Here is a 288358-nt window from a genome sequence, read left to right on the forward strand (position 1 = left end):
CATGGGGAGGTGAGAGGCTGGCAGCCCAGGGTGGGGAGGTGAGAGGCTGGCAGTCCAGGGTAGGGAAGTGAGAGGCTGGCAGGCCAGCATAGGGGAGGTGAGAGGCTGGCAGCCCAGGGTAGGGAGGTGAGAGGCTGGCAGCCCAGGGTGGGGAGGTGAGAGGCTGGCAGCCCAGAGTGGGGAGGTGAGAGGCTGGCAGTCCAGGATGAGGGAGGTGAGAGGCTGGCAGCCCAGAGTGGGGAGGTGAGAGGCTGGCAGCCCAGGGTGGGGAGGTGAGAGGCTGGCAGTCCAGGGTAGGGAAGTGAGAGGCTGGCAGGCCAGCATAGGGGAGGTGAGAGGCTGGCAGCCAGGGTAGGGAGGTGAGAGGCTGGCAGCCCAGGGTGGGGAGGTGAGAGGCTGGCAGCCCAGAGTGGGGAGGTGAGAGGCTGGCAGTCCAGGATGAGGGAGGTGAGAGGCTGGCAGCCCAGAGTGGGGAGGTGAGAGGCTGGCAGTCCAGGATGAGGGAGGTGAGAGGCTGGCAGCCCAGGGTGGGGAGGTGAGAGGCTGGCAGTCCAGGTGGGGAGGTGAGAAGCTGGCAGTCCAGGATGAGGGAGGTGAGAGGCTGGCAGTCCAGGGTAGGGAGGTGAGAGGCTGGCAGCCCAGGGTGGGGAGGTGAGAGGCTGGCAGCCCAGAGTGGGGAGGTGAGAGGCTGGCAGTCCAGGATGAGGGAGGTGAGAGGCTGGCAGCCCAGAGTGGGGAGGTGAGAGGCTGGCAGTCCAGGATGAGGGAGGTGAGAGGCTGGCAGCCCAGGGTGGGGAGGTGAGAGGCTGGCAGTCCAGGTGGGGAGGTGAGAAGCTGGCAGTCCAGGATGAGGGAGGTGAGAGGCTGGCAGCCCAGGGTGGGGAGGTGAGAGGCTGGCAGTCCAGGGTAGGGAGGTGAGAGGCTGGTAGCCCAGGGTGGGGAGGTGAGAGGCTGGCAGTCCAGGATGAGGGAGGTGAGAGGCTGGCAGTCCAGGGTGGGGAGGTGAGAGGCTGGGGATCCAGAGAAGGCTAGAGAAGAGGAAACCAGACTTTGAGGACAGGAAAGGAGTGTCACAGCTCCAGGAAAGAAAGAAAGCCTTTACCTTTCCTCCACCTCTCTGCTTCCTCTGGCTCCAGCTGATGGGACGGAGCCTACCCACACTAGGAAGGACTGTCCCCATTCAGTTCACTTAGTCATATGGCTGTCTCCTCTGGAAAGCTCCTCCTAGCCGTAATCGGCCTTGTCACGCTAATCTAATGCTAAAACACGGGTTTCCTTCTCAGTAGACAGGACAGGCTTGCTGCCTACTGAAACACTGAGAGTAACTGTGGCGTTACCAATTGTCTAGTATTTCTTAATCCAGTTGAGACCCCAGACCAACCATCATACCTGCATCACACCCATCTTCCTTTGAAATTATCTCTTAATGGCATTCTCTTATGGCTTCTACAAACAAAAGGAAAATACCACTTCTCTGTCTCTGTGTGCAACTGTTTACTGTAATGTTATTTACAGTGCGGTTTGTGTGTATTGGAACATATTGAATGTGTGTCAGACACAAAAATGCATTCCTTTGTGTTCATAATGAAGCCTTTTCAGATGCTATAAAGTTTATCTAATCCCAATTTGTTATCAATACTAACAAGCTCTAAACTGTTTATTATTCGCAATCAGCTTCTCTTTGATGCTATCTTTATCACTTTATCATCATTCCAGTTATACATGAGGTGATCCGAAGAAATCTGAGGAGTTGGGTAAGGAAGACTTTTACATATCCAAATAAAAGCCTATGACTTTCAATTATCCATTCAACAAATATTGGTTAGGTCCAGAAGAAGAATGGCTAGGTTTTGGTAAATAATGAGATACCTAGTATAGGATTATGGCAAAGATGGATGCTGAATCTTAGGTTTCCAATGGTGTGACGTATTGACATTGGGAAGGGAGATGATGGTGCAGGTAGAGATGTGAGAGGTTTCAAGCTCAAGTTTGGGTGTGGAAAGTTTCAGGCATCTGTGCAATTTCCAAGGAAAAGGACAGGTCAGGTTGGCAATGGCAGAAGTAAGTTAGGAATTCAGAAGAGAGGAGATTGGGGGACCACTGGTATATAGATGAGTAGAAAGTGCTGATGGAGGGGAAAGTGGAGTGAGAAAGGCCTGCAGGAACTATAGCCTTTAACAAGTTAGCAAGAGAAGAGGAGCCAGGGAAAGCAGTCTGGGAGGGGACAAGCAATGTGTGAGTGTAGAGGAGTTCAGAGTGTGCAGCCAAAGATGTGCAAGATGGGCAAGGATGCACATGACCACGTGTCTGATTAGCAGGCATCTCAGGCAGCCATCAGCCTTCTGAATAACAGATTTTATTGGGACACAGTCAAAATTGCTCATTTCCAGACTCTCTGAGGATGTGTCCTGCTGTAACAACAGAGTTCAGCAACTGCTTTAAGGCCTGTGTGGACTACAAACCCTCTGACCTTTGTAGTTTTCTCACAGCTGAGGGGGCTGAGAAGCAAATGGATGGGAAGGAGTAAAGACACTGAATGTGAACAATGGTTAGAAGAGCTCCTAGAAGGGGCAGAGAATGGTGATGCCCTGTTGCCCTGGAATGACAAAATATTCATAAGCAGACTTTCCCCTTTCTTTAAGTTCTTGAGCGTTTTTTCTTTTATTGAAAATAGATTCTTTTCTCATACACTATATCTTGATTATAGTTTCCCCTCCCTCTACCCCTCCCAGTTTCTCTCCATGTTTCCTCCCCTCTGGATCCACTTCCCTCTCTGTCTCTCATTAGAAAAGAACTCACTTCTAAGAGATAGCCAAATATAGCAAAATTATATATAATAAGATAAAGCAAAACCATCACATCCAAGTTGAGCAAGGTAATCCAACATGAGGAAAAGAAGCTCAAGAGAAGGCACAAGAATTATAGACCCACTCATTCTCACACTCAGGAGTCCCATAAAAACACTAAACAGAAAGCCATAATATATTTGCAGAGGACCTGGTGCAAACCATGTAGGCCCTGTGCTTGCTGCCTTCATCTCTGTGAGTTCATGTGCACTTGGCTTAGTTGATTCAGAGGACCTTATTGGCCTGATGTTCTCCCTCTGGCTCTTACACTCTTTCTACTTCCTCTTCTGGGAGGGCTCCCCAAAGGGAGGGATTTGATGGAGACCTCACCTTTAGACTCTTTATCAGAGTAACATCTGGCTGTGGGTCTCTGAGAAAGCCTCTCTGATGAGGCACTGACTATATTTATCTTTCTGAGTCTGGAATACCAGAGGCTGGACAGCCCAGAGACCTGGGATAGGAAAAAAAATCAATAAAATTATTCCTAATGATATTCTGTTATACTCATAGATCGGTGCCTGGCCTAATCATCATCAGAGAGGCTTCCTTCGGCAGCTCAGGGGAGCAGATACAGAAACCCATAGCCAAACATTAGACAGAGAGAGAGCCCAAATTGGAAATCTTCACAGGGTCTCTTCTCTTGGAGTTCAGAAACGCCATGGAAGAAGGTGAGGAAGAACTGTAGGAACTAGAGGGGTCAAGGACACTTGGAGAACATGGCCCACAGAATCAACTAAGCAGGGCTCATAGGGGCTACAGACTTAAGTGGAAGTCACAGAGCCTGCATGGGTCTGTACTCAGTTCCCTGCAAATATGTTGTGGTTGTTAGCTTGGTGTTTTTGTGGGACTCCTAATAGTGGGAGTGGGGGTACCTCTGACTTTTTGCCTGCCCTTGGGACCCTTTTCCTCCAACTGGGTTGCCTTGCCCAGTCCTGATATGAGGGTTTGTGCCTAGGTTTGTTATAACCTGGTATGCTTTATTCAGTTGATATCCCCAGGAGCCATGCTGTTTTCTGAAGGGAAAGCGAGGGGGACTAGATCTGGGGGAGAGGGTAGGTGGGGCGGGGAACTAGAGGAGTGGAGGAAACTTGTCAGGGTGTAGTGTATGAAAGAATAAAAAATGCATACAGATCTAAACAGAGAATTCTCCATAGAAACTCAAATGGCTGAGAAACACTTAAAGAAATGTTCAACATCCTTTGCTTTCAGGGAAATGGAAATCAAAACTACATTGAGATTCCATCATACACCTGTCAGAATAGCTATGATCAATAACTCAAGTGATACATTATTCTGGCGAGGATGTGGAATAATGGGAACACTACTCCATTGTTGGTGGGAGTGCAAACTTGTACAGTCACTATGGGAATCAATATAGTGGTTCCTCAAAAAGTTCTGTATCGATCTACCTCAAGACCCAGCTACAAACAGAAGGGAGATCTTGCAGTGCATGGAGAAGTAAAGAAACTCAATAGCGGCAGCTTCCGGAGACAGGAAGCATTCTAAGAAACACAGAAAGAGGTGGCTACAGGACAGGTTTATCTTCCACCACCAAGTAGGTAGAGAGACACATTAGGTACTGAGGATGGGATGTTCAAGGATTTGGGGGAAGGACCTTCAGATGGATTCTTTCTGTGGTTTTATTTTCTCTGTGCAGTAGCAGACAAAGGAGTGATGATGCCATGTGTGAAGATTGAATGGGGCTGGAGAAACAGCTCAGCATTAAGAGTATACACTGCTCTTGCAGAGAACTAAACTTTGGCTCCCAGCACGTGTTGGGTAGCTCACAACCACTTGTAATTCCAGGTCCTCGGAGACCAAGGGCCTCTGACCTCCATTAGCTCCTGCACTCACAGGCACGTATCCTCTGTAATAATCTATAACAGATGATTGCATCTACATTGGACTGGAGGGAACAATGATTCCAGTATCATGAGAAGCAGTTTTCAATGACAACAAATGAAGAGGGAGGGCCAGAGGCCACGAGAATTAAGTTCTTGTCCACACTCATTTCCATTGATCACCTCCACTCTTAAGGTTCGAACTAAATGTCTTCCACAAGCTCATGTGCTTTAATGGGTGGTCTCTAGACAGTGAATCTATTTTGGAAGGTTGTGAACTTTTTAGTATATAGAAGCTCGTTGGAGGAAGTAAGTCACTGAGGGGTAGGCCTTAAAGTTTATAGCCTGGTTCTGCTTGTTGTCCAATCCCTGCTTCCTGGTCTGCCCACAGGTGAGCAAGAAGCCTGGTGCCCCTGCTGTCATAGCTGAAGCCACTGTAGGCCTTTCTGCCAGGATGGACTGTATCCTCCCAAACTGTAAGCTAAAATAAATCTCTTTTCCCTTAAGTTACTTCTTACAATCTTTACAAATGTAATTTTTCATAATATGGTCATTTTACCTTTATATTTTGATGTAAAATGATATAAAATATCACCTTATATTTTATATCATTTGTTTTTAGGGGTAACAGTCTTCTGAGATGAAATTCACATGCTGTGTAATGTATCTATTTAAAGCTCAAGGGTTGATAGCAGTCACAGGTAATTATCACTAGGTTCATTTAGAACATGTTAATCGTTTCACTCCCAAATCCAGCTGGGTAGCAGAAACTACTCCATCTCTACCCAACCTCCAAGTCCTAAGTGACAAGCTACCCTTGTTCTGGCTCTGGAGATCGTTCAGCTCAGAGTTGCTTTGCTGCATGGATGATGTGTCTGTTGACTAAATATTTACAACTAGGAACACAAAACATTCTTTTTGTCTTTCTGACAAGTTAGTTTATCCTTCCTTTCACGAGCTTGGGAATGTCTCAGTGATTCCCTGGAAATTAGTTTCAGTGGGCTTACCATATGTCAAAAGTATAAGGAAAGTCTGTAAAAACTTAGCCTTCTTCACTCATTGGCATTGAAAATTGCTTCTCATGGTACCGGGATCACTGTTCCCTTCGGTCCAGCATGGCCTGCCATCATCTGCTATTGATCATTAATTGTGCTGCACACCTCAGTTGCATTGATGTTTCCATGGCTGCCCCTTGGGTATTTCAGCTGAGACTATCTGCATCTTATTTGCACACGTCTATGAGCAGGATGAAAGTTGGCATGACCTTCAGAGTCTGCAAAGGGCAGAAGGGAGGCAAGTAAAGGCAGCAAGCTCCAGGGAGGACCATATTCCTTCCACATGGGGGTTTGTTTCCTCATGGCTGAAAGTGAGCTCCCTGCTTAAGATACAGACAGAGGGATGGAGAGATGGCTCCACTGTTAAAGGCTAGGCTCACAAACAAAAATATAGGATAGAGAAAGGATCCTCTGTAGGAGATTTCTGGAGATGACTAATGAAGTCTCAGAATCTTGGCAAGTGACACCATTAGAGCCCTGATGGGAGAAAAGATTGGTGTTTGCGGAAAAATGATCAACAGCTTCAAAGTGAACTTGTCTTCTTGCAATTGATCAACATTCTCATCAGAATGAGAAGCGCTATAGCTCTCATTTCTGTGTTCTCTTCAAATATCATTTATTAAAAACAAAACTAGCTTTAGAGGTTTTTTAAGGTAGCATTCTACCTATCAGTCACTCTATTTATCTCCTTACTCCTACATCCCTTTTTATTAATTTAGTGCACATATCTCCATAGTGCAAACACAGCTGAATATAAATTTAAGTTTATATTCTCCCTTTTATACATGAAAGTTCAGTGTGCTGGGTTTCTGTTGTTGTTATTGTTGTTGTTTTTCAACTTAACATGGACTGAGTTATTTGGGAAGAGGGAACCTCAGTTAAATTGTCTCTCTATGGACTGGAGAAATGACTCAGTGGTTAAGAGCACTGGCTGCTCTTCCTAGAGGACCAGGGTTCAATTCCTAGCACTCACAGGGCAGCTGACAACTGTCTGTAACTCCAGTTCCAGGGGATCTGACACTCTTACACAGACACACATATAGGAAAAATAGTAATGCACATAAAATAAAAGTTAAATAAATTATTTTTAAAAAAGAAAAATAAAAAAAAAGGAATTGTCTCTAACAGATTGGCTTGTAGGCAAGACTGTGAGGGCATTTTCTTTATTAATGATTGACAGGGGAGAGTCCAGCCCACTGTGAGTAGTGCCTCCCCTGAGCAGGTGGTCCTGGGTTGTATAAGAAAGCAGGCTGAGCAAGCCATGGGGAGCAAGCCAGTAAGTACTATTCCTTCCCGGTTTCTGCTTCAGTTTCTGATTCCAGGTTCCTGCCTTGAGTCCTTGCCCTGACTTATCTCAATAATGGACTCTGACAAGGAAGTAAAAGATGAAATAAACTTTTCCTCCCTGAGTTGCATTTTGGTCACGGTTTTTGATCACAGTAACAAAAAGCAAACTAGGCCAGAGGGATCTATTTACCTGCTCTGTACTTGTTGTTAATTCTAAGTCAGCAAGAAGAGAGGTTCACTTTCCTTCCCAGATGGCGGAGGATTCCATCAAATCTTTGTGCAACAGTGTTTCAAAAAATTGAACCTGTTTCTGTCTGTTGAGCATTTGAGTCTTTTCTAGTCCTTTGACATTACAATTGTAGAGTTACAGTGAGTTGTTGGCTGTATGTATGCCAGGCTATCTGTGCTACAAATTCTCAGAACTAAAAACTGCTGAATGAAATGGGAAGTACATTTGATTACATCACTTTTTCTTTCAAAGAGTGTCAAGTGTCTCAAGTGCTACTCCCTTCCAGGGGCATTTCTAAGGTAGAATGGCTGATGGACTCTGCCCCCTCACCCCCACCCAAGCAACAGAGACATATCACCTGTTCAAAACTTAAGAGTAATAATTGATCCTATGACTTGGAATGTAACTCAGTGACAGAGCACTAGCCTAACTTCTCAATGCCTTGGATTTTATTTCTCACACTGCAAGTAAAAAAAAAAAAAGATTGAAATTCAGTTAAAAAAATACAACAAAATTGGTGGGCTCCATATTGACACCCTGACCTAGAAATTCTACAGTCAGCGATGAAAACTCTCTTCCTCCTCCAGATCTTCGAGCATTCAGTTGTGATGGTTAATCTTGATTATCAGGTTGGAGGGACTGAGAATCATCCAGAAGACACCCCTTTGGGCATGCCCTTTGAGGGTATTTCTAGATGAATTTAACTGGGAAGGGAAGACCCACTTGGAGCAGCAGGTGGTACCTTTCCATGGACTGGATTCTGGGACTGAATGAAAAGGAAAGAAGGAATGGAAACACATGAACTATGAACCAAAGGCTGAGGGGCCCCCAACTGGATCAGGCACTCTGAATAGGTGAGACAGTCGATTGACTTGATCTGTTTGGGAGGCATCTAGGCAGTGGTACCAGGTCCTGGGCTCATTGCATGAGTTAGCTGTTTGAAACCTGGGACTTATGCAGGGACGCTTGGCTCAATCTGGGAGGAGGGGACTGGACCTGCCTGGACTGAGTCTATCAGGTCAATCCCAATCCTCGAGGGAGACCTTGATCTGGAGGAGGTGGGAATGGGGGGAAGGGGAGGGGGGCAAGAAGGGAGAGAACAAGGGAATCTGTGGCTATTATGTAGAACTGAATAGTATTGTAAAATAAATAAAATAAAATAAAAATAAAAAAAGAAAAGGAAAGAAGGAGGAGGAGGAGGGAGAGGAGGAAGCCAGTTATGCAGAGCATTTGTCCCTCTCGGCTTCTCACCTGTAGACACAATGTGACCAGTCAGCCCATGCTCAGGCTGCTACAGCTGAGAGCTGTCCTTGTTGCCTTGCTTTCCCCATCGAAAGAGATTTTACTCTCAAACAGCCAGCCACAAAACGAAACTTAAACCAATCCAGTGCTTTCCTGAAGTTGCTTTTTTCAGGTGTTTACAGCAACCAGACAAGCAGCTGAGACAGCATGTAGATTCAGAGTCATGGGGCTGGTGCTGTGATAAACCTCACCATGTAGTTCCTAGGCCCTTAGAACTGGTCTACCAGATGAGTGTGGAAGAGTTTGGGGCAACGGTCTGGAGAAGTCTCAGAATGATATAAGCAGAGCTCAATAGGCCCTCTGCTGGGAGTTTAGAAGACCAAATGCCAAGGGAAATGTGAACAGTCAAGGCTCGGCTTGTGACATTCCAAACTGGGAACACAGACTCTACTGGGAACTGGGCTAGTGGATGTTTGTGTTGTGTTCTGACAAGGAATCTGCCTTCATCCTGCTCATGTCCTCAGGCTCAATTCAAAGGTGATGGAGTAATTTGTTCAGTGGTGGAAATTCCAAGGGAGGAGAACATTCAGGCTGTGATAGGGTTACTGCTTGCTGATCTCATCCAGATCTACAGTCAAGAGAGATGGCAGGAAGTACAGCAGAAAGATATGAAAAATGGAATTGTCCAGGAAAGACGTTTAAAGTTTCAGATTGGGTTGGTGTGAACAAAGTGGCTGTAATTGTTAAAAAGATTAGCATCATTATAAAGAGATCTCCTGTGCTATACTGGGACAACAGGAAAGGTACTCTGGGGACAAGACACCCCCCCTCCCCCCCAACCCCTGCTCATCCATCAAAATCTCCAGCTTGTAAAAATGCAAATTTATTTGAAAAGAGAGAGCCTGAACTGAGAATGCCACTGAGGGGATTATAAATAACTGCTTGAAAATAACTGATTAGGGAAGCCATTTTTACACATTCAACTACCACAATGCACAGATGCCATTATGGCTATACCGGAATGGAACCAAACACATCTCTAGCTGGCAGTAAAACTTGACAGTGTCATTCACATACTGCTGCTTTTACAGACATGCAAAAGAGTTGTGAGGTCCTGGAGACTTACACCAAGATTTCTTAAAGCTTTAAAGACTGGCCAGTATGTAGCAGTGCTTTTTTTCCTGCAAGTGTGAGACCAAAATGCTTTCACCCTAAAACTAAGGCCTAAGATTTCTCCTTTTAGGTACAGGCCATGAGTTACTGAAACCAGTCAGTCCAGATTCCAGAAACCAGGAAGTGTAAAAGTACAGAGTCACAAGGTAGTCACGAGGTAATGACTGCTGGACTATGGAATGTCCTCTCCCTGTTCCCTAAACTGACCATAAAAATGTCCCCACCTGAGGGCAACCAATGAGAAATGGTGGCAGGCAACCACCCCCTTAGAAATAAGATTAAGCCATGATTTCTAGAATGTCCCTAGAAGTGAGCCAATCAGAATTGTACCCATACTAGCACCCCTAAATGATGTAACCTTGTAGCTTTTGCCTTTAAAAACTGAGCTTGCAGAGAGGTGGCCATTTCCTCCAGCCTCCACTGCATTGGATCTGTTGGACGAAGTCCCTGCCTACTAGGCTTGTATTGCCTTTGGATATCCAGAATTAAACCTTGCTTTTGCATTCTGGCATGCTCATCTTTGGTGGTCTCTCTGGGGGGTCACGATCTGGGCACAACACAAGGAAGCCCTAGGAGGCCACTGCATGAAGCCATGAAGGTAAATCCTAAGCTGCAATGGAAACGCAAGAACGTTGGAGATACTGGGTCTAGGGAACATCTGCCAAGGTAAACTGATGACACAGAATGGAGTCAGCCCAACACAGAGGGTACATCCACTACAGATGGCACAGATGGAGGGGTAGAACTTCTCAAGGCTGTTGGAGCTCAGATGATTATATCATGGATTTCAGATGCCCGACAGGGAGACGTAGAATTTGCTTTCTCTGCTGGCTTTGATTTTGGTCTAGCATTTTCTTGCTCTAGTCCCATCCCTTTCTTTTGTAATGGGAATGTTTACTCTGTGACACTGTATGTTGGACACTTACAGCTTGTACTTTTAATTTTACACAGGTCTACAGTCAAGAGATTGCCTGAGTCTTAGAGGAGACCTTGCCCTCACACTTTTGAACACTTTTAGAATTGTTAAGACTTTTGGTCTTTAGCAGATGGACCAAACACATTTTGCATTATGAGGTGAACATGAGACTTTAGGGGATCAGTGGATGTTATGAAGTAAAGGTGATGTTTTGTGGGTCGAGTTGGAGTGGTTGATCTTGGTTGTGTACTTAACAGGATTTAGGATCAGCTGAGAAACAACCCCCTGGGCATATCTGTGGGGTGTTACCAGAGAGGTTTTACTGAGATGGGAAGATCAGCCTGCCTGTGGGTGGCACATTCTGTGGATTGAGATCCCAGACTAAGCAAAAAGGAGAAAGTGAACTGAGCACTAGTATTCATCTCTGCTGCTGGAGTCTGGACACAATGGGAGGAGTCACATAACCTGACTGCAGTCACAGCTAGATCTTTTCTTGTGCCCCCCCACCCCTCACATTGACCAATTCTTCCCTCAAACCATGGTCCAAAGCAAGTTCTTCCTTCCTTAAGTTGATTTGACACAGCAGTGAGAAAGTAATTACTAATGTATCTAGAGTCTGTGTTCTTGCTACAGTTGATGTGTGTTATACCGTTAGACATGCATGCAGTTAGACATACATGCATTGCTTTCTGTCTATGTGGAGGTTAACTTGGTGACCTCATGGTTATAAAATGTCTGCTTCAGATGTGGCTGCATTTTCATTGAGAGAAAGACAAGCAAGGTCCTATAAATGAGAGCTTCTGGGTGCTTGTCTTTCTCCCAATGAAAATGCAGCCACATCTGGATAGGACACCTCTGCAGGCAGCTTATGTCTCCAGACTCCATGTGCTACCCATTTCTGCATTTAAAAGGATGAATGAGGGCCGGGTGGCACTGGCACACACCTTTAATCCCAGCACTCAGGAGGCAGAGCCAGGTGGATCTCTATGAGTTTGAGGCCAGCCTGATCTACAGAGCAAGATCCAGGACAGGCACCAAAACTGCACAGAGAAACCTTGTCTCAAACAAAACAAAACAAAACAAAAAGGATACATGGACTTAAAAGAAATTAGCATAGAAAAATGCTTGAAAAGAGGAATGGGACTTGAGTTTCTTCATTATGCTCTTCATTGTGGTAATTGAACCGTCACTTTCTAAGCTTAAAATTCTGCAGAAGCTAAGGTTTAACAAAACCTTCAGGGTTACTGTTCAGTCCTGTGATGACTGTTAGGTAGATATGTCACTGAAAGGAAAATGGGGCTGGTTACCGTGTGGAAAGGTCACGATCATGACAGAACCCAGTGGTACCTTTTAGAGCTTTATTAGGAGGGAAAGGGGGGAGAGAGAGATAGAGAGAGTCAGGCCTGGCAGAGAGGAAACACAGAAAGACAGGCACAGAGAGAGATGCAGAGAGAGAGAGAGAGAGAGAGAGAGAGAGAGAGAGAGAGAGAGAGAGAGAGAGAACGCGTAGGGGTGCATGTCTGGCTTTTAGGCTGGGGCACAGTTGCCCGCTGATGACGAATAAGATGCCAATATAGACTCCTTACATTCCAGACTTTTGCTTATTATAAAAAAGCAAGTAAATAGGAATAGGGGTGTCGTTTCTCCTGGAAAAACTGCTTCTAGTTGACTTGGAGGGCATTGGTTGGCTCTTGGGGGGAATAAGGAAGGGGGTCTTCTGAGGTAGACAGGTGTTGTGGGATGATGTGCTGTCTGTCATCTGTTACTCTGGAGCTGTGAATCCCTCTTGATGATTAATGAGGTAGGTCAACTTCAAAAGCAGGAAAAAAAAAACCTCTACATTTATTTTCAGATCACAATTGTAGACTTTCGTTTAATTACATTTTTAATAAAATAATTCATACGTTGTAACTCATAATAAAAGTTCATAATAACCCAGGGATGATGGCTTATATCTGTAATCCTAGCACTTAGGACACTGAGGCAGGAGGATTGCCATGAGTTGGAGGTCACCTTGGACTTCAGAGTAAGCTATCTCAAAAACAAAAATAAAAACAAAATTCCTAACATACATTGAGGAGCAGGTATTGAAGGTGCCCTGCTCTGGAGGTCAGACTATGCTTTGGACTTACTCTTCCTCAGCAGGGCATCAGGGTCCCACCACTAACTTTGTCATTGTGCGGGCCTGCCAATCTAGATGGGCAATAAAAGGTAACACTGCCCTTTTGTTTTCTTCTCGGTCCCTTGTGATGATTGTTTTCTTCTCTGTCCTTTGTGGTGGGGGAGGGGAACCCTTTGCCACCACGTGCACAAGGACCCTTTCATTTCCTCTAGCTTTCTGATCCTGCGGTGGGGGTGCTATGGTTCCTGCAGTGCATCCTCCTTGCTTTCTTCTGGGCAGACTTCACTTGACTCACCCCCACAGAGCATCCAGAGTGCTGCAATGTTCTCCCTAGCCGTAGGACTGATGGCTGCCTCAAGACCAAGGCCATCTGCTTCCTGGTCTGGACATTCTGCTTGCATTAATAGAATGTCAGTATTCATTTTCAGCACTTTGTCAACTCTTTGGCTGACGATGCATTTAGAGTCAACCTGACTCTCAATTTCTTTGACTCACACCCTCGACTAAGCTTTTGAACCCACTTAGAAGTGTGTTATCTCATGGGTTACATTTGTCCTTAGATTTATGTTGTTGGTCCAGCTTGTTGAGATTATTTTGTCTTTTGCTTCTGGCACCTGTGATGCCTCTAAGGCTGTCAGCATCACATTAAAAGCAAATCTGGAAAACTGTAATGATCCATCCTCATTCTGATCACTGAAAAAGACTCCAGGTTCTGAAGGCTGATGCCAGAGCACTGGGGCCAATTAGGATGTATTTCCACAAGTGAGCATGCCATAGAAATGACCACTGCATGCTTTCTGGTGTTTATCATTATTCAGGAAGAGCTATGTGTTCATTATAGAAAATTACAAAATACAGAAAAATATGAATGTAAAATCCAGCTTCCAAAAAGTTAACACTATAGCATCATCATATGTAGTATCTATCATCTCTCTCCACATATGTATATATATGTGTGTATGTATATATATGAATGCATAAATATATAAGTAAAACCTGATGAGTCTATTTAATAGGCCTTGTGTATATATGGTATCAAGGCTGTCTACTTTGTATTAGGTAACCAGTTAGGGGGCCATCCCTGGGAGAGGCCAATTCTACTTCTCTCAGCAGTCCTTAGCTGCCTGTGGTTCTTTGTTTAGTCATGGGACCCTATAAGACTTCCTCTTCCACATTAGCTTGTCTGTTGATATTATTATTAACATAGTCTTGTTTAGGTAGTCATAATTTTGAGGTATCTTGTGCTGTGGAATGTTCTATATGGCAAATATGTTAATAAATAAAACACTGATTGGCCAGTAGCCAGACAGGAAGTATAGGCAGGACTAACAGAGAGGAGAACAGAGAGGAGAACAGGAAGGGAAGGAGGAGACTGCCTGGAGCCACCGCCAGGACAAGGAAGATACAAGGTACCAGTAAGCCACGAGCCACGTGGCAAAGTATAGATTAATAGAAATGGGCTGAATATAAGAGTAAGAACTAGACAATGATAAGTCTGAGCCAATTGCCAAGCAGTTTAAATAATATAAGCATCTGTATGTTTATTTTATAAGTGGGTTAAGGTACTGCCAGGGCTTGGCGGGACCTGGAGAAAAAAACTCCAACTACAATCTTGGATATAGCTTCCCAATCATTTCTAGAAGACACAGTCCCACAGCAAACTCCCTGGTCCTCTGGCTCTTACAATCTTTCTGGCCCCTCTTCAGAGATGTTCCTTGAGCCTTAGGTAGAAAAGTTGTGTTGTAGATATGTTATTTGGGGTGGGTACCACATGACCCATTGATTTCTACACAATGATCTGTTGTGGTTTTCTGTAATGGACTCTGCTTACTATAAAGAGGAGATTCTTTTTTTTTTTTTTTTTTTGGTTTTTCAAGAACGAGTTTCTGTGTCCTGGATCTTGCTCTGTAGATCAGGCTGGCCTCAAACTCACAGAGATCCGCCTGCCTCTGCCTCCCGAGTGCTGGGATCAAAGCCATGTGCTAAGAGGAAATTCTTAGATGAGGAGTAAGAGTTACACTTGTCTGTATGCATAAGGATGAGTTTTAGAATGCAGTTAGGAATTATGCCTGTCTTGGCATTTCTATTGTTGAGAAGAGACATCATGAGCACAACAACTCTTGTAAGGAAAACATTTAAATTGGGACTGGCTTACAGTTCAGAGGTTAGTCCATTGTCGTCATGGTGGGGAGCATGGTAGCATAAAGGCAGACATAGTGCTGAAGAGGTAGCTGAGAGCTCTACATCTGGATTTGCAGGCATCAGGAAGAGCAAATGAACCACTGGGTCTGGCTTGAGCTTCTGAAACCACAAAGCTCACCCCAGTGACACACTTTCTACTTATTGAAGTGGGTTACACCTACTTCAATATGGCCACACATCTTAATAGTGCCACTTCCTATGAGCCTAAGGGGGTTATTTTCATTCAAATTGCCACAATGACTGTCTAGTAAAGTGACCATAATAGAGTATCTTCTAAGATCTATGAACTCGCTTGCCTTGGATAGTTGGCTAAGTTTCTAGTACCAGACATGATTTCCCTCCTATTGAGTAGAGGGGGCAGGGAGAGAACAAATAACATCAAGGATGTTTGATAAAGCTCCAAGGAACTGTATTATTTTATAGTTATCTAAAGTTACACACAATATGTGTGTGTTAAATGATGTCATGCCACTTAGAATGGCAATGTTCCCCATAAGAGCCATATACCATCTAACAAAATAACCCCAGTACCAGAAACGAGAACCCCCCTTTTAAGTTGTTGGTCAGCAGACTCCGAGTGACTATCAAAGCAATATAGGCAATTGCTGCTGTTCCCAGTTGCCTCTCAGAGATTGAAAGTAAGTTCCTATTTCTGAAAATACCACACCCTTTGGACACCTGGATCTGGACATCTGGACATCACACACTCTGAAGATTCAAGCTGGATCTAACCTGAAGCCTCTTTCCTGGGGTTTAGATTTCATGATACCAGAAAGTACTAAGAAAAAAAAGCTGCAAAGGAATGGAAGCAATAGTTCTATCCAGCTCTAATGACAATGAACTGTAATAATGACCAACAGAGCAAGATGTCTCTAAATAGTGCCATTCATACCTTGGCAGTAACCAACAGCTAACAAAGTATCTTATTTCTATTGATTACATGTATGGTGATTAGTACCACTTCAGGGTATATTGGTGAAATTATTAAGGCCACTCCACGTAGTTAAAAGGGAGGTTTATTTAGTGGCGTAACTTAAAAATGAAGGGATAGGTAGGCTGCAGGGTCTGGGAAAGACACAGCACAGTCTGGCGGTGTTCTCTGGAGAACTCTACTCGGTCTACCTCCAGCATCCAGAGTCCAGGAACTAAGAGAGACCTCGCATCTAGATCTTGGGTCTTCAGGGTCCTCTCTTGGCCCTGCCTTGTAGGTGTGACAGTTACAGAAGCCTCAATGGGGGTTGGAACTTCCAGATCAAGGTTGGAATGGCTACCCACTACAAGGGTATATTAGAGAAAATGTTGCAGTAAATATGAACTTGGGTGGCCTTTTACTTTTATAATGTGATTGAAGAAAAAATAAAATTACAAATATGGCTCCCATGAAATCTCAGTGACAGCGTTACTATATGTTCTCCGCCCATAAGATCTCCAAGGGTTGAAGATACCTGAGTGGTCTTGAAGGCCTTTGGCATATATGGGCTCATCTGTGTGCTTGTCTAGGTATGAATCTGATTATACCGTGCAAGAGGGAGCAGGTAGACACATGGTAGATGCTTACAAGGGAGCAGCTAGCCAGCCTATTAGTCCACATGAATCTGATATAGCAGAATTCTCATGTGGCTGAGTGATTCCCAAGTCCACTGTACGGGGCCAGCTGCACTATCATCTCTGTAGTCAGCACTGGGTTCCTTCTGGACTTTACTGATGCCGGAGAAGAGACTTGTCATCTGCTAGTGCCTGTGCCTAACCACATCAAAATGGATGTAGAGGAAGGAAGTCAACAGCGGTGAGTGGGGACAAGATGCTTTGTCTGGAACCTGGGTATACCTGGACTTCTCAGTCATTAGTCTATGTCTCCTGCTCTCCACCTTTGTCAGCATAAACTGCACTTCAGTTGAGTTTCTGGCATGTGCAGTCCTCTCTGGGTCCTCTTCCCTGACCTGGCCCTATGCTCTGAGACTTGTGTGGAACCAGATGTTTTAGCTGGTAGGAGGATAGGAGGGTGGCCCAGCATCTGGAGCTCATGGCATCATTCTGTCCACACTGTTAATTGCTATGAAGCAATAAAAGCACCATTTCTTTAGTATTTTCCCTCCTCACTCACCTCACTCAAGACCCAAATCAATGACTATGTTGTGACAAAATCATCACAAGTGCTTTAATATTTTATTAATTTTAGACAGTCAGTGCATGCCACCAGCAGAGAGAGAGAAGCTACCAACACCATCAGGACACATCCTCCAACCAAGTTCAAGGACCTGTTTTTCCTTTCCTTATCTCTATATACACATCCATGCCGCTCACAGTAACTATTTGATATCATACAGTCTTGTGAATTTTTAACTTTCAAGTTGTGTTGTGAACATTTCTCTGGGCCAATAACATTTAAAAATTTAATCTGTAATGAATCATGACAATCAATTATATGAATATAATAACATTTCCCCTCCTTTATCCAAAAGAACCTGGAAGAGTGTCTCAGAATATTCAACTGAATTCTTGATTTCACATCTATAACTTCATTGCACCCACTGTTAAATGTGGCTCTTAAGTGAGCACATTTTGAATCTTAAGATTTAAGGTGAGATTTGATAAATGTAATAATTTTAATTTGGAAATACACTATCCTTCAAAGAACAAAGCTTACTATGTATATTTGTGTATTTGAGCATGCACGTGTATGCTCATGGAGATTATTGATGTGGCAATGAGTTCAGGTCCTCAAAATATCTAACATTATCTGTTGAAGGCACTGAGTTCCAGACTCCAGTACCAAAGGCCTGTGCCAGTGCCTGGCTTTGAAAAAGCTTTTACTGAGTGAAAGTTCACATCCCACCCCATCCTCTGCCAGTCTCCAACATCCAAACTTCTCAGGAAGCACACAGCCTGAATAAACACCTACCCTGCTCCCCAAGCACAGTATGAAGATAAGCCCCAGACCTCTGCCAACCAAATTACCGTCAAAACCTTTCTAGAAAGGTGATTTAAAGTGTGCTTCAATGATGAGTCTGGTAAATTGCTTTAAAGTCCTTGAAGAAGTGGTTATTGATCCCCAGCAATATTACAGACAATGTGCAGAATTTCAGTTTCTCTCTTTGCATGCCTAATAAGTTTGACTTTATATATTTGTCATCCTTCGGTCATGCTTGTTGCACATTTTGTGTTCACAGCACAGTACTGCTCAATTTAAGTGATTTTCCATCCCTCACAGTGCACCAATTATCAAGTTATTACCTTTAATTCCTGACATATTTTTCAGTGTTTTACTTTGCATCACTGAGAGTGATCCTGTAAACATTGTGTATTATATGTACATGATCCTGCTATTTGGGGATAGATGGATAGATACATAAATAGGTGATAGATAATAGATAGATGATAGATAGAAGATAGATAGATAGATAGATAGATAGATAGATAGATAGATAGATAGATAGATAGATAGATGATAGATAGATAATAGATGATAGTTGTGTATGTGCACATGTGTGTGCAGGTGCAGCTGCCTGTGCATACACATGCAGAGGCCAGAAGATGACTTCAGAGAATATCTTCCTCTACTGCTCTTCACCTAACTTTTTTTGAGAAAGGATCTCTCACTGAACCTGGTACTCACCATTTCAGCTAGATTGGTTGGTCAGCAAATCTCCCAAGATGTGTGCTAAGCAAAGAGCTCTAACACAGATCTACAAGGCCAGCCCTGAAGTCTTCTATTGAATGGATGACCAGTGAATAATTGTTGAGATGTCTCTATGAGCTCAGTATTATTTTTTCACTTTAAAGTTTTCATTCTTTGAGACTTTTATACAATGAGTTTTGATTGTATTCATCCCTCCCCTCCTCCCCAATTCTTCCCCAATTCACACCATTCTTCCACTGACACAACTCTGTGTCCTTTCAAAAACAATCCTTCTAAACCAATTTGGAGCACAGCAGCATTATTTTGTGAAATACTTGGTATTTCTTTCATTCAGAAGCATTTGTCATTTGCCAGGTCCTCGCCTGGGTACTGTGAATACAAAGATGTCTTGACAGTCTCGGGACAACTAGGCAGGGGCCAAAATGTTCTGCAAGACCCCTGGTGACTCTGAGAGTAAAGAACATTGGTGACAGAAAGGAAGAGAAGCACTTTGGGGCAGTGAGAAACACTCAGTTTACTTCCTCCTCCTGGAATAGAACTGTTCCTCACCTCAGTGTTCTTGGTAACCAGCAGGAAACATGTCCGGAATGTTACTAATGAATCAATACAAACTAAGGCCAAAAATACGAGCTATGGAAATGCTACTTGAGCCCTTCCAGAGAGGAACACATGGGCTTGTCTGTGGGGACACTCCCAATGTCCCCAGAGTGCACAGAGCTCTGGACTTCTCTTTGAAAGAAGCTCCTTCAATCACCAACCCAGTGACTAGAGAGTTCGCTCTCCAGGCATGCGGTGACAGAGAGTACCAGGTGAAAGGACTGCAATCCTTTTGGCTTGAGCAGCCCTTTATCCTTTCGATGAGGGATTTCCATATCAGAAAGTCATAACTTGAAAAGCACTTGAGTTGTGAAATGGAAAATGTGAGGGAAATGCTTTGTGCCTGTGTTGAGAGTGATTCATGGCCTTCAATTTTACTTTTAATTTAAAGTAAGCTTGCCTGATCTCACTTCCTCCACTACCAACTGAAATATTAAGTGTAATTTCATCATCCATTTCTAGCGTTATTAAATAAAGTTGAAAGCTCCACAGCACCTTAATATGCACGCGATATGGACTGCCTAACGAATGCAGTCCATGGCATTCATTTTTTAATTAAATCAAGGAAGAACTTGGAACAGATGTGTATCGTTTAAATGGATCTAAATGGTCCACTCCAGCTGGGTGCTATGGAAACCCACACTTCAGAAAAGCTTATCCTTTAATTTCCAATTAAATCTAATCTAATTTCTAATTTATTTCTACTTATAGCTTATACTGAAGTCTCTAATTCTTTGGTCAGTAACATAGAGGCACAAAGCTGAGAGATGGAAAAATCCCAGAATCCTTAAATTTCAGAGCTAAAAAGGCTGAGGACATCATTACATCCTTTGCCTCATTTCATGAAGGTAGAAGCTGTGTGTGAGAAGAAATGGACCCAAAGTGGACAGTGGACAGCTCTGCCAGGTCCAGACAACACTGGGAAATACGTGGTTTATAAACTGGCAAGACATTCAGTTCAAAGATTAAAAAGAAAGGAAGCAAGAAAAACCAGACCAACAAAAAATTCAAACCACGAAACGTTTTATAGACGATGAGATGTTGGAACAGCTCAAGAAAAATGTTCCTTGAGAAGTCATTTATTTCCTCCAAGGCCGTTTGTCTTCTCCTTTTAATACTCCCAAGCATGAATTTAATATCTTTGCTCTAAAACAAATAGCTCCTATAAGGCTCAAAGGACAAGAGGGATGTTACAACTCACCAAGTCCAATAAGATCATTAATTATTTTGCTGGCCATTAAGCACTGGTCTTCAGGGATGGTTGAGAAATGATGAGCTGGAGGCTAGAATCTTCAGCATGTCCTGTGTTGCCAGAATCTGTTGCCATTTGTGGGGTGGGTGACAGGTCCTCAGAATCTGTTACTCATTTGTTGAGGGTGGATGAGGGGCCCTCAGAACCCGTTACCAATGAAAAGGGTAGGTGAGTCCTTGGTAGACTTTCTGTCCCTGGACTTCCCCTCTACCTCAGAACAGAGTTGGGAGCTATTTCTTTCTCTCCACCTTTTTGTAGGTGCTCAGCCCTCAGGATTTGTCCATGTTTCATTTTCCCAGCCTGATGTTCATTTCAGATGCTCACATATATATCTCACGAGATCAGGCCTCACAAGAACCTTCCCTTAGAACTCTCTGAGCAACCCAAAAGGTATCTGTCCCTCAGTGCACCACGATGGCCTTTGCCCACTCCAGTCTGATCTTAAACATCTGTTATGGATACACATAGATGCCGCAGAGGATTAGCAGAAGTGTGCCTGTGAACCGGCTCTCATTTTCCTGCCAGCCAGATGTTAAAAGCGCAGCCCGAAGATGCCTGATAGTGGTGCCAAAACTTACACAGGATTAAACAGCTCCAGTCTCAAGTAGCCTCAGGCACTGTTAGGGTGGCATGGGAAGGCATCAGCGACCAGAGAATGCTGGGGTGAGTGTGAACATGTTCCAGGAAGCTCTCAGCCTCAAAGGCAGATTTCCCTGTAAGTCATGTAAGAGTCTTTTTCAACCTCATTCCTTCTTCTTTATAGTTCAGTGATAGACATAGACATCATAGCAAAGAAGCCAGTTCTCTCCTCCGATGTGATCAGGTAGGGCTCACATTGACCAAAAGGCTGAGAATGTTCTAGAATCACATTGTCACGTCTGTGGCCATCAGCACGAGTCAGTGTGGGAAGCAGGAACAGATTACATGCAGGAGAAGAATCCTGAAAACAGTACAAGTCCACATTGACAGGCAGAGGGGTTGGGAGACCAGTGCAGACTTCTCTTCATTCCTCATTCATCATTCCTTGATGAATTCCTCCACGAGGGGAGGCTCAGGAGCCAGTTTTTCTTTGGATAGGAGAAAAAAAAAATCACTAGAAAAAATTTAAAATGGTGTTTTGCCTGCATGTATATGAGTACCACATATATGTGGTGTCCACTCTGAAAAGGGTATTGGATTCTCTGGCACTGGAATTGGATGGTGGTGAGCTACTATGTAGTTGCTGGGAAGTGAACCCCAGTCCTCTGGAAGAGCAGTCGGCGTGCTTAATTACTAAGCCAACTCTCCAGCCCCAGTAGGGGGAACATTGTAACGCTTGCTTGTTTGTTTAGTGTGTGTGTGTGTGTGAATGCCAAGGTGCGTGTGTGGAGGTCAGAGGACGGCTTGCAGTTCTCACCTTACACAGGTGGGTCCCAGGGGTTAAAGTCAGAGCATCAGACTTTGTGTCAAGCATTTTTACCTGCTGAACCATCTCCTGGCCCTGAATCGGAGGAATTTCTAGTCAATGAGAGAAGAGGTGGGTGTCCTTTCCCCTCCCAAGGCTCCTGCGCAGGGGAGTGCAGAAGAGATCTGTGATCATCACACCCCTCTGGCCTCCTGAGTTGGGTGTGGGCAAACAAGGCATGCAGTGTTGGGCCAGCAAGTGGGGAGACTTAGGAAGAAATTACTGCTCACAGTGCTGGAGGCCAGAAGTCTTCAATCAAAGCACCAGTAGTTTGTCATCTGCTGACAGCAGTGAAAGTTAGTCAATATGGAGTCACTTACGTCATATCTAGTAAATTAGAGTCAGAGGGGCCCTAGAAAAAGGCGCTCAGGCTGTGTACACCTTAAAAACAAACAGCCCAGCGATGGTGGCGCACGCCTTTCATCCCAGCACTCCGGAGGGAGAGGCAGGCGGATCTCTGTGAGTTCGAGGCTAGCCTGGTCTACAGAATGAGTTCCAGGACAGACTCCAAAACTACACAGAGGAACTCTGTCTCGGAAAACAAAACAAAACAAAACCAACAACAAACAAAAACAATTAAAAAACAAAAAACCTAACCTAGTCCAATCCTAATCATAATGCCAAGACTACAAATCCTACCTAGTAACTAGTGACAGCCACAATCAGAACTTGCCAGCTCTTGTAAGACACTGCAAAGGCCGCCGGGCAGTGGTGGCACACGCCTTTAATCCCAGCACTCGGGAGGCAGAGGCAGGCGGACCTCTGTGAGTTCGAGGCCAGCCTGGTCTCCAAAGCGAGTTCCAGAAAAGGCGCAAAGCTACACAAAGAAACCCTGTCTCGAAAAACCAAAAAAAAAAAAAAAAAAAAAAAAAAAAGACATTACAAAGGCCAATGGACTTTCTTTCAAAGCAGGTTCTGTAACTTATTCCTAACTCAGTGGAACCCCACACAGTTTCTTTTATGTCATGGATGCACCAGAGACTACCATGTCACCATGAGCCCCAAACTGTAAATCTGTATCTTATGGTTTACACTTTGGTTGGAGATTTAGTCACTTTTTTTTTTCTTCAAGTTGTCAGAACTCAGTTTTTCATTTAAAGGTCAATATTTTCTCTGTCACTCCACGAGGTGGAAAGTGGGGCAGCCTCACTGAGACTGCCTTACTGAGGACACTAATCTCAGTCCTGACGGCCCTGCCATACCACATCCCACTGTACATATTGTGACCTTGGGGAGCTACATTTTAACCTGGGGCTTTGGGGTTGAGCCTTGACTGTAGAGCTCCAGGTGCTTGCGAATGGGGCTTCTAGAATCTGGAAATCTTGGATAACCTGAGTAGTTGAAATCATCTGTCCTGGGTATAGCATCTGGCAGGTCCTAGGCCTACTTATTGTCAGGGCCATCAGAGGCAGTCTGGGGTCATCCCAGACGGTCCCTGTCCTTGCGCTACAGTAATTAAAGGAGCCATTTAGAAGGAAGGCAAGTGCCAGGCGGATGCCAGGAAGATGTCATGATAAAGATCCAATACAAAATGGGAAATATGGCAACAGAAACCTGAAGTTCTGTCAGAGTAGGGGCAGCCAGCACTGTGGGTTTAACTGGCTGGTTTTGTAACAAGAAAGTGAGTCAGTTGTTTGAAAAGACTTTATATTCTGCAACAAACAAAATGATAACAAAGCATACGAACATTGATACCCAACATTCCTAGAAATGTGAAATCTCTTCATTCTGCTAATAAAATTCATTTTAAAACTTTGTTCTTTGAAAGTTTATATATATATATATATATATACATATATATATATAGATAGATAGATATAGATATATATAGATATATATAGATATACAGATAGATGATAGATAGATAGATAGATAGATAGATAGATAGATAGATAGATAGATAGATCATATTCACCTGCTACCCTCTTATGTATAATCCCCCCTCCAAACTACTTTTTTTCCATAAGGAGCCCTCTTAACATTTTTGTTAGTGTTATCCACTGAGTTAATTATGGTTATTTGGATAAGCATGGTGGGGCATTGAGATAGTGGCATGACTTACTGGAGTATCCAACCACTCTCAGAATGGATTTGAAATACAGTTTTAGAAAAACTACCTGAGTAAACTGGGAGTGGGGGGAAGGAGGGCGGAAGGGGAAGGGGGATGAGAACATGACTGAACAGGATGGTTAAGTTAGGGGAGAGACAGAGAGGGAGAGCAATGAAAGAGATATCTTGATAGCGGGGGCCATTATAGGGTTAGGGAGAAACCTGGTGCCAGGGAAATTCCCAGGATTCCACAAGGGTGGCCCCAGCTAAGACTCCTAGCAATAGTGGAGAGGGTGCCTGAACAGGCCTCCTGTAACTAGATTGGTGACAACCCTAATTTTCATCATAGAACCTTCATCCAGTAACTGATAGAAGCAGATGCACAGATCCACAGCTAAGCACTGGGCAGAGCCCCCTAAGTTCAATCAAAGAGAGGGAGGAGGGATTATATGAGCAAGGGGAGCGGGTCAAGGTCATGATGGGGAAACCCACAGAGACAGCTAACCTGAGCTAGTGGGAGCTCACTGACTCTGGACTGACACCTGGGGAACCTGCATAGGTCCAAACTAGGCCCTCCTGAATGTGGGTGACAGTTGTGTGGCTTGGGCAATTTGTGGGTCCCCTGACAGTGGGACCGAGATCTATCCCTAGTGCATGAACTGACTTTTTGGAGCCCATTCCCTATGGAAGGATACCTTGCTCAGCTTTGATGCAGCGGGGAAGGCCTTGGTCCTACCTCAACTTGATATGCCAGACTTTGCTGACTCCCCATGGGAGGTCTTAACCTCTCTGAAGAGTGGATTGGGGAGGAAGGGCTCCGGGGGAGGGTAGTGGGAGGAAGAGAGGAGGGGAACTGTGGTTGGTATGTAAAATTTAAAAAACTTTTAAATAAAAAAAAAAGAAAAAAGAAAAAGAAGCATTGTCTGAGCCCAATACAATAATCTGACCTGGACACAGCCTGTGTCTATCAGATTTTTACTGCCCTGTACATTGTAACTTATAGTATGTTTTAATTCCACAAGGATTTTGCCTATTATTTACCTTTATAAATATCACCTCCCTCCTCTCCTGCTACAGAGACAGCAATCTCTGCTCTGGAATCCCATGGGCTTAGAGACAAGGATGGCATTGAGTCAAGGGTCCCTTGAGTGTTCTGCAGATACTTTGTTTTGAGCTTGTGGCTTTTTGTTTTTGTTTTCGTTTTATAGCAGAACTCTCTCCCTAATGAAACTTTGTACAGAAATTTAATAGATAAAGCCTGCCTATAAAGATGACAAATGAGTTATTTCCACAGTAAAAATATATTTTGGTTTTTTTCCCCTGTTGATTATATAAATAACATATTTGTTGAGAGAAAAAAAATACAATACAGTATGAGGCAAATTAGGAAGCATCTCTAAAATTAGTCTCATGAAGTTACTGTTGTCTTTCCTAGCATTTTTCTTTGTGCAGTTTTTATGCCTGAGATTTCACATGCGGGTGCATTTTCATTGTAGGTAAAATCTCAGGCATAAGATTGCAAGATTGAATGTAAGGTTTTTATGTTTTAGTTTGAAAACAGGCTGCCAGGCTGTTTTCTAGTGGTCTGAAGTGATTCCCGTCCCTACTGGTGACACTAGCTGGAGCAGGATTTGAGACTCATTTTAACTTTGTCAGTTGGTCAGCCAACATTTATTTTGCAAGTCTCTTGGCATTCACAGACTTAGTAATTGTTTGGCTTAGATTTTCTGCTGTTGCTTATCTTCTCTCTTTAAACGGGGTTGAACACCACAGACCTTGGTGAGTACCACAGGCATTGAACTTTCCTAACCTCTTGTTTATCCATTGTGTTTATGATTTCTCTGTGAAACTTGAAATAATAATCAGCTGCTTTGGATTTGATGTCTGTCCCGTGTGACATCAAGGCACGGTACACTTAGCTCCATGCCTGCAGGTTCCACGTCTGTGGATTCAAGCAACTGCACATGAAAATAGTTTTTAAACGTCTGTACTTCTAATGTAAAAAGTATTTCTCTTACTTCTTAACACAACATGACAACTATATAAACAGCCTTCATAGCACATTTACAATCATAATTAGAGATAACACACAAGGAAGATGCAGGCAAGTTCTATGCACCATTTTGTACGGGGAGCTTGAACATTTTTCAGATTTTGGTGTGTGCGTGCATGCGTGTGTGACCACTAAAATTATTCCCAGTGGGTTCTGAGGGATGACTCTACGTTCAGCAAATGTATTCTTTTCCTGCAGTTTCTGATCTTATTTAAGGATGTCTCCCTAGGCCCACTTGCATTAAGTGGTGAGCTGCACCAGGAACAGTCCAGACTATACATGACAACTACTGCCATACTGCAAAAGTACACCGAGGCTCTGAGCAAAACCATGAATGAGCTCACAGCTTTATTGCAGGCCCAGAGCACCTGTGTGTCAGAGCTCTCAAGCTGCCATCCAGCCAATGGCTGGGGCGTCAGTCACCTTGAGGCTGACTAGGAGACTCTGCTCCCCAGCTCATATGGCTGTTGGTGGGGACTAGCTATTGACAACAGGCTACCTCTAGGTCGTGCCAGCTGGGCCTCTCTATAGTGCAGCTCAAGGCCAGCTGCTGGCTTCATCAGAGCAGTGGGAACCGGGGGCAGAGCCAGCTTCGAGAGAGGGAAGTCACATTGAAAGTGGCATCACAGTGCTGTGCCGCAGCCTTTGCTAGCCAGGCACAACGTCCGAGCCTCGCTGTGGAGTTGGTTTAGTGAGGAAGAGAATGCTCGCAGGTAGGAAGCAGTGGTGGCCATCTTTGAGAACTGTCAGCTGGTGGAAAGGAGAGCACTGTCAATGCATGTATTTCATTCGTAAAGTAGACATTCATGCTCTGGTTTCTTTCTTTCTTTTTCTACTTTTAAACTTGAATTGAATCTGTTTATTCTTATGGAAAGTTGAGAGACAAATATGAACAACTAATATTTTTCAATTGTGTATTAATGAATACACCTTTAATAACCAATATCCACCCACAGGCTGCGTGTGGGAACCATTCCATTAAAAGTCCCTAGTTTCCAAATCACATCAGTTCAAGAAGAAATTAACTTTCAGATGCACCAGTGCTCAGCAGGGTGCAGCTCATCTGCTACACATGGTCTTTATAATCTGATTAAACCACTCAGGGCTTAGTGAGGAAAGAGCCCAGAGCTGGCTCCCTCTCCATTCACTATGCAGAGGTTGTTTGATGTTCTTTTTAAAGCCAATTCATTGACTTTTTATATTTTCATTTAAAAAAAAAAAAGCTTTAGTCCTTTTTGCAAACCACATCAAAATAAAAACTCTGCTTAGCAACAGACATGGAAATGTGGGGCTTTACCAAGCCCCAAGGACTTGAGAGATTACACTTACATCAGTATTTTCTTGGGAATTAAATGTCTATTCAAACACAAAACTAAGACAGAAAGGGCATTCATTAATTATGCATTTATAAATTTATTTAGCTGTGCAAACTTCTCTCTGTTTGCTAGCTAAAGTTCGCAGAGACCAGGGTGGAATTTTATTTAGAAGCTGCATAGAAAAACTAAGCAGAGAGAAAATTTGTGTTCGTATAAGCAGGGAATATTCCTATTTGGGATGGGTTTTGTAATACTTGAAGGGAAATTAGGAGACTCGTGAAACATATGGTGAGAGATACTTAATCTTCAAAAAAGCCGTCTTTGTTCAGGGAACCAATTATGCCGCTTCAAATCATTTCAGGAGAATATTTATTTGCGTAATTAGCCTTGCAGTATAGACATTGAATAAGCACAAGAATGACAGATCTATTTCGGATTAAATAGTTGTAAGCTAAAAAGGCATGTTAGAGATTTTCTTTGTGTGTGTGGTATATTTGTGTGTCCACATATGTGCATGAATGTGAGTGTGAACGTGCATGGAGGCTAAAAGTTACAAGGTGTCTTCATTTTACTGCTCTCCGTCCTATCTTTTGAGACAATATCTCACTGCACCTGGTACTGGCCAAGTGGCCAGTTAGTTCTAGAAACCCACCTGTCTCCATCCGTCCAGAGCTGGGATTACAGATGTTCTTGTCCTTGTCTGGCATTTTTATGTGGGTGCTATAGATCTCAACTCAAGCCCTCATGCTGTGAGATTACCCACGGAGTCATTTTCCTGGCCATGAGATTTTTCTTAAAGGCATGTTTTCTTGGTAATAATAAGGTAACTGTCCAGTTCATTTTGTCCAATGCTCACATTCGCTGTTTATTCTTCAGTGTGCGCGTGCGAGTGTGGGCACGAGCGTGCCATGGTCGCGTGTGGAGGCTGGGGGACAAGCTCAGATAGCAGTCCTTGTCTTCCACCTCGTTTGAGTCCGGGTTTCTTATCACTTCCTACTAGCTGGCCCATGAGTTTCCCTCTCTCAGCCCAACTCAAAGTAGGAGGAGTAGGATTGCAGAGGCACACTACCACATCTGGCTTTCATTCATGTCCCGGGTTCAAACCCAGCCCCTCATGTTTAGGCAGATTGCTTCTTAATCTGCAAGTGTGCAGTTCTGCTCTAGCGGCACCACATTATGAGTTTCTAAGCCCTTTGTGTCCACCTTCTCCTGTCCCACCTGAGCTCTCCCTCTCTTCCCCCCCCCCTCCGCAGGCACAATCTGCTTCCTACCACTGTGGCTTTCTTTCTCGTTTCCTATAAAAGGAATCATTTAATATAGCTCTTTGTTGTCAGGCTCCTCTCCCCCAGCACGCTCACTGGGAGAGACAGCCATGTTATTGTATATGTCCTAGATTTGCTCCTTGCTCGCTGCTGAGTCATTATTTACACTATGAATGCGCAAACCTTGCTCATCACTCCCCTTGAGCCCCTGTGTTGTGCTGGCTTTGGACGACCCACACACAGAAGCAGAACACAGCTCTGTGTAACCGGCGTGTGCTTCCGTTTCTTTTGGGTGAATATTTTACCGTAGTGTGGGTAGGATGCTCAGGAAAAGCACCTTTAACTTTTTTGCTAAACTACCCCAAGTCCATTTTCTGAAGAGAACGAACATATCATAACACACTTGCACCAGCAGGGGGCACTGGGCCTCACATCCTGAAAACGCTACGGCCTTCCACTAGCACCACCTTGGGGCCTTGAAGGAGCATTTATCCAAGCCGCAACCAGCCGGTTTCCTTTCAATTCAAACATGGAGAAATGTGAGAGCTATCTGTCTCTTTGCCTGTCTACGGGGAAACAGAGGTAGTCTTTAATCCATAAAAAAAAGCACAAAATCATGTTGTTTTCAAAGAAACAGCTACATCTAGAGATCATTGTAGTAAGTGATTTAAGTCAGTCTCAAAGAGGAATATAGTATGCTTTCTTATATTTGTGGTTCCTAGAGAGACAGGAAAGCATGCATGCACATACAATATGAAAATAGAGCTAAGGTGGGCGGTGGTGGTGCAGGCCTTGAGGCAGAGCCAGGCGGATCTCTGTGAGTTCGAGGCCAGCCTGGGCTACAGAGCAAGATCCAGGACAGGCACCAAAACTACACAGAGAAACCCTGTCTCAAAAAACAAAAAACAAAAAAAAAAAAAAAACAAAAAAAAAAAAGGAAAATAGAGCTAAGCTCTTTAAGGGACAAGGAGGACAAACAGGAAGGGTCAGAAAAAGGAGGGTTGGTGCTACAAAGGGGCGTATGTTCAACATACAATACATACTAGTCTGAACACTTCGAAACTCAAAGAGGCTTCTTTTGAATTTGAATGACTTTTGTACCTATGACAAGGGATGGGGACACTGGGAGTTTGGGCCTTGAAATCAGATTGCCCGATCTGAATTCGACCTGTCACTACTAACTGTGTTGCTCCGTCTCCTCATTGTGAAGTGCATTAAATAACTGTCTACCGTACAAGGTTTTGGAAGATAAATACATTGATGCACATAAGGCACTATGTGCTATGAATACATGTTCCACATAATGTAGATGGATTACAATCCCTTCACCATTCTTATGAAAAATTTCTTTTAGCATTGATCCTAGGAATTAAGAGAGAGCTTCTTGTAATCATATTTTCATCTTTATGAATGACTCTTTATTGAATTTCGACAATATACTCATTATAAAGAATTTAGAAAGCAGAGCTTTGGCAATATGTCAGGCTGAGCTGTGTGTAGAGATTTTTCCTACTACACTACATGGATAAGATAGAAGAAGACAATTCTGAAAAAGGCACAGCTAAGGCTCTGGAAATGGGGAGCTAAAAAACTTTAATCAATAGTCCTCCTGGGCAAAAATGCTAAAAGAAAAAAAAAAAAAAGAACATGGACTGGAGGCTGGAAACTGGTAAGAAGATGGAGGAAAATGACTGGACCATCATGCAGGCGAGAGTAGGCTCCATGAGAAATCTGTTTGAGGCTGAGACCTTGAGGTGCATGTTAAGTATATGTGAGCTCTGGAAGCAAATAGACTTCCTTTGACCTGAGCTCAGCCCAGCTCACCCACTCCAATCTCATACCGGATCTGCGGGGAGTCTGGGTTGATGAGCCCTGGAGAACTGGCAGAAACATAACATCCGATCTGGACAAGATAAGAACCACTTAGACCTAAAGTCATTTCTGTAAACAACTTTGTAAAAACAACCGCTGTTGGCAGTCAATAATAAGCAGATCAAGAGGAGAAACAAACAGTTGAGCAAAACACAGCAAAAAAGATTGTGTATGGTAAACAGAGTCGCCCACATGGCATCCAGAAAGCAGAGTAGGTGACTGTGGTTGCTGGCTTTCTGCTCCCCGCCCCCCTTTTTATCCCATCCAGCCCTCAGCCTATGGATGTTGCTGCCCACATTCAGGACAGGTCTCCCCCAACATTTTAATTCTCTTTGAAAAAAAAAAAACCCACCTACACACTGAAGTGCACTTTGCTAATCAATTATACATCCCTCAACCCAATTATAATGCCAACTGTCTCAAAACCCTTTGTCCAAAGCTTTCACAATTTTCCAATTCTTAACTTGCAGTGGCCATCTAGACCAAAAGCTGAGTCCAGTCCAAGAGGAGGTCAGCAGGCTTTCCTTCATGGTCTTACTAAACTCCAGAAAAGTTGACAGTGGAGGTCATGCTACCTGCCATTCAGAGGTCCTGAAACAGTGCCTGGGCTCAGCCATGGGTGACATACCAAACAAACTACCACAATCCACAGGACTGGTTGATAAAGCTGGGTCTTCTGAGGAGCCTCTACTCAAGAGAACGCGAAGTAGCTCTTGATGTCACGCCTGCCCTACTTTATGTAATTACGGCATGAGATAAAGCCCATCTTAGCTTTGAGTTGCATTCAGGAAAGAGATATTTGTAAAATGGCCTCCTCTTGACCCCAAGGCTGCTCTGACAGGTTCAACAAAAGTTATGACATACAGAGCAGGGATGTCACCAGCTTGGGCATCTTCAACAGGTGTGACCTCCAGGGCTTATGACAGGAAGAAGTCCTATCGAGAATCTCTGCAGCAGCCAGTGTTTCAAGGGTTGCTTCATTTAACCCATGAAGGAACAGGGTCCCTTCGGTCAGAGAGTTGAAGAAGAGAGGCAGGAAATGCCACTCATGGGCCCCAGACCTACCAGGAGCCATTTCCAAGACAGAAGCCTGAGCAGGCTGCACCATGCCATCATGTGTATCCAAGGGAGGAGACAGACTTCTGGCAGAGGGAACAGTTTGGGTAAAGACTAGTCATCCCAGAGATCTCAGATGGATGCTTGTGTGACCGGTGCTATGGAGGACAAGTACACACAGAGGCCGACAGAGGTCTGGGAAAAGCACAGCCTGTTGAAATCTTTGTCCATTCTCTGTATGTACTCACCTCTCTCTGGGAACCCAGGAGGACAGGGAGAGGCTCAACACTCTCACCCCACCGTTGCCTCAGCAGTTGCCATGGACGCCTTGTTGCCAGGCTGAGCTCCTTGGAACTTTGCTGTCAGCAATGATGTCACAAAACTCCTGGGAGCTTACAGAGCACTGCTGTGCCAGTGCCCTGGAGACTCTAGATGAAAGCAGAGTCTCACAGAAGCTATGCTGCCACGTAAAGAAGGGATAAAAGGCAGAGCCCTTTGGAAGACCAGAATTGGGACCGAACCCATCAGCAAGGCAGAAGCTGGATGAAGAGTTTATATAGGGGAGGGGGAGGTCGGGCCATCCTGAACTGTACCCCTTAGTACAATCTGTCCTTCCTTCCTCTTTCTTCACTCTGACTTCTGATTTACCCATATGCCCACAGATATCCACAAAGCCTGGGGCTGGTGTTTTGCAGCCTAGGCCCACTCATTACCATTGGAAGAGCTGGCATCAAAAAGCTTCTAGGCATGGACATCTGTTTCTGCTTTCACACTGACTGAGTCCATCTGACAAGGACATATCCAGGGACCTTCTTCTCAGAAAGGCCAATTTCACCTAGCGTTGCTCGCCTACGGAAGCCATAAGGAAAGACTATGCACGGGAGAGCCTCAAAGTACCAAAATGATTCTCTACCTCCTATTGTAAATGCCTTCCCTTCAAAAGGTGAAAGGATCATGAATTTGGCTGAGGGCTAACTGAATTAGCTGACAAAAATCACTTCCCTACAATGCATCTCAGAGTGGTCACACACCATATATGTTCTGTGGGTTTTTTAATCTTTTCCAAGTGTTAGGAAACTATATCCAGCATTAAACAAATGTTGCAATAAAGGAATCAACTTGAAGATCCCCGTGACAAAGAGAAAAGTCCCTAAATGCGTCACAGACTAAAACATCTATTTCCAGAGTGTGACTTTCCTAAGTCATGGCTGTCACCACTTGCTCTGTGCACAACGGATGTGGTCTCCCATACCAGGGACTCAGATACTCAGAGGCAAATGAAAGGTGTGGAAATATGGAAGATGTGACGGAGATTCCCAGAGTAGGAGGATGACAGGAATGGAGTGCACCCCAGCCCTCCTACATCAGGGCCCAGCAAACTAACACTCATGGCAATGTTCTCAGAAGCCTCTGGCTAGAAGACAGGGACTCTCAGCCTTCAATCGCTGAATGAGAGAGCCCAGGCTCTTGGAATGTGGAGAGCTCACCATCCTTTAATTCCCCGATCCTCTCTAACTATGGGTGGACATCACAGAAACAGAGCATTGAGTCTGTGATGTGTCCAACCAAGGATCTGGGTGACATTGGGTAGCAAAAGTCAAAAGTACAAATGGCTCTTTGTCTGGGCCTTTGAGGCCCAGTTCTGTTCCCTACATCTAGCTGTCATGGGGTCCTTGCCCACTTCTCTGAGCCCCTTCACAAAGCACTAACAAACTACATCTCACAACGTATGAAATAGAATCAAGTTAAATTTATCACAGGAATGCAATACTGATTACTAAATTAAATTACTAATCATTAAATACATTAATGTAATAAATAAACCGTACTACTAAGATGGAGGGGGAACTCTCATAAGATCATTTCAGTTGATGAAAACTAAAACGTTGTTGGGCAAAAATAAACAGCTAACAAACTGGGGACAGAAGTCAAGTTCTTCAACTTGATGAAGGACAGCTATGAGAAATACCCGTCGATATTCTATTTAACATGAAAGGAAAAACTCCCTTTAGTATCAGGGAACAAAGACATGTTTTTGCCACTTTAATATGGGGACAAAGATGTTTTTAGCACTTAAATTCATCATTAGATTGAGAAGTCTAGGCAGGAGAAACTGACAGAAGAAATGAAAGGCATCCTGCAGGGAAAGGGGGGGGGGAAACCTCTCCATTTGTAAGTGATAAATTCTTTCATATGGAAAAATCTTAAAGAATCCCCAGAAACAACTATTGGGGGGGGGGAAGCTATTAACAAATAAGCCAGCAAGATGCCAAGTAAAATAAAATTGTGTTTCTGAATACTAGAAATTTAGCCCTTTCTGACTTTAAATTTTACTACAGATATAATAAGGCAAAGGGATGCTGGCCTAGGGATACACATATAGATCCACAGAACAAAACTGAATCCCAAAATAGTCCCTCATGGTTCTAGCCAGCCAGCCTTTGGCAAGAGTACCAAGGCAATTCAAGGAGGAAAGAATAGTCTTCCAACAAATGATGCCAGGATAATTGGAGATGGTGTTAGACTCTTGTTTCTGTTAAGGAATTAGTTACTTTTTTTACTGCTGCAGCAAAATCCCTGACCAAAGCAACCTGAAGGGTTTGTCTCAACCCACAACTCAAGGGTCCAGTCTCTCTGGTGGAGAGGTCAAGGCAGCGGGAGCTCCAGGGCATCCGGTCACATTAAATCCCAGTTAGGAAGCCGAGAGTGATGGTGATGGTCGGTGCTCAGCTAGCCTGATTCCTCTCAAGGAATCCAGGGTCCAGCCCAGGGAACGGTTTCATCCACTTTTAGAGTGGGTCTTCCCACCTCAACTAACCTTATCAAACGAATCCTAGATAATCTCTCAGAGATGTGCTCAGAGTCTCGTCTTCTAGATGATCCTAGATCTGGTTCACTTGACAATGCATTAACTACCAGAGTTACAAAATAAAAAAAAGGGGGGGGAGGTATTCATTATGCTCACAGTTTCAGAGATTTCTGTCTATTGGTGGGGTGGGGTGTTGAGCAGAGCACAGTCTGTAGTAAAGTTCACATCCTGGTAGACACAGAAGCAGAGTTGAACAATGATAGGAAAGGGCCAGGGCCAGATAAAGATAGTGCCCCTAAGGATACCCCCCCCCCAGTTACCTACCTCCCCCAATCAGACCCCACTTTCCACAGACCCTCTGTCTAATGTTTAATCCATCAATGCATTAAGCTCTTTGTTAGATCAGGGTCCTCATGCTCTGACTCTGTGAGCCTCACAGACCTTCTTCTGGGTGAGATTTACTAATCTTCTATGCAGTTTTCAAATCCAATAAAATGAACCATTTTATACACACACACACACACACACACACACACACACACACACGTATATATACACCAAAGAATGTAGCCATTCTCTTGCCTCATGGACTATATAAAAATTCCTTCAAAATGGCCAAGGACTTAAATATAAGTGATAAAACTATAAAACTCTTAGAAAAAAATCTTTATTCCCTCACACTAAGCAAGGTACCTTAGATATGACATCAGAAGGAGCAATTAAAAGGTGCTTAAGACTAAAATCTTTTTTATTTTCCAAAGACTCAATCAAAAAAGTGAAAAGATAACCTGAAAAGGGGAAAACTATTTGTAGATATCTTTTCAGTATCTAGTATTCAGTGTAAATAAAAAATTCTTCTCACTCCTAACAGCCTTACTTAAAATGGGCAAGATGGTGACATGGTAGAAACAACCCAAATACTGTGTCAGATTGAAAAATAGCCCCTCAGTCATATCCAGGTCAGACACTCAGACAATATTAATGTGATCTCAATCTCTCTTAAGAGAGAAAATTGGTTCTGTTTTAAACCATGAAGGATATTCATTGGGATTCTATCGCTAGAGCCCTTTGCTCTTCTTTCTGGCATGTCTAGACTCCTCATTAGAAGCCTTCCTCGGTTCTGAAGGGCATATCAAATCTGTTCAGCCAACCCAACGTTTTAGAATACTCAGAGAGACAAAATCTCATCTCAGATCCATTCTCTGAAACCGTCCTTCTAGATGTCTCCAGATTAATTCTTTCTAAAGGAGATACTTTCATAACACAACTTCCAAGGAAATTTCCATCCTGGTCATTAAGCACTCAGCAATAAAGGATGCTGTTTAGGTTGTGAGGACCATGCCATGCATCCCAGTGCACTGGGATGACCCCAGCCACCATAAGAGAAGATAGAACTCAAGCAAACACAAGTCTATCAGAAGTCTTTGACGGCTAATTGTTCATGGCAGCTGGGTAAGGCAATGGAGCCCAGAGAGTTGCTCAAACACCACTCTAGTTGTGTCTGTAGGATGGAGATGTAACTCATTTACAGCATACAGGAGGCCCTGGGTTCAATCCCCAGCACGGCATAAAACATGCATGGTGCCACATGCCTGTAATCCCAGTACTTAGAGATGTGGTGGCACTCACCAGTAAGATGCTGGAGGACCAAAGGTTCAAGGTCATCCTTGGCTACATAGGAAGTTGCTCCTGTTAAATGGATTTCCCCACCCAAGAGCTTCTCAGCAGACTCCACATGCCCAGAAAAAGCTGGACACTGAGACCAAGAACAATCTTTCATCAACTAAAAACAAAACAACAACAACAACAACAAAAAAAAATTAGAATGCTCCAGAAGGAGTCATGCAGAACTGGCCCAGCCCCCAGTGTTTATTTTCTCAGCTGCTTCTAGAAAATGTAGATCCCTGGAGCAAGGTGCAAAGCCGGCATATGGCACAACCGTCAAACCCAGGTGAAACCATCAGATCCATGATGAAACCAACTTGAAGCATTAGAAAGTAGGTATCTGGTGTTTGCTCTCGCATTCCTTCACCTTCTCATGTGTTTCAAGCTTTTCAGTAAAAGAGGGTGGGAAAGCAGCATCAGGGTTCAGCACATTTAGCTAACCATCGTCTTTCTTTGTAAACTAGGTATTGCTAGAAAATAGTCACACTGTGTGTGTGTGTGTGTGTGTGTGTGTGTGTGTGTGTGACACATATACTTTATTCCAAAAGCTTTAATAGAATCCCAGCATCTAGGCTATACATGCATGATTTTGGCTTGTGTTCATTTAAACCAATGACTGTATTTCACTTGAGTCTGCTTTGTTTTTTGGACATGGTCTCAGTAGCCCAGGCTGGCCTTGGAGTCACTGCGTACCTGAGGATGATTTTGAACTTCGTCTCCTTCTGCCTCTACCTCCTATCCTGTAATGATGTGAGGTATGACCTTTCTTTCCCCATTTAGAAACTTCCCACTTTACCCCCAGCTCCCTCTTTCTGACACAGGATGCTCACATTTGCATTATTTTAAACTTTATTTTGAGCAACGATTCCATCCAATCCAAGTTACAAGAAGTTAATCATCTGTTGAGCCTGAAGGTTATTATGTTAGAGAAATAAACCAAGCACAAAGAATAAAAACCTAGTGTTTTCTCTTATCTGTATCTAAGGTAAAGGATGATGGGTTCTATCTGGAAAGGGATGGAGAAGGGAGGCAGAGAGGACTGTTGGTGGGTACTGGGGGCATTTGGACACAACTCCGCATATTCTAAGAAGAGTAGTATTTCAAACTAGCCAGCAGGAAGGATTTCAAATACTCCAGTACAAAGAAATACAAAGTATGTAGGTGATGGGTTTGTTTGTTACCCTGATCTGACCACTGTGTGTTTGCTACATGTATTGAACAGTAGACTGGTCCTTTGTAAATAGATTACTACAATTACTATGTGCTAATCAGAAATTTTAAAAGTACAATTTAAGCCAGATGTGGTAGCTCACACCTGTTAGGACAGTACCACAGACGCTTGGGCAGACTTTTCTGAATGGCCTCTGCTTATTTTGCTGTTGAAAAGTAAGTTCACGGTCTGGTGAGTTGGCATAGGCTAAAAGTCAACTGGACTCTCTCAAGCACCTTCTCCAGCAGGGTGGGGCTCCCAGTGTACCTGGGAGTCAGAGCTATTAACCCCAACTCAAAGTCTTCATTAATTTTCTTCAGCCAAAGAATGGCTTTGGGTCAGTCACAGATTGATCCTGCATGCTAGTGTAACACTAAGAAGACAGTGACCCAACCTCAACATTTGAGGCCATGAGCTACCAGAAATATAAATCTATTTCTTGAGAGTTCCAGAAGCCAGCTTCCTTTGCTGCAGGCTGTAAAATAAAGTTCCCCATTCTCTGTCCAAAGTATGCTGGCCTCACAGCAAACAGCCAGTATAGGTTTGTATAGCAAGGGCTTCTCAGCAGAGGATGGCTGTAAGTATGGGTCAGGGAAGGAACTGGCAACTCATACTACTTACTGTTAAATTTGTAAGATACACCCAAATGCATAATGTATTCAAATCTAATGCTGACTATTCCTTTTAAGGTAGTTCTACCAAAATTCAATCAGCCATTTGCCTGTTGGTGAAGGCTAGGTGTTTTTGAGGCTTAGGTATTAGTGACTGGGAAGAATTGTGTACTTGGCCTCTGTGCCCTTCTATAATGCTTTCTTCAAGATATATACCTGGTAGTGGAATTGCTAGTTGTAAATCATGTACATTTTCAACTTGACTGAATGCTAGCAGTATTATCATTCCGACACCCCAGCTGCTTCCAGAATCCCGTGGCTATGCATGTGCTGTGAGCATTCAGGCAAAACGCTTATTCACTCCATGGCCTTACATACATCCTATGTAATCCGAGAGCAGCATGGCCAGCCTTACATACATCCTATGTAATCCGAGAGCAGCATGGCCACGTAATCTGCACATGTGTGGCATGATTACATGAGGCCCTATACGCATGCGCAAGGTGATCCTTAGACGTGAGTCGATCCACCGGTTCTCTCCCGCTTCTGCACATTTCTTTCCCGCAGGGCTGCTCACTAACCCATCTTTCCTATTCCTCCCAAATAAAACTCTCAAAGTGGGTTTTGTTGTATCTCGTGGTTTGTTCACACACCCAGTAAATAACAGGGTTGTTCTCAATGTGGTTCCTTCATGTCCGAGAGTACCTACAATAGTTCCAGACACCATACTGAACTACAACAACAGCCAAGGCATAGAAAGTATTGAGTTGCATATCCATGATTAAGGCAACCATTAGCCAACAGAGCTTAAGGCCAGTTTGTAGGATCTGTGTAGTGTACTGAAGGATGTTCAGCAATATCCCTGATTGTATCCAGAAGCCTGAGTTAAATATTTCTGGGTAACACACTGCTGTTTCTGCTTAAGGCTTCTTGCCTATAGGTGTGAAGGTCTCAGCTGGTCTGTTCTCAGCCTGGCTTCTGGAGAGGGGAAGGAAGTGCCACCTAGGCAGAGACGAGGACTTCGGGGACTGAATCACCCAGACCATCACTCCAAGGGCTGTGTTTCATTTTCACATCACAATGTAATTAAAAAAAAAAAAAACAGACTCTCACTTTCCTCTAGGTCCTTGAATCCATTAGATTCTTTATACCAAGGTTCTTTGAGAGCCTTGGAAAAATTGTACAGTGTTTAAAAAAAAAAGTGTTCCCAACTGACTTTCCTCCCTCAATTTACATGCTGCATGGATTCGTGTTCAGCACTGTCATTGTCAGTGAGAGTGACGGATATTGTTCTTAACAGGAGCCAGGGTTTCAGTGAGATTTCTCTGCCGTTACAGAACCATCATTTCAGAGTATCTCTGCCCTCCCAGCTTCTTTTATTAAAGGACATAAAGGCCTGCCTGTCCCCAGGGCTGTCGCTGAAGGCAAGTGTGCTCCTGCCCCCACAGCATTCACTCGGAGTTGCTGCTACCTTGGGTTTCTTCTATAAGTTAACAGACATTACAAAGATGATTTAATGCTGATGATGTTCACCGGGAATTCTCTCATGGCTTGTTACGGCTCTTTGTTCTCACTGACTTCACTACTAGGCCAAATAGGATTCAGAAGACCCATATTCAGCAAGAGGCGCCTTGGATGCTTTTGTTTTGGAAGTGTCAAAGCCCATCTCTCCTCTTTGCAAAGGACACAACCATGCTGGGCTCCCGCTTCTTCTGTCTCCTTGCGTTAGGCCTGGGTTCCTGAGCTCCCGTTGTATTTCCAGCCTCATGATCCTGAAGCAACACCTAGTCTTTCCTCTGAAGGAACTCTCACAAGGTGTAAGGGAGAGTTCCTCTAACGACAGAGAGGGCTGGAGTGAGTCTAAGTCAGATCTTCACTGAAGGATGGATGGGTTGCCATGGACACTGTGCCAGGGATTCTGGAAGCAGAAGGTGGCTATGACTGAAAGGGCATTGTACTTGGAGTTGGAGCTTGCTGTCTGATCCAGCTGGTGACCTTAGATGGTGGAGAAATGGGTCACTGGACATTTTGATTCTTCTTTTCCTCATCTGCAAACTAGGGTTAATAAAAACTTATTCCAAAGGCTGGCCTAAAGACAAAGTAAAGTAAATGATGTTAAGATCCTTTTATGGTACCTATTCAATGAAGCAATACTCTATTTGAATTATGATATACAGAGTTCTTTATCTTGGGGAAAATTTGTAAGTGGCTAGGAAGCAGTGTATGAGTCACACTCACAATAAGAACTTGTTGAATGTGCTAGGTGCTATTGCTGGATTATCTGTGGATCCTACAAATACTTAAACTCCTCGCTGTGTTAGAAATACATGTAGAAATTGATGAGAAGCAATGAAATGCTATGTCAAGAGTGTGATACACTGTGAGGAAGCAGGGCAATAAACCAAAGCATAAAGAGGCTGGCAGTGCTGTGTCCAGGTGGGGTGTCCAGAATGTCAGCGACATACAGGAAGGGAGGCTGAAGATGCAACTATCTGCAGAAGAAGGATCGAGGCCACTGCAGTATGGCTCATAGGAGATCCTGGATGCAGGTCCTTCATATTGGAGAGTCATCAAGGGCAGCATGGTGGAGGCAGAGAATGCAGAATGACGAGGTAGGAAAATGAGGCTGGGCAGTGGTGAGCCTACGTATGTAGGACTCTGGGCCACAACAGGGAGGGCAGATTCTGTTGGAGCCCATTGAAGACTGGGAGCAGAGCCTGGGCTGGATTTATTGTTTGAAAACGACCCTCTGGCTGTATGAAAGTGTGAAAGGTGAAGGCAAGGATTGAAGAAGGAACTATTGCTAATCCAGGTGGTTTGGAGTTTTGCAGCTTGGGCTAAGATTGTAATGGGAGAAAAAAGACATTCAATGGAGCATTAGCCAAAGAGAGGAGACGAGAGAGAGTCAGAACAGCTGAGCACACGACCCTGCTACAGAGTGGTAAGAGGAGCAGCTGGCATAGAGCAGGAATGAGAAGAGAAAAATCAAGGATTTCTTTTCTGGCCACAATAAAGCTAAGTTTTTAGATGTAAATAAAACTGGATTGAGGCCACTCAAGTTGGAGACATGAAGCTAGAATTCAATTAATATGCTCTTCTCAGGCTGAGAATCCTCTCCACAAATGGAACCACTTGCTCCCATGATGCCTGTGTTACAGGTGAGGAAAGAAGCTCAGAGATTTTGAGGACAGTTGAGCTGTTTGGATCAGTTGTCACTCAGGGCCAAAGGACATAACTCATAAAGGAAGTTGGTGTTGGCAGAGCAGAGGGAGAGGTTGATCCCATTAAGTCATTGAAGACACTGGTGGACCAGATCCCCGACTGCTATCCAGACCCCAGAAAAATAAGGGCACGGGTGGGAATGGAACTTAGACACCATAGCTTCTACATTCCCATCATTCCTCATTGTCACCTTCACCACCATTCCTATTCTCCACCTGTGTCTTTCCCGACCATGGGTCCTAGATAGGACCTGCTTACCAGGCTGTGGCCGAAAGGATGAGTAGAAATTCCTGTGGGGTTTTCTCCATAGTCAAAATTATCTCTGAACTAGGTACCCATGATAGCATCTTCCCTAGAAGGCATCCCTCCTGGTGGGCTCTCTGGAAGGAGCAGGGAGCTTAGGTGCAGCTTTCTCTAAACCTAGAAGTCTATTCTTTATCAGAGCAGAGTTTATGTCAGGATTTAGAAGGAAAATGCTCTCCCAGGCATCTTCCCGTCTCTGCAAAGTTCTGTGTCACTAAAACTGCAGGAGCAAATAGTAGAAGGCATACGGCTTCCACCCTGACTGAGCTTTGAAACCTCGCCTTGTCTTTCCCAAAATGTTTTCACTCTCTGTCCTCTTCACCAGAGAACCTTGGAAACCCACAGCAAAGGCATTCTTATTAAGTTCTAACTCAGGAGGCTTAATTACTGCTAGGCAGCTTTTCTCTATGACTCAGAAACATAATCCTGCTCTCTCCGCTTTCCCCCTCGGGTTCAGGCATCGCACCAGGCTTGTCTTTACAGAGTATCACAGCAGCTGGAAAGGAGCAAAGGTGGGCTCCCAAGTGCTATGGTTAGCTCTGTCTCCTTGCCGGCTAAAGCAATCGCCTGAGCATTTTCCAGCAATGGGATTCCTCCATGGCTCAGTCTCCCCAAGTCTGAAAACAGGGGGAGGGATGTGAGGAATGCTGTCCTTCTGACCCCATTCATTTTTACTATGGGAGTCCTCCCATGTGTCAGAGGGGTAGGTAACAGAGAATCAGGGCCTGGGACAAGACAGGATGAGCAATGGAGCTGGTTAGATTGGGGGGAGAGAGACAGAAGCAGAACTACAGCTTTACGAGGCCAGCAAGCCAGGGTCAAGGAGGCCCTGCTCAGGCCAGCCTAGGCTCAGGGAAGGAATGAAAGAAGGCACCCCTAACCTGAAGTAGTGATGGAGAAAAAAAGGAGACCCAACAGAAAGTAAAGAACAGAGGATGAGGCGGCCCGCAAGAAAGGGACTAGTGGAGACCTGGAGCAGGTTGGGGTCCCAAGTGGTGGCATGTTAGCGTCCACCTGCTCTGACTGCTTGTGAGAGTCCATTGCTACATTTTCAGGCTTTTTGTGAGCCAGAGGACATCACTTCAGCCATTGAAGACTGGCTACAGTGTGGCCTATAGAAGTAACTGCAGAAACTGGCAAACCCAAGTGCTTGCCCCTCCTCCAGCCTCCGTAGCCCATTGTTAAAAATTTTCAGGCTGGTCACCACCATCCCAGGCTCCAGTGGTTTGAGACCCCAGTGATCCAAAAGACTTGACTTAGAAGATGAGCTAACCAGCTAACCATCAAGCCTGATTTTGCTACCCCCAAACATCATGGAGCTGTCTGCTGCTTGTATCCCGGTTTCCAGGAGAGAATCCCTTAAGAGAGTTAATAATGATCATGGTGTGTTCCTTTCCTAGTAGAGTCTCCAGATAGCATCATGTCAGCATCCGTTTTATCTGGGAACCTGTTGTATTATCCAGCCCTCTCCTACCTTCACTTTGTTAGAAACTCTAGGAGTGTGTGTGTGTGTGTGTGTGTGTGTGTGTGTGTGTGTGTGTGTGGTGTGTGGTGTAGCATGTATGTGCATGTGTGGAGGCAGAGATAGATGCTATATGACTCTCTACTATTCTCATCTAATTTTTGAGGCAAGTTCTCTCTTTTTTTCATTTTTGCCATTTTTTAATTTAATTTTTTTATTTTACATACCATACATATTTTACAACCACAGTTCCCCCTCCCATCCCTCCTCCCACTCCCCCTGCCGCCTCCCCCTCCAAACCCAACCCCCATCCCCTCCTCCAAAAGGGTAAGTTGTTCCATGGGGAGTCAACAAAGCCTGGTACGTTCAGTTGAGGTAGGACCAAGCCCCCCCTCGCCCCTGTATCAAGGCTGAGCAAGGCATCCCACCATAGGGAATGGGCTCCAAAAAGCCAGTTCATGCACCAGGGATAGATCCTGATCCCACTCTCAGGGGCCCCTCAAACAGACCAAGCTACACAACTGTCTCCCACATGCAGGGGGCCTAGTTTGGTTCCATGTAGGCTCCACAGCTGTCGGTCTAGGGTTCATGAGTTCCTACGAGCTTAGTTCAGTTGTTTCTGTAGATTTGCCCATCATGATCTTGACCCCCCTTGCTCATATAATCCCTCCTCCCTCTCTTCGACTGGATCCCTGGAGCTTAGCCTGGTGCTTGGCTGTGGATCTCTGCATCTGCTTCCATCAGTTACTGGATAAAGGCTCTATGATGACAGTTAGGGTAGTCACCAATCTGATTACCAGGGTAGGCCAGTTCAGGTACCCTCTCCACTATTGCTAGGAGTCTTAACTGGGGTCATCCTTGTGGATTCCTGGGAATTTCCCTAGCACCAGGTTTCTCCCTAACCCCATAAGGGCTCCCTTATCAATATATCTCTTTCATTGCTCTCCCACTCTGTCCCTCCCCCAGCTTGACCATCCTGTTCCCCTCATATCCCCTATTCCCTCCCCTTTACAGCCCCCCCAACCCCAGTTTACCCAGGAGATCTCATCTATTTCCCCTTCCCAGGGAGATCCATGTGTCCCTCTTAGGGTCCTCTTGGTTACCTAGCTTCTCTGGAGCTGTGGGCTGTAGTCTGGTTATCCTTTGCTTTATATCTAGTATCCACGTATGAGTGAATACATACCTTGTTTGTCTTTCTGGGTCTGGGTTACCTCACTCAGGATGTTATTTTTCTAGTTCTGTCTATTTGCTTGCAAATTTCATGATGTCATTTTTTTATATATATATACAACTGAGTAATACCCCATTGTGTAAATGTACCACATTTTCTTTATCCATTTTTGGGTTGAGGGGCATCTAGGTTGTTTCCAGGTTCTGGCTATTACGAATAATTACGAGGCAGGTTCTCTTAAAGAATGTGGAGCTTGCTATTTCTATTGGCTTGTTAGCCAGAAAGCCCCTAGGATTTTCCAATCTCTATCTGCCAGTAATAGGTTACAGATGTTCATCACGATGCCCGGTTCTCACATGGATTTAGGATCTGAACTCAGGTTTTTGTACTTGTTCAGCAAGCATTTTTCCCAGGAACCATTCCCCTAACCCATGTCTTACCAATCCCTGAAGATGCCTGACGTGAGAACCACTGGACTAGGCAAGCAGTGATGATGGAGGTTGGGCTCCAATCTATGAACACAATCCAAAAAGAAATCACTCGCAGGGAAGCTACAAGGAAAACGGAGGGAAGATGGCCCAGCAAGTAGTTCAAGATAAACTTTGGAGTGACAGGACTGTTGGGTGGCTTTGCCATCTCAGGCTGAGGAGGAGCTGATGAGAGCTTGTGCCAGATGTTGGGGCTTCGTATGTGTCACACAGCAGTGCACCACAGTGATGCCTACAACATCCATCCACCCATCCATGTACTGATTCACTTACTCACTCAAGAGTCACCTTGAGAGACTCCCATTAATCTCAGATTTGGGGTGTTGGGAAAACACAAGCCAATAAGTCACTCTCCCTGCTCATAACTCACGCTCTGGACAGGACCCAGGGGGTAAAATATAATTACAGCATGTAAGATGGGAAATGCGTATGGGGAAAAAATGTGTCTGAGTTCAGCAAAGGGAGGGAACCACCTGTCCACCAGCCTAGCCGAGAAGGTTTTCCCTTTAACCCAGCATTGACTTCTCTTAAGGAACCCTGGCATCTATGACATGTTCCATCACACAGACAAGGAAGCCAATGATTGAGGGTGATAAGGAATATGGAGTGGGGAGGGAATGGGGAGTGGAAAGAGGGAGGTGATAAGTGACTTTTCTAAGGACACATAGCCTTTAGAAACCAGGGTCAGGTGTGTGGCAAGGCTAATTCTAGTTCTTTCTGTTAGAGTTGGAGCTTGAAGATATAAATATTTTCAGTTCTGCCCTGTGTGTTTCCTGAGGACTGTAGCATTAATATTACCGATACCAAAACAAGCATGCTGGGCCTTTCATTTATACAGTACTTCAAGGGCCAGCTGTGCTTATTTTCATTGGAAACACAGTCTGCTGGTTGAACTATGCAGAGAGGACATGGGGGCTGGAGAGATGCCTCTGTGATTAGGACTGCTTCCTGCTCTTGCAGAGGACCTGAATTCAGATCTCAGCACCCACATCAGATGGTTCACAACCACCTGTAATTCCAGCTCCAGGGGATGCAACACCCTCTTCTGACCTCATTACACACCTATACAATACAGCACACATACACACACACACACACACACACACACACACACACACTTAAATAAAAATAAAAGTAAATCTCTAAAAAAGAAAAGAGACATGGATTTTGTTGCCCCTGTGATAGGCATAATTTCAAACCAAGAGAAGCTGAAACAATTGAGCCATATCCTGACACGTTGTATTAAGGACATTTCTTCTGCTGGAATAAAACAGCATGACTGAAAGCAACCTGTGGAAGAGTTTATTTTAGCTTATGGCTCCAAGGGGATAAGAACTCACCATGGTGGGCAAAGATGGCAGCAAGCAGCAGGCCTATAGTGGCAGGAGCAGGAAGCTGAGAGCTCACATCTCAACCACAAGCACAGAGCAGAGAGTAAACAGGAAGTGGCTTGAGGCTTTTGGCTCTCACATCTCACCCCCAGTGACAGACTTCCGCCATCAAGCCTGGCCCATGTAAACAGCCACAAACAGCACCACCATCTGGAGACCAAGAGCTCAAACTCTGGAGCCTGTTGGGGGGACTTTCTCATCTAAATTACAGCCACACACACTGAGAAGTACGGTTATACGTTATTCGGATTCTAAGAGAATATTACTCTGTTACAATGTCTACTGAGGGCCATGTTGTGGGAAATGGTAGTCAGAGTGGCCTAGGATGGTCTTCCACCATCTATTAATATTACCACTCTAATGCCACAAGAGGAGCCATGGGCCACCTCACTAAAGCACAGAGTTCCCTGATATAAAAAAGCAGCAATAAAATCTTCTCCACTGGGTAAATACTGCTGCACTACAGTGTTGTGCATATTGTTCCAGGAGAAGAGAGTGTAGTCAGTAAATGGTGACTATGGTTTGGGGATTCTGCCCCACCCCAACGTACCCCATAAACATTATAATCTCCCCTGGTAAATAAAATATGTGCCGTGTGTCAATCACTGTGCATATATGCTATTCAATGTCAGGCCTTCATTGCTTACTCTATCCTAAACTTTGCTGGAAAACTTAAACATTTCAGATTAATATTCAGATAAACATTGTTGATCTAGAAAAAAGAGAAAGTGAGCCGGGCCATGCGGAACAAGCAAGTGACCGTGGACCAATAGGCTGCTAGCAAGACCAAGCTCTCAAGGGAAGCAGTTGTGATCCCCCAGCCTTTGTCGAGTACTGAGCTAGGTTGTAGAATGGGGACATCCCCTTCATCTTCCGGAAGCTTACTGTCCAATGAAAGGCTCAGGCGGCAAGAAGAGCAGTGGAAACGGTGAGCTAGCATTAACACGGAAGAGTGCACAGACGGAGTACTGAGGTGAATCAGGAGAAAGCTTGGCTTCATTAGAGCTTGGCAGAGAGGAAAACGGAAAGAAATATAAAGAGGCAGAAGCTTGAGAAAGCTTCAATCAGCACAGGAGTGGGAAAAAACCCCAGTCCAAGGGGGGGAAACGTCAAAGGGGCATTGAACAGCACCGTTTGTTAAGGTTGAGTGGTTCTCAACCTTCCTGATGCTGCGACCCAATAATACACTTCCTCATGCGGCGGTGACCCCTGACCATAAAATTATTTCCATTGCTACTTCGTAACTGTAACTTTGCTACTATTATGAATCATGATGTAAATATCTGATATGTGACCCCGAAGTGTCCATGACCCACAGGTAGAAAACCACTGACCTAGACCAAGACCAATTGAGAACCAGTGTGATCAGAGCCACCTTTGAGTATGTCCTGGAGTTTCCTGCACAGTGCACATGAGAATGGGAAGCTGTAAGTTGCCCAAAGCTTTGGGTGTGCAAAGGCCCTTGGTGCCTTTCAGTGTGATCAGAGCCACCTTTGAGTATGTCCTGGAGTTTCCTGCACAGTGCACATGAGAATGGGGAGCTGTAAGTTGCCCAAAGCTTTGAGTGTGCAAAGGCCCTTGGTGCCTTTCAGTGGGTGTATCTTCATGGAGCCATTGCTACCCTGTCCCCACAGAGACTGTCCCATTCCCACTCTGGAGATATCTTACTGACCTCCAGGAGCAGCTTACCCAGTGCAGGGCACAGTGCACCTCTTGTCTCAGTGGATTTCCACAGCGGTGAAATGATTGACATCAATGCTGCCATTCCCATTTCACATATGAGGAAACTGGCCAAACAAACCACTTAGGGCCTCACTGCAAGCGCGTGACTGCATTAGTTAACTTTTCTCATTGCTGTGACCAGATATCCTACAAGAAGCCACTTAACAGAGGAAGAATTTATCTCAGCATACAGTTTAAGGGAACACAGCCCATCACGCCAGGGAACGCACCATGGCAGGAGAGGGGCGTGGTTGTAACATCACACCTGCAGATAGGAAACAGATGAATACTGGTGCTCAGCTCACTTTTTTTTTTAATTCGGTTTGAGACCCCAGCCTGAGGCATGGTGTTGCCCACACTGGAGCAGGTCTTTTCTGCTGATTCCAGAATCACCCTTACAGACATACCTAGAAATATGTATTCCATGGTGACCTTAAGTCCTACCAAGGTGACAACAAGGATTGACCGTCACAGGTGGCACATTTAGGTTTGTGTGACATCATTGCCGGTATCTATGACCCTCCTATTGTCTGTCCTTCAAATGTTCTGTCTTTTGATTGTCAACTTTCAAGTGGTCAAAAAAACTAGCGTCGGCCACAATGGGGTTTTTGTTGTTTCTGACCTGCTTGCCCTGTTCGCTTCCTGTCTTAGGTTTGCTGAAAAAAAACAGTGATTGCAGATCACCTAAAGATGGGTGAGGGGACAGAGCTGAGAACAGGAAGTCTATGAACAACAGTTCCAGCACAAGATTGCCACAGACTTGTCGTCCCAGCCCTTGTGAGCTGGAGGCAGGAGGACCAGGAGTTCAAGGTCGTTTTCAGCTACATATTGAATTAGAGGGCAGCCGGGGCCACATGAGACCCTGGCTAAAAAAGGAAACGAAAACTCTGGCACATTATAAAAGGCAGGCTGAGCCCTAGAATTTTCCATGAGGGTTTATTTGTTTATTTTGGTCACCTTTTATGTGTTCTGTGTCCCGAGCTCTCGAAATTGGCACTGACACCTGTTTTCATTTACAAAGCTCCCCGCCACAGCACTACGGCTTTGATGAATGCTGCTGTAAGCGAGAGAACCTTCCACGTTGAGCACAGAAGGTCAAAAAGCGCTTGTGAATAGAAAAACCCCTGTTTACTCTTTTGAATAGTCAGATAAATTTAAGTATCTTTGGCGTCAACAACTCCAGCCTGTTAAATCAGAAACCAGAACACTGAATACACAGGGCAGCATGGAGCGTTCTCCCCTTTACCTAATTACAAAGCACAGGGCTGAAATCATTCACATTCATTTACCCGATTTCCTATTGTCAAGCTCTGTATCCATGCTTGATGTGATTATGTTAATGTGCTAATTAAATTGAATGTTCTTTGTTGAACGTTCTGCTCCCAGCAAAACTTCTCTGAGAAGTATGTCTTCCTCCAGTGTGGTCTGGAAGAAATAGGGCAAACGTCCTGTGAGAGCAGGAAATGGTGTCTTGGGGGTTGAGCTAACTAAGATACAATTCACTTTGGACAATTGCATGCATTTATGAAGTGTATTCATAAAGAAAAGAAGGAAGTCCAGTGGCAGAACTTCCAGGAAGGCCTGGAAGAACTGTCAGCACACTTGTACGTGGACCACGAGAGGGCACCACAGGGACCAAACGCAGAGTGTCCTGTGGCCATCTACTGTACTCAAGACTACCTTTACGAAGCTGTTATGAACATAGTTGAGCAAGTGTCCTTGTGGTATGATTGAGCATCCTTTGAGTATATGCCCAAGAGTGGTATATCTGGGTCTTGTGGTATATTGATTCCCAGTTTTCTGAGAAACCTCCACACTGACTTTCAAAGTGGCTGTACAAGTTTGCACTCCCACCAGCAATGGAGGAATGTTCCCCTTGCTCCACATCCAACATGAGCTGTCCCTTGTGTTTTTGATCTTGGCCATTCTGACAAGGGTAAGGTGGAATCTCAGAGTCATTTTGATTTGGATTTCCCTGATAGCTAAGGATGTTAAGCATCTCCTTAAGTGTTTCTCAGGCACTGAGATTCTTCTGTTGAGAATTCTCTGTTTAGATCTGTACCCTATTTTTAGATTAAGTTATTTGGTTTGTTGATACCTAGTTTCTTAAGTTGTTTATATATTTTGGAGATCAGTCCTCTGTCAAATGTGGGGTTGGTGAAGATCTTTTCCCATTCTCTAGGCTGCCATTTTGTCTTCTTTACCATGTCTTTTGCCTTACAGAAGTTTTGCAGTTTCAGGAAGTCCCATTTATTAATCATTGCTCTCAGTGTCTATGCTATTGGTGTTCTATTCAGGAAGTAGTCTCCTGTGCCAATGCATTCGAGATTACTTCCCACTTTCTCTTCTATCAGGTTCAATGTATCTGGATTTATGCTGAGATCTTTGATCCACTTAGACTTGAGTTTTATGCAGGGTAATAGACATCAATCTATTTGCATTCATTTACATGCCAACATCCAGTTAAACCAGCACCATTTGTTGAAGATGCTTTCTTTTCTCCTTTGTGTATTTTTGGCTTCTTTGTTGAAAATCAGGTGTCCATAGGTATATGGGTTTGTGTCCGGGTCTTCAAATCAATTCTATTGATCAATGTGTCTGTTTTTATGCCAGTACCATGCTGTTTTTATTACTATAGCTCTGTAGTGGAGCTTGATGTCACAGATGGTGATACCTCCAGAAGTTCTTTTATTGTACGGGAATTTTTTCTTTTTTTTTTTTTTTTAGCTACCCTGCGTTTTTGTTTTTCCATATGAAGTTGAGTATTGTTCTTTCAAGGTCTGCAAATAATTGTGTTGGGATTTTAATGGAGATTGCAGTTTTATTTGTAATAGTCAGAACCTGGAAACAACCTATATGTACTTCGACCAAGGAATTGATTTTTTTTAAATGTGATACATTTACACAATGGAGTACTATTCAGCTGTTAAAAACAAGGACACCAGGAAAGTTGAAGGCAAATGGATGGAATTAGAAAAAATCATGCTGAGTGAGGTAACCCAGACCCAGAAAGACAAACATGGTATGTACTCACTCATAAGTGGATCTTAGCTGTAAAATAAAGGATTACCATGCTACAATTCATAGACCCAGAGAAACTAGGAAACAAGAGGGTTCATGGAAGGATGCCCGGATCTTACTGGGAAGGGGAAATAGAAGAAATTTCTTGAGTGGAGAGTGAGGGTGGGTGGGGATGAGAACATGAGTGATCAGGTTGCGGAGGGCAGAGGAGGACAGTACTGAAAGAGACTACTGGAAATAGGGGTGGGCATTTCAGGGTCAGGTAAAAATCTGGCAAAAGGGAATCTCCCAGGAATCTACAAGGATGACTCTAGCTAAGACTCAACAGCAGATATGTAGCCTGAACTGATGATCTCCTGTGACGAGATTGGTGCATTGCTCAATTGTCATCAGAGAGGCTTCATCCTGCAACTAATGAAAACAGATGCAGACCCACAGCCAAACATTAGATGGAGTTTGGGGAATCCTGTGGAAGAGGGGGAGAAAGGATTGTAAGAGCCAGAGGGGTCAAGCACACCACAAGAAAACTTGCCCAGCCTTAATACATGGGGAGGTGCTTAGTCTCTCCCAACTTGTTTTGTTGGTTATCCATGGGAGGCCTGCCCTTTTCTGAATAGAAATGGAGGAGGAGTGGATGGGGGAGGGGGAGACATGAAGAAGGGAGGTGGTGGAGAGGGTTTGGAAAGAGAGGAGGGAGGGGAAACTGAGGCCAGGATGTAAAATACATACATACATACATACATACATACATACATACACGAATAAATTTATTTTTTAAAAAGACTACCTTTGACTTGAACTTACTTTGTCCTGGTGATTTCCTGACATGATATCTGCAGACACATTAGACACAGCCCTGATGTGGTCTCTGGGGGGTCCCAGGTAGAAACAGTTTCTGGGAATCTGTAGCTGACACAGAAAAATGGGAGGGGACAGAAGGGAAGGCTGAGCTGCATGCCAGTGTTGCTTCTGAGTTTCTGGCCTAAGACAACAAGTACTTCTTGAGTCGATTGCTTCCAATTGCAAATGAAATGGTACCATGATACTCTGTTAGTACTTGAAACTTTAATTCCGTATTACTGAGAGAGCGCTTTTACATTTTGGTTAGACTCGGATTTTAACTTCTGCAAAGGCTACGGACACACTGGGGAAGCTTTTGTGAAAAGCGGGTTGGCTTTCAGAGATCTGACTCATTTTGAACCCAGTCTGCATCTGCATTTCCTCTACAGTAGCGTTCTCTGGGCTACCCAGAGTGTGGGTACTGGAGAATGTCCCACGTGAGTGTGGCGCTGCAGTCTCTCGGACATTCTGCTGATCTCACACACACTTCACTTTCCTCATATTACCCAAAGGGTTATCCAGACTTTCCGTATAAGTTGTGCACAAAGGATGACAGCTGTGACAATGACTGGGAGACACCGTAGCCCTCAGCCACCAGTTTCCAGGGTGCGTATCGTAGAATCTACGGACTGGGGTAAGGGCACTTTCCTGTGCTTGCCATAGTGCTGGCACTTAATATGCATTCACTAAGTAACAGCTGTTAGTATGTTAAAGTACGTTCATTTAAAAAGGAGCCATATCACATTGATGTTTGGGGATAGATCTACACACACAAATTATTAACTAATTGAGGAAATGGATTGTACACAGGCTTCCAAAAGTGAGGGTGCCCTGGAAAGTATGTCTATTTGACCTCAAACAAATGGATCACAGAGAGCAAAGTTTAACAAAGTATGTAGTTAGTTGAACATCACTGACTCCCGACTTTAGGAAAAGTTCAGCTACCTGTGTTAGTCATGGTTAATTAAATAAGGTCTCCCCACCAGGAATGAGTTTGGTACACACAATCCCACTGTGGCAAAATCTTGTAGCCAGTGTTGCTGTAAGCCCAGAGATATGATCCATGAACGAAGACTTTTTTATGTTGTAAAAAGTAGAACTATGTCACTACTACACACCTATGAAAGCGGTTAATGTCTAAACTATTGACAACACAAAATGCTGGTGATCCATGGAGCAATAGAGGTCCTCATTCATTGGTGGTGGGAATGCAAAATGGTACAGACATTTTGGAAGGCAGTTGAGCATCTTTGTAAGAACCTAGATGTACTCTTGCTCAGCAGCCAAACCCCTTGGTTTTTGTCCAAATGAATCGAAAACTTCTATCCATGCAAAAACCTACACGTGGATATTTATAGCCGCTTTATTCCTGTCTTCCCAGGCTTGGAAGATGTCCCTCTGTGAATGAATAAATAAACTGTGATAAAGCCAGAGAATGAAATAACATTCAGTGCTAAAAGAACTATTAAACCATACAAAGACATAGAGGAAAATGTCATGTGTGTTAGTAAAGTGCGAGAAGCCAAGCTGAACAGTGTAGACATTGTAGGGTCCCAGCTAGATGGCAACTGGGACCATATCTATAATGAGAAATATTTCATATTTCTCATTGAAATATCTATAACGAGAGCTAAAAGATCAATTGTTCTTAGGGGCTGGTGGAAGGGCTGATCAAAGGTTCTTAAGGTGAATGGGTGGGACACAGGATTTGTAGGGCAGTGGAGATATTCTGATACCACAATGGTGGATCCACATCATCCTGTTTGTTAAAACAGAATGGACTCTGGCTATCAGTGATGTATCCATGTTGGGTCATCATTTGTACTAAATGTACTACTCTACAGAGGACATTGACAGTGGGGGATGTTGTTGAAGGACAGAGAGTAGATGGAATGCCACCTACTTCCCACTCAGTTGTGCTGGGAACTATTCTGAATATAAAGTCTTCTGAAAGAAAAAAAAAAAGCAGAAACATTGCTAGATGAAAGGGGACTGAAAAGTGGCAGAGACAGGACAACTAACATGGCCTGTGGTCCTTGATTTGATCCTAAATTGGGAGTTGCTTTTTTCATGAAGGTCACTTTTTAGATAATTAGAGACAAATAAATAAGATTTGGAGCTGATGTAATTATATTAAATCAATGATAATTTCTTGATTTGATAATCAAAATGTGGTTATGTAAGAAAAAGCACTTGTTCTTGAGAAAGACACACCAGAGTATTCAGGCAGAAAGGGGTGTGATATCTTCCAAAGGCCAGAAAGACAGCACAGACATACACAGAGAAATCATAAGGCAAATGTGACAAGATACTGTTAATTGGGGTATAAGGACTGTGTAAGTTATTTCTACTGATTATTTTTTTTACAGAAGCTTGCAAAAACTAAAATTGGTTCAAACTTTAAAACAGTATAAAAGACTGAAAAACCAGAATTACTCCCAAAGGATTGTAGGGCGCATAAAGTACATTAAATGACTCATTGGAACCAGTGACAGCATTATGAATTCCCTCATCAACTTTCATCATTGACATGTGCATGAACAGAAGTACTGTTGAAGGGCATCCTTCCTTCAGCCTGCCTTTTTCTTTTTCTTTTTTTACTTTTATTGATTCTTTGTGGATTTCACATCATGCATTTCAATCTCACTTATCTCCCTGTCCCCTCAAATCTGTCCTCTGCCCTTGCAACCTCCCTCCAAAACAAAACCAAATTCAAAAGAAAAATGAAAAACAAAACAAACAAAAAAAAAAAGAGGAATCTTGTCGTGGAAGCTGTCGTGTGGCCCGGTGAGTCACACAGTTTACACTTTAGTCCGTACATCTTTACTTGTAAGTGTTCACTGCTATGAGTCATTGGTCTGGCTGGAGGCCTCCGGTTTCTGCTACACCGCTGACAATGGATTCTCACTGAGGCTACCCTTGGGTATCCTGTTGTTGTCCTGTGTCATGGAGATCCTGCTGTTTGGGATCTGTTGGTTCGTCCCCTTCACATGCTCCAACAGCTCATAGACTCTCGGTGGGTGTTGGGGTGGGCCAACTCACAGCCCTGGTCCTGGGCCTGGGTGGTAGCTGGATTGGTCAGCTCGCTAGCTTTTTCCCTCATCCTCACTACTCGAATGAGCTCTCCAGCACTGCCTGGGCTAGCTCACCCAGTGCCACCTGCAGTAAGGAGTGGGGCCAGTTCTCCTGCTCCTGAGTCCTCAGATCTGGGTTTCTGTCACTCATATTGCCAGGGCCAGCCCCACTGTTTTGCACAGGCAAGGTGCAGGGCCCTCTCTCCTGATTGCTGTAGGGGGCGTATGACCAGAGGTGGGGTGAAGAAGATGGGGGGGCAGTGTCAGCTCTCCTGCTTTCAGGCCCTCCGGGCTGGCTTACCTGTGTCCCCAACAGCAGGGTCAGTTCTAGTGTGCTGCCCAGATAGGAAGCAGAGGCTGCTTTCCCGTGGACTGTGAGGATCAGGGCGAGTTCTCCTACTCTTATGACCCCAGGGCCAGCTCTCTCACCTGCCACAGGTGGTAATGGGCGAGTGGGGAGGGCATCTTTCCCTCACTCATGCCACCACAGGACAGGGGAGGGGACAGGGTCAACTCTCTGCTCTCATGCCCTCAGGGATGGCCCACACATGTCCCCAACCAAAGGGTCAGCTCTAGTTCTAGTGTGCTTCCCAGGTGGGGCATAGGCTAATGGTTAGGGATAGGGCCATTGTTCCTGAGTGTGTGTTTTGGGGGGTGAGCTCTCCCCTGAGATGTAGGGCCAGCTCACTTGCTGCAATATCCGGTGAGGGGCCAGACCAGCCATCCCAGGGCCAGTGAAGAGCGTGGATGGCTCACCACAGCATGGTTCCAATGACCCCCTGTGCTAACACAGGCCATAGACATCACCACAGACCCCAGCTGCAACAGGACCACAGACCCAGACATGGCTTTCAACAGCAGTTTGGGCAATGATGCCACCATGGCCCAGATGGCAGCACAGGCCCCTCAAATCAGCATGACCCCAGCAAGAGCATGGTCCCTGGGCATCAGCATAGTCCCATCTAGCTGGCCAGACCCTGGGCATCCACAGAACCTTTGGTGGCAACTGGAGCCATGGACACCACCTCAGACTCCAGCCTCCTCAGGGCCACGGATCCAGACACGGCCCTAGGCAGTGGCCTGTGCCTGGAAGTCTTCATGGCTCCAGGTGGCAGCACCAGCCACCCAGATCAGCATGGCCCCAGGTGTGGCACAGTTCTCAGACACGGACATGGTCTGAGGTGGCTGATCAGACCCTGGTCTTCTGCATGGCCTTCAGTAACAACAGGAGCCCTGGACATCAACTCAGACTCTGGCTGCTGTAGAACCATGGACCCAGACATGGCCCTACAGCAGCTCTGGCCCTGATGACACCATGGCCCCAGGTGACAGTGCAGACCACTCAGATCAGGAGGTCCTTGGTGGCAGCAAGGCCCTTGGACACCCTCATAGCCACAGGTTGAGACTCAGACCCCAGGCATCTATGTGGCCTTTGATGACAACATGGGCCACAGACGTCAATATAGACCCTGGCTGTGGTAGGACCATGAACCCAGTTGTGGTCCTGGGCAGCAGCCTGGGCCCAGATGTCACCATGGTCCCATATCTGCCTGCCCTTTTCTAACCGAGCCATATTTCACATGAGCAATCTCCACAGTAGCAGAGTACAGAGACCTGCTGCACTCCGGGGACACCTCCCTCTCCCCTCCATGTGGCTGTGTCTGGTGGCACAGTTGCCTTTTTATTGCTAATTTTTCTCATTATTTCTCTCATTTCCTAATGATATAGTGCTTTAAATTTATTATACAAAAGAATAAAATCTACTAATCATACTGTTACTAATTATTTTTTAAATATGTTTTTTAAGATAATTTATTTATTATGTTTATACAGTATTCTGCCTGCATGTATGCCTGCAGGCCAGAAGAGGGTACCAGATCTCATTATAGATGGTTGTGAGCCACCATGTGGTTGCTGGGAATTGAACTCATGACCTCTGGAAGAGCAGGCAGTGCTCTTAACCTCTGAACCATCTCTCCAGCCCCTGTTATTAATTATAACAGGCCCCATTATTTCCTCTCTTTATTCTTGCACCCACCCCAGTCTGTCAGGTACTTATCCCAAGAGCATCTGCTTGATTGCCACAGCCACGCAATGGCCATTTCTGAGTAGTTACCCTATTACCTCGTATGTCCATTAGTTTATATGTGCACCTGGTTTGGGATCCTGACCATGTCATTCACTAGCTATATGATCTTCAACCAGTTAACTAATCTCTCTCAGCCTCTATTTACTTTTAATTTAAGTTATTATTGAAAGCTGGAGTGTACGATTGTGTGAGCTAGCCAAACCACAGATACCTGCCTGGCTGTTCATTGCTTGTTTCCTCTATTTATAGAACTCCTACTGAATCTTATTCCAGTTGCCTTACTAGTTTAAAAAAAAAGGAGTTCCATTTCAGCTCTCTGTGGGAAACAGGGAAGCATGATCAGCAGGGACAGCTCTGTTTTGCATAAATCAATACTTCGAGATTGAGTGAGCAGGAACACTGAAGTCAGATTGACCTGGGTCCACATTTTAAGCTATGCCACTTATTAACTGTGTGAAGCTTCTCCTCCCTAAATATCAGTCACCAGATAAAGTAGAAATAAAAATAACTCTATTAGAATGCCATATTAGAGGATTAAGGGTTAAAAGTAAGATATGCAAAGTGATTCTGTGATCTTTTAGCTATTTTATAGACATAATATATGCCAGTATTGTCTTGTCCTAGTTAGACCTTCATTTCTGAGATAAACATGATGACCAAAGGACTAACAGGGTTACAGTCCATCAACAGGGCATGCCAAGGCAGACTCCAGGCAGGAAATGAAGCAGAGGCCATGGAGGAACACTGCTCCATGTCTTGCTCTCCATGGATCACTCATCTTGCTTCCTCATACTCATCAGGACTAACTGCCCAGGGATAGCATCACCCATAGTGGGCTGAGCCCTCCCTCATCAATAATTAATCAAGAAAATGACCTCACAGACTCATCTACAGGTCACTCTTATGGAGGAATTTTCTCAATTATGGTTCACCCCCTCAGATAACTCTAGCTTGTGTTAAGCTGACAGCAAATCAACCAGGATGTGTATATTATAGATATCACACACACACACACACACACACACACACACACACTATATGAAAATGCACACACAATATAAAGATGATGCAGTAGCTACGCAGTGTTGTGATTTAAGTGAGAAATGTCCCCCATGAGCTATGTGTTTGAAACAGAGTGTCCCCAGATGCCATGACCATTTGATGAGAGTGTAGAACCTTTATAGCCCAGCCCCATCTCCAGTTCTCTGGCGGCTTCCTGAACATTTACATTATGATTCATAACAGTAACAAAATTACAGTTATGGAGCGGCAACAAAAATAATTTTATGGTTGGGGAGGGGTCACCATAACATAAGGAACCGTATTAAAGGGTCACGGCATTAGGGAGGTTGAGAACCACTGCCTTAAGGATAGTGTGCTTGTCTAGGAGAGGTTTGAGGCTGAAACTGAGTGACTGGGGATGACAAAGAGTGCTTTGTGGCCGGGCCACTGCGTGTGACAGCCTGTCAGGGGGGACCGCCCACATGTCTCGGGGAGGGCTCAAGTCCTGGACTCATTCTGCTCTTTGTTACTTCTTTCCACCATCCCTTCTCTGCCTGCCTTCCCGTCAACAGAGGCGTTCCAGAGCCTGCTCACTCGCTCAGTTTTTGTTTTGTGTTTTTAATTTTTGCCTGTCAATCTCTTCCCCAATGCTACTTTATCTTCCTTAGGTGTCCTAGGTATGTCCATTCTGCTTTTGACTCCTAAAGGGGGAGGGGGAAAGCTTTGAGTTAACATCTTCTTTGACAGATTTCATTATTTTCAGTTCCTGGCTTTCTCAGAACTTCAGAAGCAGCTCCAGAATCCAGCATGGTGATTCATAAAATAGCTCCTCAGCATTAGTACGTGCTTCTAGAAAGTTCTACCTAGAAACATACCAAGCCCTAGAAGAAGGAAAAAGTGGGCTTCCAAAAATAATACTATTAGGGATTCAGAGGTCTCCCACAAGCTATATCTTATGCCAAGCAAGCTTATTAAGAAGTACAGCATCTTGCATGCTATTTCCAGGGGAGAAATGGGACAAAGTCAGCAAGAAGCTAATCAAACAACATTGCACAAGGGGAACACAGGGTATCTCAAGAGAATTACAGCCAGGGCACACAGTGTCCTTGGAACTGATGTCCATAGCCCCCTTAAGGTGGAAAGAGTTGTGTTCTCAGGATCTGAAGCCACAGCTCCCCCAGGGCCCTAGCCCCAGGCTGTACCAGCTCTGCCAAGTCTATTCCTGGTTTTAGAGAAGGATCTGTGTTCCTTCTTTATTCATTAGATCCTGGGGGAAGGGAGGGAGTTCCAAGGCCATGACCCCAGGCTATTAGTACTTCTGCCAAGCATGCTGCTAGTTATGAGAAGGAGCTGTTTCTTCTCCATACATCAGGGCCTCGGGGAAAAGCCTTAGTTGATCAGTCCAGCCTTCAACAAGCTTGTCAGTGACTTTCCCTTTCAAAAATAAGATGAAGCTTTGCAGATGCCACTGACTACCAGGGTGGTTCAATGTCAGTCATGGTCAAGTGTTTTTTGACATTGCTACTGATGGCGAGTCCTTAGACCTTTTGTCTCCTCCGAGCTGTTTGCAATGCAAAGTTCCAGGCAGCAAAACAACATTTGTTCTCTGAGCACTTGGGAAAAAGGATTTGGTTATATCATTTACCACATTCACAGTTATTCCAGGAGTCGTGTGCCAAGGTGGTGACTTCACACCCCATAATGACACTGGGCACAAGAAATCTGAAGACGAGAGCATTTTGAAGCATACAGGTCCTGGCATCTTGTCATGGCAAAGGCTGAGGCAAACGCAAATGGTTCCCAGGTTTACATTTTGCTGTGCCAGTGATGTATATGGTCTTTGGGAAGGGGGAAGATGGATACTGTAGAAACCATGAAACACTTTGGGTCCAGGAAAGGCAAGGCTGGCAAGAAGCCCACATTGGATGATGGTGGAAAACTCTAAAGCATTTGTCTTGGGTGCATCTTACCCACCAGACCACCCCTGTAGCTTAGAAGAGTGCACCCAACCCGTATGCTCACAATCCCCGATAAGCTTTATGCTCTTGCCACAGCTCATTAGGCTCTGAGTTTTTCAATATTCCCTTTTGTATCTAGCTGGATTGCAGTTACACTGGTGACTGTGAAAAAAAAATAAAAAAATAAAAAAATAAATGACCACACCCAACACAAAAGCGAGACGAACATGGTTCTATACACCAAGGCTTGTGTGTAAAATCTACTCATGCGGTGTCAGAAATAATATTCAGTTTAAATATAGTGTGAGAAACTGGGTTTGAAGTTTGTCTTTCCATCTGTATTAGGTGGAGTCTGGGTTGGCTGGCCATTGGTGGAGGCTCTGCTCTTTGGGGAGCAGGAAGAAATTGGGGCTGCAGACTTACCAGGCTCTGGTACTTGAGAGATGAGGGCTGTGCCCACAAGTGCAGACAGAGAAGACAGACCCCACCTACGTTTGGCTTGATTTGGCTGTCAGCTGATGGCACGCTGGCTTTTAGTGTAAGTGGTGGGTGAAAGAGCCTTGTGGGGAAGAGCCCAGCAGCTAGTGGAGTTCAGCCTGTATCTTGCCCCAGGTGCTGAGAAGGCCTGGCTGCCCTGGAATTGCCTGGGGTTGGCCTTGGTGTTGGCTCTGTGCCCTTCCCCACTACCAGGAACACACAAATCCACAAAGAGAGATGGTGGCTGGCTTGGGGAGAAGGCTGAGTTAAACAGGACAGGGAAATAGCCAACCTGGGTGGCAAGAGGAAATCAAGAAAGGTGTGTGGTGAGTTCAAATTCCCTGGAGCTATCTTGGGAAGAGAGCCTTGGGAAAGATGAAGGGGAGGGGTGCTTGTGTAATGCTTGAGTAATTGTCTCTTCCCTGCAACCTACAACTCTTCCCTTTTCATTCACAAAGCCTACAGGGTGTCAATTTATGTTACTTCAGACATTTAATCTCCTAATCCATAGAGCAAGAAGAATAATGGGAACCCCCAAAGAGTAATCCTTACACTGTATCCCAAAGAATGTTGGAAGTTTACTGCCTAAAACTTCTATGGCTGTGTTCGAAACAGCCAGATATTCAATACACCAGAATCCAGCCCCTCCATGACTAGCTGGAGTATCCTCAAAATGAATTTTCTTACCCAAAAGTGTGCTTGGTTTTATCCAGCCATGTGTCTGTCCTACAGGAAATCATTGTCACCTGCCCTTCAATAGTAGTCATTTGCATGCTAATGATTAAGCAGTCTCTAACCAGTCAGTTGGATAATGAACCTGGGCTCACTGTATTGCATCAGAGTAACCAGAGTGGGTGGCAGCCAAATGCTGAATATCACTTAGAGAGAGATTAATTTTTAACCAACCCTATTCATTCTCTTGACATTTGAAAGCAAAGTTACCTCTGTTTATATAATACAAGAAAAGATCAAATACACATTTTTGGCATGCCTTACTGAAATGCCTAAAGAACTGTAGTGGGGAAAAAAAATAAAATCTGTTCTCCTTTGAGGACTTCCAGTTTGAATGAACACAACAGGAAACTAGTTAGCCATTAAAATCAGGAGCTGGGGAGACGGTTCTGTGGATAAAGATCTTACTGTGGAAGTGTGAGGACTGGAGCTGGGATCCCTAAAACCCAGCTAAAGCTGCACATGGTGGTGCTCATCTTTAATCTCAGCATTCCTGTGGCAAGATAGGAGGCAGAGACAGGAGAACCCCCAGAATTCCAAGAGCCAGCTAGCTTAGTGTAGGCAGAGGTGAACAGCAAAGAGATTCTGCCTCAGACAAGGTAGAAGGTGAGGACTCAAACCAAAGGTTGTCCTCTGACTTCCACTTGTGCCCCTTGGTGCAAATGCATCCACAACCACACATCAACAATCTCTCTCTCTCTCTCTCTCTCTCTCTCTCTCTCTCTCTCTCTCTCTCACACACACACACACACACACACACACATAAATCAAAATAATTTCATAGACGTAGTATTTCTTCATTAAGATTAAATCAGATATACCAATGAAGTAATAGTACTAAAATGATTTGAGAGTCAGAAGGCAGTGTACAAAGGAGTTGTTTTTATCTCCACTGGAAAAAAAGGGTTATTGACAACTTTCTTTTGCACTGGGAGAAAGTGAAAACTGATAGCGAACCATGCCCTAAGTTGCATGAACTCTTCCGTTATACTCATTTTTCTTTTGGTTTTTTGAGACAGGGTTTCTCTGTATAGCCTTGGCTGTCCTTGAACTTGCTCTGTAGATCAGGCTGGCCTTGAACTCACAGAGTTCTGCCTGCCTCTGCCTCCTGAGTACAGGGATTAAAGGTGTGCACCACCACTACTGGGCTTTCTTTTGTTTTCCAAGGAGAATTGATATGGCTTTTAATACAAACCAGAATTATAGCAAGATATTAAAAATAAAGTCCAGTCCAGAGAATGGTAGAAACAGACAGACAGACAGACTCAGGAATTCCCTCACACAGAGTGGTGTTAAGTACGTCAGAAAGATACAGGTAGCTCTGTGTCACCTTGTCACAGAAGAGATAAAAGTGTGGAAACACACTGAGTTATTTGATTACTGATGTTCAGTAGGATAGTCAACCATTCCATAACTATTAGAAAACTTCATTTGGGTCTTGCTATGGGCTGGATACCAGGAAAAACGAGAAAAATGAAAATAGCACCTCATAATTTGATGGAACCAATAAACATGCAAAAAAAAAAGAAAAAGAAAAATAAAAAAAAAAGAAAAAAGAAAAGAAAAGAAGCCCAGGGCAGTGAGAGACATGGTGGAATATAGAGAAAGGCGGGATCTGGAGTGATGGATGTGTGGATCCTGGTGAGGAGAGGTACAGAGGGAGGAGGAAGTGACAAGTAATTGGGTTTTATTGGTGTGCAACTGTTAGTGAGGGTAGGAGAATAGAGTGTGAAGAGAGGCAAGCAGGAGGGAGATGGGTCCACAGCTCCTTTCCAAGGTCTGTCATTTACTAAGACAGATACTTACTGTCAAGCTTGATGAATCTGTTTCAGCTTTGATCTTGGCTCATTTTTTTTTTTCCTGATTTTTCTGCACTCTGTATGAGTCATCTCTGGATTCCTGTCCCGTCTTTGGAGTGGTGCCCCCCATCCCTTTGAGCTCTGCTTCCTTGTAGTGTCGGCCTCAGGCTTCAGTAGTAGACACTTCCTTCTATCAGAGTCCTGTGTCATCTCCCAAGCTGGGACAGCCATGATCAGCTGTCCCATGGACGAGGTGGGTCTTCCGGGGGGAGGCACACCACACAAATTGAGGGGTGACCAGCCTCTTTTCATGACATTCTTTCTCTGGAGTGAAGGAATGGGGTGAAATATCCCTCTAAACATTTCAGCTCCGCCTACCAGGATCTACGTTCCTCATGACGGAAAAGAAGGTGAAATGGAGTGAGAAGGAATGGCGGCCAGAAGAGAAGCAAGTCAAGCCCAGTCAATGGTGATGTTCAAGGACCTGGATCTAGTTTTCCTTGAGTCTAACTAGACCCCTGCCCTCTGTGCTTTGGTTGTCCACCTTTTCTTTGAACGACCTGGGCATGGTCAGCATCTCACCAGGAGGCTCACTGCTCTGAGATAGTTCAAACTGGGGAGCTTTCGTGGACAAAGAAACTCCAATTGATTTCACACAAAGACTTTTGAAATAAATGCTAAGTTCACTTACTTTCTTTTGTTCTCAATAAATAACCATTAATGAGTTTTTCTCCAGACATAGCTTTGGATGGACAGTGTTATCATTACAGTTTTTCAATTTGTCAGTTTGTTTGTTTTTTTTCCTTTCTATTTGCTCTGTGGTGGTTTGAATGAGAACGCCTCACCTCCCACAAGAGTTTCATCTGTTTGAATATTTGGTCCCCAGTCAGTAGAATTGTTTGGAAAGGATTAAAAAGTGTGGCATTATTGGAGGAGATGTGCCACTCGGAGAAGCCTTGAAGGTTTCAAAAGCCCAGGCCGGTTCCCAGTTAGCTCTCTCGGCTCATGCTTGTGGATCATATGTAAGCTCTCAGCTATCGACCCAGAGTCATGTTTGCTTGCCATGATGATCACGGACTCCACCCCTCTGTCGCTATGAGCTCCAAATTAAATGTTTTCTTTTTATGAGCTGCCTTGGTCATGGTGTTTTATAATAGAAAATAACTAAGACATGATTCATCACAATCTTAGCTGGAGAACCTTCCTTAGCCTCTCTGTAATAATATAAACATATACATCATGCCAACCACATACCCGAGGCTATCAGCTCCCATGGTCCTCATAAAACTCCTCTGAGGTAAGTATTATCATTATCTTTCCTTCATAGACAAGGAAGCTTGACTCACACGGTAGGTACACGCTGTTGCTGGGATTTGAACATGGGATTGTATGGCTCCAATCATACTCTGAGAATAGCTGAGTCTGAACTGTCCTGCAGCTATTGCTCCATATGGCAAGGACCAGTCTAGAATCCAGCAACAATTGAGGAAGCCGGAGAGCAGAGCAAAGAGCTATCCATCAGGCCTTAGGAAAACAGCTTCTAGCAAAACTCCATGAGTTAGACATCTCCAGGAAGGAAGGCATGGCCCCAGCCTTATGGGCCAAACTTGCCTCATCTCCAACCCTCTCGGTCTTAGCCACCTGTCTTCCCCTCAGATCGAGGATGATTTGACCCACTTTAGAGGAGAGGTTGAGCAGAAGGCAAGAGGAAGAGTCTCATATTTCTTTTTCTTTTTTTTTTTTTTTTTGGTTTTTTCGAGACAGGGTTTCTCTTGTGTAGCTTTGCGCCTTTCCTGGAACTCACTTGGTAGCCCAGTCTGGCCTCAAACTCACAGAGATCCGCCTGCCTCTGCCTCCCGAGTGCTGGGATTAAAGGCGTGCGCCACCACCGCCCGGCAAGTCTCATATTTCTGCAGTTTGGCCAACAGTAATCAATGTGTTTTACATTTAACCTTCGTTGCTGTTTCATGATCTATCAAAGATCTCAACAACTTGGCCAAATTTTCCACCACATTGTGATTTTTTGCCACAGCTACTCCTTAAATATCTGATTAGTTTTGTTATTGTTGACATTTTATACCCGTGTTAAAGGGGTAAAAAGAAGCCTTGAGGTACTGGAATACTGTGTGAAGCTCAGGGTTCTAGTCCCTGTAGAACTGCCCTATGAGGGCTCCTCTTTGTCCCTAAATGGGAAGCAGACTCGAATCTCTCCACATTTGAGTTTTCTCTCTACTTGTCTGACCTGTCATCCTTGGAGATTGAGTCCAAAACGTGTAAACCAGGCCCATGGGTTTACTGTCTGTCCATTATCCTTTCCTTCCTCTCCTCCTCGGACCCTTTCTTCCTCTTCTCCTCACTCTACAGTAAAGGCCACCGTGGTAGTCTTCTCCCTCCTATCTCTCTTCTGGCCAGGGACTTGCCACACACATCCTTCACCATGTAATGCATCTGCAGAGCATTGCAGTATCTCAAGTGTTCATAGCACATGGATTATCTCATTCAAGTTCATCTCCATGGTGACTTGGCACAGTAGGCAATGCCACCCATTTTACAGGTGATGAAGGTGAGACTTAGGGAGGGGGTGGTTAGCAAGGCGTCTAGGGCAAAGAGAAACAATGGAAAACCACTTTGATGGCAGAAAAGGTATGCCTTGCTGCCTAAGATTAAGTTCGAATCTGCTCTAAGTCTGTGATTCTTCAAAAAGAGAAGAGGCCTGCTAGAGGGGATAGGCGGGTGGGATGCCTAGCTGGGCAGATTTGGACAAGTGGAGTGAGGGACAAGGAGGTGAGAGTGAGATGCCAGGGACCTAGAAATCTTTCTTTCCAGCAAAGAAAAAGAAGTAAGTAAGAATGGAGGAGTGAGGACAGATGAAAGGAAATATGAAGAAAAAAAGTCTATCGATGCAAAACACAGATCTTATGCTGAAGCTTATCCTGAGTCAAACACACTGGTGGGGACATCAGGCTGCAGGGCACAGCAAAGCAGGGCCAACTCTGCTATAGGCCTCAAGTCCTACCTGATTTATTTATTTATTTAATTGTTTTGTTTTTGTTTTTGAGACTGGGTCTTCCTCTGTAGCTCAGGCTGGCTAGAACATACTATACAGTCCAGGTTGGTGTCAAACCTGCAACCCTTTTTCTACAAACATCCTCTGAGGACTGAGGTCACAGGCATGATCCACCACATGGATCTGATGACATTCTTGACTTTGGGGATAGTGGAATCTCGTTTTTTCCTAGGACTATATTCTAAAGGTTTTAGCTAGCAGTGGTAGGATATTGGTCAAATACAGAAGTGAGTAATAAATAACTATTTAGGGAGTTACAGAGAGCCCAAGGTAATATTGGCTTTCTGTCTGCAGCATTGTAACTCCCCAGTCCTAGGCGTTCTCATCAGTCAGTCAGCTGTAGGATCATCAGCCCAGGTGTGGCTTTTCAAGGGACCTTCAGAAGTTCCGAAGCCTAGGGTTGGAGACCTGGTGGCCTGCTGCTCATCCTTTACCTCCCTCTTTCCCTGGGTAATCATGGTCTCTTGCTGACCCGAAGTAAAGTTAGAAGGTAATAAACACCCCCTTGAATCATTTGATGTCTTCCCAAAGAAGCCCTTTGTGTCTGGAGTCAGGACTCAAAGGATATGAAGCAGAATCGGGGTCACAGCTTCCTCTCCTCAAGTTGAAAAGGAAATAAATGCTCGGGGATTTGGTTGTTTATCAGCACGATTAAGCCACTGCTGGCCATTTCTGGGAACCCAGACCCATAATTGTGTGCTATGGGCATACATTTTAAACGTGTAAATCTCAGCTTCAAGTCTAAAGCCTCTTTTGGCATTTGAGAGTTCTGGGTTAAGTTTGAGTGGAATTCCTAAGCCTGCTTCTGGTCACAGTCGGCTAACTCTCTTAATTAGCACAGGACCACTGTATTGTATAAACACCACCACTCTGTGCTCAGAAATGACTAACCGCCCCATTCCAGACTGTTTACTTAAAAGGAGGGGGGCTTTCATCCTCAATCAATGCTTCTGGGCATCGAACCTGTTTAATTCTGAGAGACAAAGGAGGCTAATGTGGGCCTGGTCCGCTCTTTCTCCTTTCCTTCTCCAAAGCCCACCCTTCTCTGCCCAGCCACCAAATCCTCATGCCAGGGGTGACTCAGCACCAAGTCTCCTCCAGCCATTGAACGGTACAACCTTGATAAATTCACTTTTCTATTTAGAGTTCATTTCTTCTCTGGAAAGTTAACAGTTGACACAGGCACTTTCTACTTAAGAGGGTCCGTGTTGGGGAAGATGAAGTATCTCCTTCTTTATGAAATTCACCCCCCCCACACACACACAAAACCCTAAACACCAGCACAAGACAGACACCAGACTATAGAAAGTCCAGCTGTTGCTCACTCGATAGCTGTCTTTTATTGTAATGGACACTGGCAAGAGGGCACACGCATGAGATCCAATATCAGATTTTACGGGGCTGGTGAGATGGCTCATCATATAAAAAGGCCTTGCCTCCAAGCCCAGCTGAATTTGATCCCTGGGACCAGCATGGTGGAAGGAGGAAATAGACTACCCCAAGTTGTCCCATGACCTCCTCATGAGTACCATGACACTTGTACACGCACGCACGCACGCACGCACGCACGCATGATATTCACAGAACAATGTTCAGAAAATGGGTAAAGGACAAGAACATAGTTAGAGAAACCTTGTCATGCCTGGCTATGTATGTATGACAGTTGTGTTTGCTACAATTTTATTTTTTTAGGGGAGAATATTGGGCATATATCTGGGGTCAAAATAAGCCACACATGACTGAACTTGGTTACTAAACTGCTATGTATCTGTCAAGGAGGGAAACCTGATTGTTTTTCAGGCATGTGGAACGTTGGAGGGAGAAAAGAACTCAGGGGTCATGCTGAGTGCTGTGCCTCCAGTGGGTAGAGCCTAGAAAAGACTCTACCAGAAATGCCTGGGATGAAATGCCTGATGGGACACAGTGAAAGACTCTGTATTTCCATACCTTAAGAAACTTCACAGAGATTGGATGAGGTGCTTCACGCGTGTATTCCAAGCACTCGGGAAGCAAGGGCAGGAGAATTTTACAAGTCCAAGGCTGGCCTCAGCTATGTGATGGGAGCCCCCATCTCAAAACAAAGCAAGTATGTATTGTACATTGATTAAGTACTGAGGGGTATTTGAGAGTGTTGTCTTGGGGGGATATAGAAGAAAGGCTGAGTTTCACTTGGTTTGCTGTGGGACGCCAGGGCCCTTCTATTTAGACACGTGCTGAAGTTTCAGTTCCTGGTTGATAATCCCATTGGTCTCTCCTTGTTTCTATCTGGCCCTGGCCTGTCTTGAGTCTGGTTGCACAGGGTATTATTTTTCCTTGGAAATGTCTTGCCTTTCTACTTCCCTACATCCTAGTCATTTCCTCAAAGGCGACTTTCAATGTCACCTCCTCTTTGTCGCTTTCATTCAGCAGTGACACATTTCAGAGGTTCTCTTTAAACTTCCAGAAGCAGCTGCCCCCAGACAGCAGGTGCCTTATGTCCTTCCTCCCATTTCCCTCCTACTCTAGACGTCCTGCAGGACAAGATTCCTGTATGCTCAACACCCAGGTCTGTACTCGGCACACAGAACTTTCCACGATTGTCCAATTGATATATTATTAGGGCAGTAGAGACATTTTCCACGATTGTCCAATTGATATATTATTAGGGCAGTAGAGACAAACACTGCCGGAAGACGTTTGTTTGAAAACACACCCCAAGCATTATCTCCCTATTCTGTCCTATGCTAGTGTGGTATCTTTTGCAGATGTTATCAGCGTTAGACGCCATACTGCCCTCAGCTGTGGCCTGGGGTGTGACCAGCCTTCCAATCCCGCCTTATCAGGGCATCTACTGTGGAACATCCCCTCCAGGAATCCTGGTGGTTGCCTGGAAAACACCTCTTCAAGTTCCCTGCACTTTAATTTCACCGTGATATGCAGATGGAATCGTTAGAACCCTTCTTAAGGCCCCAGTCCGGAGGTGTGAATAGGGCCCTCGAGAGGACTCCATAATAAACGCTGACAGTGGCCATGTCCTCAGGAAGGCAGAGCTCGACACCGTCCTCAAGGCTTCCTTGGCTTCTTTCCATTCCTGGGCCAAGCTCTGGGCTGAAGCTGTGTGTGAATGTCTTTGAGGGACGGTGGCCTCGGGCATTTCTGGGCGCCTTCCCCTAGGCCCTGGTCCACAGCCCTGGCCGGGGAGCCCGGGAGCCCAGTGGCGCGGCCTTGGCATGCTAAGTGGCAGCACTGGGACGCCTTTGTTTCTGAGGCCGGTTGTCCTCTGCATTCAAATGGGTAGCTCTCCCACCCGCTCCTCCGCGAGGGGACAGCGCCCCGCGGCGATGTGTCCCCGACACCTGGGGACCCTGAGAAGGCGTATAAGGGGGTGCGCAGAGCCCCCCAGCCTGGGCACCTGCATGGGCTCAAGGGGGTCCCGCTGCCCGCTGGCCCAAGTCTCGCGGTGCTACGGCTCGGACCCGGGAGCCGCGGGCCCGGCACCCCCACCGCTCCACAAAGGCTGAACCCGGAGGAGGCCCGGGAAGGGAGGAGCGCGGGTGCGCGCGGAGGAGCGGGGAGCGCGCGGGGCGCGGGGAGCAGCGCGGGCAGGAGCGCGGGGCGCTCTCGGAGCGCGGGAGCGCGGGGAGCACCGCCCGCACCTTCCTTTGTGTGGCGCGGCCGCGGCGGCGCTGGCCCGCGCCGGGTCCCCGTCCCCGCCCCGCCCGGCGCGCCGGTCCCTCCCGGCAAGATGGCAACCCCGGCCGCCGTCAACCCTCCGGGTGAGTAGCGGCCGAGCGGCAGGCCCAGCCTGAGCCGCGCAGCCCGGGGTGGGGAGCGGCCGCCGCCCGGCAGCCTCAGCATCAGCACCGGCCGCGGCATCCTCATCCCTACATGGTGCCCAACCTGGTCCCGCCGGCGCCCGCCGCTACCGCGGGTGACTCGATGCTCGCCCGCGGGCTCCAGAGCCACGGGAGCTGGCGGATGCCAGGTGTCGCGCCGAGCGAGGAGAAAAGTTTGGAGCGGGGATTCAACAGGGCAGAACTCCTGGGACTCTTCGCCTGTCGGCCCCGCCTCCCCAGCGCTGCCTTTGGCGGGGTTTACACCTGGTCACTGTATATGTATCCCAGTCCTTTCTGGACACGAAAAGCCTAATTGGTCATAAGGTAGACTGAAGCAGCCCCGTCCCTGTCCGATTGCCTGCTGCCTCCCAGGGTACAGCGTGTGACCACTAGTCTCATGCTGGCAGATTAGAAAAATGGAAGGAGTTCATGAATGAGTGGGAGTGTTGGGCTGCTGTGGTGGGGGAGCCCTATTGTCGTTGGCAAAGTTCCCCGTGGTATCATGCAAGGCTGCGAAGATGGGACATGCGAGCGCCCCCCCTCCACCCCCCATGCAAGTTTTAGGTCTTGTGTTGTCTCCTGTGGGCCTGGAGAATCATAGGTCGCTGTGGATGAGGTAGGGACAGTCAAAGAACTCAGACCCCAGGAAAGCCCAGTGAAAGAGGTCTTGTGTTGAGGTTCAGACCTGGTGGGGTGAACTACCAGAATGCTTATGAGAGAAGAATGTCTTCAAAGTTATGAGTGGAAGATCCCTCTATCCAAGTTGGTTGGGGAAGGTTGAGGGTGGGGGATTGTGACCGTGGACACTCTAGCTGGACTTTGCAGAAGGTGCAGTTTGAAAATGGGGAGACACAGGTTGAGAGACATTGCAGGCATAAGTCATGATGGGCAGGCTCTAAGCACAGCCTGAAGGCCAGTGACTGAGGTGTGAGAAGGAACAGAGGGACTTAGCGTTGAGTTGCATGGGTGTGGCCAGGCGCAAGGGGCCTTGAAAGACAAGGACTGTGACTTCCTCTTCGGACGTAAGAGAGGGTTTTAAGTGGTCCTGAGCAGAGGAGCCACATGATTGCCACTTTCCTGTAAGGCTGATTTGTCAGATGTGCTGGGGTAACGTAGACGGTAGTAAGACAAGAAGCAGGGACAGCGTTGAAGGGAGATAGAAGAAGGAGGTCAGACTTAGGTGTAGTGGCTTGAACAGAGGAGAATGAAAATACCAGGCGCAGACAGAGTGTGGGATCCGACCTTCTTTAGACTTGGGGTAAAGGCCAACAGGAAAGCCAGAACACACAGAGGCCAGTGCCTGTGGGGGCAAGGAGGTGATGAACCTTTATAATTCCAAGGAAGGAGGCTCTTGAACTGAAACAGGCAATCCTGGAAGAGCAGGCATGGAGTCCCAGTCTGGAACACTGAGTGGGTAGATGACTGGCATAAAAACATGGCTGTGTCATTTTAGTTACCATTGAAGTACTTTCAACCTATTCTGCTGCCTAGAAATCAATAGAAAATTAATAGATTTAACTGTAATGAGGTGAGAAAAAGCAGAGGAGAAAATGAAGATGGTTGAGTTGAGAATAGGCTTCTATTGGGAAAAAGAATAAACACTTTGGTGACTTACATAACTCATCTACCATTACATCACTGTTGGAAACTGCTTTGCCCATCACATTGCTCTCTATGCTATATGGAATAAAGACTGGACAGTCACCCAATGTGCCAGAGCCTTGACCTTGGAATTTAGAAGGAGTGTTGTTGGTCAGCACCTGGTCAACTTGATACACTGTAATCCAGGTCTTTTCTCAGTAGACAGACAGAAATACCAGAGATCCTGACCCTGCTGAGAGTTTCTCAAGGAAAATTTCTTGCAGTGATTAACTAGTCTATCATTTACCATCATTTCTTTAACTGGTCCTCTGTGATGGCCTTTGGGCCTGTAGGAAGTCTTGGTCTTGCACCATATAAGGCTTTAGCTTCTTTGGGGGCAGAAGAGTTAGTTTTAAGGGATACGGTTAAGCATGTGAGATGAAGAGAGATATTTCAGATTGTATGAGAAATTTCCACCGGGCTAGCTACTCACGCCCATGAGCATAAGTCACGTGACATTTCTTTGGATTTCTCTTCCTACCTCCACCCTCTCCCTAGATGTTGCTTTGCACAGATTAAGAGCTTGGAAAACACAGCTAGATGGACTTAGAGGTGGCACAATTAGTTTCTGCAGCTGATCTGTTCTCAGAATGCCATGGCCACCTCCCATACCCAGCAGCTGACCACTGCACTCCAGCTGAACATTTGCAGACACTGTGATGTGGTGCAGTGGTGCATTCTGGGACCTCAGCAATGGTGGATGAAACTGGGTCTTTTCATGTATGCCACTCCATTGCTTCAAACCTTACTCTGGTCCTTCTGCTTGAGATTCAGGTTAGCATTCTACCAGTTACCCTCTGGGCACAGAGGTCTCTGGAGGAAGGGATGGCTCCCAGGTATTTCCATAGCTGTTGATATCTTGCGGCTTCTAAGTCATTCCCACTCTATACACTGGTCCCCTACTATTGTAGTGGCTGAATTTGCTCTGTTGTGTCTGACCAGGGATGATGTATATTCATCTCCTGGAATAGAGAAAGGAGTTCTAGAGCTCTGTGTAAGGGTGTTGTTCTACCCTTTAAAGATGATATTTAAGCATTTCTGATTTTTATGAAATTGTGCAGGTTTGAATTAGCTACATGCATTTGAGGTGTCTGCTCCTGACATTACATAGTTTAAAAGGAGCCAGTGTCATGGTTCCTTTTAAACGTTGGTGCAAAGAAGTCAGGTCCACATTCACGCGGAGCAGTCATTAGCCTTACACATTAACTGGAAGGTCTCTGGAATGAGTTTTACAGAGTGACTAATAAGACTCGTGATGGTTAAGCTCAATTCTCAGCATGGTTAGAATCACCTAGGAGACACACCTCTAGCATATCAGTGAGGGTGTCTCTTGAAAGGCTTAACTGAGGAGAGAAGACTCACCCTGAAAGTGGCAATAGCATCCTATGGGTGGGGGTCCTGAGCTGAGTAAAAAGGAGGACATGAGCTGAGCGCCAGCATCCATCCCTCTCTGCTCCCTGACTGAAGATGGAATGTGACCAGTTGCTTCAAGCTCCTGCCCCTGTGTCTTCCCCACTGTGATGGGCTGTGTTCCCTTAAAAGTTCCTTTTGTCACGTCAAGAAAAGTGACTAATACAGCTTGTGTATGTTAAAGGAGTTTAAAGGTATGTTTTTAAAGAGGTTTGGGATTCCACTTTTACCCCCGGGAATTAGCTAGTATATCCCTTTGGTATTTTAATGTGTTACTGATTATAGAGAATAGGAAGGTTGTTTGGACAGGTTACTGTAGATTAGAAAGTGTTTGGAATGGTTCGACTGTCTGTTGACTATCTTTGGTGTGTCAAACCCTCTTCAGGATGCAGAGTAATGTATGAGAAGATGAGGGGGAATGTCACTTGACTTCAGTGAGTTCAGAGTCTTAGAAAGGAGGTATATACATTGCCCAACTTTATTTTTAAACAGGTGAAATCATGGGGTTAGGAGGATGGCACGGTGGGGAGAGTGTGTTTGCCGTACAAGCTGAACATCTGAGTTCCAGTGTACATCACACACATGAAAAAACACGTTGGCTCGGGGTGGGGCATCGAGGGGACAAGAAGGACATTGCTGGGGCTTGCTGGCTGCCAACCTAGCTTTAGGTTTAGTGAGAAGCTTTGTCTTGAGGGAATATGGTGGAAAGGGATAGGGCAGGACCCTTGAAATACTCCTGTAACCCCCGTGAACATTGAATGAATGGGTGTGCTCCCATACATGTGATCATACAACACACACACACCAAAAAAATAAATAAAAATAAAACACCACAGTAGAATGAAGTGAAAGCTGACTGGGTATATATGTATAACAAGGGCCCTCTAGTAGCCTAATGGGGAGGTGGCTTCAGAAACCAGGCCTTTTGTAGAGGGACACATTGACTTACAGAGTAATTTTAGAAGGATTATTTGAACTGGTATTGAGGGGTAAGGATAGACATATATGTGAATGTTTGGGGACTGTCAAGTCATTGTCTCCTCATGCTCTTGGGAATCTTGCAGAGCACCCGAGAATATGCAATGGATTTATAGCTTCAGAGAGATGCATGCTGTGCTTGCAAACTGTCCAGCCTTGGGTAAAGTTGGAACACCAAAATAGATGGGCTAGTAAAATGTGTCAATGTTATGAAGAAATGGTACCCTGAGATAAGTAACCAAAGGACCTGATTTAGATGGGAGGATTGGCCAAAGCCTTGTGAAGTCAGTGAAGGTCTGTATGAGAAGCTGACCTTTAAATCTGGCTTTGAGGAATGAAGAGAAGCATGAAAAAGACCGTTCCCACCCCACCCCCACCCCCAGGGCTGACAGGGAGAGGCTCCTGCAGAGAGCCCATGGTAAGGAAGAATTGGTAGATTGGAGCAACCAGAAAGGACAGTGCTGCCAGACAATGATGAGCAAAGACAAAGGTAACATGAGAGGCTGGAGGTGTGAGAAGAGGCAGGCTCCTGGAAGGCCATGGATCTTGGGTTCAGGTTCCAGTTTGATTCTAAAGGTAGTACCAAGCTGTTGAGGGCAGTGGGCAGGGGAGATAGATGGTTCAGTACACATATCCAGGGACTCATCTTGGATTCTGTGGTAAGCAGGATGAAGTCTTCCATGAGAGGTGTGGACTTGGATATGGGATGTACATGTATGCAGCAGGGACACTCTGCTGAACAACTCGAGGGCGCTAGTTACATCCTTGTCCTTTGCAGTTGGGCAGGGCATGTTCTCTTTGGGGCAGAGTCATCCTGACTTTAGGTAAAGCGTTGGGGGATGAGTGCTGAATGAGTCCCAGGCTTCTGTCCTGAGAGCTGTGTGGATGGAGGTGCTGAGGAGAAATGGGGTGAAAGTAGCCAATGGGGGCATCCTGGAGGCTTCAGGATGAGACATTTGTGTTGAGGGAATCAATGGAGTTGTCATAGAGGCCTAGACGTCTGGGCTGAAGACATAAACAGAGATGATAGGCAAACCAGCACAGAGACCCACAGGTGCTTCCCGGGGTAACAGGGGTCACAGAATACAGAGTTTTGGGCTGGAAACTGAATTCCCAATCAGGGCTTCTGGCCACTGCCTTGTTATGGCTTTGCTGAGATGCAGTGTGGTACAGAGTCAAAGGGAGGCAGTTTCTGCATCTTTCCACATCTTCACTCATTTCCCATGTGTGTATATGGGTCTAAGGCCTGTGCTGGTGTGTGATGTAAGCAAGGGATGAGAATAGTTAGAGCTTCTAGAAGAATATTCTGTGTGACAAGGCCACAAAGTTTCCAGAGCCATGAGCCATTCCTCGGAGGGCACTGATAGGAGCTCTTCCGGCTGGAAGCTCAGTTTCCTACATACAAGGGACTTTGTGTTTCAAGGATAAATGCCATTTCCCATTCCTTATCAAGATTCTTCTGTCAGTGGTAGCTGCTGCTGTATCTGGGCCCCTCTCGGAGTGATGAATTGCTCACCTTTCCTTCCCTACTCCCTCCCCTCTTCACACCTGGCCATTTTCTCATCACAGCTCTTTTCTCTGCTGTGCTCAGTGTAAACTCCACTCCCTTAGGGAAACCCACCTGGAGCCTTTTATCCAGGTAGCATGTTCATGCAGTGACTTCCTCCAAGGCATGGTTGAGCACCTCTACTCAACTGAAATTGAATGGATTGTGTGGTTCGGCGATTGTTCTCATATCCCTGGTCTGACCCAAAACCTAGGAAGGGAGGAAGTGCACCTGTCCCTGTAACCACACAAGTCCCTGCTGTACCGCTTTCCACTTGGTAAGGTGTTGTTAGTGAATGGATACCAAGGAATTGTCTTATTCATGTGTGATTCCTTTACCTGCCTTGAAAAACAAAACAAAACAAAACAACAACAACAACAACAACAACAACAACAAAAACCCACCCTGTATGTCTGCATCTCTGAGCTGTGTAGTTTAGAGCTGACTTTTATTTCTGATCATTTGATTTTAGTACGGACATCCTATCAGGATAATCCCTAACCTGACCAGTTCCTCTAGACTTTATATAATAAGGCAAGAAGTTGTGCAGCCCACAGAAACTTACAGTTTCTAGGCCAGATGGAGAGGGCTGGTGGTTGGAGTGGAAGGATGTTTAGTAAAGCCCCACTGAGGTCCTCTTGGAAGAACCTCCTTGGTGTTATTGGTACCTGGGTAAACACAGTGGGATCAAAGGAGCAGGTGTTCTTTCCAACATCAAACACTCAGTGGGACCCTTTGGTGTCCACTTTGCTCATCAGAGCCTCTCTGCCTGGTGAGTCATTTTCTTGCCTGGACCTTTGAATCACCCTAATTGTCACATGACTGAAGAGTGGCCAGGGAAGGTGCGTGGTTGCCCTGTGTAACAGATTGAGATGTAAGTATATTAGCAATCGTTTTCGTTGCTGTGATCAAATAGTAGACAGAAAACATTTATTTTGGCTTACAGTTTGAGAAGGTCTAATCTATGATGATGAGGAGTATTAGGCTATTTGCTCTCATCTGGGCATGACAGCAGAGATGGGATGTTGCTGCCCGGATGGCCTCCTTCTTTTTTCCTTCATGGGATAATGCCACCCACTTTCAGGGATTGGTCTTCATTCAGTTATTCCTCTACAGAAAGAGCCTAATAGGCCACCCAAATTTGTACCTCACTAATGCCCTAGGTGTTTAATTCAGTTTAAAAAATGTGTGTGTGTGTGTGTGTGTGTGTGCGCGTGCGCGCGCGCGCGAATGCAAGTGTACCTGTGCTGTGACGTGGTATGGAGATTAGAGGACAAGTCTGTGGAGTTGGTTCTCTTCTTCCACCTCCTTGTGGGTTCCAGGGATCAAACTCAGGTCTTGAGAGTTGCATGGCAAATGCCTTTACCCAATGAGCCATCTGTACCCTGTCTCACCTATTTCTTAAACCTATCAAGTTGACAAAACTAACCATTATAATTACAATAGTTTTATTTCTGTATTTTAGGCAAACAGCAAGAAGTCCAAAGTTAATTTATGCTCTCAATATTTTACCCATAGTTATAAAAAATATATTCTCTTAACTTTCCTTGAACACTCTCATGAGTCAGATGGACACCTGGGCTTAGAGGTTGCAGGTGTGTATGTGTACCACATCTCAATTGAGGACATTTGCAATGCTTAGAGACATTCTCCCTTGTCACAGCTCCTGGGTTGGAGGTGATACCAGTATCTGTGATACAGGCCACGAGGCTGTTTAGCAGGCTCTAGGGCGTAGGGTGACCACTTCTCCACACTAAAGTATCCAGACTCACTTGCCACTAGAGCTGTTGATAAGCTCTGGTCTGTGGGGATAAACTTGTCCAAGGCCTCTGGAGAGTGATGACTGGAAAAGATACATCTTTGTGTGTGGTTCATAAAGGGGCAGGCTTGCAGAAAATAGGACAACCTTGAAAGCAAGGAGATACCCCTCTCTTCTTTTAAGATTGGACTTGGCTGTGTAGCTCAGGTTGTTCTTGAATACTCCATCTTCCTGCCTCGGCCTCCTGAGTGCTAGGATTACAGGTGTGTACCACCACACCTGGCTTAAGATGACGCCTTTGAGATAGTTATGAAGTCCATGATGGAAATTAATTTCAATGTGAAATAACAGAAGTGCAAGAAGTTTTCCTTATTTTTAGAATGGCATTGGTAATTCTATCGCATCAGCAATTTGAAATGAGGCATAGTCTGGAATCGTTTGCCATAATTTGATATGCCTGACGGATTCCAAGTCCTCCAAAGAATAAAATGAATGAATGTGATCAAGGATCACAGCTGTGCTCTCTGATTTTTTTAAAAAGCATTTCACACCAGAAAACTTCCAATTCTATTCAACCAGCCTCCCTGAACACGGCCCCTCTTCCCTGAGCAGAGGGCAGTGTGCTGGGGGAGAGGGGCATGAAAGATGCTGATGAAACAGGCTGGCAGCATGTGGTGTGGACTTAGCCAGTTCCTACATCAGGCAGCCTTGGGACAGGTTTATGCAAATTTATGCAAATGCTGGTTGTCATTGGTGAGCAGAGGAGATGTGGATTATCCTGATTCTTTCCTGCAGGCATAGTAAGAAAGCTAAAGGAATGTCTTTCGGGTCTACAGCACTGTGGTGGCCAGAGAGTGTGCCTTTTCCTAATCAGTATCTCCAAGGGCAGGTCTGTGTTTCCAGCTGCCTGCTGGGTCTGTGGGGTCCCACAGATCCCACAAAGCTTGTGTCTCCCTAGCTTACTCCTCCCCCTGGTCCCCCGTGGCTGCTAATGGCACCACACTCCATTCATTGGTTCAGGCCAGACATTAATTATTTTAATTGCCTATCCACCTAATTAAACAAATATTAATTGAATGCCAACTGTGTGTACTCACAGTGGTGTGCAAACCCAGGCATGGCTTCTGCTTTCACTGAGCTTTGCTGTGTGGCTGGTGAGTCAGCCATTTATTAAGTGATCAAATGCACAAGACATCATTAAAAAAGGTATGGTGAGAGAAGAGGGTCTTTGTTTTCTAATGCAGCATGACGCTATTGAAGTAAATACACCAGGGGTGAGTGATACACAGGGGTCCCTTCTGAAAAGATCTTTGTGGCAGCTGAGTGAGGAACATGGGTGGCGGCCACAGGCAAACCAGGTGAGGAGATCTGCTGGGAGCTCCTTCAGTGGGTCTGGGCCAGGTGATGGAGCCTGCAGACATTTGGGGGGAAACTAGTAGAGCCAGTGGAAGAAATGATGACCAGGAGGCAGAGCGCAGCAAGCTCCTGGGTTAGCCATCAAGTTGGTATCATTTCCCCGTAGACCCTGAGATAGAAGGTGTTAAGGCTTCTTGGGGTTAAGGACTTCACGTAGAGAGGTCGTGAGTTTGGTCTCACCTGTGAGACTGAGGTGCCTCCGGTTCAGAGGTGGATTTACCGGAAACCTGAGTATTTCATTCCACATCCACCCCACCCACCTTGCAAGCAAGACTTTTCTCTTTTTCTTCTTTCCTGTTTTTTCTTTTCTTTTCCCCTTCCTTCCTTCTTCAATTTCTGCTACATAATTGGTACTTAATAAATGTTTATTGGATGAATGAATGAATTTGGAAAACCTCCTAATTCCCTAAATTTTAATTTATGAGGAGAAACATGTTTACTGCAGGGGATTTTTGAATGAAGTTGGTAACTTCATTTCCTGAGGTCCGCAGACAGCTTGCAGGGTGGCACAAAGAGACTTGGATGCTCATATCTCCCTCCAGTTGCTGATATGGATGGTTTATGGGTTTCTGCATCGTTTGAAAACAAACAGCAGGCAGGATGCACTATTTTTTTGTTTGTTTGTTTTCCTTATCCCCTTTTATTAAAAATAGATTCTTTTCTCATATAATTTATCCTGATTGCAACTTCCCCTCCCTCTACTCCTCCCAGTTACTCCTCACCTCCTCACCCCTCCAGATCCACTCCCTTTCTGTCTCTTACTAGAAAAGAACAGGCTTCCAAGAGATAACAACCAAATACGACAAAATAAAATATAAGATAAAACAAAAAAAAACCATCACATTGAAGTTGGACAAGGCAACCCAACAGGAGGAAGAGAGCCCCAAGAGAAGTCACAAGAGTCAGAGACCCACTCATTCAAACATTCAGGGGTTCCATACAAATACAAACCTGAAAGCTACACTATATACGCAGAGGACTTGGTGCAGACCTGTGTCGGCCCTGTGCTTCAGTCTCTGTGAGCTCGTATGAGCTTTGCTCAGTTGATCTAATGGGCATTGTTCTCCTGGTGTCCTACATCCACTCTGGCTCTTACACTCTTTCCACCTCCTCTTTCTCAGTTTCCTGAGCCCTGAGGGAAGAGATTTGATGGAGACATCCTATTTAGAGCTGTGTGCTCCAAGATCTCTCTCTCTCTCTCTCTCTCTCTCTCTCTCTCTCTCTCTCTCTCTCTCTCTCTGCATAATGTCTGGCTGTGGGTCTCTGTATTTGTTACCATCTGCTGCAAGAGGAAGTTTCTCTGATGATGGCTGATTAAGGCACTGATCTGAGTATAGCAGAATATCATTAGAAGTAATTTTATTGTTGCTTACTTATTTATTAATCTATTTATTTATTTATTTATTATTTGTTGGCCAATAGTATTTGGTTTTACAGTAGGTCTCTGGTCTAATCTTGGGTTCTTGGTCACCCAAGCAGTATTGGGTATGGATTCCATCTTGGAGAGTGGGTCTTAAGTCAAATCAGACATGGGTTGGTGACTCCCACAAGCTTTGTGCCACCATTGCCCTAGCATATTTTGACACAAGACAGATTGTAGATCAAAAGTTTTGTGTTTACGGATTTCTTTTGTTAGTGTGCAGAGTACCTTCCTGTGCCAATGACATTAGAACATAGGGGTAAAGGTTCTGTGTGGGCACCAGCTTGCCCTCTCCATGTTCAATGAGTTGTGTGGGTGTTGTCTTCAGTAATAGGACCTTGCTGTCAGTTTGTAGAGAGAAGTCTGTTGTCTTAGCAACAGCCTGGGTTGTTTGGAGATTTCCATAGGATCCTTTCAGCCAGCAACTCAACTGGATGTAACCGGTCCTGGTACTGGAAGTTTCATTTGGTGACAAGAGATGGCCACTTGGACTTCATCTCCCTCATTATTTAGAGACTTCATTAGGATTGCTTAAATATATTTTAGGAAGTTTCCACTGCTCTAGGTTTCTATACCACCCCTCAAAGCCCCTCAATTCTAGCAATTTCTCCCCACATTCCCTCCCTCACCCCCATATCCTCTCCCCATCTGATTCTCCTGCTCCCATTCCCTCCCTGTCCCAGTCAACCTGCTTCCAGAGACATCCATCTGTTCCCCCAGTCCCTTCCTCTATACCTAATCTCTCTAGGTCTATGGATAATAGCTTGGGTATCATTTATTGAATGGCTAATGTTGGCACAGATAATAAGATATATACCATATTTATCTTTCTGGATCTGGGTTACCTCACTCGAGATGACTTTTTCTAGTTCCACAGGATACACTTTCTAACGCTAAGAACTTCCGTGTTTCTTAAGGGTGTTCCCCTGCAACGTTGCATCTGTGGCCCCGCAGAGGAATTTGTTGCTAATCTGACAGCACTATCTTATCTGTGGTCTGTTTTCATATTTTGCCAGTTGGTCCTTATCACATGAAACTTATTTTCTGATTCTGAGTTTAATCCAAGATTAGAAAACCCATTAAGTTGTGATGTCTCCTTTGATTCTGGAATCAGTTTTTTTAATTTTTAATTTTTAAATTTATTTTTCAGTTGTTTTAATTTTGTTCTTCATAACTTAAAACTCTTTGTCAAGTACTGATTCTGTCTGATGTGCCTCACAATTATAATGAGTTGTGCTTTATCCTATCTATCTGTCTGTCTGTCTATCTATCTAATCATCTTTCTTCAGATTTTAAGTATTACAAGCAGGAACACCACACAACTCACCATACAACTGGTATTATATCATGAAGTGACTTTTGGTAGTTGTTATTAAAAGCAAGTCATCGAGGTGTCCATATCAAGGTCGCACTGTACTTGGTTAAGTGAGGAAAGATGTCTTCTCTTGGGTTCTGCTCACCACAGTAAGTACACACAGAACAGAGTATAGGTCTTGGGGATTTTAACCTAAGAGCTTCAGGGTTGACACTTTCCTAAACTACATATCAACTTCATTTGATAAACAGAATAATTATAAGTTAACTATGTCAGGATTCTCTTACCTTTAATAAAGCCAAGAGACAGTTGAAGTGTTTAATTACCAACTTCCCTGACATACAAATTGAAAGGCTTTTCAGGTAAGCTGCCTGTGTGGAATGCCTGAATGAGCTCTGATTAACAGTAGGCTCTACAGTCAAGCAGTAATTATTCTGCTGTCCCATTCTTGGGTGCTGATGCACATCCATATTTAGATGCATATTTGTGTTTATTTTGGAAACTTAATTTCCTGCTTCCTTTAATTTCTTCTTAGACGGCAAGTTTGTACTTCATTCTGCTTAATTAAAAAATAAATAAATAAATTTCGGGGCTGGAGAAATGATTCAGCCTTTAAGAGCACTGGCTGCTCTTTTAGTGGACCTGGATTTGATTTCACCATCCACATGGGTAGCTCTCAGCTGCCTGTAACTCAAGTCCCAGGGGACCCAGTGCCCTCTTCTGGCCTCTGTGGGTTCTAGGCACTCATGTGGTTCTAGGCATTCACAGACATACATGCAGTTAAAATACTCATACATATAAAATAAATGAACAAAAAATTTTAAAAAACTTAGGGGATCTAATTTGCCTATAGAAATTTATTGAACTTCCCATTCGTAGAACTTTGTCTTGACACTCTTCCTTCTTTTCTCCCTTTGTCTTCCCTCTCTCCCCTTTCACCCAGCTTTAGCCTGTGTGTTGAAGGCTTGGCCACCGGACTGTGGTGCTGCTGGGAAGCGGTGGTACTTTAGAAGGTGGAGGGAGTCACTGGGGTGTGTGCTTGGGGAGGATAGTAGACGCTTGGCTACTCCTTCCCCCTACATTTCATGTCTGCCATGAAGGAGTAGTTCTGCCTTACTACCCACTCCCTGTCCTGACATCTGCAACAACAGAGCCCACCGCCCCGGACTGAAGCCTTGGATACCTTGCCTCCTTAGGTCAGTCCCAGGTAGCTCCTCACAAGGCCAGAAGCACAGTTGTGGTGAGGACGGCAGGGTCTGATCTTCCAGTGTTGGGTTGCTTCTCCTAACGCTATCACAGTGGTGTGGCACATGGCACTGGGCTTGGAACCAAAGGACCACATGTTTTGTTGAAGAGAGGGGCTCCCTGGTAACACCAGAAGCATGGTCTTCCCTTGGCACTCTGGGACTCCTGGGCACATTTGATCACCAGCTCCCCCTCTCTAGGCAGTCTTCCTCTACTCTCATTGTGGGAGATCTTTGGGGTCCTGGATCTACTATCCCCAGGGTGCTGGTCCATTGGTGCCCTGGTACTCCCTCTTTTCCCACCATCCCTTCAATGGTACAGAGGACGTAATCATGGCCCAAGCATATTTTTCCTCCCTATCCCCCATATGCTCTGGCCACCCATTATGCGTCTTCAGTTGATGGTCCAGGGCTGCTGGAGCTGGGCCTGGCGTGAACTCACCTCTGCAGTCACTTGGTACCCGTCTCCTTCCACCTCTGCCTGGCCCTCTCCTCTGCTTTGGTTAGGTCTCTACAGCACTGGAGTCAGAGCAAGGGCCTATTTTGTTCAGATTTATTCCATCTCTGTCACTCATATGTTCAATAAGTATTTATTAGCCGTCTACCCTTTGTTACTTTCAGCATTTGGTGTTGGGTGTACCCTGATTGCCAGGGACTGTGGCACAACTCCTGCCTTCAGTTCTTCACATTCTTGAGGCAGCTTTGTCCCCTTATCTCTCATGTTTAGCACTGGAGACAAGTCCTTTCCACACAGAACCTGTGCAGTCTGGTGTTATTAAGTCAGGGATTCTCAAGCCTGACCACACTCAGAGCTGCCAAGATGGCTGCTTCAACACAGAAGGATGCCCTGCTTCTGAGGTCCTGAGTCAATAAAGTAGGGTGGGGAGGGGTATGAGCTTTGCCTTTCGGACAAGTTATCATGTGCAGCGGCTGCTAGTGATGATGCAGAAAGCACACTTCAGGTCCACTCAGGGAAGTGCCAGTGGATCACTCCCTTGGTTCCTAGCTTTTGTGCTCATGAGCTCAGTGGCTTTTGTGGTGGTCAGCTGTGGTCGCCCCATCTCACGGATGAGAAAATGGAGGCTTAGATAGGAGCTAAGCCTTGGGATCTGTTTGCTGGCTTCCGTGTTTGAGGCAAGAGCAGAAGAGAAGAGACAGTTAACAAATGAACTGAATGAGGAGTCATGAGCAGAGGGATTAGCCGCGTATGCAGTAGCAGGGAAAGGGTGGGAAGGGTCTGCTTGCAGGGCTGTCCCTGGCTGTGGCTGAGTATCCATGGGTACCCTGTGCTCATAGACAACTGTGCCTCCTTTCCTTGAGCTTCCATTTGTTCATCTCTAGCCTAAAGACTTAGTCACAAAAGCAAGCGCTCCGAGTGTGCAAGTCACAGGACATCTTGGGAGAAAAAGCTGAAGAGTTACGGTCTTGATTCTCGGGGAATTTGAGTGCGTTTGGAAAGACAAGCATGAGATCTGTGTTTGTAAGCAGAGCGGTTATGGGTGGCAGGGGTGCTTTGCTGCAATCCACTGGTTTTAGAAGGAGAGGCGAAGTAAAAGGAGCCCTAGGGTTGCTAATATATGCTTGTGTGGGGAAAGCCCGAAATGACAGGACACTGGCAGCAGATAGCTAAGACACCTCCCCTTACCCCTCTCCCGCCTACTATCCACCTAGTTCCTTGAGTCTCTTTCCCATTCTGTCATCTCACACCATGGACCATTTTGGATCTGTTTGAGTTCTTCGATCATATTCTCTTCTTGGTTAAGAAATTTCTTAGAAACATATGATGATGATACATTATCAACATGTAAATATATATTTATATTTATTCCAATAAAAATGACAATTTTCCTTGGAGTGTCAGTGAGATATGGTAGGAATAATAGAACCATTTCTGAGATAGATCTCTGTTTATGCCACTTGGGGTAAGTAACTTAATCTTTCTGGATCTTGTTTTCTGTCCTTATTGTAATGGGGGCGGGGGACAGTACCCATTGCTCAGCAGAGAATCCACATGTTGGAGGATTGTTATGGGCATGCAGTGTGATAAACATACGTAGGGTAGTGCCTGACACTTAGCAAGGATGAGCAATGCATGTTGCTCTTTCTCAAGAGGAAATAGGAAATGTCAGTGTGCATGGGGAGCATGTGGATTATTTTCCAAGTTCAGATTATTAAACACCTAAAGGTAATATAAAGAACATCACTCTAGGGCTGGATACATGGCTGAACAGTTAAGAGCACTGGCTGCTCTTGCACAGAACCTGGGTTCAGTTCCCAGCACCCACAATGGTGGTTCACATCTAATTCCAGGGCATTGAATGCTGTCGTCTGACCTCCAGGGCCCCAGGCACATACCTGGTACTCATACACTTATGCAGGTAAAACACCCACTTAAACACACAAAATAAAACAAATAAATCTAAAAATTTTTGAAAAGAAATACATTCATTGACCAGTCTGGCGATACACATAGTTTTCTTTCTCACATTGAGATGGAGTGGATAGCCTTGCTGGCCATCATCTGTCGCTGGCATAGATGGACAGCTGAACCTTCATTTTCCAGGTTGCCAAATTTGGGAATGTCCTTTTGTGGAGGATGCCACCTTTTCAGGAGTGGGCTTGGGTCTACTCTTGTATTGACACTGAGGATGGGGAGTCTTTCGTGGATCTTTTGAAGTATCTTTAGTTGGCATTTTGACAACATTCACAGTTGTGTGGTCTAAACCTTCTGTCCATCTACTCATGTGGAGATCTGTGGATTTGGACTCGTGTCTCATGCACTACTTGACTTCCCCATTTGCTGGAGGCCATTTGAAGTCACCCAGAGCCTGTGTCTTCCTCTTCTTCAGGTTACTTCTCAGGTACTTTGTGGATGCCGCCTAAGAAGGTCTGGACCTTTGCCTGTCGGAGGTTCTTTACTCTGCCCTTACTCTTGCAGAGTTGGTAGGTGGGCTGTGGAATGCCAGGCTTCAGACTGGTCATGGCATGTTCAAGGTGCTTCTCTGTTGCCTTGTAGGATCTGATGATACCAATGTAGATTAGGGGTCTTTTGGATTCTCTTCCCTCTGAGGGGACCCCCTCACTCCTGAACACCAGGACTTTTTCTAGAGTATTGTCTTCTTCTCTAGGGTAGGCACTTGCAATCTAGAGATTTAAATTTTAGTTTGAATAATGAAAAATAAATACCCCCTTCTTATTTTTTTGAAAGTTTTGTATCTGGAATCCGGAATTAAGTGCCATTGCCTACCTATCTTTTCTCTCATTGCCCTCCCCTCCCCCCCCCCCCCCGCCTTACTACTTGATCACTTCTAGGAGATTTCATTTTATATATTATTTTTTACGACTTCCCATCCTTTCTGCCCAGGGAATAGGGCCAGTTCATTGGCATTTTGAATTAGAATTCCTTTCCTGTTGCTAATTGGGTGCCGGATAGGAGAGATGAAGTCATGTATTTCTTCTGTTATTGTCAACGAGAGGAAAGGTGACTTTGAAAAGAAGCATTTAGATAATTTTGTTCTGTAAGAGGAGATTTATTAATTGGATGGAACAACAAAATTCAGTGGTGTCATTAGACACTAGTATTTATACCTTGCAAAGAGTGATTTGAATTAAAGATAAGAGTCTGTCAAACCAAGGCAAACACAAGGAAGGTATGGTCACAGTATTAAATGGGTAAAAGTATATAAAATATATCCTACAGCATAAAGAAGGTCATTTTATCCCATTATTCATTGGTCTTGAACAACATCGTATGGTTGATATGATGTCTGGTGATAGTAGATTGCAAACCACATCTAATTGTTTCATTTTCTCCATCAAATCAATCCCACCTAAGTGCTTGCACTTTGAGCACTCAGTCTTTTGTTTGGGGAAGGTGCACCTTTCCCCTGGGGTCATTTATGCTGCCTTGAGCCTTTCATAGCTTAGAAAAATTAGAAACAAACCTTTGGCCTTTTTAAAGGCTGATTGTCACTTATCCAAGTGAGTTTTCAGGAAATTATAACTGAAAAATAAACCTAGTAAATCAGTGGTGTGTTATATAGATACTAAACACAGACAAATAGAGAATTGATGACTTAGAAAGTATGGTGAAGGAAATTACAGAGGGGTTAAACAGTGTAGCTCAGTTGATAGTACTTGCCCCACATACACAACCATGTCAAATAAATAATAAATAAATAGAAAAAAGAAGTTACAGAGAATCCAGTACAGTGGCAGAGTTAGAAATTATAAAAATAATGCTTCAGGTAATTGCAGTGTTCATGTGGCTTTGAGCCTTAGTTTGTATGATGGTTGGAATAACCTCAGTGAGGGACTGACTATACCAGGTTGGCCTGTGGACATGTCTGGGAGTGGAGGGGGGCAATTGTCTTAATTAGTTAGTTGATGTGGGAAGACCCAGCTTGCTGTGAGAAGCAGAGTGTGGAAAACTGTGAGATGAGAAGTCAAGCCGAACAGCAAGCAAGCATGCATGCATTCATTTCTTTCTGTTTTTGACCATGGCTGTGATGTGATGTGATGTGACTACCTGTGTGAAGTTCCTGTCTTGACTTCCCCACAGTGATGGGCTGTCGCCAGGAATTACAAACCTTAAGAACCCTTTGTCTCTTAGGGAAATTTATCACAGCAGCAGAAATGAAACTAAAACAGTTAGATTCTGGAACTACCATAAATCCTCAGCGAGATAAATAAAGAAGACATCTGAACCTAAAACTAAGGTAGTAAAAGTCCTAAACACTGAGAAAAACTTAAGACCTGTAGCAACAGTGAACACATTTGTGTGGCTGGGTTAGAGTAATCAACCACTTCTCACCTACCGCATGGAAGCCAGAAGATGGCTGTGCTGAAGACCAAATCCAGGACCTTGGCAGACCTCTACCACTAGCCTACACTTTCAACCTCTGTGCATAGATAATTCATCTTTCAGCAATGAGAAGGAAGTAAAAAAAAAAAAAAAGTAAAAAGTTAAGAGAACAGAGGCCCCATTAAATGAGATTCTAAAGGTTCTACTTGTAGAAGATGAAAAGTGACCTCAATGGAAATTTTCAGACATAAGGAGGAGGGATGGACAAAGAAAGTGATGAACACAAGAATAAAAATAAATTTGCTTTGACTCTCCATAACAACAACAGGCGCTGGATGGCGTGGCCAGAGGGAAAGCTGTGTGGTTCCACACTTCTACCTTTTGCTGTAGTCTGCATAATAATTATTCTAGAATAATCAGTAGCACATTTAAATCACCTTCAAATTAGTAGGACAAAAAAATCATAAAGAGAAGTCTGTAACTCCCTTCCCTCAACACAGCATGAACAATTCAGGGAAAAAAAGACTTGGGAAAATGGGTAGCAAGTGAGAGGTGACAGAAGTGAGTCTGAGTATTAAAATGGTCCCTACAAATGGATTCAACTTTGTGCATTAGGAAGGAAAGTGCCAGATTAAAAATAGATTCAATTGGGGTTGATAAGAGATGTTTAAAATATATTTTGGATTCCACTTTTGGCTTCAATTGTATAGATATTTTATTTCTTATGGAAGAAATTTGTATATTCATTCCTTGATATGTCTTATTTTTTTCATAAGTTGTATTTTAAAGATCCATTTAGGCCAAGTTAAATGAAAAATGGAGAAAATATTTTAAAACTATATGGTAATTTAAAAAATCAAGCTTTCATATATGTGTGTGTGTGTATACAAGTATGTATGTGTAACTGTATGTAAAACAGCTAGAGGAAGGCAGATCTCAAGGAAACATTTTTTGAAGTGCAGAAATGGACCATTTAAAAGTAATAAAAGGTATATTTCATAAAATCCCACTCAGATCCATTAATAACTGATGACATGGAAGCTGAAACAAGTGTACTTGTAGGGGTCATCTTGGCAATGACTCAACAGCCTAGTGACCTTGGCATGCTTGGGAAGCCTGCTGGTTTGCTGGTAGCAGGATGCAAAACATTGCCTTGTTTGTGGTGATGGTGAATGTACAAACGTGATTCCGGCACCAGGCATGCCCATTGACTTTCAGGCATTAATCACACTTAGAAGCGATGTCTACAGGAAACTATTTTACAGTGTCTTTTATAAAGGCAGAAGGGGTCTAACCGTTAAAAGTAACTGAGTCTGAATGTCCAGCAAGGGCAAAGCAAACCCACAATGGTTTGCATATGCAGCATTTTTAAGATTTATGCTTATTTTTAGTGTGTGTGTGTGTGTGTGTGCGTGTGCGTGTGCGTGTGCGTGTGTGTGTGTGTGTGTGTGTGTGTGTGTGTGTGTGTGTCCCTTGTGTGGGGGCCCCTGCAGAGGCCAGAAGAGAGCATCAGATCTCCTGGAGCTGGAGTTACAGGTGGTGGTGAACCACCTGATATGGGTGCTGTGAACCAAACTCAGGTCCTCTGGAAGAGCAGGAGGTGCTCTTAACCACTAAGCTATGTCTCCAGCCCCTAAAATATATTTTTTTTAAAATTTCAGACTATAATTTCACCATTTACCCCCTTCCTTTCCTCCCTTCAAACCCTGCAGTGTACCCCAACTTGCTGTCTTTCAAATGCATGACTTCTTTACAATACTTTTTGAGACAAGGGCTTACTGTGTTGCTCTGGCTGTCTTCAGTTCCTGTATTGAAGTGATCCACTGGCCTCCTGAGTACCTGAGTCTATAGCCTTGTACCACTGCACCTGGCTTATATATACAATATTTTTAACGGCTTACCAATTAGGCATTAAAGCATTCTCATTTTAAGTTTATTGATGGAGAAAAATCTTCATGATTTATTAACTTAAGCAAGTAAATTATATGTGATAATCCTAATTGTTCTATCATTTTAATATACTTATTTATAAATTTGTATATTTATTTGCATTTATACCTATATGGAGAAGGTGTCTTTTTCTGTGTGTGTGCTTGTTAACATGTGTGTGATTGCCAGTGTGTGCATGTCTGGAGGCCAGAGGTCAATGTTGAGGGTCTTCCTCTGTCACTCTCCACCTAATTTTTTGAGACAGGGTCTCTCACTGAACATCCAGAATGCCTTCTCAGCTAGACTGGCTGTCCAGCGAGCTCCTAGGATCTGGCTATCTCTGTCCTCTTCCCCCTCATGCTATACATGTGGGACACCATGCCCATCTCTTAGGTGGGTGCTGAAGATCTGAACTCGGGTCCTCATGCATGTGTGGCAAGCACTGTGCCTGCAGAGTCAACTCCCCAGCCCTGAAAAGTCATACTTCTATGTACAACTTTTTGTCTTTGTAGAGTTCCTAGCATTTTTGGTCCTGCACCTTATTATAAAATAAAATACATTTAAAGAGACTGTAATCCTAGATTGTGTGTTGCATTTTGTGTTATGTGCCTAGAATGCATTGTCTTTTGCTTCAGACGTGTGTTGGTTTGCATGCATTATCCACTTGGCCATGTGTGACTTCACACGTGTTTCTCGGCCTTGACCTTTGACTTCTTTATCCGTAAAATGTGCATGATGATCCCTAGCTCACAGAAGAGCAGTGTGTGTCAATGAGATGATGCATGTGGCCTGTTCAGTCCAGCACCTCACAGAGTCCGTGGCCGGAAATAGTGCTGCCATCGTCGCCACCACTCTTGATCTGAGACCGTTTCCCAAGTGGTTAACACCCACCTTCTTATTACTTGAACAGCGGCCATACTGAGGACAACTCAAAACACATCCTTCATGCTAAGGACACTTATGTCATTCTGAGTCACAGCATTGGTTATGTCAATGTCCTTTTCATTGGCTGTTGAGCTAAATACACACTTGTCTTTGATCTAGCCTGTGGATGTCTTTGCCAGTGTCAAATTGTATGAACAGCAGTCTCCTCACACACAGCTTTGCTTTCTGCAGTTACCAAGGGCCAACAGGGTCTAAAACTATTAAGTGAAAATTTCCAGAATCATCAGTTTACAAGTTTTATTATAATATGCTGTTATAATTGTTCTGTCCTTAATAATAGTTACTGCTGATCTCTTACTGTGCCTGATTTATAGGTTGAACTTATTGTGGGTATGTATGTAAGAAAATATAGTGTATCTAGGTATGGGTGTTCTGCATTCTTCTGTGCCTGCACTGAGGGTGTTGGAACAGATCCCCTCTGGTCCAGGTGGTACTGCTGTTCAGTCCTGGAATAAAAGACACATGGTGATGTTGTATGGTCAAAAATATTACTAAGAGATATGTTAAGATCTGACATATTAGTGAGATTTCTAATCTCTGTCCATATTAGTAGTGATATTCTATAAATATTGTAGAAGCAGTTCATTGTTTATTGAATATGTGAGTTTAGGGATGTGGTGTGTGTATGTGTGTGTGTGTGTGTGTTTGTGTGTGTGAGAGAGAGAGAGAGAGAGAGAGAGAGAGAGAGAGAGAGAGAGAGAGAGAGAGAGAGAGAGAACATGAATATATCATAGAATAATTTGCCAGGATTCTTGTATCTCTAAAAGAGAGCCCATTTTAAACAAAATTAAATAAACCATAAAACTTGGTGCTTAGATGGGCATTTGGCTCGGCCCCGATCCCTCATGTTAGTTTTATTCTCTGGCAGGTCCCCTCGAGGTTGTGGCTCAGTTACATCTCATCATTGGGATATCCAGCAGAGGTCCTGGATAGGAGGGCCAACTGACAGTCCTAGACTAGTCTTTGGTCAAAAGATATGTTCTCTGAGTGGTTAGATGTGGGCATGTTGTGGGAAGATCTCCCGGGTGCAGATTTATCTGAATCACAGGGACCAAGAAAAAGAGGGGGCATGTGTCAAATAAGACTCTCAATGTTATCTTGTTACCAAAAGGGTGGAGGGCCCAGGATAGGCAGTGCAAAGGGGGGTCCACTCTTGTACCCTTGTTGGTGAGGTGCTTCTGTGTGTCATGGGTTTGGGCTGATGATTTGCAGAGTTTTATGTATTGAGGAGACAGCCTCTGTGAACATCTTCACTGTCAACCTGCCTGTGTTTAGAACCACTATAAAAACACACCTCTAGGGAAGTGTGGGAGGGTGCTAACTGGGAATGCAGGTCCCGTCCTGAATGTAGTCGTATCCTTCTCTGGGCTGGGGTCCTGGGCTGTGTCAGAGCAGACAGCGAGCTGAACACCATCATGCACCTCTCTTGCTTCTCTGTGGACACAGTATGACCGGCTGTGTCACAGGGCTGTCACCCCAGGTGGAGCTGGTCTTGCCACCATGCCCTCCCTGCCATTGTGAACTACCCCTCCAAACTGTGAGCCAAAACAAACCGTTCCCTCCTTAGGTTGCTTTAGTCGTTCCCTCCTTAGGTTGCTTTAGTCGTTCCCTCCTTAGGTTGCTTTAGTCAGTTATTTTATCACAGCACGAAAACGGCCAGAGCCGTGCTCAAGAGGCTTGCGGCTTTGGCGGGATGGCAATGCGGTCACAGTTACATCCTCACTGCAGTCTGGGTTGAGGGCTCTCCTCAACAGCACCACTCTCTGAAGGATGTCTCCCTTCTCTGGGCATGCAGGGTGAAGCACAGACAACCACCTCTACGTGTGTGTGTGTGTGTGTGTGTGTGTGTGTGTGTGTGTGTGTGTTGTAAAATACCTTGAGCTACTGAGTCACATTCAACTTCTTGTGCCTTAGCTGTGGCACTAATGGATTTTTGGGTTTTGTGATTGAAATTTGCTCAGTATAGCCCCATGTACATTTCAGGGACTCAACACCATGAATGTTTGCCCTTCTGAGGAACCTGAAGTGCTGTGTGGTCTTTGACTTTAGAAGCCCATAGCTGACTTGCTGCTTCTGCTAGCCCAGCTTCCCATGTGGCTGGGCTGTCTCTGAAACCGGGAGGGTTTGTATGTGTACTGCTTTCCTCCACAATAACCACTTCTTCAGAAGAGCATGGGCAGGGCTACTTCTGAGTGGCCGTTCAAATCCACTACCTATTCGCAACCCCCAATCCATCCACAGTGCTCAATTGAATTAACCACCTGCTACAACACAAGAAAACACCACTTCCTGAGTATGTGGATAGAGAGGAAAGACAGAACAAGACTGCTTGCCCAGGATAGAGCCAGGTACTCAAAGCCTGTGCTTTTTGTTAAATATGAATTACTGGTTACTGTTTAGCCACTCCATGTCCATGTTGGGCCTTATACATTTGTTTTGAGCATAGCTATAGTAGCATTGGATTTCAGCTGTGTGTGTGTGTGTGTGTGTGTGTGTGTGTGTGTGTGTGTGTGTGTGTGTGTGTAGTGGGGCTGGGTCCAGGATCTAGGTGTCAATCAATTCAGTTGCTGGCTAGGGCTGTCTTTCTGGCTTTTGGACAGACACATTCTTTTTCTAGCCTCACCTGGCAGAGAGAAAGGGATGGTCTTCTCTCATAAAGTCACTAATCTCATTATGAGGGACTCACTTTAATAACTGTATTAGACCTGGTTACCTTTAAAAGCCTCCTTTCCAAATGCATCATTTCAGGGGTTAAGGCTTTAACATATGCATTTGGTGGGGCACAATTCAGTCCACAGCACCAACAAAAGTTATTTGATTAGATTACATTGTAAGTGACTCATACTTGGAGTGATAAGGTCACTAACTTGGGAGAGATGAGCATGAGGCAGTGGAATTAACAGGTATGCTAATCCAAGAAACTAGGGTTCTTCTGCAGCCCTGGTCCTGCTGAGGCCTAAGCAACTGTGTTTAGTGTCTTTCACCTGCTTTTATGAAGACATTTTAACTGCTTTTAGATTCATAGGTCTAATTGCTTCTGTATTAGACTTTCATACCATGATGCCCGCTCTGTTGACCCAAGAAATACAGCATTCTCCTCAAAGGGAGTTGTAGCTGAAGCTTTCTTTCTCCAGTCCTGCCTAGCCCCACAGACCCACAGCCACTTATAAAATAATCACTCAGAAGCCTATATTAATTAAAACTGTTCGGCCATTAACTCAGGCCTACCACTGGCAAGCTCTTACATTTAAACTCAGCCTATTTCTGTTAATCTGTATGTTGCCATGTGTTCCATGGCTTTACCTGTGTGCTGTTACATGCTGCTCCTTTGGCGGCTTGCTGGAGTCTCTCCTGACTCAGCCTTCCTCTTCCCAGAATTCTCTTCTCTGCTTATCCTGCCTGTACTTGCTACCTGGCTACTGGCCAATCAGCGTTTTATTTATCAACCAGTCAGAGCAACACATTCACAGCATGCAGAACATCCCACAGTAGGGAGCAGTTTATTCTGGAATCAGCTATGAATGACCGTGACTCAGGAACACAGATTTGATTTGTTCCAAATTCCATGTCACAACATGGTAACAGTTTCATGAAGGTTTTATAGTGACAAAGAAAGTCATCCCTTTTCAGATTCAGTGGTGGAAACACTAGGTAGGCCGTTACAGCAAAGTGGAGAAGTCTGTGCTGTAGGCCTCAGACGCTGTCTGATGACATTCTTAGCTTTTGGGTGGGTGGAAGATAGTGGTCTGTTAGTTAATATGACCCAAAGGTTTTACCTTGTAGTCACAGGGACGTTAGGTTAGACGCAGAGGTGGGTTAAAGAACCTAATATAAATTCTGATTAGTCTCTGAACCTGCAACATTCCAACCTCTCCACAATCACTGAAGTTCTAACCCATTGATCGGCCTAGTGGAAAGTTCAGGATAAGTACAGATCATTGCTGAGAACTTTCACACACAGCTCACAGGTGAGGGGGCTTTTGGAGGGGATGCTGAAAGCATCATCCATGTTCTCCCATGCCCTGTCACGCTGTCCTTCCTAACAATGTCATTGACATCATCTAATGAGGCCTGAGTGTTGAGGGCGATGTATAGTCTACATACAGAAGGAGTCAGCCTAGTACCCAGCTATCTGGGCAAGACAGCAAAGAACTAGATGAGGTCCCAGCATTCCTTGTCTGTGTTCTTAACCACAGTGTCACATGTAGTTTCACACATGGGAACCACCTCAGGTGCTTATAACTACCACCGCTGAGTGGAAACTGATGCTGAAGAACACCCAGGTCTTAGGAGAGGAGCCGATAGGACCTAGGTTCTCAGCCTTGCCTTCCAAGGTTTTTGAAGCAGCGCTCTTAATTTAGCAGGAGTGAATCCTGCCCCCTACAGGAAAGAGGAAGAACATGTGTCGAGGGCAGCAGAAACCATTAGCTCTTACCACACACAGCCCCCAACATCGGTCCCCTCTCGCATCATCATCATCCTCTCACGTTTTAATCTGACCTCTGGATCTAGAAGCAGCTGAAAATATTTTGCAGTGTGTAATGAGTTGAATCATCAACACTGGCGGGGGGGGAGGGGCAGGCAACCTTTATGCCTGGCAGAGTGTATATCACTGGAAGATCCTTTATTCTTAACATACTCTCTCTGTAGTCTAGGTCTCCTTTTAAGGTAGGAAGCATCAGAAAATAACAGCAGACTGGCAGCTTTGTAGAACAAAGGAACGGTGTAGATGGACACTGCTCATCGCAAGAGTGAGCTATTCAGTATGTGCTATTAAATATATATTTGATCTTCCCGTTTCCTTTGAGAGATATGAATGTCCTTTATATGCCAATTTTACAGCTGATGGCTGGGACTCTGTCAACTTCAGGATGGGGACTGGACTGGTTACCAGGTAGACCTTGGCAGGAAGAGAGGGTTGTGACTTTAAGCCCCATCTCAGACTCATGGAGAGGTTTCTAGTTTGCTTTCCTGTTGCTATGATAAACACCACGACCAAAAGCAACTTAGGGGAAGATAGAGTTTATGTCAGCTTACACTCCCATCACAGCAGGGAGTTAGGACAGGAACCCTGAGCAGAGACCAGAGAGTGGGAGCTGTTCACAGGCTCACTCACTGGCTCATGCTCAGCTAGCTTTTTTATATAACCCAGGGTCACTTGCCTGGGGGTTGTGCCGCCCGTAGTGAGGTGGGCCCTTTGTTTCTATTGTCAGTCAAGCATCCTTTACACACATGGCCACAGCCTGTCTGATCTGGGCAGTCCTTTGGTTGAGACTTTCAGATGATTCTTGGCTGTACTGAATTGACAACTTAACTAACCAGGATGGAACTAAGCAGAGAGGGACTAGAGATGGAGTTAATCCCAAGCAGCCAAGGACTCCATCAGTTCTGCCTGAGTCATGGGGACTGCATACACAGGTTTGGGAGCTTCCTAGTTGGTGGCATGTGAAGGTACCAGGAGTGGTGTGTTGGGATTGGATGGGGAATTTCCCTACCCCCTCCTCCATACCTGTCATCTGCTGAAGCCAGCGTAGATGCGTATGTCCATCTTCAGTTTGAGTTGTTAAGAACCTCAGCCTCTTTGGGCTTTTTCATACGCTTCTGACTCTGAAGGGCTGGTATCCACCTGATCCTCAAGAGGTACTGGCATGACCTCAGGAGTTTTTCTGCTGCAGTAGTCTTTTTTGGTATAGTGACATAGGAAAATAATATCTAAAATATAATGTAGGAATAAAGGACCACAATCCGCTACTGACGCCCCTCCCCACCAGGAAACTGAGATGGGCACAGCAATCTGTACAGGTCAGTGCAGGGCACCACTCTTTATGACCCACCTATGTGCTCTACTACACTTGCCCTAGGCTGGACTATGTCTGGGTACTGCTGGTCTACAATGCTAAACCACTCATTCTCCTCCAAAGCCCTGCCCTAGGAGTTCCCACCAGGCTTCACATTCTAAGATGAGAATCCCAGTCATTGAGATTCCCACAAAGCATGGTCAGGGGTACTTATGCAGTGCTGTTTTTAAGATGAAAAATCAGCCACTTGTGACCAATGCCCCACCCACTGAAAGCAATAACTAAAACAAGATCCCTGAACCCAAAATTGTCCCTGAGAAGCCAGCAACTGTGGGCTTGTGAGGAGTTCACAGTTCTGCTCTCCCTGCATATCCTTCTTCTCAGGGGTCTTTCTGGAAATGACAGCATGGAGCACTGATAGTCATTGTTCTTGTGCTTGTGATGTTGTTACTCAGGATCAGAACCCCTCACTGCCATTCACAGCCTACATCCCCAAGACCCTGTTCCTACTAATGCCTGCCCTCTGAAATCCCAGCAGGGAATTGGGAGGCTGCAATCAGGGTCCCAAAGTTGGCAGCCTTTCACTCTATCTTTCTGAGGCTATGTGTTCTGGATTCATTCTAGGTTTGTGTGTTATAGGGGTGGGTGATAGGAATGGACATCTTGGTTAGAGGTCATCACAGATGGGTCTAGACCCATATCTGTTGTTCATTCCTTATATCTTCCTTGAGAGTTTTGACATCGGACCTCTTGAACTGCGTCATCTTGTCAGGGCCCCTGTCTGCACCTGCCTGGCTGTTGTTTCTCAGCCTTCCTGGTGGTGTCCATACTGAAGCAACAGCAGCTGCTGCCTTTCTGGTCCCCATCTTGATGCTGAGAATGGCTTTGCATCTTGGAACTTCTTTAGAGATGCCCCTCTTCTGTGGCCTTCAGATTGGGCAGCCACTTGAAATGAAAGGGTCGCTGCCTCAGGCCTCTCTTTCTTTGCCTCTGGGACAAAGCTAGGTATGTCATGCCATGTTCTAGTCTCTCCTATCATGCCTGGAGGAACTGACCACTGTCCTAGAGAGGATTTCACTCCCTGGGGAGCTTTTGTTGAGCTTTCCTGAGATCTCAGCTTCGAAGGTGGGGCTTTTCTTAAGAGGTGAAAATGTAGCATCTGTTTCCCAGTCTGTGGCTACCCCTGGTGGGTGAGGACTTTGATGGGACAGACCTGCACAATGCTCCACCTGGATCTGTGGATACAGTGGGAAGGCAATGCCAATGAATCGATCAATTACAGGCAGATGTTCTCTTGACTACACCTGACTTTCTAGGGTCTTGGCTTAGATCAGAGGTTGACAAGTTATGGTCAGTAAGCCCGCTCCTGGTTCTTTTTATTTGTTATGTCCCAGGAGTCAAGAAGCATGTTTGTATTTTCAAATGGATATAAAATGACACCAAAAGAATATCACATGCTATTCAAATTTTACATGAAATTCAAACCTCAGTATTTGTAGTGCAGAACACGGCCCCACCATGGACATGCATGTCTGGTCCATGGCTGCAGAAATGAGAATTGACAGCCCGCAGACTTCACAGAAAACTGTCGCTGAGGTAGTCCAGGCTGAAATGAATCTCATGCTTGAGCTGAGGCCTTGGGGGAGCATACCAGCATTCCAGAACGTCTCTGCATTCTGCACTCTTCGTCTGCAGCTGCAAGGTGTTTCTCAGAAGCGCCTGCACCAGTTTCCCGTGCTCCCAGGAAGCCCACAGTCCTCTTCTCTAGAAGCTCCCCTTCCATCTCTTCAAGTCTGAGGGCCTGTACCCGTTCCTCTCCTTGTCACTGCGATGGAATATCCGACAGAAGCAACTGTAAGGAGGCAGGGTTTACTTTGCCTCGTAGTTTGATGGGATACAGTGCATAATGGTTGCACTGGCTGGTTGTGTGTGTCAACTTGACCCACACTAGAGTCATCAGAGAGGAAGGAGCCTCAGGGGAGGAAATGCCTCCATGAGATCCAGCTGTAAGGCATTTTCTCTTTAGTGATCAATGGGGGAGGGCCCAGCCACAGTGAGTGGGGCCATCCCTGGGCTGGTGTTTCTGGGCTCTATAAGAAAGCAGGCTGAGCAAGCCATGAGGAGCAAGCCAGTAAGCAGCACCCCTCCATGGCCTCTGCATCAGCTCCTGCCTCCGGGATCCTTTCCTCGCCAGCTTGCTTTTTGTCCTGGTGTTTTGTCACACCAATAGAAACCCTAACTAAGACAATGGTGGTGGAGAGGCATGGTGGCCGGTGGCTTCATGGTGTTAGAAGAATGCAGCTGTAACTTTGAACCTGACATCTAGGTGGAAAAGGCTGCAAATGTTGGACAGGAACCTTAGCCTGAGGTGCAAAGCTTCATGTCTGACCCCAGCAACCCACCTTTCCAGTAAGGCCCCCGTCTCTTAAAGGTTCCACATCCTCCCCAAACAATACCATCAACTGGGGACCGAGTGTTCAAACATGGGAGCCTCTGGGGGATATTTTATATCAAAATACAAGTGCCAAGCAGAAATGGAGCCACAGGGGACAGATTCCACTTGGTCTGTCGTGCCACGGAGTCTAACAGCAATACCTTAAACAAACAAGAAAAGCCATTCTAATGCTTTGCATGGAAACAGCCTTACTATTTTGCATATTTTATATTTGTAGAGTAATTCACTGTTTAAAATTTAACACAAAATGTTTTTGTTGAATGATGGATGAATGTATTCATCAAGGAATATATTCAACAAGGAAACCACTTCACTTCATAAGACTTCCTAAAGAAAATTTTGTATTATGGAGGGATGTGTGATTTACTTAATGAATTGTTGTGTAAACAGGGGAAATGTTAATTTTTTTTTCCTTTTTAGAAAAGACATTTTCTGAGAAGAATTGTGCTTATGGTATGATACGCTGTTTTTCTGGCTTTATAATATTTCTGCATTGAATATCTCTACTTGAATAATGAGAGAATAACAAATGTGCCTTTCCTATTATCTTGCTATGCAAATGTCTTTTATTGACATGCATCTTTACATGATGTTGAACAGCGGCATGCAGCTGTGTGGCAAACTTGAAGCCATAAGCAAAGTTTAGAGGGACGAAGGTAGAGGAGAGTGACCCGGGGAGGAAAGACTACAGGAAGGCCCGAGTTTGTATTCATTCCCGGGTGCTTTTGTTGGAGGGAAGGGAAGAGCCCTGCACAGGAATCAGAGGTACCCAGAGGGACAGAGATGTGAGAAAAATGAGTGAGGCGTGGAGAGGACCACCAAGAGAAGTGTAGTGGGGGTATTTCAGGAGTAGAGTCAACAGCCAATGAGAGAGAAGCAGCCCTAAGCGGAGGGGGCGGGGTGGACCAAGAGAAGTGTAGTGGGTGGTTCAGGAGTAGAGGCAACAGCCAATGAGAGAGAAGCAGTAGTAAGCGGAGGGGCCGGGGTGGAGAGGGACCGAGGAGGAGGGCAAAGGACAAGAAGAGGAGGGCAGGAATGAGTAGGCTGAAGAAGTGGGTCCGGCAGCTTCAGCCAAGATGGCTTATTCATTACTGTTCTCAATGCTATGACAAAACACAAAAGCAGCTTAGGGGTGGAGGGCCTGTTTGGTCAGTCTGCTGTCCCTCACGGAAGCAAAGATGACAGAATGAGTGGTTTGAACTGTAGGCCAAGAATGGAAGCCGGGTGTCTGCAGCCAGGAAGCAGAGAAAGGAGTACTGGGGCCCAGAGCACTTCCTCTTTTTTCTTTTTTATTCAGGACATAGCACCAGCCCATGGGATCCACATTTGGGGTGGATCCACCCTTCCAGCTAGACCTCACTGGAAACACCTTCACAGACATGCCCAGGCTGAGACTCTAGGTGATACAAAGCTAGTCAAGTAGACAGTGGTGATTAACCATGACAGTAGGTGAAAAGATGGTTCTTGGTGGAGATTTCTTGTCTTAGTCAGGGTTTCTATTGCTTTGACAAAACACCATGACCAAAAAGCAACTCGGGGAGCAAAGGGTTTATTTGGCTTATACTTCCACGTTGCTGTACTTCCATCACTGAAGGAAGTCAGGACAGGAACTCAAACAGGGCAGGATCCCAGAGACAGGAGCTGATGCAGAGGCCATGGAGGGGTGCTGCTTACTGGCTTGCTTTCCCGTGGCTTGCTCAGTTTGCCATCTTATAGAACCCAGGACCACCAGCCCAGGGATAGCATCACCCACCACCATGGGCTGGACCCTCTCCTATTGATTACTAATTGAGAAAATACCTTATACCTGGATCTCATGGAGGCATTTCCTCCCTGAGACTCCTTCCTCTCTGTTGACACACAAAACCAGCCAGTACATTTCTCCTGAGCTTTTCTGATGTCGTGGTGCAAGGTGAGTTGGGGTGTGGTCGATGGACATGTTCAGAGCCATCCTCTCCTATCTTTTTTCTTAAAAACAATAACAAAAGATTTATATTGATTTGTAATTGTGTGTATGCACCCATGTGCTGGTAGAGATCAGAAGAGGGTGTCAGATTTCCAGGAGCTGGAGTTAGAGCCATCTGACATGCTCTGGTCCTCTACAAAAGTAGTAAGCTCTGTTAACTACTGGGCGGTCTCTCCAGACTCCATCCTTTATTTCTTCCAAGTCCTGCTCCTGAGAGGTGGCACCCGGAGTCTAGGTGAACAGCAGAAACTGGCGAGTCCTTCTTATCTCATACCCACTGTTGTCCCTGAGTCCACTTCCAAGGAGCTCGCAGTGCCATGGTGTTCACAGACACAGCCGATGAACTTCATGGCCATGCTGTCTGAGCCACACGACCCTGGGCCTCCACACTCCTCACTCTCCGCTTCTCTGAATGTTGCCCCAGGACTTCCCATCACCCCTTCCCAAGGTCCATCAGCCCTAGCTTCTCGTTCTGTTCTGGTTAGCGGAGGTCGAATGTATGGAGCACCGATTCTTTTTTGTTTGTTTGTTTTTGTTCTCACTGTTTAATGTGGTGATATTTTATTTGTAACCCCGAGGCTCTAATATTTAAGGTGCAGTGACTCCTGCTGAGAAAAGCCATTCATTAGATGTCCAGTTGCTGCTTCCAGAGTGGCATGGGCCACTGAAGCTACACAGTCCTTTCAGGGGCCTCCTTTGTCCTGGAGCCTCAGGTCAAAAACCTGCCTTTTCAGCCTCTTCTCTTGGCTACTTCCCTCCCATTCTCAATAGCAGCTTACCCCCCCCCCCTGCCACACACACACACACACACACTCTGGGCATTTCTGACCACAAAACCCCTTAAAGTTGGCCTGAGTCACAGTCATTCCTAGAATATGTGTGGCACACTTTTCTGGGTACTCTTACTGTTGCCCTGACTTCTAATTGGTAGCAGCATCTCCTTGACCTTAACTAATGAATCTCCTGATCTGTCTTTCCTGGAGCCTCGCCTCCCTCGTCTCTCTTGATAGTCTTTTCTTCCCTTTCCTTCTGTTTCCTGAATATTTGGGTTGTGGAATATTCAGACTGTTTATCACATACAGTTACTACAGTATATCCTAATCAGCATATAGGAAGCACCACTTCCCCTTGAACATGGGAATAACACTGCTGCGTTCCCAAGCCCCTGTGCGTGCTCCTTAGCCTGCTCAGTCTTAGCATCCCTTGGGAACTCAGTCTTTCGATTCTGACTTGCATCTTCCCAGCACACCCTCTTCCTGGAGAGTAAGTTAGCTCAAGCTGTGGGCGGCTACACGATTTCTTACCTGCTGGCTCCCGTGACATCCCCCCTGCCCCCAGAGTCCAGCACCCTGGTGCTGTCATTTATTTTCAGTCCTAGCACTTGCATTGTTTCCTAACTACGAGAATATTGCATTCTTTGTATTAAGAACTTGGAGATAATAGAGAATAAGTGGAACTAAAAATCACATGCAATCTTAACATTAATATACTAGCTTTGTTCCATTTGTAGTGTACTGTACAAGCACACACACACACACACACACACACACACACATACACACATACACAGAAAGAGTGGGAGAGGGAGGGAGGGAGAGAGAGAATATCTTTTTCTCCTTGCATGAACACATATTGAATGTGCATTGAATTAATTCAATTTGACTTAGTGCTGGTGGTGGAGCATCAAAGTCAATGTGACTGTAATCCAGGCTGAAGCCAGATATTACAGTTATAGAATGGCAATCTGACACTGTAACAAGCAAGAGTATTGCTACTGTTTTTACTGTTGTTTATTAGTGGGATTCACATTGCAGAAACTGTATTTCTGTGTAAGCAGCACTGGAGTCTGCCACTGCCCTGTGAGATGTTCCTGTACTTAGTAGGATACAAGCTGTGATGTTTAATAGATGGGCGTTTGCCAGTGAGTTTTATAAAGAAGCAGGGCAAATTGGAGCTACTTTATAGTCCCCTAATAGATCCTACTTTTCTTTCTCTCTTTGCCTTCTCAATAATTTCTGTGCTGACAATGATTTACCATAGGTGTGGCTGTGTGATTCTGAAGGTCTCACTCCTTGAGAGTCTTTTACATAACGAACATGACAAATGATTATTAGTTTATCCTGGAAAAGACATGACAAGTCCAAGTTCCTCGAGAGATTCACTCTCTAAGCCAATAAACAAGGGAACGAGATCCTAGAGGTTGTTTATGATTAAGGTATTTTACAAAATAATTCCACATAGATATAGATTATGATACATTATATAATTTCTTTAATTCTGCTTTACATTACTATCTATGGTTCTATACACACCTTTGCTTAGAAAGGACATAACAGTCTGTAATGGTAGCAAGCTCATCCTTTCTCTCTTAATAGTTGTACTGATTCTTTGGTGTTCATTTTTTAATTTTTGTTTCGGTGTCTGTATGTACATATGCATGCGAGTGCCCTTGAAGGTCAGAAAAGTGCCTCAGATGACCTGGAGCTCGAGTTACATGTGGTTGTGAGCTGCCTGATGTGGATGTTGGGACCTGAGCTCCTACTTTCTACAAAAGCAACAAGTGCTCTTAGCTCCTGAATCAACTCTCCTAGCCCCATTCGTGTAAGTACACGAATGGGAGCATGTTTATGCCATGTCGCACATGTGGAGGCATTGACTCAATTCTACTTCCTTCCAGATGACTCTAGCTTGCATCCAGTTGACAAAAAAAAAAAAAAAAAAAAAAAAAAACAACAACAACAACAAAAAAAAAACCCACACAGCACTCCCATCAACGCCCCCACTATGATGTAACTTCCTTCCACTAGTCTCCACCTCTTTAAGTCTCCACTATCCCCTCCAAACACCACAGACGAGGGATGAGCTCAGAGCAGGTGACATGATGACCTCAGAGGGCCAGTCTGGAGTGGAGGGATCCTGGTGAGCTAATGGAAAGAACTGATAGTAACCAGAGTTGTTGGAGTCTCAGCGAAGACAAAGGACAGGAAGAAGAAGGCGTGTTCCCCTCTTTTTAAACAAAAGAAAATAGAATCTAGAATCACATATAGACCCTTTGGGCACATTCAACATTCAAACCAAGACTCAGAAGCTAAAGCTGCCCAGTAGATTTTGAGCAGATAGAGTGCTTGGAGCTGGACCTGGTGGATCCCTGACAAATACACTCATAAGATTGTGCAGCCTGCTCTATTTACTTACTCCAGCACTTTCCTGTAAGATTATTCTTTGAATTTAATGGCAGAACGACTTTCATCTGTCTGGCTATTCCATAATTTATTAGCTTTTCTCTTTATGTCAGACATGTTCACTCATTTGGTTTCTGGTCAGCCTTAGACTGTCTTTGGGCAGACTGTGTCCATCCAGTCACTCCTCCTGGTCCTTACCCTTCACGCTTGTCATCATTGTGAGGAGACCTCCACAGCTGAGAACTGGTCTCTTGTGGTTCCTTCAGGGAGTCCCCTCAGGTGTTTGAAGATGGCTTCACTTCTTCCACCTCCTCCAAGACTGTCCTCAGGCTGACAGACTCTGCCTCACATGGGTTCTGATCCTCATAGCGCCTGAGCTCTGCCTCACTTGAGGTTCTTAAACTTCTGAGTGTGAAGTAGCAGAGCTTTGAGGCCCTGGCTGGGTCTTCCACAAGCTACCTACCCTCTGTGCTTTCTCCTCCTTCCTGGCCAGATTGCCTAGGCTCAGGCATAGGTAAACCCCAGCCTGGGTTTTAGCCAGGTTGGAGCCCGTCTTGGCAACAATCTGTCCTGTGCACTTTAAGCCTTCCTTACCATGTGTCCTGGCCCATCTTCTCCGGAGCCAATAACCCCAGCTTTCCTCTGAAGGTCTCTGGCTGTTGGGAGGTCTGGTGTGCCTCAGGAGTAAGATCCTTTGTGGGCAGATGCCCCACTGTGCTGAGATTCCTGGCCTTTGTTCAGTACCTCTGATCCTCTTTCTGTACCTCTGTTGTTTGAAAATGGAAGTCCAAATGTGCAAAGAGTGAGAGACTTCGGATCACTGAGCCCCAAGTAGAATGTGTTCATCAAACCTCTCCCCTCAAGATTCAGAGATCTATGCAGAAGAGATGGTGGGAAAATTGTTAAGAGCCAGAGAAAAGGAAAAAGCCAGAGGAAACAGCTTCTTCCAGGCACATCGGGACTGATGCACACAGGAGCTCACAGAGACTGTGACAGCACACACAAGTCCCACACAGGTTCAGACCAGTGTCCCACACTGAGAAGGAGAAATGGACACAAAGTCCCACCCCCAGCCAAGAAGCCATTTGCAACTGATAACCTGTTAGGAAAGAAAAAAATCCATTTTCTCCACTGGAGTGTTACTAGATATAGCAACCACACTCTGTGGCAGGCCTATTGCCCAAGAGTAGCTAAGACATGATGGACTCTGTGTGTGTGTGTGTGTGTGTGTGTGTGTGTGTGTGTGTGTGTGTGTGTGTGTGTATTTGGTTTCATTTGGTATTTTTGTCTTATTGATTGTTTTGGTTTTCATTTTTTAATTTTATTTTTGAAGAGAGAGAAAATGAACATTAAATGTGTGGGAAGGGAGGTGGAGAGGATCTGAGGAGTTGAGGGAGGAGAAAAACATGACCAGAATATATTGCATGAAACAAAATTTTTAAATAAAAAAAAAAACAGAGTTTAGCACAGAGACACTGAGCCTTCAGCCAGAAGGAAGGTAAAAGAAGCGAGTTGATGGGCACGGACACTGATGGGAACCTGTGTCCTGACACCAGTGTTTCAGAGCACTGTGGGCCTGGGGAGACGGGATCCCCCAGGGCCGCCATTACTAGTTGGGATGGGAGGGCCTCTCCCAGTCTTCATGGCCTGTTTCTTGTCCCCAAAGCTAAGGCCTCCCTGCTAGGAGAGGCTCAGTGTCTAGTCTGAGATGATTGCTGCCCGAGAAAGCAGGGCTTGGCTCCATCCTCCTTTCCTCGCCCCAATCATAAATCCCTCCCATTTCTGCCACTTCCTGCCCTATGGAATGGGTATGTCTTACGGAGGGTGATCCTGCCTGTGGGATGGGTGTGTCTTACAGAGGGTGATCCTGCCTGTGGGATGGGTATGTCTTACAGAGGGTGATCCTGCCTGTGGGATGGGTATGTCTTACAGAGGGTCATCCCGCCTGTGGGATGGGTATGTCTTACGGAGGGTGATCCTGCCTGTGGGATGGGTATGTCTTACGGAGGGTCATCCTGCCTGTGGGATGGGTATGTCTTACAGAGGGCCATCCTGCCTGTGGGATGGGTATGTCTTATGGAGGGTGATCCCGCCTGTGGGATGGGTATGTCTTACAGAGGGTCATCCTGCCTGTGGGATGGGTATGTCTGATAGAGGGTGATCCTGCCTGTGGGATGGGTATGTCTTACGGAGGGTCATACAGCTGGTTAAAGCCTGACAAAAAACCTGGATGCAGAGCCCTGTGCTCCCTGTTAACATTATTTTTCTGTGCATTGTGCTACAAACATCCCACCCTGAGGAGGGCCTGAAGGAATCGTGAGCTCTGCCTTCTATCTGGAGGAGGAAGGGACCCTCCCTTACCCACACTTCAGAAAAAAAATCCTTCACAGTCTCCCACTGAAATGTTTTGGTTACAAGCTAGATCTTTCCTTTATGTGTCGCAGCTGCACAAGAAATCCAAGTATCCAGTTTTTCAGAACCTAAGCAGTTAACGCTGGAAATTTTGCTGCAAATAAATTGATCAGTATGCAAGACAGTTGTCACGGCTGAATCATGGTCCACAGTTAAGGTAAACAGATCTGTGATGACATTTTCTGAGCAGAATACAAATGCCGTGCACTTGCTCCCAGAGGTTTCTGGCATTTTCTTCCTACACGGGCAGCATATTCTCCTAAGAAGGTGTTGTTCACAAGGAAGAGAGGTCTTTGTTCAACCCTCTGAGAAGGTAGGGCTGGAGCATTTGATGTGCTATCTGTGACGAGCGTCGCTCTGGGAAAGATGGGTGTGGAGGGAGCATTTCCTTTGCTTAGTGCCCTCCTTTCTCTTCTCTCACCCGTGGAGAGAGCCTTTTTGGCTTTTTATTTATTTGAATGGTCATAAAAATATTCCATGTGTTTGTATTGTGAAAGTTTGCATGTGGTTAGTTTTCTCCATGTGAAGATCAAGGGCTGTTTTCTCCGAGGTGGATTTCCATGAAATAGAGAGGAGGAGAACAGAATGTCTTTTCGCATTCCCTCCTCTTCCTTCATCTTAATACTCTCAAGTTTCATGGTTTCCCAGGCTATTCCTGCCTGCTCTGTTTTATAGGAACCTGACACAGCGTGGCTGGATCTGAAATGAGAACTAGCCCGTGGCTAGATGCTGCGCCATGGGCCATGGATGATGCCGTATGTGTTATGGTGAAGCGTGCATCACTTAGTGTGGGCTGATGTTCTGATGTGTGCACAGCTTAGTTACAGCACTATCTAGGAGCTAGCAAGCAGGCAGTTACCCTCTCTGCAGTGGGGAACTCTGTTCCCCGGGGAGGGGGGGTCCTTGCAGGTGTGGTTGAACACTGTGGGGTGCTGATATTTCTGCTTCTTTATTGGCCATCAGTTACCATGAGGAACCCTGAGCACAGGTCATTACAAGAGAGTCACATTGGATATGGGGGATAACTGAATCTGTTGAGAGCTCCACTTTGGGGTCAAAGGCTTCCAGAAAGTTCCAGTGACTGAAAGTGAACCGGGAGGTGCACCCTTCCAAGGTGGCTGAGATGGGGTGTGCTTGGACACTGTGGAGCAATGGAAGGGCTGCATTCAGGAGAGAACGTCTGCCGTGCTTCTGCAGTCCGTGGATAGGCTATCCCAGCGGTAGCCTCCTTCCAGAAGTCTTCTGGAACCTTCCCTGGCATCCCCAGACCACAGGACTTCCTCTCTCACTGCCAGCAGCAGTCAGTGTGAAATGCCCAGCCAGCTTCATGCTCAGTCTTGACTGGGCCTTTAAAAAACCTCTGCCTGCCTTTTGGCTTCCAGCACAGCCTGTGGCTCAAAATAGGCTTTGCAAATGGTGCTTCTGATCCAGACAGACGGCAACCTGAGCAAAGGAAAGGTGCCTGCTTAATCCGATTCCTTAGCTGGAGTACGGAGGGAGAAACTGAATGCAGTGCCAGCTTCTTCAGGGCCCGTGCCCTCGGAGTTGACAGACACAAGAGGTTATGGATGCAACTTGTTCTTTGCAACAGGTCCCAGCACAAGCTCCTGAGACAGAGTACATGTCAACTTCCAGCCACCCCAGCCGTGGTTTTCTTCCTTCTCTAGAATTTTCTGCCCATTCAGTGTAGGAGGATCAGGTGACCAAGGTTTTTTTGGGTTTTCCCTTTTTGAGCCTTGAGGCTGACACACCATTATTTTGAGACAGTGACATCATCTTTCCTCTTTGAGGCTCTGTCATCCCAGCCAGCCTGGTCCCTCACCTGGACTCCTGTGACCTTCATTCTCTCTCGGGAGGAATACAGGTAGAGTGGGACGGTGTCTACACTGAGGAGGGAGGGGCTGATTGGAAACAGGCCTCCTTGAGACTTGGCCCTGGAGCTGAATCTAAATGACCAGGGAGTTAACTGGGTGAAGAGAAGGATGAGAGCTTTTCTCACCCAAGGATGTAGTGTGTGCAATGGTCCTGGGGTGGGAGGGGATAGAGTATGGTGTAAGGATGGACAGGGAAATGTGCCTGGAGCCAGAATGGTGGACAGCAGAGGTGTCAGTAGCCTGACCATGAAGGAACAAGTTGGTCATGGCAGGGACTCCACACAGCGTTATGAGTAAAGAGAAGAGAAGAACGAGAGTGCCGTGGCTAGCTTTATCCAGTCTGGAGGAGTGGGCACTAATAAGAGAGCCAGGGCAGAGCGGGAGGCTGGGGTGTTACCAGCCAGGCCAGCAGCAGAAGATAGACAGACTTGGAGCAGGGGCAGCAGGCTTGGGGATCCACAGAGGTGGTGTTGATGTAACACACCTGGAGGAGGTCACCGAGGAGAAACCTGGATAAAAGAGGCTGCCTGGGATGCCCTGGAGGCCTGGTGAAGAGCAGCTGCTGGAAGGATGCATGCAGGATGGCCAGAAAGTGGGTGGCCAGGGATACGGCTCCTGAGAAGCAGGATGGATGCCTGAGTAAGGCTGGGTGGGGAACCGATCCCACAGAGAGGGTAGGAACAGGAAGTCATGGTTGGCCATTACCAGCTGTGGCCACTGTATGCATAACTGCAGATCTCTGGTGGGGTCATGAGACCACGTCTGAGTAGAGAAGGAGGGCCAGTGAGTGGGAGGAGCAGAGAGGCAGCCTTATATAGGGGATTGGCCACTGCTTTAAACTTTCCCTTGAACAATGGAAACGCCAGCATCTGTTTTAAGGTGGTTTGTGTTTGACGTGTGGTGGTGTTATCCTGGAATGCATTTGAGTTTCTGTGCAACACCAGACTCCTTCTTTGCCGACTGTGGCAAACCCCCATCTGTATGTGTGAGGCTCATGTCCTTCTTGCTAAAGCCTGACCAGGCTCTGCTTGATCTGCCTATGGGGAATGGGAGTTGAGAGCAGGATGAAGGATGCACCCAAAATTTCTGGGTTCCCTCACCAGTATGCATCAACCCTCTGAAGGAAGTATCGAGCTGTAGCAACCTGCCAAACCGGGGGCCATGTCTCTAACCTGCCCATGACTGAGAGCAGACACCATGTTACTGAGGGAAAAACTATGGCCATGCCAGGTCCAAGGCAAGGTGCATGGTGTTTGTGCATGTGTGTGTGTGTGCGTGCGTGTGTGTGTGTGTGTGTGTGTGTGTGTGTGTGTGTGTGTGTGTGTGTACACCTCTCCCATTAGTATCTTCCTTGATCTCACAACTAGTTCGTTGTGTGCACATTGCATCTCTATGGTTTGTATGGTGTGTCTCAGTGAGGTATGCATGTGTGCTTAGCCGGAAGGGAGGGAGGAAGAGTGGTGGTGGCAGGAAGTGGAGCCTCCCTGCTTCACACAACTCCACTGGAGGAATACAGTGCCTGGTCTGCTGACCCTCCCTCAGATGTGGCCCGCTGCCAGCTGGCACAAAGGGCGAGCCTAGAGAGACTGCGCCAGCTCTACACAGGAAGAAGCCCATCTCAGGCAGCCCAGGCTGGTGCTGTCCCCATTTTCATGCTTTGGTGACAGCAGTCCCAGGTGAGCACTTTGGGAGGAACAAGGGTCCCAGAGCGTAGCCTTCCCTGCACATCTGTGAGGCGGGACCAGAAAGACAAGAATCACAGTCGTGCAGGGAAGAATCTCATGGTAAGATGATTACGTTTGTTAGCACCCCTGTGCGTGTTTAACTGCATGAACATGCTTACTGTGTGCCTGGTGCCACATCTGAGTGTGTGTACGTGCATTAATATCTCTGGTCCTCATAACTTCTGGACATGTGCGCTATTACCTCCCTCTTTACAGATAGGATATCAAGGTGCAGACAAGCGATTTGCTCAAAAGTTATGAAACACTCCCCTCCAGGTGTGTGTGTAAGATACACACACACACACACACACACACACACACAGCGCTCTGTTGAAAGGTACTCTTTTCCTGGGGAGAAATAATTAGAGAGGGGACATTTCTTTTGGCAGACATCATCCATTCTTTTCTGTCCTCACGGCAACTCAGAGATGTAGGTATGTGTCTGACTTTATAGACGAGGCCTTTGAAGCTTGGTGAGTTAAGTCACTTCCCATAACCCCACAGCTCAGTTGAGTGGCCCCAAACCACGGCATTTCCTGTGTGCCACACAACTTCTGCTGTGGTTGAGAGTCTCCGTGTCAGTTCATCTCTTGGGTAGCTGGGGTGGGGTCCGCAGGGCACCCCACTTCTGCCTGGGTACCTTGAGGATGACAGCCCTGTAGTGAGTGGCTCTGCCACCCTTCAGCTCGGTGGCCTGGCACCCGCCTCTCCCTGCTGAGTTCTCCAGTCCGCAACAAGGAATGCCTTTGTATCTACTTCATGGGTGGATGGAAGTCAAGTTCATGACAGGAAGGTGGCAGGGTTCCAGGAAGACAGTACCCAATATAAATCTTGAGCAAAATTCTGTCATTGTTACCAAGCCGATCTGCTCATCATTGGACATGCCTGTTGGAGAGGGCCCCCTTCCTCGGCCTCTGTCCCCTGCATGCATTGCTCCAGTTCACTGGCTGTATACAGTCTTTCCTGTGTGTTCCTCGTGAAAAAGTTTTAACATTTGCTCTTCTGTTTGTGACATTCAATTAACACATCATTAAACTAATATTAAAATAGCACATGGTGAGGTTGCTGGAACGGCTCAGTTGGTAAAATACTTGCATTACAAGCATGGTCGCCTGAGTTCAGATCCCCAGAACTACCATGTAAAAAGCAGGCATGGGGGGTGCACGTTTGTAGTCCCAGAACTTCAGCGACAGAGACAGGAGGATCCCTGAGTCTCACTGCCAGCAGCTTAGCTGAATCAATGAGCTCCAGGTTCAGTGAGAGAATCTGTTTCAAAAATTCAGGTGACAAACCATTGAGGACCACACCCAACTAATGTAAAACTCTGGCTTCTGCACACATTTGCAAACGCATTTACGTACACACACACACACACACACACACACACACACACACACACCACCCGCACTGCATACCACATACCTCCTCAGTCTCCAGACTATCTTGTGGGACCTGGATACTTCAGCATCTCCATTCATGTGGCTGTGTTGTCTTCCAGAAGGCCATCTTCATGGACCCCAGTTGCAGAGTGTGGCAGTGGCTGCACTGTCCTCTTACTGGCTGTGAGGGGTGATTTCTTCCATACAGTGTAATCACACAGGTTCCTTTCCCCTTGTTTAAGTGTGAAATTCAGAAACCCTGGAGCAAATCAACACTGCCCCATAAGGTGACTCTGCTTGTTAATGTCTTGGCATCTTGGCTGTATTTGGTACCAGGCCATGGCTCAGACCTGGCCAGGAACATTTATTTCTATAGGATCTTCCAGAAGAATCCTGCAATTTTTGCCTGTTTATGCATCAGTTAAAGGGAACAGCTACCAGGTTTGAGAAGCAGGCATTTACCTTTCCATGGGAGGTGCCAGCAGACCACATGGGTGTACACAGACAGAGGAGAGAGACCAGCAGATCACATGTGTGTACACAGACAGAGGAGAGAGACCTGCAGATCACATGTGTGTACACAGACAGAGGAGAGAGACCTGCAGATCACACAGGTGTACACAGACAGAGGAGAGAGACCTGCAGATCACATGTGTGTACACAGACAGATGAGAGAGACCAGCAGATCACATGTGTGTACACAGAGGAGAGAGACCTGCAGATCATATGTGTGTACACAGACAGAGGAGAGAGACCTGCAGATCATATGTGTGTACACAGACAGAGGAGAGAGACCTGCAGATCACATGTGTGTACACAGACAGAGGAGAGAGACCAGGAGATCACATGTGTGTACACAGACAGAGGAGAGAGACCAGCAGATCACACAGGTGTACACAGACAGAGGAGAGAGACCTGCTTTCTATTTTCTTGGAATCTGTTGCAGATGTTTCCTAAAACATCAACATTGGAAACATTTAACCTTTAACGTGAATGAAAGCCTCATTCATGGAGGATTGCATCTTCCATTTGGTTTATTTGATATCTAGAAGTGTACTTTGGTTACTAACATGGCATTGGATTAAAATGGACTATCTATTCCTTAACTAAATTGTGAAAAGTGGACACAGGAACAGATTTTCTCTCATCACAAAGAATGCCTGTTTCAAACCAGTACCTCATCCCAGTTAAATCCCAGCACCTGGCTGAGCTGTCTCAAACCAGTACCTCATCCCAGTTAAATCCCAGCACCTGGCTGAGCTGTTTACTAGCACTGAGTTCATGACTTTAGTTATGTTATTTGAATGTTTATTTTTTCAGACATTGTGTTAGGCTCGTGACATCCATTATTCTTAATTTTAAAAAATGACTTCACAAGATAGGTATTTGAGCATTTCATAGACGTTACTATGACCAATAGTGACCCAGTCATTCTGTTAATTGGCACCTGCTCGAGCAACTATTTGGAAATGTTTGACTGCGAACTTGGATTTTCCTCTTAGCCCTTTGTAGGTCATTGTTAGTGAAATGCATTCCTAGGGAGGAACTGGAGAACACACACACACACACACACACACACAGAGAGAGAGAGAGAGAGAGAGAGAGAGAGAGAGAGAAGAGAGAGAGAGAGAGAGAGAGAGAGAGAGAGATCCTGAGGTGATGCACTAGTCAACAGGACACTTTCTCAAAGCCATCTCAAGATAGGAATGGATCTTCAAAATTACCTCCCCCACTTTGTCTTGCCAGCCAGGGTTTGGGGAGCTTTTACTTTCTGCAAGTTGGATCCCAGTTGGAAATTTTGTTTTCCTAAAACAAACTTCAGTGGCTATCATCTTTGCTATACCAGGCACTGCCTTTCGGTTGCCACATCCCTCCTCTCTGCGCTGGGAGTGACTGGCCCGGAGGAGCAAAGGACATTTGGAGATTTGCAGATGATGGTCAAGATCAATTCCATTCTGAATTTTCCTTCACTCACAGGCACCGAGGGTGTTGGCTTTCACATGCTGAAACTAACGTTGCATGGCGCACTGGTATAGCGGGCAATAAATGTTGTTTCCGGAGTCCTAGACATTTATTATCAACTGGATTAATCAAAGCTGAAGTAACTTCTTCACATAGGATTTCTCAGTATGTGTGTAATGGGCATTGGCATTTTTAATAAAGGAGATCGATGCTCAGCTTTTCTAACCATGTTTCCTCTGGAGCCTTTTATCCTGGAGACTCGGAAGGGATGACTACTCTGGAGAACTGGCTTTAGAATGTTGTGACCTGTGGGTTCACCATGCCTGCTAGACAGCCCTGACCCCCAGCTTGAGACTCAATAGAAGCTGGGGGTATCAGCTGCTATTTCAGAAAAGACATTTAATACCCTATCAGAAGCAGCTTATGATGAGCTTGTCAGGGCATCGCTGTGCCTGCTACCTCACAGTCTCAAACCCAGGAACTGCCCAAGGGAGGGATTTTTCTTGTATACTTCCTAGTGTATGCACTCAAGACCACCACAGTCCTCAAAACTTTGTAAACACAGTGGAGGGAGGGGCTGATAAGATTGTTATCAGTATTATCAGATTTCGAAAGTTTTGAGTAGAAAGGCTCAAATATGTTTTTTAGCCTATGAGACAACTCTAGTTTCCCCAGAGAAAAAACAGTGATAACACCAGGCAGAGGGCAGCCTCGGTGGCCATTCCTTCTGCCCTGAGAGGAGCCTGATGCACACTTTATCCCCTACTGTTCTGCTGGAGTATATCTTATAGACCACTGTGTCCCTTCTGCCCCAGAAAGGACTGAGCTCAGAGCGACCTCAGCAGAAGGCATTCCAAAGACCAGTGAGCCTTGCCAGTGAAGCTGCTCCTGGGGTTTATCTTGACAGGGACTTAATCAGTACAGGGTGCCAACAGCCCAGAAAGTGTGAAGAAGAAACTCTGTGACGGGGTGATTGATTTGAAATCAAGGATGTCTAACTTGGTGTTAAAGAGATTCCAGAGATGTCTGGCGTATTAGAAACAATATGTTAACCATGGTGAATAGGAAAAAAAAATAACTCCCTTCTGTTTCCCAACATTCTTTCTTTACATTGGTATTTGTTCCTGGAAAACCTTGGCTAGGAATACCCAGATGCCTCAGTGTGAGGCTGTTGCACGAATTCTAATCGGTCTTATAATAACAACCTGGAGCCAGATATCAGGGCAAAAACTGAAAGATCAGAGAAGCAGAGCAAGCCACAGCCACCACCTCTTACCTCACCAACTCCTCAACCTGAAAGAGAAAGAGTTCCTGTCTCCTTCCACCTTATATTCCTTTCTCTGCCCAGCCATATCACTTCCTGTCTCAACCTTCCTAAGTGCTGGGATTAAAGGGGTGTGATCCCAAGTACTGGAATTAAAGGTGTGTGCCACCAGTGCCTGGCTCTGTTTCTCTTTTAGACTAGATTAATCTTGTGTAGCCCAGTGTGGCCTTGAACTCACAGAGTTCCAGATGGATCTCTGCCTTTACCTCCCAAATGCTAGGATTAAAGGTGTGTGCCACCACTGCCTGACCTCTATGGCTAACTCTGTGGCTAGCTCTGTCCTCTGATCTTCAGGCAAGCTTTATTTCCTAGATTACAAACAATATATCACCACCTGAGGCAACCTCATGATGAAGCCTAATGGGGGACTCTCAATGCCCCTGAATCCATGGGTTCTGACAGTCAGGGTTTCTGAGTCCACACTGAGGATGGAGAACTAGGCTCTGTGTAGAAGCAAAGGTGGAGGTCAGTGGGTACTGCTACAGGCAGACTGTTTCTTAGATTTAGCCATGTCCCAAGCACTGTGGTTGGTGCCAGCTTTAGCATGCTCTCTGTCTCTCTCTGTCTCTCTGTCTCTGTCTCTGTCTCTCTGTCTCTGTCTCTCTCTGTCTCTGTCTCTCTGTCTGTCTCTGTCTGTCTCTCTTTCTGTCTCTCTGTCTCTGTCTCTCTGTCTGTCTCTGTCTCTCTGTCTGTCTCTCTCACTCTCTCTCTGGCTTTCCCTTCCACCTAGATAGCCCACCAGCCTCCAGGTAACTGGGAAACATGAGTCCCTTAGCTGCTGCAAGGCTGCTCTCATGCTTCTTAACCACTGACTTGAGCACTCAGTTGGGAGTCCTGCCCAGAGGTGAAAAGCAGAGGCCAGGGAGCCCAGGACCGGCCCAGTCAAGTGACTGACAGTGAACCAAGTGGCCACAGCACCAGGTCCTCGGGGCTCCCTCCCAGGTGGGCTTTCTTGGGGCACTGTGACAACTTGCTTACTTGTCATTGGGTTTTTCTGTCATTAACAAAACTTCTTGTCTCTGTTGACTTGCAGAAATGGCTTCCGACATACCTGGATCTGTGAGCTTGCCTGTTGCCCCCATGGCGGCCACTGGGCAGGTGAGGATGGCAGGGGCCATGCCTGCCCGAGGAGGAAAGCGGCGATCCGGGTAAGCAGACCCAGCATTTCCAGGAACCGGCCTTAGTCAAAGTTGAGCAATGCTCTTGACCTGTTAGAAAAGTATTGTTTTTCCCCCCTCCTGGAGAGTGAAAGCTCAGCAGTTTGCATCCTGTTTAGATTTTGCAAGAGTCCTAAACATGCACATGATTTGCTTCTAAGTTTTCTGGGTCCTGGCACCCAACTGGGGATTTCTGTTTGCTTGTCCTTGTAGGGAGAGTGCGCTGTAGGGGCCTGCTGGGCTTTGCTTATGCTAGCTCTCTGAAGGGAGGCGTTCACTCTCAACTGCCTGAACATTCCGGCCTCCTTTGGCAGATGCAGCCCCAGGAACTGTAAGCGATCTGACTGGGGCCCTCCAACCTTCCCTCCGATGCTCATCTGTCCTAGGAATGTGCAGGAATTCCTTTGGCCAGGATCCAGCGCCCGAGCGCCAGCCAGATATGTTGACTATTGCTCAGACAATGAAGAGAATAAGTATTAAGCTCTGTTGACTCTACTGGTTCTGATAGGTTACAGACCACTTTTGAGCAGATGAAACCCAAATGGGCACCTATTTGTTTTGAAAGATGTTAGCATCTATACCCGGAACCCAAGTCAATCCAACCAAAGGAAAAGCATAGCTGGTATTTCCTAGCCCAGTGTATTCCTCAACCCTGTTCCCTGTTGATCCCTTCTTTTTCAGTTGAGTAATTAATAAATAAGCTGTCTCATGATGTTGCTCGGTTTCTGATCGCACACTGCCCGTGATTAGAGCTATCCAGTGAGAACAGAACACACCTTCCATAGCCCAAGACTGCGGGCTGGACCCACGTTGGAATGGTCCAGCGTTTTAATCCCAAGAGCCTCTTCCAAGCCCTGTGATGTTTAAAGAGGCACAGTTAAAGGGGACACTGAGGCAGTCAGTGTTCTGTTTGCTGCTGCTGGGTCTCCTCAGTGGGCCCCACAAATAACTACCTGATAAAGGATATGGCTTGCCTCTGGGGCTTTGTGTACAGCCGCCTGCTATCTGAGCCGTGGTTCCTGCTAACTGTAGACAGAGTTCAGCCGTATAACTTCATAAAAGAATGTGTAGGGGCTGGAGAGATGGCTCAGAGGTTAAGAACACTGGTTGCTCTTCCAGACGTCCTGAGTTCAATTCCCAGTAACCACATGGTGGCTCACAACCATCTATAATGAGATCTGGTGCCCTCTTCTGGTGTACAGACATACATACAAACAGAACACCGTGTACATAATAAATAAATAAATCTTTAAAAAAAAAAAAAAAGAATGTGTAGAGTTTTAAAATATCCGCTTTCCAATTAAAAAAAAAAATCCAGATTATTTCAAATGCCACTATTTTAACTCACATTCTTTAGTGAGGAACCCCATTGTTCCTCCTTGTCTTTTTCCAAAGAGACCAGACTAGGCTCCAATGAGCCCTCTAGGTTAGTCTAAGGGCTTTCTCCCACCCCATGCTGAAGACCCATGAGCTCTTCCTGTGCTGGGGGTGTCTGTGAGCCTCTCTCTCCTCATGGTTTGGGCTGGTGTGCACCCCGGCAGCTTTCCACCTTGGCCTGTAGAGTCCTAACGCAATCCTGGAGTCATTGCACTTAAGACAGTTTCATGTAGGACTTAGTACCATGGCTGGAATTCCCCACAGCTGTCCTCCGGGCTGTATCATTGCACACACTCTTTTAGTTCCTTCTCTTCTGCTTTGACACACCATGACCAAGGCAACTTACCGAAGGAGGAGGGGTTTATTTGAGGGATAAGAGTCCATCCCCACCACAGTGGGAAAGTCCAGCAGCAGGCAGGCATTGCAGCTAGAGCAGCTGAGAGCTCACACCTGAAACCACAGACAAGAAGCAGAGAGGAGACTGGGAATGGCATGTGGCCTTTGAAACTCAGTGACACATGGCCATACCTCCTAAGCCTCTCCCAAAAGGCTCACCAACTGGGGACCAAGTATTGAAATATGTGAGACTGTGGGAGACATTGACATCTCATTCAAACCAATACAAACACACACACACACACACACACACACACATACACACACACACACGGTGCTATGGTACCAGAAGCTAGTGTGGGCCCTGGGTAGACTACTCTTAGGCTTGGGTTCCATTCCACATACAACTGAGGAAGCAACCTATGAAGAAAGGAGGCAGACATGAAGATAGGTGAGCAGTGGCCTCCGACATCCTGCCATTAGATGAGGCTGGGGTTCTCTGGGAGCAGACCAGTGAATTGGATCTTTGCCTGGAAGCCTGTTCCCCTTGCCATCTTTCTTGGAGTCTGTATGCTGCCTGCTCCTTCCTCCTGTCAAATGGTGGAAATAAGACCCCATGACTTAGAGACTCATGCTGGGTCTAAGAAGGGGAACCTCCATTTTTAAAGACATGTTTCCATAGTAATTCTTGCATCTGACACTCTTTACATCTCTTCCTCTGATACTGGTCCCTTCCATTGTGAGACACTGATGGAGGCTATGTGTGTCAAAAGGCAGATAGCTCCATCAGAGACTTGAGCTGTGGCTGGCAGCTTGATCATCAGGGCCTTGAGCTGTGGCTGGCAGCTCCATCATCAGGGCCTTGAGCTGTGACTGGCAGCTCCATCATCAGGGCCTTGAGCTGTGACTGGCAGCTCCATCAGGGCCTTGTGCTGTGGCTGGCAGCTCCATTATCAGGGCCTTGAGCTGTGGCTGGCAGCTCCATCATCAGGGCCTTGAGCTGTGGCTGGCAGCTCCATCATCAGGGCCTTGAGCTGTGGCTGGCAGCTCCATCATCAGGGCCTTGAGCTGTGACTGGCATTGACTGTTGTTGGCTGTCACTGTCACTGGCATGGTGTCTCCAACTGCTCCTTCTGTTAAGATTATGGGGCACCCTTGAAGAGACGGAAATGGAAGAGAATGGGGTGTCGGGAGAGAAGAAAACGGCATTAGTGTGCCCTACCCCATTCCTTTCCAAAGTCTTGGCTCTCTCACTGATGGTCATTCTCACGGAGTGTCAAGTGCCCAGGACAGCCATCCATTCCTCTCTAGTGGTTCCTAGCCCCATAGAGCTGGTCCCTTGAGGACTTCGGACCCTCCTGGATGTGTGCCTGGCCTAGTGCCGTGAGTCCTTATTGGCTGGGCTGTCTTTCCACTTCACTGACAGGCTGAGCAATGAGGGTCTCAGCAGGGCACTGCTCTCTGTCTGGCAGCTGGGACACAAGGTGAAGGTTCAGAAGTTTCAGATTCTTTCCAAAGTAGCTCCACATGTGTGGGAGAAATGAGCTGAAGCAAGTCACCTGACATACATTCTTGTTGTGACCTCCCTGAGCTCAGCAAGGGGTGGGGGAGGCTCCCTCGGGGCAAACTCTTTCAACCCTAGTGAGGAAGTGGCAGTGATGAGTGAAGTGAAGAACTGAGCCTGCTCCGAAGCGAGCCATCGGAATAGAGGGTGGAGGCCGCAGACAGGGATGGATGGGCATGGATCAGCTGCTGCCGTGCATCCCAGGGCTGGGCTTCTAACACGCCATTAGTGAGGGAGGAGGCTCCAGAGTTCAAGACCAGCCTGGGCTACACAGTGAGGCCCCGGTTAAAAACTAAAGAAGAAAAGAGAAAAAGTGTGGAGAGAGAGAGAGAGAGAGAGAGACAGAGAGAGACAGAGGGAGAGAGAGAGAGATTTGTATTTCTAAGTGGATGTTCCTCAGGTTTAAATGTGTAGTTCGGCTGTAATATCAACCAACAGATCCAGGCTCTGAAGGGAGAACATTTTCAGACACATTGTCACTTTGCTCTGTTCTGGAGACCCATGGCTGGACCCGGGGTTGCTCCTGTGTAGCCACTGTTTGGCCAGCCCTGCTGGAACGACCTTTCTCTTTGTTTGCTGCAGCGAAAGCAACTGCTGTATGAAAACTCATATTTGATGCTGCACTGTTATCCTTCAAAGGCGCTGCTGGTGAGATTCTCATGGCTTCCTTTCCACTCAAGTTATGCTCAGAAATGCCTCTCCAAGCTTCTCGTTCTGACTCACTGGCAGGAAAGTGGGGTCAAGTGTGTTTGCAGATCACCCATTCACGGTGCTGCATCTTTTAGAGTGAATGTAATAAGGCTTACAGTCGTATTTTGATTTCTCTTATTACCCAGATGTTTCAGTATAATAGAGAAACATAAAAGACGTAAAATAAAGGATGATTTACTCACACTTGTTATAGCAGAAGAAAAAGGCGCAGCTTATTGTAGTCGTATTTAAAGTTGGACATGGTGGCAGAGACCGGAAGGTGCACCCGGGGCAGGTGTTGTTTTGAGGTCTTTTGTTTAGTCAGGGGCAGCAGTGTGTGTGTGTGTGTGTGTGTGTGTGTGTGTGTTGCTGAGGGGCTAGTGAGACTGTTTGTGTGGAGTGAATGATCCTGAAGATCTCAACAATCACGTGGGGGTTCTGATTTATCTCCTAGGATGGACCCACTTTATACTTTTCCAAATGGTTGCTGCCAAGTGTGAGTCCATGCATGCACAAGTGGCAGGTGCAGTTTCTCTCTATGCTGTGTGTGTGTGTGATTACATACACACTCATGGGTGGTGGGTGCAGTTTCTCTCCATGCTGTGTGTGTGTGTGTGTGTGTGTGTATGTGTGTGATTGCATACACACTCATGGGTGGTGGGTGCAGTTTCTCTCCATGCTGTGTGTGTGTGTGTGTGTGTGTGTGTGTGTGTGTGTGTGATTGCATACACACTCATGGGTGGTGGGTGCAGTTTCTCTCCATGCTGTGTGTGTGTGTGTGTGTGTGTGTGTGTGTGTGTGTGTATGAGATTGCATACACACTCATGGGTGGTGGGTGCAGTTTCTCTCCATGCTGCATGTGTGAGATTGCACATGTGTGCATAGCTGGGAGCCATCATTTCTTGATCTTTAATTTTTTATATACAAATCATGGCTCCGAGTTCCCAATGGACTCCAATAAACTCGGGGTCCAGACAAGGCCATCTTTTCTTCTACCTTCTGTTGGCCTGTTTGGCAGCTCATCTGTCCAAGCTGTGATTCTTTACTACAGAACTCACTACCTGTTTATCTGCTCCAGAGGGGAGTGGGTAAAGAAAACCGTTAAAATAAGGGTAACCAACCATCCTGATTTGCTTGAGGCTGTTTCAGCACTGTAGTCATGGATCCCAAGAATGCCCTGTCCTTGGTTACCCCAAACATCTTTGATCTTTAGGCTCTGAGTGAGAGCTGTGTTTTGTAGAGTTTGATGATCACAATGCTATCAGAGGCCCTTGAGATGGCTCAGTGGAACAGGCAGTTGCTGCCAAGCCTGTTGACCTAAGTTAGATACATGGTAGAAGGAGAGGGTCTTCTACCTCCACAGGTAAGCACAAGAATACAAGAGCGCGCGCGCGCGCGCGCGCGCGCACACACACACACACACACACACACACACACACACACACACACTAATTGTTATAGAAACTTTGATATCAAATTGAACTGAGTGGAATTTTAAAGATAACTGTACATCTCACACCCATTTGAGGTTTTGATAAATACTTGCACTCGTTCTTTGGAATTTATGGTGGGTTTTTTAATGTAGGCAGAAACGTTGATCTTTTGCTCTATAACCACTAGGTGGCAGTGCTGCCCTGCAAAATGCAACTGGCCTTTTTTTTTTTTTTTTTTTTTTTTTTTTTGTGGTTATTTCCCACATGTAATTTCCAGGAAGGTGAGATGATAGCTTAGTAATTATACAGGAAACTAATGAGTTTTCTTCATTAAGAATCCCCATATTCACCTCCATTTGTCCTGTAGACAGCTCTGCAGTCCAATGCTGGGCTTCCATAATGACGCTTTGGGGACTGTGCATGTCTGTTTCTCTGGTGGCATGCATGTGGTCTTTTACCTATCTTTTTCCCTTCTTCTCGACCGTCTCCCTTATTTTTTGTACAGAAGTTTTGTGTTATCACAACTGCCATTTTCCCCGGCTGGCTCTTGAAGACCAAGGATCCAAGTTGGTGAGGGATCCCATCAGGCAATTCTGGGCAGAACTGTGTCAGCTCAGACTGCACTGTACCTAATCCACAAGGACTTGAAAAAGCTGCCTGTTCTCCCTCCCTCCATCCCTTCATTTTGCCATATCTGACCCTAGTTCCTGGCTCCCCCAAGTTATTGCACAGCTTAGAGGTCACCAGACATCTCACTGGGGCCATCTTAGGGTATGTGTACAAGGATGGCACTTTATATGTAACGTGACTGCTTCTTGGTGACCTAGGTGCCCCGTGCCTTTCCTGGGTCACTTATTGTCCAGGCCCTTACGTACCAGAGAATGAGGGTCACCCTCCCTGTGTGGGGCCAGAAGCTCAGGCATCTGGAACTGTGGTCTTCTGGCACTCAGACCATTCTTTGTTTATTGTTTGAGCAGAATCTCGCTGTGTATCCCAGCACACTCCATTCTCATAATAAGCTGCTAAAACATGGAATTCCTCAGACGTAGCTGCCAGGCAGCTAGCTTCCCTTCTGCTGGAATCGTGAGGGTATGCCTCACCAAATCCTTCAGCAGGGCAGTTCAGGGCCCGAGGATGCCCCACTCAAGAGCCGCACTTAGTGCAGGTGTCTCATTTTCTTCTTCAGAAACTCTGAGTACGCTCGATCAGAGTTAAGTTTCCTCTCTGCCCTGTCATCGTCCGGTCGAGTATTTGCTGACATTAGAGGAATGTGGGGTTTGGAGAAGGACCATTTGGGATGTTTGTTAAGTCAGAATTCTTCAAGACCTTGTTTGATGTTTACAAGGGGAGGCCCAGTAAAGAAGAGGGCTGAAGAATAGTTTGGTGAGCAGACAGCTGCTTGCTTGAGTGGTTTTGATATCAAATGGCCATTTCCTCCTCAACAGCCTTCTCTTTGGTCCTGGGTGTAGCAAAATGATGTCTGGAATGACCTTTGCCCTGAGGTTCATGGAGACTCACCAGGTCACAAGCAGTATTCCCAGACAAGTTCACTGTTCCTTAATATTCCTTCATCACCCTTTGAACTTGCTGTATTCCAAATCCCTTGAGCAATATATACCATAAACTTTAGAAATGAAGTGTTGATATGGAATACACGATGTGGAGGGGACCAAAAGCCCCAGACACGATGGGAGACAAGAAACACTGATGTCTTTCCCCCAACGTGGACTGAGCCATTCTTTGGTAAACTGAGAAGAGTTCTAGGGGGACAAGCTGATACTGAGCATTCCTGCTTCTGACCGGAAAGCTAACAGTGTGCGTACTGGACACCTTCCATCTGGGGCTTTTGTTTTCCTCCCTGAGACTGTAGGAAACTGTTTTAGCATCACCAAAGGTCGGAAGCATTACACAGCAATGTAATGGTGTGAAGGTTCCCCTGCTCTCACAGCTCACATCACTAAATTACAGTCTTCTGAAAGTTCTAACCAGTGCTCACTTGTCGCTTTGACCTTTCAGGATGGACTTCGATGATGAAGACGGTGAAGGTCCCAGTAAATTTTCAAGGTGAGTTTATTTTACCTTTCTTAAGCCAGTAACCAGCAGTCACGTGACTGGCATGCATAGGCATTTAGTGCCTCTTGTCATTGAGCAACCCATTGCCTGTACTTTGACCATCTTGTGTATGCCTTGCTTAGTGCCAGTGTTTGGCCTAGTGGCAGGCAGCTATTAGTAATGCTGATATGTCCCAAGCCTGGCCTGGTGGCACATGCCTGAAATCTCAGCACGTGGGAGTGTGGGGCAGGAGGATGGCAAATTCAAGGCAAACTTGAGCTATACAGTAATACCTGGTCTTTAAAAAGCACAGCAAAAGAAGGGGGTGGGGGTTAAGTAACTAGTTACTAATCCTGTTTGCTTTTGAGTTAAACAGTGACCACTAACTTTAATGGACTCCCTTAAACAAACAAACAAACAAAAAACCCTAGGGCTCAAGTTCAGAGACAATTATCAACATGAATCATTTTTTTCTACTAAGGAAAATTAGGAGAAATACAAGAAACGTGTAGCCTGTTTGAGGTTGGTTTCAAGGTCCTCACAATCAAGCTACTGACTGTGACAGCATCTTTAGCTGGCTCTGTGCGGCTGGCTGGGGTGTAGTCTGCTTTGTAGGAAAGCTCCCGGGTCACCAGTAGTGGTGGTATAGGTAGAACCATGACTTCCCATCCTTTCTGTTTGTTTTGTTTGAGGCATTGTAGGACGCTTAGAAGTGTGCTGAAGGAAGGTGCCAGTCTCCCGTTCCCACCATACTTCCCATCTGTACCATCTTCTTCCAGCAGGGCTGGCCTTGATGCCCCCTCACTCAGCCCTCCTTCTTGGCTATTGCTGATCTGAGAAACGTGGGGCAGGTGATAAGTGCCTGTCTACTGTATTCATACTCTACATTTGGACTGACAGCCTTGGTTGTTTGAAGCAGTTTTGAGAAGTGTGATGTCTATACAGCCCGCCGGGCTGGCCGTCTACTTCTTTCCATACAGGTCCTTTTGGTTCTTTTTACCCATAACCAAAATGGTAGCTGGGAATGAAGCAGTGTTCTCTATAAACGCAGGAGGGATCCATGCCTCGTTCCTGTCCAGGGATTCTCAGCATCTTCAAGTCCACAGTACATGTCTCCTTGCCCCATAAACGTTTACCTCTGAGATCAGGCTCATCCATCCATGTCCCAGCTTCATCCTCAACTGCAGCATGAGACATGAGATGCAAACACATTTTTTTTAACCCGTTAATGACCTTGAAATTTCCTGTCAAAACAAAATGCGAGCTTCACCAACAAAGCGTGGGTTATCTCTTCCTGTGTAGACTGGACCCATTTTAGGTGTCCTTTTTTCTAAAGATGCACCTTAATAGCAAGGAGTGCTCTGTTCCTGGAAAAGAGCTAACCTCAGAAACGCCCCTCCCCCTCTCTGCCAAAGCCTGCCCTTGCCACACACAACCTTTCTGTAGAAGGAAACGATGACATTGAGTCCTCTATGTCAAAGTTCCCCCTCGAGACTACATACCACAAGCATGTTAACCTTGGGAAATAGTACTGCTGGGTCTCGGGACAAAAAGAGGAAGAGAAACACGGGGTGACGTTTGCTTGACATTTTGCATATCACAGTCGGTGATGAAACAACAGAGGAGGAACACGGAGCTCACTGGGCCTGAGTGTAGGGAGGCAGCGACCCCATGCTGTGTAACACTCTGAGCCTGCCAGTGAGTCACATGTTACACGGTCAAGTTCAAACCTTGGCTTCTCTCAACCACCTCCTTTCCTCCGTGCCTTCAAAATAAGAGAGAGATGGGATGTTCTTCCAACATGTGCTGTTACTTACAGGGCTGGGTTCATGAGGCCCCAGAGGCCACTGACTTCAATGCAATAGGGTACTTGAAATAATCCATGACTGATGAGCCTGTGGGTACATCCGAGTTGCCCAGAGATGGGGAGACAAGCAAGTCCACTCCCTACCTTCCACTTAACCACCCAGGGGAAGGTCGGATGTCTGCTGCCAGCCTTGGTAAGGTACTCTCTCAGGCCTCTCCCATTTCCTGCCCCCATGCTCACAGTCAGTCCATAACAGTCCCAGTGGGCAAGGCCCTGAAAAGTGTGGAGACTATGATGCAAGTCAGTCCCCATCCTTACTAGTTGATTCACAGTCTGGGTAGATGCAGCACCATGATCTCTGTCCTCTGATGGGAGTCTAGTGAGAATTCCCAGCTTTTCTCAAGGAATGGAAATAGAGAGCTTGGCTTCCTTCCCCAGTATAGCCTAAGGAAGCCGCCTTCACTTGCTGGCACTGGGCTTGACTTCTGTTCCCTCTTGAATCCCATTATCAATGCACAGGCACTAGCAGCAGACAGGGATGAACTCCCTGTCTCTAGAAGACTCTGGTCACACACCAGAGAAAAACACAAGCCTCCCCAAAGCACACCAGGACCCAGTGTCATCCATCCTTCCAAGTGCCAGCATTCTGATGGCGCAGCTAGTCTGCAGGCTCGCCCTCAGAGTGATGCCCCTGCCTTCTCACAACACTGGGCAGCACAGAATGGCATGCTTCTTTAATGTCCCAGGATGTTCCTGTGCTGCAGCTGGCATCAGCTGCCACCAGTGGGAAGTGGCATCTCAGGGATTATTTCAGCGTGTGGACGGCTGACATTGGCAAGCTGTCATCAGAAGTCAGAGTTACACACCACACTCCCCGTGTGTCTTATATTCGCAGGGCCAGGTCTTCCTAGGACCCCTCCCCCTGTGTCAGGTGAGGCCATGAGAGGCACGCAGGCTCCTCTCGGTCAGTCCTGCCTTCAGTGTCTTGGGTTCTGGGGTTCCTACATGTGTTTATTGAGACATCTGTTTAGGGACCCCTCTTCATCACACGCTTACATACCATCCTGTAGGACCTTAACTTTCAGGTCACAAGAGAATGACGCGGTGGCTGTGTCGGCATCGCCGGGTGGCCGGTGGGAGACTCCGAAGTGCCTCCCTTTCTGTGTGTTAATCAGGACGGGTGACACCCCACTGCTCTGATGATGCCCCACTGTTCTGAGTACACTCGCGAGGCCCCTTTGCAGCAGAGCTGGAAGAGACCCAAGTCAACACACAGCTAGCTGCACCTCCCTCTTAGTCCTTGATTTGACCCTTCTCCTACATATGTAGAGGCAGATTTCCTTATCCAGCTGCCTGGCTGCCAGCAGTAATGGATGCTCAGAGACACCACAGTCCCAGGCCTAACAGACTGATCCTGTTCCCCTTCCCCTGAGGATAAGATGAACTTGGGCCAGCAGATAGGGCCTAGGGCTGTGTCATTCTCTTTTCACAAGATGGCATTCCCTCACCTCTGTATCCTTGATGGCTCCAAAATGAAGTCATATCATTGCATACCTCTTGTTCTCAGATCTTGTTGCTGGGCAACCAGCAGTTCTCAGTTCTGTTTAACATACTGCTAGTAGCTCAGGCTTATTTCATAAAATCTAAGATTATTGTATCATTTCCTGCACTGGCTAATGAATGCAATTTTCAGCTTTTAGGTCTTACTTTAATTGTTTTCTTCCTTCATCTCAGCCCACAAGTTGAATTTAACTATGGACCCATCAGAGAACCTCACAAAGACCACTCCCAATGTTTATAGAGAACATTAGTCCGTGATAGTAAGATACCGTTGGTTGCCACCGACGCTACCTGAAAGCTTTGGACTCAACACTAGGTTTGGGAGTCACCACTGAAGGACTTTAAGTGTCAGGCTTACATTTGAGGATTGTCAGTCTGGCTACAGTGTAAGGTCTGAGGTGGAGGGAAAGGAGAGGTGAGAGGAGGCTTAGCCACATGGGGCAGGTGCTGTCAGCCACGGTGGGCAGCGAGCATGGGTAGGGAGAAGGGAGAAGAGTGGAGAGGTGTTTGCAAGAGTTTTGGCACAGGCAGGAGTTTGTGGTGAAGGAACCATCAGAGATAAGTCAGAGCAGACATTGTGTTCTTATGATTCAGAAAGGTGCTGAGTGCCAGGATACATACTGGACTAGGGAAGGGAATTCTGGGAGAAGTGTGTGGGGCTGGTGGGATAATGCAAAGGTCAGATTGAGAGACTCCAGATTGACTAGACTGCAGGTGGGGTGGGCAGATTCTCTTTGGGGGTTGCTTCGCACAGAGAGGAAAGTCTGTCTCACACGGGGACATGCAGGCAGGTGGTGTGGATGGTGCTCTGGGTCCTTCCTGAATCATCTTCTCCCGTAAGTGCCTGAACTTCCTGTCTGACTTCCCCTTGCTTCATCGGCCCATGCCATGCACTCTGAGTACCACCTTCTCTGGGTGGCCCCAGGAAGTGTGAGCCAGCAAGGTGGGAGTAAGCACCTCTGGGGAGCTTGCCCTGCCTTGGGTCTCGTGGACAAATGTCCAGCTGAAGAATGTGTTCTGCACCACGTGACCTGCTCTGTGGCTGTGGAAGGGGAGAAAAGGGACGCTGATCTCTCCATGGCAAGATTCTGGCTTGTGCTCAAGAGCTAGAAGTCCTCTGACCAAATTCCTGCTTGCATCACTTTCTCTGGCTTGTAGGTGCCCCACCTGTGGGGCGTTTACCCACCAACCCCACAGCTCCCCAGAGTTCTCTTGAGTGCGAGCAGAAGGAAATATTAGATAGAAGGATTTAGATTGTGGAGATAAACAGAAAACAAAGGATAGCCTCGAGAGGGCCTGGAACCCATTTCCACAAGCCCTGTCTCTGCCCCAGGGTATTTATAGAGACGCCAAGGGGTGGAGCAAAAGTCCTCCCCCCAGCACAGCCAAGTGCAGACCATCTCAGACACCTGCACTCAGCCCGTGGTCCTAATCATCCTCTCTATGCAGACCTGCTGAGTAAAGCCACGAGGAACCTGAAAACGGGCTCCCACACCCACCTCAACCTGTTCTTACCTGGTCAACCCTCTCTTCCCCTACCTAGCAAACTCTGTCCAGTTCTGTCTGGAGGATGTAGACTTTCCCGACACTGGAGGGTCTTACTATGTACGCGAGCATTGTGCTTCCCTGGCCAGTTTACATCCTTCCAGTCAGTACTGTGGAGTGGGTTTGGCCGTAGGAATCTGCCGGCTGGTCTTAACCTGTCTTCCTCCCATCTCCTACCAGGTTCATCCACCTGTGAACCTCCAAAAAGTCAGCCCCAGCATCCGGGCCCACTGGCTCAGCTTCCATTAGATTTCTCACTGTGGTCTGGCCTGCTCCCCAGCTTCCAAGTTCCTCAGCTTCTCCTTGCACCAGGTCTGCCCTTCCTACGGGAACGTCTCTTCCTTTCTCCACGCATCCTCTTGATCCCAAGCCTTCCTTGGACCCTCCAGAGGACCCTATTTCCAGGGCACTCCTCCTGTTTTTATTGCCACATATGTCGAACTCGGCCTACCATCCCCAACCTCTTCTAGCCGCCCACCACCACCTTCAGGGTCTTTTTTCTCTCCTGCCTTTTACCTTCCACAGCCTTGCAGGGAAAGTGACCAGATCCCACCTCTGGTTCTGCTGTGCATAACGCATCTTCCTACTTAATGCCCTTTGCTGCTTGAAAACCGTGTTGGGCTTCCTTGGTTTCTCTGTCTCCCCACTGGGGACAGGCTCAGGACTCCTTGAACGGAAGATATGCTCCAGAAGGCTCACAGCAGGCCACCACAGGGACCGCTGCTGTGTACACACACCATGCACGTCTCAGCACACACGGCATGCACACCATCATGCCACTGGGCCTGATTGTCATGCTGGCCCACTTCCTGGAAGGATGGGGTGCGAAGCTGATGAATACATGCAGTGTGTGGAGCAGCCTTGCCTGGGGATCTTCCTTTCTTACTGTTACTTTCCTTCCCAGAGAAACCACAAAGTCCTCCGTCCTGCAGCAGCAGACATGGGGTGTATTTTTAGACACTGTTTCTTTCATCCCAGGGAACAGCTTTGTCTTAAGTGCGTTGAATGGGGCTGGCTGTTACTCTCTTTTGAGCCTAAAGGTAATAAATAATTCGAGACGACAGAAATATTCTCCCAGTCCTTCTGCTAGATTTTCGTTGTAAGCATCCCAGAGATGGAGTTCGGTAATTCCTCGCAGTGCTTTTTAAATCGGTTATTGGTTAATAAGGGGTCACACCTGTTCTGTTACTTCACTACAGGGTGCAGCACAAAGGCACGTTCACAAGTTTTTGTGAAGTGAATCTGTATCATCAGTGGTCTCCTCAGTGACAGAGTGTGCAGCAAGGCTTGTGATCATGTTAGATACTGCAAGCCCATTGTCAGCTGAGGGTATTGTTAAGGAGAAAGGCATCAGATACAGCCCCTGCCAAACATCTCAGCCGGGCCTGGGCTGCCTTAGGCCAGATTAGAACACTCACATCAGCCTGTGGCTGGCTAAGCGTCCAACACGTCCCTACGAGATAGTGGGATGTTGAGGACTCATGAGATATAGTGAATGCTGTATTGAAAATGAAAGTAGCATGGCTGTGTGGGAATTCGTCATTATCGGGTGCTTTATGTATTTTGAGGTTCAGTGCTTACTGAATGGGTTATCACCATCAAAAAATTGAAGGAGCGATCTTATAATTGGAGGCTATCTTATAGTGCTTCATACCATGAAGTGTATGCATCACATATGTAAGCACACATTCATGTTTAAGATCATGCTTGTACACAGAAAGCCTCCTAGGATGCTTTGACCTTCCATGGTGCCTGGTCTTAATTTTGCATGTCTAGGGAAAACCCATAGATAGGTGGGTAATTTAGGAAGTGCCAATACATATACAGAGAAGGAGGCTGTGGAGGTCCATGCTCCCCACACACAGACAAGAGCTTACAGATGTGTCAGGGCTCAGCTTCAGCCCACAAGTACCAGAGCACTCAGCCACTGTGAGGTAGGCCTCGGAATTTGGCCATCTGATGTGATTGTGTTATTTTTTCCCAATGTCTGCTGACCCCGGTCTGATCCTTCTCTTTTTCCCTCCCCCTGACCTCTTGCTTTCTGGGAAGAGAGAACCACAGTGAGATCGAGCGGCGCAGGCGGAACAAGATGACTCAGTATATTACGGAGCTCTCCGACATGGTTCCCACCTGCAGCGCGCTGGCTCGGAAGCCAGACAAGCTCACCATACTGCGCATGGCTGTTTCGCACATGAAGTCCATGAGGGGCACCGGGAACAAATCGACTGACGGCGCGTACAAGCCTTCCTTCCTCACCGAGCAGGTGCCCCGGCGCTGGCTACTCTTCTGGTGTTGCGGCCAGGGAAAGTGGGGGAGAGCCTTAGTTAGGGTCACAAGCCTGAGGTAAATAATACCGGAACATGAAGTTCTGGATTGGGGAAGGAGTGAAGGCGAGAAATTTTGCTTCCGTTCTTCAGCAAGAGGTACTCTTCCAGAGTGCCAGATCTCTCTATTTTCTGCTCTTTCATCTCCCATCTACCTCGGTGAGGAGCACACTGACTCAGGAAGATGGCGCCGACACCATAACGCCCGTGTGTTAGGGTAGTGAGAGGATGGTCATGCCGTGAGATGTCTGCAGCGTCCTGGTCCAGGCCGCCTCTTTCAGTCCATTTAGTTTAGCTGACAAGCTGCTGCTCTTCATCACCGTTTGAGGGCTGAAGAAGTCGAAGCTTGAATTTCCCAGGGCCAGTTACTTAGAGAAGGAACTGGAGACTGCTCTACCGGGGTTCCCTAAAGCCACCCCCCTTTTTTTTTTTATGCCCATGCTAACTGGGGAGAAGAAATGCACGAACTAGCAAGACATCATTAGTAAATGGATTGACAGGAGCCAGGCGGCTTATGGGCCAAGTCCTTGTCCTTCATAGTTGAGCATCAGTTGGTGCTTAAAGCTTTAGTTGACGTGTCTAACTAAACATGGAGCTTTGACTTTCAGGCTTCCGTAGCTTTCCTGAGATACATGAAGCCAATGGCTTCAGTGGAAAGAGGTGAAATTACATGGTTGTCGGGAGTGTTCATTTGGAGGAGCCAAGTGTTCCGTGTGTGGAATCTGGAGTCATGGAATGCTTGACAGGACAGAAAGTGGAGCTCAAGTGAAACTGAGCAGAAGGGCCTGGCTCGCACCAGGGGCTGCGCTCAGAGCGGAGGCTGGGAAGGAGCCACAGAAGAGGCACCAAGGAAGTCAGCATAGGGGCTTCTAAGAGGGGCACGGTGCACAGAGGGAGGAGTGGAGAAGGCGTGAGGGACCAGCTGTCCTGCTGGCGCAGAGCGTCTGTCCATGTTGTGATCACAGGTTTGGAAGAATGAGGAAGAGAAACCGACTCCATTGCCCTCTGTCTGGTGCAGGTGTTCTGACAGATACTTTACCCTCGCTGTTCCCCTTTAAATCCTCCCAGGGGTCACTTGATCCCGCCTGTTGAGAGTTTCAGGAAGAAGGTGGTAGCCATGTTTGGTCTTAGAGATGTGGCGCATGGTGGCTCAGGTACAGGCTTCCATCCTCATTCCCATCTCTATAAAAATGAAGAACATGCTAGCCCCCAGCTCTGAGAGTGTGGTGAGGAAGGCAGCCTTGTAAAGTCTGGTTAGCGTGGGAATGTTACCGTAATGAACGATGAGTGGTGAGACGTGACTTGCTGGAAATGTATCTAAGTACTGCTGACACTGGGGTCAGTACAGAATGTTTTGCCCAATGTTATCTAATCCCTACAAAAAGGACTGTAAGCCACGATGGGAGGTGGCAGAGAGAAGGCAGCTACACATTCGTGTGCCCTATCCATGCCGCTCTCTTGGTCACATGTACATTTACAGAGCCCTGCAAGGACTTACTATGTGGCACACACTCACTAAGCCCTGCATACCAAAAGCTCATTTAACCTCCAGAAATTTCACTGAAAGTAAACTTCATGAAATACCAGAAGCCAAAGCCATCAAATATCCCACCAGAGTTGTGAAGCTGAGTGGCAGAGCATGGATAGACGACACTCCCTTATTCCTAAACCCACACTGTCTTACTGGAGAAAGGAGGAAAGGCCAGTTATGAATAACGAGCTCTCAGATGATGAACCTCAGGAGAGAGGGTGGGAAGAGATGGGTGGAGCTGGCTCTGTCCTACCAGACCTCTGCAGTCCTTGCAAACTGGATTAAAACATGTGTGCATAAACAAAGCCCCTCAGCCTCCTCCGGTGACATAGAATTCTGTCCTTCCCCAGACATCTTATCCCATTTTTTTTTTTTAAAGGATCTTTCTGTTGGGAAGATTTTCCTGACACTGAGAATGAAAATGCTGATGTTGTTAGGACTACAGAAGCCTCTGAGAGACACAGGAAGCAGAAGTGTCTATGGGAAGCTGACCGAGTAAACTTGGGTTGAAAAACGCTTGCACTGTCAGCGGCCACCTCACTTTCCCAGGCCGAGTGCATTTGACTGCTCCCAAGACGGTGCCTGCATACAAGCCACAAAGTGCCTAGGCTGTGCCCCAAAAGTTAAAGTCTTCCAGGGACTTGGGTCCTTGGACCCTTTTGGACACTAGGAGGTCACTCTGACCAGATGCTCCAGGTTCCATCCCTGGCTTCCTCTCCGCCGCCCCTGACTGTTGGGTGGTAACCATTCCTCGTGGGATTGTATTTGAACATTGGAGTCTGGGCTGGGGAAAATGCTTGCTTACTGCTGCCCCCAAAGGATGAGTTTGTTCTTTGAGGCCTGGACAGTGTGCGAGAAGGTTGGAGTGGTGGGTGCAGACTCCAGTGTTTGAGGAAGAGTTAGCTCCACACCTCCTGCGGTCCAGGAGCCCAGGCATTTTATTTCACTTGGTGTGACAGGATACAGATAGTTACCACTGAGTTGCCTTTAGGCATTAGGCATGGTTATCTCAGTATAGCAGAGTTGATTTAGCCTCATTTGTTGCCCCGTGGGGTGACAGCGGGCTTCAGGAACAAGATGAACAAGAGTGCAGTTTCCCCACACAATGGGAAGACTCATGGTCTGTTTCTTTCTTCTTTCCTTCTCACTCTCCTTCCGTCCTGCCATCCATGACCCTTGGTGCCATGCACTGGATGCTGGGCCCTTCTGTGGGGTCGTGACTGCAGTTTCAGTACATGAGGAAAGTGCCTCGGGGAACTGGCAACTCAGCACCTCCTGATCATCGTTACCTGATCTCACTTCTCCACACTGGAAATCGACCCCCAGCCGCTCTCTCCGAGAAAAGACGGTGTATTTTAGGGAGGGTGCAAGTTTTGTGCGTTTCTCTAGAAAAAAAAGCTAAGCAGGTGAAATGATGTTCATCAACCCAACCACTTGTGCCCTGGAATGAATTGCTACATCAATTGAGTTTGCTACATCAAGGAAGTTGAGGTTGCTAGTTAAGAGAAGATAATGGATCTGGATCTGTTAGTCCACTCGCTGACCATGGCCTTTTCTCCCCAGGAGCTGAAGCATCTCATCCTGGAAGCTGCTGATGGGTTTCTGTTTGTGGTGGCAGCTGAGACAGGAAGAGTCATCTATGTGTCGGATTCTGTCACGCCTGTTCTGAACCAGCCACAGTCGGAGTGGTTTGGGAGCACCCTCTATGAACAGGTCCACCCTGACGACGTGGAGAAGCTGAGAGAGCAGCTGTGCACTTCGGAAAACTCCATGACAGGTAAGTGTATTGTGTGTGGCCTTTTGACCTTAAAAATTCTTCATCCAGTAAACACATTGAGGAGCTGGAAGTCACATCATATTCTAAAGGCTTCATTTACAATATCTTAAAAATGTTTAGTGTCACCTTTTTTTTCTGAAATTTTCCTGTAATTAGTGCATGTGGCAAGTAGGAGGTGTTCTTGCTACATTAGTGAGACCCATATGTTCTCTATGTATCGATCGGTATGATACATATCACTTACAACCCAGGCCTCAGCCACCTGAAATACAGTTCCTTATTGAAACACTTAAGTCAGACACTTTCTTCAAAATCACCTCTTTGTACAAACACAGGCAATAAGATCTGTAGCATTCACTGGGGGAAGCGTGTTGGAAGTAAAGCACCCCATTGCTGATAAAAGTAAAAGTAGGAACCTGCTGAAAATGCCCGCATGGCTTTAGGTGGCAAGTGGAAACTCATGAATATTACTAAGTGTGGTGCTTGGCCTGGAAAAGGACGTCTGGTCGGGGAAACAGGTCTTAGGAGGTTTTGTCACTTGTGTGTTCTCATGAAATGCTTCAACGACAGTCATGTGAAGTCAGACGGGGAGTTTTAACACCAAGTGTAGATAACTCATGGTGAGTTGACATTACTGGTAGATGTCTGGGGTGTGTGAATAATATGGTTCTCTGTGTGGCTTGGTTCAGCCAGGTGCAGTTTTCTGTGTCCATCCACTGTTTCTCATGGATAAGCAAACACAAAGCTCACATTTTTTTCTCCAATTGTTCCCCAACCTATCAGTCAAATTAGAGCAAATATATTTTTTCATAACAAAAGTTATAGATTTGTTCTATCAAAATATTTGCATTCTTCTATATAGCGTATATCTGTGCTGTATTCCTCCCTGACTGTACTGTATGCTGCTGGGGTTCTCAGGTTGCTTTCTAGTGCAATGTTAAATTCTGGTGTTTTGCATGTAGCAGCCTAGTGAATAAGCAAGTGGTTTGTTCATTGCAATCAATTTGGATCTCTATGACACATGTCATAGACTAGGTAACTCAAACTGCAGGAACTGATTTTCTCTCACAGTTCGGAGGTTGGAAATTCAATCCCTTAGTACACTTCATCTGCAACAAAATACTATGAACCAGTTGATTTAAATATATCTATGGGGCTGGAGAGATGGCTCAGTGGCAAAGAGCACTTGCTGCTGTTCAGAGGACCTGAGTTCAATTCCCAGCATTCACACTGGGTAGCTCACAAGTGCCTGTCACTTCAATTCCAGGAGATCCAGTGCCCTCTTCTGGCCTCTGCAGGCAACTATACTCACATTCACATACCCACACACATAAATTAAATGAAAGGTGTGTGTGTGTGTGTGTGTGTGTGTGTGTGTGTGTGTGTGTGTGTACCTTCACACTAAATCTCTATCAGTGTATAGTCTCACAGTTTTAGAGATTAGGAAGTCTAAAATCAAGCTGTAAGTAAATGTATCTGGTGAAGGCCCACTTTCTGGCTCATAGATGATGCCTCCTGGCTGCATCCTCACAGGGCAGAAAGGACTGGCACAGTCACAAGGGTTCCATCCTCATGACCTAATACTCCCATCACCTTGGGAATTAGGATAGCAACCTTCAAAGTTGCAGTCAAGCAGTCAGTTGGTTTCATCCAGGATCATGGTGTCGCAGGCTTGTGTCTCGAGACCTCTCATGAGTTTTCAGGTGCTTCCCTTTGAATCTTCCAGGGTCTTTCTTTTGTGTGCATTCCTGATATCCCCCCCCCCCTACTCTTGAAGGACACAGTCATATAACCTGGCTTTATGTCAATTGCCTCTTTAAAGGCCTTACTCCAAAAGCAATCATATTCTGAGGTTCTGGGAGTTAAGTCTTCAACCTTATGAATTTTTGAGGGAGGGTCGCAAGTCTACCCATAATACTAAGAATCAAATCCAGTCTGGTGGTGTCCAAACTGGCAGAAGTTGAGCTGTTTCTGAGTGATGGCAGTCATTTTCTTAGTGCTGGTGATAAGTGGATAGTGATTTAGCATGGGGACAGGGTTTATGTCTTAACCGTCTCTGCATGTCAGTAAAAGAACAGCACAACAGAACTCAGACTCAGACAGTGGCTTCCTCTCTGGGCTGAAGTCTTATAACACAGAATGTAAGTTCAACACTGGGGAACTGTGAGAGAGAAAAGAAGTCAGCCAGGAAGTGTTGGTTTTAAAGCTGAAGTCACCTCCTCTGGAAAGAGCTGTGTTTTTTCCCAGACTTCCTGGATTTGGCCACAGGATGTGGCTTCTTCAAGCCCTGCAGAAGACCTAGCTGGGGCATTTGAGAGGGGAAGTGGTGGCCAAAGGCAGGGCAGGTTCAGGTCACCAGAGGCTCGTGGACATTTCTAAGTGAAATCTTCATGCATTTGACTGAGTAAAAATGACCTTGGGAGGAGTGTGAGCAGTAGTCACAGTAGCCAGAGCTGGTGCAGTGTAAGTAGTCCCTAAGATGCCAGAGGACTCCCAGTGAGCTGCGGACGGCCAGAGCTCTGAGCTCTCTTTCTGGCCAGGTTCCTCTTGAAAAGAAGATGGGGTTGGAGATGTGGGTCCTGGTCCTTAAGGTGTTAAGAGGGCACAGGATTTTTTTTTCCTTAGAGCCACATAATGAAATGGACTCTTCCAGGATACATACCAGACTATTGATCCGGAGGAGCTGGCTTGAAAGGGCTCCTTGCAGCAGGGCTGCATGCTGATAGGCATGGGGTTTGCTGGTGCCCAGGACGGGCTAGAGGTTGATCACTGAGCAGCCAACATGGACATTTAATATAACTTTTTTCATTCAAAACTCTTAAGGGTTCCTTGATGCCTTTGATTATTGGATAAGGGTCTCAAATCCTTCTATCCCTGAACCTCTGTGGTCTGAGGTCAGAAATAAGTAAATAGGAGCCACTTGAGGGAGTTAAGGTGCAGGGTCAGGGAGCTAATCAAGGCCTGCTAGAATAGAGATGGCTTACCTAGAATAGGCAAACCCCTCCGCTAAGGGAAGGTCTTTCCTCTGACCCTCTCTCCTAGAAAGTGGATGACCCATTCATTGGACCTGTACCACTATCTGCACTGAAGGTAGGCTGGGAGAGAGGATGCTCTATGTGTGCGCAGTGGAGAAGGATCTTAGAAGGATCTTTTGATTGCAGAAAAAAATTCTTTTCACTGGGCGGTAGTGGCACATGCCTTTAATCCCAGCACTCGGGAGGCAGAGCCAGGCGGATCTCTGTGAGTTCGAGGCCAGCCTTGTCTACAGAGTGAGAACCAGGACAGGCACCAAAACTACCCAGAGAAACCTTGTCTCAAAAACAAAAACAAGAACAAAAACAAACAAACAAAAGACCAGGTTCCGTACTGACCACTTGACAAAAACATGAATTGGGACTTGCAGGAACCTAACACTGAACTTCCCTTAGCAGTGGTGTTTACTCATCCAGCATCCACAGTAGCTTCATGAAGCGTAGCTATCAGATAATGTGAATTGACCCTAAGTCTTTTTTTCCCCCAATCCCAGCTTTTCTTTGTTTCATGTGGGGCTTTCAAGTGACATCACGCATTTATATGCAACTCTGGGCTTGGAGCCTCTGGCTGTGCGGTACCTAACAGGCAGAAGGATTTCTGCCAAAGTCTCTGTGAGTGTTCTCAGCTTGTCTTTCTTAGCTCTGTTTCGACCCCTCTGCTGTCCTGCCCTGACCCATCCTGAAGGCTCAGGCTTCGAGGCTAGCCTCTGCCCAAGGCACTTGGACTCACGAGTTGAAGTGACTCTTCAGAGGAAGGGAGGCTAGCCTCTGCCCAAGGCACTTGGACTCACGAGTTGAAGTGACTCTTCAGAGGAAGGAGGGACGCTGAGCAGTGAGTGGTATTTAAGGTGACCCTGATGGAGAGGGACTGTTGTCAAAAATAAGGAGTGCCTTGTGGGGAAGGGGGCTGCAGAAATAACCACTTCATATCCTCTGAGTGATCTGAGGGGTCACTCTCAGTGGGGAAGAGTGTGGGAAGGCCCAGGGCATTCCAGGTGACAATAGGTATCTAGCTGTAACTGGATAGGCCCAAACACGGGGTTCAGAGAGCAAGGGGGGGGGGCCGCGGGGGGGGGAGCAGCAGAGACACCACCCAGGAGACATGGACGGAGCCAATCCTCTCAGTGTCTTCTGGTGGTTGAACTCTGGAAAACCTTGATTCTGGTGAGCAGAAACGGGAGGCGCTTTGCCAAGGACCCCAGCACCTCACTGGGAGGAGTGGCCTTGGGTCTCCAGTCAGAAAGAAGATGTGGGAGAGGTTAATCTGTGGGCATTCCAAGAGGAAGTTCATTTGGGCCATGTCCCCTGTGCTGCCTTGTGCTTAGGGATCTACAGGTTCTCTTGCATTCAGGTAACTGGGTCAGCATTTGGGATCAGTACAGGGACTAACTTTGGAAAAGACTGCCCAATGGTGGAAGTGGGTACAAATGAAGAGTAAACTAACTCCCTCCTTCCTCCTTCCCTCCCTCTTTCCCTTCCTTTTTCAATGACCATTTATTCATTAATTCATAAACACCTGTCTTGTACAGCTGTGGATAAGTCACACGGGTGAGTGTGTGTGTGTGGGGGGGTCCTCTCCAACCTCCAGCTCCTCACCTATAGACACTCACAGCTTCTGTTTACGTATAAGCCCCCCATTTCCCAACTGTTGCGGTCTGGATTCTTTGTGATAATTTGGGGAGAACCCAAGCTGGGTTGGTCCCCAAGGCTTCAGCTGGAAAGCCCCAGTGCATGAGTCACTCACCCCCAATCAGCTGTGATTAAGCTTCCCTATCTCCCTTTGAGATTTGCTGAAGTCCAGGGATGCTTTGGATCTTGGATCACAGTATTTGGCCAGGCTCTGGTTTGGGCACAGATAGCTGCTCTGAGAGCTGACCACCAGGGAGCCATTTTCCATCAGCTGTGCTCACAGCCTCTCATCAAACATGCTCCATGAGAGCTTCCAGATGCCATGTACACTCAGGAGGGGGAGAGAAGACACTTGTGGGACTCTGGATGCCTGTGACTTTCATCTTCTCATTCAACCCTAACAGTGAAATATTAATGCCTACAATTAATCCACTTACATTTCTATGGCGTTTTTTACCCACGGTAGAGAATAACTCCCCCCACACTGCACTAGCTCCAGTCACTTACAGAGAACTGGCAGATATCCTCACCCATTTGGCGAGGGGGCCTGGACCAGGCAATGACTCTGAGGCACCAAGGAGAGATGAAAGGCTTAGATTCTCTGGCCTCCTCTGCCCCATTACAGTCTTGAGCATAGAGATTGCTGCCAATATCCCTGAAGCGCCGGCAATCAGACCAGTACAGCAACTCCAACCAGGCAGGTCATGGTAGCATTGAAGGCTCGGGGTACATGAAAGTAGACAGTGTCAGAGTCATGGGGCTGAAACAGACAGTCTGGGCGTCTCATCACCTTGCCTGCAGTGGTTCTCATCTCCAGCAGTGGTTCTCAGTCAGCTATGGGAACATCAGTTTGAACCTGCTGGAAATGAGAGTCTCAGCTCACCCTGGACCCACTAAATCAGAAACTAAGACGAAGTAGTCTCTCTGTCTCCCCATGTCCCCAGCTCTTGAGACGCACACTGAACTTTGAGACTTACCAACTTTGTGACACCATCTTGAAACTTTATGTCAAATTCCTCAGGTTGGGTCTCCCTTTATTCTTGACCTCCTCAGGCTCTTTGACCTCTGTTTAAGTCACCTTGGAAGGGTAGGGGATAGAAGATTTGGGGAAGTTTCTTATTAATTATGGAGCTCTGTTCACACTTGTCTGTACTGGGCAAGTCGATCTTGGTGAGATTTGGCAAGAGTGTTCTAGGGACCATCAGCACCCAGATCTTCTAGGAGCTTCTTGAAACATAGACTCCTTGCTGAGTCCAGTCTGCATTTTCACAAGGCTCTCAGAAAACAAAAGGAGGGAGGATTTGGGGTCATGGATTCAGGGGTTCAGCCCAGGGTTGGTCAGGTCCATTGCTTTGAGACTAAGGCAGGTCAAATATCATGTGACAGAGACTGCCCACCCTGGAGTGGCCAGGAAGCAGAGAGAGAAAGAGGGAGAGGTGGGGGAGGGCAGGCAGCAGCCCCAGGACAAGAAATGTTTTTCCACAGCATTCTTGCAATGACTCACTGTCCCAACTAGTCTCTACCTTCCATAGTCCTACACTCATCCCCCGTGATTATCCACTCAGATTTTTGAGTCATGGATAGATTAATCCATGAGGGGTCTTCACTGATGAAGGTAGAGTTCCCCAAATCCACACTCTGTATTTCCCTTATTTGAACACTATTTACCCTGGACTAACCTCAATACATGAGGGTTTGGGGGAGGCATGGAGGGATGACAATTTATCTTCAAACCAGAATAAGTTCCAAGAAACTTACATATGTGTATGCACATTAAAGTTTAAAGGAAACTGACTAGGTTAGTGAAGTGTGGCGAAAGGGGGGTTTGTCGTAGCTAGGATCAGGAGTAGTCTTTGGATGTGCGACTGGCGTGAGATAATGGTCTGCCCCAGCAACTTCCACGGTCCTCCTGTTGGCCCGGCTCTTCGAGGACGTGGCCAGGACTTTGGGGAGTGCACTTCTCACCATCAGCAACACACCTCACTGTGAGACAGAAGAGGAAGGAACCTCTGGGATACCCATTCTACTACCCTGGGAGAACAAGCCAGATGTTCCGCAGACCAGCCTGAGACAGAGTACATGTGATGGGATGAGTGGGCCTGGGAAAATAGTGGGAGTTGTCACCATTCAGTCTCAGCCCACCCAGGGCAGCTCAGCCGCCTTGGTAACACTTCACAAGAGAGGGCAAGGACAGAGTGTGTGGAACGGAGCCGTGCACTTGGGTCCTTCAGGGGAAGAATGTGAGGCAGATAATGGGTCCCACAGGAGTTCTGTGAATTATGCAGTCCACCCTGTGGTATCAGTTCAGGAAGAAGATGGTGTATTTCCAACTGTCAGTCATGAAGGTAACTTCATGAAAACCATATTTTCAAATATATCGTTTATTTTCTTTGGAATGCCCCAACTTAGTCTTTGGACTAATGCCAGACTCTGAAACCCTAAACACATTCAGCAGTCCATTTCTTGCCATATTAGGTAACACAGAAGAAAAAAGAATAATTCTGGATTTTAACTCAACTATTAACACTGTTATTGAGTTTCTGTTGTTTGAAGGGGAAATGAAACATCTTAATGGTTAGAAAAGCTTGTTTATTTGAGTTAAGCCGCTGGAAATCGGCCAGCTCTGTAGTAAACACACAAGCTGCAGGGAAAGTGTGTGCAGTGGGGCTGTCAGAGGTGCCCAGTAAGTGCACACGAGTGTGGAACTGAGCACACAGCTAGGTGTTCTGCCTCTTGACAGAGACACTCCCCCTGGAAACCGCAGTGCTTTGCATCCCAGATGTTTCCCTGGAGCCGGTTCAGTTCTTTCTCGTTGTTAAATATTTACACAACCTGCCGTGTTCTGCTTCATGAATACATAGCATGCTGATGCCCCCGGAACTGTTTGTGTTTTTCTCTCATATTTTCCTTTGAAAGCTATTTCATGAATGTGAACAGACCTCCAGCCTGAGCTGCTGGGTTCATTATCACGGGGATGTCACAAAAGGTGAAGAAGCCGGAGCCGTGTTTCTGCACACACTGCAGTCTCCTGCAGAGACGCTTTTCTTGCATGCTGCCAGAAGTCCCACGAGCTGTCTGGTGGGACCCAAGCACCGGACCAAAGGGAGAGATGAGGAGGAGTCACGGGGACATGGGGAGGCAGTGAGGGGAGATGGAGGATCCTGCCCTTGGTCAGCTGGCCCTGTGACATTTGCAGCCCCTGAGTCTTTACCTTGAGGACTAACTAGCTTCGATAGACTCACTTCCTCATCTGTAGATACAGATAACAGTGTATCCCCTAAGGACTAACACAGAGCATTCCAAGAGCTAATCTGTGGGACAGCAGTAATGGCTGTGTTTGGAAACTGGCATTTTATTCATTTCTGAATCATCGAGAATGTCACTGAACCACTAACATAGATGGCTGGCCTTCCAAACATCTCTGCTGGCCCTGGTTACTTTCTTTTTTTGTCCCCTGAAAGTGTCTTGTCAGCACAGGCTTGTAAGGAGGACAGGGAGAAAAGCTGGACTTCATTCAGTCATCCATCAAACACAAAGCTCACCAAACACCAACTTTATCAAGATACTACACTAAGTGTTGGGGATATGGTAATGAATTAAGCCAAAATAGCCAAGCTCTTGTGGACTTTACAGTTTAGGGGGGCACAGGTACCAGAGAAAGAGTCATGTTTACTACATGTAACGTGGTGGGACATAGGGTAAAGTCCTTAAGGGCAATGAAAACCAATAATGTGCATTGGACCTGTCTAGTTGGATTGGAGAAGGCTGTGGGCGTGAGTGCTGCTTTGTAAGACCTGGCAAGGAAGCCAAGGGTGAACCAGGTAAGGTTGTCAATGGAGGGGAGGTGGTGCTTTTCCCCAGAGTCTTAGTGTATAAGGGTTTCCAGCCAAAGGGATCCTGTGTTCCTGTTGTATGTGAGAAGCTCACCGTGGCCATAGAATGGAGGATGGGTGTGGGAAGACAATCCGACTGTGTGTAGGAGGCAGAGTTCATCTCAGGAGGATACAGAGATTTCATCTCAGGAAGATGTGGCAGGGGGGTGCCTCAGGAGATGGAAAGATTCAGCTTATGCAGGTATGGAAGTTATCCAGGTAAGAGAGATGATGATGTTAGGGGCTAGGTGGTGATGTGTTTCCTCTGACTGCTATAGTGACCATAATCTGGGACAGCTTAAACAACAGGACTTCTGTTGTTACAGTTCTAGAAACCAGAATTCTAGAAACCTAGTGTGAAACTGAATTGGCTCCTTCTGTGGGTTCTGGATGAAAATCTGGTCTAAGCCTCCCCCTTGCCTGTCCTGGTAGATGCCTCTTGATCTGTGTTTCCTTCATTACTTGGTGTCTCCGTGTCTAAATTCACCTCAAATCGGGGCACCAGTTACGTTAGACTAACACCCACCTTAACCCAGTGTACTTCATTATAACTAAAAAGACCTTATTTTCAAAGAAGGTACAAAATTCTACAAGGATGTGAATTTTGGAGAGTACAGCATTAAATTAAGTCCAGGTAACAAAGTGGAGACAGAAGGAAGTGGTTATATCCAAGAGAACTATAGGCATACAAACCAATCAAAGAGAGACAGGTGAATCTGAGTTCGAGACCAGCCTGTCTAAAGAGCAAATTCCAGGATAAATAGGGCTACACAGAGAGACCCCATCTCAAAAAGCAAAAACAAACACAAACAGATAAACAATCAGTAGAGTTGACACAATGGCTCTAGTTCTTTCTATAACCAAGGAGGATGGCCTTTGTCAACTTTGAGCTGCCCTGTGTGTTCACCAATAAATAGTTTCTACCAGAAGGAAGTTTGGCCATAGATGGAGTTGGAAATCCCCCTCAATGTCCCTGAGCTCTTTTTGAGTCCAGCCACAAAACTTATCCCTTCCTGTGGTGTGTTTGTGGTTAATGATGGTCCCCTGGATTCACCTAGCTTCTTTGCCTAGATTGACTGCTGCAATGTGACCTGCTTGGAACTAAGCATATTCAGGACTGTTAATGTTAGAACTATGGCCCACCCTGCCTTATGAGTCAATAGTATTGAAATCACAAGGATGGGTCTTGCAGTCCAGGACGGGGGGGGGGGGTGATATGACTCTACGTGCCTCAACATCTTGGCATGGTGCTCATTCAGCTGGGAACATGGTGTATGTTGAGCCATGTTGCCCAATTCCTCTACTGGTTCTTACTTGATCCCTCTTCATTGCTTTCCAGTCCAACCACTTAACTGAAGTGGGTTTAAGTCTTCCCTAGGTGGGATGAAGAGCAGTGTATTCCTGCCTCCACTACTCAGATCTGCTGGGGTTGGAATTCAGACCATCAGAGCCAAGCAGCCAGCCTACCTTCCTGTGATTCTTGCCCATGTTTCATATCTGCCTGGGTTCTAAGCCTGGGCTTCTGTCTCTCTTCATCTGCCTTTCTTTGTTCTGACTCAGTTCACTACCTGATACATGAGTCTAGCCAGCTCCCACCTGCCCTGGATCAGACCTGCCACATTGCTCTGTCTGCATTGGCAGAAGCACGTCTAGACACGTGCACACCTGGTGCCTATGGGGACAGAAGAGGGACTTAGGTCCCCCAAAACTGTAGTTATAGGCTGATGTGAGCTGCCCTGTGAGTGCTGGGATCTGAGCCCAGGTCCTCTGCAAGAGCCACAAGTGTTCTGAACCTCTTAGCCATCTCTCCAGTTCCATAATCTGTATTTTCAAAAGCAAATCTGTGGTTCCAATAGGAACCAGAGGCTGAGAACTCCCACATCCTAAAATGATCTCTGGGAGCAACAACAGCAAAAGAGTAAGAAGAAAGAGACCACCAATAAACTACAGTCTAGTCTGCCCTATGCCTAGGAGAGAAAACGTCAGAGAGATGAAGAGCTACTTTTGACTTTACTCGGCCAATAAACAAAGTGTTAAAGATGATGGTGAACGCACAGCATCCACACTTTAAACCCTCTGCCAGAGTCTCTGTTCTTTCATCAAGTATCTTTCATCTTAACCTTGGTACTCAAGCAGTGAGTCCACAGAAGACCCCCCCCCCCCGCTTCTTAAAAAAAAAAAAGAGAGAGAGAGAGAGAGAGAGAGAGAGAGAAACTATGACAAAAATAGCCCAGGAATAGTATTGTTTTTAGGAAGATATAATTATTTTGAGTTGTTTGGAACATTTTGAGAGACACTGAATCATTGCTTCCTGGTGCTATGATTTAGATCTCGGTAAAAACCTCACGTGATGGTCAGACTTTGTAAAGCCTTCAGTTAAAAATAGCTTGATTGCAAAACCCCAGTGTGCTTGAGAAAATTAAAATAGTTTCCTCCAGCTTCACCAAAGAATGACACACATCTCCCCCAGAAGTGGCAAACGGTTGAGTGGAAATTCATGCCTGAGCTCTGTCCTTCTTCACTGCCTTTTCTGTGGATGCTAATTGAAGAGAGCATCTGCATCCAGTTTTCCCTTTATTTTTGTAAATTCTTTACTTACACCCGGATGAGAAGCCTCCTCTGCCAGTTGCGTGCTTAGGCTTTGGTCCAATGGAAAGATGCATGGATGGCTTGCCGTTTTCTCCTGTGAGTGATGACACAAATTACTCCCCAGTGAGCTATTTACAATGTCGTTCTTTAACCTTGACCCAGTGCACATGTTCTGAGGACTGAGAATCACGAGAGCGAGCGCTACACACTGAGGTTGTGGGGGCCGACCCCACCTGTCATTCATAGCTCTCCCCCTGTGACTTGCTTGTGATATGGCCACTTGGCTTTGAATGTAGGTAGCAGCAAAGCCAGCGACCTCAGGAGAGACCCGTTTCCACTTGAGAACAGTATACTTGTACTCAGCATCCTGAGTACTGCAGCCCATGACTCTACCACTGTCTCAAGCCACACAGATATTGGTTGGGAGAGCTGGATATCTAGACTTGTAGACCATCGGCGAGGTAATGGCTGCAGAAACAGATTCTGTTCTAAGAATCTGGGTTTCACCCCTGCTTGCTGGGTGACCTTGGCCAAGGTTAGGATTCTCCCCAAGCCTCTATTTTCTCCTCAGTGTGATGTGAAGAGGGTGCTCAGGCCATGGCCTGCCATATCTCAGCCACCACCTTTTCCCCCTAACTTTGGTACTAGTTCCTTTGTATTTGGTTCAGTTCCCTAACACACAAGCTGGATGGATGTTTATTTAAACAGTTATGTGAACACTAAGTGTTGAGGAAGAAGGGGAAAGGTCTTCAGGAGAGGTCTGGTCTGTAGGAACATGACTCAGCAGTATAAATTGCACAGAATTTGTCCCATTTGATATACCAGGCTTTTTCTTTTGGGCCCCCAACCAGCTCCCAAATCATGACACAGAGACGTCTTACTAGTTAGGAATGATCTGCCTAGCTTAGGCTCGTTTCTGGCTAGCTCTTTAAACTTAAATTAACCTGTTTCTCTTTATCTACAAATGCAACACATCTTTACATAGTTAAACAAATGCAGCATAAACAAAAGTAGCATGCCTTTACACAGTTAAAATAATACTCTGCAGCATAAACAAATGTAACACAGCTTTGCCTAGTTGCTCCACAACAATCTGGAGCAAGAAAGTAGTCTTTGGCCACCCTATCCTAAGCAATCACTGGCTGCAGGCTTTGGGAGGGGAGGCTTCAGGCCAAGTGGTTTCTAGGACAATTCTGTGAAATAAATTCAGGGAGCCTGTAACAAGTTGGGGAGGGATACTCTTTCCTCGTGGGACAAGAGGCCTAGGGGAGCCTCTGTGGGACATCAGAAGGGTCCTTCAAAGAAAGGGAGCCCCATGGCAAAGGTGGCAAGTCTCGAGGTGACTGGACCACCTGAGCAGCTGAGGGTTGCCCAGGATTATCTGTCGAAGTATGTGTCAGGTGTGCTAAGACTAGAACTCTTAGGCTCTCTAGTCCCCACTCTTCTCAGGACTGGCAACATCTTGGCTTATGAGTGAGTCCAGTCCCTGAGACTTAGTCCCCACTTTTCATGAGTGAGGAGGGCCTCTTTCTGGTAGGCCACCATGTATCTTTTAGTCCACAAATTATTAACCACATGTCTCTGATGAGAATGGAAGCCGCAGCCGGACATGAAACAGACATGGTTGCCATCCACAGTAGAAACTCCCAGTGTGGCCAGGAAAGGGACAGATGGCCACGTGGTAAGCCAGAATGGAAAGCTCTGTGTCCTCAGAGGACGGAGCGGGGTGCTGAGATAGGAACAAGGCCCTAACTCCTGTGCTGGAGGATGTAGATTGGGGAAATGACTCGGTAAGAGCTGAGGCTGTGTTTTACCAGAGATTCACAGTTTACAGGGTCAGGCTGTGGAGTGAGCCAGTCTGAGGACGGAAGGCTGCCATGGGTGTGACAAGGAGAAAGGCAACTAGTGCTGGTCCCAGAGAACCATTTTGCGTTTGAGATTTACACATAGGGCAAGAAGCAGTCCCTAGGAGGATATTAGCACAGTCTGCATTTTTTTTATCGATAAAGACTTCCGGTTGCTGGGAAGGAAATGTGGTTTTGAAATCTAAGAATAAGAACTAATATTTATGTACCATTAGAGGTGCTATGCAAGGTGACTCCAGAAATATTTTCCCTTACGTCCTCCGGGCAGACTTTAAACAGGCTGTTCTTTGGCATGTGCTGTCCAGTTGTTGCAGCCCCATGGCTGTGGCCCATCCTCCTTCCCTGGACCACCTTTGCACATCAGTCGCATGTGTGTGGCAATCTGTCTCAGGACCTCTGCCTTCTATTTATCCTTGATGACTGAAGTTGGGAGAGTTGGCCTTTGGCTTTTTTCCGAGCCACTCTGTCACTTATGGCTCACCAATACTTTAGAGCTGTTGTTTGGTGGAATTTGATGGCCTCAGGAGGGAGAGTGAATCTACTTCCTTACACACACACACCCATCATTTCCTTTCTCTCCTCTACTGAATCTTCCCTCCTCCCCTTTTCATTCAACGCAAGTTTCTAATATTTAGCAAGATCGACTAGATGGCTTAGTAAATCCAATACATTGTAAATGCTATATGAGTTCAGGTTATAAATGTCCCTCAAATGTGATTACGCTGCTGCACTGTTGAACTGGTAGAACCTTTAAGACTTGAGGCCTAGTGGGAAGTCTTCAGATCCTAAAGGACATACTCAAGATCAGAGGATCATGGAAAGAAGGTCCTCTCTTTCTCTTCTTAGCCACCAAGTGAACGGGTTTCTTCAACATGCACTCCTGCTATGAGGGGCTACCTCACCACAGGACCAAACGCAGTGTGACCAACTGATGATGGAAACCAGAAACTCCAAAACGATGACCTTGAATAACGTCATCTTCTTATAAGTTGATGGACTCCAGCCTATTTGTTCTAGTGATGGATGTAGTCTGTAAACAGTCACTGTGCTGTGTTGTTCAGGGGTAATGGTGGGGAACATAAGGTGTGTCCGTAGTCAGTGCAGATGTATTTCTTAGAGCATTTTTGATCCGTGATGGGTGGAATCTGCGAAGGTGAAATGCATGGACACAGAGACATTGCCAAGTATATTTGTCAAACTCCATTGCTGCTCATTTCTGTACCCACCCCACCCAGATGCACTGTTTTTGTTGTTGTTGTTGTTGCAGAAATTTTTCAGTGTCCGTCTGATCTAATTACTTCCCACTGTTCTTCCTGGGTCTAGGTTTTCCCGGTATTAAGATATTTTTAATCATTTCATTGGCAGTTCGTGAAGGAAAGGAATCCAGACCTGAAGTTGCCTTTTTCAGTGCTGTGGCAGTCTGGCCTCCCGCTGTCCACCAGCCTGACTGTCTTCAGCCCTGGATGGACAATCATTTACCCTTGAAATGAAAACCCTCAGGCTCACATTTCTGGCATTTTTGTAGCATGATCCCCCAAGAGGAATTTATTTCTCTAACTCACACTCGAACATACTCTAAACAGGATGAGGGATTTGTACTCTTGTCTGCCGATTGAATAGCAGAGGTGCCAGCCGTGGGGGGCTGTGAGTGATGATTTTCCTAATGAATAGCAGAGCAGCAGGCTGCAGCAGGAGGCGCCCCTGTAATTCCTTATTATGATTGGAATTCAAATGCAGGGAAGAGTTACGGGAGCTCTGCTGAGAGTTGAGGGGCCCAGTTGCTGAGGTGGTAGAGGTGGCATGGTCTGTTCCCTTTGGTGTTCTCTGCCCCTTGGGAGAGATGTCCCCCAGCTCTAGTCTCTTCTTTGCTCAGGAGATGATGGCTCTCTGATGCTCCCCGCAGACCGCCACAGCCCTGTTTTGCCATCTACTGCCTGCCCCTTGCTAATTAACACCTCATTAGCGCCTTCCCCAGATGGAGGGCAGGGAACCCAGGGCCAAGGATACAAACCAGACGGCTTGGCAGGAAAGCTCCTTCTGAGTGTCAGTGGGACAGGGGCCCATCGGGGCTGTTTGCCAGTCCCCGTCAGCCTTACCCGAGCCTCTTTCTTTTGTCACTCCATTGTTACAGACTGGGATCTAAAGGAAAGCCGGGAACCACATTCTGTAGTCAGAAAAGCGAGAGAGGGATGGGGGCGTGGTTCCCCACAACCTGCTCCTAGCATGGACAGCTCCACCTGTGAACCGCGAAGGTGCATTGCTCTGTTGAGTGGATGGGACCATGGCTACCAGTCATCCCTCCTCCCCCACGGACATTTCCTATAGATTGGTGTTTTCCCACTGGTCAGGACACTCAAGTCTCCAAGTAGAGTGTGCTTGCTCCCCAGGTGTTAGATATGGCTAGTACGGGAAGTGAATGCTCAAGTCACAAAGTTTTGCTTCTAAAATATACCTTATCTGTATATGTTAAAGAGCAAATCACGTTAATTTTCTCAGGAAGTTTGGAGGAAGCAAAGGTTTTACTTTGGTCATGTGCTCTGGCCTTCGAAAGGCACATTGACTATCTATTGTCAACAACATGAGATGTGAATGGGGTTCTCAGAAGCACATGCCTCAGTGTGGAAGAGGGGGACAGAGAGGAAGGGGAGAGGGAAGGAGAGAGAGAGGGGGAGAGAGAAGGAGGTAAGCATAACTCCTACTACTACTTGTTGTTGTTATTATTATTATTATTATTATTATTTTGGTTTGTTTTTTCAAGACAGGGTTTCTCTATGTAGTCCTAACTGTCCTGGAACTCACTCTGTAGACCAGGCTGGCCTTGAACTCAGAGATCTACCTGCCTCTGTCTCTGCCTCCTGAGTGCTGGGAGTAAAGGTGTGTGCCACCACCACCCAGCTTAACTTCTTATATTACTTGATTTTCTCACTTTTGTGGGGAAATACCTGATAGAAGTGACTCAAAGGAAGCAAGATCGATTTTGGCTCCTGGTTTAAGGAGGGACACATCCTTTGTAGAAGGAAGGCGTGGAGGTGGGAAGCAGCTGGTTACCCTGGATCCACAGTCAGGGAGCAGAGAGGGGTGAGGCCTGATGGGTAGTCGGCTTCCTCCTTTTGTCTCTTTTGTTCAGTCTAGTATCCTCACCCTGGGAATGGTGGGTCTTTCCTCTTCAGTCACAACTCTCTGGCAATACCCCCACAGGTGTGTCTCCCATGTGCTTTTAAATCCGGTCAGCGAAGACCAAGCCCTTTCCTGGGACTGTCCAGGCGACTCCAACCCACCTGCAGCTTCAATGCCTCCAGCCTCCATTCCAGCAAGAGTTCTTTGTCCCATTCTCAAACCCCTCTCCCAGTTTTCCCACACCTCGGGGGGCCTCCTCCTCTTCCAGCACCATCTTTGTGAGCTCAGAGCTCCTTCCAACATGCTGTGCTCATTCTTGACACCACCCTGCCACTTCTGATCTGTCTCCACTGTCTGACCCCAGGCTGCCTCTGCACAGACTTTCCTCCCAGCTCTTCTCAGGTCCAGCTGAGCGAGTTCACAGTTAGATGGGAACATCTTGCTTTCCCAGACTGTGCCGTTTGTGCTGACACTGTAGCTTACATTTCCAGGTTTCTGTTGGAAGGAGGAACATCACCAGTAGGTGGTCCTCACCTCCCCGTTAGGGGTTCATGAACTTCCACACACTCTCTTCTGACAATATTATTTTGAGAAAAGAAGTCCTGTTATCCTCTGGAGTATTCCTAGCATTGGAATGAGGCTGTGTTTTCAGTCCATTCCTGACTGAAATCATCCCACTTCCAGCACCACTGCCTCCCCTGCTGACTAGAGTGACATCTCCTGCCTATGGTAGAACCTGCTGGTCCATAGCTACTGCCTCTGGGTCAGGAAGCCATATTCCACTGCAGATTTTTTAACCATGTTGAGTTCGGTGGGAAAATAGTTCTGAACTGGCCGATGGGATATACCATACACAACCTGTCATTCTCTGGCTGCTGCCGTCTTGCCTTTGCCTGGATTACCACACAGAGCCAGGTTAGGTGAGCTGCATCTGGGGCTCGGTGGCTCGCTCAGGTACCAGGAGAGGCCTATGTTTGGTGACTCATGGTTGTTGAAAGTCAGGAGCTTAGCTTTTGTAGGCTGCTTAGAACTGCTGCTGCTGAAAGGAAGATCAGGTAAGAGACTTGTCCTCGGAGGCTGGAGTCTTAAATCTTCGAAAGTTCCTTAGAAAACTGTGAACACAGGGACAAATGGACACCCGCAAAAGCACCTAAGGAACTGTGTGTGATTCAGTTGCCATCCAGGTGTGGCTGTGTGTATTTGGCTCTGTGTTTCTTATTTAATAAGACGGTTACATCTACGTTGCTCAGTTGGTAGAGCATGAGACTCTTAATCTCAGGGTCGTGGGTTCATGGCCCACGTTGGGTGCCAGATATAGATGTAACCGTCTTATTAAATAAGAAACACGGAACCAAATACAGAATTAAAAGCTGAGAGGTCAGAGCAATAGCTAAGAGCTGAGACTAAAAACCTCCTTACCCTTCCTGCCGCTGCTGTCCTTTCCTCAGCCAGAGCAAGAGCTTCCTTTGTATCTGTCTTTTTATAGACTTTCTGTTCTGCCTTCTCATTGGTTGTAAACCCAACCACATGACCTCCTCATCACTGCCCATCTATACAGACCTCCAGGTCTTCTGTGGTTGGTATTAAGATTAAAGGTGTGTGTCTCCATGCTGGTGGTATCCTTGAACACACAGAGATCTGCCTGTCATGTAATCGGGATTAAGGGCGTGTGCTACCACTGCCAGACTTCTGCTATGGCTTGCTATTAGCTCTGAGCCCCAGGCAACTTTATTTATTAACATATGAATAAAATCACATTTCAGTACAAATAAAATATCATCATATTTGTGTGATTCCAGACAGAGCTATTGGAAGCCTATGGTGATGAGGTACCTGGTTCCAGGGATACATATCTGCTCCCCAACTGGTTATCCGTGCTCACAGTTTTTAATATAGGAAAGGAGGCAAGACATCACCCAAGCAGCAGTACTGTTCTGTACCATGCAAAAGCCCCCCAAATTCCAACCTGGGTATTGCAGATAGAATCTGTGGGTAGCTCCAGAGTGACCTCATCCAGTAAGGAAACCAGTATCTTAGTCTACAGCTGCACAGAACCAAATCTTGCCAAGAAACTAAATGGGTAGAAGTGGATGCTTCTCCAGGCACAAGCTCAGCTCAGTCTGTACCTTGGTTCTGGCATTCTAAGATGCTCACTGGGGAGCCCATTGGAGTGGGTTGAGAGTAGAGAAGTGTTTGAGAGCTGATACGCTTGGGTGTGTTGGTGAGGACACGAGAAAGAAAGGCCTTCCCTCCAGAGCAGGGATTTCAGAGAGGAGGAGAAAGGAAAGGCTTTCTCCCTTCTCAGGATTTCAGCTTCATGTTCGTCTCCAAGTGTTTGCTGCAAACTGAACCTCTAAATGTGGCATGTGCAGGGTTCTTAGTGAGTGCTGGCCTGCAAGGCCTAAAAGAATAGTAGGTACAGCCAACAGCTCCAGCTGGGTCACAGAAAACATTTCTGTGGAGGACTGGAGCTTTCTAACTGTGCATGAGTGTTAGCCACTCCCCATCCCCCTTGCTGAACTGAACTCACATGAACTTGAACCCTCAGTGATCAAGTCCAGCTGCATTCTCTACTCTCCAGGGAGCAGGTACTGCATTGATGGCATACTTAGTTTTTAGGAGCTTTTATAGCATTATCCTCTATCCCTACAAATAAACTGAAGCCCTGTCTACGAGCAGACAGGCTTGAGTGAGAGCCAAGAGGCTGCCTGAGCTGCTTATCATCTGTGAGGTGGGGCTCCTTTCTCACTTGGATTCTTCATTTGCAGGGTGACTGGGTGGATTATCTGTTGCTCACAGTACCATGTTTTGAGAATGAAAACTAACTGCCTGGACCCCTTCCGGTTTTGAGAGCACTGCTCTTTCTGTAACCCCACCCAAATGGACATGTAAACCTCTACCTCCCTGACCCCACTCTCCTCAGAACTGCTGAGACAGACTAGAATGGTCCAAAGGACTCTATTAAGTCAAAAGGAAAAATCAAAAGGCAGTAAACAAATGCACAGGAAGAATTGCCAAACCAAACCAAAGCCAGATTTCCCTCGTCTAGGTCTCTGATCCTGAAACAGACACAGTCTAGCCACAGTCCCCTGCAGATGGCTGACTTCCTATCCCCCCCTCAGTGTCCATCTGCTGTGTCTGATGGGTACTTTCTCATCTTCTGCTATGGGGCATCAAGCTCTTATGTTGGACTGTGCGGTTAATAGCCCAGCTCCCTACTCCTCTGCTGTGGAACTGTCTTTCTTGAGTTGTTGAATGTATCTGGACTTCAGTTTCCTCATGGGAAAATAAAGTCCACTGGGATGACCAAGGAGGAAACATTGTTGAGGATGTCTGTCTAGGGCACAGGCAGCAGGGAACTTCACTGCCCATACCGTATTCACAATAGTAAGCCACAGAGACTTAATCTGTTTTCCTTTACCTCAGTGCTCCGACAGTTTCTGGCATGTGAGTGGTAAGGTTTTTTGTTTTTTAGGTTTTTTTTTTTTTTTTTTTTTTTTTTTTTTTTTTTTTTACCACTAAGGCTGACTTCTAAATGTCCCTCTCCATGCTTTTTCTGGTTCGCTTTCTGTTGCCGTGAGAAAACACTCTTACCAAAATCAGCTTAGGAAAGAAAGGGGTTTATTTCATCTTGCAATTCCCAGGTTATAACTCATCATTGAGGGAAGTCAGGGCAGGAACTCCAGGCAGGAACCTGAGGTACTAGGAGGGGCCTCTGGTGACTCACGGTTGTTGAGAAGTCAGGAGCTTAGCTTTTGTAGCCTGCTAAAACTGCTAGAGGAATGTCACTTTCTAGCTCTCTCTCTGGCTCGTGCTCAGCTAGCTTTCTCATATAGTTCAAGTCCACCTGCCTAGGGATGGTGATGGCCACAGTGGGTTTGGGCTCTCCCACATCTATCCCAAGCAAGAAAGACAATAGCTCACTGATAATCCGATCTGGCCAATCTTTCAATTCAGACTCCTTGGGATGATTATAGGCTGTGTCATCTTGACAGTTGAAGATATCTAGAACACTGTTCATCCTGGGTAGAGCACTCTGAGCTACCTCCTAAGTTTATTATACAGTTCACACAAAATTACATGTGTAGACATTTATTGTGTGATATTTGCCCTTGTATACACTGTGTGGTTAATTCTCTAGTTCTTTTCTGTTAAAGGCCACTGATTTAATCCATGTTCTACTGCTGTGAAGAGACACCATGACCTAGGCAACTATACAAGAAATCATTTGATCGGGGACTTGCTTGTAGTTTCAGAGGGTTAGTCCATTATCATCATGGCAGGAAGCAGACAGGCGTGGTGCTGAAGGAGTAGTTGAAAGCTTTGCATCCCGGTTCATAGGCAGCAGGGAGACAGGGAGACAGACAGATAGACAGACAGATACTGTTTCTATTGCTGTAAAGAGACACCATCACCACAGCAACTCTTAGAAAGGAAAACATTGACCTGGGGTGGCTTGCAGTCCCGAGGTTTATTCCATTATCATAATAGCAGGAATCATGGAGGCACACAAGCAGACATGATGCTGGAGAGGTGGATTAGAGTTCTACATCCAGATCCTCGGGCAACAGGAAGAGGAAATGACACTGGGCCTGACTTGAGCATTCGAAACCTCAAAGCCAACCCGCAGTGACACACTTCCCCCAACAAGGCCACACCTTCTAATAGTGCTTCTCACTATGAGCCTTTGGGGGCCATTTTCATTCAAACCACCACATTGGGCCTGACATGGGCCTTTTAAACTTCAAAGCCCACCCCAAGTGGCACACCTCCTCCAACAAGGACATACCTGCTCCAACAAGACCACACCTCCTAATCCTTCTGAACAGTTCATCAACTGGGGACTAAGCATGCAAATATATGAGCCTGTGGAGCATTCTCATTCACACCACCATGGCCGAAGAACCTCCTATTAATCTTGGCTGTTGGACCGAAAATGGAGAAAACTAAAGGTGAACCTGTGATTTGCACACAAAGCAGGGAGGGGCAATTCGTTGGCTCTAAGACACGAACGCCACCAGATTTTGTGTTTTCACTGCTCTTTTGACGTTATAAACCCGGTTTTCCCATGAGGCATTGCTGCTGGAAGAGTCACGCTCAGACCCCAAAAGGAAAAGAGATGGGATGGTGGTAAAGCTTACATTGCGTCTGAGGAGGACTCTGGCCTGCTTAGAATAGCAGTCTTAGAACCAATCGCTGTGACAGAAGGTGGGCAAGGTGCTTAGGTGGTGACAGAAGAGAGGCCATCTTGCATCAGGTGCTTAGCCCTCAACCAGTTTCTGTGGTCAGGGTGGTTGTTGGTTTTATGCGGCGATTTTACCCTGCGAGGAAAAGTCATGAGGCACAACGGAACCCACTATAAGAGTGTTATTAGGAGAAGGGAGAGACAGAAGATAGTGTGGTCAGGCCTGCTGAAAAGACATGTGCAGAGAGAGGGAGGACTATGTGGGACCCGCCTTTTATGGACTACTCCCCATCCCCACCCCACGCGTATGCACACATGGGCCCACATGGCTACTCCACGCATGTGCATAGATTACATGATCATGCTGCGTGCAAAATTACACATAGCACATAGATTATGTAGGACGTAAGGCCTGGAAATGACTAGGTGTCTCACCAGGGCATACCCTATCACGGGGGCATGGTTAGAATTCCTATCAGTGGTGAGCTCTTGGGAGAAGATGGCAGCTCCTGGTTCCATGTTCATAATAAAAAAAAAGCTTTGCAGTAGGAAGAACCTGGTAGATAGAATAGCAGTGTCTCCACACAGCTCCGCTGCCCATCCGTGCTCTCTTCCTTTGCTTTGGAGAGAAACTGGCTTGACTAGAACTGGAGAACGGATTGACGCATTGCCCTGAATATCTGCCATACATTATGAAGTATGAGGAAGCTGCCCCCACCTGCTGTGATCTGAATTCCCATCTTGAAAAGGACCCTCACTGTGAGCCTCGGGGTAGGGCCTCTAAGTGGTGACTCCCCCATGAGGGCCTGATGGGGTTAGTACTATCAGCTATTTTGTGTTGCTGTGGTCAGAATACCCAGCAGAAACAATGTAAAGAAATGTTCACTTTGTCTTAGAATTTCAGAAAGTTTAGCCCATGATAGCCTGGTCCATCAGCTGGCTACCAGTGGCATCAGGACTGTGTGCTGGAGATAGCTGCTTAATCTCACCATAGACAGACAGCAGAGCCAGGCAGGACCAGGGACTGGGTACCACTTTCAAGGCCCACCCCTAGTGGCCCACTTCCCCCCAGTGAAGCCCTGTGTCCTAGAGGTTCTAGAACCTACCCCCAATGGGGTCAGTTTCAGAATAAGCATTCAAAACATGGGCCTGTGGGGATTAGTTGAGGTTCAGACCCCAATGCTCTGATGAGAAAGATTCGTGGAAGCCTGCTTGCCTCTTTCTCCTCACAAAGATGCACCAGTAAGATGGTGTCTATGGAGAACAGGCCTTCATCAGACACCAAATCTGCCACTGCCCTGCTCTTGAATTTCTCAGTCTCCAGAACTGTGAGCAACAGTCAACTGCTTACAGATTACCCTGTCTAAGACAGGCATTTGGCTATAGCAACCCAGTAGGTTAAAACACCCCTTTAGGGGTAAAGGGCCTGTTCCCTGTGGTTTCCCAGGCTAATCGCACACTGCTTGGGTTCCTGTGCTGGGTCAGGGTGTTTTTCCTGTGTGTACAGCTGCCGGGATGGTGGGGGTCAACCTTCTGAGAAAGGGAACACATTGTCACTGAAACACCAATGGAAGCATCTTCAACCCCTGGGTCCCCATTTCATGGGGCCACACGTTTTTTTGGAACCACATCAAATATTGTTATGTTGGGGCGAGTGGGGGGAGTTATGACTTTGTTTTTGTCACTAAAATATTTTTTTCTTGTTTTTCTCCCGTGCTATCTTGGTTTTTCCTTTTAAAACCAAGATAAGATGTTTCTGGTTTTCTCAAGGTTCTTTTGATGAAATATTTCTAATTTATATTTGTATTTTTCTTGTAGCCTGGGGAGCATTTTTATGTGCACAGAGTCTTCTTTTGTAATCCTATCCAAGACAAACCTCTGATTCTTCTTTTTCAAAAAGTCACCACTAAGAAAAATAAAACTTAAAAGCCAGCTTACCAAAAGTGTTATGGAAGGGGCATATGCTCACAGGAAAAGGCATTCTGCCCTAGAGTCTTTAAAATGTCTCTCAGTACAGGGTCAGGTGATGGATATCTTTGTGGACTATGTAGTCTCTGCTATGATCACTCAACTTGGTCGTTGTAGTTTGGAAATGGCCATGGATCAGAAACAAATGAGTGGACAGGACTGTTTTTCATTAAAACTTTATTTACAAAAGCAGATGGTGGGCCAGATTTCAGCTGACCCCAGTTCTCAAGCATTTCCTGCTTTTTAACTATCTGAGAAAAATTATAGTTCAAAACATTAAGGTAGATGAGTGTCATTTTTATCCCCATTTCCTGGGTGTGGTAATTTGAGTTTTCACTGTGACCGCATAGGTTCACAGGGAATAGCACTATTAGGAGGTGTGGCCTTTGTTGGAGGAAGTGTGTCACTGGGGGTGGGCGTTGGGGTTTCAAATGCTCAAGCCAGGCCCAGTGTCACTTTCTCTTCCTATTGCCTGAGAATCTGGATGTAGAATTCTCAGCTACCTCTCCAGCACCATGTCTGCCTGCATGCCTCCATGCTTCCCACCATAACGATAATGGACTTAACTTATAAACTGTAAGCCAGTCCCAATTAAATGTTTTCCTTTATAAGAGTTGCCATGGTCGTGGCATCTCTTCACATCAATAAAACCCTAACTGAACACTGAAGTGTTGAGAATGAAGCTCACCATGATCTTTGGAGGTTTGGGATGAAGAGTTGTAAGGTTAGTCTAGTGATGCAGTGGTTGCATGGTGGAGAACTCATGCTACACTGAAACATATACATAGGAATATGTACATTTGTACATACACATCTATTACCTGTATACAAACACATAGCCACATGTGTAGACACAAATATACATATACACATATGCAAACACATGTGTGCACACATGTGTACATATATATACAAGCGCACACATATATGTATATGCATAAACATATGCATATAGGCACATGCATACATATACACATATGTATATACACACACAGATACAAACACCATACATATACACACATGAACACATACAGATATACACACAGCTATGCAAACGTGCATATGCACACACGTACACACTTACAAATACATTCACACATGTACATATACACAAACACACATACATACACACATATATATATGTGTGTGCATGCATGTGGACCAACATGAAAACATGCATGTGCATATAAATGTTCACCACAGCAATCTTACCATATGGAAAACTTGGGGATAACTTAAATGTTCAATAGTAAATTCTCCATGCAAAATAATATTATAAAACCATGAAAACGAAATTTGTTATAAAAACCTTTATTAGTTTATGCTAAGTGACATGAAGTGGGAAAATGTACCCACGAGACCTCAGCTAATTAAAATAAAGAGCAAGTATATAGAGAAAAAGATTGACAGTAAGTACGCCTACATAAAAAAAAAAAGTGTGTTTTTCTCTGTAGAAGATTGTCTGGGATTTTACTTGATGGGTGTATGTATATATGGGTATGGGCGTGGGTGGGTGGTGGAATTTCTCTACAGTAATCGTGTTACTTACAGAACAGAAAAGCATCTCAGGAGAAAAATCCTAGACTAAGTTCATATAGCTCTCAGCCTGAGGCCAAGTTCTTTCTATTCTGAGGCTAGCTTGATATCCTGTCTCCCAGAGAAGCCAGGGGCAGGGGCTGGACCACACCAGAGGCCTTGGAAGACAAACCCTACTGTGGCTTTCTAGTCCATAAGTCTGTCCTCTCTGGGCTCACAAACTGTTGCCTAGAACCTGCCAACACTGCACTCTATCCCCCAGTGGACCCCTTGCATAAATCAGATCTTCATAAAACCCTGTAAAGTAGGCATATGTGGCCCTATTTTCTAGCCCAAGAAACTGAGACTCAGAGAAAGTAAGTGACCTGTTCAAACTCCCATACCTGCCATGTGGAGCAGCTTTGTCTTGGACCCTTCTGCCGCGTTCCTTTTGAAATACCACGCTTCACTGTTCTCACTCACTGCCAGCTCTCTGTATAACAGGTCCAGGAAGAGATCTATTTCCAGATGTATTGGAAAGTGCCCGGGGCTCCTGTGGTAAAGGCAGCTGTCGCGTGACTTGAGGCCTCCTGGCTTAGCTGACTGGGTGCCAGGGCCACAGAGAAGCTCCTCCTGTTTGTACTAGGAAATGGATGCCCGCAGGACTAGATGCTCTCAGAGTTCAGAGAACAGGAAAATGGCATGTATTAGTCACTTGACTCATCGCTGGGACAAAAGTGTTTAACAGAAGCAGCTTCGGAGAGGAGGGGCTTATGTTAGTTCACAGTTTGAGTCCATCATAGTGGTAAAATCATGGTGGGGTTCATGGTGGTAAAAGCATATGGCCCAGCTGCTTACATAATAGCCAGACCAGCAAACAGTCAGACCTGAAGCAGGGCCCGGCTATAACCCTCAAGACTGGCCTCCAATGGCCTGGGCCCCATGTCACAAAGACTTCGGAACATTCCCAGACAGCACTGTTAGCTGGGGGGGAGCAAGTGTTCAAACACAAAAGCTGTGGAGGACATGCCATATTCAAACCATAGCACAGGCAAACCAGACGGAGAGTGATAGCAGGTTGGAAAGCTGTGACGCAGTGATGCCACTGAGATCAGATTCCACGTGAGAAACAAGAGGCGTGATGACAAGGGAGGGGCCTCCTGGAGGAGACCAGAAGACTCCGGGTGCAGGAGACTGAGTACTGGGTGGAGGGATGTTAGGACATGGACCCTGAGACCCCAGGGCATGATGGCAGGTCTTGACGTGAGGAGAGAGAGAGTGATTTGCCAGATTCTAAAGTAAAAGAGGAAAGTTTGAGATATGGCTCAGGAGCAGAATGCTTGCTGAGTCTGTGCAAAGTCCTGAACTCTGGCCCCAGCATCTCTAAAACAAACAAACAAACAAAAACCGTTTTAAGTGGAGGAGGAAGGGTGACTGTTTCTGGAAGACTGAAGTAACAGAGGGTGGCAGGGAGGCACAGCAGATGCAAGAAGAGAATCAGCAGAGGTCTGAGGGTGAGAGAGAGCAGAGGTCTGTGTGTGCGTAAGCAAGAGCGTTCTGTCCCGTCCCGGGGGACTGATGCTCGGACAGCAAGAGGTCAGCCTGGTTCTTACTGAGGCATTGGCTGAGGGAATCTCTGGGAAGGGCTGACTGTTCACAGGGCATCTTGTTTCCAGGGGTGGGGCGGGCATTTAGAGGGCACAAAGAGACCCTATGGGAAGGAGAGAAGGGGGCAGGGACCAAGCATGAGGAGAACAGAGATGACTAGGGGGTCCAGCCAAGGAGAACAGGATGGGAGGCGAGAGGTGGGATGAGCCAGAGACACAGGTGTGAGAGAACAAGTCCTCCCACCTTGGGCTAGGGATGTTGCTCAGCAGGACAGTGCTTGCCTAGCATGAGGAAGCCTCTGGGTTCAGTGCCCAGAACTTCAAGAAAACAAGTCATCCTGTCCGCGAGGAGGAGAATGGAGGTAGAGAAGAGATGCTGAAGAAGTCAGCACTGGCCTCGGCTGACTGCTGCCAGGTAGCTGTTGGGACTAGCCTGGGACATCCAAACCAGCCAGCTCCCAGGCTTCGTGGGTCAGAAGAGTTAAACATCAGCATGGACTTCATGTTCATTCCTTCTGAAGTCCCATTAGGAGCCAGCCCAAGCCCCAGGGCCTGTGAGCAAAGATACATTCGTATCATCTCGAACTGGGATTCAGGACCCAGTGCCAGGCACGGCCACCTGCCTTCATAATCTCCACTGCTACAGTTGTCAGATCCAGTTCCTACATCCCTCCCAGGAACACACCTACAAGACATGTCAAGCGTGCTTGCATTCCTGAGGAGCCTGGAGTCGGGGCTCACCGGGCCCAAGGAAACCCCAGAAGCACGTGGAGAAACAAACGTTGGGGGCAGTTGTCTCTCCGGGTCCCCACAGCAGCTCGTGGAGATGTGTTTATTCATGTCCTCCTGTTGCACCACGAGCGAACTTCGCAGCTGGGATTTATTTTCAGAGCGCTCTGGAATCTGACAGACCCGCCTGCCTCCTGCTTCGCAGCTGAAACCTTTTGCCATTTGGTTGATGATAAAGCAAGTGACGGTTTACACTAAAAGGGGCTGGAAAAGATGCTGTCTGTGAGTGAGACAGGCAGGTGTCAGAACCGGAGGAGCAGACTGCAGCACAGTCAGCAGAGGGCCAGCTCCGCTCTGCAAGATCACTCAGCTTTCAAGTTCAGTGTCGCCTCCAGAGGGAGCTGAAATCTGAGTGCACACCTTGCTTAGAGGTGTCCCTCTGCTATGGATAAGATGGAGGTTCTGTATAGATGGTGTCAGTACGGAGCATGCAGCTACAGAGCTGTGCTCCACATCTGCAGAGAAGGCGGCCATGTCCCAGAGCACTGCAGGGGTGAGGAGAGCAAGCTGATCAGGCCCAGTCCAGAGCCATGTTTGCCGAACGATCCCAATACAGTACCAGAGAGCCAGCTCCAGAAAGCACAGCATGCCTCAGGAGTGCAGTCCAGGGAGGTGACCGCCTGGGTTGCACATACTTATCCTCCTCCATCTCATTCCTCCTTTAGCTCACCAAGCCCAAACTGGGGGAAGGTATTTCTCGACGCCCTTCTCTTTCTAGTGAGAGGGACTCACTTACCTGACCCTGAAGGAGGGGCCTCTCAGGCCACTTTCTCATGCTGTGTTCATTGCATTTATCTCTGTGTGAAAGTCTGTTCTCTCCTATCCTAGTCCATTGCTTTCTATTTGGATCCATAGTCTCTCTCCCACCCTGTAGTAATGGCCTTCTCTGTGCTTGGGTCAGTGAATTGTCAGTGCTGAATGACTATTTGTGATCACTGAGGTAACAAGCGGGTGTCATGATGAAATGCTTGGGGTCAGTCAAGGAGAGGGGGTGCTGCTTGGGGCCAAGGGAGTAGCCAGGAGCACATTGGGGAGCCATGAACTGCACCAAGTAGCCAGGCCCCAGGCAGAGCTGAGGAGGGTCATGAGGTGAGCAGAGGCCAGACTGTATACTTTCATACTGGGGTATGGGATGTGAATGTTGGAGACCATTGGTGGGGAGCACGAGAGATTTTTCAAGAAAAGGTATGGCTGCATTTAAGACTCCCATATTCACTGTCTGTCACTCCACCTTGCTTCTCCCTCTTTGAATCTTGATGTAGGCTGGCAGCCATCAAGCCCCGGCAGTCTTGTCTCCATCCCCCAATACTCCTGGGGTTACAGACATATATGGCCATGCCCAGCTATTTTACATGGGTCCTGAGGTCTGCACTTGGACTCTCCAGCTTGCATAGCAAGTATTCTTTCCCACGTTGCCACCTCTCCAGTCCTTCATGCTCTTCAGTGGAGGATTTGAGCAATTGAGTAGTAGGGGTGAAGACCACGGAGAAAGGGCAGCTTTGGAGGGAAGACACATTTGTTTGCACCTGTGAGTGCTAAAATGTCTGTGATGCCTAAGAGACAGCTGGTCACATTGAAGCACCTAAGAGGGGTCTGGCTGCCTGGTGCTGGTCCAGCGTGCTGAGAAAGACTGGTCATGGTACGAGAGCAATGGCAGTGGGTTCTGTAGTGAGGGAAGAGAGAGTACTGAACTCTGACTCCAACGGAGAAAAACAGAAATGCAGAACCAGAGAAGGGGTGAGGACTAATTGGGTGGGGAATTACTAAGAATAAACATTAGAGTAAAGAAAATTCTTGCTAGACCCACTCAGCAGAATTCTTGCTGAATTCAGGCCACCGTGATGATATCAATGGAGGCCAGATACTGAGGGTGGAGATTCTGCCCAATAGTGTTACTCAGCTTCCCACTACTATGATAAAATACCTGGCATAAGTATTAAAGATAAAATGTTTGTTTTGGCTCATGGCTTTGGAGGTTCCAGTCAGGGAATGGCAGTTTGGGCCTCTGATGGGGTGTGAAATGACAGTGTGTGTGTGTGTGTGTGTGTGTGTGTGTGTGTGTGTGTGTGTGTGTGTGTTGCTTCAAAGCATACCTGCCTAGCTCACAAGCTAGGTCACGTAAGGAAGAATAGCCCATGGTCCCACAATCATCAGGAGCACACCCTCGGTGACCTAAGGACCATCTACTAGGCCCCACTTTAAAGGATCACCATATTCAGTAATGCCATTTTGGGGACCAAATGTTGAAGACATGGACCTTTGAGGTCACTCGTGCAAACTTTTAACATTGGTTTACCTTAAGGAGTCTTTCCAAAACCAAACCCTTCGTGCCAGAAGGGGAAGCCCAAAGCTGAGCCCAGTTTAAGAGAGGAGACTCAGGGCTTCTGTAGAGTTTTTGTTAAAAGGGAGTGTCTTTGACCTCTGGAGATGGGTGTCATGATGCCACCAGTCTGCAGGAGGTAGTAGAACAAGTGTCACCAAAGATCTCTCCAGGGAAATGGAAAAGAGGAGGTCCAGAGCCCTGCACCAACAGAGGGTAAGGGCTGAGGAAGGGGAGCCTCCCCTGCAAATGAGGAGCCATCTGGAAGTCTTAGTGTTCCTGGGCAAGAATATTATCAGGGTCGTGTTGAAGAGAGTGATAAAGAGGAAACAGGCCAAGGCATATATTTTACAATTGGCATAGAGATTTCCTGTGGCCTGGACTGGGTGGTATCCAGGGAGCTGTAGGGTCAAGGCAGGTTGCAGGGGTCCACCATTGGGAGAAGGACAAATTATAGACCATGAGTGTGGATAGAGCAGTCTGCCTGCAGATAAAGAGAGAAGCTAGGATCTCCTGGGTCATGTGCTCTCTTCTCTGTCATTAAAGAGTTGTGATGTTGTTTATACCTGGAGGCTGTAGACAGCAGGGAATGGAGACATTGGAAATGCCTGAATGGGAAGGGATCAATGGATAGAACAAAATCTCACTAGTGTCAGAGACGTACGTGGAGATTCTGAAATATTTCTTCCCTTAAACTGAGAGTAAGATGTGTGAGTGAGACCAGGGAGGCAGAAGGCAGGCTGTGTGCACTAGGGAGAGAGGAAGACAGAGACACTGTCTAGCTCTCTGGCTTAGATTGGAGTTTCTGGAGACACTCCTGCTGATGTTGGGAGCCTGTTTTGGAAGGAGCTAGTGAAGCTGCCCTGTAGCTGCGTAGTTAACTGCCGGTGATGCATCTCCACCAGCAAAGGACTTGAAATGGCGGCTAGGGGAGAAGACACTAGGTCACGGGCATCCAGAGGTGACCTCTAAGACTTTGGCATGAATAAAACTGCACGAGGAGTGTATGTCTACAATGACAAGAAAAGATGGAGGAAATGGAGCCCCTAAAGGGAGAAAGAACTCACAGGGAAAGAGCAGAGGAGCCAGGAAGTCGTGAGAAGTCCAGGTTGGGAGGGCTGCTTATTTATTTAAGACATAATCTCCCTGTGCATCCCTAACTTGCCTGGAACTCACTATATAAACCAGGCTGACCTTGAGCATTCCAAGATCCACCTGCCGCTGCCTTCTGAGCACTGGCATTACAGGGGAGTGCTCCCATGCCTGGCTTGGTAGGGTTTTTAAAGGAGATTTTTTTGCAAGGTTCAGCAAAGCAGCCAGATCAAATAAAGGAAAGATGTGTTTTGGATTCAGCCGTGGGGAAGTTGTCGGTCACCTTGGCAAAGGCTGTTGTCATGGGGTTGGGGAGGAGGTGGCCAGACTGGAGTGACTTGAGGCTCAGGAATCCAGCAATACAGCTGACAAGTAGAGATTGCACTGAAGAAAACAAGGCCTTGTGAACCGTATGGACTCCATGTCTCTATGAGACTCTGCCAAAGAACACTGGGGGTGCCGAGAAAATAGTCTGTTCAGCTGTGCCCAGCTTGTCCTGGCGTGGCAGAGCCCTGGAGACCTGCCCCTTCCTCCCCAGCTCTAATCTCACACACTCCTGTGCTTCTCTCCCTCAGGCCGCATCCTGGACCTGAAGACCGGGACAGTGAAGAAGGAAGGCCAGCAGTCGTCCATGCGCATGTGCATGGGCTCCCGGCGCTCCTTCATCTGCAGGATGAGGTTTGTGGGTGGGCAGCGGCCAAGGCCAGGGGACTCACTTGACCTTGTGCTCTCAACGTCAGACGAGAAATACACCCCAGTTCTTGACCCAGCAGGGGAATGCTCCCCTTCTGCCTCCTATACGGCCCAGTAATTCACCATTCCCCACCCATTCTGTTCTCACACCTTTGTGTGCTGCGTTCTTCTCTTCTTATTTTTGTTTTTTAATGTAACCATAGTTAGGGCTGGAATTTGCTGTATAGACCAGGCTGGTCTCTAACTTGCAAAAAAATCCTTCTGCTTCTGCCTCAAAGGTGCTGGAATTAAAGGAGTGCCCAACCACACTTTTAATAACCCTGCTCACTGTAATAACCCTGCTCCACTACAATAACCCTGCTCCACTACAATAACCCTGCTCACTGTAATAACCCTGCTCCCCTGTAATAACCCTGCTCACTGTAATAACCCTGCTCCAGTGTAATAACCCTGCTCCAGTGTAATAACCCTGCTCACTGTAATAACCCTGCTCACTGTAATAACCCTGCTCACTGTAATAACCCTGCTCACTGTAATAACCCTGCTCACTGTAATAACCCTGCTCAACTGTAATAACCCTGCTCCAGTGTAATAACCCTGCTCCGGTATAATAACTCTGCTCACTGTAATAACCCTGCTCACTGTAATAACCCTGCTCCAGTGTAATAACCCTGCTATAGTGTAATAACCCTGCTCCAGTGTAATAACTCTGCTCACTGTAATAACCCTGCTCCACTGTAATAACCCTGCTCACTGTAATAACCCTGCTCACTGTAATAACCCTGCTCCACTGTAATAACCCTGCTCACTGTAATAACCCTGCTCACTGTAATAACCCTGCTCTAGTGTAATAACCCTGCTCACTGTAATAACCCAGGTCCAGTGTAATAACCCTGCTCACTGTAATAATAACCCTGCTCCACTGTAATAACCCTGCTCCAGTGTAATAACCCTGCTCACTGTAATAACCCTGCTCTAGTGTAATAACCCTGCTCACTGTAATAACCCTGCTCACTGTAATAACCCTGCTCCAGTGTAATAACCCTGTTCTGGTGTAATAACCCTGCTCAACTGTAATAACCCTGCTCAACTGTAATAACCCTGCTCCACTCTAATAACCATGCTCCACTGTAATAACCCTGCTCCAGTGTAATAACCCTGCTCACTGTAATAACCCTGCTCATTGTAATAATAACCCTGCTCCACTCTAATAACCATGCTCCACTGTAATAACCCTGCTCACTGTAATAACCCTGCTCCTCTATACTCTTGATTTTTTTTCCCCTGAACATGCTTTGAGGCCTTTCATACATCTTGCCTCTCCAGATTCTGTATTCCTCAATATGGTTTCTATTGAAACCACTGATTCTGAGCTTATCCTTATATTTCCTATAACAACTCATACCTTTTAAACGGGTCCCCAACTATTATTGATTAGACTTTTTGTTTATTTTGGTCTTATTTTGTGTTTTTGAGGCAAGGACTCATGTGTCCCAGGTTGGCATCAAACTCATGTAGCTGCAGATGACTTTGAAGTTCTGGTCTTCCTGTATTCACTTCCTAAGTGCTAAGACAAGGAGGTGGGCCACCATGCTTGGTTTATATGGCATAGGAGTTCCAGGACTTCCTTTATGGTAGGCAAACACTCTACTGACTGAGCCACTTTCCAAGCCCCATTGATTTGTATTTAAAATGTAAATGGTTTGGCTTCATGCTTCAGTTATATCATCCTAAGGATAGAGACTGTGGTTTATACATCTTTAATTTTTTTTCTTTTTTGAGATGGCCACTTATGTAGCCCAGTCTTGATCCTCCTGTCTCAGCTTCCTGAGGGCTGGGAATACAAGCTTGAGCTACCTTTGCCCAGATGATGTATGACTCTTTGCACCTCCTTGACTTTCAATAGAATGTTTTGTATACAGTTACTGCTTGGGTCCATGACTCCTCACCATCAGCAAAATCTGAAAGGGAGAGAGAGAGAGAGAGAGAGAGAGAGAGAGAGAGAGAGAGAGAGAGAGAGAGAGAGAGAGGAGGGCGAAGGATTGCTTTGGTTCTTTGCAGAGAAAAAGAAAGGTCAAGGCAGCATTTTGCATCATTAAGGTGATAATAAGGAATGAGATATATATCTTGCAGACATCTCATAGCACATGCAGCGAGCCACATGTAGGGTATAAAATAATGAGATAGGTCAGATATGAGACTATGTCCTGTCCTGTTGGAGAAATGGGGTGCCATTACTAAGATGGGAAAGATGGCTCCTTCAGGGTGAAGGGAAGTAGTCATCCTTTCTAGACTGAGGTGCCAACCAGACAACTCAGTGGAAAAGATGAGGGGCCAATCGGGTGTACAACTCCAGAACCTGAGGAAATTCTAGGACTGAAGATGGACTCAGGGACCAATGTTGAGATGGCAGCTGAGCTGGGTGACAGTCACCGGAAGGCAACAGAGAGGACATCAGAGGATAGCACTTGGGGCCCTGCTCCCCCAATGGCGGAAAGTTGAGTTGAGCATCCAGGCAGGTGGGAGGGAACCAGAGGGAGCTAAGGAAGTATCTGAAATGCCACTACTGAGTCCCAGATGCAAGATCTGAGGCTTTAAGGCTACTCCTCAGAGTGAGAAGCAGAAGCTGGAGCTACAGGCAGGCAAGCAAGGCAGACTCAGTCTTCTGCCCAGCCCGCCCTGGAATGCGTTTGTCCTCGGGCTGTCTTCAAACACCTCTCCTGACCAGTGTGGGACTCTGCATCCATCTTGGTTTAGCACAGTCTTGCCTTTGTTATTAGCCTTGTCCCCTCCCCTTCAGGCTGTGGGATCTTACTTAGCTGCCCATCCCAAGGCAAGCACAGCAGAGCCACTGGCTAATGTCACTTTTACTCGGTTATCTGCTGCCAGATGTGACTGAACGCTTGCACATCTGTGGGTACTATAACATTCCAAGGAGAAAATGCTTTAAAATGAGTATTTATTCTTCCTGATTCGATGTCATCTGTGTGCGTCTTAGCAAAATCTATTTCTGTTGGCTGGAGAGATAGCTCTGTAATTTAAAAAAGAAAAAAAATAGCCTAGCATGGTGGTGTGTGCACTTGTAATCCCATTGACGTGGAGGTGGAGACAGGCAGACTCCTGGGGCTTGCTGCCTACTGGGCAAATCCTATGTGAGAGAGACCGTGTCTAAGAAAAGCAAGTGCATGACACTTGAGGAAAAACAGCTAAGGTTGTCTTCTGGCCTCCACACAGACGTGTGTATATCTGAACACATGTGCCTGTATAGATGTACACACACACACACACACACACACACACACACACACACACACACACACACACACACAAAGGGAGACACAGAGAAAGACAAGAAAAGAGGGAAGAGAGAGAAACCTACAAGTCATATCACCAATGTTGCCTGCTCCTTACCCCTAGGAGGGTCTACAGAATCCTCTTTTACAAAACACCGCTTTAGAGTCCTGGTGAGAGAGAGAGCTGTTATTTTCCCTGCATCTGCTCCTCTCCAGGCTGAACACTGGACCTCTTCCAGAGAGCCCTGACAAGGTGACAAGAAGGCACTGGAGTGACGGTGCATAAATGATCTCGCTGACTTAGGATGGAGTCTCACTGGCTGCCTGCTTTGTGTTTCGAGTGAGCTGGACACAGGACTCGTGCACAGCCTCCAGCCAGAAACAAACTATTATCAGCTAATGTCACAGCAGGGGCCTCTTGACCGAGCTTGGGGACGGTTAGTCAGCCCAACTGATATAAATTCTTAATTAGCCGCATGAATGAAGTGCTTGGAGGCATCGTAGCACACCATTTCTATTAGCAGGTAGAGCGCCACTGTCACCGCCCAGATTGCTCCATCTCTCGGAGCCCAGGCACACCTCCAGACCAGGTCCTCAGAGTTGCTCATGAGAGTATGAGCCCGTGCTACCTGGACTGGCTTGAGAGACGTGCAGCGCTTTTGGTTCTGCCTAGAGCATGACATCATCAACAAAGCAACTCAGTTTCCTCAGGACACTGGGCACAGTCTGCCAGGAAGGGGCAGAGGGCCCTGTTGGCATCCCTGGGTGGCAGTGTCACAGATTGATCCTGCTATGAAAGCGACTCCAGTGCGGGCAGCTCGCCAAGGTCTCAGAACATAATTGGACTTTTTTTTTTTTTGCATGTTGCAAATGAAGACATCAGGCTGGCACTTGTCATGTAGTTGGGAAATGGAAATGCACTTAGCAAATGGATCTGCCAAGTGGTGGCCAGAGCCTGGATGCTTGATGCCTGGGATGCTGAGAGAATCATTAAGAAGTGGTCAGGGAGGTCCTGCCATTGTGGAGAGAGCTTCATCCCCCGGGGCCCACAGATGGGCTCCCAGGCAGACCTGATTCTCTGCCTATGGGTCCCTTGTCTCCACTCACTCTCTCTTGCCATCAGCAGGCTTCCAGCAGTGTGGTTGTTCCTAGAGCCAGCCCTGGTCGGGGAGGGGTATCCACCATGCGGTGCTCAAGCCTGGGAAGATGCTACCGTTCCTTCAGCTGTCAGCATCTGTTTTGAGTTGGTGTCTCTGCTCAGGCCTGAACAGACACTGCTGCCGTCATCACCCTCCTCCTTTCCACAAAGCCAGTGGCTCCCCTGACACGATCTGTGGGACCAAGGATAGCTGGGCTTCTCCCTTAGTCTTTCTGCAGCTCTCTAGTACTAAGGGATTGTGAAACGGTTCTCGTGCATGTTAGAAGTTGGCCAAACTCTCCTTCTAATGGCAACCACAAGTCAAACGCAGGCAAGCCCACGTCTGCCCTTTGGAAGGATATCATCCATGGGGCTTCTCCGAGTAAACATATAGAGCAGTTGAGAACCATCTACTTGATAGCAGGGTTACCCTTCAGGGCATGGAGGGAATAGAAAGTGAGCAGAGCAGCCATGGAAGGCATCTTCTAGTGTTATGGCTTTTGTGCAGGCCTTGGGTAAAAGGATCCTTAGCCTTGCAGGTGTTAAAGCTCATGTGCTGGTCTAAGATATTGAGATTCCTCAGCACTCGGCTACAGCTGGCATTACAGTTTTCAGGCGATCTAGGTATCGTATTCGCCAGCCTTTGATAACAGCAGGTGTTACAGCTCCCAGGCATGAGGTGCTGAGACTCTCGACCTTAAAAGCTTGACTGCTATAAAATTCTTCCAACAACAAGGCCCACAGTCTCTCTTCACTCTGCAGGCTTCTAACCGGCTGGCTGCTGTCAAGTAGCTGGCCGCCCTGCCACTTATGCAGCTCAGCCCGCTGGTGGCTTAGCTGTGGCGGCCCCTGATGCTCTCCTGCCCCTGCCTTTGCCATTGTTCTGCTCTCTCTGCTACTTCTTCTGTATGTCACCAGCTCAAACTGTAGTAATAAAAAAAGTAATTGAGACGACAACAACAACAAAAAAGTAATTAAGAAAAGACTGCTCCAGAAGAGCGGTTCTCTGGGCTTGATGGAACAGCAGAAGAGACAGCACGGGAGAATGTCCCCCAGATGGCTCACAAAGTGGGCTGAAGAGTCTGCTTAGGTAGCCAAAAGGGGTATTTACATCAGTCATAGCGATCAGTGCATGCAGATGCAGGCTAGTGTGGGCCCCCAGTCACAGGCTAACCCCTCTAGTTCCGGTCCTTCTAGTCATCAGAAGTGCTACCCTCCCGGCTCAGGTAGAAATAGCTGTAGGGTCATCTAGAGTTCACCCAGGCTTTTAACAGTTAAACATTCCTGTAAGAAACTATTTGGAATAGCTCTGGCTAGGGCCACGCCTCCGCGAGTGGTTTTTACAAGGTGTCTATGAAGTGTTCAGAGCAGCCAGTGCACACATAAGGGTACTCTGACCGACTGTTGGACTCATATTCCTTTTGCTCAAGGTAGTCAGTGATGCAAGAGGAAGTCCAATGGCCGTGGATGGAAAAGTTTAATTGCCCCTGTCCATGTCTCAACATCTTTATTTATAAGAAAGCGAATGTCAGAAAGAGTATTCGCAAATTAAAGAATTCATCATATGTGTTGATAATAGGCCCAGTCAGTCAAATATTTGCCTTATAAGGCCTGGGTTTGATCTCCAGAGTCCATGTGAAAAACAAAAACAAACAAACAAACAAACAAAAAAATTGGGTATGGTGGCACACCTTAGTGATCCTAGCATCGGAGATGGAAAACCAGGAGGGTCCCTGGGGCTCAGCCACCATCTAGCCTCACTTGGTAAGCTGCAGGCCAGTGAGTGACATTATCTCAAAAGAAAAGATGGAATGGTACCTGAGGTATCCTCTGACCTCCATGTGTATGTGCATGCACATGCACCTGCACCCCCACACACATGTGCACCTGCACACACTTGAGCACACACAAAGAGCTTACACTAATAGTGATTTTTAACAGCACTTAATGCTCTCCTAATGCTTTGGAGTGAGGTGGGTCCCCCTTGTCTCAGCAGCACCATCAGTTTTGTGTATTTACTGCATCCCCATCGGTTCTAACACATGCGTTGACTCTTAGGTGCGGAAATGCTCCCTTAGACCACCTGCCTTTGAACAGAATAACCACCATGCGGAAAAGGTTCAGGTGGGCATCCCTTTCTTTGATGTACTTGGGGAGTGTGCGAGCAGATGCCAGGATGACCCCACACTGGGGAACAGTTCAGCTTGAAGAGGGGCTAAGTGTAAAGGACCAGGAGGGTGCGTGTCAGGGTGGCACTGTAAGAAACGGGAGTTGGATGGAATTCGTGTGTGATGTTCAGGCCCTGTTGGAGGATGGGAGTCAAGGTGGTAGGAAATCAAGATTTAGAACCACAAAGGAAACAAGAGAACAGGAAGCTTAGATACCAAGGGGGTCATCCGCATCTTGCCTTGTTTCCATATAATGAAGACAGCTTCATGTATGTCCTTTCTCAGGAATGGCCTTGGCCCTGTGAAAGAAGGAGAAGCCCAGTACGCCGTGGTCCACTGCACCGGTTACATCAAGGCTTGGCCTCCAGCAGGTGAGCAGAGCTGCCAATGTATTTCCAAGAAGGCAGATGCCTTCAACTCCAACTGTAATACTGGGTTAAAAGTGTTCTTGGAGAAAAACCAGGAAAGTAGTGTTGTTTTTCTTTGTGGTTAGAATGTCATTTTTGATTCTATAGAAAGCCCCACTATCTGAAATAGGTTTCTAAAAAGGGGAATGAGTGGAGCCTTCGCATCATCAACCTCTGAAGAGATAGTGTGCAGATCTGAAATGATAGATGCAGCTTGTGTTCCCATAGATACGCACGTCAAAATCACAATGAGATAACACATGATAACAAGCACAGACAAGGAAAAGGAGACATGAAACCATCGTATCTTGCTGGTGGGAGTGTGAAATAGCACAGCCACTTGGAAAAACTGTCTCAAAATGTTAAGCATGCAGTTGCTGTATGACTTCACAATTTGACGCCTAGATATCAAGCCAAAAGAATTGAAGACCTAGGTCTACAAAGAAATTTGAATGCAAATGTTTATTCATAATGGACAAAGAGTTAAAACAACCTGACTATGCACTATAGGTGATAAAATGTCATGTATCCATACATAGTAAATATTGCTATTTCGCATAGTAATCCCACAAAGAAGAGAACACAAAGGCCGTGGCCATAATACAGCTAAAGAATATACATCAATAGCCAGTCTAGTGCTTGGAATAAATAAAAATAGTTTATAGTATGCTGGCCATTGGCAGGCAAATGGAAATAAGGAACTGTAAGATAAAGTGGCTTGAACTTGATATTATGACATCACCTCTACTGGGATTATGCTCACTGTGAATTGGACCTTTGTTTTGGGAGGGATTGTAAAAGAGCCCTCTCTGGCCAGTGCAGGGATCTACAGTGATCCTTCCTTCACTGACTGTCCAACACTGCCTGCTTTATGGGTAGAGTGACGCTTTGCTGCCCTTTGCCCAGCAGATTGTACCTCTGACCTGGCGTGTTGATTTTCGTCTATCCCATAGGTTGTCTGGAAGTAAGATAATTTCTCCATATTCTTTAAGGTTTTTCAAAGAATGAGTCTTCTATGTCCACAAGTATCATCAGCACCTTTCTGGAGTTCCGAAATGCACCAGATGATCATAACAGTAATGACTGTTGGTTGAGTGTTTGCCATGTCAGACATGATTAGAACAACCACAACAGTGCTGTGGAACTGGCAGAGTCAAAGCGCCTGCAGTTCAAAACTCTGCGATCTCAACAGTCCACACTGACTTTTTGTGTATACACAGATATTAACACACACACACACACACACACACACACACACACACACACAACCTGTCAGTTGAAAAGATTTTTTTTTTCTACTTAAAGCATTATCTTGGGCTTTATTGGATTGTTATCACAAAATAGTGTAGACTGGGTAATTTACAATGAAAAGAAATTTCTTTCTTACACTTATAAGGGTGGAGACTTCAGGGCTAAGGGGCTGCATTTGACAAGGATCTTCTGGCTGTGTGTCAGATTATGGCAGAGGGTGTCATCTAGTGAGAGAACTGACACTGGGAACCTAGAAGCTTAAGTCTCTCTCCCTTTTATTTTTATTTTTATTTTTTTTTTTTTTGAGCCACCATGTTGGAAATCCAATGAAGGTCTTCTACATGAGCAGCCAATGCTCTTATTCACTGTGCCATCTCTCCTGATCCCTAAGAGACATCATTAAAGTACAGGAAGTATAATTTATAAAACTGTCAATATGTTGTTTGCTAAAGGCCTGAGCCAGACTCAAGGGCAGAGATTCAGAAGGCATCCAGCTCTCAGCTTGGGAGATCCGCTCACTCACAGTTCTGACAGTGCTACAGAACTAGTCAGACCCCAGGAGGACAAATAGTTCCCAGCAGCTGAAGTGTTGGGAGGAGCAGTGTAGCGATAGATAGTATGGGGCCCTTTGTAAACGGCATGGCTGCTCCTGTCTGCTCTTCTTCATGGGAGCATCAGGTAGTGCTTGAGAAAGCAGGTTTCTAGTAGGAGATTGCCCAAAGAGATGAAATAAGAGCCAAAGAGTGTGGCCCTGGGAGGGAGACAGGCAACAGTGTCTCCACTATCCAGTACATGATGGCCTGTGTGTGGCCATTGTGTAGCAAGCCTCTTAAGGCTACAAGCCCCAGGCCATTCTTCTAGGAGTGCTCAGGTAAATGGGGGAGACCGAATATGTAGAGGTGATAGAAAAGTATTATAAGGCAGTCGTCCTTGGGGATAGAAGAGTCCCTAAGCCAGCTCTGAGGTTAGGAGAGTTGCCCTGAAGAATGCCCATACCCAGGCTTCATCAGTACTCCAAAGCCTTCTTCCTGAGATCCATGCCAAAGGGATGCCTTGATTCCTACTAAATCTTTCTTCGCTTAAGTCAGTTTTTCATTCTTACTATACCAGGCAAATTCCTCATCTGCTTCTGAACTCAATATTATGCTTTTCTGCCCCTTTATTGGGGCTCCAGGCCCATGGTCTCACATGAGTAATATTTTGAGTATGGTAAAACTCACTCAGCCTCTGTAGAGTGCGAAAAGAGGCTGTGGCCCAAGAAGCAGGCAGAGGTGGCATGGAGAGGATGAATTCCCCTGGAGCTGCGTGTGTCTCGAGGCTGTTGGTGTTAGCTTGGGTGGGGGCAGGAAGGCTTATTCTTCATCTTAAATACTGGTCCTTGAAACTGCCACTTAAGAAATGGTTGATGGAGCCAGGGCGTTTCACTTAGAGAAAATGAGACATGATTGCTGTCTTCAAGTATTTGAGGGGGTGTCATAGGAAGGAGGAATTAGTCTCAGGATAGTTCCAGAAGGCACAACTTGGAGCAAAAGAGGAAAGTTACAGAAGAGACAAGTGAGCCAAGGGCATGAAAGGGCATTAAAAATGCAAGGTAGACACATTGAGCTATGAAAAAAAAAAAAAAAAACAAACAACAACAACAAAAAAAAAAAAAACAGTTTTCACGGTTAACCAGAACTGTATATTAAAACAATTTGATACCATTTTCTCTTACATCCTGATGGACCAAAGAGAGAAATGGCCAATGATGCACAGTGTTAGTAAAGAAAAGTCATATTTTACAGTGCTGTTAGGAATGTGAATTAGTACAAAGCTTGAGTAGAATAACTGAGCACTATGTATCAAACATTTGACAGTGTGTGACTCATGATACAGCACTCAGATTTGTGGAAATTTATTCTAACAAATTGACTAGAAATGTCTGTATATTGTGTGCTTTAGCACAATTTAACAATTGTGAAAGTGCCAAATTAATCTAAATGTCACTGGTAGAGAATTGGCTAAAATTCAGTTGGATCTATATAAACTAGCACATTGAAGAGACACTAATGAGAAGATGTGCTATTCAAGGATGTTTGAGAACAAAATAAAGTGTGGAGAATTATTTTTAAATGGCTACCAGAGACATACATCTTGATTTTTAAATTATAAATGAATAAAACATAGGTATATGTTAAAACTGGAATGTTAATCACTTATTTCTGTGTATGGATCGTTGGAGCTTTTTCTTCTATGTTCGCGTCTGCATTTCCTCAAAGTTTTACCTGACTTTCATAATCAGAGAAAAGGATGTTTTGAGACATCAATCTGAAGTTTCAAAGGAGGTATCCAGGATGATCAGATGGCGTGGTTTACAGTGAGCTTGAACGTGTGTCAGTGTCTTCCGTTTTGGTCTGCTCTTCCACCAGTGTTTCTGTGAAGAGAGGGGTTCTGGAGAAGAAGGCCATCTTCCTGCACCATGACTCATGCACGGCTACAGGGGACTTAGCTGCCCCTGCTGCCCTGTTCTGTGGCTGCCAATACTGATTGCTGATTAATGGCTGCATTCTTAGCACATGTAACACTAATTCTGGCTTACTGCTGGCATCCTGCAAGGCCCAAGGGCATTGTTGTGTTCATCTTCTCATCCTCATATATCATTCAGACTCAACAAACATTATGTTCATGAAGACTGGATGGGTGGGTGCATGGGTAGATGGGTGGATGGGTGGGTGGATGGATTGATGGGTGGATGGATGGATGAGTGGATGGGGAGATGGATGAGTGGATGGGTGCATTGATGGATGGATGGATGGATGGATGGATGGATGGATGGATGGATGGATGGATGGATGGATGGGTGCATGGGTAGATGGGTGGATGGGTGGGTGGATGGATTGATGGATTGATGGGTGGATGGATGGATGAGTGGTTGGGTGCATGGATGGGAGGATGCATGGATGCATGGATGCATGGGTGGATGAGTAGATGACTGGGTGGATGGGTGAGAGGATGGTGAAAAAAAGAAGGGCTCTTGTTAAAAAAAAAAAAAGAAAAATCACATACACATGTGAAGGAATTTCTTGCCAGAGTTTCTAAATTTATAGAATTCAGTTTTATGGAGCTCTTTTTAGACAGTTAAAGACAGTTGTGTGGCCTAGATGAGTGGCTAAAATGAAGTCATGACTCTTTTACCCCTTCCTAAGGTCATGGAATTGAGGTACTAGATGAGCAAACAGCTCACTGTAAGGATTATTAGTTACAGTATTGACCCTGCTTGCTCACGTGCTCCAGCTCTGTAATCATAAACAAATGACTAAGTTATGGAAAAGATTTATGACAGCTAACTAAAGTCACTATAAATATCAAAAGCCAACCTCAAAAAAAGGTTAACAGCCAGGATGGACTTTGCAGTGCAATCCAGAGCTTTGTGGATGGATTCCTTGACAGCAACTCATAACACATGCACTTAGGCTAACAGTAGGTTAGCCTTGAATTCATGAATCTTCCTTCTTCCTGTCTGTCCATGGTATACAGACCTCAAAGTAGATTCTGGTGTATTCCAGAATCACTTTCTGTAATATAGTAGCCTTCCTAATTAGCCTGACAACATTTTACACTCTACTGATATTTGGAGTGGGACCAACAGGCAGTGAGTTCCTTTGTCCCATCATGTGGTTGTTTAGTTTGTCAAAAACCACTTATAACAAGGTACATTCTGTACATTGGGGGTATATTCAGAGTCTGAAGGACACTATATTTCCAGAAATGTGATTTATTTCCACCATCGCCACCCAGCATCTTGCCTTTCATAGAGGATTCATCTTTGATCAGGGGTCATTTCTAAAGTGGAGGCTGGATTACCACCTAAGCAGTCCATGTAGAATGCCTGGTTACCTAGGAGAATGTCTGCACAAGAGAGGCAAGGTCTGACCCAGGGTAGATAGTTTGACCCCAAGGCTGGTGATTCAGCCCCTGGGACAATCTAGATCTGGAAAGAACTTGTGTTGGCACTAGGCACTTTCCTCGTTGATGAGGTGGGTGTCTTTTTCTCACTTCATTGCTGACTTTCAGTAAGCTGTGGCCACAGCATGCCACAGGCTTGAGGTTATTTTGCAGTTCTGGCCAGAAGCCTTTGGGGTCAGACCAGTGCTCATACTTCACCCAACAGCTCGGCTCTGCCATGAGCTCATCTCCAACAGCTCTGGGCTTCTGGCAGTTTGCTTGTTGAATGTTCTGTTTGTTTTTTTACCATGTGAAAGTTCCCAAAAGTTGCTTGTTGGTATTGAGGCCACTAAGTCACCGGCAATGCCTGTACCCCTGTGCTCTCCAGCCCCCAGCCCTCCTGCCCTGCCCACATGTGGCATGCTCAGGATCTCTCCAGATATCAAAGCCACCATGCTAGCTTCTGAGATGGAGAATAATGGCCATAGGCTTCTGGTTTTTCATTCTCAGGCAGGATGAAATGGCTTTTCTTGTTCCTTTCATAAATGTTTTCTGAGCTCCCACTACAGACCAGGTTCTTTGTGAGGTCCTGGGCATCTTGAGGTGCCTTCTTACAGTGCTGTGGAGGGGACAAATTGACTTCCAAGTCAATGCAAAGCCACAGGTCATAACCAAGGTACAAATAAATACAACTGCCGAGATGTGTCAAGATAAGCTTGTCTGTCCTACGTGCCAGCCTGGCAGGCAGAGAAAGAGTAGCACTGAGATGAAGCATAAGGGCAAAGGAGAAGGACTTTGCTGGATAACAAATGTATTGCAAGCAAGGGAAATTATGTAGGCAGGAGAGATCTTAACAGTAGCTCCCTTCCTTGGGAAGAGACTGTCGAGAGTTGGCTCAGTGAAAAGTCCTTGACCTGCTTTATGTATTTAATTTTCACAAGAACTGTGATGAGGTGCAGATACTGTCATTTCTTCCTTTCTAGACACATAAAGACAGCATCGTGAAGCAGTTAGCCTAGCACTCTTGACTAGTAAAGGAGTAAGGTTGGGCTGTATAGTCAGTCGTCTTGGTGATCACTGTTGTGATCAACCTTCTCCCTGAAGGAAAGGGATACTGTGACTGGGGATGTGTGTAGCTAGAGTTTTCCTGCCTTGCCCACAGTCAGGACAAATCTTTGTCACCCACCAGTCCCACAGCTGCTCAGATCCAACCAAGTAAACACAGAGACTTCTATTGGTTACAAACTGTATGGCTGTGCCAGGCTTCTTGATAACTGTTCTTATATCTTAAATTAATCCATTTCCACAAATCTATACCCTGCCATGCAGCTCGTGGCTTACCAACATCTTTTCGTGCTGCTTGTCAGGGTGGCAGCTGGCAGTGACTCCTTCTGCCTTCCTGTTCTTTTATTTCTCCTCTCTGTTAGTCCCGCCTATACTTCCTGCCTAGCCACGGCCAATCAGGTTTTATTTATTGACCAATCAGAGCAACTTGACATACAGACCATCCCCCAGCACAGCCAAGTGAAGATCATCTCAGACACCTGCACTCAGGCTTGTGTTCCTAATCATCCTCTATGCGGACCTGCTGGGTAAAGCCACGAGGAACCTGAGAACGGGCTCCCACAGGACATACAGAACATCCCACAGCAGATGTGGGTGAGACACAGGTCTCAGGGATGCATTGCTAACCCTGAGAGCGTGGGCCCTTCCCTGCTTTCTGTGTGTAGGGTTTTGAACAATGTTCTGTGAACTAGAGCAGACTTGCTTGAAGGCGGAGTGAGGACTAGAAAATGGAGCTGAAGGAGGATGAAGGCTGTGCTGATGTGGATACGTGAGGGAGCTAGGACAAAGCAGGTGACACGGGGTAGGGGCGGCAGTGGACAAGGTCCACACAGGCAGGTGGGAAAACTGCCACTCACACTCAGGAAGTCTGGTTGCAAAGTCCGTGTGCTTACACATCATTATTAGACTTGACTGGCTTCTCTTACTCCACAAACAGTGTACAGATCACTTTGTGAGTGTGACTAGAATTTGGACTTCAGCTATTTGGTCATTGTTATATTATGACATCAATTTATGTGCCATTATCTGTCTGTCTGTCATCTGTCGTCTGTCAGATCTATCTCAAATCTGTCATCTGCCTGTCAAATCTATCATCCATCTTTTCTATCATCTATCAAAACTGCTGTGTGTGTAGCTCCACACTCGTGTGAATATTGGCAACACTAATTAGACTCAGTGGCGGATTATTATTTTTAAAGGCTGGGCATGGTGGTGCACACCCTTAGTTCCAGAAATCAGGAGGCAGAGGCTGGTGGATCTCTGAGAGCCAGAGTGATACAGTGAGGTCCTGTCTCAAAAAGAAAAAATTAGTATGAAAAGAAAGATAAAAGAAGATGTGATATGGAAGATAAAAGAAGGGGATATAGAAGGGAGTCCAAGAGGAGTTCGGGGTGAATATAACAAAATACTTCATATACATGTGTGAAGTTCTCAAAGAATAAAATACATTGTAAAAATTGTCGTCTATCACCTATCATTCATCTGTCACCAGCCTATCTATCAAATCTATCAGCTGTCATCTCTATCATCTACTCATCTCTCAAACCTATTTTCATCTATCAAAACCTTCACCTACCTTCTGTCGGCCAGGTACTACAAAGACCTCATTGGTTTCGTTGTCCACCCTCTCTTTCCCTACACCAGAACTCTGACATTATTTGACCCATTCCACCATGCCAAGATGAGTCTCCAGATAGTTTGCATCTGGAAGGGTGAGTAGGTACCACACTCCTGAGTCCTTCCTGTTTGAGGATTTCCCCACTGTCCTGTGCAGTTGCAAAGAGAATTCTCGAGGTCACAGGGTTTCTCTGTGGGGACATTTCCCCAGCATCTTGAGCAGTTAGCTTCTACCTTCTGATGTACAGTTGGCTAAGTCTGCCTTGTTTTTCCTTTCAGAGTCTCCCCTTCGCCGTTATAACACATGTAGATCATTTCCCAATGTCCTTGAACTCAAATTTTTGTTCAGATACTCTAATGAGGTTGCTTTTGCTCATTTTAATGACTAGGCCAATTCAGCCTGGCTGCAGGCTTCAGAGTAGCCCCTGTGTCTCGGGGGCTCTGTTCAAGCCTCAGATCCCACGCTCATTTCCTGGGTCTACTTTGGCCCCCACTTAGAATTTTGTTCCTCGTATAAATTTCTTTAGAATTTCTTGGTCTAATCTTTTATTCGTGGCTACCATTTTGTTTTTTGTTTTTTAATATGACAAGCATGCTTTTCATCTAAACTCGGTCTTTACTGATTAAGTTGGTATCTTTCTGCAAACATCGCATCCTCCAGATCCCCAGGGGATTGGATTGACTCTAGATTTCCCTGCCTCTTTCACAAAGCAAGTGGAAATGTTTGCTCTGGTTCCTTACCTTGATGTCCTCTTTTTCACATGCCTCTGGTTTCCATGGGGCCCACCATAGACAGGTTATTGTGCGGTGGCCCATTCTGACAGCTGAGAATTGTTCTATTATCCGTTGCAAAGGCTAAGTATCCTTGACAAGGACAGAAGTGGGGTGTTTGGCTTTGCAGCAGTTGTAGGAACACCTGAACCAAGTTTCACTTGTCTGTTTCCAGGGCTGTGGCAGGGGTGGCAGGTTACAAGTCACAAATAGCCCCAGGGAGGATCTTGGAAATCTTTGGCCATGCAGTTTCCTAGGAGTCCCGAGCTCTTCCCTGGGACTTGCCCCTCTTCTGGGCTCATCTCAAGCCGAGCTTACTCTGAGCTTTTGACTGCTGTGATGCAAACCTTCCACTCCACCTGCAGGTACTTACAGAGACAAAGCTACATTGTATCTTTCCTCAACCCCATCTGGCCTGGTCCGAGCATGCCAAAATAACCCACCCTTGCTAACCTTCCCCAGTTGCCAGCACTAAGATATGCTTCTCCCCGTGTCGGCCTCCGGCACCTTTCACTGTAGTTTGGGAGAGACAGGCAGGTAGGTACAAAAGCTCCGGTTACACACGTAGCTTCTTCGCTTTGCAAAATGGAAAATCCACTTTCTTCCCTTTGCAAAATGAAAAATCCACTTTAAAGATTACCAAGTAAGATCCCCGAAATACAAAATAACCGTAGATCAACATTCTTTCAAAATATCTACCAACATAAAAGTCCCTAGACCACAACAAAAGGATTCCATACAATCCACTGGGAAACTTCACCTTCTGCATTTTTCTCCTGGCAAATGGTACTCGTTGACACGGCGCAGTGCAGTCTCTGAGAAGCCTACAGTGATGAAACCTCTTTATCTTTATTGAGACTGTTTCCCAAATGTGTTTTTGCAAAAGTAAATTTTTCCCTAAAATTTACAAATGGTCCCCAGGGAAGGCTTTGGCGGTGTGCCGTGAGCAAGTGCCCTGAATCGCTTACAGCCAGGAGACAGTTGTTCCCCTTCGGCCTTTTGTTTTTGTGAAATGTAAAAATATGTCTTAATTCACATGAGGAGGTGAAGGCCAAGGCCAAGCTCTTTCCAGAGAGACTGAAAAACAGCCCCGCTCTGCACGTGTCTACGCTGGGTTCCTGTAATCTTTGGTGAGTTATGAAGAAGCCTCCTTGGCCAGTGCGGACTTCCCTCCCCAACAGCAGTTTCCAGTTCCATCTCATTTGCATTGTTTATCCTCTCCAGATTTATTTCTGGCTGGCAGGAGGGAAGAGGCTATCCAAGGAGGGCGAGGTAATTTAATATGGGGTGAAATGAGCTTGTGAAGCTGATTAGGGAACCACTAAGACCTGTTAGAGTAGCTGGAATTATCCTGTTCCTTTTAAAAAACACTTGGCAGTTCCTGCCAGGAAGCACTCCCTCCTGACTTCTCTCCACCCACTCTGGCACCTAGCGGTGGCCCTGTGACCCCTCCTCCAGGCGCTGCTCTGCCCCCACCCACCCCCCACCCTCCGCAACACTGGTAAGCAGATGGCAATTGGGATGAGCTCAGTCTGTTTTCCCATTCGGCTGGTGAACTCGGAAGAGTAAGAGCAGATTCTCCTTCCTCTGCAGCAGACGGTCAGGCCCCTACCTGGTGCTGGTACCTACAGGATGTCACAGCCATCTCAGAGCCTGAGAGGCTATCACAGGAGCACTCACTAGCGTCATTTTCACAAATGGCACTAGAGGGCTGTGATACTGCTAACCTGTAGGGAGGACCTTTGGCATTTCAAAAAAAACCAAAACATTCAAACATAGTCAAAGCTGTGCTATGCCAAGATGCACATGGCCATATGGTAGATGTCCAGAGCCAGGGCAAGAGGAGATATTGGAAAGTGGATGCTGGGAAGTGTTTGAAAAGAAAAGACACTGTTGAGCCTCAGTAATAAGGGAGTTGTCTTAAAGCAGCCCCAGAGTAGGAGAGCTTGAAAGTAGGTCACTGGAAAAAATGAGGGGCCACTGTTGGGGAGGGTTTTCATGGTGAAGGAGGTACCATGGAATAGGAGGGATCACAGAACCTACAGGTCAGCTGGCAAGGTTGGGGCCTTTCAGTAAGAAAAGCATCATTCCCAGGGCTGAACAGAAGGAAGTGGTCTCAGCATCAGCTGGTTTGGGAGAGGTGAGCAGGGCAGTGGAGGTCAATCCTGCTGGACAAAGAAAGTTTGTGCCATGGTGGTGAGAGAGGATGGCAGAGTAGGACATGGGCCACCATAGAAGAGGAGGTGAGCAGAGCCTGATGTCCAGGGACTGTGAGTGCCCGTGGAGCTAGAGCATCTAAGGAGAACACGGTGATGGGAGTTCTAGTGTCGCCGTAGGCAGATGGGTGACAGGTGGGCAGCTGCCGAGAAGCAGGAATGAAGGGAGCAGCTAGTGAAACTCACTGCACTCCTGTGAGCATCCCACAAACAGTAGCAGAAAACCCTCAGCTTTCCTTGGGAAAGGACCACTGTGTTCCCAGCAGAAACCACATCACTCATACTGGGATGCTAGTTCAAACTCAATTACATGGTGGGCAGAAACTGGGAGGCCTCAGGTTTTCCCCAATTTGCTTTCTTGATGGAGAGGCTGAGGTGCAGAGCGGGCAGCCATTGTACCCTCGTTCTAGTGAACCCAACAGACTCCCCATGTCTGTTGTTAAGATGACCCTATGTTTACAGATCCCCATTTCCTGGAAATGAAGTTTTGCTTTTCAAGTCCAAATCTAGCAGCTCATCTAACATACTCATCAACAACCACCCAGTCTAGCCAGCGAGAGGTAAAGATGCTTCTCCACCTCGCGGCTTCATGGCCATGCATTTGAAGGGGAATGCTGTGACTCCGCTTAATGTTTGGGCTAAGCCTCTGCTGCCACGAGGCACATCACATCTCCCCTGCTAATCAAAGGGCAGGGTCCTACGTCTGGATATCGCTATGCTACACCCATGTTTCTGTGTTGCTGGAGAGCACAGGGCATCACGAGAAAACTTTCCAGGAGTGGGAAGCCTAAGGACCAAAGTATCATGAGTTGGCCTATTTAAAATCAAAATGTACATTCTTTCTGCCTCAGCCTCCCAAGGGTTGGGATTACAGGCTTGGCCACCACCATACCCGCATTACTTTGTGTCTTTTTAGGAAATTATGAAAACGCAGAACATGTTCATTAATAAAAATCTAGAAGATATGGAAAACCATGCAAAACAGAGAAAAATCCACTCATAAGCCCATCATAAATGTGTTTAAAGGTTTAAATTAACCAACAACAGTACCCCTTTCTGCCCTGGACCTTTCGCTGAAAGTCAAGTGCCTTATCTTCTAGTATTTTTCTCTTTTTTTAAAAAAATGTAGTTTATATGGCTTCATTCTTTTACATGGCTGAATGATGTTTAATTAGTCGTTCATTCTCCAGAGGGGAGTGTGACTCTCATCTCCAGTTTGGGAGTCTGGTGGGGCTTGTGAAGTCTACATACTGCAGGGGATTATCTGTCTATGAATTCTAGTGTTTCTGAAGGTTAGTGTGGTGATATTGTGTTCCCCAAAATACTGTGCACCCTAATAAACTTATCTGGGTCAGAGAACAGAACAGCCACTAGATATAGAGGCCAGAAAATGGTGGCACACATGCCTTTAATCCTAGTATTCCAGAGGCAGAGATCCATCTGGATCTCTGTGAGTTCAAAGCCACACTGGAAACAGCCAGGCATGGTAACAAGAGCCTTTAATCCCAGGAAGTGATGGCAGGAAACAGAAAGGTATTTAAGGCGTGAGGATGAGGAACTAGGATCTGGTTAAGCTTTTAGGCTTTTAGCAACAGTTCAGCTGAGACCCATTTAGATGAGGACACAGAGACTTCCAGTTTGAGGAAAAAGGATCAGCTGAGCAACTGGCAAGGTGAGGTAGCTGTGGCTTGTTCTGCTTCTCTGATCTTCCAGCGTTCACCCCAATACCTGGCTCCACGTTTGTTTTTATTAATAAGACCTTCTAACAATTTGTGCTACAGAAGTAGTACAAACATGGTAATTTAAATTGACAGAGCTACCACCAAAGTACCCTGCAGAGGAGGATCAGAGTATCCCCTCCCCACCTCCCAACATCTCTAGAAGTTTCCATCATCCTGTAAGCTTTATCAGTGTGATATTTGGAACTCGGAAGAGGTGTGACATTTTTTAATCAAATGTTCTTTAGTATGAAATTTCATGTCCTTTGGGGACACACAATGTTGTGGGTATTTAACTCTTAATTGCTTGTTCATAGCATGCACTCTTTTTTTCCAGGATGATTTATGTCTTTCCAGTTTTCTCCTTGGAGATCTTGATACACTTGTGTCCTGGTGGCTACTGTGTTGCTAACACAGCATCTCACTTGCCATCTCACTCCAGTTTACCTTTGACACTCCTTTACCCTGTTTTCCAGCCCACAGCATGGTTTGTCTGCCTAAGTACCAAACTGTGCCTGGGCCTTTCTTCTTTGGGGCTCCCAGACCTTGCAACTCAAAGATGTCCTCAGGCTTCTCCAAGGATAAAGAGTTTCAACGTCTAGGGTGGGGGAATGCTGGGCTGTTGGTTTCTTTGTTTCTTTTTGGACGCCCCACAAAGATTCTCTGCCAGCTGACTCTTCATGTCTCTTTGCATGTATTACCTTTCTGCTGACCTGATCCAATCACAAACCATCATTTCATCTTGTATGACCTATAAAGGCAAACCGTAGAGCCTGCCAGTATTGTGTATAAAAGAGTGGGAAAGCAGGGTGGGTTGGCTTGAGAGTGAATGGCTTTTAGAACAAGGATGTGTTCTCCTTAGCTGGCACTGCCAGGCTGAAGTCACAGGACTTGGAAGAGTAGAGCTGGAACAGACCTGAAAGTCTCCTCTGAGAAGTGATTCAAAGTCCTAAAGCCACAGCCATGACCAGCACAGGAAGATATACCCGAGGGTGCAATAGTGACACTTAGATTTGGAGAGTAATAGACAACCACCTAATTGGACATAAGGCCCACTCCATAGGAGGGAAAGCATGGCTGAAACTATAAACCTTGCCAACTACCTGTGACTGATGAGGTCACGGACCCTAGAGGAGAACCTACTGCTGCCATGTTCCTGAACCAGTATAATTCTCAACTTCATTCTGCATATCTGTCTTTAGATCCGTAGATAAACTTATCTCTCACCCCTAATCAAAGATGCTTTTTTGCCAGCAGGCAAAGAACCATCACAGAAATCCACAAATGGTCAACATGCAGAAAACAATTGACTGCCGGATTCCCATCTCTGATGGGTACATCTACAACACAACCCTCATACCTAAGGCTCAGGGAACACTACAGAGAAATGGGGGTGGAAAGATCGTAAGAACCGAAGGACTACGATGTCTGCTGTGAGATAGTGTGAGATAGCGTCTTTTATCTATGACAGAGTTGCACTTGTGAAATCTTTTTTTTCCAATGAACACTCACTTATTAAGCCCACACATGGTAAGGGTAGAGCTTGGAAATGCCTATCCTAGCCATGGATGATGCACAACAGTCTTCACGGAGGACCTTGTCCTCCTTCTTCTCTGCTGGGAATATCTCAGACTTATATCATTTTCTATAGTTACACAATATCCCAAAGGGTAGTGGTAAAGTTGGAGTCCCTTCTTAGAAAGTGGGAGAAAGTGCAATGATCATCTCAGCTAGAGGAAATTTGCTTTGTTTTTCTTTCACACCCATGAAATCTTAACAATATGGTTGCCTAAACAAGACAGTCACAGTGACAACACCAGATGACATCCCAACATGGATGAGGGAATAAGTTTAACAAGTGTAAAAAGTACAAGCATATATGGGGAACATTTTGAACCATTCTGAAAAATAGAAAGAGGATAAAATATGTGATTAAAAAAAAAAACAAACAAAAAAAAAACATTACCCTGTGCCTTGGGAGGGTGAATCAATATTTCGAAGACATCATTTCTCCTGAAAGAAGAAAATTAGAAATTTAATCAGGCCTATTAGCAATGTCATCAAACTATTTTATGAAGTTAGGTAAGTTGATACTAAGTTTCATGTGGAAAAAACACATTTAAGAGTAGCCAAGGCCGGGCGGTGGTGGCGCACGCCTTTAATCCCAGCACTCGGGAGGCAGAGCCAGGCGGATCTCTGTGAGTTCGAGGCCAGCCTGGGCTACCAAGTGAGTCCCAGGAAAGGTGCAAAGCTACACAGAGAAACCCTGTCTCAAGAAACCAAAAAAAAAAAAACAGTAGCCAAGAAAGACAACCATAGGGAAGCCCTAGAAGACAATAGAACACACAGGGGTGCTGCTGAGGTTCGGGGAGTGTGGCACTGGGGCTGGGATGGATTGGTGACTGGTGGAGTAGGAAGGAAAGTCCATAATTAGACCCCAGCATACGTGGGGACTTGTTCCGGGATCACAGTGGTATCTCAGATCACTGTACTTTCAACACATATCAGTGGGATAACTGGAGTCGCCTATTTGAAGAAAACACGGATATGTATCTCATACCCTACACAAGAGTAATTGAGCGTCTGAGACATCTAAATGTAAAATTCGAGGCCAGGAAAGCACCAGTGAGAAACAAGGGGGAGTCATTTTAATCTCTGCATGAGAAATCACTTCCTAACTGTGGCTCAGACTCATCATCGTAAGCAAAGTTAGAAGACAAAGGACCATGTGGGAGAACATATTATAGCATCCTTCTCTGCAGAGACAACTCTTTAAAAGTGAGACCCCTGCATGATATTGCACAGCTATAATCCTATCTCCTGGGAGGAGAAGACAGAAGGGTAAGGAGTTCAAGGTCATCCTTGGCTACAAAAAAAGTTCAAAGCCATCCTGGGATGTAGAAAACCTGTCTGGAAAACAACAGTGGGAAACAGGTAGCCAGAATCCCAACAGAACAATGAGGAAGAACCTGAACAGATAATTCATTAAAACTCAAAATGCAAAAGCAGTTCTAAACATAAAGTGATATTCAAACGTAACTATAATTACTGAAATGCAAATTAAGACATCTATTCTCACCTGTCAAACTGACAAAAACCTGACAGTGCGTTCTGTTAGCCAAGAACATACAGAAACAGACTTTCAGACATCAGTGGCTGGAATGCAAACTGGTACAGCCCATCTGGAGGGAGTTTTATCAAAACAGAAAGTATATCTATACCCAGCAATCCCATTTCTAGAGAACTGCTACCCTGCAGGTACAACTCCGGTGATTAAAAAATAACACATACGCCGGGCGGTGGTGGCGCACGCCTTTAATTCCAGCACTTGGGAGGCAGAGGCAGGCGGATCTCTGTGAGTTCGAGGCCAGCCTGGGCTACCAAGTGAGTTCCAGGAAAGGCGCAAAGCTACACAGAGAAACCTTGTCTCAAAAAAAACCAAAAAATAAAAATAAAAAAAAATAACACATGCTAGAATGCCCGTTGCATCTAACTGCACAGCACCGAAAACACCTCACTGTTCACATGAGAGATGGTTGGATAAACCTGGCACATCAGCACAGCTAAGTGCTTTGTCGTTCTGAAAAGGAACTGGGGAAGAGCTAGCTCTGTGAACAAATCTAGAGGGTTTCCGAGATGTACTTTGGGTATCTGTATAAATGTATGTTCATGTATATTCAGGTACATGTTTGTGTACATGCGTGTAAGCACATGTATGTGGGGGCCAAAGGGCAACCTCAGGTGTTGTCCCTTGGGTGTCATTCACCTTGTTTGTATGTTTGTTTGTGAGAGTATCTCAGTGGTCTGGAACTCGCCACTTAACCTAAGCTAGCTCGTTGGCAAGCCCCAGGGGATCTGCTCAGCTCTACCTCTTCAGTGCTGGGATTGCAGGTGTGCACCAACAGATGTGGGGGCATACAGTTTTAATCTCCACATTCAAGAAAGATCTCTGTAAATTTGAGGCCAGCCTGGTTTACATGGCAAGCTTCAGGACAGCCAAGGCTGCCTGGTGAGACCTGGCTTCCAACAAACGAACAAAAACCACCAACAACAAAAAGCAACCAACAAGTGTGCACCACCTCTGATGGTCTTTGATTCCTTGTCAACAGGAAAGTGAACTGTTTGGATGATCGACAAGACCTGGTTAGTCTTCCTGTTGGTGCTTCACTCTAACGGTTGCAGGGAAATTGTGCATATGTAGAGATGAATGACTTGCATCTACCCTCCTTCGCTGCCTCTGTGTCATCCACAGATGCAGATGGTGATGTATCCTGGAATTGTCAGACACTGTCAGGCAGGGAGGAGCAGGAAATATTGTGGGGCTGCTGAGTGCTGGCTAACTTCCCAGCTCTGAGTGACAGCACTGGATCTGCATTTGCAGTTGCATGAATGAAATCGTGGCTGCTTTCCCCACTTAGCCAGTAACTTTGGGCATGTTGATGACGCTGGTATGTCTCATTTCAGGAATGACCATACCCGAAGAAGACGCTGATGTAGGACAAGGCAGCAAATACTGCCTTGTAGCAATTGGGAGGCTCCAGGTAAGCAAAAAGCCTATCCTTTTCATCTTCGGTGAGTGCCCGTGACTGTACGGGACAAGAGCCTGAGTTTGGATGCTTCTTTATTTGTAACTCCTGTGTGCTCAGTATTTGTGGGGTTATGTGTCTCACTCTGGGTCAAGGATAGGGCTAATCCTGAAGGTTAAAAAGGGGAGTACCATGAGGGATACACCACAGAGGCCTTGCTGTACTGAGAGTCAATAGACCTCTCTCTCACCTACATATTACTGCAGAGATGAGTTCTTCCTGAAGTCACATCCTTGCTAACCGCCTTTAAAGTCTCCCATGGGCTTTGTGGGACAAAGTCCAAACTCATCATTCCGGCTTCCTCTCCTTCCCTTCTTCCCATCTCACCACATCCTCTTACCAAACCACATTATTCCCTTCTCATGACGCCACCACATGGTTCCCCACCTCTGTGGGTATTTTCAAGCTGTTGCTTCTACCTTGTGTTTCTTAGTTGCCATTCTGCTTTCAAAATTCCTTCTGTGTGCTTCCTACTGTCTCATCCCTTGAGACCTAACTAAATGCCAATGTCCATAGTTAACACTGGGTGTTGCTTCGCACTGTGTTCTCTCATCACACCGAGTTCTCACCTCAACTTCATCTGCACACTGTTTTCTGGGGTTAGGTGAGGGTATGCTTGTGCCTGACAAAGTCCTCTGGGGCAGGGACCCTACCCTGTCAAAAGTTAGTTTACCTGAAGCTGGAGAGATGGCTCAGTGTTAAGAGAATTGACTGTTCTTCCAGAGGACCAAGGTTCAGTTCCTAGCAGCCACATGACAGCTCACAACTATCTGCAGCTCTAACCCCAGGAGGAATTGATGCCCTCTTCTGGTTTCCTCAGGCACCAAGCACACAGGTGGTACCCAGATATACATGCAGGCAAAACACTCATACACATTAAGTAAATAAATAAAACTGTACATTTTTAAATTTACTTGATGTCTGATATACAGTAGCTACTCAGTCAACTGCTTTATTCATTCTTCCGTTGACATTTAGGGTGTTTTCCAAACGGATGAAGGGAGGCATAGTTGATATAATACAGAATGCTCATGTTTCACATCCTTGGTCTCCTAAGTCTGACCATTTTCAACAAATGAATAAGCAGTTCATTCAAATAATACAAACATTGGATCTTCACTGGGGTGTAAAATAAGAATAGTTGGGTCCAGAAATACATACTTTTTGAGTCTCTGTACCAGTTATAGAGAGGAAGATGGGAGACGGAGAAAGTAGCAGCATGTACTGAGCACCAGCCATTTGCCAGCAAAGCAGGCAGTATCTCTTTTGGCATCACAGTTATAAATTGTTGTAATTATTCATTATTCCCACTGACTAACAAGGAAACAAATGCTCAGAAATGTGAAGGAAGTGGCCGAGCATTAATTAAATACACACACACACACACACACACACACACACACACACACAGTTATAAATTGTTGTAATTATTCATTATTCCCACTGACTAACAAGGAAACAAATGCTCAGAAATGTGAAGGAAGTGGCCGAGCATTAATTAAATACACACACACACACACACACACACACACACACACACACACACTCATCTTTCCAGTGACACAGAAGGATGTGTGAACTTCAAGCTATGTGAATTCTTACCAGGTTCTCATCTGCATCTTTATCAACCCTCTGTTCCAGGTGACCAGCTCTCCTGTGTGCATGGACATGAGCGGCATGTCAGTGCCCACGGAGTTCCTGTCCCGGCATAACTCTGATGGAATCATCACATTTGTGGACCCAAGATGCATCAGTGTGATTGGCTACCAGCCCCAGGTCAGTGGCTAGCCCTGAGCTCCCAAAAGCTGGTAGAAGATTTAACTTCACTCAAAATGTGTTTATCTTACTTGTTCAAGGTTCAGCACAATGACATCTTGGAGAAATCATGTAGGAGTCTAGATTCCCTGTTTGTCTAGACTGACACCCTTCCCAAGTGAAACTGTTCGTCATAAGACAGCACCACTCTAAGTGGACGCCTTGTCTTTTGTCCTAACCTTTCTGTAGCTCTCGCTGAGTTTTCACAAAGGAGGGGGAGTGAGATCGGTTTATTTTAAATTACAAAGCTTATCTGTGTCTCACATCTGTCAAGATGCCTAAAGGATGTTACTTAATCCTTTGGGGAAACCTTTCTACTTGGGGCATATTTCTGGTCTTTACTCCAGATCCTTCCTGAAAAGTCGGTGGCATGAGCCATTCAGGTAAAGCCAAGAAACGACAACCACATGTATTGAGCTGTGTCCCAAACCTAAGGATCTCTACCTAGAGGGGACACTTAAGGGACAAGTGGTGGTGGTGGCGGGGGTTATGGAGATGTTACCAAATGAGTGTTGATTTCTTAGGCATGATCATGTTCTGGTTTTGTAGTATGCTGGCATTTATTATATTAATGCTAAAAGGCCTTTGTGAAGCCGGGCAGTGGTGGCGCACGCCTTTAATCCCAGCACTCGGGAGGTGGATCCATGTGAGTTCGAGGCCAGCCTGGGCTACCAAGTTGAGCTCCATCCAGGAAAGGCGCAAAGTTACGCAGAGAAACCCTCTCTCGAAAAACCAAAAAAAAAAGGCCTTCGTGGAACAGTGTTATAGGATCTACAAGTTATTGTCAAGTGATCTAGTTAACACACACACACAACTCCCATCTGCATTTGTGTGTGGACATCTATGAAGAAGAAAGAAAGGAAATATTGGTAACATATTGACAATTAAATCAAAGTAATGGATATGCAAGTGTTTTATTATATATCCTTTACCTTTTCTATAGAGATTTTTAAAATAAGAAAATCATTTAAAAAAAGAAGGGGCTCTTTGTTCTAAGGAACAGACTTTGGGAAGCTTTGGGATGTGGTAACATGAGTTATTTTAATTGCATGCGTTTTTTTTTTTTTTGTTTTTTTTTGTTTTTTTTTTATTTACTTAACTTTTTCTCCATGCTGGAAGCAGGCCTGTGTGTAGATTTTAGAACTAGGAACAGTCCCAACCAGAAACATGAGAGACTTTCTATAATTCTGAAGCTAGATTCGTGCAAACTGTGACCTCTCAGATAGAATAAGGTAAACACCGATGACTCCTGACAGCAGTACATTTCTGGACAGACCTGTGCATTCCGCAGCAGCTTCCCCTGAGTGTCTGTGTGCTCCTGGGGCATAGGAACTGCCCCTGGCTGCTGAGTCAGCTCACTTCAAGCATCATGTGCTGATGCAGGTTCTCATCATTGAGTTAGGTCACATCTTACGCTGTTTAAGACACTTCCTAGCGCATGCTTGAAATTGCTCTTTGATGGGTTTTTTATATTCTGCTCTCATTCACTGTAAAACACCCAAGTTACAGATGAAGGCTGGATCTTTCAAATAACACATAGACTAGTGAAGGTCAATAATGAGCAGGCTTGAGGCAAGCCCAGTTATTGTAGTCCCATTCGGCCACTGGTTTCCATACTTAAACAGTTTTAGTTTTTGTAAGCAGCATGTCTGTCCTTGAGCTTACTTTGGATGTTTTTTAAAAAATATGTTGATTGCAGTTTGCCTCTCCAAGGCAAATAGAACTAAAGTTGTGTTGCAAAGCTGCTGATCTAGCACCCAAGCAAAATGAGACATCAGTGAGGACTGAGCCAGGGGATTCAAAATGGATATGAGGAAGCCAACTCCTCAGCAGACAGGACGAGGGGGGCCGTCTTATGTTTAAGACTATGGTGGGCAGGCAAGAGGAGGTGGGCTCAGGGCGATGTAAGCAACACCTTTGTCTCCAGAGTTGGGAGTAAGAGATGGAGAGTGGTCTTTGGTGTTATTAACGCTATCTGTCCCCCTTAGGACCTACTGGGAAAGGATATTCTGGAATTCTGCCACCCTGAGGATCAGAGCCACCTACGGGAGAGCTTCCAGCAGGTATTGCCCCTGGCTGCTGCCGCTGGTGCCTAGTGAGGTACCTGGGGGTAGGGGATGGCAAGAGGGATGGAGGCCTACTGTGAACTCCCAGGCTGGGAGTGCCCTACGACAATGTCAGACAGCCATTCTGAACAAGAGTTCAAGCACAGGAGTAAGATACACAAAGAAGTCATGGCTATGTGTTAGGAAAGGAGGACAGACTCTGAAGAGTCTCCCCACGCACCAAGGCTAGTCAGGGTAACTTGGGAGGAGAGCCAGCTTCCAGCAGCGGGATCAGCTGACATGAGTCGTAAAAGTCGTACAGAAGAAATGAGAGAACCTGCCAGAGGGAGGGGGCCATGCCAGGCACGCTGGTGTGGCCTGCCAGGAGGATCCTCAGCAGCTCCTCAGGCTGACAGGGAAGAAGTGGCAGGCAGTGAGACCAGCCAGGCCGGGTCTGAGGCCTCCTGCGCCATGCTATAGGGCCTCAGTTCTCTCCCAGGTCACATAAAGGTGAGTAGCAATTCCTTTGAGTGTGTAAGCAGAACAGAGCTTTGAAGGGCCATTTGGGAAGCCCAGGTACACAGGAAAATGAAAATAAAAATAAGTCAGGAGAGCTTTAAAATGAGCGATGGGTTCCCAAACTGTGCAGGACCTGTGGGATCAGATGTGGGAGGCAACTTAAGGAGAGAATCATTCAGATGGGGATGGTGGGGAGAGGCAGCCTGGCAGAATGGCCATCATAATAATGGCACTCTGTGCATCATTTCTGCTTACTGAGCATACACTCTCTAATAGGCACCCATAGCGTGAGTCCCAGGAAAAAGGACTGCTTGGTCCTGGGGTGGTGGCAGGGGTTAGGAGAGGCTCACTGAAGCAGAAAGCCAGAGTGTCACACTTCACAAGTTAGAGCTAATTCAGAATGAGGTCTGTTGGCTCCTGAGCTGGCCTGGGAGGAGGGGAGAACTCGCTCCAGCAGACTCTGACATACTCCAGGAAAAGGAGAAAATGGACGTAAGAAAGGAGACCTTTGAGTCACTTTTCAAGAGGGAGGAATCTGCTGCCATCCATCTGGAATATGGGCTTACTTTAGCATTTTGCTTTATAAGTATCTCAAGCCCAGCCAGGGGAAGGCCTCTCCATCTGCAGAGACCTGGGCCTCCAGCTTCACACCTACCTGGGTGGCACTCCAGGGCCGGCCGCCTTCCTCCTTGATCTCAGCTCTGTTTTTCCGAGGACGATGACGTCACACTCCTTCCCACTTCTGGTTTCCTTTCCACCCCCTAGCCCGGTTTGGTTGACTTCTTCACACTTCTGCAGCTGTGAAGACAGGCTCTGACATCAACCATAGTACTTCTTCCTCGTAACCTCAAGCCCTGGGTGGCCCCAGCCCACCTGTCCTCTAGCTTCATGCCTGCCTCCTCCCAGGCAGCTCTTCACCTCTCCATCTGAGGGCCCAGGGTCCTCCAAACCCAGCACACTGCCTCTTCTCCCAGGGGCCTCTCCCTCACACCACTCCCAGCCAGTTGCTCTGTACAAAGCTCAGCATCGCTTAGGCACAGACCACATGACAGGCCTTCCTGGAACACCTCTACAAGACACATGATGTCTCCCTGCTTTCTCCTGCCATCCCTGCCCCTCCTATCTGACTGCTGCAGACGTTCCCTCGCTGTGTCTCTCCCTCTGTGGTCATTTCACTCCAAGCCTTTGTAAAAACACAAACTGGGTTTAGTCACATTTTTTATTAAAACTTGCTAACCATGGTCCATGTATCTAGAGTTAAATATGTATTTCTTCCCGTAGCTTCAGCCTGGTCCCATTCCATGCTCCTTTGGACATGATTCTTCAGTCTCACTAGCTTCTCTTACTTTCTTGAACATTCTTTTCCCCATCTTTTGGCCGTGACTGAGCCATTCCCTGGCTGGAATACTACCCTCTACTCTCCATTTGACTGACAGCTTCCAACCCATGTCACCCATGAGATCTTACCAGTGACTAAGACAGAGGTCACATCCCCCTCTTTGCTTCTCCTTTACCATGTGTCATTTCTTTTGTCCACTTCCTCTTTTTTGATCTCTTTCACTGAAGCCTGGCTTTACTGTGGGCAGACCCCCATGCCTGTACTTGTAGGCATCATCTCCGGGAGGGTAAATTTGAACCAAGCTGCCTGAACAGCTCAGAACGTACAGCAAGTGGCTCCCATTTGGGGAAAATGTGAAATCGGAATGGTGAGACTTTACCAGGATGCTTTGTGCCGTCTGTCAGCTGCGTGTGTGGCAGTAAGGGTGCCTTTGCACAGCCAGGCCTGGGCTCTATTGGTTTCACCGTCCTGGGTGCATATGGCTGTGACTCTCTCATGGTGATGGGCCTGTCATCCTGTTTCCGGTAACTGTCCAGATCCTTCTTCACGTGTTTTCCCATGGAATCCCACAAATACTGTCCTCGTGTTTTTCCTGGTAGACAACGGGACTAAGAAAGTTCTGAGTGTCACCCACCACCACTGCCACTGTGATGGAGCATGTCTAAACAGAAGGCATGGGTGTGGAAGAGGAGCCTGCTCTAACTCTTCTCTTTGACCTCTTGGCAAACTGACTGAAAAGGGAATTCTGGGAGCGGATACAGTTTCCCGGCCCCTGGGAAGGTACGCTGACACCACACTAGACTCAGAACTTGTGTGTGTTCGATGGGCTTCCTGTCTGGGCAGTTCAGTGCTTTTGTTTAAAACCAGAGTTCAAGGGCTGACTCAGCTCTCTCAAGAACAAACCACTTCCCTTTATCAACACTGGTCCCCTTCATTGTTGGTGGCTAGTGCCCAAAGAACACAATCTCGGGCCAAGTGTGGGTGTGCCTTGGGATGTCTTTATGGTTGTACAGTTACTCCCCATGTGTCCTGGACCTGAGCCAGGGCTTCCCCCTCTGATGCCGCAGCCTTGGTTTCCCTTTCACTAACGGACGAGGTGGCTGGTCTCAATACACGTTGTTGAGGCTGCCAACCAGGGTGAGAGGAGATGTTCAACTCCTTTTTCTTCTCAAAGCTGCTGGGTTCTTGTGGCATCTGTGGTTGACACAGTCAAATGTGACACAGTAGAGAGTGAAGCCCAGGTGAGATGTGAGTGGATGCTCTGGAGGCCCTGGTCTTGCTGTCGTGACCCGGGGCAGGGTGGATGGCAGGTGATGGTGATAATGGTGACCGTTGGTGGTCATCACTGATGTTGATGGCGACGATTGTAATGGTAGAGATGGTGATAATGATAATAGTGGTGATGACTATGATGCTGTGGATGGTCAGGCCAGTCATGGCTTTGCCTGTGATAATCATAAATGATTACGATGGTGATGTGGTGGTGATTGTGATAATGACGGTGATAGCAATAACTGTGGTGATGATAATGGTGATAGTAGTGATTGTGGTGGTGGTGGTGATGATGGTGATATCAGTGGTTGTAATGGTGATAGTAATGATTACGATGCTAATGATGATGGTGATGGTAATTAGTGTGATGATATTGACAACTGATTGTGAGGTGATAATAGTAATGATTGTAAGGGTGAGGACTGTAATAGTGATGATGGTAGTGAGGGTGATAATGGTGGTAGTAATTGTGGCATTTTGAATAAGAATGGCCCCATAGGCTCATAGTCATTAGGGAGTGGTGCTACTTGACATGGATTAGGAGGTGTGGCCTTGGAGGAGGCGTGGCCTATTGGAAGAAGTATGTCACTGGGGGTGGCCTTTGGGGTTTCAAATGCTCAAGCCAGGCCCAGTGTCTTTCTCTCTCTCTCTCTCTCTCTCTCTCTCTCTGCTGATCCAAAGGTAGAACCCTCAGCTACTCTCTAGCACCATGTCTGCTTACTTGCCACCATGCTTCATGCAAAGATGATAATGGACTAAACCTCTGAACTGTAAGCTAGCCCCAATTAAATGTTTTCCTCTGCCAGAGCTGCCATGGTCAGGGTCTCTCTTTGCAGCAACAGAACATTTACTAGTCAGTAATGATAATGATGATGATTAAAGTGATGGGAATGATTGTAATGGTGATACATAATGATAATACATAGCAATGATGATGATGACGATGATGATGATGATGATGATGATTCCCATGAAAGCCGTTTTCATGAAGAGCCAAACTAAGCTAGGTCTTATTATCTTTGTGACCTCTTGTATTACCAGCCCCACCCTTGAGTGAAGCACAGTAGGATGCATCTCTCTGGACTTAGAGCTGGCTCATGTTACCAGCCCGCTTACATACATAGTTCAATCTCTATCACTTCTGAGCTTCCTTGCCTATACGTGATTGTCATGCTGTGCTTTCTGCAAGGAGAGCCAACAATCTCATTTGCCAGCATCATGCCTACCCTCCAGCTCTTTCACAGACTTCATTTCCCTTCTGGAACCCTTCCTCAACAGTAGGTCACAACTCCTAGCCCTCCTGGTGAGCCCCTGACATTTGATCATGGGTTTGTAGCAGATTCTGTGGTTATAGTTGTCTACACATCTCTCTAGCCCCTGCTGGGTGACAGGAACTTGGGAACAGGACATTCACCATGGCAATGGGGACTCAATACAGGGTATTAAGGTCGGTAAACCAAGGATTCAGACCATACTTTTCCCTGGCTATGGTTACAAAGCCTCAGCAGGTGTCCGTCAGCTCTGAAGCTCATGTCCTCAATATACATTATACTGCTGTGAGGACGCATGGCTGAAGGGGCAGGACTGGCAGCCCCCTTCCTCTTTTCTCTGCCCTCAGCCCCATAGCCCAGCTTTGTACACAGGCAAGGTCTGCTGCTGGTCTGTGAGACACCATGAAAAATTCTCACGCCCCCTCAGGTCCTTCTGTTGGAAGAAACAGAAAGCACACACCCTCCACACACTCAGGACAGAGGACACACAGAGGTCTATATATGCTGTAGGTACCAAGGGAGCACTCAGGCTGTTGACCTAAGAGGATGTGGCTTTGACTTCTGGCTCCTGTGAGGGAAGAGGCACGTCTCTGTTAGGAGGCAGTGGCGGTTTGAATAAGAATGCCTCCCATAGACCCATATATGTGAATGCTTAGTGATCAGGGAGTGGTACTATTTGAGAAGGATTAGGAGGTGTGACCTTGTTAGAAGTGTGTCACTGGGTATCTTGGTTAGGGTTTTCTATTGCTGTGAAGAGACATCATGACCATGGCAATTCTTGTAAAGGAAAAACATTTAATTGGGGTGGCTTACGTTTTCAGAAACTTAGTCCACTATCATCTTGGGGCAACATGGTGGCATGCAGGCAGACATGCTGTTGGAGAAGTAGCTGAGGGTCCTACATCTAAACTTACAGGCAACAGGAAATGATCTGTTTTACTGGGTATAGCTTGAGTGTGGGAGACCCCCAAAGCCTACCCCCATAGTGACACACTTCCTCCAACAAAGACACATCTACTCCAATGAGACCACACCTACTCCAACAAGGCCACACCTCCCATTAATGCCACTCCCTTTGGGGGCCATTTTCTTTCAAGCCACCACATTGGGGGTGAGCCTTGAGGTTTCAAAAGCCCCAATCTCTCTCTCTCCCTCTCCGTCTCCCTCTCCATCTCCCTCTCCATCTCTCTCTCTCTCTCTCTCTCTCTCTCTCTCTCTCTCTCTCCCCCCCACCCCCCCGCTTGCTGATCAGGATGTAACTCTCAGGTACTTCTCCAGCACCATGTCTGTCTGCTGCCATGCTCTCTGCCATGATGATAATGCATTAAGCCTCTGAAACTATAAGCAAGTTCCTTACATGTGCCTTACCAAGTCTCTTCACAGCAGTGGAACAGTGACTGAGACAGGGGCCAACTGTCTATGAGGCAGCATCCTCTGAGTGGGCCAGATTCACCTCACCCGCAGTCAGCCTCCTTCTGGGTGGTAACAAAGAAGACCTCTGCTTCTTCCAGCTTTCTGTCTGGTTTTGTGATCACTCGTATATTCCCTAAGATGGTCTTGTCTGATACTCTGCAGTGTGTGTGACTGTGCCCGGTTTTCTCCTGGGACAGTGTGGGAGAAGTCACTTAGCTGCTTCTGCTCCAGTCTGCGATGACCAGGGCCATGAAGCCAGCTTGTGAGGTGTGCTATAAGCGTTACTCTGTGCCAGGCACTGGGCTGGGCTGTATGAGCCTCTGCTCACCGTGTCCCCAGGCTGTGTACAGTATGATAGAGACTGCAAACTCCCAATGGGAAGCAGGATGCCAACGCAGTGAAATGAGGAGGAGTCTGACCTTACCTGGCTCTAGAATCTGACCCTGCTCTCGTCAATCCATCTGTGATCACACTCAGGAAGACTGAAGACTTACCTTCCCGGGACCTGAGGCTGTGCACGCCTACAGAAAGGACTTCTGCTTGCTTTATCTTGTCCCTGGGGACAATCACGTCCAGGCGAAGTCTGATAGTCATTTCTATAGCTTCTCTATCTCCCACTTCTTTCTCTTCTGTGAGACCAACACCTGGATGCTTGCAGCTGCCAGTGGGCGGATGTCTTCGCATACCTTGTATTGTGTGAGTGAACAGAAGGGGGGGAAAAGCAAGCTGTCTCCAGAGAGATAAGCTTGTAACTTGGACATCGTAGTTCCTGTCCCCTTTTGCAACCAGAGCTGTCTGGTCTTGGAGAACGTAATAAATTTCTTTGCATCCTGGTATTGCCATATGTAAATAGTGAAGGCACCTTTCCAGAACCTTTCTGGGCTGCACTACAGGGTGTCCATGAAAATACGTTGGCAACCATGCTGCAACATGAAAGTAGCGCCAGATCAATACATACACATAAATAATGCATTTTATTTCACCTCCTTCCTGAGAGTTTATTTGGTCCATTTCACAATGTCAAACAGAGGTTAAAATCTTGGGTGAATTAAATCCATCTAAAAAGTAAGTCCATGATGCATTGTTGCTGCACACTTCAGTGAGACAGTTACGCCAAGCAGTACTAGCTCCCAGCCCCAGAGATGCCCAAGGCAAAGAAAGAAAGACAGAAATACAACTCTTACGGTGTGCTCGCCATCTGATTTGTATCCACTAAATTGGAAGCATTGACTGTTGCTGGTCTCTCAGTGACAGAATGACCCCAGGGCAGTGCCCTCCCTGTTTCCGAGGGAAGCCGATTGAGGTGGGAGCTTAGCGTCTGCCTGTCACTCTTACTCTCACGGCCCCCCCTTACTGTTGTTGGTGGCAGCACCCCGTTCTGAGGTCCTGCTGGCCTTCTCAGCAGCCGGCCACACTGCCTCGCCATTCCCTCTTCCTCCTCCTGCTGACTTCCTTGTCCAAATGTTTTTGCAGGTGGTTAAGCTGAAGGGCCAAGTGCTGTCGGTCATGTATCGGTTCCGCACCAAGAACCGGGAGTGGCTGTTGATCCGTACCAGCAGCTTCACCTTCCAGAACCCCTATTCCGATGAGATCGAGTACGTCATCTGCACCAACACCAATGTCAAGTACGTGCACAGCCCTCTCTTCTGCTGATTATTCACATATGAGTCGCATCCTCAACTGCTTTGCTTGAGGCTCCCTTCTTCCCACGGGCTCTGGCTGCAGCCCAAAAACCCTACAGGGTGAAGGAGGACGAAAAGGGGAGACTCTAGGTTCCTGTTACTGTGGGGTGCATGCATCCCCTCCATGTTCAGGTCAGGATACCGCAGTCTCCATTCTGTTCTTCTCCCTCTGACACCAAGCCAGGCAGAGAAGAGCTCTGCCAGTGCCCACCTCCACATCCTATTGTGCTAGCCAGTCCTGGTCCTGCCGAAGCTAGTGGGTGGAAGAAGGAGACTGGGCTTCTTGAAGCTCTGGCCAAGGTCAGGCAGCCTGTTGTAGCACCTCACACTACCACCTAAGCCCGGAAGTACCCCCTCCCTGCTCCCAGCCCAGGACCCCTGCTTTTACACACATTCCATATCCATGGAGTTGGCGGATAGACCTGAGTTCTCCCTTGGCCCTGCTGGTTCCTGGCTTTGTGATCTCAAGTAAGTCCACTTCCTCTTCTGTGGCCTGGAGCCATGGCCCTCTTCCCTGTGTGTGTATGGGCATGTGCCTGCATGTGGAAGCCAGAGGTTGACATCTGAAGTCTTCCTCAGTTGCTCCACCTTACCTTTTGTGATGGAGTCTTCCACTGGGCATGGAGCTCACAGGTTTGGCCAGGCTCTGACTCTGCTCCCCAGTGCTGGGATCACATGAGCACGGCTGAGCCTGGATTATTTACATGCATGCTGGGGCTCCAACACAGCTTGTCCTGCTTTACTGACTATGTCAACCCCCCCAAACCCACGGCCCCTCCTTTCTGGAGTTCAGCTCACGTCTGTGGGATAGACTTGTGGACACAGCGCCTCCAATATGCTATAGCGAGCATGCGTCTTCACATCAAATGTGGAGGAAATACAGATGAAGGCTGATTTCAGATGCTTCCTTTTACACTGTTTTGAGATTTTTTTTTTTCTTTTGAGGCAGGGTCTTTGTAGCCCTGGCTAACGTAGAACTCACTATATAGACAAAGCTGGCCTAAGAGTCTCAGAAGTCTACCTGCCTCTCCGTTTTCTGCAGTTTGACTTTACTGTTGTGGAAGTGATGGACATTTAATGGAAACCACACTTTGGACTTGAATCTGCTCCCTCCCTGTGCTAGACAAAACTCACGGGATGCTAAGCTGTGGCGGTGAGCGACAGCTCCACTTAGCTCCACATCCATGAGAGAAAATAGCCATCACTCTATGTGTGTTGAGGCCATGAGTTAGGGGCCCAGGTGCTTTTGTGGTTTGCGGTACCACACACTTACTCTAAGTTCATCAAGTGTAACCCTGGTGTGACCTAGGAGACATCTTTACCAAGCAAGGAATTAACGCATGCAAACATGTGGACACAAAGGTATCCCAGTGAGTTATAGCACATGGAAACCATGTCTAGGGTAACAAAGAATGTGGAATGAGGCTGCCATATTGCCCTTGTGTCTGCCACTCATGGTCACTGGGCCCCCCAACCTCCATTTCCCAGGTACAGTCGGGGCTGGTACTGAACCCATGACCTTCTTGTCGCCCTCTCCTGACACCAGGCGATCCTTCTAGGGACCTGCCCTGCCCCTCCATCATTCGTTCCCACCAGGCCTCGCTGAGCCACTGCTGCCCCTCAGTGTGTCCCAGGCCCTTGCCGCCTGGCTCTCATGCAAGCCCAGCAGCCACCGGCACCTCTTCTGAAGCACATAACTCTTGCTCCCAGGTACTTTTCCCTCAACTGTCTGCTGGACCAGCTCTCACTCTAGACATCTTCTCCCTTTGTATACTCGGTACAACTGGATTCTTCTTCTACCCCATCTGCTGGTCAAACCTGCAAATGGAACAGGAGAAATCCGAGACGCCACCCATCCAGATGGGCACAAAGATGATCTTATCTCCACTTTCTGTCTTGGGTTTTGGGTCACATTGAGGGGGTTCCATTTCCCCCCATCAATGCCACAATGGGGAGGAGGGGTGCTCCTTCCCCAGGGACCAGGGAGGCATCCCTGAGTGCCACACCCATAGCTGATCCTGGATCTGATGAAAATAAGGAAGGTTGAGAAATGGGAGCAGAGCCAAGTGCATGGGGCCAGGGAAGCCCTGACTGCTGCTTGTGTTCGAGGTCTAGAGGCCTATGAGCGGGCTTCTCTGGTGCTCACAAACTGGGGGTGCCAGGTCCTTGCCAAGGAGAGAGATAAGAAGGACAGTGCCAGCACTGACATGCTTAGCACCTGTGCAAGCCAGGTCTCTGCCCTTAGTTTGTCTCTCCCAATATGGCTTCACACCTGCCAATTCAGGCTGCCTAGCCAAGAAGTCATGGGAACAGACAAACGCACCGACTACTCAGAGTCCTGGACACTAGTCTAGAATCTTAGCACTGTGGATGCCAACAGATTGGTTGGTTGTTAGGAAAGGCCACCTCCTCTCTGGATTCTGCCTTCTTCTCTGCCCTGCATCCCTCTCTGTTCCCTCACAACACGTGGTTGTGCACACAGGTCTATACACAGCAGGGGCCCTGAGGCTGCCTGCTCCCTGTGGGTGAGGCTGTTTTCTGGGCATTGAGGGCGTCATCTGTGCCACACTGTCAACCCTAAATTCTCCCTGTTGGTGAAGCTGATTCTCCGTCACGTCAGTCACCCCATCTACAGTAACAGCCGTGAGTCTTAGCTGGGCACCCAGGAGCTTTCTAGATTTGGATAAGAGCAGACTTGACGCTCCTTGTTGGGGGAGGTTTGGCACCTTTAAGTTTTTCATCATTCTCTTCTGGTCTTTGTTAACTCTCTGCTGTCAGAGTCACATGTGTGGTCACAACTAATGAAACTAATGAAGCTGATACTCCCTGATCCCCATGACCGGACACGGCCTGTGCCAGTCAAGATGCATGTGTTACCGTTCTTGTTCTTAAGGGGGAACCGGGTCTCAGGAAGCCTAAGGCTTGGGCTTCAGAACTGTGAGAACGTGGATAGGGGCGGACAGGAGACAGTGGAAAGATACAGAGGAAGAAGAGGATAAACCAGTCCCCCAGGGCCTGGGGAAACAACCCCAGGAGGCAGCCCTGACATGAGACCTAGAAGCAAAGCCAGCTCCAGCTAAACGGGATGGCCTTCTTTCTGAAAGCCAGGCAGTGTTGAAAAGGCAGAAAGGCGTTTTGTTCAGGGGTGGGCCATCCTGCTGCCCCAGGCCACTCATTCTCAGCCGTTCCTGGAAGTTGTGCAGATCAGAAAGCCCCTGAGGTACCTGCAGCAGCTGCAGCAGCAGCTGCAGTGTCTGAACCAGGTGTTCGGTGGCCAGGCTGAAAAGCTCACAGTGGACGGTAGAGGGCAGTGCTGGCCACGCGCGCGTGTGCACAGACGACCTTTCTTGAATCTGAGAGGTCAGCTGTGCCAGCAGTAGGCCGGCTAGTTAGGAAAGATCCTCCAATGCCCCCTGCTTGGTGGGCGGAGAGGGGAGTTGCTTGCTCAGTCCTGGTCAGCTGAGAGCATCCAAAAGCAACTTCCTGAAGACGTTAAGCAAGCATTGGGTGTTTAGCATTTGTGCTAAGCTGCTGAAAAAGGCTCTTTGTCACCTCTGACTGCTTCCTGTTCCCTCCACACAGATGGGAGCCCAGAAAAACAGGCTGGTGCAACACACTGGGTGCACATCTCCGAGCTGTGCCAGCTCTTGGTGTTAGGGAATTGATACTCTGAGAAACCAGTCGTGGGCTGACTGGGTGCCAGTCATGACCGTCTTTTCACATTTGCTCAGCCTGGCCTGTAGACTTTCATTTCCTACCTCTCTTCAGGGTGCTGACATGCAATTCTCCCTGGGCCAAGCCTCTGTTATTAAAATAGCACTAGTCTGAGGCTGTCTCCGGTTTTCATGACACAAAGTTCCTGGTGTGTATGTACATGCACACATGTACATGTGTGCACCCTTGTGTGTTATATGCATGTGTGTTATATGCAGATGTATGTGTCCATGTGGGGGATGCATTATGTGTGCATGAATGCGCATACCTGTGTGAGTACAGACACAGGTTCTTAAAGTCCCACCATGCCCGAAGTCCAGCTGGTCCATGCTCACACATACTCAGTGATAGTTAGTAGTGGTTGACTGCTTGGTAGCAGGTGGAAATTGTGGAGAAGGAATGGAAAATGTGTAGAAGATTGTATGTGATCTCTGCAGAATTTAGAGTAGCCCCACAGCCTAAGGAGCATGCCCCGGAGGCAGCCTTGGGTAAGTTCTAGAAGCAAAGGCACCATCCTGGTCTGTCTTTCTGCAAACCAGGCAACAACTTGCAGTCAATGAGCGCTGAGACTTTTCCAGTCACAGGCTCCAAACCCAGAGAGTGTCTTGGTCCCTGCCTCTCCCTCCCCTCAGAGGAGAACCTGAGACCAAGAGCTGCAGGTGCTGCTTGGGACCCTAGCATACTTCCACCTCTGCCCAGGTGGAGGCCTTGGTGACCTCTCAGGTGATGGTCACCTTCATCAGGCTGCTGTTGAGCCAACCCACAAGGCTAAGGGGCAAATTCTCTGAACGGATACAGAGTCATACCATTTCCTACCCTGATCAAGTCAATGCCAGGTGTCCAGAGTCCCCGGGAGCCCTGGGACGTGGAGGTTGTTTATTCTGGGCTGGGCAGAGGGGAAAGTCCAAGGTCCACCGCCCTGCAGAACTGAATTTGAATCCCTTCTGTGCCACATTCTATCTGGGAACACCACTTAACTTGCTGAGCCTCATATCCTTTATCTGATAATTGATAGTCCTGTATTGTAAAGATGCAAAGTGTTGGCCAAGTACTGGTGATCTGTCTTCCGTTCAGATATGAGCAGCCTGCCAATGAGCCATCATGCTTCCCCAAGATGCAGGGAACAGGAAACAAAGCAGATAATGGAGTAAGAACAAGGAAGGACAGTGATGCTTCTTTTATAGTTATGATTATATTGATTCTTTTAAAAAAAAATAAGAAAGGGTCTCATGTTGCCTGGGCTGGCCTTGAATATAACCTTGAACTACTGATTCTCCTACCCTCATATCCCTAGTGCTGGGATTACAGGCATGGGTCACCATGACTGCTTTTATGTGGTACAGGGAATTAAACCCACAGTTTCATGCATGCTAGGGAAGCACTCTACCAACCCTGTTACATCCTAACCCTCTTTTTACATTTTTTTGAAATCTCTATTTGTTTTGAGAATTATTCGTGGTGCTCTGCTTTGCTGATGTGGGAGGTATAGGTCCCACTGCCTGGTGGGACATCACATGCTCCTGATTCCATCCCTGCCTTTGTTCCCGGGCTCTTGGACCACAGTGAGAGGGCAAATCCTTCACTCCTGTAGAAGCTCAGTCTTCTCATCAGTCCTCCCCTGGAGACCCAGCTCCACCAGAGCAGGAATCTGGGGGTTTCTGAATCATCAGAACTGGACGTGGGTATGGTGGTTTTCTTTGCCTTGGCATAGTTCACTAAATGAACTTCTGAGTTTGATTCCAAAGCAGCTGCTTAGCAGGTTCTCCAGCAGAGCCTCATCTCTGAGGTATCTAGAACTGAGTTTCCTTAAACTCTACCTTAATTGTGGCATCTGGGTTATGGGCTTCGCTGTTCTCTGGAAGCAATCCAGTCTCCTTACTTTAAAACTTGAAGCATCTCCCTACATTAAAATTTGAAGGTGCTGGGTGTTTCCCAGCATCCCAGTAGGACAGCCTGGCAGAGTAGGAAGAGCCTCATAGAGTAGGAGGAGCCTGGCAGACTGGGAGGAGCCTGACTGTGTGGGTGGAGCTTAGCAGAGTAGGAGGAGCCAACCAACTTGTAATCTACTCTGAAGTCAGATCCTGCTCTGCTGTAACAGAACATCTCTGACCTAACCACAGCCTTCAACTCCGGCTTCTTGATTTTAGCATGTGGATGAAATAATCACCCTGAAAATCCAGTATGAGGCATGAATAAGAAGATGTACATCCTGATGGCAGGTGTGCACACTACAGCCAGCAGCTTTGCGAAGTGCTAAACCAACTGCTTTCCTGAATTTTGCTTTTAAAACAATTTCAGTACTGTATTTTTTACCCTGCATGATACAGAAGTCAGTAGATGATGCTTATTGTTTGAGCCAGGCAAGGCGGCGCCTGTCTATCCTCCTAGAAATAGAGAGGTTGAAGCAGGAGGGTCAAGAGTTCCAGACCAGTCCAGGGTGCGTAGCAAGACCCTGTCTCAGAAATAAAATTTGAAGGCTGAGGAGATGGCTCAGTGGATAAAGCACAGTACAAGCGTGAGAACCTGAGTTTGAGTTCCCAGCGCCCATGTAAACAGCTTATCATAACCCTGACGCTGCTGGGGTGGAGACAGGTGGATGCCTAGAGCTCCTTGACCAGCCATTCTAGCCAGTTGGGGAGCTCTGGGTTCAGTGAAGGACCCTGTCTCAACGGACAAGGTGGAAACCAATCGAGAAGGACTCCTGATGACAACCTCTGGTTTCTACATGCACATGCACACAACAACAGATTTTACACATGCACGCACGCACGCACGCACTTTACCTTACCTTTTCAACAGCTCATGCAGAAGTCTAAGCCTGAAACCCAGGGGTTGGAGTAAAATAAGTCTAAAGCCTTTCAGCGATCTGTTGAGCACGGGCTACGTGGTGACTTTGAGGAGCACGGTGTCCGCCTCGGCACCATTGCCTCTCCCGCTTCTGTTCCTCACACCTGTGTTGGCTTGCTCTTTCACAGGCAGCTGCAGCAGCAACAGGCAGAACTGGAGGTCCACCAGCGAGATGGGCTGTCGTCCTATGACTTATCTCAGGTGAATTTCTGGGAAATCCTTTCCTGTGTGCCACTCAGAGGACAGAGAACTGAAATCACCCCAGAACCCCCACTCGAAACTAAACTAAATTAAAACTAAACTCACTCCCCACATCCCAAGGCCGAGCCTCTGTCTTATCCAACCTCAGGGGTACGAATAGTATTCAGTCCCTGGTGCCCACGGTGGCTCTTCCTTCCTGAAGGGCGTCACATGGAGCAGACAGTAGGCAGAGAGCAGGTGGGGCACCATGGCCAGCCGACACTGAGTGTCTCTAGGGGACAGAGGGAAATTCCAGTGTGGCCCTCAGCCTCCCACGTGCACAAGCCCGCGAAGTCAGGCTCAGACTTGTGTTCTCTGGCTTCCTAGCCATCTCTGTCACCTCTGCTCCCATGCCCGTCCTGGTTTAATGTTTCCCTTCCCGACATACTCTGGTCTCTCCTTCCCTTTGCTCATCTCCTCCCTCTTCCCTCCTCCTGTCCTTGTTCCCGCTTCTGACAGCTGGCCATCCGAGAAACTGACATGGGTCAGTATCTGACCTCATTCCCAAATTAGCCTTTAGGTTCTCTTCCTGGTGTCTATAGTAGGTTGGGTCTTTTTCATTTATCTCTAAGGAAGCAGTCCCTGTGACCCTGGTGTTCTTCCTGTAGCCAACCCCCAGCTCACACCTTCCCAACCCAGGTGCCCTGGATCTTCATGGATAAGCTTGCAACCTTACAAAAATAGTCAAGCCTTGAAACACAAGTTTGTCCACCCAAAGGGACTATGCAGGGGACAGCATGTGACTCTCGGAAAGTACCCTCTGTGCCTTATGTCTGGGTCGTCATTGTGTTTTATGTGCCAACAGGTCCCTGTACCCAACCTGCCTGCCGGTGTTCACGAGGCAGGGAAGTCTGTGGAAAAGGCAGATGCAATCTTCTCCCAAGAGAGAGACCCTCGTTTTGCTGAGATGTTTGCAGGCATCAGTGCATGTAAGTGGCAGACAGTGCTAAGCCATGAGGCTGTGGGATTACAGCTGCTCTCAGACTGTCTGGAGATAGCCACCCTAGAGATAGGGGCAGGAAGGGTGACTTTTGTGTAACTGCCACAGGACGTAAGAAGAACCCTGTACAGGAGTCAGGGCAGAGCCTCTGTACTCCGGTCCTGGCCTCTTACTTCCTGGTCACCTGTGACACTTGGCTTCAAGCTGTAGCATCTCATCTTTACAATGTAAACGGTCAGAGCAAACGAATCCATTACACAATGCCTTAGTCACTGGTCAGACTTCATCACTGTAACAAAATACCCAAAGAAACAACTTAGAGGAAAAGAGGGTTGTTTTGACTCTCAGTTAGAAAAGAGATTTGGAACATAATCAAAGTGAGATGAACTAGTGAGCCCTCAGGGGCGAGTGATGAAGATACTTTCGAACCGTGCAGGGAAGTAGAATGGCAGCGTCACCAGGGAAAGACTTCAGAATGTCCCTGTGGGCAGAGGCCACAGAGCCTGAACTGACTGTAAATCTCATGAACTTTGAAACACAGAAAAGCCAAAATAATCACAAACACAGGAAGAAACTGATTAAAAAAAAAAAAACAAAGTAAGTAGTACTCAGAATGCCTTTTCTCAGTTTTAATAAATCAGGTAGATGAAAATAAAACAGGGAAAGATTTAGAAGACTAAATAATATATATACATTAAGATGTACATATATGATTGTATGTGTACCTATATAATCATGTATAGGTACATATATAAGTGCTGTACCCTACCAAAGTCCCAGAGCATAGAAGAACCATGTGTTTATTATTCACCACCAAAACACATGAGAAAAAAGTAACTTGTATAAAGTCATGCTTTTTGTAGCAGTAGTTGACTTGGCTGCCTGTCTGACACTTGTTTTGTGTGGTGCTGGAGAATGGACGTGCTAGGCAAGAGCTCTACCACTAAGCCACACCGCCAGCCTTTGTGAATTGTTTGTAGATGAGACGGTGGCCTGAGTCATCTTTACCCTGTACGTTTCAGCCTTGTCTCCTCCCTCCTCAAGTCTTGCTCTTCGTGTGCCACCCTTGAGGTCTTGTGATTAGGCTACAGATTGAGGTCCTGCCTCTTAAGGATGTCCCATAGTTCCACTCTGACAATGTCTTTAAGAGCCCCCTCCACCCCCAGAGATGGGAATAGGATCTTTGGCTCCTGGGTGGTCTCCCAGCCCCAGGGCCATAGCTTGATCATCTACAACCCATTACTGCTCACACCTACCTGGCAAGCTGGGCTCAGGGAGGGTGCAACATGCTGCCTAGTCACTGCTGTGCATCCAGCCTGAGAGCGATTGCATAATTGAGACATGTAGGCATCATGATACTGTAGGGCAGTGGTTCTCGGCCTTCCTAATGCTGCGACCCTTTACTACAGTTCCTCGTGTTGTGGTGACCCCAGCCATAAAAATTATTTCATTGCTACTTTGTAACTGTGATTTTGCTACTGTTATGAATTGTAATGTAAGTATTTGATATGCAAGATATCAGATATTTAATGTAATGTAAATATCTGATAAGCAAACCCTGTGGAGATCGAGAACCACTGCTCTGGGGCCACAGGCGATGATGCACCATGGAGCCAAGGGAGGGGTGCACTCTGGTTGACACTTTGCTGTCTAGAGGCTGCATCCATCCCACTCATTCATTCCTGCTTCCCATGTCACCACCAAGAGCTCCTTCATTCTTATGTGAGATCTAGACAGCCTGGCTATGACTGGAGCCCAGTCCCCTCAGCCTTTCTCTGCAGGGGACATGCTTGAGCAGTCTTCTCACCTTTCTGGGGCAGAACAGTGGTCTTGGTGACTCATCCTAGTCTGGGTCTGACTGTTCCCTGTCTCAAGAGATGTGCAGTCTGAGACCCTAGTGGAAAGCCAGGCAACACCATCCAGCTGTTCCCAGCCAGTCAGTCTGAGGTGCCCCTTAGCACCTGCTGATCAGGTCAGGGAAGGGGCACTGACCTGGGATTCAAGTTGGGTCCTCCCTTGGTGTCCTGTGACCTGGGACAAGCAGTGCCTCAGTTTCTTCTGTAGAAGCGAATGTGTCAGCCGTTTGTGTCCCAGCACTGTCCTCAGGAAACATTTTACTTATATTAACACACAGAATCCCCACCACAGCCCCATGAAGTAGATGCTGCAATTACCTTCTTTCAGCTGGAGAAACTGAGGTAGGGGCATGTTCAAAGAGTATCCCAGGTGACAGCTGTAATACAAAAGGCAGAGCTGAGTCCCAAGGTGAGGCAGCTGAGGCTACCCTGGGTGTCCTCACCTCTGTTCTCATTCCCTATGGTGTACCCCTCCATGAAACTGGAAGGACTGAATGCGGTAATGCCTTCTCCACTCTCAAGGGCTTGCCTTCAAGCAGCCAGGCTAGCCTGGGAGTCAGGAGGGACCATGCAAAGGTGAGGAGACTGTCCTATGTGGACCTCCTAAGTTCCCATGCCATGCCCTGTTCTGGGGTGCACCTGCATGGCCTGCAGCAGAAAGATGGGGGGACCTTCACATGCAACTCCTATGGTTTTCCTAGCGGAGAAGAAGATGATGAGCTCAGCATCAGCATCAGGCAGCCAGCAGATCTACTCCCAAGGAAGTCCATTCCCTGCTGGGCACTCGGGCAAGGCCTTCAGGTAGGTGCCAGGGAGGGGAATGGTAGGAAGAAAAGCCTGAGTGTCAGCATTGGCGCTGGGAGCTGTACAGGAACCAGCCATTCCTGTGCTGTGGGATGGAGCCAGGATGGGGACTCTGGACTCCTGGCTCTGTTCCATCAGCCCCTCCATAGGCACTGGGTGTCAGTGACTCGCAGACACCAGTGATCAGCCTCTCTATGATCCTGAGCCTCTCTATGATCCTGCAGGGGAAAAAGAAGGGAGATGGTTGTAGCCAAGATCCAGGTAAGGCCTAGTTGAGAAAGTTAGAACTTCCCTTTCCTCTGGTTTGCTGAGGCCATGGCCAAGTACAAGGAGAAAAGATGATCTGTCATATCTGAGCTTCAGCCTCAAGGACCATTCAAGGCACCAAGCCAAGCAGGGTGCCTGGCTGTTAGCATCAGGGCATGCTGTAGCTTACTCAGGAAGCTTGACATCACCACTGAGGACCAGGCCTGGCTCGAGTTTCTTCTAAGAAACATAAGCATAAACCCAGGAGCATTGCCAGAAGACAGGCCAGCAAACCTTGGGGAAGGCATCCGATGTCACAGCAGCTACCTCTAAGCTCCCCAGAAGCTCCGCATACCTCAGACCCAGCAAGGTGGTGTTTCTCCTAAATCCCAGTTGAGCTTGGCTCAACTCTGAGCAGGGCTTCAGGGACCTTGCAGGGACCAGGGTTGGGCAGGCAAATTCAGTGCCCCAAAACTACATTGGCCACAGCAGGATAGGAATCTCCCTTCCTTGCTGTTCTAAGAACAGACTTCCTACATCAGTAGCAGGTGTGACCAGAGGCCCTAGGGAGGCTGGGCACACGGGCCAGCACTTTGTTCTAAACAGCCCTGGCCCTCTTTAGTCAGCATCCTAAGAAGGGCTATGCAGGCTGAGACATGAGGCGCAAGGAACGAGAACTAGAAAATGTCCTTTGAAAGAAAGGGAGCTGCAGAGGAAACATGACCAAAGTATGTAACATGTATATATGATGGTAGCACAGTGAAATCCATTACTTTGCGTGGGTAGCTGACATCTGTAATCCCAGCACTCCAGAGTCTGAGGCAGAAGAATACCCTGAATTCATGGTCAGGATTGATTATACGTGGTATAATTAATATAACTGATTTTAAAAAGGAAACCGAATGAAATATAAAGAAAATATCCTCTGCAGGGCATGGTGGCACACATCCTTTTATGCCAGCACTTGGGATAAAAATGCCTTTTGGCAGAGGCAGGCAGATCTCTGTGAGTTCCAGGAGAGCCAGAGCTACGTAGTAAGAAAGACCCTGTCTCAAACAAACAAAAGAAAAGAAAATATCCTCTCACATGAACCATCCATCTCGGGGAAGCGGGATAGAGCTGCCATGTTCGGTAAACTCATGTAGGAAGACAGACATGATATTTGAACAAGCAAATTCACTTTACAATCTGCAGCGGGTCCAAGAGCCTAGGAAAAGTTTCTACTACAATTATTAAAACTGTAGTCTGTAACTCTCTTTCCTTCAAAACCCACCCCAAATCCTACAATTAGACACAGCCCACCTCGCTCAGTACATTCACAGGTCCCCAGCACAGACCCGGGGAGATTGTAAGTAGGGCCTGGAGCGGCACGAGTCTCCCTCCAGCCTTTTCCATCTACAATGGACTTCCAGTCCACATAGCCCACAAAACCCCTGGAAGAGGACCTGGCGGTGGAGTGAGGATGGTGTCAGAGCATCCTCACCAGGCATGCAGAGAGCTAGGCATTGTGATACATACTGCAGGTGCCCAATAAAGGCGCACCAGGTCAATCCATCTGAAGGCAGAAGAGGTAAACCAACAGCCACATGCCTGACTGAGCCCCTCACAGCAGCCTTCCATTCCCGGGTTTGTCTCAGTATTGAAACTGACAGCCTGCAGCCTATGTGCGGAGTCTATAAGCTTTCCCAGTGCCCCAACGGGACAAATTAACCAGAGCACCAAGAGCAGGTAGCCTGGAGTCTGATTTGTATTCTAAGACTTGTGTCTCTTCTTGGAATGAAATCTTTCATAGAGATCTGGGGGTGTGCAGGGAAGGATGGTGGTGGGGAAATGCAAAAGCTGACAGGCCCTGGGGGAGAGGGAGGCTGAGAATAGAACCCTGCAAGGACCCCTGGGCAGTGTACAGGGAGGGAGAGAGCAGGAAGGAGAGCCAGTGCAGGATCTTTTGACAGAGACTCGAGAAAGCAGGCCATTTCCTGGGAATGAACACACTTTCTTCTCCTAGCTCTTCTGTGGTCCATGTGCCTGGAGTGAATGACATTCAGTCCTCCTCCTCAACGGGTCAGAACATATCCCAGATCTCCCGGCAACTGAACCAAGGCCAGGTGGCATGGACAGGCAGCCGTCCACCCTTCCCAGGGCAGGTATGAGTAACTATGAGGCATGACCCTGAGTGCCCAGAGTGACAGAACACCCACCATCTGCTTTTTGGGGTCCCAACTCTGAGAGTAGGCCAGTGCTCCCAGCTAGAACAGCCAGCTCCTCGGGAGTCCCTGCCATCCCTGGAGCCCTTTGAAAGCTGGGTCCCCAACAGTTATACCATGTCTGATCAGCATTCCTTTCTTCTCACAGCCCCCCACCCGTTAAGAAAGGGAGCAAAAGGAGGTCGGGCACCCAAAACTTTTCCAGCAAAAACAAGCGTGAGCCCCCCCCCCCCCCCCCCGCCACTTTGGAGCTCTGGTAGCTACTATGCCAAGAGGGCCTGTAAATTCCCAACAATGCAACAAATACTCATAGTTCCTTGGAAGATACTAGAATGATAGGTCTTATTCAGCTGAGAGGCCTCCATAGCTGAACTTGGTGAAGCCAGGCCATTGTAGTCCTCAAGGTAATGTTAACCAGCTCCACCCCAAGTCTCCAGGGCCAGGACACTGGCCCCCATACACTGGGCTTACCCCAGGCCAGTGAAGGTAACAAGGGCCAGCTGTTCCTGAAGGGACCTCAAGGGTGGAGCTCAGTGGGAGGCTGGGTGGTTCTGCCTCTTTCTGTCCTAACCATAGCAAATCCTACTCCAGCCCAGCAAGACGCAGTCATCTGCCTTTGGGATTGGATCAAGCCACCCCTACCCGGCTGACCCTTCTTCCTACAGCCCTCTCTCCAGCCCAGCTGCCTCCTCACCAAGTGGAAACGCCTACCCCAGTCTTGCCAACAGGACTCCGGGGTTCGGTAGGTGGGGAACAACGGAAAGAATTCCTGTTCTGAGCATCCTGTGTCCAGGAGCTTAGCCCCAGGCTTCCAGAATATAGGACAGGGCCCCAACCTCTCAGGATATGGGGCAGGGCTCCAAAGTGTCCCAGCTCCTCTCCTATCTGGCTGTAATCAAGAGGCCTCAGGTGTCCTGAAGCATCCACCTTGACCCTGTGGTCCAACATTGCTATTTCAAGGCATCAGCACTCATTCCTGTGTCATGATGTGACCCGACCACTAGTTTCACATCCCCAAAGTAAAAGCTTCTCCATTCTCCATTTAGGAACCCAGAGAAGCCAGGGGTGGCCGGTTGGGTCAGTAAAACAAGAGGTTCCCTTTGTGAATATTGCAAGGTGTAGTTTATGTGTTTCCTGTTCTGTGACTAAGGTGCCTGACAAGGTCACTTCAGGACAGAGCGGTTTAGTTCAGCTCGCAATTTGAGGGTCAGTCCATCACCACAGGAGAGGGGTCACCCCGTAGCCGCAGTTGGGAATCGGGAGGTGAATGCTGGTGCTGAGCTCACTCTTTCCTGAGTGTGTAGTATTTTCTTTGTATTTATTTGTATTTCCCCAGCCCATGGATGGTGGTGCCCCTCAGTCAGGACTCTTCCCAACTCAGTTAATCTAACCTCTAAACTCCCTCATACACATACTCAGAGGTTTGTCTCCTCAGTTGTCCTAAAGCCTACCGACTTCATATCATCGTCACACCAGGAGACCCTATCTCATGTGAATGTTTCTTGCTCTGCGAGAAGGGCCCTGGCAATGAAGGGTTTTGTGGCTATGGCTGTGTCTTCTGGCTCAGTCTCAGGCGCTCCTGCCAGATGCTCTTCATGTCTTTGATACATGCCAGCATCTCGCAGGGCTGGGGTCACACACCATAGAAAGGGAGGTCCTGCCAGATTCTTCTGAGTACAGTCACTGGGTGACATCCAAGAGCGAGGCACCCAGGGATTTTTCTGTGCAGACCCATCACCCTCAAGTGAGCAGGAAGCCAAGCCTAAACCTCCCGATTTCACTTGTCAAGTTAAAAGCTTCCATTTAAGTGGCTCACCTGTCAGTCTTGTGGGAAAGTGCCCCTCGGAAGCCCATCATACCGTGTGGTTATGAGCCATCCCTTCCTCTCTTCCCATCCACCACTGACAGTATTGCTTCTGCATCAAAGCCCAAAGTCTTGGCTACAACATCTCAAGCCCCCAGATTTGTCTGTACCCATTGGAGCCGACAGTCCCCCAAGCACAAACCTTATTTATATGTAGCACACATGTTCAGCCTTTAGGTATCCTTAGTGGCTCAATCGGGGACACCGGTATGAGAAGCACAGCCCCCTCAGCCTGTTGCCTTCAGCTCTGTCGCAACCAGAGGGCAAGGTCCCTCTTTCATGTATAGGAATATTCCCATTGTCGAGGAGCAGTGGCCCTGACTTATTATGATTTAGCCGTCCTTCATGAGAGCCAAGCCTGGTGCCAGCACTGGAGACAGGAGGAGACTGAGCTGACCCAAAGAGACTGGGCTGACTTCTAGCTCAGGCTAGAGGCAGAGGCAAAGATCCAAGCAGAGGTAGAGAAGACAGGGAACAGGAGGTAGAGAAACATGCCACGGCGTTCTTCATGGAGGCCCTGGCGACCAGGAGAATGGTCACTTGTGTTACAGAGCCAGGAAAGTCTTCAAGAGAGAAATGTCATGTATCCCTGGGAGGACTTAGGAGCATCATGTGACCATGACACATAGACAGATGGGCAGGCTCCTCCCTGTTCCAGCAGTCCAGTGCCTTGACCTGTGTGCATTTGGCCACTCTCCATGAAGTAATGGCCAGGTTCTGAAGTGTAAATGGTGGCAGGACCCTTGGCTGAGGCCACTGGCAACTCTAATGATCAAGAATAGGGTCACTATACAAATACTGGGGTTTCTATCTCAACCAGTTCCACTGCAAGTTGCTAGGTGGTAAGCGTGCCAGCAGCAGACATTACTAGGTGCTTGCTGGACAGTGCACAAGAGGCTTCCACTGGGTGTTCACATGTTCGAATTCACTTAGCATTTACCTGGCCATAAGGGAGAGGTCATTGTTATTCCCATTTCAGAATGGAAGCCCTGGGTCTTCCTGATGCATCAGTAGTGGAACTAAAAAGGAATCAAGACTGTGTCCCTCTGCTCATAGCCCTGTGCCTTCTATCCCTTAGGACCCACTCCTCGGGGAGTAGAAATAAGCTGGAAGGGACATCTGCCAGCATGTCCCTTGATTTGTGATCATGAGGAGGGTGAGAACTCTTTTGGGAAGGAGTGGAAGGGAAACCGAGCTAGAGACGTTAGGGATTGAGCACTGTGATGTGATTCTGCCCTCAAGGCATCCACGGTGACTTCAGAACAGTCTGCTGTGGAGCAGATGCAGGGGCAGCATGTTTGAGAGTCTGGCTGTGAGGATGACCAGGAGAGGAGATGGGAACAGAGCAGAGGAGCTGAGGAGGAGAGAGGGAAGGAGCCCAGCTGGAAGGGAGGTGCCACCATCCCAGGAGGCAGCAGAGCCTCCTGGAGCTGAGGAAACCTCCATCAGTGGAGAATGCTATCTTGAGAAGGTGGCTGTGAGTCCCTGCTAATGGAGGCCTCAGCCTCTGCTTCTCAGGACTTCAAGAAGCAGACACCTACTGGGGGGGTAGGGCAGCCTTGGTCAAGGTCAGAGGAGAAAGTATATGATCAGAAAGAGGACTTTGGGGAGAAGTTTACTATCAACCTCAGGAGGTGCAGGAAGAAAGTAGAGGAGAAATAGAGCAGTCTCCATTAACGGTCAGTTTCATCAATTATTAAATAAAGATGAAACAGTTAAAGCTGGCAGTGCAGTATACGTACTTCAGTGAACACCCGGCTTTACCCCGCCTGTGAGCATCCGGATACAGCCCTGCCTGTGAGCATCCAGATACAGCCCTGCCTGTGAGCATCCAGATACAGCCCTGCCTGTGGGCATCTGGGGCACCAGACAGATATAACCCTGGGACTCATGGGGGTGCCAACAGCAGCACCTTGCAGCATTACAGGGGAAATGGTGTCCCTTCCTTCCTTCCTTCCTTCCTTCCTTCCTTCCTTCCTTCCTTCCTTCTTTCCTTCCTTCCTTCATTCCTTCTTTCCTTCCTTCCTTCCTTCCTTCTTTCCTTCCTTCCCTTTTTCTAATCCCTCCCTCATTCCTTTCCTTCCTTCCTTCCTTCCTTCCTTCCTTCCTTCCTTCCTTCCTGTTGTCCCCTCTCCTAGCAGCCATGAAGTCTGCCTGTACATAAAGCTATACTTTAGACCATTTCCTCGATACCTACAAAATGGGTCCAGCTATAGGAATTATAATTTAGGTCCAGCTATAGGAATTATAATTTAGGTCCAGCTATAGGAATTATAATTTAGGTTTTTATCTATTAACCAAACTTTTCCTTTGCTGGTCCTGTAATGGGGCCAGGAGGCATTACAGTAAAATATTAGCCACCTCTTTTTAGATGCCCAGGTTTAACCTTGCTTTGGTTCTCAAAGCTGCATCCAAGTAAGTGTAGTCCAGGGAAACTGGAGGCAAGTTCCCTATGATGGTTCTAAGTAGACACAGACAAGTCCTAGAGCCTCTGGAGTGGAAAAAAGGGGTGTCCCCTTGCCACGAGGAGCAGCCTCCTTCCCATCCTCTGATATCTTTACCAGTCATCCTTAAGTATGTCCGAGCATAGCCCCCAAAGGATCGGGAACACTGATGTGTGTGCCAGATACCTTTGAGACTTAACCTTACCCCCGGCTGAGATTAAACCAACTCCCTACATTGTCTCTCGGGAGTAAGTCATAAATGCTGAATGCAAATTCCTCCTGGGAACATCTCTGAGGTGTTTCTTTTACCTTTGTAGAATAAGACCTCTTTACATGGAAGGAAGGAGAGACAGAAAGAAGTAAGGACAGAGGGAGAGGGGAGGGTTGGCAGGCAGGCAAATCCGAACTAATGTGTTAGTGGGTTCAGCGAAGAGGCTTGCTTATATGAAAGGCTTTGGCTTTTTGTTATTGTTGTTGTTGCCTTAAATTGCCATTAAAGGTGAAAAGTACAAGCAGCCATAGTCTCCCACCTTGGATATAAGTCTCAAGGGAATTTCTTTCTGCCCCAGAAGTTCTCTCCATCCCCACAGGAACAGGACTCTAGAGTAAATGGACAGGCGCTGAGAACAGTTACAGTGTGGTGCTACCGTGCAGGAATCGACCCAGGAATCCCCGGGAGGAAGAAGGCGCAGTCCCAGCCTACTTCACACTGTAGATCCCAGCTTCGCAGTCAGACACTTAGTTTTTGGACAGAAGTTGTACCACTCTTCTCTCACTCTCTAGCCCAGTGAGATGGGACTCTAGGCTGCAAATTCCTGTCCCCACCAGAGACTGTCTCTGTGGAGAGAGGAGAAAATAAAGTAAGCTTGGGGACAGCGGGCGTGAGCAGAACTTAAAGATGGTGGTCATTGAGACCCTGCTGTGAAGAGAATTAACACGTGTTTTACATCCGTCTTTCTCCACCCAGGAGACATCTGGATAGGGTTCGGTCTCTGAGAAAATTATCCTGGGTGCGAGGAAGGCACAGGAAAGAATTGTGATGGTGCCATGTGGGAGTCCTGTCTGGGTCTTTAGTTTCCATGATCCCGGCAGGATCCTGAAAAGCAAAAAGAAATGGGGGAGGGGGACTGTGGGGTATATGAATGCGCACCTTGTTAGAGAAAGGTTTGGGGATATGTGGGTCTCAAGGGACCCAGCTGCGTTAGGGGTCCTAAGCAACCACATGGGCACTGCTGCTTGATGAGTCACGTGGCTGTTGCCATCTTACATCTTGACTGATCACACACATATCCTCTGCCTGTGTTAGAGATGGTTCCACAAGAGCATGTGCTCATTCACCATCAGGACACGCATGAGTCCTTTTAGGATCCATGCATCTCAAAGACTAGGTATGGACAAGTATTGGCAGCTGCCTGTCAAGATAAGTCCCGGCTGGCAGTTATGCCAGTGCGTGACCTTGTTCGCCTTCGTATAAATTCCACTAATACCTGTAAATTAAGAATTACTTTGTGTGTTAAGAACCAAAGCCCAAAAGTGGAGAATTGGGGTAGTATGCTTTCCCTGGTTCTGTAGATACCTACATCAGCATGGATGATTTCCCAGCCAGTGAGGGTCAGGACTACAAGCTGTCTTGATTGGTGGAGATCAAGCTTTATCCCCATTTTTTTTCTTAGTTTAAAAAGCACATGAATTAGGTTAGCAGAGATGTGGCAGGAAGCAGAAGAACATGTAAAATAAGAGTGAGTGACCTGAGACATGTTATCGAGAACGTAGGACAGATCTCGTATGTTGGCACAGAATTGCATGCACAGAAGAAAGTTGTAGGCAATATTATAGTCTCAATTCAAGATGGGGAGTTCATGCCTTACCACAAAGAAATCTAATTTTAACCAGGAACACCAAAAGATATCACCTGGATCTTACTTTGATTTCTCTTAGCTTGAGGTTGTTGGTTTTATAAGCTACTGATAGAGCAAAAGCCCCTGAAAGAAATGGGAGGGAGGGGGACATATGTCCAGCACACACCTGAGTTGCTACTTTGGTAGCACATGGAAGAGCTGGGGCGGAGAAGGTGTTCTATAATATGGATGTCCTAGCTCCACATGAGGATGGTGCGGGCTGAGACCAGAGGCATGTTGTTAAAAACACTTAACTTTGATTCAAAGTCCCATCAGCCACATGTGACATCTATATCCAGTTAAAAAAGCAACTGCCTGGAGACCATGGGATCATACACCCAGCTGGTCAAAGGCAGTGTTGAATCCCTCTGTTGTGGTCAAGGGTCTGTGTGCCCAGTTCTGCTAGGCTACTTGAAGTGTCTCTCTCTTCCTTTTGATCCGTGGCCTCTTCTCTGGCTCCGAGGGAATGGCAGTGGTGATGCAAATGGATAGTCCTGTCACTCAGGGAGAAAAGGGAAGTTAAACTCAGTGCCATTTACAATTCACCATGTGACCATTGGCCACAGACACACGGAAAATAATCCAAAGGAGAAGACATTACTTATGCCCTTCATGTCTGGCTGTTGTCCCCAAGGGCAAGAGCCTGGGAGACCAGGAAGAAGAGATGTGTTTTTCCTATGAAGGCAGAGTACCAAAGGGCAAGATGGAAAAGGGAAACCTTGAGGTCAGATCTGCCCAGCAGGAATCTAAGCCACAGGGTAACCCCTGGGGTCTGGCCACCAGAATGAGCTTGCCTGAATCCTGGAATATGGTCACCTATCTTGTCCCCCAGAGGAGTGGCTTTAAAGTCTGTGGTTACCACGTGTCACTGGAGAATCTAAGTCCCCTTTGGTGGGTTCTTAGTCTCCTTTACAAAGTTAATACCTGACCAAGAAGGAAGCTTGAGAATCGTCTTATTAGAATTTTAGAAAAAAACAAGCAGGCAAACTATAGATCCTGGCACCTCTCAAGAAGAGGGAGATGGAGAAGGAAGAAATCCATGCCTTTTGGTTAAGGTCAGCAATGCAGGTCTGCAAGCTAGGTCTTAAGAGAAGCAATGAGAAAGTTCAGAGTATCAGTTCAAGCATGTTTAGGGATTTGAATGGTATTCAAAGAAGAAAGGACAGATTACACTTCTTGAGTCTGAATTTAGAAAGTTAGGCTGACTTAACAGTAAATATCTGTAAGCAACTGCATCAGGGCTTCTAGAGGGTGTGATTACATTGTTTCACTGAGGGGATAATTATTCCTCCCATCTCTTTAGCATATCCCCAAAAGAATCAGCTTTCCTGAGGGGTGATCTCCTGGCTAGGCAACTGATAGGCCCAATTGGTGTCAAGTCCTTCACAGCTTATTCCTGGAAACATGACTAGGGTAGTGAGAGAATGAAGAAAAGACAGACAGACAGGAAAGCTGGGATTCAGTGACCTGTGTTTACTCTGACAGTGCATACCTACTAGGCAGTAGCCCAGAACTTCAGCATATTTATTGTGTACAGCATGAGGGAAAGTTAGCTACTCTTGGTACATCTCTGCAACCACATGCACAGCAGAAACTTGGACCAGTTCAGTATCTCAAAGGTGGGCAATGAAGGCTGGATTTAGAGCTAAGATGAGTGGTAACTGTCAGGGAGTGTACGACCTGAATCCCCAAATTGGTTAATCTCTCTGTCTCAATCTGGTCATTGATGTAGAATGTTTCTTGTAGAAATGTAGGAAACCAAACCCACAGCTTGCTCAAAGAGTATACTTCAAGATACTGAAGCAAACAGTATTGCTCCACCATTGCTTATATATGGCCTGGATTGCACAGCAGCATGCTTCCAGAGACAGTGGCTTGGCAAGCACCAGCATGTCCATGTCTTGCATTTAGCATCTGCTTTTCAATTTTAGGCTTAGATAGTTCCAGCAACTCAATCATAATGACACAAGCCCAAGCAGGTGAAAACAGATCAAATCAGGCCATAGCAGAAGACACCAGTGCCCCCCTACACAAAGCTCACTTGGAAAGCACCGGGAATTCCTCCCCCACCCCCACCCCCACATGCCCCACCCTGTCCAAGCTTAGTGGAGGCTGGAAATGGAATTTATTATTCCAAAAACATCTGAAGCTTCCTCCACCGAGAAATAGGATGCACAAAGAGAAGCTTCCTCTGCTGAAAAATAGAATGCACAGAGAGAGGCTTCCTCCACTGAGAAATAGGATGCACAGAGAGGGGAGGGAGATGCAAGCCCCCAAATTTAAGCCCCCAAATTTAAGCCCCCAAATTTAAGCCCCCAAATTTAAGCCCCCAAATTTAAGCCCCCAAATTTAAGCCCCCAAATTTAAGCCATGTACATTTTTAATCTACAAACTTTGAGTAATTATAGACATACCCGACCCTATTAATCAATGTTGAAAGGTGAGCTCCCTGCCAGAGAGCTGAGAAGTATGTGCTCCTTGTCTGATCCGCTAGGTAGGAAGCAGCTAGCTCCATCAGAACACATTCACTTTACCCAGCAGGATTTCTCAGCTTTTACATTGCTGATGGGTTGGTCTAATCCCCATTGGGGTGGGATGTCTGCTTACTAAGGATGTTTATCAGTCTCCCTGTATGTTTATCTGCCTGTATCCTGCTGTTTGTGAGAATGAGAAGTGCCAGCAGTTCCCTTCACCAAGAACCATTAAGCTAAACCCAACAGTGCTGAAAGAACTGAACGGCTGCCTAGGACTTCACAGGAATCTTGGGGCAATTTCTAGGCAGTGCAGCCTCCCAGGAAAAATGATAGTGAGCAAGAATGAAGTATATCATTAAACTTCACCTAAAAAGATGCAAGATAGCAGCGTAGCCCCTGTCCCTCAGGACCAGAGACTGCCCTAGGGTCTGCAAGGTCACACAGTTGCCACAGATGGCAGGTACAGTGCCTGCCGTTACCCTAGACACCTGGCCTAGCAGGAAGCTGACCCATCTACCCAGGACAGTGACAGCTGGATATGGATGACGGTATGGCTGGAACCCAGCTCACAGCTTTTAACTGTACACACGACTTTTGGAACAATGACCTAACAAAGATGTTGGAGACCACTGGGTTATTCCAGAAAGGAGTTCTTTGCAGACCTTGGGAACAGGCCACATGCAGCTCCTGCTGACCATCTGCAGTGTGGGTTGGTAGGGTTTAGGCAAAGGGCCCACAATGCTCCCTTAGCCAGGAGAGGTCATACTGAAGGTCATGGTATTCTGTAGTTAAAGAGGTTGCTAGTCCAGCTCTGGAAAGACAAAAACACCTCTTTAGCGGCCTCTTAGTCTCCCTTTCTGCTCAGGTCACACTTTGTTCCTCCAGGAAGACTCTGGTTTAGGTGGGACCTATTCTTATGCCCCATGGTAGCCTGTATCCCCCTCAGAAGAGCACTCACCTGTACTGACCTCTGAACTCTTTGCCATTCCCAGTGGACTGTCTCTGTCTCCATCACTACCCAGTGTCTTAGATTTCAGCTGTATGTATTGATGAACGCAGGCAGGCTTCCATGTCAGGAGGATCTGGATTCAACCTCTAGGCTTGTGTAACAAATGAACTGGACGAATCTGTTGATATCTTTGAGCCCTCAGTTTCCTTATCTCAAAAACGTGGATAATGGACTCATCTCTTAGATCTGGAAATGAATTGAAATAATGTACCCAGGACAAGATTAACATGTAGCACACCGTTGTCAATGCTTCAAAATACTGTCATTTCCATCCTTCAGTGTCCTCTGTCATTCCCAAAGCAGCATAATTAATTGATTTTTTTCCTGCTGCAAATGTTTAACAGCATTTACTGTCTCAGACGGTTAAAAAAATTATTTTGAAGTATATTATCTGTAATTAATAGAACCATGTGCTCCAGGGTATGATTAATCAGCCAATCTTCTCCAGTCCTCTCCTCCCTCTCTTCACTCTACCTCCGATTGTCCCCAAGGTACAGCTGAGGAGACTTCCTCATGCATCATGTGTAAGCTGGAGGCTTCGGAGGCAAAGGACTAATACAGCATGTCCACATTCTTCCGTCTCACTCCCCTTCCCTGGTCCCTTCCTCCCCGCGTTCTCTCCCTCCCCTTCTCTATCCCCCTTCCTCACTTCCTCCTCTCTTCCTTCCCTCCTTCCTTTGTCTCTTCCTTTCTCCTGCCTCCTTGTTCTCCTCCTTCCCTCCTTCCTGAGTCCTCGCTCCCTCGCCTCCCTTCTTCAAGAACTTCCTGAAGCCATCATCCTCCAGGCATCATCGCAGGGCAGCCTGGCACAGCCTGGCCTGAGTTACTCCACTTTGGGTGTCAGTATCATGGGAAGGGCACCGTGTAAAAGGTGGTACCGGTGCTGCAGGAAAACAGAGAAGGCAAAACTGAGACTAGAGCCTGGGATCACATTTCCTTGGGACCCTGAGATAACCAAGAAAATGCAGGAGCAGGGCCAGTCAAGGGGACAGGTGGCGGAACCAGTGAGATGACCCCGTGGGTAGAAGTGTTCGCTCTACAAGCCTGATGACCTGAGTCTGATGATTGCCAGCACCCATTATGGAAGGTGAGCACTGACTCCCAAGAGTTGCCCACTGACCTCCACACATGCATCTACACACACACACACACGCCGTACATGCACACGTTAATAAATTCTATTTATTTAAAAAGGGGGGATGCAGGGGCATGAAGACAAGGACAGTGACAGAATGTGACAGCCAAGTCCTGCTAAGTGAAGAGAATGAGGGAATAGTTAGAAGATATGGAGGGGGAGAGAGAGAGAGAGAGAGAGAGAGAGAGAGAGAGAGAGAGAGATATGAGGCTAGAGGATCATGTGGAAGCTACATTCAAGGAACCCTCAGCAATCTGTAGGCAATGTCCCAGGAGGGTGATGCCAGAGCCCTATGGATCTGGGAGTGGATGGCAATGGGACTCAGAACACAGTGGGGACAATGAGCTTAAAGGAAAGGCACTGTGCTGAGATATGCCATTGAGGGAGCAGGGGCTGAGCAAGGCCCTTTGATGGACTCAGTGGGGGAGAGACCGGAAGGGAAAGGAAAGCCCTGTCTTCAGGCTGTGAGGAGAGGAGGAGGCAGCTACAAGTATGAGGTGTGGCACCTGAGCTTGTCTTTTGTATTTTACATGTATGTTACACACCTGTGTGCAAACACATGCACTCACTCACACACAATATCCTTTTTAGTTAAGTACCAAAAATAGTTGAGGCAAAATTTGCATTCCTCCTCTTTCCTGTTTTGAGGCCACCATGAGCAGCCACAGGGGCGTAGACGGCTCTGAGGGCTGCAGCACAAGTCACCTGACAGGCACATTCTAGCAAAACTATTTTTTCTGGCCGAGCACTCACTATGAAATCACAGTGCTTCCTTGATTCTTCTCCACTTGGCTTATTCTCTGCCAGAGAAAGCGGGGAGCCAGGAAGAAAGCCTGTTGGGGTGGGCCATGCCTTTCAGGAGTGTGGAGCCCTCGGGTGGCACCAGGATGGGGGAAATGACAGAACGTGACAACTGGTGTTGTGTCCATTGGCCGTTTCAGCTGAGAGTGGACAGAGTGGCGGGCAATTCCAGGGCCGGCCCTCGGAGGTCTGGTCTCAGTGGCAGAGCCAGCACCACGGGCAGCAGAGCGGTGAGCAGCACTCCCACCAGCAGCCTGGCCAGACTGAAGTGTTCCAGGTAAATCCAGCGAGCAGCGCCTTCTCGTAGGTGTAGGTACCTGCGCCTTCTCTGCTTCCTAATGCCCCTCCATGCACCTCTGCCTGCCCTACCCGGTAGCCAGCAAGAGATCCCGCCCAGCCTGCGATATGGGGAGCCCACAAGTAGAAAGGCCTGCCCTGCCCAGTCAAAGCCTACAGGTACACGGAAGAGGCAGACGGGCCTCCAGCCCTTCAGCTGCACCCACACAGGGGAGGCGGCATCCCAAAGTTGAACCGCACCCCGAAGTTGCCCAGGAGGGATGTATGGAGACAAAGACAGTGGGAGCTCTGGAGCAGGGTCCGTGCCCCTTTAAGGGCTAGAGAACCCCAGTGCTCACCATGGCAGTATGCACCACCTCCAAGAGCTGTAGGTCCCTAGGGGCTTGACTGCCTCAGCCTAGCTGCTCTCCACTATGACAACCAGGAGGAGGGACTCCCTTCCCCAGACCCTCAGCCCACGGCAGCTGGAGCACTGCTCACCTCTCCAGGCCTGGTTGCCTGCTGGCTGAGGCTCCCAGGCTACTTCCACACCTCCGCTGCTAGAGACATGCCTTGCTGTTCTCAATTCCTAGCACAGACCATCCTCGCGGTGCTGATGACAAGGACATGGGCCTGCTTATCAGACAGGGCTCAGCCTCCCAGGTTTTCCTGGAAAGCTGTAAGTGCAGGGGTGAGCCCCTCGACTCCCCTCAGCTGGAGCTGGGCCTGCCCACCCAGTCTCCTAGCAGCAGCCCAGGCTCCCCTGGGGAGCCCCCAGAATGCTGCCCGCCCCGTGCAGCAAGGCTCCAGGCAAGAGCCAAGCTATAGGAGGCTCGGGCCACACTCTTCCTGCCCAAGGCTCAATGTCCCATTCACACACACACACACACACACACACACACACACACACACACACACAGACTTCACTCCCACCTGGTCAAGTGTCATTTTTACAGACCCATGTCTAGATCCAGGTGTCACTTAGGGGCCCACAGGGTTGTATCCCCTTCTCCATACAGGGAAGTGCCTTTGACTTCCCCCCTCCCCGCTGTAAGGACCAGCCCTCACCCATTGTTCATCTCATAGAGCGACCCTGAAAGGCACAATTTCCTAACAGTATTTCTTTAAGCTCACCCTGCCAAAAAGAATTCTTGGTCAAATAATTTTGTGAAACACCAATGAAAGCAAATTATTCAGTCTCTTTTTTGCAGAAATCATCAGAGCCAGTGAGGAATGGATGTCTAGGAGATAGGAAAGAATGCCTTGTTTCCCAAGCACATTTGGCCACAGAATTCTTTTCCCACTGTTATCACATGGGCTGGGAATTGGACAAAGCATGATGGAACTTTTGCCCTAAGGAACTGAAACTCCCCCAGTATTTTCAGGACAGGTATTCTACTGCCTAGCAAACTAGGACTAGATAAAGTCACCAACCTTCCACTCGGGGATAGCACCACCCTCCCTGACAGACCACTGCACCCAGGCGGCACCTGCTCAGGCTCCTGCTTGGTTGGAAGTCACATGACTGTTCAGTCTTGAGAACTGCTGTAATCAAGGCCTTGCTTGCCCAGCTGAGCTCTTTCCACCTGTGGGCTTAGCTTCAGAAAAGGGCTATGACCTGGTGGTGTTTACCTTCAGCATGACCACACCCCAGGAGAGCAGCTCCCTAGGCACTCAGGTATTGAGGACCCCTGAAAAGCAACCCTGTACACCAAGCTATGCAAAGGAACACTTGCTCACTAGAGAGATGGCCAAGGGGGTCAGTGGCAGGCTGGACTCCGGGACAAGGGCAGGCTGTGGGTGAGGCCACTGACCGCTGGGGCTTTCTGTTCTTCTCCTCTCCAGGACATGCTGCCCATGCCGGGGGACCCGACGCAGGGGACTGGCAACTATAACATCGAGGACTTTGCTGACCTGGGCATGTTCCCTCCATTTTCTGAGTAGCTTCAGGCAAAGCCAGGCTCCAACCGCCCAGGCGCTATTCTTGTCATGGCATAGATGCCCATGTTCAAAGGGGCCACCCCTCACCCAGCTTGCCCTGCTGCAGAAACCCCAGAAGCCCTCCTCTTACTCCCCATCTCCCTGGACATGGCATCACCTGGCTCTAACCCACAGGCCTGGCTTCTTGGGTTTGGGGTCTTTGTATTTATTGTACTTTATCTATGTGCTCGGAAGGGGGCCTCCAGGGTCCTTAAATTCCATTGTGAATAATCTCTTAATGGACAGTTTGCACCCATCAAGTGTTTGCTTGACATCCACAGTGGCTGGCAGCACCAGCAGGTCTGCCTGGTGCAGAAGCTGGGTTTCTTTCTGCTTTTTCACAGCTGCTGCCTGGGGGCTTCGGGTCAGACTAAGAGGCAGTAAGTAACCTCTGAGTTCTGTGCTGGAGCTGGGAGCACAGAGACTTGAGACTCCCACCACTCGCTGTCCTTGATGGCCTGGGGCCAGGTGTGCTTTATACAGTGAGAATCAAAGTTGTGAGTTGGTAGATGTACTGTGGCGTGTTGGTGTGTGTGGCCCGTGAGAGTGAGAAGCTGTCCCCAATTCAGCTGCATTTCAAAGGGGAGCATGACAGGAGGCCTGGGAGCTGGGCTGACAGCCAACCCTATGGCACTGTCCCCAGGAGTCAGGGCTGGGGAGCTGCTCATTTTGTAAGCCAGTTCTTGGGTCCGCTGACCCTTTTACAGACAGACTCCACATCTCAAAGTTTCTAGCCTTTCCTCCGTGTGACCTATGCGAACACTCTTCTCTTACTCTAGCCTGAGGGACAGTGCCCTGGCTCCATGTAGGTCACTGCATCCTCCCTGCTCTGTAGCAGAGCTGAGCTGTTTCCTGTCCAGCACCTTCAGGAAGTCACATCTGGCCCTCTGTACGAGGTTATGAGGCTCCACCTCTCAGGATCCCGGACACGTTCTGCTCAGTAACCTAGAAAGATGGGGCCACATTCTGGGTGAAGAAGGATGCTCTGGCTCCTCTCAGCCTCTGTCCTCAGCAGGCAGGAGAGCCAGGAGTATCTCAGAATGGACACAGTCAGGCCTTGGAGGCCAGGGACTCAGCTCTGGCCACACTCTTACAGTGGGTCTTAAGGTAGAACTATGAGCTAACTTCTAGAAACTTCTGACACCAGAGTCCCTATGCCAGTCAGATTTGACAGAGCGTCAGACTCCACCCCATTTTCAAGTCCCTCTGCTCCTCCCACATCCCATGTGCTGTGGTGAGAGCTCTCTGCCACCCTTCACTTTATCCAGCCTCATCACAGGTATCTCACCACCCTGGATCAGCCCATTAATGCCCAAGTGTGGGAGAAGCCACAGAGCTACCTTAGGCAGGCCCTGGGGTCCTTCAGAGCTCTTTCGGGAACCCCTTGTTTGAATGTGGAGGTGCAAGCTCTCACAACAGCCCTGCCTTGCTGCCTGACTCCTGGGATGCTGGGAGTGTAGCTGGGAGTATAATAGGTTCTGGAATCCATGAGAGCAGAATGAGCATGTGGGTTAAAAGCCTAGGACAGTACCACTGCATTCCGAGGCTCAGCCTTGCCTGCCATCCAGGGAGTGCCAGTGTTTTTACAGGACTCGCCGGCAATCTCTACTTAGCTCAGCAGAAAACCAGTGGTGATCCCTGTCCCTGACAAACTCTGGCCCCGGAGGTCCTCAGACAGCTTTGAGCCCTTCTGTGGAGAGTAGTAGCACAGTCTGAGATTCATCCCAGCCTCGGAATCCCAAATAGGTCTCCTGTGTGTGCTGCGTGGTACACCTTCTGTCCCCAGCAGTCGGGAGCTGGCCTCAGGTGGTGAGCATAAGTCATAAAAGAGAAAGAGGCTCAAAGCTAGCTTCACGAGCAAAGGATGCTTTTCAGTGAGGAAAACAGACATGAACTTTAACTTGTGAATTTAGAGGTGTGGGAGCTGTGGGTTTGGCTTTTTACTGCCTTTGGAGGGAAATTGGGACTTTTCTTGGGTATGTGACACAGGTTACATGTCACTCCCCTATATGTGAGCTCATCTGCTTTGTGACAGCTGTGGCCTATCACACAAGCAAGAACAAATCATTTGCTAACCAACAGTAACAGGGCAAAATTTCCACCCTCTTGGTATATGGCCATGGCTTTCTGTGCCCTAACTTGCCAGTCCACCATCCCCTACCCTATCAAGCTGATGCTCACCTCAAGTGCCACCACTGGGGAAACTGAAATAGGAAAGGTCGTGAGCTCAGGAGTTCAAGACCCAGACCTATCTGGGCAACATAATGAGACTAATCTCAGAAATAAATATACAGCTGAGGAACATGGCCGTATTCCATGGACTGGGGAGTCAACAGCTCCCTAGCTGCCCTCTTCCTCCATGAGTGTGGGACAGCTTTGAAGAGGTAGCTCACAGGGCACAGCCATATTTCCATGTCTTGTGCCCTGAGCTGGGTTTCTTCAGGCAGCCTGCAAAGCCTTGTGGGTATTGGCTGTAGCAAAATGGAGCTGTTCACAGGCCATGCAGGGTACGCAGTGTGCTTTGTCTAACCATCTATTTCCTTCAAGAAAAAGTTCACAAGCAGGCTTCCATGGACAGCAAGCACTTACTCATCTCTCTTTTAGCCTTTCTTCTTATGGATGTGAACTGTGCCGTGGGTAAATCATTTGTATTTCTTGAATGTTCTGTATGACTAACAGGTATTAAGTCACTGGGTATATGTGTAACTAATGTAACTGCCTTTTCAATTTTCATTACAATAAAAAAAAAAAATGACTTTGCTCTGAACAGTGAGTGCCTCGGGACCAGCTTGGTGATTGATCAACTTGAGGCACCTGCCTCTGGGAGTCTGGAATAAGCCACCTCCAGCCAATCAAGGGTATGCAGTACCGACATGCTAAAGAACCACACTTTGCAAGTTCTAGCTACTTAGGACATGAAAGGAAACAAATGATTCTTTTTTTTATTAATTTTTTTTATTTATTTTACATACCAACCACAGTTTCCACTCCCTCCTCTCCTCCCATTCCCTCCCTCCACCTCCTTTCAACCCCTCTCCCCATCCACTCTGCAAAAAGGGGCAGGCCTCCCATGGGAGTCAACAAAGCATGACATATCAAGTTGAGGCAGGACCAAGCTCCTCCCCTCTGCATCAAGGCTGAGCAAGGCATCCCATGATAGTGAATAGGTTCCAAAAAGCCAACTCATGTACCAGGGCAGGTCCTGGTTCCACTGCTAGGGGCCCCACAAACAGACCAAGCAGCACAACTGTCACCCACATGCAGAGAGTCAGGTTCCCTGCCTGTTGGTCTAGAGTCCTTGAGCTCCTACGAGCTTCGGTCAGCTGTCACTGTGGGTTTTCCCATCATGATCTTGACCCTCCTTGCTCATCGAATCCCTCTTCCTTCTCTTGAACTGGACTCCCAGAGCTCAGCCCAGTGCTTGACTGTGGATCTCTGCATCTGCTTCCATCAGTTACTGGATAAAGGTTCTATGATGACAGAGTAGTCACCAATTTTATTACAGGGGAAGGCCAGTTCAGGTACCCTCTCCACTATTGCTAAGAGTCTTAGCTGGGGTCATCCGTGTGGATTCCTGGGAGTTTTCCTGGCACCAGATTTCTCCCTGACCCCATAATGGGCCCCCTCTATCAAGATAATCTATTTCATTGCATTCTCTCTCCATCCCTCCCCCAACTTGGCCATCCCAATACCTCATGTTCCCATCCCCCATCCCCTTCCCTCTACTACCCCATCCCCAGTTTACCCAGGATATCTCATCTATTTCCCCTTCCCAGGGTGATCCATGCATTGCTGTTAGGGTCCTTGTTACCTAGCTTCTCTGGGGCTATGGATTGTAGCCTGATTGTCCTTTGCTTTACATCTAATATCCACTTACGAGTGAGTACATACCATATTTGTCTTTCTGGGTCTGAGTTACCTTACTCAGGATGATTTTTTTCTAATTCCATCTATTTGCCTGCTAATTTCACGATGTCATTGTTTTTTACCACTGAGTAATACTCCATTATGTAAATGTACCACATTTTCTTTATCCATTCTTTGGTTGAGGGGCATCTAGGTTGTTTCCAGGTTCTGGCTATTACGAATAATGCTGCTATGAACATAGCTGAGCAAGTGTCTATGTAGTATGATTGAAGATGCTTTGGGTATATGCCCAAGAGTGGTATTACTGGGTCTTGAGGTAGATTGATTCCCAGATTTCTGAGAAACCACCCTATTGATTTCCAAAATGGTATAAGTTTGCACTCCCACCAGCAGTAGAGGAGTGTTCCCCTTACTCTACATCCTCTCCAACATAAGCTGTCATTGGTGTTTTTTATCTTAGCCATTCTGACAGGTGTAAGATGGTATCTCAGAGTTGTTTTGATTTTCATTTTCCTGATGACTAAGGATGTTGAGCAATTCCTTAAATGTCTTTCAACCATTTGAGATTATTCTCTTGAGAATTCTGTTTAGATCTGTGCCCCATTTATTAATTGGATTATTTGGTATTTCGATGTCTAGTTTTTTGAGTTCTTTATATATTTTGGAGATCACCCCTCTGTTGAATGTGGGGTTGGTGAAGATCTTTTCCCATTCTGTAGGTGTGTGTTTTGTCTAATTGAGAGTATCTTTTGCCTTACAGAAGCTTTTCAGTTTCATGAGGTCCCATTTATTAATTATCTATCTCAGTGTCTGTGCTACTGTTGTTATATTCAGGAAGTTGTCTCCTGTGCCAATACGTTCAAGGATACTTCCCACTTTCTCTTCTATCAGGTTCAGAGTAACTGGATTTATGTTGGTCTTTGATCCACTTGGAATTGAGTTTTGTGCATGGCAATAAATATGAATCTATTTGCATTCTTCTACATGTCAACATCCAGTTATGCCAGCACCATTTGTTGACAATGCTTTCTTTTTTCCATTGTACAGAAAAATCAGGTGTTCAAAAATCAGGTGTTCATAAGTGTGTGGATTAATGTCAGGGTCTTCAATTAGATTACATTGATCCATATGTCTGTTTTTATGCTATACCAAGCTGTTTTTATTACTATAACTCTAGAGTAGAACTTAAAGTCAGGGATGGTGATGCCTTCAGAAATTACTTTATTGTACAGGATTGTTTTAGCTATCCTGGGTTTTTCGTTTTTCCATACGAAGTTGAGTATTGTTCTTTTGAGGTCTGTGAAGAATTGCATTAGAATTTTGATGGGGATTTCATTGAATCTGTAGATTGCTTTTGGTAAGACTGTCATTTTTACTATGTTAATCCTACCTATCCAAGAGCGTGGGAGATTGATCGTTCCATTTTCTGATATCTTCTTCAATTTCTTTCTTCAAAGACTTAAAGTTCTTATCATACAGGTCCTTCACTTGTTTGGTTAGAGTTACTACAAGATATTTTATATTATTTGTGGCTATTGTAAAGGGTGTTGTTTCTCTGATTTCTTTCTCAGCCCATTTATCATTTGTATATAGGAAAGCTACTGATTTTTTTTTTTTTTTTTTTTTTAGTTAATCTTGTATCCCTTCACATTACTGAAGGTGTTTATCAGCTGTAGAAGTTCCCTGGTAGAATTTTTGGGGTCACTTATGTATATTATCATATAACTGCAAAGAGTGAAAGTTTGACTTCTTCCTTTCCAATTTGTATCCCCTTAATCTCCTTTTGTTGTCTTATTGCTCTAGCTAGAACTTCGAGTACTATATTGAAAAGATATGGAGACAGTGGACAGCCTTGTCTTATTCCTGATTTTAGTGGAATCACTTTGAGTTTCTCTCCATTTAGTTTGATGTTGGCTGTCAGCTTGCTGTATGTTGCTTTTATTATGTTTAGGTGTGTTCCTTGTATCCCTGATCTCTCCAAGACCTTTATCATGAAGGGGCGTCAGATTTTCTCAAAGGCTTTTTTCAGCATCTAATGAGATGATCGTGTGTTTTTTTTTTTCTTTAAGTTTGTTTATATGATAAATTACATTGAGAGATTTCTGTATATTGAATCATCCCTGCATCTCTGGGATGAAGCCTACTTGACCATGGTGAATAATTTTTTAATGTGTTCTTGGATTCGGTTTTCGTATTTTATTGAGTATTTTTGCATCAATTTTCATGAGAGAGATTGGTCTGTAATTCTCTTTCTTTCTTGCGTCTTTGTGTGGTTTGGGTATAAGGGTAACTGTAGTCTTATAAAGAAGAGTTTGGCAATGTTCTTTCTGTTTCTATTGTGTGGAACAATTTGAGGAGTATTAGTATTAGCTCTTCTTTGAAATTCTGGTAGAATTCTACATCGAAACTATCTGGCCCTGGGCTGTTTTTGGGTGGAAAACTTTTAACGACTACTCTTTCTTTAGGGGCTATAGGTCTATTTAAATAGTTTCTCTGGTCTTGATTTAATTTTGGTGTGTGATACCTATCCAGAAAATTGTGCATTTCTTTTTGATTTTCCAGTTTTGTGGAGTCCAGGTTTTTGAAATATGACCTGATGATTCTCTGGATTTCCCCAGTGTCTGTTGTTACATCCTCCCTTGTCATTTCTGATTTTGTTTATTTGGATTCTCTCTCTCTCTCTCTCTCTCTCTCTCTCTCTCTCTCTCTCTCTCTCTCTCTGCCTTTTGGTTAGTTTGGATAATGATTTGTCTATCTTGTTGATTTTTCTCAAAGAACCAACTCTTTGTTTCATTGATTCTTTGTATTGTTCTCTTTGTTTCTATTTTATTGATTTCACCCCTCAATTTGATTATTTCCTGTTGTCTACTCCTCATGAGTGAATTTGCTTCTTTTTGTCCTATAACTTTCAAGTGTGCTGTCAGTCACTAATGTGAGATTTCTCCAAATTCTTTATGTGGGTACTTAATACTTAATGAAGTTTCCTCTTAGCACTGCTTTCATAGTGTCCCATAAGTTTGGGTATGTTGTGCATTTATTTTCATTGAATTCTAGGATAATTTCTTTCTATATTTCTTCCTTGACCCAGTGGTGATTCAGCTGAGCATTGTTCAGTTTCCATGCATTTTGTGTTATTGTTGAATTCTAACTATGAGCTGTAGTGATCCAATAAGATACCAGGGTTTTTCCAATTTTTTGTATCTGTTGAGATCTGCTTTGTGACTAAGTATGTGGTCAGTTTTAGAGACAGTTCCATGAGGTACTGAGAAGAAGGTATATTCTTTTGTGTTTGGGTGAAATGTTCTATAGATATCTGTTAAGTCCATTTGGGTCATAACATCTGTTAGTTCCCTTATTTCTCTGTTAAGTTTCTGTCTGGCGACCCATCCATTGATGAGATGGGAGTTGAAATCTCCCACTATTAGTGTGCAGGGTTTGATGTGTGATGTAAGCTTTAGTAATGTTTCTTTTACAAATGTGGGTGCCCTTGTATTTGGGACATAAATGTTCAGAATTGAGACTTCATCCTGATAGATTTTTCCTGTGATTAATATGAAATGTCCTTCTCCATCTCTTTTGATTAATTTTAGTTTGGAGTATATTTGTTAGATATTAGAATAGCTATACCAGCATGTTTCTTAGTACCATTTGATTGGAAAATCTTTTCCCAACCCTTTACTCTGAGGTAATGTCTGTCTTTGAAGTTGAGATGTGTTTCTTGTATGCAGTAGAAGCATGGATCCTGTTTTTGTACCCATTCTGCTAGCCTGTCTCTTTTTGTAGGTGAATTGAGTCCATTGATATTGAAATATTAATGACCAGTGATTGTTAATTCCTGTTATTTTTTGGTTTTGGTGGTGGTGGTGGTAGTGTGTGTGTGTGTGTGTGTGTGTGTGTGTGTGTGTGTGTTTCCCTTCTTTGGGATTTGCTGGTGTGAGATTATCTATTGCTTATGTTTTTGTGGGAGCAGCTAACTTCCTTAGGTTGGAATTTTTCTTCTAGTACTTTAATGTAGAGTTGGATTTGTGGATAGTTATTATTTAAATCTGGTTTTATCATGGAATGTCTTGTTTCCTTTGTCTATGGTAATTGAAAGCTTTGCTGTGTATAGTAGTCTGGGCTGGCATCTGTGGTCTCTTAGTGTCTACAGAAGGTCTGTCCAGGATCTTCTGGCTTTCAGAATCTCCATTGAGTAGTTGGGTATAATTCTGATAGTATGCATATATACATATTACTTGGCCTTTTCCCTTTGCAGCTCTTAATAGTTTTTCTTTATTCTGTATGTTTAGTGTTTTGATTATTATGTGGCAAGGGAACTTTTTTTTTTCCGGTTCAATCTACTTGTTCTGTAAGCTTCTTGTATCTTCATAGGCATGTCCTTTAGGTTGGGTAAGTTTTCTCCTATGATTTTGTTTAGTATATTTCTGTGCCTTTGAGCTAGAATTCTTCTCCTTCTTCTATCCCTGTTATTCTTAGGTTTGGTCTTTTCACGGTGTCCCGGATTTCTTGGATGTTTTGTGTTAGGAATCTTTTAGATTTAACATTTTCTTTGACTGATCAATCTATTTCCTCTATCTTATCTTCAGCACCTGAGATTCGCTCTTCCATCTCTTGTATTCTGTTGATTATGCTTGCATCTGTAGTTCCTGTTCACTTACCCAGATTTTCTATTTCCAGAATTACCTCGGTTTATGTTTTCTTTATTCTTTCTATTTCAATTTCAAGTCTTGAACTGTTTCCTTCACCTGTTCGATTGTTTTTTTCTTGGCTTTCTTTAAGGGATTTATTGATTTCCTCCAATTTTTTTGTTTGACTTTTCCTCCATTTTTTAAGGGAATTTTTCATTTCCTCTTTAAGGACCTCTATCATCTTCATAAAGTTTTTTTCGTTTGTTTGTTTTTGTTTTTTTGTTTTTTGAGACAGGGTTTCTCTGTGTAGTTTTGGTGGCTATCCTGGATCTCACTCTGTAGCCCAGGCTGGTCTTGAACTCACAGACATCCATCCGCCTGGCTCTGCCTCCCAAGTGCTGGGATTAAAGTTGTGCGCCACCACCACCCAGCCCATAAAGTTATTTTTTAAGGTCATTTTCTCCTGCTTCATCTGCATTGGGATATTCAGGTCTTGCTGTTGTAGAACTACATTCTGCTGGCGCCATATTGCTCTTTATGTTGTTGAATGTATTCTTACATTGCCATTTACCCATCTTGGTTTGGAATAAATATAGGTACAGGTATTGATTCTTCTGATGTCTTTGTTGGATAGGCCTTTTGTTCTTCTATTGTCTGTTTCCTTTATTGCCTTTTGGCCTGAATGGCCAAGGGTTCTAGTGATTGGCTGGTTGTTGGGTCAAGTAGGGTTGTCTCAGCTGAGGTTTGTGGAAGTTTGGGTACCTAGATCTAGCATATTGTTCAGTTCTTCTGGCTGGTGTGGGCTTTACTTATGCCTATGGGATCTGTTCTTCCACCTGGTGTGGGCTGTTCTTTTGCCTATGGAGTCTGTCCTTCCAGCTGGTGTAGGTTTTGCCTTGCCTGTTGTTCCAACTGGTGTGGGTGGCACTTGTGCCTATAGGGTCTGCTGATGTTGCTAGAGAAGGTTGTTCATGGGGACGTGTAGCAGGAATCTTAAAAGTTCTTATTAATAAAATCAAACCCAAGGCGAGTTATTGGGGTCCATGCTGGTAGATCAGAGAGACAGAACAAGCCACAGCTATCTCACCTCGCCGGATCCTCAGCTGGTCTTGTCTCCTCAGACTGGAGGCCTCTGAGTCCTCATCCGGAATGGGTCTCAGCTGAATTACTGCTCAAAAGCCTGAATGCTCAACCAGCCAAAATCTTAACCAGCCAATGCCTCTAGCTTCTGGTCCTCACGCCTTATATATCTTCCTGCTTTCTACCACCACTCCCTGGGATTAAAGGCTGGCTTTCTGGGATTAAAGGCGTGTGTCACCATGCTTGGCTATTTCCAATGTGGCCTTGAACTCACAGAGATCCAGAGGGATTTCTATCTCTGGAATGCTAGGATTAAAGGTGTGAGTGCCACCATTTTCTAGCCTTTGTATCTAGTGGCTGTCTGTTCTCTGACCCCCAGATAAATTTATTAGAGTACACAATATTTTGGGGAACACAATACCACCACAGGGAGGCTCTTCTTGCAATTGGTGCAGGTGGTGCTTGTACCTCTAGGGGCTGCTATGTTGCAGGGGATAGTTGGCCAGGGGAGGATGATGGGTTTGGTGGGTTTGGGAGGTGGAGTGGGTCTTGGAGATTACAGAGTCCAATGGGTGGCCGTGGTGGTAGAACAGCCTGCCTGCAGGACCAACAGATGATTCTTGAGCAATGTTCTCAACCTGTGGGTCACAACCTCCTTGACAAACCTCTATCTCCAAAAAATATTTTCATCATGATTCATAATAGTAGCAAAATTATAGTCATGAAGTAGCAATGAAAATGTTTTTATGGTTTGGGGTCACTACAATGTAAGGAACTGCATTAAAAAGTCACAGTATTAGGAAGGTTGAGAACTACTGTTCTTGAAATTCAGTGTAAGGCAAGGCTTTCTAGCAAATCGAACTTCACAAACACTAAAGACATTTATTTTTCCAAAGACTTTAAAGAGAATGTGTGAAAGAAAGTAGCTCTGAATCATACATCTAAGAAGGACTGGTATCGAGAAACTAATGGATGCAAGAAACTAGTCCTACAACTCCAGACAGAAATTTTAGTATCCATAAAAATAGCTGAACATAGCATATCAGTGTTTTTCCCCAGGAATTCATATATGGGCTGCTGTGTGTGACACATGCCTACAATTCCAGCTCCAGGCTGAGGCAGTAGGATTTTCTGAATGAGCTCAGGGGTTCCAGAACAGCCTGGGCAACACAGTGAGATGCTATCTTAAATACATGTATTCTCACTCAAAACAGATATGCATATGACATTCCTGATTAGTATCTTTAGTTCTAGAGAAATGCTAAAAGTTACAAATGTTATTCAGAATAGAAGAAGAATAGGAAGAGGAAGAGGAAGAGGAAGAGGAAGAAGAGGAAGAAGAAGAAGAAGAAGAAGAAGAAGAAGAAGAAGAAGAAGAAGAAGAAGAAGAAGAAGAAGAAGAAGAAGAAGAAGAAGAAGAAACCCCCATTCATAAGGAAATAGTATGGCCTCTTCACATGGAGGTTTCTTGGGAAGTTTTTTGTTTGTTTTAGTTTTGGTTTTTTGTTGTTTGTTTTGGTTTAGGTTGGTTGTATGTTTTTTTCAAGACAGGGTTTCTCTGTATAGCCCTGTCTGTCCTGGAACTCGTTCTGTAGACCAGGCTGGCCTCAAGCTCAGAAATCCACCTCACTCTGCTTCCCAAGTGCTGATATTAAAGATGTGCACCACCAATGCCAGCATTCTTCCAAAGTTTTAATAGAACTTCTTCTTATTTCCTTTCCTATTGATTGACAAAATGTCCTGGCAAGAGCAACCTGAGGGAGAAGGGGTTCGTTTTAGTTCATAGCTCCAGATAGTGTTCATCATGGTCAAGAGAGGTCAAGTGAGCCTGAAGCAGCCGGTCACTTCTGATCCACAATCAGGAAACAGGAGGGAAGCAGCCGGTCACATGTCATCCATAACCAGGAAACAGGGAGGAAGCAGCTGGTCACATGTCATCCACAATCAGGAAACAGGGGGGAAGCAGCCAGTCACATGTCATCCACAATCAGGAAACAGGGAGGAAGCAGCTGGTCACATGTCATCCACAATCAGGAAACGGAGGAAGCAGCCAGTCACATGTCATCCACAATCAGGAAACAGGGAGGAAGCCACTGGTCACATGTCATCCACAATCAGGAAACAGGGAGGAAGCCACTGGTCACATGTCATCCACAATCAGGAAACAGGGAGGAAGCCACTGGTCACATGTCATCCACAATCAGGAAACAGGGAGGAAGCAGCTGGTCACATGTCATCCACAATCAGGAAACAGGGAGGAAGCCGCTGGTCACATGTCATCCATAACCAGGAAACAGGGAGGAAGGCTAGTTCAGCTCACTTTCTACATTTTATACACCCCAGCATCCCCTGTTCGGAAAATGGTCCTGCACCCAATTAAGATGGGCCTTCCCACATCAGTAATCCTAATCATGATCCCCCCCCCAACACACACAGAGACACAGAATACCAAAGGGCCATCTGCCTGTGATTCTAGTCTGTCAAGTTGAAAATTAATGCTAACCACCACAGACCTATTTTCTAAACAGTAGATGTTGCTTATAAAATAATAAAAATTATTTCTGAAAAACAGGTTGCCCACCAGAGGAGGAGGAAAGCGAGTGATTTGTCACTCATTGACTGAGAACTCCTGAAATACTTAGGGATTTAGCCTCAGAACGGGTCTAGCAGAAAAGTGTCCATGACTAGCCTGCCCTATCCCTGCACGAGCTCAGGGATGTGAAGCTGAAAAGGCTGCAGGACAGGGACACAGCAGGAAGAAACATTAAATAAAAGTCAAATTCTTGCCAGGACCTGGCCTGACACCCTACCTGTATTCCTTCTGTTGTCGATAAACTATGAACCAAAGCAAACTCTTTAGACAATCATTTTCCGAATTGTGCCCATAATGTAAGTCATATGGAGAATACGGAAATTTATGAAGAATTAAACTGAATAAGTCACGTGCACTTGTAATCCCTGGACTAGGGTGGGGGACATAGCCAGATCCCTGGGGCTCACTAGCCAGGCAGTCTGCTGAAAAAGATGAGTTCTAGGTTCAGAGTCTGTCTCAAAAAAAAAGATGGATGACTCCTAAGGAGCATCATCCAAGGTTGATCTCTGTCTTCACATTCCCATACACACACCTGAGCACACACCTGAGCACATACACATAATGTTGTGTTTTAATTCTTTATCAGCCTGAGTAGAGGGAGAGAGGGTCAGGTTGAAAAGTGAGGGGACATTGGCTGCTCAGAATTCAGAGAGAGAGAGGGGAAAGCTGTAGCATGTGTTATGCTGCTACCCAGAGATCTCCATCATCTCCCAGTCTCCCCTCAACTTCCTGGGGAAATTAAGGCATGTCCTCAGTTGCTACTTGGAAGGTTACTTTGTTTGCTCACCTTCTCAAGCATGTTATTTCTGTAAACACTTATGTGACACCTACCACCTGTTATCCATGGTGCTGGTTGTCAACATAAAGAAAACCTAGGCTTCCTGAGCGTAAAGAGTCCCCCATCCCTAGGGAAAGAGAGATGAGCAAGTAGAACATGGATTTCTGGAATGTGCTAATAGTCTAGGAATAGGATACCCATTAAGCACCCACATAAAAGTAGGCTGCATTCAAGAAAGGCTGAGGTGATCAGCATGACTTAACCACAGGCTTCTATCTCAACTGTAGGGTGAAAAAGGCCAAGGAAAAAAACATCCTGCCCCTGACTTGACCACAGGACCAGGGTTTGAAATCTCACCAATCCCTAGCTTACCCCAGAACCACAAAAAAAATCTACCAACCCCAAGCCACCCGGGGAAAGCTCTGCCCCCACCCCCAAGAAACCCTGTATAGGCTCTGTACCCTGTTCAGTCTGCTGCTGTTTCTCACCTGAGCGCCAGCCTCTTGCATTCTTCCTTCCCAATAAATCTCATGAGTGAGACATTTTCACCAGAGCAGAGCCTACCTGTAACAATTTTTGCTGGAGCCAGAGCCCTAGTTGAGCAGAACTGTGACACTTTGGCTGCTCCCTTATGGAGCAGAGTTGTTATGCTCCAGAGAAACTCTCCCCTGCTGGAACAGAGTTGTTGCACTTTCAATGGGGAAACCTTCCCCTGGAGCAAAGCTGTAAGCTGCTATGCTTACTGTGACTTTGTGGTATTCCTTGGCTCCTGACTGCCCGGATCCCTTTGCATCCGCTGCACCGCTTACAACAATGGTCTCTTTGCTGGCTCACAGCTTTTGAGCTCAGTTCTTTCAGGGAACACTTAAAGCATTCCCATCTCAAATCCCAAGACTCTGAATAAAGTATGCCACAGGTGCAAGCTCCCTGCGGGACACTAAATTAGAATGCCTGCCACACATCCTGCCTCTGGTTCTTTAGATACAACCTCCCAGCCCATGATTCCTCCCACATTTTTACTAAAAGTCAAATACATATGTGAAAAAGAAAATTAAGTGGTTTGATGCTAATGAGCAAAGAACACATTTCACCATCATGATCTGTTAGCATGGGAGCAATTTCTTCTCCCCAGGCTCCTCAAGGGAAGAAGAAATTTCTGCTCATTTTTCTCATGAAATCTCTGCATTCTTAGGTGGTCACCATGTTTCTCTTGCTGCTGGGTTCACAGACCTGAGCCGTGTCATTGGTGATGTAAGTGATGACATCACACAAGGGTTCCTGGAAACTATGGATATCTCTCAGGCCTTCTCAACTCTTAGGAGGGGTGGTTTAAGGGCTTCTTGTAGAAAAGCTCACAGAGTTACCTGATCATCAAGGAGACAGGACCCCAAGAGCCAAGTAGGTACTAAAGCTAAGTCACTATAGGTCCACCTTCCATGGCAGAATAAAGTTTCATTGGAGATCTGCAGGCTCTGTCTTCAGGTAAGGAAGTGGGGAAATATCTGTCCAAGCCAGGTTGCTACCAGCTCCTCTGGAAAAGGACATAAGAAGAAAAATATAACTCTTTTGGTGGAAGCTGCCTCTGGACTTAGGTTCATGAGTTCATGTTCATCGTAATTCAGAGTCCATGGCTCTCAGCTCCTAACCTTTAAGTGATCTCATTGCACTCTGGGTCCCCCACTGTTCCTTCAGGGCCCATATCTGGAGTGAGCCCATATTGACTGATGGCAAACTTGTGGTTTCCAGGTACATCTCAGCTGCCCCAACCCTGTGCTGGCTATAAGCCAGTATCCTGTGTTTTTATTCCTGTTTCAAGCTGTGATGTGGAAGCTGAGAGCTGGGGTGGACTGGCATTTGGTTGTAGCAGAAACAGGTTGGGATCAGAGGCAGGCTGGGAGCTGGGAGTCCTGGGGCTTTTCCTTAGTTTCATTGGAGAGCTGTCCAGATAACCATTCTTCCTTGTGTGTGTGGTGACAGAGGGGAAGGGAGGTCATGCAAAGAGGGGCAGAGGGTGGCATTTCATCTAAACATGAATCCTCCATGTCTGAATATTCTGGGTGAGTAACAAACAAGATTGAAAAGCATGGGAAAGGAGGTGATTCCCATCCCCCATGAGGCAGCTATGGGGTCCTGGAGCCAGGTCATGGAGTGAAGGTATGTCCCAGGCAGATGAAGAAATGGAAGCAGAAGATGTAGCTGAGGCCAGGATAGAAATGCTGGGCCTCATTGTATCCTAAGTCAAGGATCAGTCACAGACTGATCTGTGATCCAAGGGACCATTGCCCTCAGTGTGGTGGACATAAATGAGACAGGCTTGAGAGCATGCAGCCTGTCTAAACAAACCAGAGAAGTCAGCAGAGGCCCTTTCAACTACTGTTACCCTCTTAAGAAGAACATACCAGACCCTTGGGTCATTTTCATGGCTGCCATCTTTGTTTTCTTTCAAGCCAAGACAAGCACCATCCTCACATTGAAAGGCCCTGCTTTGCCAAAGCACAAAGTAGTGTGCTCAGGCCTTTGCATTCCATCAAGCAGCTTGACAGTGATGCCTGGAAGCTGAGGCACCAACACTGGCTTCTTCAGTGGAGCACCTCCGAGTTGTAGTTCCTGTCCACTGGGGATCATTTCCCTCTGCGGGAACTTGACACTGTATCCTTGCTCAATCTCTGGATTTCAGCCCCTTCTGGGGTGAGGCGTCCTCCGCCTCCACGTGCCCACTCCTGAAGCTGCAACCGGCTGTCAATAATCTCTTTTTTTTTGTCTTCTGTGGAATTACAGGGTGGAGGTACTGACAGATAGAGGTACCACCCACTCCTTCCACTTTTTCTTGGGAGCACTCCCCTAATGAGCCACATTCTCACACACTTTGCGTGGATTCCAGGCTCAGACAGTGGCCTTGAAACAAGCGCCAAAACCACAGCAAGACTGGAGAGTAAGAACTTGGAAATGCGTACATGGAAATTATTTTAACAATGTTTATTATTTTAAGTGCTAAGGACACAATTTGCGCTGGAGAGATAGTAAATTGTTTTTCTGGCAAGCAGGACATGAGTGCTATTCCAGAACTCAATTAAATAGAGAGAGAGAGCTTGGCACAATGGCACATACTTATAATTGCAGCAGGTGAGTCCCTGGGGCTCTCTGGCCAGCCACCCACACCTACTTGGCAAGTTTCAGGTCAATGAGAGACTCTGACTAAAAAAAAAACTTGTGGGGGAGAAGGCTGGAAAGATGATGAATCAGTAAACCGCTGTTCAAGCACAAGGGCCTGAGTGTAGACCACAGCACCCATGTACAAGCAAGGCGTGGGGGGCAAGTGCTTATAACCCCAGTGCTGGAGAAGAGGGGTGGATGCAGGCTGATCCCTGAAGCGCATGGTCAGTCAGCCTAAGAGCCAACGAGCTTCAGTGAGAGACCCTTCTCAGAAAATCAAGGTGGAGAGAGCTTGGAGCCACCCGACACTGATTCCTTGGCCTCCACACCCATGTGCACATACCCACATTAATAAGTACATACACCAAATACACAACATACAGGCACATACATGCACACATTCACACACACTCATACATGCACACATTCGCAAGTGCTAAGAACACAATTTAATCTTTCCTTTAAAAAATTTACTGGTTTTGTACTATTTTGATACTGAAGATGTCGACAAGACTTTGAACTCAAAGAAACCTGTTTTTCCAAGAGCTGGGAGGAGCGGCCTGTCTTTGTTTACCTGGGACTTTCCACTGTTCGCAGCAGAAGCCCCACGTTCCAGGAAATGCCTTTAGTCCTGGGAAACTAGGACATTTGGTCACCCAGCCCAGGACCCTAGAATTTGTTGGCAAGGAAGGCGGGGTCCTGGAGAGGGGAAGTAGACAGGATTTTGCAAGACCACAGAACCCAGGTTCTCAGATGAGGAAAAAGTCTAGCAGTTCAAAAGAGTTGTATTTTCTTTCCCAAAGCCTTCGCAAGAGAGAAAAAGCCGAGGGCTGGGGAGAGAGCTCAATGGGTAAAGTGTTTGTCACACGCGTGTGAAGACCAGAGACAGGATCTCCAGAGCTCATACACACGCAGGGAGAGCTCAGTGGCCAGGCTGTGATCCCAGCTCTCTGGAAGCGGAGAAGAGACCCACTCAGCAAGCTGGCTAGTTGGCCTACCATACTGGTGAGCTGTAGTCGGAAGGTTTCTATGAGAAGATGGGCAAGGCCACTTGCCGTGGACGGAGGAGTTTGACCATCCTTTCCACTGTAACAGGGTATCTATTCAAGTAATTAAAAAGGGATCCACGCTCCTGGTCATCTGACACCAGCCACAGCCGAGTCCATGTGCCATTGTCTTTGTTGTCTGCTACTATAAATCCTAGGATGTTTTCATCACAGTCTGATAAATCTCTGCCTCTCTGAACCATGAACGTTCTTCCCCAAAAGAGAATATCTTCACAGCAACTTCTTCTCCCCACCACTTGTCTCGCCAAACTTCTCCAAACCGATCTTTGCCAGTGCTTTTTTGTAACACGATGGTCCTGGCAATTGTTCTCTGAACAAGCAGTGGTAAACCCTTTGTTCCCGGTAGCAGTGTCGCCACCAACATGGTGAGGATGAGAAGCAGCCAGCAACGTGGAGCAGCAGCTGCCGCCTCCAGGGTCCCACTGCCACCATCTGTGGCCTGGCCCCAGCCACAGCTTCTCCTCAGCAATCCTTCCAGGCTGGCCTTGAACTTGGGATCCTCCTGCCTCTGCCTCCTTTAGCAAATGCTACCATCGTGGGTGACCACAACCAGCTACGTGCAGCTCGGGCCTGAGCTGGGGACTGCAAGGCCATAGGCAAGTGGCTTTTTGTGAATTTGTGCCTCAAACATTGGGTGCCAGATGTAAGACGAACTGCCAAATGATCTTATAAATAAAAATAAAAAACCTGGAGCCAGATATTGGGGTGAAAACTAAAAGATCAGAGGAATAGGACAATCCGCAGCCAACCTCACCTTACCAACTCCAGAGAGAGCTACTTCCTGTATTCTCACGCCTGTATACCTTTCTGTGCTCTGCCATCTTACTTCCTTTCTCTGCCCAGCTCTATCATTTCCTGTCTGTCTGTCCAGACCTCCAGATCTCTATAGTTAACTAGTGCTGAGATTAAAGGTGTGTGCCACCACGCCTGGATCTGTCCCCAGTGTGGCCTTGAACTCACAGAAATCCGGATGGATCTCTGCCTCCTCAATGCTAGGATTAAAGGTGTGAGCTACCCATGCCTGACCTCTATGTTTAATATAGGGGCTGGCTTTGTCCTCTGATCCCCAGGCAAGCTCTATTGGAGTGCACAAATAAAATATCACCACAGTGAGCTCTAGGTTTAGATCTTTCCTCCATATGACATGAAAGTCACAGAAGACAGTTGACATAAGTCTCTGGCCTCCATGCACACGTGTGTGCATACTTGCATCATAAGTGTGCCCACACAGGTGAACGTGCATAAACACACACAGAAGAAAAGAGGCAATGGCTTCACCCAGCCAAGATGAGCGAAACCAAGTGCCCGATCCTGCCCACAGGAACTGAGGAACCATTTCCATTCCATACAACTCACCGACCGGGTGGAGAATGACTTGACATTCCTGTCACATCCCGAAGACAGTGTTTTGGTCTGGTCCTCTGACCTCTGACTCTTATCATCTGTCCACCCCCTCTCCCTAGTTGTACCCTCAGCTTTCAGGGAAGTGGGTTGATAGAGATGTGCGATCTGAGGCTGCGCAGTCCACAGACTTAGTCTCTGCCCTTTAGCCAGCTGTGAGTTCCTCACTAACTGCTGCCCACTACACCAACTTCTCTGATGAGGTCTGAGAGTGCAGTAATGCATGGGTGTAGAAATACTAGTTTAGAAAAGGGTCATCTGGTACTATGTCCACTTAGCTACCAACTTCATTGCTCCATGTCCTGCGACAAAAGTGTGTCACCGGAGGGTCTTACCATCAAGTTCTGGTGGGCAGCCAAGAGCAATGCAACAGCTTCTGTTGACCTGGGGGTCTCTGAGACACCCCTGGACCAACGACTCAAGTGGAGGTATCTTATAACTGGTACTGAGCTTTGGATATGGCCACCTGTGCCTTCTGGGAGGAGCATCATCCTCTGTAGGGTGGCTCCTATTAAACTCTTCCATAAGAAAAAAAATAGACAGATAGCCAGGCTTGGTGGTACAAGTCTCCCCCCCACCAGATTTGTTTATTTTTAATTTTAAGTGGACTCATATTTTGCCTGCATGTATGTATGTGCACCAAGTGCGTGGCTGGAGGTCAGAGTAGGGTGTCAAATCCCCCTGGGACTGGAGTTACTGACAGTTGTGAGCTGCCATGTAGGTGCTGGGAATCAAATCTGGGTCCTCTGCAAGAGCAACAAATGTTCTTTACCACTGAGCCACCTCTTCAGTCCTGGAACACATCCTTTAATCCCAGCACTTGGGAGGCAAAGGTTGGTGGGTATCTGTGAGTTCAAGACCAGCCTGTGGCCTTTTCAGATAACCTTAGTGCTCTCCTCCTATCCACATATCCACATACTCCCTCTTCCACTCTACCCTCCCATCCCTCTGCCCACTGACACATTCCTGCCCATTTTCCCCTTGAACCAGAAGATACTTTTAGGGAGCTGTAAGGGAGATAAAAGCAGGAAAGGTGGGCCAAGATGGGCCAAGAGACTGTAATGGAGAAAGACAAATATCATGTTTTCTCATGGGGGATCTAGGTGTGTGTGTGTGTGTGTGTGTGTGTGTGTGTGTGTGTGTGTGTGTGTGTGTGTGTATTGTGTGTAAATGGTCCCAGAGGTCTGAGGAGGAGGGAGTGGTTGAATCCTGGATCGTGGATATAGAAAAAAAAGGGAAGAGTCTGGGGTAAGGTCTTGGGGGGAAACTAGGGCAGTTTACACTCTCCTTCACCTGTGAGCTGTTCCCAGGAGGCCCTCTTAGAGAAGCTGGTGCCTTCCTTCCCTCCAGCTACCATAGCATGTCAGCACAAGCTGGGCATCTTAAAACAAACAAACATATTCTCCCATCATTCTGGAGAACAGAGTCCCGAAGGCCAGGCACTGGCAGGGCTGGTTCAGACTGCAGGCTCCTTGTCTCTTTCAGGCTTCTTGTAGCAACAAGGCATGCCTCTAGCCTCTGCCCACTTCGCATCACCTCTCCCTTGCCTCTGTGTCTCACCTTCTGAGGACACCAGCCACTTGACATAGGAGTCTGCCATAAATCTGGGGATAACAGCATCTCAAGGCCTCTTGAGACCCACATCGAACATGCTTTTACATAAATCATATGCATATGCACCAGCAGTTGACAGCTGGACAGTCCTAGGGGAACAGTCCTAGTACGTGGGAAAGAGTAATGAGGGGCTTTCTGAGGCACATCCCCCACAGGGAAATGCAAGTCTCCACCTCAGAAGTGTAGAGGCCAGGCCTGCAAGGAGCTGCTGAAGGCAACCTTGCTTATCCTGGTGAAGCTACTTGCAAAGACTGACAGGTTAGCTGTCCTAGCAAATGTTCACGGAAGGAAAAGTTTCTCCTGGGATTACTTAATTTCCCATCTATTTAGAATGAAGTTTAAGCAGAGTGTGGTGGCACACACCTTTAATCCCAGCACTCGTTGGGCAGAGGTAGGAGGATCTCTTGAGTCTGAGGCTAATCTGTTCTACAGAGCGAGTTCCAGGACAGCCAGAGCTACATAGTGAGACCCTGTCTCATTAAAAAGGAAAAAAAAAAAGGATGGTTAAAACAAAAGAAGTAAAAACAAATATAGGTGTGTGTATATGTATTGGGTTTTGTTTTGTTGTGGTGGTGGCTTTGGCAGGCCTCTATGGTCACTTCCTATATCAGCAGATGTTCAAATAATGAACAGATACTCCTGGACTTACAGGAGGGTTAAGATAAGCCCCTAAGTTGGGAATATGGCAAGTAAAAAAATGTATTTAATAAATTTAACCTCCTGAACATCATTGCATGGCATGCCTGCCTTAAGCAGGCTCAGAACACTGCTAGAGTTTGCACAATCATGTAACCGGAAAGCTTATTTTATAATAAAGTGCAATCTCTTGAATGGTGTCCTCAGAGAGAAGAAGGAGTGGCTGAATGGGCACATAGCATTGGTATACGGTTGCCAGAAAAGTACAGCTTCTCCCCAGTGCATATGGCTTTTGTACCATCATAAAGCTGAAAGTTGGCAAGTCAAACCATTGCAGGTTAGAGGACTGTCCAGTCCATGATCCCAGCTTCTGTCTAGAAGGATGCTCATTCATGTGCTCACACAGCTGGGCTCAGCCTCATGAGATGAGCCTGTGGTACCCCATGGCTGTCTTACAAATTAAAAATGAGACCCGTATACTGTCCTTCACTACATGGTCACATGACCCCAGGGATGTAGCATTGCAGGCTGGGATGTAGTCACAGGAGGCTTGGAGAAGATCACTGCAAGTTTCTGGCTTTCTCTAAGTACAAGCCATGAAAAATAATATGGATATCAAGCAAAACCTGTTCACCCATACCCAAAATTTATTATGCAAAATTATTCAGTCCAAGAGAGAAAAAAAAGCTTACAAAATATCTTCAGTAACTTACATAATAAAGTAAAATTGAGTTTGAAGCTATGGATATTTTATTCTCCTCCCCACTTTTCCCTAGCTTCATTCTACTTAAGCAGCAGCAATAGGCTCTGTCTACCCTAGCAGAAAGTAGAATGAACAGGAGTTGATTAAAGTGCTCATTGGCTTATAACCATTCCCTTTTGACCAATAATGGACCATTGTTGTATATCAATTCCCTCTGACTTGGAACATTTCCATCCTGGGAGGAAGCACACTAAGATTTGAGAAGTTCTAAAGGTATGTTCTTAAGACTCAGGAAGTAAACAACTCACAAGTCTCAGTAATTCCCGAAAGCTTGGCAGATATACAAGACCTCCCCTTACTCAAGGTTATAAAGACAGTAAGCACTGCTGAGGAGATTCAGATCAGCACAACTGTGCAGAAGAGACTCCTTGACTCATTAAGCTGCTGGCAAGTCCTGCAGAGATTCCCCAGGGTACCATCTTTAATAAATCTTCACCCTTGCTGGGCAAGGCTTTCAATGATACAACTGCACTTAAATAGTCCCTGCTCCTTTAAGTAACCCTTTACCCATGCCTCTCTAAGTAACCCTAATATAGTTTCACAAGCTGGATTTCAGTGGTATCATTACTTTGATCTGTCATTAGTTCCCTAGCTGGGGTGAATAGACCTTTCTGCTATGTCTCTGTAGGAGTAGAGTCACAAACACATATGCCCAATACTGATCCTATAAGATTATTTATTGAGCCTGATTGTTCTCTATTGCCTAGAAGTATAGCCTTCACAATATGCTTACTTGTGTTTCTGAAGATGCTTGTGTGAACTGGCTGCACTGGCAGTTGTAGGAAAGTATAGGGCTTCGGAAGAAGGTTCAGTGAAAAAGAGACTTTCTGGGCAAGCGTGAGGCCCTGAGTTCACCTCCCCCATACCTGAATGATAAGCTGGGGGTGAAAGCAGTCAGATCCTGGGAGGTTGCTGGCCAGACTGCCTAGTTGAAGCAGCACTCTCCAGGTTGAGTGAGAGACCCTATCTCAAAAAGTTAAGATGGGAAATAAAAGCTGGGTGGCAGTGGCACACACCTTTAATCCCAGCACTCGGAAGGCAGAGGCAGGCAGATTTCTGTGAGTTCGAGGCCAGCCTGGGCTACCAAGTGAGTTCGAGGCCAGCCTGGTCTACAAAGCGAGCTCCAGGACAGGCACCAAAACTACACAGAGAAACTCTGTCTCAAAAAAAAAAAAAAAAAAAAGATGGGAAATAAAAGTGGGAGATATATAATGTTCTCCTCAGTCCTCTGAATGCACATGCATGGGGAGGGAACACACACACACACACACACACATACATGCACACGCACACACGAGCACACAAATAGAAATAATTATATACACAAAACTTAGTAACGATGATAGCTGACAGTATTGTTCATACCTTTTGTATTATACTTTCTCAGTACTTTAGAATACACTACTTAACTAATGAAGGTGCATGTGATGCAGCCATGCTCAACCAGCATCAGGCACCATGACAGCAACCTAGGCAGTCTGGATAGGTTGGTGTTCGTGTGTTGCTGTTTGACAAAAATGACTAAGGGCGCACTTCCCAGATAACGTCGTTCAGGAATTGAGACAAGACGGGTTTTAAAACATAAGGCACAGTCTTTCTTGAAAGTTAAAAGAGTTTCTCAGGTGTTCTCCCTGAACTTTAAAATGGAAGTTTCTTCATTCTCTTACAATTCAAGAGGTCAGAAGTCCGAAGCCAGTCTCAGGACTTAAGTCTAGACAGTGGCTGAGTTAGTCCATCAGGAAGCTCCTAGAGGAGTCTATTTCATCTTTAATAATTCTTTCTCTCTTCCTCATCTTCCCCCTCCTTCTTTTCCTCCTCTTCCTTCCCTTACTCTCCTCCTCCTCTTTCTCCTCCCCCTCTTTGAGGCTGGCCCCCAACTTCAGACCCTCTCGGCTCTGCCTCCTGAGTATTGGTCTGTAGGTATGAAAGTGTGTGTCACCACATCTGGCTTTGTTCCTTACCCTTTTCAGCTTCTTTAACTTACAACACTTCCTGTTTCCCTTCTCTAACTCCAACCCTTTATGTCCCAACCCCCATCAAGTTCATGGCCTCTTTTTCCATCACTGTTGTCACATCCATGTGTAAACACATGGTTTGCATGTTTCCTTCATTCCTTGATGTGCAAACCCTTTCTTAAATAATTTCAGCCTCTGCCACCTTTTCCTCATCTGTAGCCACTAATACTGCGTTTCCTGCCTTCTCCGTACCGTATCAAGGACAACCTCCCACGTGAAGACCCTCAGTGAAAGTTCCTTTTGCCACTTAAGGTGGTATAGCCACAGGGCCCAGGGATTCAGGTGTGGACATTTGGGGGAGACATTGGTCAGTTTCCCACACCTACCACGAGGACAGTGCTTCATTTCTAGTGGCCATGGTAATTATCCAAACTCAGTTCCTGGCACTTTCAAGCTAAGGGAGGAGGTTCTTGAGTTCCAGGTCAGCCTGGAAAACTGAAGAAGACTGCGGTAGTCACTTTTCCTATTGTGTGACCTTACAAGAAGCAATTTAAGAGGAAAGATTTATTGCGGCTCACAGTTCAGGGGATACAGTCCATCATGGCAGGGAAGACATGGTCCCTGTGGCTGCAACAGGCCTGTGCGGTTGCTGATTACATGATGTGAGCAGTGTTAAAACAGCTCTGGCTGGCCGGGCGGTGGTGGCGCACGCCTTTAATCCCAGCACTCGGGAGGCAGAGCCAGGTGGATCTCTGTGAGTTCGAGGCCAGCCTGGACTACCAAGTGAGTCCCAGGAAAGGAGCAAAGCTACACAGAGAAACCCTGTCTCGAAAAAAAAAAAAAAAAAAAAAAAAAAAAAAAAAAAAAAAAAAAAAAAAAAAAAAAAAAAAAAACCAACAAAAAAAAAAAACAGCTCTGGCTGAAGCTGGCACTTAGGCTGTAGAGTTCAAGCCCCACCCTTAGGACCCGTGGCCAAAAGATCCTACAGCCTCCCCGGACAATAGCATCAGATGGAGACCAAATGTTCAGGCACCTGAGCCTCTGTGGGATGAAGCAGCAGGAGCATTTTAATCTGTAAGAAACTTAGTCTACAAAGGTAATAATAAATCAATCCCGTTACACAGGCTTCTGTCCTAAGATTTCCCTCATAATGGGCTGAGTAGGAATGAATAGTGTCCCAGACAGTCACAAGTTCTAACTTAAGCCTCTGATGTGGTGCCTGAGCCACATCTTTCACATAGAAAGTTGGGTAACAAAATGCCGCTCTAAAGATTTGGGGAGCTGATCCTGGTGGGAAATGTCACATATACCTGAGAACCCTCATGTCATTTCTCTGCCTCCTTCCTTCTGGCAATGATGGCGTTCAAATCACACCCTCTCCTCTTGCCTCCCACACACCCGATGCAGGACTTGTCTGTGAGTAGCAGGCTTCATGGAAGAAGCAGTGTCTGCTCCCCTGCCAACTTACATGAGGATGTGAGGAGTTGCTAACAAGTTGGATGCACTGCACAGCGCAGAAGTACCTGGCTTCCCTCTCATCAACCAAGAGGGCGGAACGTCATGGCACCTAGCACCTAGCACCTTCCAGTACAGCTTCCTGCCAAGTAAGCAATTGGCACCCCGACAGGAACTTGTCCCAGACCGATCACCAGGTTTCAGGGGGAGGGACAGAGTCCTTGTGCCTCTCCTCATCTCACTCATCCCCCACACTGCCGTACAAGCTGTCTCCTTGAAGATGCAGATCAAGAGGCGAGCTCAGCAGTTGAAAGCAGTGAGTGCTCATATAGGGGATCTACGTCAGCAGGCTCACAGCTGTCCCTAACTCCAGCACCAGGGCCTTTGATAACCTCTCCTGGCTTTCATGGGCGCCCACATTTACACACACACACACACACACACACACACACACACACACACACTAACATCTTTTTTTTTCAATGTAAATCAGACTGGCCTGTATTTCTTTCTTTATACTTCCCTACGTGAGAGTCTGTGATTATCTGATGGCTTCCAGAACCTTCCTTTGAGGCCCCACTGGACGCCAAACTTCAGTGGCAGCGGGTCCCTTCCTTTTGACCCACTCTTGGCCACCAGGCAGACTGCCTATCTCTGGCCTCCTTTGCCTCTGCCCCTGCAGTAACTTTACATCTGAGGCTTAAAGCCTTAGCCAATGACGCTATAGCCCCGGTGACCTCACCCTCCAGAGAGCCACCTCTGATGACACCCACATTTGGCGGGCTACTTTTGCTCTGTGCCCCCTCACACTGTGGTTCCTACACAGGGTGGTTGTGACTTTGCCTTGAAACAACCGCTGAATATTTTTTAATGAAAATATCCCCTGGTAGTGTCCAATTTACCTTGTTTAACCAACATCTTATAAGTACCCAGTAGAAGTGGCTTAAAATGAATTTTAGGACTCTTTCTCTCTCCTCCCATACATTAAGCTGACCTGTCCTATGCTTGTTTAGACAAGTCCTGGTGTCTGGATGACGGCAGTGAGAGCCTGCAGCCTGTGAAATGCCTTCCACAGTAGCTGAACTGCCAAGTCATCCAGTCTAGAACTTCTGAAACCACCAGAAAGGGCGAGTGTGTTCAGCTACTCATCGCCGATGCTTTTCAGCCAAACGTCTTTCTGGATTAATGGTTTTGTAAAAACATTAGACAGAAATAGAAAAACAAGTTAGTGTGCTGTCCTCTGCTTCCCGAATCCCTACCAGTCATCATCTGTAACGCATTGTCATTCTGGCATCTGCCAGCGTCTCGTCTTGGCCAAACCCTCTTGAATTGTGGAGAGAGACTCAGCAGCCCAGTTTGAGGAAATAGTAATAAAGTGTGCATTACGTCACAGGCAGAGGACGTAATGGAGGGTTCACGCCCTGGATGGTCACCATCTGCTGGAGTGGTTGTGTCCACTGTTTGTTTTGTTTCCCTTTTTACTTCCTGGTCTCGGGTAGTTTTGAAATGGAGCGTTAAAAACAGGGCGGGGCACCGGAGAGATGACTTAGGAATGAAGAGTACTTGTTGCTCTTGCAGAGGAGCCAGGTTTGATTCCCAGCACCTACACGGCAGTCTACAGCCACCTATAATTCCAGTTCTAGGGGATCCCAAACCGTCTTCTGGCTTCCATGGGCACCAGACAGGCATGTGATCTACAGAAATACATGTAGACAAAACACTCATACACATAAAATAAAACTTAAAAAAGAAAGTCTGCTGCTGAGTTTCGGACATGACAGTCAATTTCTTATAATGCACGTTCAGCGTTAGCAATCACTTGTTGGCACCAGCTACAATTTCCCCCTCACAGCATCTTCATGTGGGAGCAATCACCATTCTCATTGTGTAACAGTGAGAAAGGAACTTCCTCTTAACTGGTCCAATGGGTAGCAAGTGACAGAGCCAGGATTTGAATGTCATGTTCTGACTTCAGAGTCCATGCTCTTAACTGGCGTGTTCAGTGCTCACCTTCTCTCACCCTGACCCTTGACTCATGAGTCTTTTGACTGATGGAATCCCATCACCCAGAGACCCCCTGACAACCGCCCCCCCCTTCACTCCTGTTAAAGCAGCTGCTACTCTCCACAGCAGCCTCTTTCAGCTCTGCTCATCAAAAGCTGTACACAAAATCTTCCTCCAAATTGCCCATTGCGCCACTCACTGAGCTTAGTTAGCTCTGACCCTGAGTCCTCACATGACTATTCTTCCACATGGCATCAATAAAGTTTTGAACATCTCTTCAACCTTGGGCTGTAACCACAGTTCAGCCCGGAGCCTGGGGGTCTGGTCATGAGTGGAAGGAAGGTGCACAGCATCTCAGCCATGTCTGTCCATGTAAAATGTGTCTTGATTTTACATGTGTCCAAATTCCCCATCGGGCAAGTCTTTCTCATGTGAGGTTGCACCTGAATCTTCTTTTCCTTTTGAGACCAGGAGAAGAATGATTAGTCTTGGGCCTGTGAGATGACTCAGTGTGTGACAGTGCTTGTCGAACAAGTTTGGTGACATAAAGTTGAGCCCCAGAACCCATGTAAAAAGCCAAATTCGGTAGCATGTGCCTGTGATCCCAAGATCTCTGCAGCATGATGAGAGGCCCAGACAAGCGAATCACCTGGAAGCTTGTGGGACAGCTAGCCTGAGGTACACAGCATCACAGAAACAAGAGAGACCCTGTATCCACAGGTAGAAGATAACTGACTCCCAAAAGTGATCATCTGATGTCCACATGCGTACCAGGGCTCACATACACAGGATACCCACTCTCTCCTCTCTCCTCTCTCCTCTCTCCTGTCTCCTCTCTCTCCTCTCTATAATACATTAAAAAAAATAGTCATTCTAATTAAAGTGGTTCAGGAACAAAAGTAAACAGGAAGAGCCTAACAGGGTGAGAAGCTATTTTACAGGTTGACTGGAACCAGCCACCCCTTGTGGAAACCCGGGCCTTTCAGGGAAACACAAGCTTTCTCCTCACCTGTCTACTACATGCTCCACTTCAGAAGTGTCAGCTGTGGCTGGGATCTTACTTCCTCTGTTTCTTTATCCTCTCCTCTAACTTCTGGGTTTTGTGGAGAGTTTTAAACAGGAAACAGCTTTTTTCAGAGAACTAGAAAGTAAACACTGTGGCCTTACAGACACAGTCTCTGGAGCAGCTACTCAGCTCCCCCATAACAAGGTAAGAGTCCAGAGGAAAGTAGATGTGACAATGTTTCAATAAAGCTGTCATTGAGAACTGAATTTCATATCATTGTAATTGGTCATGAATAATATCTTTTCAGCTATTTTAAAAGTAAAACTAATTCTTAGCTTATGGTGTAGGTGCAAATGTGCCCTACCTTTTGATATTCACAGGAAGTGATGTTACTATCTATAAAATTCACAGAATAATACAATGAAGTTATTTTAAAAAGAATCATGGGTCTGGGGAGCTTGTTCTGTGGTTATGTGTTTGCAGTGCATGTGTGAGGAGTAGAGTTCAGATCTCCAGAACCAATGCAAATGCCAAGAGGGTGAGGTGCTTGTAATTCTAGAAGGTAGAGATGACAATTGTAATTCTCAGAAGATAAACAAGCAAAGCTAACCCTCTCAAGTGAGCTCTGGGTTTAACAAAGACACCACCTCACTAAATAAGGTGGGAGACTGATCAAGAATGTTTTTCAACATCAATCCTGGATCTCCACATGCACAAACCCCATATGTATGTGCACACACACACACACACACACACACACACACACACAGAGGGAAGAGAGAGAGAAAGACCATAGATGAGTTTGTAATATTGTGTTGGTCCACATTCAAAATTGTCCTTGGCTGGATATAGCCCACAGGCCATGGTTGGTCATGGATGGTAGAGTCTCCAGCATTCTTAAGTCTGTGAAAGTGTTGCTGCCATCTCTAGAATAATTCCATTTTCCCAAAATGAAACTCCATTCCCATTAACAATTTTAACAGTTTGAAAAATCACTCTTGGACTGCAATGTGGCTCAATGGATAAAGGAACTTGGAGCACAAACCTGGACACTTGAGTTTAATCTGTGGGTCCCACATAAAGGTAGGAAAGAACTGGCTCAAGGTTGTCCTCTTTTACATGTATAGCATGGAACTGATACCTCTCCACACCTCACATGCAAAAGAGCATGCACATACAACATATTTTTCTCTTTAAATTATATATATTTTTTTAGTTTGACTCAAATTATATATATACTCTTAGTGTGACTCTTAGATGACAAGATTCAAGCCTTTGATCTGGAATGTTTACCAGCCTCCATTGTCAGCTAGGGTGTGGGAGACTGGTCTATGTAATCACCGGAGCTTCTTGACCCACACTCAAATCTGGGCCATCTGGGACTTAAGGCCAAGATGACTCTTCTGGAAACAGTGTATATCCGGGCTCTGTGGCTTCTTCCCTGCAGCTCCGTTCCTGTTCTCAGTCCATCCTGGGCCAGAGTCCAGAGCTTGGTCACTTCCGTTTGCGTCTGAACTTTGTGGTGTCAGCCCTTGGAGAGTTTGGCCTGCAGAAGAGGAAGGTCTGACAATTGCCTAGAGTCTTGACTCACTTTTGCCAAAGGGCAAATGTCTGTAGATTGATTTCCTAAGAGAAGTAGCAGGACTCAGTTGAATCCTGAGGGCTTGTGGACAACAGCAACTCAACAGGATGTGGCACAATTGGGGACCTGGAAGGAACCGGGAGTAGGGATGGGCAGTAGAGGGGACCTGCCAAAGGCGGACAGAGGATCAGACAAGCATGAAAAGAGCATCTACCTTGAGATAAAGTAATACTTGTTTGTCTACAACACATCTCTCAAATTCCATTTCTAGGTACCTTGTCTGGACCTAGATGAGGGAAAGCCTTTTTTGGGGGGGGGATTAAATCTAAAGTGAGTTTTAAATATTTTGGTATCTGCTTCAAGTTGTTGTCTTAATCTGGGAGGGGGAGCTTTGAGTTCTGCTAAATATTGTTCTTCTAAATCCTCTGTTTGTCTTAGGAAAGTCCCGGGGCTCTTGTTCTCATTTCCATGTTGACTTGTTCAGCGAAGCTTCTGGGTTGAACTCTGTCCTGCCCATTTTATGTGCTGGCTGGGAGAAGGAAGAGCACACTGCTGGAGTGTCCATAGCAGCAACCTGCTCCAGAGCTGAAGAGGTCAGAGCCTCTGCACTGAGCATGAAGGGGTGGCGGGCAGAATACCCAAGAGACAAGCCTGATTGCTGCAGAAGGCATCAGGGGAACTTGCCGTGATTCATAAAGCTCCAGAACGAAGGAGATAAGTTACCACATGGTCATCAACTAATTCCATGGGACATGTATCAGCTCCACTGTAACCACAGCAGGTTCAAAGATTCAGGGAGAAGGTGGAGGGGTCACAGCTCCATTGTCCACTTACTATGTAGACTGTATTCACAGAATGGATTTTTAAAATAATGTTTATTATTACATCATAGGTATAAAAACAAGAATGGTGAATTAAAGTTATCTATAAACAAAAAAATTAAACAGAGTTACCAGACGATTCAGAAATTCTGCTTCTAGCATTTGTCCAAAAGAGCTAAAAGTAGGACTCAGATAGACACATATGCAACCATGTTAACACGGTGTTTCTCAAAATAACCAAATGGGGGCAATGAATGGGGGCAAGTGTCAACAGAAAATGAAAAAGGCACGTGTAACATCAGGCTTTAAAAGGAAAGGAATGCGGGCGTATGCTACAATGTGGATGAACCTTGAAAACATCGTGCTGTGTGAAACTGAAACATATACAGACAAAAGGCAGATAGAGCACAGAAAGAACAGAGAGGAGCATTTTCAGTTTCTGTATTACAAAGACACACTTGTACTCTATATTGTAGAAATCATTAGCTGAGCAAACACACACCTGTTAATAGTCTGTTCTGGTGACCCTGGAGAAATACAAGGTTGATGCCAGTAGAACCAACAACTTGGGGTTTCAAAGATTGCCTGAGCCCTGACATCTCCTGAGTGAGGGTGGAGTGCAAGGGAAGACAGCGTGAGAAAGACATCACGAGTCTCAAAAATGTGGCCGACCCCCTGATCAGAGGGGCAAGACTGGGCTACAGAATGGCCAGTGGCTGCCTTTATTCCTTCTGGTCTTTTCTCCATATAGAGTCTGCTGCTGGGGATAAAACAGAACTAGATCTCCAGAACAGGAATCCACTGTCTTCTCAGACTGACAGCTCTGAGTAAAGCACATTCTGGAGATTTCATTCCTGGCTCTGCTCGCTGGAGTCTGACTGTGACGCCTTGATCAAATTCTGCTTACAAGACCATGTCCTTTGTGAGGGATCTGGAGTGATCGAATTCTAGAGACAGAAAGTGGGACACTTGTTTCTAGGCCCTTGGAGAAGAAGGCCGGGACAAGTCATTGTTTAATGGCAGGGAGTTTCATTTGGATGAAAGAAAGCATTCTAGTGATGGGTGAAGGTTTGGTCGCACAGTCATGGGAATGCACCTAATGCCACCAAATGATGCCTTAAAATAGCAAATTTTACATTTTATCTCATACTCCACCACAAAAGAATGTGCCCATTAACAAAAGACTTCCATGACTTACAATCCAAGAATTGTGTGAGGTAGGGCAGGAGACTAATTAAACTCAGTGCATCAAACACAAGAAGACATGAAAGTGTGAGGGAAATTGTTGAGAAGAAGGGCTCCCCTGCGGGGGAGAGGGGATGGGCGAAGGCAATGAGGCAGAATATTACTACAGTTCCGTACATGAAGGTAGGAAATCACTAAAGAATTTATAACTCTTAAAAGAAAAATAAATATTGTTGGAAGAGATTATAGAAGATTTAAGTCAATCAAGAGACAGCCACGTTCATGGACTAAAAGGCCTGCTGTTCTTCAGATGACAACACAGATCACACTGACCTATTTGTCTGGTGTGACAGGGGTCCTGCACACATGAACTCACAGTGGCTATGACTCAAGACCAGAGATTAAAGCAGTCAAAATCCCGTCCCGGAAGCCCCGCCCCCTAGCTATGGAACTATTGGTAACTAACTGATGGCTGCTCATAGAACAAAAGTCAGTTTTCTTCAAGAATGTGTTCCTGGGGAGCTACATGCTCCAGCTGATGGTCCTACACCCATACCCATACAGCAAAGCACGTGAAGTTGGGGCTGGGGAGGAGAGAATAAAGGAGGAATCAGAGGAGAGGGATTAGGGATGGATTTGACCAAAAGACATTATATGCATATATAAATTCTCAAACAGTAAAAAGATTTTTTTTAAAGCAAAATAAAAGAACGAGAAAAAAATCAGCGTGATCTCTGAATGTCTCAACTGAGTTCTTTGCAGAAATTGACAAATGAATTCTAAAACTGGTCAGAAATTCAAAGGCCCCAAACTAATAAGAATGTCTTTCAAGCAGACAATGCTGGCAGGCTCAAACTTTCCAATTTTAAGCCCACTCCAGTGCTACAGCAATCGAAGTTAGGAAATAGAATAGGATAAACACAATAGATGAACGGAATAGAACAGAGGAGAGAATAAACCTCCACATTGATGGCCAGCTGATTATCCACAGGCGTGCCAAGACAATTCAGGAGAGAAAGAATAGTCTTTTCAACAAATAGTAAAGGGACAGCCAGACACCCACATGTAAAAGGGGAAAAATGAACGTATCACACTATTTCCAAACAAAATGAACCAGAGCCCACCAAATGACTCAGTAGATAGCCAAGCCTGATGACCTGAGTTCCAGACCCATAGGATAGAAAGAGAGAAGCAACTCCTATCACACACACACACACACACACACACACACACACACGCCCAAATGCCTACACATACACACATGCTAAAATAAATGTAATCTTGAAGGGTTTATCAAAGACCTAAATGTAAAAACCAAACCTAAATCCCTATTTAATATTGCCAAGATTGTTCAATGGCACAAACTCTTAGGGAAGGTCCATTAGTTCTCCAAGTAACATAGTTAAATGTATGGCCAAGAAAATCAAACTGATATCCTCACAAAAAAACAAACCTTGTACAAGAATACTCATAGCAGCATTATTTATCATGCCCAAACTGTTCACAAACTAATAAACAGATGAAATCTGCACAATGTATGTCTATTCATAGAAAGAATACTATACTAATACACACTACATCGTGGACAGACCTTGGAAATACTTCACTAAGTGAAAGCAACTTGCCAGATTGTCTGTTCTTTGACACAAAAAATGTATAAAGCACCTGGTCCCTTGCCCAGGGCTCAGGATTGGGTAGGAAGAAATGGGGAGTAACTTAATGGCTCACAATTTCTTTTGAAGAAAGAAACTTTCTAAAACTGATTATGATGATGGCAAAACTCTTGATTATATGATGACTATTCTGTATGTTAAATGTATCAGTTATGGAATATGGATTACATCTTAAAGCACTTGGTACAAAACCTTAGTTTGTGCTCACCCTTTGATTATGGTGAATAATAAAGCCAGGATCACAGTCTACAAATATCTGCTTGAAATCCTGCTTTTAATTTTTTGCTGTATCCAGAATCAGAATTCAGAATCACATTAACTCTGTTGGGGATTTTTATTTTGGAAGGATCGATGCATTGTCAATTTGTTTTTATGCATCTATCTCACTGTTAACTTTCTGGGTTGTGTCTTTAGAGCCTTCTTCTCCATATATTTATACATTTAAAAATAAATTTAGGGTTTTAATCTTTCATGGTCTGCATTTTTATTCAACCATGCCATTAGTCTTCATATAATTTTTTCCAATTATTTTGTCAGATTGTCTTTCATGAATGGATTCATTTAATCAATGCTCTGTGGTTGGACTTCTTTAAATGTATTAATTTATTCTTTGAGAATGTCATACACACACAATATATTTTGATTATAATTACCTTTCTTCCCCTCCACAATTCTCGGACCCCCTCCAACCATGTTCCTCTCCCAACTACACATTCTCATAAGTTTCCTAGTAATGCCCTGAGTCTAATCAGTGTTGTGCGTGGATGTGGGGCCATTCACGGAGCATGGGAAACCTATCAAAGACTATATCTCTGAAGAAACTGACTATCAAGAACCATCAATGATAAATAACCCCTCAGCTAGGAGTGGACCCCTTTGTGCCCCTCCTCATCCAGGCTGGACTGTTGATTGGCTTGATCTTGTACTGGTCTTATGCAGGTCACCAGAGTTACTGTGAGTTCATAAATGCAGTGGCCCTGTTATGTCTGGAAGGCACTATTTCTTCGGAGCCCTCCCCATATGGTTGAACTTTTGTTTACAGAAACCCCCACTTCCATATAACAAGGTGTGTTCGGGGTCTCTGGGAACACCACAACCAGCAGAGTGCCAACCCATGAGAGACAAGAAGGAAGTCAGGTTCAACATGACTCAGTAGCCAGTGTTGGTTCAAATATCAAGGGTCTGACACAGTAGTTTATTTTCAGCATATTTAAGCACAGCACAATTTGGAAAAAAGTTTCCTGACAATGATTAACTTAATCCTGTGTGCATAACAAAGCTTAAGACAAGATGACATTGAAACTCTTGCAAAATACAAATGACATTTTCCATAAAAACAGATTCTATAGATTAACTGAAGGAAAAGTCTCAAGGTAAGCAATGCTCCTGATAAGGGTTTGGGGGAGGATAGAGCTATAGATCGAGATAAACAGGTTCAAGACAAGGGTCTGGGGGAGCCAGTGTGGCCTGCCCATACAGATAGCACAAAGGTCACCAGGCCATTAGCCACATTCATACCCAGACTTCTTGTTGGAAAACAGGTTCTACATCTCTCCCTTCGAATAGATAACTCCATGTCTTTGTCATCTCTGGTTCCCCTAGTGCTTATCTGTAAGCACAAAGGACCTACATGCCTCCTACAATGGTGAATATCTTTTTCAGAGGGCTTCTAGGTATCCATAACTGTTTCTTGGAATGAACTCCAGAATCAAAGTATTATGATGAAATTATATGCACATTTAGTAATTTTTGAAATGCACTGCCAAATTGTTTTTTAAAAAGGATATTCCTGGCAGATGAAGAGTGTTCTCCATTAAGCCAATGCAAATCAAAATTATGGGATGCCACCGGAGTGACGATCCCCTGCCCTCGGAGCTGCTGGCTGTCAGATGTGGATTCACTGCCTGATATTTTAGCTCTCAGGCTTTCAAACTACACCAGTAACTTCCCTGGGTCTCCTGCCAGCAGACAGGACCCTGTGGGGCTTCTCAGCCTCCATAATGCACGAGCCGGAATCGTATCGCAGATGGTAGATATATCTAGGTACATGTGGAAGTATATATGGGAGTCTACCTCCTACTGGCTGTGCTCCTCTGGAAAATTCTATCTAGCCCCTGACTTTCCTTAGATTTTGCACATTGCCAAAAAGCAACCTCACTTTCTATACTCCATCTTCACTCTTCAGTTCCTGGTCCACCAACAACTAGTCTGTCTCCATAGTGACATAAGTCAGACACTTGCACTGCCCCCTGGGAAGCTGGTAGTGGCCTTCCGAGTGATAGTTCTGCTGTTTGCCACCCCCACCTCCTTTTACATTTTTGCCCTGGATGTTGGGGTGGGGTGGGGGGAGGGCACTGTGAAGATTCATAGATTGTTTTAGGGGATTCAGTGCCACCACATCGTCTTCAGGTTCCAGTGCTGTGTGTAGGCATTTGCCAATCATGCTTGTTGTTGCCCGGTAGTGATTACTACCTGAAAGCAGGAATCAGGGCTGACTCTCTCTGGACAAACCTCGACCACTTTGTAAAAGGACTGATGTTGACATATCTTCAATCTCCCAGTGTTGTCCCCAGATCAGCAGGATTGGCTTCACCTAGAAACTTGTTAAAAGCAGCCTACCTAAGACCTCCTGAGTCAGAAACAGTGACCTATGTTAACAAACTACGTGCCCAATATGCATGAAGCCTCAATTCAATCCCCAGTACCACACAGACTGAGCATGGTGGCACATGCTTATAATCTCAACATGTGGGAGGTCAGGAGGATCAGAAGTTCAAAGCCAACCTTGACTACATAGGCTGTTCAAGGTCAGCCTGGACTACCAAAAACCCAATCCAGAGGGGGGGAAATAGAAAGAAAATTTTGTGATTTTTTTCTTTTTGCATATGTGGGCCTGCCTGAGTGTGTGTGTGTGTGTGTGTGTGTGTGTGTGTGTGTGTGTGTGTGCAGATGCCCACGGAGACCAGAAGAATGTGCCAGATCCCTAGAAAGGGAGTTACACATGGTTGTTAACTACCATGTGGATGCTGAGAACCAAACCTAGGTCCTTTGCGAGAGCAGCAGGTACTCTTAACTGAGCCATCTCTCTAGCCCCTATATAGCCATTATTTAAAAACTATAGATTATAGAAACACAGCATTGGCTAAACTCTATTAAAAATGAAAGTAGTGAGTATTCAAAACTCACCACATCCAAACTACCTTATTCAGCTAGCATCAAAGCTCTTGAAGTTACCTACTGGGTGAGAGTGATACACGGCGTTTGGCTCCTGAGGGTCTCTTGCCAGCCTGTGCAATGAAGACATCGAAGTAGTTTGAAGGCAGCCACAAGCTGGGTATTTACAGCATGTGGGTCAATAAGTGCTAAGATCAGAGCTTTTCATCCCTCAGCTTTTCATCCCACTAGAGAGAATTTCCAGCTTACTTCTGCTTGTGAGGCCCCAGAAGCTGTGATTTGATGCATCCAGGGTATAGAATTTAAAAGGAACCCTCAGGCAGTTGTGACAGGCAGCTGGGACTGGGCATCACTGTGACAAGGGAGGCTAGCCTTTGGAAGGCCATAGAAACACGTTGTGTGGCGCTCATGCCATGGGAAGACAAAGGAAAACATGGGAAAGGAGTTTCAGAACTTCTCAAAATCAGTCATCTCAGCCAGGCAGTGGAAGCCAGCTTGGTCTACAAATCGAGTTCCTGGACAGTCAAGACTGTTACACAGAGAAACCTTGTCTTGGGGGAATATATATATATATATATATATATATATATATATATATATATAATCTCAGGAAAAACAACAAATACGTGTCAAAGGGCAAGGAGGGAACACAGTGGCCAACTGAGTTCACACACTACTCCCACCACCCCCATGGGCCTCTCAGTGCCAGCCATCAGTCACATGTGGGATGCTGGCCAGGCCCGCCAGGGCCTCTGATTTCTTCCAGCTAAGCTAAAACACAATGGACCTTGCCAGGCTACAGGAAATCACGAAGGCCAAGCAAAACCACTTTGTGTCCAGCATCAGCCAGCAAGCAACTCACTGGACTCATCCACCAGCATGAGGGCCTCACTGGGACACAGGGAAACATGGTCCCAGAAGCAGCAAAGGATCTACCCGAGAAAGCGGCTGTCTTCACAACTCAGTGGAGTGTGGGGCTGCACAGCCACCAGGTCCTCCTCACCGCCTAGGCTGTAGGTTGATGTCAGCGGTGTCAAGGAAGGGGGTGGCGTTTTTGATGTCTCCTCATATCGTACTGTGAGCTCTACACACAGTGCACCAGTTACTTTTCCTCTGGCTGTGACCAAACACCTGACGAGAGCAGCTGAAGCGGGGAGGAGTTTATTTTGGTGGTGACTTGAGGAGACAATCCATCATGGGGAGGAAAACATGACCTCAGGAGCAGAGCATCCGGCTTCCTGCTCACATCTTAGAGGACCCGGAAGCAGGGAAGAGAAAATGCCAGTGCTCGGTCTGCTTTGTCCACACACACCCTTTTCAGGTTTCCTGTAATTACAGGGAGGTCTGTGTACACACATGAGTGCAGGGGCCCATGGGTGCCCGAGAGGCTCTCCAGTGCCCTGAGTTTGGAGTCATAGGCAGCTGTGAGGCACCCGATGTGGTTGCTGGGAACCAAACTCCAGTCTTCTTCAAGAGTCGTAAGCACTCCTAACCACTGAGCCACCTCTCCAATCCACCTTTCCCTTTTTTTATTCAGCCCAAGACAGTGCTGCCCACATTCAGGGTGGCTAGTTTTATGTCATCTTGACACAAGCTAGGGTCATTTCAGAAGAGGGACGGACTCTCTCTCGATTGAGAAAATGTCTCCATTAAGATTTGCCTATAGCAAGTCTGTAGGGCATTTTCTTCATTTGCAATTGATGTGACAAGGTCCCGTCCACTGTGGGTTGTGCCATCTCCAGGCAGGGGGTCCTGGATGGTATAAGAAAGCAGGCTGAGCCGGGCGGTGGTGGCGCACGCCTTTAATCCCAGCACTCGGGAGGCAGAGGCAGGCGGATCTCTGTGAGTTCGAGGCCAGCCTAGGCTACCAAGTGAGCTCCAGGAAAGGCGCAAAGCTACACAGAGAAACCCTGTCTCGAAAAGACAAAAAAAAAACAAAAAAAAAAAAAGAAAGAAAGAAAGCAGGCTGACGTCAACGGAAGAATGGATGAAAAAAATGTGGTACATATACACAATGGAGTACTACTCAGCAGAGAAAAACAATGAAAGCATGAAATTTACAGGCAAATAGATGGAACTAGAAAAAATCATTCTGAGTGAGGTAACCCAAACCCAGAAAGACAGTCATGGTATGTACTCACTCATAAGTGGATTCTAGATATAAAATAAAGAACAATCAGACCACAACCCATAGAACCATGGAGGCTATATATATATAGCATGGGGGTCCCTAGGATGACTGTGGCTTATAATTAATTTCAGTTTTAGTCAATTACTGAAAAAAAATAGCCAAATGAATGGAAACACATGAACTATGAACCAAAGGCTGAGGGGCCCCCATCTGGATCAGGCCCTCTGAATAGGTGAGACAGTTGATTGGCCTGATCTGTTTGGGAGGCAACTAGGCAGTGGGACCAGGTCCTGTGCTCATTGCATGAGTTGGCTGTTTGAAACCTGGGGCTTATGCAGGGATGCTTGGCTCAGCCTGGGAGGAGGGGACTGGACCTGCCTAGACTGAGTCTACCAGGTTGATCTCAGTCCTCAGGGGAGGCTTTGCCCTAGAGGAGGTGGGAATGGGGAATGGGCTGGGGGGAAGAGGAGGGGTGTGAGGGGGGAGAACAGGGGAACCCGTGGCTGATATGTAGAACTGAATGGTATTGTAAAATAAAATAAAACGGAAAAAGAAAGAAAGAAAGAAAGAGAGGAAGGAAGGAAGGAAGGAAGGAAGGAAGGAAGGAAGGAAGGAAGGAAGGAAGCAAGCAAGCAAGCAAGCAAGCAAGCAAGCAAGCAAGCAAGCAAGCAGGTTGAGCAATCCAGTAAACTTTGCTCCTCCATTGTCTCTGCTCCCATTTCTGTCTCCAGATTGCGGCCCTGAGTTCCTGTTCCCTCAGTGATGGAGTGTGACTTGAGAATTGTAAGCTGAAATAAACATTGCCCTCCCCAAGCTGCTTTCAGTGGTGACGTTTTATCACAGCAAAAGAAGCTATAAGGCACTACCTCAGTTAATCTTCTCTAGAAACACCCACACAGATCCACCAAAAGTGTGCTTCACTCATGCCTAGGTATTCCTTAATCAAGATAACAGTCACAATTAACTATCACACACAAAATTAGAGTTTGTAGTGTGTGTGTGTGTGTGTGTGTATGTGTTTATGTATGTGTGCATGTGTGTGTGATGTATATACACAAGTGTGTGCTAATGAGTGTGCATGCCAAGGCCAGAGCAGAATGTCAAGCTTTCTCTTTCTACCTTATATTTTGAAATAGGGCCCCTCACTGAACCTGAACTTTCCTGTTTCATCTAGGCTCCTGGGATCTGCCTGTCTCCACCCCGCAATGCTTAGGCTGCACGCACATAGGACTCTGTCTGCCTTTTATGTGGTTTCTGGACATTCAAACTCAGGTCCTCTTGCTTGCATAACAAGCGTTCTCACCCGCTTAGTCACCTCAGAGTTTTCTTTCTGTAAGATGACATTTAATAACAACACTGTGTGTGGAAATACATGGTCCTCCACACTCACACCCATGTCGAAGGTCAGAGGAACGGATTTGCTAGGCATCACAACCATAAGCCCTTTGACATGTCTCTAGTCCTGGTCTTGAGTTTTCAAAGTACAGGTTTCCATACAGCCTAGCAGTCCCTCTCAGCAACTGCTGCCCAATGAAACTGAAAGCTCTCCACACGGGAGCTTGTATATAAGTACTCACGACAGTGTTATCCATCTTCATCAAAGAGTAGAAACAACCCAGGTGTATTCCCTATTTGTTCTGTCCTTGTGATAAAATACTCTGATCAAAGAAACAAAAGAGAAAGGGTTTATTTTGGCTCATAATTTGAGGGATAGTCTCTCATGGTCCTGAAGAAGTGTTAGAAGCAGGAGGCTGCTGGTTACATTGTATCTGCTGTAATCAGGAAGCAGAGAGACAATGCTAGCCCTGGCTCATTTTTCTCCTTATCCAGTCCAGGACACCAGCCAATGGAAAGAGACTACTCCCAGTTAAAGTAGGTCTTTCTGTCTTATCTAGATAGTCTCTCCCAGGCGTTCCCAGAGATTTGTTTCCTGAATGATTCTAGATCCTGTCCAGTTCATAATATTAACCAGCACAACTTCACCCTTTGTCAATTTGACATGCAAACATCACTTTAAGTCACAGCCTTCCTCTTTCTGTCCCTGTAGGCACATGGCCATTTTATAATACAAAAAAAAATGCATTCAGTCCAAGACAAAAAGACTCCATAGTCTAACAGATCCAAAACTGTTTAAAAGTATAAGCGCTGAGTTTCTTCTGAGACTCAGGAAATCTCTGTGAGCATCTGCATAAACAAGACACAAGTTACATGGACTGGAAAGATGGTTCAGCAGATAAGAGCATTTTCTCTATAAGACACCTAATTTCATGTCCTCTGCATGCATGTGTTATTATATATTATATTTATATTATATAAATATATTATATTTATATTATATAAATATTATATAAATATATATTTATTCATATAATATATATACACACATAAACACATACATTACATACTTCTAACATATAATGGCAGGAATAAAACACTCCCATCCACAAGGGAAGAACAGGGACCCAGAAAGAATGATCAGATCCACACTAAAACCCAAAAGGGCAAGCATCAAATCCTGTGGTTCCATGTCAGGCATGTGGAGCTCATGAGGGAATCATCTGGGCTCCAGAGGGCTTGGGTAGCCCTTTTTGTTCAGCTCTTCTGCCTGTAGCACATACAATCTCTCCTTGGGGCCAACCCCATTCCAAGCTTAAAGCTTCCCTTTGCATATGTCCCATGGTCCTGCCATCTCCAACACTCAGTGGATCTCTAAAACTGGGGAGGAGGATTCCACAATCCCGTTAACCTTACATGCCTACAAAACCAGGGCAAAGGAGGGCCTGAGAGGCTGTTGCATGAAGCTGGCAAAGACAGTGAGGACACCAAGTTTTGCTGCCAGCCTGGGATGAAGCTTGGCCTGCTCGAAACATAGTTGCATCAGCCACAAATGTGACTCAGCACATTTCTAGGGATTGGTGTTTTGAAGGTCAGGGAACCCTTCAGTAGCATTCTTACTTGGAGTTCTTCCCTTTCAAATGAACTTGGCATTTCCCAAGGCAAAGTCTGGATGGGTAGGGTCTTCTTGCCACAGTGTCTTTCCCGCTGTCCGAAATGCTACATTTCTCTTTAATGTTTCTAATACTTTTAACAACTACATGTTTTATCACCAGCACCCTCCTTGTCTGAAACTTTAAATTGCATACACATCTTTCTTCCCTGCCTGTCCTTTCTCCTCCACTTTCTGCTGTCTGGCTGTAAACCAGTGTGTGAGCAGTAAGCAGTGACCACGACACAGCCTTGATACTCTACTGTCTTGAAACTTCCTCCTCCAAGCAAGTTAGTCCATTACCTTCAAATTCAACCTCACTCAAGTTCTTAGGACACAGGCAGAGTGCAGCCAGGGTCTCTGCCAGGATATCACACAGGTGGTTCCTTGCCTAGTTCCACATAGGGCCCTTGCTCCCTGCCAAATCAATAGTGAGTCTCTGTCCACATGTCTCGTAGAATTCTTGTCTTCTAAGCTCCTATCAGAATTGCCCAACAACTTCTCTGAAGTGTTCAAGGACTTTTCCAGCCCAAAGTCTCCAACTCTTCTGCTTTTCTAGCCTACAGCAGTTCTAAAAGCCTAAGAATGGCATGGTCAGATTTATCAGAGCAACAGCCCCACTTCTCAGTACCAATTTTCTGTATTTGTTGTTGTTGACTGTGATGTTAAAAAAAAACTAAAAAAAGCAACTTAAGTCGGGGTCTTTGGGCTCACAGCTCAAGGCACAGTACATCTTTATTGTGTTCCCCAATATATTGTGCCCCCTAATAAACTTATCTGGGGTCAGAGACAGAACAGCCACTATATTAAACATAGGTTTAGGCAGTGGTAGCACACGCCTTTAATCCTAGCATTCTGGAGACAGAGATCCATCCAGATCTCTGTGAGTTTAAAGCCACACTGGAAACAGCCAGGCGTGGTGACACACACCTTTAATTCCAGGAAGTGATGGCAGGAAGCAGAAAAGTATATAAGGCGTGAGGACCAGGAACTAGAGCCTGGTTAAGCTTTTAGGCTTTTGAGCAGCAGTTCAGCTGAGATTCATTTGGATGAGGACTCAGAGGCTTCCAGTTTGAGGAAACAGGATCTTCTGAGAAGTTGGTGAGGTGAGGTTAGCTGTGGCTGGTTCTGTCACTCTGATCTTTCAGCATTCACCTCAATACCTGGCTCAGGTTTGATTTTATTAATAAGACCCTTTAAGATTTGTGTTACATATCATGGTAGAGAAGTCATGTTGTCAGAAGCTTGAGGCAGCTCGTCATCTTGCATCTGCAGGCAGGGAACAGAGGTTAATGAATGCCTATACTCAGCTCACTTTCCCCTTCTTATTCAGTCTAGGACCCTAGCCAATGGAATGGTACCACATGAGTCAAGTTGTGTCTTCCCACTTTACCTAACCTAACCTAGATAATCCTTCACAGGCATGCTCCCAAACTAATCTGATGTAGTCTTTCACAAGCGTGCCTAGAACCTTATCTCTTAGTAATTCTAGATCTTGCTGTTGATGATGATAACCATCACATCAGATGACCATCAACTAATGAATGGAAAAGCAAAATGTAATATATCCATACAATCGAATGTTCTGGAGCCATTAGGAAGGGGTTATTGGCCCCACAATACAACATAAATGTACCTGGAAAACACTGCAGTAAGTGAAAGAAGCCAGATAGAAGAGGTAACATTTCTTGCATGTTTAGATTCCATTTATAGGAAGTATTCATAAAATGAAGAACCACAGAAACATAAACTAGATTAGTAGTCACCAGGATCTGGGAGGGAATGAAGAAGGAGTAACTGTTAATAAATAGGTCAGGAGCTCTTTGAGCATTAATAATAATAATAATAATCTGGAATTATACAACAGTGGTGATGTACAGTCATCCTTGTCTTAGTTATCTTTCTATTGCTGTGATAAAACACATGACCGAGGCAACTTATAAAACAAAGTGTGGAATTTGGGCTTCTGCTATCAGAGGCTGAGAGTCTGTGATGGCAGGTCAGGGACATGGCAGCAGGAGCAGCTGAGACCTCATTTCTTGTTCCTTAAGTTGAAGGCAAAGGGAGAGACACTGGGAATGGTGCAGGTCTTTAACCTCAAAACCCAACCCCAGTGACACGCCTCCAACAAGGCCACGCCTCCTCATCCTTTCCAAACAGTTCCACTGACGTGGGAACTAAGTGTTCAAATAGATGAGCCTATGAGGGTCATTTTCATTCAAACCACTGTACTCCTCTATTTATGCTTTGAGCTAAAAGTAAATTATTTTAAACGTTATACCCATACATCTAAGGAGACAGCTTGTCCCTTGGCAAGAATTATGTAAACATCCCCTGTATCTCATTGTGGAATGAATCAGGACAGGAAGTTGCACAGTGACAGTCCCTGTGATGACAATTGGCACTGCAGAAGCTAGGCACAGACTTTTACTAATATTTACTTTCTCACAGCCAAGGGAAAGAATGGCCTGAGACGTGCTGCTTGGAATCAAAGTGCCATGTGAAGAGAGGATATGAAAACAGAGAAGGGAAACCCCAGAATAGTTCTTCATATTTAGTAGCCAGCACAGCAGTGTTCTGGGGGGGGGGGGGGGCTCGTCTTCCAGATCTCTCTCCTCCACGGAGATTTCTCCTTTGTTCTCACATGCCATGAATCCCATGCATCTGAGCACTAATGGGGTCTTCAAGTACCTTGTCCAAATATTGGCACATTTAATTTCTCCAAGACATGAAGAGATTTATTTTTAGTTTATGGAGATGGTCCCACGGAGAGAAAGCTGATAGCACTATGGGAAAAAAAATGGTACTAGCCTAGCCACAGGCATTCTTTCCTCAGTTCTCAGCAGAAGGCCAGAGGTGGGGAAATACATGTCCCCAAGACCCTGGGAAGAAGCTCTTTTAGTGGAAGAAGCCTGTTCAGCATGCCCAGGCAGGGGTTGGGTGCTCCCCCTGATCCCCAGAGAGAAGACTTGTCAGTCAGCATGTGGTCCGGACTACAGGAGTTGCTCTGTGTGCTGGAAGTGGATTCAGGGCATTGGTTACTGAAGTATTCTGAAGGCTACAGCAGGAGAAAGGGAACAGTGAGATTTGCAAGGACTAGGACTGTGGGAACTTGTGCCCCCCGATAAAGAGCTAACAGGGAAAATGACTATATAGTCTGGGATCCCCTCATTAGAAGGAAATGGCTCAGGGGCCCCCTGTTCTCACTGTGGCGCTGGGGAAGCTGCATATTATCCTCTTCCTGACTTTGTGGGGGCCAGGATGCCAGACGACCTCTGTGGCTCATGGCACTGTCTAAGCCAAGGCTCACCAAACACGGTACTCTGCAGACACCCATTGTCTCCACTGCCATTGTTAGGGCTGCTGGCGCTGAAACCCACCCTCTGAGATGCTGTTAGACAGTAAAAAAGATCAGGAAGGCTTCCTTTGTCCCTCCCTGCCTTCCCATCCCCTGACCATGTCCCCAGGGGCAGGATCTACACATTCTAACCAGCATGCAGAATCTAAGCCGAGTGCAGAGCCCCAGTCTCCTTCCATATGGAACAGGAGGGGGCCATCAAGAGACAAATGATTAGTACGGCAAGGGGAGGGAAGCTTTTGTGGCTTCAGTAGCTATATAGGGGAAGAAAGTTAACTAATTTCTATGCCAGAAAGAGCTTGAGCTTGTGAGAAACGGACTTTATCTAATGCAGACAGGTTTACTTGTCTATTGTACTTACTCAGTGTTTGTACTTGTTCACTGGGTTATCCACTAATGCAGTGAATAGTGATTGCCATTAACGGCTGCAGCACTCCTCTTTACACCCCACTGATCTCCAGGGTCTTCTGGGCTTCTAGAATCCCTGTAGTCATTTTTCCTGCAGAGACTGAAGCCAACATCAAGGCAGGAGGGGGTGAGGAGGCTCTGGTCCAAGCATACAAAAAGATGCTCCCTGGAGATGCTATCAGAGACCACCAGCCTGCTGCTGGAATCTCTCCAACTTTGTCATTACCCCTGGTTCACTGTGCCCAGGGGAGGACAAAAACTGAGCTCACATTGTTATTTTTTACTTAAAAGGCAGAAGCATACCTTTTATTTAAAGACATGAGCTTTTTCTCTGGCACAAAATTCTGAAACGATTTTGTCACATGGAGCGTTCCTTGTTTCTTTGACATCACAGGACCCTCCCCTACATCATCTCATCCAACAGAGCAGTCAACATACCCACTTCTGGCAGAGGTGTCAGAGAAAAGCAAGGAGCCAGTGAGATTGTATGTGGTGACTGCCATAGCCCCTTGACATATCCAGGACTGGGGTATACGGAAGATGTGCTTCGGCAAGCAGATCTTAGTGCCCGCAGGCCTCTGCTCCGTGGGGTCACCTGGAAGAAGCTGCTGAGATGGGTGGAAAGTAGGTGGGCTAAAGAAGGCGATAGCTCTACTCCTGGTGGGATAAAGGAAGACCAACAGTCGTGGGCAAGTGGCTCCCTCTCCGTCCTTTCAAAAGCACTCATGCTGCTTTTCCAGCAAAGGCCTCAGGCGTCCTGGGAAGCCTGGGAGTAGAACAGGGTGACTCTAAGGAAAGTGAAGGTATGTGGAGAGGTAACTCTGCAGACCAGAGTCACCCCTACCAGCGGCACATCACAGGGATCAGAATGTGACTTCCAGAGAGAAGATTCAGTTGAACCGGAATGCATCTTGCTGAGCCATCCCTAGGTAGAGTGGGCACGGAAACAAGGAAAGAGCCAAGGTTGGGTGCCAAGGGGAAAGCATGTAAGCAATAAGGAGGCAGTTGGAAAGCTGGAAGAAGAGCCCCAGACCAGTGGGAAGAAAGTGTGTACAAAGACAGAGAAGCAGATGTCTTAGTCTTTTGACCCTGACAAAACCACCTGAGCAGAACATCTTAAGAGAGGGAAGATCATTTTGCTTCACAGTTTCAGACGATCTTGGCAGGGAGGGTGTGGAAGCATGCAGCTCACATAATGGCGTCCAGGAATTGGTGAGAGAAAATGCTGGTGTTCGCCTTTTCTCCCTTTTATTCCATCCAGTACTCTAGCCTCTGGGGAGGTGTCCTCCATATTCAGAGTGAGTTTTCCCACCCATCCTGTAGTTAAGTCTCTCCGGAAACACCCTCAGACACACACACAGCGTGTGCTTCATTGATCTCTTAGGTGCTTCACAAGCCGACGAAGCTGATGATCGGCATTTACAGTCTCGGGGTGCTTCTCTGAGTTGGTTCCCACACTACCCTTTCCTCCGGTGTTCCTCCTGGGTATGCTGAGAGAGCCAGTGACAAGAGCAGCTCTGGGGGGACAGATTCCCACAAGTGCTTGTCTGGGTGAGTGGTGGGCTGACTAAGGTGTTCTAAGAAGGACCAGCTACATGCTTCTGATGTGTAAATGATCGGCTAGAACTCGGGGGCGGTGGGGGGGGGAGAAGAGAAGCAATTCACATGCAAGAGAAGCAAGTGGCACTGGAAAGCCACTGGGAGAATGCCTATGGCTTACCTTATTCTAGATGGCATGCACCTTCCCAGGCTCTTCCCAGTCTAAAGAGCCAAAGGCTGGTCAACAACCCTCTGATGTCCTGTATTGTGGCCAGTGTAACCATGATGCAGAATCCTCAGGGTCAGGGAGCCGTAGTTGAGGACACCGTGGGATCTTGGTGGGGGGAGGTTCAGTAAGTTACAATGTCAGAATCCACCAAAGGTCAAGTTGATTTTCTCATGTAATCATAGATAGGCCAACTAAAACATTTCATAATCACGGTTGTCAAATGTTATTTTGCTATCTGGAGTTACCACCAACTTGAAAGACTTCAATGAAGTCTTCTTCCAAAACCAGAAGATAAACAGCTTTCTGAGAGCCCACGAGAGGGTGATCAGCTGGGAAGAAGACTCTCCGAAAGATGTGATGAAGTAAACCGTGGATGGGTTTGAACCATTTGGGTGGGAGCTACCGCAAGGTCATTAGCAGTGTGAGCTGGGGAGACACATAGAAATCACAGCTAGGCAGATCACAGCCCAAGAGGACTGCACCCTGGGGAGCCACCCTTTTATGAGCTTCTTAGGGGGTTGGGGATGGGAGTCTGCAGAGGGCCTTACCCAGGTCCCTTGTCAAAAGAAGACAGTAGAGAGTCTGAAAGGAGATGGGAGGGATAGAGGACACCTCCTCATTTTTCCAATTCCTGCATCAGTCCAGTAACAGGAGCTGCAGCTCCTTCCTTCCCAGGCCCCGAGCTAGCCTCACCTGTTGAACTCCAAGTTCAAGGACCACATCCTGGTGCTGCCTGGTAGACACCACCAAAAGATGTGCTAGAATTCTAAAAGAAGACCTGGGTACCATAAGGCTGAATAACCCAGGAATAAGACTTTTCCAGAAAGTCAGCTTCTCCATGTCTTTCCAAATATGAGGGATGAAGGACTCCAAGAGTTATTTCAGAGGGGTAAAAAAAAAAAACCAGCAAATTAATTTTTTTTAAAAAAGAAAAAAACAGAAACACCAAAACAAAGGCAACAAAACCATGTAATTCATTACACATATTCAGATGTTCACTGCCATCCATAATTTTTATTTTAAAAAGAATATATTGCAATGCAATCTTCTACCTCACATGTCAACAAAGTTTGAAGATGTGCATATTCTCAGGAAATAATTATTGATGGATACAAAGTGGATAATTAATAGATTATTATTACAGCATTATTTATAGTGCTGGAAAAAGTAACATATACACCTTACAGCAGAATGATGTTAAATAAATCATGTCCTGTATAAACCTACATTATAGAGTACTGCTTAGATATTTTAATGATCCTAGAAAAGACTATCTGAATCATAAAAATATTTGTAGAATATTCCTAATAAAATAGAAAACAATATGCATTCAAACCAATCTTGTTCCTACAAAATATGTACATTAAATATGTCCATATAGGCATGCTTAGGGATGAGATATTGTAAAAAGATGTTTAAAGTGTTAATAACTAAGCCACATACTCAAGCCAATTCAATCATAATAATGGATGGCTGGACACATCCGTGTTCAAAGCACCCCAGCAGATTACAATGGAGAAACAGAATTGCGGTCAATGTTCTAAGCACACCCACTCTATTCTGTCCATCTCTCTCTCTCTCTCTCTCTCTCTCTCTCTCTCTCTCTCTCTCTCTCTCTCTCTCTCTCTCACACACACACACACACACACACACACACACACACACACACACACGAAATTACAGTGCTCATTTTGTGCTTCTCAACTGATTTCTTTTGATGACCATTTGGACCTCGGGATGGGGGGGTGGGGGGGAAATGGAGAGCTCTAGTGTTTATTTGCCATAAGGAAGCACAGTACGTATTTCCACACTTGGGATGCCTGTGAATTCTGAAGCCAACCTGATTCTACTTGAGTGAGCCACCCACAAATACTGGGTAGACATTTAAAAACTAAGAATCTACCTCGGTTTATCACATCACTCTTTCTAAGGAGTCATAGGAAAGTTGACGGTCCCCAGGGAAGAAGGACCACTAGGGCATACAGAGATGCACAGGAAAGTGTGCTGTTAATGACCAGACACTGGAAAATTCTATCATTTGTCATCCACAATGCTGTGCTTCCTGTCCAAGCCTGAGGCCTGAGAATAAAAGAGCCAATGAGGTGAGGCTAAGTCCAGGGCACAGGCCTGAGAGCCAGAAGTACTGACATCCAAGGACAGAAGAAAGGATATTCTAGCTCAAGAGACAGCAGAATCTTTTCCTCCCCCTTCAGTTCTGCCCAAATCCTCAACTGATTACATGGCGTACAACTGCCCTGTTTGCTTAGTTTACTAATTCAATGAATAACCTCTTCCAGAAACCCCCTCACCAACACACCTCAAAATAATAGCTAATGAGCCACCTGGACATCCCTTAGTTCAAGTTGACACTCAAAATTAGCCATCCTAGACAGTTCACAACATAAAAGGGAGCCATCCATCTGAGTCCATGTAGGTGGTATGGCTCCAGATGTTTTTAAACATCAAAATGGCATTAGGTACTTTAATGACTTCTTTGTTGGAAAAACAATGGGTGGAAGATCTTCTAATGAGTGAAGAGAGCTGCCTGGATTCCAGGCCTATCTGACCTCAACCAGTTTGGGTCCAGGTAAGATTCTCTCTCTCTGCATCCAGGGTATGTCTGAGATCTCTGCCAATTGCTGGACATGGTTCCTGGAAAAGACTGAGGCACAGTGTTCCTAGATCAGAGTTAGGCCCCATGGGGACTACTGCCATGTCTATTCCTGGGTCTTCATCTTCTCCAAGGGGCAGGCTGCGCATGCTGCGGGAGAAAAGGAGTCAGACCTCAGGCTCCATCTTTGCCTTTCATGTTTCTACTATGAAGCAGTAGTATGAGTTTCTCAAACTTCCTCGTGGCCATGTGTGGATCTCTGTTAGGATGCACATTATGAAACACTGTTGGCAGCAAATACTTGTCCTATGCTAAGAGAACATGACTGAGGGGTTTGGAGGTTTACCTGGAGTACCAAGAGGTCCAGGGTTTTTGGGGAACCCCAGAGCACAGCATGGGATTGGTCCCAAAGCACTGGATGTAAAGGGTTACACCAGTCTACATCAGCGTCCTCAAGGGAAATGGGCTGTAAATGTTCTTCAACGCTGACCCCATCTGAAGAACTGCAGATGCCAAGAGCTTCTCTTGGACTCGGCCCTCCAGGTAGTTCTGTGAGTGTGGGAGCTCAGAACCACTGTTTTAGAATACTGTGTCTCCATCCCGAGCCTTTAAAGCCCTCTGGGGAACTGTGTGAAAAACCAATACCAGAGCCTTGCACTCCAGGGTAACTCCAATTCCGAGTCCTCTGGGGAAACCCAGTCATGGGATTTTCTCAAAGTCTAGAGAGTATAATAGCTGGGTGGAAGAACTATGCTTTGAAAAGACAGGAAACTTCAAGCCGAGGCTTAAAAGCTGCAGAATACACACATCATGTACACACATCACATACTACACTTACTACATACCATACACGCCATACACATGCACACATACACACCACACATACCACACAATGCATGCACACCATATACACATCTCCCCCCCCACACACACACCATGTGCACATGACACACAGCACATACACACAGACACACACCGCAGAGCCAACATTGACTCTCCATCTAGCTGGGATGAGTTGCAGAACCTTCAGTGTTTATAAGGATGATTGAACTCAAGTCTCTTTTGCTAGTGACCTTTGGACAGATTGGATTATTTCCTTTGGACAGCAAAGAAAATGCCTCAATTGTTTCTGACAAGCCTTCTTTGAAAATACTTTGCCAAGCAGCACTTATCTGATTTGGAAGTCCAACCAAACCTCCTCTAGATTGTTATCTATTGATCTAAATCGACGCCACATGGCGTTGGGAGAGCCCAGAATTTAATAGGAAAACGTCTCCCATTGGAATTGAGGAGTGTCTTAGACTTCATCCCGAGCACCCCCTCCTCTGTTTCACAGGGCAATGCTGGGATGCGCGAGTACCACGGTTGGGACCCTAACTCAGCTGCCAATGGAGCTGACTTTTGCCACCTTCTTTAGCTGTGTTTTTGTAAGAGCATCCTGTGTGGGCAGTAAGCATTGTGTTGGCACGTTCCCTGGGTGTCACCAGATCTCAGTGTCTCAGTGTCAGCGTGACAAAGGCACAATCACGGTTCAACTACATATCAGCTGTGCGAACTAGTTAACTTCTCTGTGCCTCAGTTTCCTTATTGGTAACAAGAAACTACCCCCCCCCATTCTCATATGACATTTTGGACAAGGCCAGCACTTTCGGTCAGTGGCGGTTATTCTCACAGACTGTGAGGCAGCTTGTCCTGTGGCTGTCATCTTGACCGAAGTCTCCTTCACCGTAGCCCCGCTCTCCCTTCACTGTGTCCTGTTTCCCAGAGCGTGACCTGGGTTTCTGTGCCCTGGGCCTGTGATGGAAGGAATGGAGCCTCACATTCAGTACGGAATGCTTTTCAGTGGGTAGTGACGTTTGGGGAAAGAAGGCGTGGGACCTGGGAGGAGGACGGTGACAACACAACTACACGACTATGCGGAGGAAGACTCTTGGAAGAAAAGTTTGTGGAGGACTTGTTCACATTTATTGCTCACCAAGGCAGTCGTCTGGCCTTGCCAATGATGCTGCACGGAATGATGGCACCAAGGCAGTCATGGACTTGCCAATGATGCTGCACGGAATGATGGCACCAAGGCAGTCGTCTGGCCTTGCCAATGATGCTGCATGGGAGGATGGCCTTGCTTAGTGATAACCAGGACACATTTTACAACCATGAAGATTTCCATATCCATCATCAGACATGTAGCGAGGAGCACAGCCCACTGTAGCCCCTGTTTTCTCTTGACATGTTTCGTGACCTCCAATTAAATCCATTGCTTTTCTACCCTAGACCCCATGCCCTTGCCTGATGGGCACTAAATGGCTTCTGCCGGAACTAAAACATTGTGACTCCTCAGATCCTCACAACAGCCGGTAGTGAAGGTATTTTTTGTGGCTGTTACATTTGATGGACAAGAAAGTTTTGCCCAACAAGGCTTTGGATTAAAACGCAGAGGGAGTTCCAGGGCCATATCTCCATCTGGTCTTCCACCTTCTCCCCAGGAAAGCCCATCTTCCTGCAGCATCAATGTGGTGGTCTGATTCTACCATTCTTGCTTGCCCTTTAACATCCTTGATATTCACTTTGGACTTGTCCCCCAGTTCTGTATTTTCTACAAAAGAATTCTTTCTCTTACCTCCTCTGGGGCCTAGTTGGAAGTTATATATTTGTCATTTTTAAGCAATGAATTCTTCATGAAAGTATCAACTGTATTGTTAAAAAATATATAATGCATAACGAAGCAGCATTTCAAATTAAGAGACATAAGAATTAACATTTCAACAAATGGCTTCTGAACAGATATCTGAGTTAAAATTCTGAACCTTACTGATAATTAAGATGAAATTCTAGTCCTTTGTCACATCAGTGCCCACATACAAAACCCACACACATATATGAGCACAAGATCAATACAGAAAAGGTAGGCCGAGATGACGATGGCCTCAAATGGGTTCCCCAGCTCCACTGCCAGGAAACTAAACAGATATTTATCATCAGAACACAGTCTCAAAGGGAATGACTCACAATGATGCTAAGTTCTAGAACCTTGGCAGGCCAGAGGATCTGTACTACTCCTGAGAAAGCTGGCCCATAGAGAAGAGTAAGGGATATGGGCTTGTGTGAGCTGTGACTCATCCTGGGTTCTTCTCTCTCAGTGCTGAGCACCATCCATCTATAGCCACAGGCTGAAGGACACACCGGATGCTGTCTGCGACCCTCCAACTCACACTGCATCTCCTCTAGAGTCCTGAGAGACAAAGCATGGGACAGGGACTTTTCCTTGGATTATGTTGGGATGTTAGTCCTCATCTCTTCATTATTCCTCATAAATCTCAAATTACCTAGGGAATAACCCAGCTCACAATTCATCTTCCTATAGCTTTGGAACATCAGGCTATTCTCACCTCACCCTTACTTCCATTTACACATTGGACCCTCACACACTACCAGGAAGAGGAAATCAGCTAAGTCTTGGTTAGGTGTTGTCTGTGCCACATGGAAACAAGGAGTGTGTGTTGTGTGGTACTCCCGGAGCTGCGGGTAGAGCCAGAGGAAGGTAGAGCCAGAGGAGGCTGAAGAAGAGGAGTGAGGCAAGAGCCGAGTTCAGAAGCACCACGATTGCTTAGTCTGGAATTACCCGGCAAGTTAGAAGGGCCAAGGGCCAGAATAGAGCTGGGAGTGGGAAAGCAGGCCAAGTTGAGTGTTGTTCTCTCTCCTGTGGCTATTACACAAACAAATAAAATAGCAGCAATGGAAATGAGGGGGGAGAGGGGAGAATCGCCACAGTCCTCCCCACTTAGCACATCAGATGTTTTTATTTTTCCAGGCCTCAGTGACATTTATGCAAAGATGTTATGCTGTGTGGTAAACACAAGCTCGGGCCCAGTTCCAACATTCCAAATTCAGCTGTTGTCCCTTAGGCTCACGGACAGAGCATGTTTGCGTGTTGTAACACACACTTCGTCAGCTTAATTACTACACAACATCTCACTGGGTGTTGTCACCAATGCCACCAACAATGGGTGAGTGTACCAGTTTCCAGTAACTTGCCTGCTTTGGGTCATCGTCGGTATCTGAAATGTTTATGCATCTGTTAAACATTGACGCTCGAGATAGGTTTTGCATTTCCCTTTGTAAGTAGGAGGGACAACCTTGCGTCAACTCTTTCGTTTACCAGCCATAGCTCCTCCTGTCTGGGTTAATCTACCTGGCTTCTCTGTCTCTCCTGGACCTGCAGACTCTCCAAGCAACTGGGCTTGCTCAAGTCTGAGGAATACATTTGGAGTCTTAACTCCAAGGCAAGTTGGTCGCCTTGTCTTCGGCAGGGTTTGGCAGTTGCACACTCTGGGCTTGGTGCAATGTGATTGCCAGCCTTAGCCTCCGGCTGCCATGAATTTCTTGTCACAATGGACTCTGTACTCTGGAACCCTGAGCCAAAAATTAAACTTTTCCTCCCTGAAGTTGTTTGTGTCTGGTCCTTTGTCTCGGCAATGAGATAAGTAACACGTTGTGATAAAATAGATTATCAATCTACCACTCATCAATCCTCCCAGCTCTTCCAGGTGGACCTCCTTTCCCTTTTCTCCTGTACAGTGGCAATAGGATCATTTTGCGTAATGTCACAGTTTAAGCACTTAACCCCTGCCTGGGATTGAGTGCATACATATGAGAGAAGGGGAAGCACATGTGGTTTTTGTTTTGTGGGGAATGGAGTCCAGGACCCTGTGTGTGCCACACAAGCTCTTTACCACAGAGTCCCCTTATCCCAGAGAATAGCCTGTCAATTAAGACCTCATGGTATGAGATCTTAACCCAATGTTGCATGGACTCAGGCTATAAGCCCCTTAGTTTCCTCCTCTGAAAAGCTGAGATAACCACTCCCTGCCCACCCCCACCCCGGGGCTCTGAGGATGACATGATGATAGAATAGGGCTTGACATATAGCTATGAAGTGCTAGATTCTCCATGAGGTAGTGGAGGCAGCGGTACTCTCTACCAATATACTCCGTCACGGGTGATCGACTCTATTGAAGTGTGTTAGTGACTTATCGCTGAGACAGAATACTTAATAAAAGCAGGCTAAGGGAGGAAGAGTTGCCTCTGGCTCGTGGTTCCAGAAGACAGTCTGTCACAGCAGGAAAGTCGTGGCCACAGGAGCTTGGGGCGGTTCCTCACGTTTCCTCCCTATCAGGAAGCAGAGACACAGAAGAGTGCAAGTGCTCAATTTGCTCTCTCCTTTCCAGTCAGTCTACGACTCCAATCCTATGGAATGGTACCACTCACATTGAAGGGACATCTTCTCACTGCAATGAACCTAATCTAGATCATCCTTCACAGGCATGGCCAGAGGCTTGTCTCCTCGGTAATTCTAACTAGGTCTCATCGAGTTGAAAGTGTTAACCATCTGAGACAGAGTTAAAACAGTGACATCATGGTTTCTCTGAACTCATCATGAATTTGACACTGAAGGTCCCATGTCCTAGGAATCCCTCAGTCCCAGGCAAAGTATAATGGCTGGACATCCAAGCAGAGTCAGAGTTTTAGCTGATCTCATTGAAGCATCCCACCTTCTCTTTGCTTTACACAAATAAGCATGGGGAATGCCAAGCAATTAAGAAATGTGCCCAGGTAACACCAGAGGTGAGAGGCAATGCCAGCTGGTCCGGAGCTGAAGTCGTACTTTCCAAAGGAACCCCTGGATTCCTCCTGGAGGCTGACTCACGGTCACTTGCTATCATCTTTGTTTTTAATTGTTATAAAATTTACCATCTTGGCTGCTTTTAAGTGTACATTTCAGTAGCTATAAGTCCATTCACAAGGTTGTGCAATCATCACCATCCGTTTCCTGAGTTCTTTTTACAACCTGAGGACGTCATTGGCTTGTGATGACACAAATGTCAGTAATGAGTGAGTAGTTTCAGCCACACACACATCACTGCCCCTCTCTGCTTCTGAATACGTCCACTGAGCCCCACAAAGCACTAACAAGCCGAGGTCATGGCGAAGAAGTCAATGTTGTGATTAAGGATGTTTGAAAGAGAAATGAGCCTGAACTGTGGCTAGGCAGACACTCCCCACTGCCCAGGACCCCACGGGGCCTGGCTCTGGGAAACTCTCCCTCTGCAACCATTTACAACTGAAGCCAAATGGAATCATGATAGTTTATTTCCAATTTGGACAGACAGATTTCTAAACACGTGGCCCACCAGACCTGTACAACAGGTCTAACCTTTCAGCTCTTCTCAGATTCTGACCCTGCTAGGTCTGTTCTCAGGCCCTTTATAGATTGTAGATGCCCAGAGAGTAGAAACACTGCCTCTCTGTGCCTGATCTTGACCATGTCAGCCTCAGAGAAGAGCATACGGCTTAGCAGTTTGACACCGTGCAATCTAGAGCAGAAGAACATAGAGGAAATAACAATTGGGAGTTATATGTTATATAGCATTTGGTACTAATGCTGAGCTGAACTCAGCCATCAAATCCCGCCCCCCCCCCAGCCTCAGCTGTCCTGTCTTCATGTAGAGGGCTCCTGTATGTCTGCTAATACAAACTAGAGTCACATTTCCTTTCTTTGATCATTGGAAAGCTGGAGCGAATTCAGAGCGGAGTGATGAGGCTCAGAAAGAGAGCAAGAGGAGGTGTTGGTGCTTGGTCTGTAGGGCTCTGCAAGGATGGAGTCGGGAAGGTTGTTTGCAGGACCCCGAAAGCTGAGTCCATAGTACCCCATCACAGGGCAGCGGTGCTGCCAGCAGCTGGGACACAGGAGCAAGAAACACACTCGCAGTTTGTGCTTTGGGGAAAGCAGTGGCTAGCAAGCTGGGCTGAATCCCTGAAGTGTGGCTATGATTCTGGGCTTAGATGCTGTGCAGTCAGAAGACACCCTTTATCCAGAGTGGTGTGGAGGAAGGATAAAGGACAAGAAGCTTCATGAAGAGAGTTTCCTGTTTATCACCATAGCATACGCAAAAAGTGCTTGGCACGGTGGCTTTAGCCAGGGTCATTTATAATCAGTGTGGTGTCCATGACCTTCCTGGGTTTTCCCTGCTTAACCAGTTTACTAGCGATGAGTCATTTTATCTGAGCTCACTTTGCCATCAAGGACTTGTCTCCTAAGGAAGCTTGTGTCTGCTGCCTGCCCCTTGTTTATGTTTGTGTCTTGCTTATTCTCCTCCTCTGTGGATTGTGGTTTTCCGGGAGAGAGTCAATTCTGCTTTAGCAGAAAATGGAAAATCCAGTTGTTCAATAGATGATAAAGTCCATTTCCTCTTTCTTTTATCAAAAGAGCTTGTTTTCAAAATGAGCTTTTCAGTCACCTACAAGGAGAGATCGTCATGCTTGAAACCCCAGACTTTCCAAATCCATGCCTCATGAGCATCAGGGGATGTTTGCATGTTTTTGCTTTCAGTCTTGATGATGTCAGTCTTCTAGGCCATTGAGTTCAAGTTCACCAGAGAATGAGTACAAGCGACATGAATGGGCCGTTCACTGAGGGCTGTGTTCTTTGCAAGTGGGTCCCACTGTTCATCTGGATGCTTGTCCTGTATACAAGGATTTGTTCAGATGTAGTACAGTGTTCATCGTCCTCCAGGCACCCTTCCCCATGCCTTTCCCACAATGTTGGCTTCAAGAAGAAGGTCTTTGCTCTCATCACTGTGGCACTCTACATCCTTCCCAGCTCTGCTCAGTCCTACCCCTTTCTCCTGGACACCTGCGAGGGCCCCTTCCTCAGACAGGTGGGCATCCTTAGATAGGCTCCTCATTGTACTCTGTAGCATCCTTCTGTGCTCAGCCAAGGAATCTGACATTCTGTCTTACTCTCGCTGGTTTTCCAGGGCCTTAGTGTGGTGCAGGTTCTCTAAACACATCAAATAAAAGCAAATACCTATGTGTAAAAATAGTCAACCTTCAAGGACACATTCTCTGTGAAGGCATCCTGATCCTTCCATCCTAGAAGGCATCTCCATGCGTGAGTACACACACACACACACACACACACACACACACACACACACAGTGCCTCTCTGAAGGTTTTCTGTCCCCTGGCTGTGGCTCTACTTGGCACTTGGGAAGTGCTCATAGAATGCACGTTGGCAGGGAAAGGAGTTGTTTGTTTGCAGAGCAAACTCTCCTCTCCACTCTGAGCCCAGGAGTTTTTGTTTGTTCTTTTTTTTTTTTTTTTTAAATTCTGTTGAAAGCACAGCAGTGTGAAAATTCTTGGGGGAACATGAATTCTCATGCAGAATCATCTGTGTGGTGTCTTCATCTTCTTTTGAGAAGAGAGGTTTCGTGGAACGAATAGTATTTGTTACTGCTTTGAGTGTAGGTAGGATGCAAACATTGTAAGGACCTGAAAGATGAAATAGTCATCCTTTTTTATAGTTTTTAATTAGAAATACATAGTTTATATACAAGCGAAACATGGTGTTTGTATTTCTGAGTCTTGTTTATTTTGCTTAACATGATGGTCTTAATTCTATTCATTTTCCTGAAAATGACATAATTTCATTTCTCTTCATGACTGGATAGCATTCCATTGTGTATTTAGGCCACATTTTCACTGTCCCATCATCTGATAATAGACACCAAGGTTGATTTCTTCCATGTCTTGGCTTTTGTAAACAGAGAAGCAATAAGTGGGTGTAGCAATGACTCTGTAGTGTGTTAACTTATATGTCTTTGGGTACCTGCCCAGGAATGCTATCACAAAGTCATATGGTAGCTCTTTTTAGTTTTTGAGGACCCTCTACACTGCTTCTCGTAGTCGCTGCACCAACTCACATTCTCACCAAAAGCAAATAGGGGTTCCTCTCTCCTCATCTCTGGGTCAGCATTTGCTATAGTTTGTTTTCGTGATGATAGCCATTCTGACTAGATTAAGATGCAATCTCAGCCAGGCGGTGGTGACACGCGCCTTTAATCCCAGCACTCGGTAGCCAGAGGCAGGTAGGTCTCTGAGTTTGAAGGCAGCCTGATCTACAGGGTGAGTTCTAGGGCAGCCAGGGCTGTTATACAGAGAAACTCTGTCTCAAAAAAACCATGAAAAGAAAAGAAAAGAAGAGAAAAGAAAAGAAAAGAAGAAGAAAAGAAAAGAAAAAAGATGTAATCTCGGCTGGGCGGTGGTGGCACATGCCTTTAATCCCAGCACTCAGGAGAAAGAGGCAGGCGGATCTCCGTGAGTTCGAGGCCAGCCTGGGCTACCAAGTGAGTTCCAGGAAAGGCGCAAAGCTACAGAGAGAAACCCTGTCTCAAAAAACCAAAAAAAAAAAAAGATGTAATCTCAGTGGCTAAGGATACTGAACATTGCCCCTTCTTGTTTCCATTAACAGTTTTAACATCCCAGGCCTTACATTCAGATCTTTGATACATTTTAAGTTGTTTGTGTTTCTGTGGTTATTGTCTGTTTGTTTTGTAGGGTGAGAGTTAGCTGAACCAGTCTTTCAAAGTCATCTCTCTTCTAGATGGAGAGACAAAGACCTATAACACAGAACAGTTCATCCAGACAAGCTGATGGATGATGCACTGGGTCTCACTTGTGCTTCTCTTGAGCACAGACATTGCGAGGTCTGTAAATTCTAAAGCAGCAAGGTTTGCTGGTTGAGCCTGATATGCAGGGAACAGGGCGGTGAGAGATGTCATGAACAAGCCAAGAGCAGAGCAGTGCTCTTCCCTTCTGCTGCTGAGCTGCCCACACTCTGAACAGGGCATCCTGAGGCCTGAGAAGTGCCCAGCTCTGAGTAGTCCCTGGGCCTGATCCTCTTCCTCTTCTTGCCATATTTATAAATGCTATGATAGAAGAGCGTTCAATTATTAAGGCAGCAGTTCTCAACCTGTGGGTTGTGACACCTTTGGGGATCAAACAATCCTTTCACGGGGTCACCTAAGACCGTATCTTAATTTAATTGTAATTTAAATTACAATCCATGACAGGAGCAAAATTACAGTTATGAAGTAGCAACGAAAATAATTTTATAGTTGGGGGTCATCACAACAGGAGGAACTATAATAAAGGCATTAGGAAGGTTAAGAACCACTGTATTAAGGAATGGTATTCTAGAACTAGAGAGAAAGCACACAGAAAATTCAGCAAGCTTGGATTACATTTGCCAGGTTAGAAGTCCCCTGAGAGTAATGAACTGGCCCTGTGGCCTCCACAGCCTTTGGTACAACACCTGACATCCAGGGAACACAGCTCAGTTTGTGTCTTTTGAGTTACATTTAAGTCAAGTCTCAAAGGTTCACTAGCTTGTCCAAACAGTAGTGAGGAGAAGATAGCAAGGTTCTCTTGTGACTCATGAAAGGATATCCATGTATCCAGGAACACAGTATCAATCCCCCCCCCCAAAATGTACCCCAACTCTCCACCACCCACCACATGGATGAGGACCAGAGTGGATATATAAAGGACACTTGGTGTGTCTATATTATGTTTTATTTCTTAAACAAAGAGTAGAACTGAAGCATATATTATAAAAAGGATTCCTCTGTTGTGTGATATTTTGATCACATTTTGCCAATGTTTGCTTTGGATCAGAGGTTTTGGAGGACTGAGGACAAATAGACAGGAAGTAATAACGTGGGGCTTAGAGAGGATCTCAGCCCTTTGGGGTGGAAGAATGGAAGAGGTCAGAGGTCACTGGGCACTTCTCCACTTCTCTGATCATTCAGGTTCTTACTGCAATAGCTGACTCCTGATTTTTTATTGATAAAGAATAATTAATAAATGTGACATTCATCCCTTCTGGGAGATGGATATGTGGATATTTGTTAAATTAACTTTTATGATTTTCTGAGATTTGAGTTTTTGAATAACCATATTATTATTATTATGTTATTAGGTATTCTGGGGGTCCAATGTTAGGAACTACCAAGGTATTCTGGCTAGTTTTATGTCAGCATGACACAAGCTAGAGTCATCTGAAAGGAGAGAGCCTCAATTAAGAAAAATGTGTCCCTAAGATTGCTCTGTAAGGCATTTTCTTAATTAGTGATTGATGTGGAAGGACCCAGCCCATTGTGGGTTCTTTAAAAAGCAGGCTGAGCAAGCCATGAGAAGCAAGCCAGTAAGAGGCACCCCTCCATGGCCTCTGCATCAGCTCATGTCTCCAGGTTCCAGCCCAGCTTGAGTTCCTGTTCTGACTTCCTTCAGTGATGGACTGTGATGTGGAAGCGTAAATCAAATAAACCCTTTCCTCCCCAACCTGCTTGTGGTCATGGTGTTTCGTCACCGCAATGGAACTCTAACTAAGACACGTGGTGACTCTCAGGTTTGGTGACTCTGGGTTTAGAAAAGTTGGAAGGCTTACAGTCACAGTTTTCAGCAGTGAAAGAACGAGACAGAAACTGCCTGGAAAGCGGTGAGCAAAAGGCAGAACTGAAAAGAGACCAGGCACATGTTCCAGTCCTCTGGCGATACTCAGTTCTCTCAGAACAATGCATCACCACCCACAGACCTCCCCGAGTCTTGGTAACTTCTTCCGTTTTCTGAAGCTGAACAGCAGATAAAGAAAGAAGGTGTGATTGGGTCACCATTCTGAGACAGAGTCCAAGTCAGGCTAACCCATTGGTTTGGCCTCTGGTGGGGGCCACCATAGCTCTGTCACAACACGACAGGCGACGTGGTGGTAGGAGCCTGCGTGAAATTGAGAGATCACATGGCAAGACAGGATGCGAGAGAAATCAGGAGGCAGCCCTGCTCCTTTGATAATAACCCATTCTACACAATTCCTGTGAGAACTACTTTTATCTCTTCTGAGCATGACTCTCCTGCTGACCTAATTACCTCCCTCTGGATCCCCCCCACGCACACCTGCTTAAAGGTCTCATGACCTCCCAACACCTCTACTCTGAGGAGGAAGATTCCGGCTTAGGAAACGTTAGGAGATAAAACACCCTCAAACCACAGCACCTGATGGCCAAGCCTTTGTTCTTTGTTTCTGGCTGTGCCAGAGATCAAACTGATACAATGTAGCAGGTCTTCCTCAGAAATCAGTGTTAGTTCAAGCCTTCTGGAGTATTCCAAAGCTTGATACAGAAACAGATCATCAGAGGCCATACTTGAGGAGTATGTGCAGGGCCAGCCTGCTCTTTGGAACACTGCGGGAGAGGGGATCGGAGTTTGAACATCCCAAACTCACTGAATCAACTCT

The 288358-nt window shown here is 46.3% G+C and overlaps 1 protein-coding gene across 6 annotated transcripts; it reads left to right on the top strand.

The window, feature by feature from the left end:
* The first annotated feature begins 69167 nt into the window (after positions 1 to 69167).
* Positions 69168 to 229300, top strand: Arnt2 (aryl hydrocarbon receptor nuclear translocator 2). 6 transcript variants are annotated; one of them, XM_028873831.2, is made up of 20 exons: positions 105778 to 105915; positions 106566 to 107466; positions 114899 to 115013; positions 122439 to 122486; positions 129436 to 129649; positions 132805 to 133018; positions 164174 to 164276; positions 170781 to 170846; positions 171176 to 171261; positions 188324 to 188400; positions 190087 to 190221; positions 192249 to 192323; positions 199593 to 199744; positions 206491 to 206563; positions 207408 to 207531; positions 210100 to 210199; positions 212454 to 212592; positions 213244 to 213394; positions 224418 to 224554; positions 226399 to 229300. In XM_028873831.2, exons 3-20 carry the CDS (start codon positions 114901 to 114903, stop codon positions 226495 to 226497), a joined length of 2106 nt encoding a protein of 701 aa, XP_028729664.1. In that variant the 5' UTR covers positions 105778 to 105915; positions 106566 to 107466; positions 114899 to 114900; the 3' UTR covers positions 226498 to 229300. The 6 variants fall into 6 exon arrangements, with proteins under 6 accessions (XP_028729667.1, XP_028729662.1, XP_028729665.1 ...); XM_028873834.2 differs by lacking the exons at positions 105778 to 105915; positions 106566 to 107466 and adding an exon at positions 69168 to 69322 and having other exon boundaries at positions 224418 to 224586; positions 226399 to 226486; XM_028873829.2 differs by lacking the exons at positions 105778 to 105915; positions 106566 to 107466 and adding an exon at positions 69169 to 69322.
* Positions 229301 to 288358: the final 59058 nt, after the last annotated feature.

The sequence above is a fragment of the Peromyscus leucopus genome, chromosome 1 (assembly GCF_004664715.2).
Source record: "Peromyscus leucopus breed LL Stock chromosome 1, UCI_PerLeu_2.1, whole genome shotgun sequence".
Classification (NCBI taxonomy): domain Eukaryota; kingdom Metazoa; phylum Chordata; class Mammalia; order Rodentia; family Cricetidae; genus Peromyscus; species Peromyscus leucopus.

Bases quoted from the DNA above. Each gene is read 5' to 3' on its own strand.
- Arnt2 (XM_028873829.2), top strand. From the start codon at position 69,292: ATGGCAACCCCGGCCGCCGTCAACCCTCCGG. The intron at 69,323-114,898 runs GTGAGTAGCGGC...GTTGACTTGCAG, and splicing joins GGCCGCCGTCAACCCTCCGG to AAATGGCTTCCGACATACCT. The intron at 190,222-192,248 runs GTCAGTGGCTAG...TGTCCCCCTTAG, and splicing joins TGATTGGCTACCAGCCCCAG to GACCTACTGGGAAAGGATAT.